The sequence below is a fragment of the Macrobrachium rosenbergii genome, chromosome 44, assembly GCF_040412425.1.
Source record: "Macrobrachium rosenbergii isolate ZJJX-2024 chromosome 44, ASM4041242v1, whole genome shotgun sequence".
In the NCBI taxonomy this organism is placed as follows: Eukaryota; Metazoa; Arthropoda; class Malacostraca; order Decapoda; family Palaemonidae; genus Macrobrachium; species Macrobrachium rosenbergii.
This window is the reverse complement of record NC_089784.1, coordinates 453,180-740,503: the sequence shown is the minus strand read 5'-3', so window position 1 is coordinate 740,503 and position 287,324 is coordinate 453,180. Positions and strand designations below refer to the sequence as shown.

Here is a 287,324-nt window from a genome sequence, read left to right as displayed (position 1 = left end):
AACTTTAATTGCACATTCTTTTTCCTTTTTGGGTTTTAGCTCTTTCCTCTTTGAAAGGTGCAAAAACTTGAATCAGTGTACAGGCGACTGATATTGAGAGTTAAATATCCTAGAAATTTGGTGGGCAGTAAGACGCATGCTGAAAGGAGGTTAACGGAAATTAGCCTCCGCTGAAACCCAGTCTGCGGTATTGGCTTTGCTAATGATAGCTGCCGACCAGCTAACGCACTTACTATGTAGGGCACGGTAGTTTATGTGCTTCAGAATCTTGAGTTGCTTTTGCAGTTGTTGAAAAGTAAAACTGCAGGTATTAGTATTACTATTATTTCGTGGATTGTTAACTCACAGTTCAATTTTTTCTCCAACGTGCACCACAGTGCCTCATTCGAAGAAGACTTACCAGGCGAACTTTCTGTTCATTATAAAGATTCTCGGGACTTCGCTCTTCGTTTCTTAAAAAGCTTAACAATCACTAACACGCTTTTCGAGACATTCCAGTTTGTTTTAAAATTTATTTGAGAGAATCAACGAATTTCTCGTTTGTTTCTAAACAAAGATAGAAATCAGTTATTCAGTCATAAATATTGTAAAATGGACAGTTGATATATTTTCTGTGGTAACAAACTGTTGTTAGTTCTGTGCAACCGCCAAACACATGAACCAAAGGTGTTGTCAAAAATTATCAATTTGGTTTAAATATGTAAATGAGAAGCCGGTTCGTTACTGAATGAAGGATATTTTCAAACTTTCTGTGTACCTGAGTCTTTTCAATATCAACAGAGCAATGCAACACGGAAAACACACTTTTACATAATGGCCTGCACCTACTTTGCAGTAACACTGCACAATAAATCAAAGATATGAAGTAAAAGGAGAGATTTTGATCAAATACTGTTTCTTAGAATCTGCTGTCATCAGAATATTTTCCTTTCCGTCTGACGCGCCGTGCCAAGACTTATTTATACCAGAGCTCACCGGCATTAAACAATTGTGCGTGTATGCGCGTGAGCATATTGCGTTTCAGCTCACGCATTGCCAACGCTATATATATGAGCCTCATATCTCTGGGTCCCGATGGCTGTAATAAACCAAAATGGACCGTTATACTCACCATTTGAGTTACGCAAACAACTCGATCGTAAAGTAATCGTCCATTCCTCGCCGAATGGCGATCTAATGTCCTATACCCTTTTGTTGGGCCGGCCGAGAATAGTAGAGTTATCTGCCTTCCTTGTTTAAAATCGCGCACACAACGAAATATAAGGACGTGTGCTGAAAGGGTAGATTTTCACATGAAAGTTAATATGAAGACAAGCGTAGTTAGCCAAAATGAAAAATATAGATAAATAAATAAATAAATAAAGATGTAGAGAGAGAGAGAGAGAGAGAGAGAGAGAGAGAGAGAGAGAGAGAGAGAGAGAGAGAGAGAAAATGGGTAAGGGAGAGAAAATATCTCCCGGAGGTGCCGTTTCCTTTCGTAAATAATGCAATATAAAAAGATTTATCGAGTTAGTTAAACAGAGAAAAATCATCTATTTCCCGGATATGTTCTTTTGTCACATCAAATAAATATAAATATAAAGACAAGCATAGATAGCTAAAGTGAAAAATACGGATAAAAAAGATGAATAAGAGAGAGAGAGAGAGAGAGAGAGAGAGAGAGAGAGAGAGAGAGAGAGAGAGAGAGAGAGAGAGAGAGATTTTCCCCCTTTGTGTCGTTCAAAGATGCACTTGAACCAAATGTATAAAGAATAAATGGATGCATAGATAGGAGCTGTTGTAATTTCTTTCCTTATTGTTTCCATTCACAAATACGGAAAATTATAGACACAGGTGTATGTACATCGACAGAGAGAGAGAGAGAGAGAGAGAGTTCATAACATCTATCCTCTAAATCTTGTACCTACATTGTTAAACCGGACATTTCCTGAAGCAACACTAAACGAATGCCGTCGATTTTGTAAAGGCTGTCCATTTATGGACAGAGTCAATGGACTATAAACTCAAGAGCGCTCCTAAGAAAAATCACCCTTTGGAGAGAGACAAGTTACAGGAAAAGGTGAGAAATAAATAAGAAGAAACAGGAAATAAAATAACACGCCTGAAATTCAGGAGGCGTCAGCAGAGGGAAGGAATGAATTTTCCTCGCGCTTAAATATTTGCAGATCAGGGGCCTCCATAACTGTAGGAAAATCGTTCCATATGTTAGTTGTAGCCGGGATCAAACTCCTAGCAAGATGAGCAGTATTAAACCTAATACTAGAAAAAGACAGTGTTCCCAGCAACAGCCTGACTAATGTTGCGGGCAAAAACATCCAGGTCAGGTAAAGAGGATTGCAGAGGATGTTTGTCGTTGTGGCACATTTTATACAACAAACGTAATGAACTCTATTTATTTTTAAGAGCAACAACAGCTCAGTCTAACAACAACAACATTATATACCGGGGTCACTCGAAGCAAGAAGTTGAAATGCGTCCCGGAACCGGAAAGCAAGAGATAACTTCAAAAGTTATCTTATCTCATTCCATAGGTCTACTTTCAGAAGAACGTGGACCCGTCCTTTGAAGACTCGAAAACTCAAACAAAAAAACAAATAGTTCAGCTATTTACCGTGCTGTTAGTTCTTTGGTGGCTCCGAGAGGGCAGCCTTGCCCCAATTTCATGAAAAAGCCATTACGGTAAGCCTTTGAGCCTTTGTTAACCTAAACAGTAATTTATGAATCTGGAAGTGTCAGGTGTGGAGAAGGACAGAGCGCTGGTAACCTGACTGTCCGTGAGCTTCAGGCATTTCAGACTCTCAGTCGACGCCGCGCCGAAATGCCCAAGTTCTACATTTCTGGGAAACATGAGAAATCAAAGAAAAGTAATAAAACTCAACTGCCAAATCCTTTCCAGTCCCCAGTTCCATGCTTTTCCAGGGCCCAGGAGTGCCTGGAAGGCCGGTTGGGGAATCCTCCGTGGTGTGCGGAGGTGCTCGGATCCTCCTGCCGTGAATATTACCGTCCATTCGTTCGGATCGTAAAATTCAGCCGTGAATTGAGCGATAGAATCGACGGACGTAAAACCTGGGCGGTGGTTCTGCTCGGTGAAGCTCACGAAATGCGGCAGTTTTTATCCTGCAGTATAATTTTCATTAGAATGACACGAGATGAATTACTCTTTATGCATAAGTGTCTGAATGCATTGCTAAAAGTTATCAGTCCCTGGTGTTAATCAAGTGCGTTTTCATCATCATAATAATAATAGTGATGCATTATTTCCCATGTCAGTATTCAATATTCCCAACAACCACACTCAAACATACACGCATATTACGCACACACACACACACACACACATACATATATATATATATATATATATATATATATATATATATATATATATATATATATATATATATATATATGAATGAGTGTGTGTATGTATATGTATATATATATATATATATATATATATATATATATATATATATATATATATATATATATATATATATATATATATATATATATATATATATAAACATCACAAAAGAACAACCATTTTAAATTTTCCCTTTTTCTTCCCAATTTCGCCGGGGGCGATCAAAGTTTGAAGGTAACTCAGCGGTCAGCCGCTTTAAAAATGTTCTTTTTCGTAGCCAAATAAAAGTTTGAGGCTTTCGGAATTACGAAGAAGGTTTTACCAACCTTCAGATTAAAACATTTTCTATTACCATACAAGTTTGCACACTGATGACAGTCTTAATCTCTGATAAAAAAAAAAAAAATAGCGGAGCGTGGGATTAACGTCCTTATATATCTTTTAAAATACTGTCACAGAAACTCGCGGGAAACTTTATAGTCTCTTAATGAGGCCTGAAAGCCAAGGAACAGCGGCAAGAATCACTGAGCTTAACGAACAAAAAAAACTTTATTCACTTTCAGGAACCGTCGAGTTCTGTCTGTTTATTTATTTGATGTGGCTATGAGTCATAGTAAGTCTCAAAAGTCAGTATGTAGCTGAAAATCATCTCTGACCTCGACCGTAAAGAAAAGCTTTCGTTACTCTCTGGAGCCGCCGAGTTTTGGGGGAGGGATAGAGATCTTTTTTTTTACTGGGTTATGAAGCTGTAGATACGGGGCTTAAGAGATTTGGGGTATCGTCAGTAAACTATTCCGCGCCACGCTTCCCTTGAGGAACTGCCCCCGGGAGAGGAAAAAATAGAATCGATTCAAGTTGACTTTGCTGCGTTGGTCGTACACACGGTTCCTTCTGATATTCGGTCTATTTTCTGATGTCGTTTATCTTATATTTCACATACATTAACTTTATATATATATATATATATATATATATATATATATATATATATATATTAAGAGTATTCTCTCCTACGCCAGCTCTCATGCGATAACTCGGATGCCAAGAGCAATTAGTTAGCCGAGACAACATGCGAAATTCATGATCTTCTAAATATAAAAGACAAAAATGTGATTAATTTTCCAAGACCAAAGATACAGTGTAATTCGTTAGCAGAGATTAGAGACAATACTCATTAGCGAGGACGAGAAACAAAATTTGATTGGTTAGACTAGACAAGGGACGTTGTAATTAGCCAAGACAGGAAACAAACTGTAACGATATACCGTTCCAATTTGCCGACGAGGTGTACAGTGTATATTACAAGTCTGTTCATTTCACATCAATCTCACCTCCCTGATTTGTGTTCGGGACTTTTTTGTAGATTCTTAGAAAACTTTACGCTACTATCAAGTTCGCCCTGCGTTGCGAGACAGCTGAATTCTTCCGAACCGTTTGCTGGGCAGGAAAGCGGCCGAGCAGAAGCTGATTAGTTGCGAGAAATGAAAATAAAAAAAGAAAAAAAGATCGGTAACCCCTCCCAGCACAGCCGTCAGTCTCCCTCGGCGATAAGAGGTTCGACGCGGAGGGCATAAATTACACCTCACGACTGCAGCTGATCCCTTTGATAATTGTTCCCTGTCCGGGTTATGCCTAACGCGCACACTCGCCGTCAGGAGAGATACGCAGGACCAGAAGGATTCGTTTGCTTGCGATAGAGAGAGAGAGAGAGAGAGAGAGAGAGAGGATTTCAGCTAGCACCAACAGAAAATGAGATGAGCATTAAAATAGACTTCTGTGAGAACTTCTGTTGCTAGTACTGACATCGCTGAAAGAGGAAATTATTTTCTTGATGTCTCAATAGGGTAAAAGTGCGTTGACTTCAGACCACCGGGTGCGCTGGCCTCTCCCGGTTATGCTGACATCTCGCTGGCGGATGTCACATTCCTTTCCCCACAATCATGTGTATGTCACAAATGAGCTGTGAGCTCGAAAATTTTCCATTAATAATTTCTAGCGTGTGAGATCAGTAGATAGTAATCGATATTTTCTTTAAGGTGATAAGAGGTTAGCAATGATGTTATCTTCGTTCAGCACAAAGAATAAAATAATGTGAACAAATATTCCAGCATATATATATATATATATATATATATATATATATATATATATATATATATATATATATATATATATATATATATATATATATATATATACACAGTGGTAATATATAAATACATATATATATATATATATATATATATATATATATATATATATATATATATATATATATATATATATATATATATATATATATATATATATATATATATATATATATATATATATATATATATATATATATATAATGACAAGATATACTGAGTAGTTAATCGACTATATATGAAAATAGGCGTTGTTATGCCAAATATAGTTTTTATATCCCATTTACCCCTTTTAATGCTTATGTTTATATATGTTAATGCTGGGAGCAGTATACTGGGTGTGCTCGACACTCTGATGACAAGAGAAACCAGATTTATGATTTAGAGATGTGTCTATATATATAATATATATAATATATATGAGAGAGACAGATAAGAGAGAGAGAGAGAGAGAGAGACGGAGTATCAGTTTTAGTTTAAATACAAGATAAGCATAACAGTAATTACAGTCTAAAACATTTCTACGTAAAACGCTCTTGTCGATTTTCATCTGTCACGGTTCTTTGAGGAGATGAAGTGATAATATATTTGTTATTTAGTTTAGAAAGTGGAGAGAAGAGATGTTGTTTGAGACTCCTTATGATAGTGTTTGACTGAGCTTTTTGCTTAGCTGACATCTTTATGCCTGAGGTCAGCTTAACACGTGAGAGAGGAACTGGCAGTTGAAATTTTTTTGTCACGTTTAAGAATAAACGTGTTGTTTTATTGTTGTTAAATGCTTTACGAGGGCCTTTAATAATTGGCAAAATTGATTAGCAACCAATTATATTTGTGTTGTATAACTTAGTATTACAACGTGGAGGGAATATTTTACTGCCCTTTTGCCATGAAGGACGATGGAGTATAGTGGTTGACTTTGATTAAGATTCAGAACTGACCAAGGTATTAACATTACTTTTCAAAGGAATTCATACCTTAGTCTCGATAGTTACTGTAACGTTCACAGAAGAAGAAAATTTCAACTATAAGCGCTTGTCGCTCTTATTTTATTCATAGAGCCTATGCATATACATTTAAAACGGAATGCATATACATTTAAAACGGATTTTCAATGACAAAACATTCGCGAAAAAAAAAATCTTTAGAGTTTACTTTTTACATTAAACAGCTTCCATTACGATTTCAAAATATGACGACATTAAACAAATAAAAAGTGCGCCGCAGTGTCTCCGGCGTAATCGAGTTTTCTGCACAGCGTATAGTGCTGTATGAAACTCTCAGGCACTGCCCATGAAACTCTCAGCCGCAGCCCATGAAACTTTCAGCCACGGCCGGTTGTGGCCTGTATAGGTGCCAGACGCACGATCATGGATAACTTTGACCTTAAATACAAATTAAAACTGCTGAGGTTAAAGGGCTGCATTTGGTATGCTTGATGACTGGAGGGTGGGTGATCAACATAGCAATTTGCAGCCCTCTAGCCTCAGTAGCTTTTAAGATCTGAGCGAGAATATCCTTGGAAGCATAGTCATTCGTACAGAAGAGACGGAGTCCTATGCACACATTGGTTTTCTTACATACTCGAGCTCCTTTAATTCATAAATTTGTTACTAACATAAATATTTACTTACCACGGAACAGGTAGAGCTATAAACCAACCTTTACCTCAAGCTGTAGGCCTAGGGTGATTGACGATCAAATTAATTGCTGTGAATTCAGTTTTTTAGGTACTTTAGGTTAGCATGATAACCATATTAGTAGAGAATATTATTATATATATATATAGATATATATTATACTATATATATATATATATATATATATGTGTGTGTGTGTGTGTGTATGTGTGTGTGTGCGCTCGTGTATATATACATATATATACCATGATAGGTCGAACTCAGGAAAATTTGGAGAAATAAAACGAGATACGCATTTATAGCACGAAACACACAAGACAAATGATAATTCAAAACAGCTGACAATAAACTTGAAAGCATAAAACGATCTATAGCTTGCTGTGATTTACTATAAACGAACAGGGAACTTGAACAATCATAGCCTAACTTAATAATGATACAAGAAAAAGGACTTCTGGTTACTATCACAATAAGAATGCCAAACAAATGTAATTTGCAACGTCAAAGCCAGCGGAGTGTGGCAGTCGATACGTCATGTAACATTCAATGACTTGAGTTTTCCCGCCCAAAGTTCCCGGGCTCCTCAGAACATGGAGAAGACGCCTGCGCATTAACTAGATTTATTCAGCTTCCCTTAACTGTCACAACATTTACCGTTGACGCCAGCTACCTTTTAACACTTTGGGATACAAACATAAATTTGTAGAAACTAGAGCAGTTGCCGATTACTACATATGATAGTACAATAATAATCCTGTTCATCAAGAAAAACGAGTAAATATTGTCGCGATACGAATTACCTCAACCATGAATCCACACCCTGCCAGATCTATGAACGAAACCATCTGAGCAGTTCCGATTACTTCGTGCATAAAAGGTGTTATTAAGTACCTAAATGTTTTGTTTTTGCAGTTTTAATACATATGATTTATTTTGCATTGTACAGACATATTTTAGAATAAATTTGGCGAGATTATGAGTTTTCGATAAAGAAAAATGGGAAATTCGATGAATTTAAGCTAAAGAAAACTATTACTTCACTATTTATGCCGATACTACATGGAATAAACAACCTCATCATAATAATCAATGCTTAGAAGCTTGGAAGTATGGTGCGAGTAGCAATGGGCCACAATGACGCCGGGGAACTCAGCCAGCCAATTTTCTTTAAAGAAATCAGGAGAGTTTTCAAACTTTTTCATTATTAGCAAAATTCATGGCCTACTGCCCTTCGATTTAGACATAATAAAACATGAAGGTTTAGGAACTTTATTACATTTTCTTAACAGCTCAAACAGACTTATCGGTAAATGTATCTGGGCCATAAAGTCATATACTGACCTTGCCAGTCTGCAGATCATGTTTCTGCGATTTTGCTCCAGATAAGGCAGCTAATGAGAGATTACTTGACTTATCAAATCAGGGAGAAATGGACAAGGCACATCGATGTCATTTTAAGCGGTTTCTTGCTTTTGTTTTGATTTGAAGTAAGGGAGAAAAGCCTGAAAAAGTGCTAGAAGTGTTTTCAGCAGTTACCAATTCTAGGGTATGGTGCACTTACTTGGCCCAGTCCTGTACAGAGAGTTCCAAACACTTTTACCAGAATCAGATTTCCAAATTCCTCTTGGTCAGGGTCTGACAGAATCTGGCTTATTAAATGGGCTATAAATCATATGGACTTGAGTATCTGGAAAATTCTTGACCCAAATTTTGAAGGTGGTTGATTATTTCATTTTGGAAACAAGGATCTAATTCTTTTTCACCGTCAACAACTTCACAAAAAGTGAACATTGCAAAATTACGGCATTAATTTTCCTAACCCAGTTCTGGATCTTAGCAATGAAGGCACGCAATGAGTCAACAAAATGAATTACAGTTTTGCCTTTACACTGAAGTTTCAGATTTTTATTTCTTTTGTTTTTATTTTATTTTCTTAAATAGTTAATTTATTTCTTATTATAATCTAGTTAAATGTCCGTGGCCCACCTGAAAACCAGAACGCACAGTTTGAAGATCACTGCTCTTGGGAGAAACTTATGTTTTCAGCTGGACTCGGCATCGTTGCTGCCAGTCTCGTTGCCAAAAGATTTCGTTTTCGATTTTGCTCCCGAAGGTTACGACCACGAGAATTAAACAGATGATTTTTCGTGGCTGAGATACATATCAGGCTACAAAAAAATGCTGAATCAGCAGTTTAATTAGTCTTCCACTCGCCCATTTTATCTCTAAAGATTGACACTTTCTTAAGTATCATACGATTGAGTCGCACAGACCCTGTTTCTGAGCACAAGTAACCCCGCAGACCAGTGCATGAGAACTGAAGTGTGATAACTGTGGCACCGTGAGGGGAGTCCGTGGGAAGACATGACATTTGTTAAAAGGGAAATAAGTCACGCGGGAGCGAAGAACGCACACAAGCAGTCGCTGACTGAGGTCCTTCTTGCAGTCTGTGAAAATGATTCGTCTGCAGTTCCTTGTCTTTACAGGTAATGTTGAAATCTTGGTGTTGTACTGCTGTTGTTTCAGATGGTGATTCTGTTCTGTTAATTGTCATTTCTTTTACTCGTGATTTTATTTATTTCAATTTAGCCAATCTGTCACCACAAACGGAAAAATAAGCTCTCTCTCTCTCTCTCTTCTCTCTCTCTCTCTCTCTCTCTCTCTCTCTCTCTCTCTCTCTCTCTCTCTCTCTCTCTCACGTGACAGAAGCAGTGGAGATATCAAAGTTTTGTGATTTTTTGAGTCTCTGCGTTGAGAGCTAAAGTTACGTTTATAATATTTGTACGCGCAGATTTTACAAAGTTCGATAAGCAGTGTATTGGCATATTACACTCAGACATGACTGGGTTAATCTCGTAGAAAGCCCGCATTGAAAAAGTGGTTTTGCTTTACCAGAAATGGGCCATTCTCGATTCTACAGATGTCTTCCAGGTATAAATGACGTTTGTTGTTGTGACGCCAATGATATGTCGGTCAAGTAACTGTGTTCACATCGAATCGGGTCAAAATACTTTTATGTGAAAAGTGGACTACTGTCCTATTTTTCCTCAGGTCAGAATCTTGGCCTTACAAGAAAAGCATTACAGAACATCAACGCTTTACAAACCTTTTAACGAGACGAGATGTGGCGTTAGTAAAAGTGCATGTGTGCAGATAACGTGAAATTTGTATCTTTATCATTAAAGCAGTCAGGGAAAAAGTTATTCTGTTGCGTGCCTTTGAAATAAAAAATTAATTTCCAGCATAAAATTATAGTTGCCATTCCCTAGTGATATTCCCCCAGAAGTGAGTATCATAATTACATATTCCCGTCTGCTTCTATTTTTTTTTTCTAAGATATGAGAATTTTGATAGCTCTGAGTACAAGCATCATCGAAAGAAACTTCTTCCATTTTATTTGATGAGATGAAATGTGGGAACGACGCATCTGCCATGCCTTGTGAATGCCGAGATAAAATCAGTACGAAAACATGGTGATGTTAGTTGGAGATAACGTGTTATTATGACTGCAATCTGAGCAACAACATGTTACGACGTTACGATGATATTTAAAGACAGTGTCGTGTTATTTGCGTCATGGGGTACAACGGCATTTTATGATATTCAAACACTGAGGCACTTTGCTGTGATAACTGAGGAATAAAGGCATCTTAGAATGAAGTTAAGGTTTGTATTAATAAGTTGTTCAACTAGATCACTGAGTAAACGTGGACTCTCACAGGACAGGCCAGAAGGACTGACATCAAGTACGGCATATTTTGATGCCTTTTCAGAACGGCTCTGTATTTCGTACTAAGTATAATGACTTACCGTGATGACATTACAAACAGAGGACAGTGATCAGTTATGACATGTGAGGACAATGACACGCTGTAATAACAATGGCAGTTCCAACAACGGCTAATTATTATTTACTTGTTATATCCGGATGCTCACTTGTTATTCAAGGTTAGCAAATAAAAGGCGATTACAAAGGCCTAAAAAATTCTCACTCGCCACTTTCTTTTTTTTTTTTTTTTTTTTTTTTTTTTTTTTTTTTTTTGACCTTTCACCCCCGACCTCCAAGGTCTGATGCAATTTTTTTATATTTTTTTTTTTTTTGGGGGATGGGGTTGCTAGCCCAACGGCTGCATATGCTCATGCGGAATACGTATTAATGGCGTATGACTTCCTTTGAATTTCATGGCTTATCTCACAACTGATGTTTATGTACACGTTTATTAGTTTATTTGTTACTTATCCCTTCATTTAACTCTTCTCGGTTGTGTTGTTTCTAAATTATTCATAAGCGAAAGCTTGTTCACACTATTATTGATTATGATAGATAATAATCATCAAAATCACCTGTAGTGAGCGTACGAATCTGAAACCAGTTTTAATAGGTTGCAAAAGATTGAAATTATTTAAAATGAACGATTTTATTTATCCATATCAGCTGGGCTTGTTCTTAGCGTCGGAGCAAATTATGACCCCAACTGGGATTCCCTGGACTCCCGCCCGTTGCCGCAGTGGTACGATGACGCCAAGGTGGGCATCTTCATCCACTGGGGAGTGTTTTCGGTGCCGTCTTTTGGATCCGAATGGTTCTGGGAGTACTGGCAAGGTAAATTACCATTGTAATTTCTGTTGTTTCCAAAATTGTCTTATGATTAGTGAATTACAGCCAAATACTGAAGGAATGTGTGACTATGTGCGAATGTGGATAGTAAATGTTATGATTATTGTCAGTGATATTATGATAGATTTTGAATAATACCTTGGTAAGTGGCATAGGAATTTCATCTAAATATTTATTGCAATCATGTATGCATGTGTTTGTATTAATACTTTTCAAATGTGAAAGTTTTATTAATAAGTATTACATTTCTGGAAAAAACAACTAAATTACATCCTACACTGAGTACCTTTTCTAATAAATAGTCTGCGCGTTTCTTCTGTCAAAACCGGAGAGAATCCTAAAAACTCAAACCGTTACAGGACAAAAACTACCGCAGTTCGTGAGCTTCATGGAGCAGAACTACCGCCCAGGCTTCACTTATGCCGATTTTGCCACTCAGTTCACGGCCGAATTTTACGATCCGGACCAGTGGGCGGAAATATTCAAAGCAGCGGGAGCCCGGTACATCGTCCTCACCTCCAAACATCACGAGGGATTCACCAACTGGCCCTCCAACCACTCCTGGACCTGGAACAGTATGGAATTGGGACCCAAGAGGGATTTAGTTGGTGAGTTCTACTCCAATTTTATTACCTCTCCTCTTTTGAGATCATCGCCATGCTTTCGAGATATGTAGGACAGCGGTGTTTTTAGTTTAGGAATGTAGCACAACGGTATTTTGGTTTAGGAATCGTTAGAATGAAGTTATGGAAACAAAGGAAGCAGTGTCGTATATATTATACACAAACAGAAAGGGTGGGCGTGCTGTGTGAGGTAAATGAAGAAGTCAGTAGTAGAAAATTATATTGTAATTGTCTTGAATGAGAGTGTGGAGATTCTATTTAATATTTAGGAATAAAAGATGTTGCGGTGTATGTGACAAAAAATTATATTTAATATTTAAATAAAAGATATATATGTGTGTGTGCATAATTGTAAAAACAATTATATCTAAACTTTCTCGAATTCTTATTTTTGGATATGCTTGTCACTACAAAGCCTTAAGATCCAAGTGCAAGAAATATGAAGAAATTCTGATGTGCACTGACAAGCGCATCAAAAAAGCGGTAAGAATTCGAGAAAGTTTAGAGGGCATTGTGGCTATTACAATTACATGTGTATCTGGTAAAAAGTGACCAGTAGATTCCACACACACACACACACACACACACACACACACACACACACACATATATATATATACTGTATGTGTGTGCTAGTATGTAAGTATATACGAGTATATATATATATATATTGTGAAAAATTCCTGAGACTTTTCATAGTATCTTCATTTTTCCCCCTATTCTAGTTACGTTTGTTTCTGCCGCCAGGTAAGATATATGGAAAGTGTAAATGCAAGGGTTTGTAGAACTATGAAGGGCGACATGACCCTTTCGCTATTTTAAAACCGAAAGAGATTCAGATAAAGCCAAAGAGGAGAGAGAAAGACCGATGAACGGTTTCTCTTCCCTGCCTTCCGAGCAGGAAATTTGTTTTGCAGTTCTAGTCATATCTTATTTTAATGACAGCCCATGTAAAGTGAGCTTCAGTTTTCTGTAAAAGAAAACTATTTTGCTGGCTTTGTCTGTCCGTCCGCCCTCAGATCTTAAAAACTACTGAGGCTAGAGGGCTGCAAATTGGTGTGTTGAGCATCCACCCTCCAATCATCAAACATACCAAATTGCAGACCTCTATCCCCAGTAGTTTTTATTTTATTTAAGGTTAAAGTTAGCCATCATCGTGCGTCTGGCAGCGATATAAGACAGGCCACCACCGGGCCGTGGTTAAAGATTCATGGGTCGTGGCTCATACAGCATTATACCGAGACCATCGAAAGATGGATCTATTTTCGTTGGCCTTGATTATACGCTGTACAGAAAACTCGATTGCGCCGAAGAAACTTCGGCGCATTTTTTACTTTGAATTGAAAACGAGAAAACAATTGGAAGTTTGTTATATAATTTGAATTTGGAATTGAACACAAATACAAAAAACATTTCTCCATTTTTGTCTATTTTACGATAAGCGACGTGACACGAAAATATTAAAACCAAAATTGCAATGACGCTTAGGTTAAAAAAAAAAAAAAAAAGTTTCAGACAATAATACCAAATGATTACACTTAGGAGGCGAGGCGAGGCAGGGTGGATACCGTTTAATTCCAATTGATCTGGGTCATAATTATTCATCAAGAGAGCATCGCAGGCTCATCTTGCCTTTTTTTATTGTTTTTAAGTTTTACTTGACAGCGTTTTTCGTTTATTTTATCTAGACTCCAGACATCTTGAGCTATTTTCAATGTTTTGTAAAAGATGAAATAAAATATTTTTCGATCTAACGAAGACCTGCCATGGAATTTAAAATACCAAAAGTTCATAGTCACTCTTGGCTTTATTTAATTCTCTTTCAGTCCCATGTCGACCTTCATAGTTCTACAAGCCCTTGCATTTACACATTCCACATATCTTACCTGGGTACAGAGACAAACGTAATTAGAATAACGAAACCTCTTCAATTTCAACAACGTTCTCTGTGTTCAGCTAATAAAGGTAATATGTTCTCCATAGAAAACGCTTTATTTACTCGTAGAAGAAAATGAACATGTCGTCGTTCTCAATTGACAGGCATAACTTGTACAAAAGTAATTGCTTTGGTTAAATGGCTTTTGCTTGTTCCTTTCCGTGATGGTAAAGTAAAATAAAATTTTCTGAAGGAAACGAAGATACTGCGGGCACTATGATTGATATAAGACGTCCGGACGTTAAGGCCTCCGTTCCCTCACCTAAATAACTCTCTCTCTCTCTCTCTCTCTCTCTCTCTCTCTCTCTCTCTCTCTCTCTCTCTCTCACCACACACACAAATATATATATACATATATATATATATACATATATGTGTGCATGTATTATGTATGCATGTATATTCAAAGTCATTCCCTTGATAGGATGTGGCACCGAATGAAAAACAAAAACAAAAAAAAAAAAAAAATGGTCACTACCCCATTCATCTCCTGGCTGCTGAATCTCGGATGAACCTGTTCTGTAGAATGCTTCATCAACACTACACGCTTCATATAACTTCACCGAGGGCTCATCAGTGTCACGTCGAATCCCCTTACTCTCACTCCGCAAGTCACCTCAATCTTGGGCACATTCTCTCGCTTCCTGGGTATTAAGGCAAATCCTTTCAAATTCCTCCTCCACCTCACCCATCCAGTACTTTCTAAAGTCATCCTCTTCTCCATCCTCTTACTATACTCAGAATATATTTAAAGGACCTTGCTCTTAACGCTTCAGACGTTAATACTCGCCTCACCAACTGATCAGTCTCCATTCTCTCCATATGACTCTCCTTTTCAAATGTTTTCAAACAACGTTTATCCCACAAACAATTCATCTCAGCAGGTTCAACCTTATTCTGTCATTCATATTCAAAATCCTCGCTTCACCTCTTTTTCAAGGAGAGACGGAAACTAGTAGCATAGAAAATCCCAGTGGTTTAGGGTGCAGATCTGGTGTACCTCAAAAGCAAATGAACTCTTACTGAAAGGTTCCTAAGCAAGTCCTCAGGTATGAGGTGGGTGGTATAGAACCCTGCTCTGTATCAAGGTCCAGAGAAAACCACCCATCTTAATCACCCACTTTGGAAGATTGTACCCCCCTCAAAGCTGGCCGGTGGGGTCTCAAAGTCCCTATGGCAAATAATGCTTCTGTTCTACAGTTTGAGTCTGTATATATACACCTCGTGGTAAATATACGTGGTGCAATTAAAACATCTACTAAAATATAAAACATAAGTCATATTCACTGTACTCTTCACGATATTTTTTCACTTTTATTGGATGTTGTCTAGAGGAGGTTCTTTTACACTCTCTCTCTCTCTCTCTCTCTCTCTCTCTCTCTCTCTCTCTCTCTCTCTCTCTCTCTCTCTCTCTCTGGAAACGACTCCCCTCTATCGGCTTCCACTGAAATAAATCTCTCCAAACGAAGCTCTGGGGTTCGTATTTCTGATCGAGATGACGGGAAGGGATGTGAGGCAGACTGCAGACTGCAGACTGCCCTCTATTGGTCTGCTCTCAATGCTGTCAGTCTATCTCGTACCTTTTTCATTTATATTTGGTGCCTTCAGCCCGTACCCGAACATTCGAGCCTATACCCTGCGGTACCACTGGGCAGAAGTTCCGTAATTCTAACCGACCTGGACTGTCTGGAAATGTCTTGAAAAATAGAGACTACATAAAACCCTGAGAAAATCGTAATTAATGCTGTTTTAGCTGAAATCACAAGTTAATGAGACCACTAATGCTTTAGCTTTCGGCTAGCACGCTGTTGGCCCAGCGTTCGAATCTCCGACCGGCCAGTGGAGAATTAGAGGAATTTGTTTCTGTTGATAGAAACTCATTTCTCGTTATGATGTGGTTCGGATTCCACAACAAGCTGTAGGTCCCGTTGCTAGGGAACCAATTGGTTCTTAGCCAAGGAAAAGAAATCTAATCCTTCGGGCCGGCCCCAGGAGAGCTGTTAATCAGCTCAGTGGTCAGGTTAAACTAAGACATACGTAACATAATTCATCAACACTGATTTCCAAAACTAAACTTATGTGCGAAATTAACATGTACTTTGTTAATGGAGCTCAAACGTAAGAAAAATTCACGTTCATTACTTTTTTTATTAGCACTGCAACAGTGCTGTGGGGAATCACAAAAGAAAATTATAATCTCATTCACTCTACAATCAGGTGATTTGGCTGCTGCAATAAGGTCCAAAGCCCCGGACGTTCATTTCGGATTATACCACTCCCTGTTCGAATGGTTTAACCTATTTACAACCAAGACAAGAACAGTAACTTCAAGACCAACGACTTCGTGACCGGGAAGACTATGCCAGAGCTTTATGAACTGGTGAGTGGAATATTCCTGCTAACATTAGGTATATACGTGTTGTTAATTCTGGAGGTAACTCCGCACTGTGAAAGAAAAGCGTATTGTGTATACTGTATGTAGCGAGCATATAATATATATATGTATGTATATATATATATGTGTGTGTATGTGTATTACACATATATATATATATATATATATATATATATATATATATATATATATATATATATATATATATATATGATTCCGTATCTTTCGGTGTTCCGGTAAGGAAGGAAATGTGAATAGTTTTATTCACCATCATTTACCGCATTGGCGTCACATTCTGACTTGAAATATCACACAGACAAATGCATATATATGTATGTGTGTGTATGTATCTGCCTGTGTGATATTTCAAGTCAGAATGTGACGTCAATGCGATAAGTGATGATGAATAAAACTATTAACATTTCCTTCCTTACCGAAAGATACGGAATCCTATTACTAGCGGCTATGTCGCCTATAATAATGATAATAATATTCATTATTCGTGATTCTGGCTGAATTGATCAGTGCATCAACAGAATAAGTTGTTCCACAACTTTCGTCATTGACAAGTGAAGTCAATATTCAGTCGCGCCTCTCGTCTACAAGTAGTTTTTAACGAATTATTGCTAATAGATTCACAGTTTCGTGAAAAACAATGTGTAATAAAAATCCACAATTATACAGTAAATATATTACTATGTAAAATAAACCATGGTTTATTTTACATAGTAATGTATTTACTATATACTTGTGGATTTTTATTACGAATAAGTTACTGTTGTAATGTTTTATAAATAAGGAATTTAGCTATTATCGACTGATTGAAATCCCAGGCAGCAAGTAATATCTCATTTTTTAACCGGTTTTACAGAATACTGTTATATCTGCCCAAAGTCTCCCCCCCCCGCCTCATTCTTACCTCAGTCGTTATAGATGGCAGAACAGAGATCGTATAGGGTTATATTCAAGAGCTTCGTAACGTTGACTTGAGGGATCTATTCTTGAATGAGGCCATGACAAAGTTCAAGGAGTTGGAAATCCAGATTGGAAGAGATCGGAGAGAAGAAGAGAAAAGTAAAACGCAGAAAGGACATTGCATTGCCCAAAGAACCTTAGTGCAGTCTCCACTGCGTCGTAGAAGTCCCACTGTGGGTTGATGCCCCCTTAAAAAAACCCCTACCCATGATAATTCTGGCACATTCTAAAATCATTTCTCTCCAAAAGGTGAACAACTACCAACCCGAAGTCATCTGGTCTGACGGAGACGCTGGACCTGACTGGTACTAGAACTCGACGGTGTTCCTGGCTTGGCTGTTCAATGAATCGCCCGTCAAGGAGACGGTCGTCGTCAATGACCGGTGGGGAGACGGTGTATCGTGCCACCATGGGTCCTACTACACATGCGCAGATCGGTATAGCCCAGGTAAGGCAGTAGTGTCACATCAAGAGGTAGTTCTGACCGCCAGAACGTGAATTCTGGATTTACAGTTACTGTGCCAAGCACTGCTGCCATACTTACTGGCTTCTCAGGCTTTGAATCTGAACTGAATAAGTTTAAAGCATTGCCCCGAGAGCAGTTCTGTGGCATCTTTTAGCATTTTACCAAATGTTTGATACTGATGTCAAAAACTGAAATTTCGATTTTATAATAATGTATAAAAAGTTTGGCTATTCGGTGCAGAGCTTGGCGACAGAACACTAAAGACTGTCAGAAAACACGATCATGTAACGCTAAGAAAAATACACATTTTACTTGGTTGTGATTTCTTCATATAGCTAATTATATTCAAGGAAGGGCATCTGAACAGTGAAACGAAAGCAGAAGAGTATGGTAAACACTTTACACCACTAAGTGGAGGTTCTCAATATAGTCATTTTCTATTTTTACCAGGCGTTTTACAGCCTCACAAGTGGGAGAACTGCTTCACGCTCGACAAGGCCTCCTGGGGCTACAGACGCAACGCTCCTGCGGGAGATTACCTTTCGATTCATGATGTCCTGGCCCAGTTGGCATCAACCGTCAGTTGTGGAGGTAAAGATCTTTCAGTTTTTCTTCTTTTCAACGTAGAGGCAGAAGGGGCCGGCGAACCTAAGGCTGTTGTCTAGCCCATGCCCGATGGAAACAAGGCTTAACACAGAAGGATCATAAACACTTTACGTTAGAATTCACATCAGAGTTCATACAAAGGAAAACAGAAGTAGGAAGAGAATTCCAAGCTAGGCAACAAGTGTAAAAATTAAATGTCATCGAACCATGCAATCTGGAATTACTTGCCGTGTTCCATTCACATCCTGAAACTGAATAGCACTAAGGACTTAACCCACGGATTGATCCCTGTTTTAGGAATTTCCACACAGTACCTCTCTAATTATCCGCAGTAGGCCTATAGAGCAACTCTGGTAACTTTATTCAACTCAAGTAGCTACCCTCGCAACTCAGTTAACACTAGGTATTTCAGGTTACAACCACAAGCAGTTATTATTTAAACAACCCAGCTCCCCACTTCGAAAATTCAGTTGCCATTTGAGAGAACTCAGTTAATCTTTACCTGAATAACTTTATTACGTTTTTCAATAACTCAGATAACTGCTTAGATAACTCAGGTAAAGTGCTCAAGTAACTTAAAAACCTGTTAAAATAACTTAGCTTTCTTTTTAAATAACTCAAGTAACGGTTTAATAACTCAAAAACTCAGGTCATTATAGGAATAACTATTACCTACGTATATAACTCGAGTAACTGCCCTTTCAAGAGCTCAGTTAGAAAATTACCTGTCCAGATCTCAGGTAACGATTTTAATAACTCCTGTAACTGACGCAGCAGACAAATGAATTTAACTGACGCAGGTAACGTCTTGATCAACGTCGGGCCGACGCACGAGGGGATGATCCCCCCTATCATGGAGGAACGTCTCCGCCAGCTGGGCTCTTGGTTAGACATCAACGGCGCTGGAATCTACGGATCCAGGCCCTGGAAAGTCCAGAACGACACCACAACTCAGGGAGTGTGGTAAGTACCTTCACGGAGCCTCTCTCTCTCTCTCTCTCTCTCTCTCTCTCTCTCTCTCTCTCTCTCTCTCTCTCTCTCTCTCTCTCTCTCTCTGGGTTTACCATATATTTATTTATTCCTTGGTGTTAGCCTTTATTCTGGCTGCTTACTTTCCATAATCATTTGTTATTCATTACCCGTTTATCCTTTGAGATACATTTTTATCTTATATGTGCCATACTGTAGTTTTGAACCCAGAAAACTATCACTGCTTACAACCTTTGACCAGGTATACGGCCAACCATGACCTAACGTATGCCATCGTGCTCCAGTGGCCCCGAAACAACACCTTGACCTTAGGATCAGTGAAGCCCTCTAGTCAAACCAGGGTCAATATGCTTGGTTTCGATGGAGAACTTAAGGTAAATCCTTTTCGTGTTTACAGTTTTTCTTCTCTCTCTTTAATATTTGGGGTGATTAGTGGACATTCGTTTCTAGGACTACTTTGATTGGCTTACTAATTTATCCTTAAAATTCGACATCATTCTGATTCTGAAAAGAATGCCTATTCATTTGCGGTTGGATGAACTTTCTTTTTTTATAATGATTGACTCTACTTAATACTGTGTTGCAAAATATAGCAACCACATCAACAACAAATTTCATAAGAATCCTTTGAAGTTATACCAAAAATAATGATAATTGTCTTGGTTTTTTTTCTGTTTATGAAAACTAATCATTTTTAGGAGAACGACGTTTTTAAGGGGCCTTTATCATGACATCTTTTCTGCTTATCACTCCGTTTTCTGTGGAACGTAAATCATTTAGGAATTTACCGATATTCATCTCAACAGTGGCATTCACCTAGGTTGTGGTCAGTCATTTTTTTATCACAAAAAAAAGTACACAAAAATTAAAGTTATGAATGCTGTAGAAGTTTCGTCCTTCTAGAGGACCTCGTCGTAAAAAGTGTTTAGAGTATTGCTAACTAATTTGTAACAATTGGCAATTTACAGTGCGTCAGACTTATTCCAGAACAGGCCTTTGCTCACGGGCGAAGTGTAGGTCAACTCCTAAATAATTGATGTCCCACAGGAAAAGGAAAAATGAAATTGGGAAAGTGAAATACAAGTTCACTTTTAATAACTCATTAATAATAATAATAATAATAATAATAATAATAATAATATTAATAATAATAATGATAATTTCTTTCTTATCTGCCTTTCTCAGATAAGACAGAATGAGACCAGAAATTGTTATCCTTCAATTGATAATATAAAGATAGTAACAATAAAAGTATTCAAGAATATTCTTTCTTGGAGAGAGAGAGAGTCCAGAAGATAACATTTTCCTTGTATTATAATGCAAATTACAGTGATAACTGTAGTAATCGCAGCTCACTTCTTTATTTTCTTTTTTTTTTACAGTTCACTCCTCTCGGTCAAGGGATGAATGTGACTTTTCCCAGATTGTCAACAGTCACCAGCGAGTGGGCATGGGTGCTGGAGATGGCCGGGGTTACCCCAAGCTAAACTGCCCTTCAAACCGCGAGGAAAGGGGACTGAAGATATGTCTAAAAGAAGGGTTGCGTTCTACGTTTCTTGTTTATTTCGAACATAGATTTTGATTATTCAAGAGGTAATGGTTATGCGAATGATGTTACATTTAAAGATAAATCTGGTTTACATTTTTTTATTTTACATTCCAGCTGGATTTTGGTGATTGAATCGTTTTGTTTTTTTTGTCAGTGCGTCTCTCCGTCTTTTATATATATATATATATATATATATATATATATATATATATATATATATATATATATATATATATATATATATATATATATATATATATATATATATATATATTTATATATATATATATGTGTGTGTATATGTATAGATATATGTAGTCTATACTTATATAGATAGATAGAGGGATGGATTGATAAATAGAAAGATTGATAGATAAAACAGAGATATCTAGATATAGATAAAGAGAAAGCAGTCATTTCATTCATTCAAATAAGAACCCGTTCCCTTTTAAACATTAACTCTCTCTCTCTCTCTCTCTCTCTCTCTCTCTCTCTCTCTCTCTCTCTCTCTCTCTCTCTCTCTCTCCTCTGGTTTATGAGCGTAATGAAACGAGATGATCATAAAATATCCTTTTCTTCCGGAGCCGCATCGACAAAAGAGAAGAAACCATTAGAGATTTTGTCCTCCCACGAGAAAAGGCAGAATCCTTATGTGAATGAGAAGATTACGCTGTCCGGGCGGTAAAAAGACCTTCATAGTCAGTTATGTCAGGCGCGGTTAAAAGATGTATGCATAAACTAGGCAGCGAATACATACATACATACATGTATATATATATATATATATATATATATATATATATATATATATATATATATATATATATATATATATATATATATATATATATATATATATATATATATATATGTGTGTGTGTGTGTGTGTGTATATATATTTGATACTAACTAGACTCTTTTGCTGAAAATTAACAATAGAAAAGTGACCTTACTTGATGTGATAACTGCAGAGACGCTGTACTTACGTCAGTTGTGGGAAAAATACTCAGAATTCTCGTCCTTAAGAAACTGATAAAATTACTATAGATGAACAAGTTGGTTTTAAAAGGCAGGAGTTATATAGATCGAATATGTGTGTCAAGCTATAATGTGCAGAAGTGCAAGGAAGTTAGAAATACCCTAATTGTGCTTTTTTTCATTACAGGAAGACATTTGATACAGTCAGAAAACTAATCCTATGGATTTTACGCCACTACGGTATTCCTATTGAATGATTAAAACTAATAGGATTTATCCTTTTAGGAAGTAGACGCACAGTGGTGACGGGGCTTTGACCGAGTGACTTCTCTGTAAATAGTGGAGTGCTCAAGGGAAATGTTTTGTCGCCTCTTTTGTTGTTTTCCCTCCGTATTGATTTTTCCTTATTAAAAGTGGCTGAGGTTGTAAGAGAAAGCTTTGATTGGAGAGTGAGAGAATTTTCAAAGACTGGGGATATGCAAACGATGCGAAACACTACAAGATCTACAACCTAGCTTAACAGAATGTACCATATATCTAGAGAGGTGGGACTTGAGGTAAATTTTAGGGAAGATTGTGTACAAATGGGTGGAATAATATTATATAGAGAAAGGATCAGCGAGGCAGTGTTTCAGATGTATGATAATATCCATTCAGGTTCTCTTGAGTTGGATTTTAGAGGACTGAAAAACGACCAATCAGACAAGGTAAGATTTGGAAATCAAATTGATTGAAAGTCAGAAAATACATTTCTTTAGCAAGATCTGTTTTGCCATGAAGGTATGAATTGTGGTTTGGCAATAAAATTAAATCCAAAAGTTTTGTCGATTTCAGCATAAAACTCTTAAGATTACAAGTCATTTGGAAGGATAGAGTGAGGTATGCTATCATAAGGGGAATAACTCAGTTGCTAGGCTTATATATTTCCTTATAAAAATAATTATAGTAATAATAACCAGATATAGAAAGATTCTAACCATTTCATTTTTGAGAATGGCACGGAAGAGTAAGTATAAAGGATTCTTTGATGTTTGGAGAGCGTGGTTCCCAGAACCCAAAAAGCGAAAAGGAAAACGCAAAGTGAATGAAAAATGTAAGAGAAAAATATTCTTACTTCGGCCGCCACGTAATTTTTTTTTTTTTTGGGGGGGGGGCCCGTAGCCTGGGAATGCGACATTTAGCACGAGTATGTATGCCAGTTCTACTTACACAGGTGCACAGTGCTCGGGTCACCTATCTCCTCATTTCGTCCTCGACCTGAAGTACACTTATACAGTCACTACGGTGCGGTTTCGTGATTCGCTGTCATTTGCACTTGTGGTAACTGTTTCTTCTTAATGCAGCAACATCGCATGCATTTGAAAAATAATAATATCCACCACTATGATCGTAATAATTATCAATAACGCATCAGGGATGCCTGGTAAGACGAACTTATTGCCGCTAATCCACCCAGTATAGGCCTATAGTCTATGTCCTCCATCGAGCTTAACGGCGGCAGTGTTGTAATTGTAACCTCTTGTGGAAAGTACACACACTGACGATTTATATATCCTCTCGCCATCGACCACAGGTGCACGTATTCATCAAACAATGCCAATTGAATGAAAAAACCAAATGATGCATTTCCTGGTCTCTGGAAGTACGGAATATAATTTTATCATTCCCCAAAAATATCTCTAAAACCCCCGATCGTGAAAGTGACGTAACACTGGGTCTGATTAACACTAGGACCAAACTGTTGGGACACGGAGGCGGGGCGTTAGCAACCCCATCCCAAAACTCATCACTTCCGAAACACCCAAAACGTTCATGGTATAGTCTGTCGTGAGCGGCCATGGGTGACAGTGAGGCCCGAGAACCAACAGAGCGAGTGGCGATTTCCGATGCATACATTGCATCCGAGAGCCTCGGAAAAATGTGACATGTTTCTGCAATATCTTTATTGTTTTTACCCTTTTCCGTATAACGGCAGTCTGTTCTGTGAGAGCTTGTTTTGCAAATGAATTATAACAACCATAAACAAAGCAGTGTTAAACTTATCAGTAATCAAAAGATATAAAAAAAAAAAGATGGAGTAAAAAATAAAAAGACAGAAATGAGACCAGATTCCTGGAATGAAATCGAAGGTTACGACGGTGACGTCTGCACAGGATTCTCCAAAGTGAAAGATTTGGTGCTCGCGGCATAGAATACTGAACAGGGGTAAAAATGGGGCATTTGAAAGACGAATATGAAGATTTAGAGGGAGGGAATAAAGGTAAATTGGTCGTCGGGAAAATAGATTCCTTTCTTTCGGATGTATTCTGCTGACGAGAAGCCTCGTTGCCAATTGTTGGAATTTAGCAACACTTTGGCCTTTGTGACGAGGAGAAATGCTGTAAGGATAGGATTACAAATCTGTAATATATATTTCAGTAGATGACATTTACGTCATAATCGTGGCAACTTAAAAGCAGAATTTAAAAATATTTACGTATTCTCAGATGAATTAAGTCTATTTACGGTCGAATTTATGTTCAGTATCAAGAGAGATTTTCAAATAGCGATATAATAATTGTAAATGTTAATACATTAACCACATTTATATTAAAGTTAACGAGCACTTTTTATTAACTAAATCAGAGCGAATACGGCCACCGCTCTGACTATTTTTGAAGCTTAACACGGGTAATATGAATATACATACGCAGTGAAGTTGTGTGGCTAATTTGTGATATATATATATATATATATATATATATATATATATATATATATATATATATATATATATATATATATATATATATACAGTATATATATATATGATAAATGAGGGTAAAACACTAAAGAGAACGTGAGACAAAGAAAAATAGCTAACAACGTTAAGCAACCGAAGGGAGGCTAAAGATCTTCAGTAAAACCGATTCACAAACTGTTGGAGAAATAACAGACTTCAGAAAATATCTGGTAAACAAAGAATAATACATTAGAACATATTACTACCGGAATGCATACATTTTACACTGTAAAAATAAAAAAATAAAAATATTGACGACGCTGGCACCCTGCCTTCTTTTCCAGTAAACCTGAAATTTGGTACCAAAAAGCATGTTGTGGCCCATAGGGAAAGCCTTGTACCTCATTGTTAGCTACTAAGGGAAACCGTCTTCATGACAAAGAATAGCACATGGCGTATATTGCTTGTATTCCATACAGCCATTGTTTGGAATACAATAGTGGATCATGCCGAGAACAGAACTTTCCTCAACAAAACAGGACACAGTGTCTAAATAATGCAGAATACATCCGTACAAAACACCACCTATTTAAGTCTTTCATGACGATTTAGGTGTGAGGGCAGCAAAGCTTGGTGACAAGTTTTCGGTTTTCTTAGGCCTACCCAGGAAAAAACTTGAAAACATTTATCCTTTTTGCAAAAGTATTACTTTCCAGTGTCAGAAGAAATGTAGACGAGGTGAGTAAGTCCTTTAATGAACTGTTTTATTGCAAAGAAAAATTATTTCACGGCCCATCAGAATATTACCAATGTCATCGCCTGGGATAAAGGGTAGAATACCCCCAGTTTAGAAAGGACAATTTTTTTTATTCCTTGGTCGTTTATTACATCATAAATCCAAATCCATTGTGTAATAGAAAAAAGATGTACTAGTTTATTTGATATAGAATATTTATTAATTATCCGAAACATACCTCATGTCAAATTGATTGTTGGTCATCTTACTTGCTTATGAGGCATTTGGGTTCTCCGAAGCAAATCGTCCACGACACGTAAATAGAAAAAAATCTGAGAGCAGCAGAAACGAATACATGAAGAGACCCCGCACAACTTATTAATGTTATAAATAAGTTTAACGAGACCGCTGAGTCACAGAGCCAGACTCTCAACAGGGCTCGTCCCTAAGGGACGGGCCGATCGATGAATTTCGATGAATTATCGATTTTTAGTATTTTACAGTTTTGGACTGGTATATGTCTAAATAAGCATGTCCTGAAATATTATTGCAAAAAAATTTTTTTAAGTTTTTTTTTTTTTTTTTTTTTTTACATTTTTGTTCACCGCATTTGAGCCGCATTGAGCGAAAAATTGTCGCAAAATTTCTGCATGACTTATACTTTACGTTCCTACTAGAATACACATTATCTACAATAAAAACTGGCCCTCTCTATCAAAAAAATATAATATCAGAGTCAATATGTATCTCGATATCGCCCTGTGAGCAACATTGTGCGACAAATTGTCGTGCAATATCTGTATGACTTGCCAATTCTGGAGAGTAGAAAGTGAGAAATTTACTTCAGTGTCCAACTAAAACTACCCATTTTCTACGATAAGAGCTTGTTCGTTCTCTACAAAAATTAAAAAAAAAATATATATATATTATATATCTCGATATTTTGAACTCGTTATCACAGATGTAGCCTACCATGCTAACTAGTAAACATATAATGTTTTATATTTCTTGACATATTTCTACTGCGTATTTTCGGAAGTATGAAATTATATAAGTAGGTAACAGTTCCAAACAGAGCGTCGGGTTTTACCAATAAACAATCTCGAGTTGTGGCGATATCCCAGTGCCTTGTGACGCATTTCCTTTCCGGATTTTCTTACCGTGTAGTGCATTCACGCAATTCCATTGCCGTGAGCAAGAGAAGTACCATCCTTATGAGGGAGAAATTTGAACGACTGCGTCTCGGAAGTTCGTTACGAGAGAGGGTCGAAGCAAACGGGAATTGTCTCGCCTGGGATAGCAACAACACCAGAACGCTCATATCTAAGTAAGGGATTTGTTTTCCTTTATTAGTGATTCCTATTTTGCATAATATTATAATAATGATTATATAAGAAAACAAAGCTTTATTTTACTGCAGTGAGTTGTCGTCTGACTCGTGACTTGTGTAGGCTTGGTTGTTCAGCGTTTGTTTACTTTATCCTCTCAATTGTTTGTTTATTTGCCTCTCCAATATCTGAACGGAAAACATACACAGTGGTAGCGTATATAGGTTATGTATTAAATTTATACTGATAGCATATACTTTTATAGGTTATGAAGAAAACTTTAAGGTAAGTGTAAAACGATGGTAACAAACCTTTCCTAGAATACCATGTCCTGGCCTAACCTCATTAGGGCATTTATTTTTATAATATAAGCATATAGCCTACTATTTTGTATAGGTAGCATATACTATTTTTATAGGTTATGGAGAAAACATTATATTGATAGCACATATTAATGAATTTTTGTTATGAAATATATAGTATAAGCCAATATTGCTTCCATACTTTATCCGCAAATTCTTCTCCTTTCGAGCCTCCCCAAGATGTAGGCAAGTGGCTCTTGGTTCAGTCAGCCGTTAAAGATATGTACAAATTCCGTAAGATGTCACACTCATTCACTCAATTCTTACCCCACTCTTCTGGTTTTTATGTTTATTAAGGCCCACTGCCTGTTATAGAAGACGCCTAAACTTTGCTGCAAGATTTTAGGCATTAATTTCTGGGATGGAATTGTTAAACAGGTGGCAACGAGAGCTCGGGTGAGAACAGCGTCTAATTTCATTGTCATCCATCCAGTTACTGACCAGAACCACTGGTGTCTAACTTCACTGATCATGCAAGTCCTTGGTGTCTGCCATATAAGTATTCATCTCCTTCATGTTTTACACTGAAGTCCTTCACTTAAATAAGCAAACTGCTCCTTCCTTTCAAGTAGATACCGCTGAAAGTTGCAGAGTTTGACGCAGCTCCAGTCAAAATGCTGATTTTACTGTCCTCTTCCAAGTTGCAGGTGACCGTCTCTCAAATTCCATTTGGAGTAGACACTTCCATTAGAACCAGGAGGGTCTAGTAGACATTCCTCAACTATGCAATGAAGGGCTGATTCCAGACATAACAAGAACCCAGGCCCATTTGCTTCTGACTTCAGACATGTCTGGGAAATTGACTGTTATGCCATGTGGTCTTGCCTCGAACTGAGGAAAAAAAAAATTGGTAAAACTTTTCCTAATTTAAATATGAAGAAAACAAAAAAGCAAAGATTATATATACAGTATACATAGTTGTCTGATATCCAAGAACGTACATGTAAGTACACGTACACAAATACACATGCACGCACACTATGTATGCGTGCGTGTGTTTTGGCGTGCATATATTCAAGTATTTTCCTGCATATAGTTAGATGAAACAACCCAAGGATGTTTTAGCATAACAAAACTCTTTAAAATAATAAAAAACGGAAGTGATAAAAAAAAAATTACGACAGCCAACAGAAACATCATTGTCTTTTGACAACCAGAATATAATTTCCCCTCAAAACAATAGCCAGAAATACCACATCGCAAATATCTGCAGAGACGACACTTTTAACAGATCAAATCAGTCAATCAAAACTGGAAATACCTTCAGTCTCTTTGACTCTACATCTGGCGGGTCATATCCCAGCAGGAAGATCTTGGTCTCCTCTGATGGCTGCACGGCTCCCAAGAACAGCTGGCAGTCGCTTGGCCATGTCAGAACAATGGCGTAGGTAAGGTTAAGGTCTTTGTCGCTCGTGTACCTGGTAGTAAAGGAATAAAATATAAGTTTAATGAGGTCTTTTTCTCTCTTGAATTGATAGAAGAAGATCAGGAGGCCGATCTATCGCGCTGCTGTTTTTTTTTTCATTCACGTTCATCCATTTTATTCAAACGGTACAAGGCTAAAAAAGGAACGGGGCTGCCTCTCCTATTGGCCTCTGCCTTGGAAAAAGGAGGTACAAAATCGTCCTTCGCAGTTTACTGGTGCAGGGCGTGAACTATTCATCTGTAACGTTAGTGTGGAAGAATATCCCCCGAAACTGCGTAAGCAATTAGTGAAGTTTTAAGCCGAGGATTCCAGTTTGACAATATCTCAACAGTGGTAGAAAAGTTAAACAGAAATACTGCATCACTCGAGAACTAACCCCTGTCCTTCGGTTCATTCATTCATTCATTCATTGCGTTTCTATGAGAATGCCAACATAGAACTATTAGTCTCTAGAACACTTGCAAAAACCAGCTGGAGCGACAGTAAAATATAAACAGCAGTAGCAGCAGTAAAATAGAACCAGTAGCAGCAATAGAAGAACAGCAGGAGCATTAGTACTAAAGTTTATACCTACCAAACTCCCGGAGTAACGGTGTCGTTTTGATACGTCCATGGACGTGAGCTATAAACTGCGTCGCCATTGATGTCGATCCATGCTCCCATTTGCCTCAGTCGTTCTTCCATGATAGGTGGGATACGACCGTCCGCTGACGGGCCGACGTTAATCAGGAAATTACCTAAACAAACGCGGTTTCAGTCATTAATGCACATAGCCGCCAAAAAATAAACATGTACTTTAAGCTAATTGATAAGAAGTGTTTGATAGACCGAGTTCAATAGAATGGTCTGTACTTTTGAAAGACTCCTTTGGTCCGGGTAACATTTATTTCTGTGATAACCAGCAACCCTCTAGTCTCATGGCTTTGTGCTACGGCTGATTCTTCTCCATTACTGACATCATCTCGAATTCTCTCCCTACTTTGATTCCTCGTTAATTTTCATAATTTGCCATCATCCTTCAGGACTAGACCCCATTCTTTTTCCTACTATTCCCTTGCTTATTTTACAAAGAAAACCAGATGCCTCTTCGTATTTCTTGCGTGAAAAGTTCTTTAGCTCATGACAAACCCTTCATCTTGTGAGCTGAATTACATATAAACAACTGGCTATAAAGTTGATAATTATCCATTGCATACTGATAATTAGGATTAATTATAACTTGTAATTATAATGCTCAAGTATTAACTCTAAAATCTGAAAAGACAAAACAAAATAATCAAGACATTTAGATCTGATTACGCCTTCAGGCTAGAAGACTGGCCATCGCAGAATTTAGCCAGTTCACCACGTGGAATGAAAAGAGTCACACTTCACGCTTTAATGAGAGGAAAAAAAAATAACGATGAAGAGACAAAGAACGAGATGAGACTACTCCTGCGAATGATTTGATTTTAACTCGTCCTTATTTCTAGTTGTTATATCGTTTTCTAAACCCAACTGGAAGGTTATGTAGGCCTAGATGTTTTAGGAACAAAATATCTTCTACTTTGATTTTTACTTGAATCAAGAAATATATGTATATATAAACTTATATTTATAATTATATTTATGTATGTATACAAGCACACGAAGCTAGACCTACAAATTTACCCCCACAGCTGATAGTCTCAGCCATCTGAGAGATGAGTTCGTTGATGGACAGGTAATCTTTCACCTGCGCCTCTCGCCTGTACCCCCACGACTGTCTGTCAAGCGATATTCCTCTCTCCCATTTGTGCGGCTGAAGAACCCCTGCAATATGCAATATTATTATTATTATTATTATTATTATTATTATTATTATTATTATTATTATTATAATTATGAAACACATTTCTATTTTATGTGATATTTCCTGAGGGACGTGATATTGTTAATCATAACTAGTATAAAAAACATCATGTCTGTAATTATGTGATAACAAATATTGACTTGATCTTTATATATTATATATATATATATATATATATATATATATATATATATATATATATATATATATATGTGTGTGTGTGTGTGTGTGTGTGTGTGTGTGTGTACTATGGTGTCACAAGGATCACGCGGCTAATGTACTGCAAGAACCAGTGGAAACAATAAGAACAAGTACTTGGCGCTTGCGTGTATCTAATATACACTTCTTCAAGGTACAGTACAAAGTGATAAATATCTGAGGGACGTCAAAAAGTAAAAATGAATATATAAATAGAATTGAGAAAAAGAATCAGCAACAAATGAAAGTGTTAGTAAACAAACAAACCGTCCACAACCAAAGAAATTGCATTGTATTTGTAAAGTTATTGATAAATGAAATATAAGAAAAGTGTGATAAAACTAAAAGCAGATTGTATTTCTGATATTAGCAAGAGTTTATATAAAATACTAAATAAACTGAAGTGCTAGGTATTTGTACCTCTTTTTGTTTCCTTTTGGCTGCACACACACACACACACACACACACATATATATATATATATATATATATATATATATATATATATATATATATATATATTACTCTGAGTTTTCCTTTTAATATTATGCAAAGAGCATAACACCATTCATTTTAAGTTCTGAGTCGTTCCTTCATTATTCCCGAGTTCGTTAATCGTCCGTTTCACGTAAAGCGTGAGTCACATATAATTAACTAGACAGCGTCGTAGTTTGTTTGCTGAACTGAACTGCTGCTCTCTGCTAAATGATTCTGATAACATATTTGGTACCTGAGTCGATGCTTTAAATTGTTAATGCGTCATTCAGGACAGACTGTGTTGAATCACTCTTGCTTTTAGTATTCCCAGAACGCGCCACGGGTCTATGCCTGGAAGACCATCGCGTCATCTTTGTTTTATGCCTAATCTGGCTGATTTCCAATTATGACAAACCTCATTGCCAGCAGAGATTCCACAGAGAATGGTATAACGACACTCTATAGAAAGACTGATTAATAGAACAGGGCAGACAAAGGTAAAAGGGTCCCTAATTGCAAATTTTGTCCTTGCTTCCTGGCTCCACACTGTGATTAGAGAGAGACAGAGAGATGACTGTATCTCTGTCAACTGAAGGATGAGTGACTACGTTTGTACGCGTAGCTGTACGTAAAGCAATTGAAACGCGATGACGAACAATTTGTGCCAAGGTTGTAGTTATTACCAGCTAGCCTTATGTGAGCAAGGTCTCTCTAGAGGCAACCCGTGATGTACAAAGGTAGTCTCACTGTCTCACCAACAGCAAGATCGAACCCATGGTACAAACGTAAAGAGCAAAATATAAAGGCACAATAGTCCTGATTTCATGACAAATATAACAGCTGCAGTGGAAGAAGGACGCTTTAGTTTAGTCACTAATGGATAAGCTGGTACTAGCGTTCACGAATGCCAACCATTACCTAACCGACTTCTTCATGTGGGAGCTGATTAATGGCTTCACTGAATCTGGCTAAGCTTTGCAACAATTTGGCGATATTTTGATATATATAATCTTGGCGGGTTTTGAAATTCAAAGTTGGCAAACTGACGACGTCTCCAGCACAGATTTTCGTACCTGGATTGTAGCAGGTATAGTACGATCCATGTCGACAGAACGTTCCGGAGCCCCACCGGTCGTTGACGACCACTGTCCTTTTAACGGGTGACGAGCTGAAGAGCCAAGACAGAAAAGTGGTCGAGTTCCAGTACCAGTCTGGGTCCAGTTCGTCGCCATCCGCAAATACGATTTCTGGGTGATAACGCGTTACCTGATTGGAGAGACAATTAGGCTCTTGTGATACGTAGTGTGCAGGGATTCAACTGCTGTAATCGTCTCTCTCTCTCTCCACTATTAAGACCTTGGTGGTTCATCCATTAATTAGTTCTCTCTCTCTAGACCCTTTGTGATATATTCATTCTCTCTCTCTCTCTCTCTCTCTTCTCTCTCTCTCTCTCTCTCTCTCTCTCTCTCTCTCTCTCTCTCCAGACCCTTGGTGGTGTGTCAATTCATCTCTCTCTCTCTCTCTCCAGACCCTTGGTGGTGTGTCAATTCATCTCTCTCTCTCTCTCTCTCTCTCTCTCTCTCTCTCTCTCTATACAGCTACAGACCCTTGGTAATATATCCATTCATCTCTCTCTCTCTCTCTCTCTCAGACCCTTGGTGGTCTCTCTCTCTCTCTCTCTCTCTCTCTCTCTCTCTCTCCAGACCCTTGGTGGTGTGTCAATTCATCTCTCTCTCTCTCTCTCTCTCTCTCTCTCTCAGACCCTTGGTACAGTGTCAATTCATCTCTCTCTCTCTCTCTCTCTCTCTCTCTCTCTCTCTCTCTCTCTCTCTCTCTCTCTCTCTACAGACCCTTGGTGATATATCCATTCATCTCTCTCTCTCTCTTCCCCACACACCGTTGACTATTGGTGATAATAATCAGTTCATGGGCTGCCTAAGATCAAGAGCCCGTGCCAACAGAAAGCTTGCTTAATCTGAAACAGCGCCAGGAGAGTAACCATAATTGTGTACGCATATGAGGCTGGCAAAAAAAAAAATTTTGTCTAAAATGTTGGGAGAAAATTAAGCAAGAAAAGGCTAAAGATGTTATTAGTGACAGAGTAGGCCCCCCTTGTTACGCCTCAAAACACATGTCCAGACGCCCCCCACCCCCCTAAAAACTTATGTAACATCAGCTAGTAACCCGCCCCCTCAAACCGAATTAATATGTTTCCCTTTTTTTAATGCAATAATATATTCAAGTCTAGCCTAATACCTGGGAATGATCACCTTTAGGTTTTTCTTCATACTTTTATGTTATGATATTAAAGAATCGCACATAAATTTGAAATGGAAAATGTTCTTATGTTTAGAAGAGGATTAATATCATTTGTGATATTTTTCCCAGTTATATTTACGCATAAAGTAGAGGACGTCGGAACTCTGAAAAGTGATGAGTTTGTGATGTTTTTTGAAACAGAATTATGCAAAAAAAAAATTTAAATGCCATATTCTCAATATTACTAAAATATAAGAAAAGTTTGTTGCAGAATCATGACTATCTCTCTTTTGTTCTTCGACATCTACTACGGCTGAAACTCCCTCCCCACTACTGTCACACTCATAACACTTCACCATAACCCCCCCACCTCTCTCCCCTAAGGCGTTACGTAATTTTTGAACGGCCCCAGAAGAGAGTCAGGGGGTGCTTAGAAGGAAAGGCCTTTTAAACGATCTCAATTACGTGCAAATCATAGGCAGGAAAGCTTGATAGAGTCGAAGCATTATTATCACCATTATCAGGCGAGTTAACCACATAATGGACGCGCAAAAGCTATAATATTCTCGGCGATGTAACTTGCAATGCCATAGAGTTCCGGCAACACTTTCGTCGCGACGAATTCGTTGGACTGGGAGTGAGCTTCTCTGTCGAGGTGATAGAGTGGGTTGAACCACTCGGAGAGCGAGTAGTACACGCCGAATCGGATCTGAGGCGTCTGAGATCTCACGGCGGAAGCCAGCTTCCCTGAGAAGATACGAAGACAATTGAAACAGTTTTATCATCATTATTATTATTCAGCGTTCGTTAGTCTGAGAAGATGTCAGCCGAATTAATACTCGTGCATTCTTGGAAAATATTAATGTCCCAGTCGTGTTGATGTATTAATATCTTGTCTAGAAACAATTTATTTATATAAAATGTATTAACACATCAACACAACCGTGGAATTAATCTACCTCATGCGATTGCAAGGATTTAGCTAAATGCCCTGCGCACACAATCTATAATATAAGACCCTCTGGATACGCTTGATTCAAAAGCTATTCATACATGTACCGCCAAAAGTTTACTTGGTAAGTTCTTATCCTTAAAATGTACAGACATAATAAAATCAGAGCCCGCTCTCGCAAAGTTTTAGTCAGTGTTCCAAGATATCTGGGCGACAAACTCTGTCGGATTTTAGCATACATTTTATCCTTATATAGCAAACTTCTACTGAACAGGATTTCCGGGTATGGCTGGCAATTCATTATTAATTAAATTCATACATTTCCTTTTAAAGGTATTATCATGTAGGAAAGGGAACTTAGCATAAATACTTATCTTTGGAGCGGTATATATGGTAACAGGTGGTTTCATTTTCAAGATTAGGAGTTTGCTAAGTACTCTATAGAAATATCGGGATGAGAAACAATTGTTAATGAAAAAAATTGACCAAGGATTCTGTTTCTTTGTGGATGAGCAACAAACCGATTTTCAGCCCTCTAGCCTTGGTAGTTTTTAAGATATGAGGGCGGACAGAAAAAGTGCGGACGGACAGACAAAGCTGGCACAATAGTTTTCTTTACAGAAAACTAAATGGAGAAGGAATTTGATTTAACCGAGAAGAATAAAAGGATATTGCTAACGGTGTAAAAAAAAAAAAAATATGCATATTATCGTTCAAGACATACCAACTAGATCCTTATTAGGACCGACGTCTTTGACGTTCCAATTCCAGGAGTGTGGAGAGGGCCACATCGCGTAACCTTCGAGGTGCTTGCTCGTGAGGATGACGTAACGAGCTCCCGAAGCCTCGAAGACTTCAGTCCATTCTTCCGGGTTGAAGAACTCGGCCTTGAATTGGGACGCAAAGTCTTGGTACTTGAAGTGCGGAGGGTAATTCTCCATCATGAAGTGAACGTATTTAGGGTGGCCTCCTGTTTGTTTTAAAGCACGATTGATTAATGACATTATTGTCATTGGAAAGAGAAACCCACAAGATTCATTTGTAGAAGAAAACTAAAAGAAGTTTTTGTTTCGTTTATTATTGTCATTGTTAATTCGGAGTATTGTTGCAGGTCAGAGTGAAAGTAAATAGAACTTGTCAGTGCTATATCATTAAAATTTCTCTGCTATAAGTCAGATCTTAAAGTTATGCGTATTATTACAATAAATTAAGAAATGATGAGGTATGATTATATTGTTTAGTAACATCTCCGTGAATGGTTGAAGTTATTTTTTTCGACACCAAAAAATATTCACGTAGAACAAGCCAAAAAGGGTATTCACTTGCTGGGTAAGCACTGATGCAACTTCTGAGCTAACTGCATTCTTGAATACATACATACATATATACATACTCAGTGCTTAAAAGCGTGAAAAGAAAAATGCATGAACTGACGCCAACAGCACCAAATTACACCGACCTTTCCAGTCCTTCCAGAACTGCTCTGAACCAAAGGATGGAACTGAGAATAGCCCCCAGTGGATGAGAAGACCAATCTTGGCATTGTCATACCATTCGGGCAAAGGACGCGTATCAAGGGATTCCCACGTCGGCTGGTATCTACCAGCAATCGGTGCCCACAATGCCACAGCACCTGAAGGAAGAGAAATAGTCAAGGAAAGTTGATATAAAATGCAAAGAAGGGACATGTGTGTTTCAGTGAAGAACGTGCCTACGGGTTCATTTTAGCAATGTTTTCAGAACACTGGTTGTCAAATTTAACACATTCCTTTAGCCTTACGAGGTCATTCATCATTTTTAGCAAGTTGTTTAGAATGCAGAAACACTGGTTTGTCACGGGTTCATTTTTTTCAGAACACTGGTTTCAAATTTAAGCTCTTAGCTCTTATTTCCTACAGGTCATTTATCAAAGCAATTTAGTTCACAGAGTTGGACCTAACACCTACATTGTCCTTTCTGTCTGTTGTTCATTCAGACTAATCACATCTTCTGCAATTACAAGAAACAAAAGTATATTTTCTCCGGCAAAGTTTTCTCCTCAGCCACTTCATATGTCAGTGAACAACCGACACCTCTAAACTGATCACGGATGTGAACGTGCTAAACAAGCCCGACAAACTGATAAGGCATCCGCCTGGGTTATGAGAAAACTTCTTTCAAAGCCGATGAGTAGGATAATAACGTCAGGTATAACTTACGTAAACGAGGAAAGAGAGAGAGAAAGAGACTGGTGGGATCGGATAACAAAGAACAAGAAGGTGTCCTTATTTTTCCTTTTTTATTTTTTTATTTTTTGGTGACCTCTCTAACAGTTTCATTGTGTTAGTTTCATTGACTCTTTATTTAGATTTAGCGTTCCTCAGACCATATGCAGAAATGAAATAATGGTACGATATTGGTAACAAATTTAGTTCATTTCCAAATAAATGATAGAAAAAAGAAAATAAACCCAGCGATGAAGCCACTTCCTAAGCATTCAGGATGCAGACAGATAAGACAGGAAATGTTTATCATTAATTTCAGCTGAATAGCTCACTAAAGTCATGCTTCTTTTTGTTTCTTGGAAATACGATTAAAAGTAAAGGAACAGACCTTATCCTGTTGCGCCTTAGCATACGGGTTACCATAAGTCACAAAATTGCAAATTTCTCGCGTGTCCCAGGTTCTGGTAATGAACTAAACCGTTAAGTGACTTTGAGACTTGAACTTCGTAAAATCTCCGCCAGAGTCTAAGCTTCAATCGGATCTAGTCTCTTTTAATATGCAACAGATGCCTTTTAGATCAAAAATTTTCATCAGTCTCCGCCATAGCTCAAACATCTCTTCTTAAATACATAACACTGGTCGTTGTAGTCCATCCGTTAATGAATAAAAGTGTTACATATTGTCAGGCAAGCAGATGTTTGTCCAAAATTAGCATATAGCATTTCACATAAAATTTGACATAGAATTCACTGAACGCATTTGCATATTTATGGGGAATCATCTCATTTCAATTCAGAAGCACCAATTACTCATTTTCAGTCGGGGTTCAAAAATTGTGCTATATATAATTTAAATGCTGGAAGTGTTCAAAGTGATGTCAGTAATACCATAAGTGTTCATATAGGTATAATATACTATAGATCTTGAGGTACGATTACCGCCACATTCATTGTTCAACAACAACAAAAGGAAATTCTGTAAAATTTATAAGAGCCTGAGAGTCACAATGAAATCCGTAGACCAACAGAATAAGTCATTTCTTCTTATTTATCATATCACTCAACTCATAACAAGTTATGTTTTTTTTCACATACGGCTTTGAAGTCTGTCGAAGTTTGCTTAGCGAATTAATACCCCTTTCCGCCTTAATCCATAAGAACGTCTGCTGATGCTGCATACTAATAAAAGCATTTGGGAAATGATACAGCAGAACATTATCGCCGTCAGGTCATTCTATAGAGCAATTCAACTCACCAGTCACTGCTAGGAGAAGGTATCTCGACGCCATGGTAACCGAGACTGAAAACTCTGGTCATACACATTGCGGAGGATGTGGTGGAGAAGCTGTCTCAGTATGGTGACGCCACCTTGTATCCTCTGAAGCTTGGCGTGATTAGAGAATATCATCGCAGTCCTTTTTAAACTTCTGTCTATTATAATTCGACATGAAAGTTCTCGATATAGGTTTTACTATAGAAAGGTTGAACGATATGTTATTCGATTCGCAGGGATGTCGGTAACATATTGAGAAAACTTTCTTAAGTTGACACATGATGAATTGATTTGCCAAACACGCGAAGCGTATGTTTTTTTAAGACTGCTTCCTCTCGGTCTTTGAATGTTTTTAACTTATTGTTCAGACGAACAGTAAGCTTTTGTGTTTGGGAGGCAGGGTGGGGGGAGAGATTTGGAATTATGAAATACCTGGGTTATTGGACGGGAAAAACAAGAACGAGGAGACGGGGCAACAGAAGCAGTGAGGTATATTCGCCTCGCAAGAGAAGCAGTTTAAAAATCACATGGTTTTATGAGTAACCACCAAAAATTGTAGGGGGGAAAGAAAAGCATTAAAAACAAGTAAAAAATACTGCAATCGAGTTTTCTGAGCGGCGTGGCCACCGAAAATAGATCTATCTTTCGGTGTTCTCGGTATAATGCTGTATGAGCCGCGGCCCGGTGGTGGCCTGTCCTATATCGTTGCCAGACGCACGATTATGGCTAACTTTAACCTTAAATGAAACCAAAACTACTGAGGCTAGAGGGTCGCAATTTGGTACGTTTGATGACTGGAGGGTGGATGATCAACATACTAATTTACAGTCCTCTAGCCTTAGTACTTTTTAAGATCTGAGGGCGGACAGAAAAACTGCGAATGGACAGACAAAGCCATCTCAATAGTTTTCTTTCACAGAAAACCAGGAAAAATAACAATGACAATTATAGGGAAGCACACTAAGTTGGCGAAACGTCTTACAGATTGAGTGCAGAATGCCAACTGATATTTACCGTGAAATATGAGCGTATATCGGAGTAGTTTTTCATTGTGCCCATTTTGACTGGTTGCCATTTTCAAAGAAATGGTGCTACAAGCAATGGCTGGCTCCGCCAATGCACATAAAAAACAAAAGAATACAGAGGTATGTTTTTGGAGGAAGACAGTGTCACAGCCTCTGATTACGCTTCGCGAGTTTTCATTTTTGATGCTGCACCGGCCTTTGTTTCATTTTTTGGTGCTAGTTTGGAATCTGTTTACTAACAGGTCGATATGCGTATTTCAGGATCGTTTCTTAAATTGGTTTATCTGAGAACTGTATATGTACCTAATCATATTTATATTTAGGGAATGATTTGTTTATTAACCTGAAAACCTCTTGGATGACTGACGTGGAATTATGGGAGATGCTGTAATGAGAAAAAATGAGTTTGATTAGGCTACACTTGTAACCTAGATGACATTCCCTGTTCAGCATAGTCTAACCTTCCCGAGGGTTTACCCTTAATTTCAGTTACTGGGTTTGTTTCCGGGAAATGAATACTCTGAAACGTTTGCGCAGAAGGAATGCACTCGTGTTAGATTGCGACGGTTAATCCAGCTTTTGTTTAGGACGTATTGCTCATGAATCTTCAGTATTGGATCTTATAATCTTGACTGATTTCTCAGGGGGTATTGTCATTCTCAAAGGAACTTGTGACTTGGGATGCGAAGTTTTATGACTGATAAGATTGAATCGGTCTAAAAGTGAACCTGGCTGGAGGAATGGTAACTTTGGTTGTTCTCGTTGAATTTGGAATAATAAAAGTCTCGACAACCAAAGTACTAAAAACCCTTGTAGGACATAGGAATGCCACTTCAGTCAGAAACCCGTAGAAGCGCCATAAAAATGACCTTATCATCTATCCCTCTCATATCACCATCTTATCAGGGGGCCGAAAGAGGTGCCACTTACTCTTTCACGTTGCTTCTCTCACTGTCCTCGAGGGACCCGTCTTCAGTTGCGCCCCGTTAGTACTGTATTCTAGTGAAAGGTTGATCACTGATTAAGTACCAAGTTGCAGGTGTTCCAGAGATCCCAGCAAATGAGTAGAAATTAAGTAAGTTTACCCATTGGTCGGTGGAATGTGGAGGTTGGGGTGGGAAGGAGAAAAAACAGCTGATATAGTCTCAGGCTTATCTGCTTAACAACAGCCCCCTTTGTAAATCTCCTCATGTGTCATGTTTTTTTTTTTTTTTTTGAAAGATACTAAGTAATCAGGTACCAAGCGCTTTCGTGTATTGCGTACACTTCTTCGGGGTACAAAGTAAAATAAATAAATAGAGACATAAACAAGAAAACTTCACAAAACAAAGATCAAAGCCACTAACAAGCTAAACATCATTACTGAATGCAATCACTAGTTTGAAGAAAACAAACTGTCACCGTTGAAGAGGAAAATAATTGTTCATTACCATTTTTAGATGTTTTGGTTCATAGAAGGGATAGAAGTTTTGTGTTTGATGTTTACAGGAAGCCTACCAACGTCTGTTCTTATGTCCACTATTATTCAGATCACCACGTTAATGTAAAACTCAGTTTTTTGTAGCATGTTTTTAAGGGCATTAAGGATATGCAGCCCGGAATTCTTAGACTCGGAATTTTGTAAAATTTATGACGTAGGAATGATGTTAAAATACCCAAAGTTTTCAATCGACAAATCTTTACAGAAAGCTTGAAACATTTTTTATTCCAATAACAATAGGGAGCCTTTTGTGAGAGAAAATATTTTGACACTTCCATATAACGTAAATCTTTGTTTCATTAAAAAATTACTGAAAATTTACAAGATAAATGTTGTTTACAAGAATTCAGGGACACCAGCCCTATGAGAGCTGAAAGTCAGCTCAGTGGTCTGGTTAAACTACTTTAATAATAATAATAAACTTCAGAATATCATTGTTCGTAACTCCCCAAAACAAATTAATGGCTGTATTTACACGATTCCTTGTGCTGGGTGTAGTAATAAATACCTTGGTCAAACTGGCAAAGAACTAGATTATCGTCTAAAACAGCATCGTTACGCAGTTCGAACAGGCCAATTGACAAGTGCTTTGTTTGTACATATGAATGATTTTAACCATTGTATAGACTGGAAAAATTCATCTGAGATCATTTTTTGTAACCACATTGTTAAGAGAAATATAATTGAATCTGCCTTTATTAAGCATTTTAACAATCATCTTATGAATATTAGTTCGGGTCTTTTTAAATTAGATAGTTACCTTGTTCATAAAATTGTAGGGAAGTACACTGTTACCTTTTAGCAATTGGCCTGTTCTAACTGTAGTTTCAGTTCTTAAGTATTTTTAAAGTATTTTTTGTTTGGTATGTGACAGTTTGTTTTCTTCAAACTAGTGATTGCATTCAGTAATGATGTTTAGCTTGTTAGTGGCTTTGATCTTTGTTTTGTGAAGTTTTCTTGTTTATGTCTCTATTTATTTATTTTACTTTGTACCCCGAAGAAGTGTACGCAATACACGAAAGCGCTTGGTACCTGGTCTTTAATTTTCACCTTTCATGTGGTTGTCTACGTATATATTTGTCACGTGCAGTTTGGTGACTTATTGCTGATACTAAGTAATAACAAGATTGGTTTTGATGTCTTGGACAAATTGTCATGTAAACTGTCACAGAAAAATTCTTGTGTTCGTGTTGAAAAATAACTGTTTATCAGTATATCTGCTTTCCAAAGTAACTGTTTTCATAAAATAATTTCATCTCAGTGATATTTACTGTGCATTATTGCTATTTACCTTTATAATGATTTAAGATTTTGATCAAAAACTGTGTTAATCAGTCATCTGATGTGACTTATTCTACCAGGCTATTCTTTACCTGAGTTGAATATCAGTGATGATTTCTTGATTCAGAAAGTAAGAAAACAGTTAAGCTTTGATCACCAGAAAGTCGTTGGAAAGAGTAAAACTGATTCTGAACCAAACTCTGGAACTGAACGAATATCGTAGCCTGTGTTGAATTTTTACAGTAATAAAAAAAAAATCCTAAAATACACTTTTTTGAATTCAATATTGACTATTTGCTTCCATGCTAAATCCCATTCATAAAATAATTTCATTCAGTAATGTAGTATGTATGTTCATTTTTAGTGGCTATTCTTTCCCTCTCTGATGAATATGTGATGTCTTGTTTTTTTAAGTCACTGATTCTGCAAACTGTATTATCTAACATTAAATTTAGTCATTCCAAACTGGTATTATCTAACATTCCATATTTTCGGCATCAACTCACCCTCCCCCTATTAATTACCTTTTTTGTTTTTTTTTTTATTTCTAGTTCTGTATTATTTTGAGGCCCATTGCTATTCGATTTTTCATTTGAATTTGTTAATGCATTTTGGGGAACAAATCCTCGCATTCTTATCATTTCGTTGGCCTTGTTGTTTCAGATTTAGCTGGCCTTGTGCCAGCACGGGCTCTTGCTCCGTTGCCAGTGGATTGTGGGGGGTGGGGTGGTTGTCTTGTATCGTCTTCTGGGTCTGCCTAACAGACAACAATCTTGGTAAACAAGAATAGAGTAACATTAAAATATAGCTGAAACTATTTTACGACTCCTGAAAGACACCACTGAGCTCCCATACACTCATTTAGAATGCCTGTCCTGAGAATATTGCTTTATTACTGGCTTCACCTACTGTTAGATATCATTTAATTAACAATATTTCTTCTGGGGTACTAATAATTTGATACATAATTTTGTTTTCACTAGTATGTAGTCCAGTTAAAAGAATATTCAAGATTCCCAAGAAAGTGTGGACATCCACGATAGTTACAGTCCAGATAAATGAGGGAAGACCGCAGTGATTGATCTAACATGTAAACAAAAGCAAACAGACTACGTAGAGTGAACATTGACCTAAATGGCAGAGACCATATTTCAGAGTATTATAGAAGTGGAGTGGTAGCTGCAATAAAAAAACTGGTTGGAACTCAATATATCCAGAAAGCTGGTTCTACTGGTTTCGATGTGTCTAAAGAGGAAGTACAGGTAATATTACTTTAACCTGTACGATATTTACATTTCCTTCTCAGTGACATCGTCTGAGAACGTTCTTAATTACTTCAGTTATTCATTGAAGGCGTCCTTTGGATAGAGTGCTTGATCATTTTCTTCAACATTTAATTTCATAATAAACTTTCGTTGGGCAGCGTGATTTTCGGATGATTAAACACATTCATTTAGATTCAGTAGTTGCCTTACTGTTTTGTCAGACAATAAGTACAATATATATCTAAATCACTAGCAGAATTGAGATATGGTTAGTCAATAACGAGTCAAAACTGCATGAATTAGCTGCGTTTATTTCCGCGACACACCTGAATTGTAACTGAACCGTTACAATGAACCGTTGTGAGGGTCTGAACATCAGCCACATAATTATAATGTCATTGCCCTTACTTTTTATAACTAACAGCTAAAAATGGGCTTGTACAGCTATGCATTATTTATATTTTATCGAACTAAAGATGAGATGGTATAAATGCTTATTCTTTCTGCATTTAAGCACTGTTGCAATCTGAAACAATTGAAAATCGGGTGTGGTCTGGTGACTTACATAGAGATATCGAAAATAAAGTGGTAAAAATGTGCTAAAATTTTACGGAATGACAGGCGTCCATATATAAATCGTGTTTTTTTCTTATTATTATAACTAAGAATTGCCATGAAAGTTTAGGTGACTTGTTTTGTATTTCTCGTACATGTTAGAAAGCTTTTTGATAAAACGTTATCTTGAACAAAATATGTTATTTTCAGTAGTATGAATTGAAGTCAAGCACCGAGTATGGTATTATAGCCCCTTCAAAAATATGTTTTGATATCAGTAAAGTATCTTCTTACCCACTGTATATAATACAAATGACAAAATACTATAATAGCATAGTTTCCACGTATCTTTTACGACATATCTATGGTACGTTCTCTTAGATTTTCAAGATGCACGGGGTACATCATTTTATCAGAATAAAGCTATGGTTTTACCGTAGATATAAAGCATTATATTTATATCCATTATTTTAGCATTCTTGCTACCAAACAACTTCGTTATTGGTAAATCCATTCCCATCACAAATGTTTGACAGAGGGAAAATCAATAGATCAATGAGATCTTCTAAAACGATGTAAATACCAGCTCAAGCAACTCAAATTTCGCCCCTTTAACCAGACATTATCACATATATAACCAGATAAAATATTTATCTTGTATTTTATACGATTTACAGAATTTATTTCGTTCCCGCATGCCGAAATAACAGTCGAATACCAAAAAAGTTGCTGGAACTTCTGCTGCTGCTGCTTACGTCATTCAATGAAGGAAACTCAGTCGCAGCTGTGAAGTGTCAAAGTGGAAGTGGCAAATATGGCATTCCGCGAGTGAGTGGCGCCAACGGTCAGTGAAAATATGATGAGATAAGCTTCGCCGACGCTAAAGCCCTTCAAGATGGAGATGATGGAGGGAGGAGAAACGGTGTACAATTCCCACGATGACTCCCACATCGTCATGTCGGAGAAAGTGCAGTCCTTAGCGGGCTCGATCTACCAGGAGTTCGAGAGGATGATCGGGAAGTACGACGAGGATGTCGTCAAGGATCTGATGCCCCTGGTCGTCAACATCCTCGAGTGCCTCGACCTCGCCTACACGGAGAATCAGGAACACGAAGTAGGTTTTGCTCGAAATGGTGTGGGGGGGGGGGGGGGGGCGCCGCAGCGCCTTTGTTTATGAACCTTCTCGTTCTCCTTCGGTGGCCTGGACGGTTCTGGCGTTGACTGGTTTAATGAATCGCGTGGGACCGTGATTGTTCCTGGCACTGAGGCCTAATTTGCCAGATATTAAATGTTCCTGTGTGATTTGATTGGCTTAGGGCTAAGGTTCTAACCCTATGGTTTGGTTTAGGGCTGTTAGCCAGGTCGTAGCCTGAACTACCGAACCCCATGACTAATATGTATTTTAAAATGGTCTTGAATTAATTGATGAATTTTTCTCTAAAGTCTTGAACTAATAGATTCATTTTTCTTTTAATTCCACAACCACTCCCATGAGTGCTGTGTTTAGACTGTTATTGCTATATAAATGAATCGTGGAATCGTAATTGTTCCTGACATTGACGCCTAATCTGCGAGATATTAAATATTCCTATGTAATTTTATTGACTTAGGGAGGATCTAACCCTATGGTGTGATTTAGGTTAGGCTGCTAGCCTGGTCGCAGCCTAAACCATCAAACCCCATGACTAATCTGTATTTTAAAATGATGGTTCTTGAACTAATTGATGAATTTTTCTTTTAAGTCTTGAACTAATAGATGAATTTTTCTTTTAATTCCACAACCACTCCCATAAGTGCAGTGTTTAGACTGTTATTGCTATATATAAATGAATCGTGTGGAACCGTAATTGTTCCTGACACTGACGCCTAATCTGCGAGATAATAATTATTCCTGTATAATTTTATTGACTTAGGGCTAAGGATCTAACCCTATGGTTTGATCTAGGTTAGGCTGCTAGCCTGGTCGCAGCCTAAACTACCAAGGCCCATGACTAATCTGTATTTTAAAATGTTCTTGAACTAATTGATGAATTTTTCTTTTAAGTCTTGAACTAATGGATGAATTTTTTCTTTTATTTCCACAACCACTGCCATGAGTGCTGTGTTTAGACTGTTATTGCTATATAAATGAATCGTGGAATCGTAATTGTTCCTGACATTGATGCCTAATTCAAGTAGATATTAAATATTCCTATGTAATTTTATTGCCTTATCTTATGGATTGATTTAGGTTAGGCTGCTAGCCTGGTCGCAGCCTAAACCACCAAACCCCATGACTAATCTGTATTTTAAAATGGTCTTGAAAATTGATGAATTTTGCCTTTAAGTCTTGAACTAATGGATGAATTTTTCTTTCAATTCCACAACCACTCCCATGAGTGCTGTGTTTAGACTGTTATTGCTATATAAATGAATCGTGTGGAACCGTGATTGTTCCTGACAGTGACGCCTAAGCTGCGAGATATTAAATATTCATATGTAATTTTATTGACTTAGGGCTAAGGTTCTAACCTTATGGTGTGATGTAGGTTAGGCTGCTAGCCAGGTTGCAGCCTAAACTACCAAACCCTGTGACTAATCTGTATTTAAAATGGTCTTGAACTAATTGATGAATTTTTCTTTTAAGTCTTGAACTAATGGATGAATTTTCTTTTAATTCCCAACCACTCCCATAAGTGCTGGGTTTACACTGTTATTGCTATATAAATGAAAAATAATTGTTCCTGACACTGACGCCTAAAATAGATATTAAGTAGCCTATGTAATTTAATTGACTTGACAGATCTAAATTGTTTGATTTAGGAGGCTGCAGATTCGCAGCCTAAACCACCAAAGCCCAGGACTAGCCTGTATTACAGTGATGATCTTGAACTAATTGATGAATTTTTTTTCCTTTTAATTCCACAAACACTCACTAATAAAAGATGAAAAAAAAATTCCACAAACACTCCCATGACTACTGTGTTTAGTACCATGCCCATGAGAATGGACTGTTATTTCTTAGAACACAGCCTAAAAAAGGCTATCCAGATGACTAAAGAGATTTTAGTATGATTTAGGTATTTAGCATAGCCTATAAAGGAGACTTAGGTATAGCACAACATAAAAACTCCAGTCTAGGCAAATATGCTACATGGGTGCGGCAACCTTAACCTTTGTTCATTTTTTTATAATTTGCGAGAAAAATATAACTGCATCAGTAGATAGTAGCTTGTCTCAACAGCCATGCCAAGATGGTTAGAGAAGGAAACTGTAATTTTTATGTCATAGAAAATGGGCAATTCTTTAGATAAATCTCTGACCATTTTAGTGTTAAAAGAAATACATAACTTTTTCAGTTTAATATCACTTACCAATGATAGTTAGGTGGCAAATATTGTTTTGTAATGAAAGAATTTAGACTAGAAAAAATGCACTGTTCCCTTTTCCCATCTTCATTGAATTTCCTGTACAATATCTTTGGGATTGAATGTTGGTATCCACACTATTTTGAGTTAAAATACTTTATTCTGAAAAACAACTTGGTAACAATGTTAATGAAGTTAGTTTGGTTTTTGGCTAGCTGGAATATTTTAATTCATAACTGGATACACTTCAGTTTCTGGTTTGTAAACAAATATTTAAGTGGATTTACTTCAGTTTCTTGTTTGTAAACTTATTTGTTTAGTGGTTTTCATTTTTAATGATAGCCTCTCTCAAAGAGTGTATGTGAGTTTTTTATTAGTTATATAAGTAATTTAGAAGGACTGTAATGTAAGTTATTACCAAAACTTGTAACATTCATGGGAAATTCTTGAGACATTTAGGTAGTATGATATTTAAAAATATGTGATAGTTTAAGGTTTTTATGCATACAGTATGAAACTATTCGATGCCCATACTGTACTAAGCATTTCATACTATATCTTTTTGTACTGTACACTGTACTCTTTAGTTCTAGTTCATATTGAACATTTCATTCTGTAGTGTGTCTCTGGGTAATAATAGTATAGTACTGCATAACACTTGCATGGTTTTGGGATGACGAAAATCATACAATTCACATTACGCCAGTTCTTGAGTTGAATTTTTGTCAGGTCCATATAAATTTCATTTTTCGCTCCTGTTTGAAAGCTACTTTTTGAAATGCAGGGAGCAGGAGAAATTAATTTCATAGTGCTTGCAACAAATAATTTTCATATAATTTCAAAATAAGATCCATTGAGTTTCAAATGCCTTCCGCATAATTGTGGGCCATTACTAATATTGTACCTATTAACATCATTATTAATTAATTCTAAAATCTCTGAAAGAAGGTAGTCTCGTGAAAGTATAAATAACATCAGAGGAGAAATGAATAGAAATTTGAGACAAAAAGTTACACAGTAGCTTTTTAAACTATCTCTTGCAAGAGATAAAGTTTAAAAAGTACTTGTCAGCCAAGTTTGTGCCAAACCTGCTTTCAGCTGACCAAAAAAAAAACAATGTTTCAGTTATGCAAGATCTTGTTTGCATCGAGAACAATGAAAACTTTTTGAGAACTGTTGTAACGGGTGATGTATCTTGAGTCTATGGCTGTGACCCCAAAACAAAGGCTCAGTCTTCGCAGTGGGAGACCCCAACCTCCTCTGAGACTGAAGAAAGTACAAATGAGTTGAAGCAGTGTGGAGGCACTGTTGACCGTTGTCTTCAACTACAAGGGAATTGTTCACAATGAGTATGCTCCACCTGGTCATATACTAAACAAGGAGTACTACTGTGATGTGTTGTAGCATTTGCGGGATGCTGTTAGAAGCGTCATTAACTTTGCATTTCCTTAAATGGCAGGGTCATTAACTCTTCACTGAATCCTCCTTTTTATCCTTAGAGTCAGGGCTATTACCTCTACCCACAGTTCTACTCTTTATCGTATAGGGTAGGACCATTATACACTCAGTCCCCAGTTTTTTTCCTATAAGTCAGGGTCATAAACTCAATCCTTAATTCTGTTCTTTATCCTGTGAAACAGGTTAAAGTTATCTGTGAACAACTGATTTATTTTTCTTCATTATTGTTAAATCAGCTCAAGTCTTGGATGACTGGTTAATTACTTAAATGAGTTTTTCATTTGTAAGTGCTGTCAGGTTAATGTTTATAGGCAAAGTATTATTGTACTGAAAATATTGCTAATATATTTATTCTCTTACGATTGCAGGTAGAAGTAGAATTGCTCCGTGAGGACAATGAGCAACTTGTAACGCAATATGAACGAGAGAAGCAGCTCAGGAAATCATCCGAGCAGGTAATGTAACTTCCTTAATGTCTTATTGGACAAACATTAAAATATATTGAACTGTTTTGGTTAGATTGTCATATCAGCATGGTCGGGAATATTTAAAGATGTTTGTTATTGTTTTTGTTTGGTCTGAGAATGTTCATATATGAAGTTTTACTGAAGTTCAAGATTAACATGAAATATTGAAGTGGTAGCGTTGTAGTTTCATGTAAAAAAAACTAGTGGTTGGGGACTTCTTTTTCCACATCATTTGTTAACCTGTCTGGAGTATAAGAGAGTTTTCAGTTTTGTTAGAAAAATATGTCAGGATTTTTGTTGCGGTAAGCTATGGGTGGCCATTTCAGCTGCTGTATTTTTTTAGGATCTGTACGACATTTGATGGCAGTTTGAAAAAATTGCCAAGTCATCCTTTGTGTCTATTGCCGTATTCTCAGTGACCCAGTTTCCTAAGAAGATTCTAACTTGTGTTAGATCATGCGGCTGCTGCCAAAAATCAGATTAATGTCTTTCGTAATGTGGAGTTGTGCTCTCTTGCAAGTCAAATTTAGTGCAAGTCACTCTTGGGTCTTATGAAAATGTCCATGCCACATAGATAACCTGATAGGTAGACGACTTGGTGTTTTTGTGTTGTTTGCTGGTCACTGGTTGGTGTATATTGGGGTGTCAGTGTTTTCTCTAAATGCCTTAGTTAACTTTATCGTGGCTGATTTAATCTAAAGATTCATTCATTAAATTATTTGGCTAGTGCTTGTAAATAACTTGATGGTTTTCTGTGCATAATGACTCCTCCCCAATTTTGACATATGTTAATATTTTCTGTTTCTTATAAGATTTATATTGCAGCGGAGATATTATTACATATTTATTTGTATGTTTGTGGCTCAACATTTTTTCCTATTTTGTATTTTCAACTATGGTTAACTAGTACATGGAAGATTGCTTTGGAAGTTAATGGCCTTTGAGACTTTTTTCAATTGAATGTTTGTTTACTTTGACTGACAGTAATAACAAACATTATTGGCTACCAGACCAGACTTTCACTTTTGAATATAGTTTAAAGGAAATGAGTAGGATTTACTCATTTCCTTGCTGGAATGTATTGATTTCCTTTATTGCTTGGTGCACTGGGTGGGAGAAACCCATGAGTGATGGTTTGACCCTTATATTTTTGCATGAAAGCATATTGTTTTAGTAAGTCTTCACTGATGATAACTTCTTTATTGTAATATTCATCATTTGTTCATTTATTTTTTGTGCTCTGGCAAAAAATTTTATCATCCCTTAAAAGCAGCGTTTGTAAATTGAGTACTAAGTGAATTTCTTTTAATTTTGTTTTTTGTAATTGGCGAGTTGGTGGCACGTGCTAGCTGGCGAGAAAGATGAAAAAGGAGATTTGTTTGGAAGCAGAGTCCCCTTCCATAAAAATGGCGGGCAGCTGTGGTTTTGGGGTTGTTTCTTTTTTCCATCTTTTTTTTTTTTTTTACTATGGCTTCTTGAGATTCACTGTTTCTTCCTCACTAAAATCTTGTCCAGTGATATGTGTTTTTGCTTGGATTTTAAAATGTTTCAAGTGAGCTGTCATTCAGCAGGGTTATAACATGGTTTGATAAAACTTTGTCAAGGTTTTATTTTCCAAGAAAACTTAGCATTTCCCCCATTGTGTGCACATTTTTGTTTTATTGTTGAATGAGGGACGTCCTCCCTTCTCTTCTCGGATGATGATGATGATTCCTCAGCTTTTATCTGTAGTTTCTCCCTCTGAAGGTCCTTCAGATCTTCCGTGGGGAGCTCTGCTTTGTGCTCCTCCGCTAACTTCTCCACATCACCTTCACTGTTTTCCAAGTCTTTGGACTTGCCAATTGACACAATAATATCCTCCACAATGACTAAGGTGACATACAATTACTTGTTACCAGAATTGTAAAAAACGTATGAAGACACAGGAAATAGTTTAGCAGAGATAAACACTGGGCAGAACCTGCATGTAGAATGAACCTCTTCCTTTGTTTTAACTGGAAACTGCACACGTGACATGCCCAGTCGTATACACGTTTTAGCAGGTCATCTTTGTCTTTTTCTTAAACTGAGCAAAATGTCTGTGAACAGAGCAAATTTATCCTTGGACAAAATGTCCTTTAATACTGAGTGCTGATTTTACTATGATTTGACAATGATGTTCTAAAAGTTTTTCACTGGAAAAAAATCAAGGTTTTTGGTTATGTAATTTTGAGAGGCATATCATTAAAATTTGCAGACATTCCTTATGAAACTATTTTTTGGACTGCCTTTGTGGCTGGACCTATAATGGCTTGTAGCTTGCATGTTGGGATGAATGAGGATGGTGTCAGTGGTGTAAGTTCAAAATTTAGGGCGGGTATTTAACTTGATCCAAAGTTGTTTTGTGAGTAAAAGAATTTTATTAAAAAAAAAAAAATATAAATTGCAGCATTATTTGAAATTGTATTTTTTTCTTGTGGGGATGGATTTAATATTATTCGAGTTAATCCAATCTGATGTCGAATTGCTTGTATTATTGATATCAAAAGGAGATTTTTCATCACATATCTCTCAATTCAATTGAGCATAGAAGGATGTAAATAAAGGGGACATCAGCTACGGTGATGGTAGCTAAATGTGATTGGTTTGTGTTGAAAACTTGTCATAGTATTTCATTTAATACTTACCTATGTGCATTAGAAGTTAAATTTGGATTGTGGTGTATATAGACATTCTCATGTACGGAATGAATTTATGTAATGTATGATCAAGGGGCTTGATTATAAAAATACACTGATAATTTGTTCTGTATTCCCTATTTTCTAGAAATTGCTTGAGGTGGAAGATGGCATGGAAGAGGAGCGCAAACAGTGTCAAGCAAAGGTGGAAAGCCTTGAATCAATTGTACGCATGTTCGAGCTTAAAAACAGAAATGCATCCGACCATGGTAAGTTGGTTTTATTCATTCCTTTGGCCATGACCATTGTTAATCATCATTGTTTCAGTAGATCACTTCTGTTGGTTTACCATCTGTTGCTCGCCAGCCTCTCCCAGCAACCTGGAACCCGAGACATTTGGGCAGCAGAGGTGGAAGGATACAGGAAGGACAAAAGGAAGAGAAATATGATGTGTGGGCAGCCATTTGCACTTTTTTGCTTGGGGTGGGCCATTTTATGAGCGATGATTAACCCTGCACATAAAATACCATCCTATTGCCAACACAAAAGTCTTGTACAGTGCGCCGACTTATGATGACACAGACTTCCAGCGGATTTGATCATAAGGTGCTTTTTCAGCACAGTAACTTGATGTTGCATCAAGTTACAGCACCTTTGACAGTGCTAACAGCAAGAATAGGCATTAAGTTAAAGGTGCTTCCAGCACTGTAACTGGATGCAATGTCAAGTTACAGCACCAAACATCAAGTTACGGCGCCATTAAAGCACTGATAACATACAGAACTCTAGAAAATGCAAAACTTCTGTAAAGTAATTGCTTGTTTATCCATATTTACATTACCCAGAATCAACATTATTTGTAAGGTCTTTAGTATTAAGAGCTAAGGCCCTGCTGGATAAGGTCAGATAAAACTACAGATGTAAAATGGGAACTCCCATGCCCTTACTTCCCTTATCTAGTCATTACCACATAACATAAACACTAAATATGCTTATAAACAACTACCACATAACCATAAACACTAAATATGTTTATAAACAACATCCATCACACTTACAGCTGAAAACTTGATGCAAAGGCAATCAGCCAGTTCATTTTCCCATATTTTTAATAATATATACTATATAAATATACTTTGTAAAAAAAAAAGTAAACCCCTTGTTTTTCCTCTTGTATGCTACACACAGTATGGTAGGTGTACTGTACATACAGCGCCCAAAGGAAACCTCCTCTGTCATTCCCAAGTCTTTCTCGCCTTTTGAGTCTCAGCCCTGTTGTGGAGAGAAAGATCAAGACCTCAAATCAACCTGTGTACCCCCTCGAGGTCCATCAAGAAATCGACCTTGAAGCCCACTGCCAAGAAGTGAGAGTTTTGTCCTTCGCACCCCTGTTGGGAGGAATGGAGCCACAGAGAGGTGGAACCTTGGGTTGTCCAAGCACTGAGAAGTCTATATTCCATTCCTGTCAAAGAGAAACCTCCATTGTCCAAGTTGCCGATCACCTTGGCAGCTTACTCAGCAGGGTCCGAGAAGTTTTTGGCTCTTTCTCAGGAGGTCGAGTCCCTTATTTGCAAAGGGGCAGTAGAGGAAGTAATGGACCAAACGTTGGAGGGTTTCTACAATCGGCTCTTCTTAGTCCCCAAGTCATTGGGGACTGGAGATCCGTTCTGGATGTCAGCGCCCTGAACTTGTTCGTTGTGAAAACGAAGTTTCACATTGAGACGAACTGCTCAGTCATTTCCTCTCTCCATCAGGGCGACTGGATGGTCACCCTGGAGATGCAGGACGCTTATTTCCACGTTCCCGTCCATCCAGACTCCAGAAAATTTCTGAGGTTTGCCTTTTGGGGCAAAGTTCTCCAGTTTCGGGCCCTTTGCTTCGGTCTGTCCACAGCTCTACTAATATTCACTTGGATTCTTGCACCTCTTGGCAAATGGCTTCATCTTCTCGGAATCAACATATCCCTGTACTTGGACGATTGGCTTCTCCGCTCTACTTCGGAAGAGCAGTGCATGGAGGACTTGAAGAAAACTCATCGCCTAACACAGTAGTTGGGCATTTTGATCAACCCTCAGAAATCACAGATGACCCTAACACAGAGGATTCCCTATTTAGGGATGATTCTGGACTCTCGAGCTTTTTGGGTTTTCTCTCCCCCAAAAGAATCAAATCTTGCCTCCAGACTGTCTGAGAGTTTCTCTCTCTCTCAACTTGCTCAGCGGTTTAGTGGACGAGTCTCCTGGGCAAACTGGCCTCAGTGGGACAGTTTGTGAAGTTGGGCAGGCTTCACATGGGGCCCCTTCAGTTTTATCTGAAGGCAAACTGGTGCAGGAAGACCCAGTCTGACTCATTGAAGCTCTTTGATGAGTTATACCTATCAGTCCCAAATTTGGGCGGGACCTTGTCACCTACTCAAGCGATAATAGCGCCACCGTGGAATTAGAATCTTTAGGCTGCCGTGGTAGGAAGCTTGTAGCTATGTAATTACTTGGTAAGTATACATAAAACTTTATTTTATCATAAAAATGTCATATTTAGAAACCACATAAATGGAGATCTGTACTTTTTTTTCATCATTTTTGTGTAAAGGACAGAATTAAGCTCTTTTAAAATCTGCATTACTAAGTTCCACATCTACTTGTACAGCGAATCGCATGGAGGACAAGGCTGAGGAGCTCAAAAAAGAGTATGCAAAGCTTCATGAACGATATACAGAGCTCTTCAAAACCCACATGGACTACATGGAGAGGACAAAAATAATAATGGGAACAGACCGTCTAGATCAGATGGGTGGTTCAAGAGGCCGGTTACCTGGTTTCACCTTAGGAAATCTCAATAGGTAAGATGTAATTTCAAAATATTGAATTAATTGTTGCATTCATGTTTTGAGAATTTCAAGGTATTGTTCTTTTTACGTTCCATTACACCAACATTACAGATCAGGGGGTGAATTTGTTTTATAGCAGATTTTGGGATGCGTGAAAAATGTACATTATTATTATTATCATTATTTTATTATTATTGTTATTATTATTATTATTTTTATTATTATTATTTTTATTATTATATTATTATTAGCACTACTACGAATTTTCAAATTTAAGCTGCCGTTGAGTAGAAACTCATAGCTAAGTAATTACTGCGTAAGTATATATAAAACTTTATTCTATCATAAAAATGTCATGTTAGATAATAATCAATGGCATCATAGTAAATCAACAGCTAGAAAGTGGGATGATTATTTGCTGCATAAGTATTGATGATTGTTAGTCTCATAGAAATCATGAGAGGTTGCTGTTTGTAGCCTTGATGGAATATTTAAATTTGCCTAAGAACCAGGACTTTTTACCATATTTGATGGCATAGAAGGGTCACAGGCACATTAGACACACCCCAGTTGCAGTAGGGCATGTTCAGGAAAAACTTTTTAGCACATTGAAGCGTTTAATATTTAAAGCAAGCTAGCAGCAGTTTACAGATCAATAACTATAGCGGAAAGCAATACAAAATAATCTTAGGTACTGTATAGCAGAAAACTTTACAGTATACAAGGTAGAAAGAAAGAAAACACAATATGGAAAATATCGTAAATGATGACTAATGAAACAGTGTAAAAGATCTTAAAAGAACCTGAACTATAGTACAAAATAAAAACATTATGAAAGAACCTTAGCTATAGCAAAAAACAATGCTCTACAGTATATTAAAAAGCAAGATGGTCGTACAGCTGAACACAAAGCGTGAAGCGTAATATTGAAAATATCCTACATGATTACAGATGGCACTTAGCACATTTAACCACACCCATGCTTCATGCTTTGTGTGAGTCGTTTTTCTGTGTCTATAATGTGCTGTAGGTCTATTAGGATAGTGTTTTACTGCTTCTTTCCTTTCAGTTACTGTCAGATCTCTTTCATCTGTAATTTCCAGCTGGTTTTTAATTGGAATGTGTTGAGGCATACTTACGTATGATGATGAATCAGCTGCCACCAATTAATGTTTCTCATACTCTGTTTATAATAATTCCTTTCATGGTACCAATAATAATAGTAATAATAATAATAATAATAATAATAATAATAATAATAAAGTTTAAGAAAATAATAGATTATTATGGAGTTGGGCTAGGTGGTAACTGACCATCTAATGTAAAAATTTTCCCACAGTAGTGAGCTTTGAAGATAACATTAGCCTATGGGAGGCTTCACCTTAACATTTAAGACCCAGTGGTAATTTTTTTAAACTTTTTTTGGGGGAGGGAAGAAAAGTACGTCATATGCCATCAAATACAGCAGATAGTTTTATCTTTAGCTTTCTATTTTATATACTATTAAGTTTTACAGAACTAGAAGTAGTTATTATTTTTATATAAAAGACTATATTATGGGGTATTAGACTATCAGTAGTTTGTGTAGTGACCTTTTAATTAGAGAAAACTGGAAGTACAGTAATTCCATTTCCATTTTTTGGTGTTCATTAGTTTTTTTTTTTGGCATTATTTATATTGGATGATGTAATTATAGTTTTATATATGTAACTTACCAAGTAATTATATAGCTGTTAGTTTCTAATTTAACGGCAGCTTTAGAACACTGAAATTCGCGGTGACGCTCTTTTGTTTTGGTGCAGGTAAGTGCCCCGCCCACTTCCGAGGAAGTATAGGTACAACATAGCTGAAGAGCTCAGTTTGTTTTAGCTGCTCACTAACCAATCATCGGTTGTTCAGCAGCTTTGTTTTAAAGTTCTGGAGTTTTCACCGGATGATTTTGGTTGTTTTCAAAGGATACAGTGAAGTATTCTTTGCTTTGGTAGCCTCTGCGCTATATTTTCTTAGCTTAGATAAGCTTAGTTTAGCTTTTTGGATTTTTGGATTTTTTGACCTATTATGTCCGACTCAAGTGTGTCTAGTAACCGGTATTGTAGCAAGGGTTGCAATACTACGTTGACTTCTTCCAAATATGACACGCATTCAGTTTGTTTCCTGACTTGACGTGCGAAGAATGTAGAGACTGGGACGAAGTTAAAAGGAGAATTTTGACTGCCCATTTAGATAAGTTAGAGAAGGCTAGGCATAGAAAGGTGGCTGCTAGAGCCGAGGCTAGAGCTTCAGTGTCCTTTACTCCTAGACCGGTCCTTTCGACACATGACTACTCCCTCACGTATTTCTACTTCTCTCACACTCTCAATGACTCCGTTACCTGGCTCCCTTCCCTCTGAACCTAGTGCCACTGCCAGTCTCGAAGCTCGGATAGACAAGAAATTTGACACGTCATTGAACACAGTTGCTCAGATAGGAGCTTTGATAAGAGTGCTTTTAGATAAAGCAAGTGGTGATCCTTGTGCTAGTGCTGGTGCAAGGAGCTTTGATAAGAGTGCTTTTAGATAAAGCAAGTGGTGATCCTTGTGCTAGTATCGGTGCAAGTGTTAGTGCTAGTGTTGTGTCAGTGGAGGAGGTGGCTTCTCGTCCCATCGATGCTCCTAGACGGAGGTCCCTAGGGGCCAGACTCTCCTGCACCTGTGAGGAGGCAAAGTGTAAGTCCAAGGGAAGTCAGTGGGGTTTGCCCATGAGCTGTTGCTCCCTCAACCGAACCTGTTGCTACCTCCCAGGTTTTGGTAGCTAAGCGCTGGAAAGGTGTACCAGTGGACCACACCTTACCCTCAGGTGGTTCTGATTCCGAGCCCAAAGGATGCGGTGGGCATTTTCATGTTTCCTCCAGGCCTTTGAAGAGACATGTATTGGAGGATCAGAACCCCTCAATTCCTCGTAAGCGCCAAAAGGACCAGCAGCCTTCCTGTAGCTATTGGGTTGATAGAGAGCTCCCATTGGATACCAAGCTCCCAGTGGCTCATAAGCCCCCATTGGCTCCCAAGCACTAGTGGCTCATAAGTGTACCAAGGGATTAACTTCTCCCATGGGATCAGAGCTCCCAGTGGCTCATAAGCATGCAGTGGGATCATTAAGCTCAGATTTGTATCCCAGGACAAGGTTTTCCACAGCCCCTCAAGTCTTCACCAGAGTACTCGCCCCTCTGTCGCAATGGCTTCGCGTAAAGGTCGTGAAAGTATGCCTATATCTGCTGTTAATCAGCTCAGTGGTCTGGTAAAACTAAGGTATACTTAATTTTTTGGACAACTGGCTCCTACAATTGTCATCCCAGACGAAATGTACGGAGGACCTTCTCAAAACTCTGCAGATAGCCCAGGATTTGGGCTTTTTAATCAATCAAGAGAAATTCCAACTAGTCTCTTCTCAGTTGATAGTCTATTTATGGACTTTCTGGGCTTTTCCATCAGACGAGAGAGTGCAGTTGTGCACCCAAAAGATCCGTCACTTTCTGAATCTACAGTCCTGCTCTGCCATCGATTGGATGAGTCTTCTAGGAACCCTCTCCTCCAAGATGTTAGTACCATTGTGGAGGCTGCATGCGAGGCCTTTACAGTTTTTCCTAAAGGCCAGTTGGAGCAGGAAGACTCTTCCAGATCCTTTGTATTCTCCATCACTCAGGAAATAAAGGAAGATCTTCGGTGGTAGCTCGAAGAAGGGAGGTTTCTTATAGGAAAGTCTGTTTCATCTGAACCTGAGCCTAACATTGTTCCCAACACATCAGGTCAGGGTTGGGGAGCAGTTCCAGGATGTTTGGAATCAGGAATGTGGTCTCTACAAGAGAGGAAGCTACACATAAACCAGAAAGAACTGAAGGCGATTCACCTGGTGCTTCAACATTTTGCTGTAGTGACTTGAGACACAGTGGTCGCAGTATATTCCGACAACACAGCTGCTCTAACACATATTAAGAACCAGGGAGGTACACACTCCCTTTCGCTGTGCGAAGTAGCCAGAAATCTTCTTCTATAGGCTCACAACAACAACACCCAGATCCTCACCTGCTTTGTTCAAGGCAAGTCGCATGTATTAGCGGACAAGTTGAGCTGTTGCAAACAAGTCCTACCCACGGAATGGTCGCTGATTCCACAGGTGTGTACTGACCTGTGAAAACTATGGGGAAAACCATGGGTAGACGTGTTTGCAACATCCAGGAGCCATCACCACCACCTGTATTGCTCTCCGGCACCGGACCCTCTAGCGTGGGCAACGGATGTTATGCTCCAGGACTGGTCAGACCTGGAGGTGTACACCTTTCCTCCTTTCAGTTTAGTGAGGGAAGTCATAAACAAGTTCAGGACTTCCCATCACACGTCGATGATTCTGGTGGCCCCCTTTTGGCCTCAAAACAAATGGTTCCTGGACCTTCTGGAACTTATGTCGGACTTTTCACGGCTCCTTCCACAGAGGAAAGATCTGCTCAGACAACCTCATTTCTACCGGCTTCATCAAGGTTTGTCCATTCATCTTCCAAGCTCTACCAAGCTAAGTGGGCATGAATCATTTCTACCAAGAAGGTGTAGAGGAAGGTGTAAGGAACGTAACATCTCTCATTCTTGTACCTTTATAGCCCAACTAGCTGGTCCTTCTATTTACCCCTATCTCCTAGCCTTGTTTAAGGTTGTTAAGTTTTTTGGGAAGCCAGGGGGTACTTGGTACCTGGGGTACCCTCCGATCCTTAGTGTTCAGGCAACATAGTTTTTATGGTCGTTTTTTGGTTGGTGTATTTTCACACCCAGGGCAAGGGCAGTTGTTTTGTTTAGCTTTGTCAAGTCATAGGAGTACTCCCTAACCACAAAGCTCCCACTGAAGTAGGGACAGTTCCTGACATTACCGGTCATGTCCCTACAGGTCAAGGTGAGTAACGACCAAGAGGCAGTATCTTTCTGCTCCTGCTCTCTCCCCAGGTAAGGTTACAACAAGCATTACCACAATGCTAGCTTTTTATCGATTTCAGATGCATTTCCATTCATAAATGTTTTTTAAGTAGTACATGTCCATGCTTCCCACCTCCTATCAGTGTGGGATTCAGCTATGTTATTGCTTGGTGAGTTGCATATATAAAAATGACATTTTTATAATAAAAATAAGTTTTTATATATACTTACCAAGTAACTACAAGATCGGAGCCTGTCCCTCCTCCCTTGACATGGACATAGAGCATAAATGAACTGAGCTCTTCAGACATGTACCTGTACTTCCCCAGAAATGGGCAGGGCACTTACCTGCACCAAAACAAAAGAGCGCTTCTGCGAATTTCAATTCTAAAGCTGCCGTTAAAGTAGAAACTAATAGCTATGTAATTACTTGGTAAGTATATATAAAACATTTTATTTTAAAAATATCATTTTTACACAAGTCTCTCTCTCTCTCTCTCTCTCTCTCTCTCTCTCTCTCTCTCTCTCTCTCTCTCTCTCTCTCTCTCTCTCTCTCTCTCTCTCTCTCTCTCTCTCTCTCTCTCTCTCAACTGCCTATAAAATTTTAAAGTATTTATCACACTTCATAAATGTATTTCAAAAGATTTTAATTTATTTTTATGTAAAACTTGTAAGCACTCAGAGAACTATTATGCCAATCTTCCAAACTGTTTCTGTTCTATGTCTAGAATCATAACCACCAAAATTTAACACTGCTCATGCTAGAAAGTCATGGGGTATTTATTGGATTGGCACTTTAGCACAGAATTTTTGGATTACAAAATTTTTGGATGATTTTGTAACTGATTGTTAATGTGGGGATTTGACACTACTGTATAATGTTACTGGGAATGGTATATTCAAAAGTTTAAGGATGCTAAGCGCTTTGACATATATGTTGAACAAGTTTAGTATAGAGTATTGTAAACTAATAAATCCAGTTTCCTAGGTAATCTGAAAGGTTTTAAAGTATGTAGGGAATATCTGATTTTGTAAGGAAAATGTTATAGTTGAAAAATTGAATTATTTAATAAATTTCATTGCATGAAATAAAAAGTGTGTCATGACAAAGGCAGTATGTTTCTAATTTCAAATTTTTCAGTTTCAAAACTATATTTCAGCATTACATCCATGTTTTTTTAGCATATTTTTCATGATTTAGCTTAGATTGTCTCATCTGTCTTTTAAGGTAACAGAACTTTCTCACTTATCCAGGGAATACAAATTAACACTGCTTTTTGGGGGACCACTTTTTTTTTTTTTAAGTATTTGTATAATTTGTCTTGTTTTTTGTTCTTTAATATATATTGACATTGAATCACACAGGATTTTAAAGATCAATCATGGGATCATCACTCTTATATATCCAAATCTGTGGAAGATCTCATTCTTAAGATACATTTTTCCATTGCAGTTGCTGTTGATTGAAGATATGCTGTTTTTATTCAGTCATTTTGAAAATGTTAATTAATCAGTTTTATAATGTTTACATGTAAGGGCATGCAGTAATTTTTCACAGTTTTCAATTGACAAAGTCAGCAACTCATTGCAGTTGATAATCCCGAGTTAAAACTTATTTCACGGTAAGAAGCGTGCATGGTAAATCGTGTCGGCGAGAAATTTTGCCTTTACAAGCAAGCTTGTGCATGCAGGGAGTAGCACCAGGTGTGGCTGTGAGCACTGTTGTGGAAATTGCAGGGGGACTGGCGCAAGTTTAATCTGGTACTGATGTATGTGATATGAAAAAGGTTATTAACTAACCAAGGTGTTTTATTTTGTGTAACAATGTAAAGGTGACTGATTTGATTGACATTGAATGAATATGAGGGGTCCAGTGGCTAAGGGATGAGATTGTGGTTTTCTTAGAAACAGGTTAAAATTTTTGCCATTTTTAACCTTTTTCTGTCAAGGGGTGTGAAGAGAAAAGGGAAGCTGGACCTTATGCGCCTTATTACTAAAGCACAAAAAGGCATAACATTATTGGAAGTGCTATGAGTAGTGCTGAGCATAGGTTTGTTTGTTTTCATGGACTGTTTTTCTTGTGGACTTGATTGGCAACTAGGCTAGTTTGATGTTTTTCATGAGAAATTTTGAAGATTGTCCAATGATCCCAAAATTTATTAAGGCCTGTTGATCGTTGATAGCATTTGTTATTTTGTCTTGGAAGTAATAACAGTGATTTTTTTTTTTTTTTTTGTAAATTTGGGTTGGCTTGGTGCAAATCTAATGATACCAAATATACTCATGTTTCAGATAAATAATGAGAGAGATATGGACCCATAAACTTAAAAATAACAATTTTTCCTCTCAGTCTTTTGATGCTGGATGCCTCATATAATTAAATACTTTTAAATAAAGGATGTCTGATTTGGTTTCAGTTTAATAGGTAATCAAGACATGTTTATTTTGCATTTTATTAAGAGTAACATAAATGAGTTTTTTCTGCTTTATTTTTGTATGGTTATCCAAAAACACTTTTTAAATTTTGAGAAGTTTTTTATATTAATTGTGATAGGAATAGGATGTTATTTAAAACAAGGACTTACCTTGTTTTCAAGTTTTGGTCTTTCATACTCATCTGCTTATAATTAAAGTTTTTAGATAATGAATTTTCACATTTCATTAGTTTCAAGGAAAATTGACTGTAGATTAGGTTTCATTGTATCTTATCAAATGTGTATTACGAAAATTGTTTGATAACACTCCAACATAGCATATTTCCTGGCATTGAAAATGCTCCAGCCTAAAAAGACACACTCCAATTTTGGCCATCAAAATTTTGAAAACAAAAATAAGGGGGTTTTATTTTTGTTGGTTTTGTGAGCACATTCCACTCAGTTCATCAAGTACTGTGGCTTCAGCTTCTATAGCACATTAATTATAGTAGTTTTTTGGTTCATATATTTAAAAAAATACTTGCTTATATTTTTATAGTTCATTGATTATGATATTAAATAAGTTATTCAGAAATTTTACTTATGTCATTAATGATGTTCTCTTCAAGATCAGGATTGTTTGAGATTGAAATTACTTGTAATACCGATATACATCATTTAAGTTACTGCTCACTCATCAACTCATCCACGTTATCCTACTAATACTGGAATGCAACTGTGATATTCTTAATTCAGAGTTGTATACAAGCATTTTGATTACTGTGTAGCAAAGATAAGCTTCCTCTGGGGGTTAAGTTGGGCCAGTGAAAAAAATAACCTTTGGCATCTAGGATGCATGGAAAATTTCTGAGGCTGATGTCAGGAAAGAAATGGTGTCTTCGACTCTGGAGTAAGGTAGTCTTATTATCTGCCTGTTCTGGGGAAGGCACATGTATACGGGTGTGTATGAACCACCTCACAATTACGGAACTCCTTGAGCTTCAGATGGCTCCTAAATGTGATTTATTTACAATTTAGGGTTGGCTGCCATACTGATGACATCTGAATGTTGGTTGTTCTATTCCTGTTTTGGGCTGTTGAAAATCTCCAGTTGATAAAAAACAGCACTTCAGTAGTGATTACAGGCAGTCCTTGGTTATTGGCGATCCAGTTTTTCGGGGCTTGTCTAGCGACGAAAATCGGTGATTTTCGGCGCCGATATGCGCCGATTTCCGTTTATTGGCTCTGATTATTGCATATTGGCATCAATACATACCTAACAGAGGTATAATAACCAAAAATTGCTGAAAAAGCACCAATTTTCAGTTATCGGCGATTTTCACTTATTGTCATGCCGCCTGATAACCGGAGACTGCTTGTAGTTTCAATTTTTTGTGTTAAAGATGTAAAATACTCGTACAATACTATGTTCCATTAAGATTTCTTATTACTAGTGAAGTTTTGAAGAGTAAAATACTGTAAGTTCCCATTTAGGGTATGGCCCATTTTGCTAGTTCTTATTTTGATAGAAATTCTGCTAGTTCAGAATGGGGGGCAAAAGTTTAAATTATTTTTGTTTTTTGCAGATCAGTTGAAGTGTAGTAATAAATTGGATTTTATAAGTAATGTTTTTGCTGTGACACTATTAAGATACAGTTGTTGTGCACATCCTCAGATAGACACTCAGCATCACATAGGGTCTGTTTGTTCTCTTTGGTTCATATTTTACATAGATGTTATACAGAGTAGGTTTTTTATTAGTCAAATCTGAAGAGTGTTTTTGCAGAAGGGAGTTACTAAATTGCACTTGGAAGATTTTTAAGGGTGTCGTGTGCTGTTTCTTGTCTGTGAATCTGAATTAGGCATTATACAAACAATATCATCAGGAACCTTGGTATCATGGATCTTGTATCTCTTAAACCTGCAATGTAAGGTCTCACTGAAGTTGTCTTCAGCTAGGGTAAAATTGTCTACTGTTTTTTATTTCATTTAATGGTGGCAGAGAAACTGCACTTTATAAATTTTGGGATTATAGTGTATTTCAGCACTAGGTACTGTTATTAATAAGATTGTGGATTCCTATTTTGCAGCTTGAAGATATGGAAATTCACAATAAAACCAGTTTATGATGATAATTATTGCTATTTTTAGTTACATTCTTAAGGCTGGGTTTAATGTTCTTATCTAGTTCATAATTTTTTACTAAAATCCTTGTTGCAAAATCCTTGTTGCAGTAGCTTGTGATGGAATTTTTTTTTTTTTACTATTACGCACAAGAGATAAAGATTCAAATAATGGAAGCCAGCGGCTGTATTGTCCGTTTATGCTGACCACATTGGTTTTAAGGGAAAGTTGTCAGTTTGCATCAGAGGACTAAAATATTCATATTTCTATTGTTTGTAAAATGGATTTGTGTTTGTGTTGTTTATGTGAATTTTGAGATTTTTGTTTAGAGGAAGGGGGGAAGTAGTACTGACTTATATATTCTTTTAAAAATGTGTTATTTCTCTAAGAAAATGAACAATATCATTAGCATTGCCATTATTTTGCGGCTCAAATTCATTGGACTAATGTGAGGTAAGAATGGTTGCCAGCTAGAACCCAACAAAATAGCCTGTTTGTTGTCATTAATTACATTACCGTACAGGTAAATGGTTACGCTATTCAGAGTGTGTTGTGGCATGATGAATTGGACAGACCTTATCTGATGCCAAAAGAAAAAATTAATGAACTTGTAGATTTGTAGACAGACAGACTGTTTTGCTTTGATAGTGAGCCGTACCCATATCCGTTGATTTGTAATTTGATACCTGTATAATCTCTACCCTCTTGCTTGTAAATGTATAAGTATCGGAAAGCATGAATAATTTGTCTTGTATAATTATAGTGATTCTGGTTTCTACTACAAGGTTTTCATAGCAGAGACCTTTCCCTTGGCCTAAAGTTGCTTTTTTTCTGGTTAGCCTTGAATCGTAATTCAGTAAAAAGCAGCTTTTTGATTTTGCGTAGTTTGTTTTGAGGTATGTGGTAGTACTCATATAAAAAGTAATTCCATTCGGTTGTTTCATACCGATTATGGTAATGAACTAAACAAAGTAATTATTTTGACATGCAGCACTGAACTTATTTTTGAACCGTTTTTTCACCATGCTGCTGTTAGTTTTATGCTTGCAGATGAGGTGAATATAGCACTTCCATTTTCTGTTATTAAATAGCTTGGACGTACTTTTAGTTTTGAATAGCACAGAAGTCTTCTAAATCTTGGAAGTCATTTTTTTTTTTCTTAATTTAAGACAGTAGTTGGGAAAGATACAGTTTAAAGGTCATGATACATACTCTTTGTATATATATTGTATAGTGAACACAGCACCCCCATGTGATGACTAAGAAGAGTTTGCTTTGAGGATGCACCATATTTAGTTAGAAACTTGAAAGAAGAATTAGAAGTTTAGGAAATTTTTTTTTTTTTAATTTGCAGATATGCACATTTTGTGAAATGAATTGAAACCATTCGCGAAGTGTATTATAAGATAACTTTTATTCTACATAAATTCAATTAAATAGTTTTCATATTTAAAACACAAGTGTGGATGCCTTTCTTTACGTTAAGATAATTTCAGGGTTAACTTTCTACTGAACTGTATATGGAACTTTATAAGATGCAAATTGCAGTTTGTTCAAGTGTGGTGATAAGTAGAATGTTTTCTTTCAGGAAGTTGACAATTTATGGGAAATTGCAAAGAATGAATTAGAGGACCACTGTAACTGGAAGATTCCCGTTTGTAAATTTTATACGTTTTTACAATATAGTAGTACAGGATTACTTTACATGGCTTGTAAGGGTTAGTGGAGAAATATGGAATTCAGATGTCCATAATTTTGCCAAACATTTTAAAGGGAGGAGAAACAATTAGAGAAGTGGTGAGTCATGAATTAGTAGGTCACCAACCAGTGGGAATTCATTTGGTCAAGGAGGGGAGAAAGGTCATAGATGAGGCTTTGTAACTGATGGGATCCGAACAGAAAGTGCTTATCTGAAAATAGGGAGAGAAATCAGCTGTTTTCCAATCCTGCCAAGGGAAAACCTTGTGTAAAAATGATGATGATGATTTAGTAGAGCTTTGTTCCCTATGGTTGATTTTAGGTACTTGGAGAAGTTTGGATAGGGTTTGTAATGTTATAATTGATACTTGCATTGTACCAGCCACTCTAGTCAGCTAATGTTTGTTAATTCAAGTTGAGGTTGGATTACGTATTGAGGAAGGAAATGGTTTATGTATGAATTTCTAGTAGTACTTTACCATTAGATGTAATTTTTGTTGTTAAGGTTGCAAGCTTGTTGCTATATTGGACTTGATTCTATTATTGTTGACATTTTTTACTAGACTACCTTATTAACTTTTAGATTTACTTTGTTCCATCACAACCCCATCAATTATATTAAGCATACATTCATGCCCTTGTGTCCGTAAAACCAACTGTCATTTGTCCCCTAAACAAGTGACAAGTAATCATTCACATATGCTCCATGGAGACTCAACAGTTGGAAAAATCTATCCTTTTCATAATTAATATTCAAGGAGCACTGTCAACAGTCTGTACATATATATTTTGAAATTCTAAGTAAGGGAAATTTTGATGTGCTTAAAGCAAAGTGTGAGTGCTGTCATGTACAAACCAGATTTGTTACTAGAGCACAGACCTCACCACAGTGAGGATTCAGGCCCTCATTTTTCCTGTGAAGTGTGAATATTTTTGGAATTTTTACTGTCGTGTAGTAGTAGTACCCTTGAAGATGCCTTAAATAACTAAAGATGAAACCATTTAGGATTCACATGCTGTGACTCATTTTTTCCTTGTGATACTTATCATAAATATTTTCTCTCTCTCTCTCTCTCTCTCTCTCTCTCTCTCTCTCTCTCTCTCTCTCTCTCTCTCTCTCTCTCTCTCTCTCTCTCTCTCTCTCTCTCTCTCTCTCTCACTGCTTCTGTCGGTCAGACTGTTTCAGTGGCCCTTGCTCTTCCTGAGCCTTTGGTACCTGTGCCTTTGCTTGCAAGGCATTGATTCAAGTGGAACTTGCTGTTCTTTCAGTACATTGCTTTAACTGTTCCTGCAGAACCTGTGCATATCCCTATGGTGCCTCTGGTGATTTTATGGTTCTAGTTGAGTCAGGTGCTGCTGCTGTGTTTGCTGTTCCTGCATCTACCGAGGGTTTAGAACTTGCTTCTTCCAAAATTCTGTCACTGGTGGTCGCCCTTGCCCATAAGTCTTAACTGCTGTGGTGGCCTAAGTTGAGATGCACTCAAGGAATCGAGGCTGCCATAGTGAAGGTTGTTTTGGTCACACCTCTTCAGCTTTGTCCACTGATCAGGCAGTTACTGCAAGAAAGGATATACAGTAATCTTGAGAGAGTATATGTACCTCCCAGTGAAGCCTTCTACACATGGACACTCTCTAGTGATGTTCCAGCATCATTGAAGTGAACTGTCACTTTGATGTACCATCTGGGGTTCTGTGACCCCAGATGGTACATCAAAGTGTACTTGTCTGGTAACTGTTAAGGCTCCTACTCTCCATAGGATGCCTGAAGCGTACGGAGCCTTTTCTGCTTCTGCGTTTCTTAAGAACACTCACTTTTACGTATTCTTGGATAATGTTTGCTTGGTTGAGTTTTTATACAAGGAGGATGAGATGACCTGTACAATGCTGAAAGAAGGTGCCTTTTTTTTGAAGTTTAGGAGTAGTTGTGCAAGACCTTCACATCCAACAACTACTTCACCAGTGGAGTTAATGACAGATTACACTTCTGATGACCCAGCCAAGAGACTTCAGACATTCTAGCAGATGTTTGCTTCATGGGAAAGGATATAGAACTGCTAGTGGATATAATTTCTTGATGTCTCGTTATGCACCCCTTCTGCATTTCCATCCATTCACTTGGAATCTCATGGTGCATTTTCTTCTTACTTTTAAGTATCTTTTATTGTCTGGGCCCACCTAGCTAGGGGTTACATACTGAATGTATGTTTGGGAGCCAGTCGTCAGTTCCTTGCTGGTCTAATGTAAACCTGTCACCCAGCGGGCAAAACTTACTAATATAGGGATTATTTGGAATTTGAATTTTTTGCCTATGTTTTACCTGCACCTGCTGTGCTTAGAGTATATTTCACAGCCTGTAGTTCCCTCTTTTTTTTTATGCCAAGGCTGTTGGTGATGACATCTACCCAGGGCTTTAAAATAAATGGAAGAATTAGGAAAGGAAAAAATTGGACACTGAACTGTAATCTTGATGTCAATGATAGACTTGCCTCTCAGATGTTGAGTTATAAGAAACAAGGGATGTAGAAGCAATGAGAGAGTCCCATTCATTAGGTAGTTGAGGTGGAGAAAGTCAGGTTTGCTAAGTACTGTGTTTTTGACATTTGTCACAGCCTCGCCTACAGTTGTAATTTTCAAATACAAAAGGTGTATATCTGCTTCTACCATCAGTGGTGTTTGTGGCTCAGTAATCAGTGCAAGGAAAGTGTGTCTCAAAAGATCAAGTTCTATATAGCAAACGGTACATTGAAATAGGACGTTGCTGCAATTTATCTACCTAGTAGGTAAAGATTTGGAATAATATTGGGTAGAAATATTATTCTCTGGAGATGTTTATAATTGTGATAAGTTGCTATCCTTTAAGAAGTAATGACTAGTGTATGTTATGTCTGTGCACAGTTTTCCTCAAGTAATTTTGCACTCCTTGAATGAAATTTTGTAAAGTATAGGTTTGCCGGTAATCTAGTATTTGTAATTCTAGGTTGTTTGTTGATCCGTAAGTGTATGCTTTATTCTGGTCCAGTCGGTAAAGATACGAAGACTTTAAAAAACTGTGGTTGTAGTGTAAAGCTGTCATAACCTTTAGATTTGATGTAAAGATGAAATGAATATTTTATACATATGCTTGTTTTGGGGGATTTTGCACTTTTTGAATGAATTTTTCGGTAAAGGTGACAACTGTAAATGCATGTTCTTAAGTGTAAGTAAATGCTGATTATGTAATGCAATATGGTATAGTAGAGTATTATTTTACCGTACAAGTATATTGCATGGTTTTACACTTGGGCTATGCTTTTGCACCTTGAAGTATCTTTACTAATGATACTCTCTTGTCCGTGACTGGCAGTTTATCTTTCAGGTCGTCGGGACCGGTCTCTTTTGGCTTCAGTTCGCTGGATCCCAACAAGTCATTGAGCTCACCTGTGGATATGAGTGGGTCCAATGGAACTTTGAAGATTACATCCATAAAGAATGAATTGCAAGTAAGTGAAAGTGTATTTTTGGTCAATTCTGTCATTAGCTAGTGTTGGAATTTTCTCGATGCCAGTGTTTAAAGGGAAATTCTTCCAGTTGTTCCTGTTAATACTCATGTCAGTAAATTGAAAGCATTATTTTTTGAAGGGCAAATGTTTTTTACCGTACACCCATCAACCGTATTGAGCCCACTTCTGGGGTCTCAGATGCTCCCAGACATATGCAGCTACCTGTATTCCAGGCAGAAGAAGAATGATCATTTACTTGTACATCTTTTGCGTTTGTAGTAGTTACAAATTATCCTCCTCATAGTTTGTGTGGCTCCAGGAAGTCAAAGCAGAAGAAATGGGGAGAACAAAACAAAAATTCACCGAGATCACGACAGACACAGGAAGACACCAACTAAGGGAAATTGTGAACAGTGTTGTCCCCCCATCCCTACATTTCTAGCCATTGTTCTCCCATCTTACATTAACTGTGAGGAGGGTAGTTGTGCCTGCTGATGGCCCATGCATGAATGATCACTCCTCTGTCTGGAAAACAAAAGTGTGTGTATGTGTGTGTTTAGATATGTGAGTGTAGGCTTGTGGGTGGGTTTGTATTAAAAAATAAGATTATATTTTAAAACTCTACATTTAATTATTGTGTGAAACCATTGCGGTTTTGATTTATGGCAGATATATGTTTGGAAACATGGTTGTTATGATTTGTGGCAGAAATTTGTCATCAGCTCAGAAGGTTTAATGCCGATTTTTTATATTTTCTTTTTTAGGAAGCACAAGTTGGACCAGATACTCCAGTTGTTCAGACAGATAAAGGACAGCTAACAGATGCTATTGAACAAGCTGAGCGAAGCACAGCCACAAGTATGAGTATAACTCGGTATTTTTTAACATTAGTATCATGAATGGTAATTTGCATAGAAGTTGTGGAAACTTATGCCTTTCTGGCATCAAGTAAACAAGTAATGTTTGTATAATAAGTTTTGAATTTACATATTTCTTCTGTGTCGGGTTGTTATATAGTACAGGCAGTCCCCGATTATCGGCGGGGTTCCGTTTTTAAGGGTGTGATGATAACCGAAAATTGCCGCTAACCGAAAATCGGCAATTTCGGCGCATTTTCGGCGATTTTCAGGGGTTATCAGTGCCGATTTTCGGTTATCGGCGCCTCTGTTAGGTATGTATCGGCGCCAGTACCCAATTATCGGCGCCGATAAGCGGAAATCGGTGATTTTCAACGCCGAAAATTGCTGATTTTCGTCGCTAGACAAGCCCCATAAAACCAAATCGGTGTTAACCGAGCCCGCTGTTAACTGGGGACTACCTGTAGTTGTGGAAACTGATATCCTTCCAGTATAAAACTGGTGACATATGTTTGAAATTTACACTTCAGAAGGAGGATGGGTTGACGGGTTTACTCCAGAATCAGAAATAATGACGTCTCCTGAAATTGAGGATCTGGAGGACATATCCATGGACACAAGCATAGGTCCTGAAGGAAGACCCCCTGGCAGGATGAAGTCTACCACTACAAAGCACAAGTAAAGAACTTTTGAATTTTGCCTCCTTTGGTTTTACACACCGCTGTATATTATCTTGAAAATGTTTCAAAGGCTTAGAGTATGTCTTCTTAATTTTAAAGATATTTTGTAATTGTTTCTTTTATTTTAAAGGCTCTCTTTTATATGTAATATCATGTCCTTTTATGAAATTATTCAACCTTTTAATTTGTATTAGCTAAGTAGTCAGAAAAAATGATTCAGAATCTGTAAAATTCAGGTTTAGGTTTTTATAGAAAAACATACTAACGTGACGATTAAGCAAAACGAAGCATCCCAAGAAATAAATGAAGGGATGATACTTTCACAGTAAAACAAGAGTTTCATATAAGTAACTTACCAAGTAACTACATAACTAATGTTTCTAACTGGTGCGGCAACTTGTTAAAAAAATTTGCAGTGGCTCGGTAATACATGTACAATGTTATTAAATTGCAATAATGTTTAATGGGTATCAAGTTTAGTGCTGTTAAACCTATTTCAACTTGAAATGCATAGGGTGAATGAGTAACATTTGGAATGATCATAGAAAGTTGCAGTTTCATTCCCCACAGGATTAGCTAGTATTCATTGCTGTTAATATTAAAAAGTGTCTCCTAGACAGACACTAATTGGTTTGAGATAATTTTTTTTTATTAAAGTAAGCACGTCTTACTTCCTTAATGAAAACTGGTTCTCAAACATTCAGAATAATATTTTTTGCTAAGATAAGTATTTGGAAGAGTGGTTATGTTGAAGGTATATTTTGCAAAATTAAACTTTCAGGTTTGACTAACTTACCTTTTAGTTTTCTAGACAACCCATTTTGGAAAAAGAAAATGATTTACAAAACTACGTTCATGTTGTGCATAATAGTATTTACTTACCTTGGTTATAGATAATTCACATTCATTCATGTTTTCAGAGAAGAGAGAACGGGCAATACGCTCTATCAAGAACTCCAGTTCCAGGAGCCTGATGCATTAGCAGAGATGGATGAGGGTACAGAAATCACAGGTACATTGAAGTTGTTGACGTTCATTCATTGTAGATTACTGTACAGTATTGTGTGGGTGACGGTGACGAGAAACTTTCCAAGATCAGAGTTCGCATGTACTAAAATTTGAGTTTTTTATTTTTGTTACTGATATTCAGGTCTTGAAAGATTGGAATTAATCCAGAATTAATCCAGTTTGTTTGTCTTTAAGAGGGAGTAGATAGCAAGTTATGTTGATGAGTAGGTACTTTCCTAAATATGGTTTCTTTGGCAGTAGCCCCTCAGATGGTCAGGTCTCAGCTTATAATTCTTTACTTAAGAGTTACGTTATCATGATTGCTGTTTGCAAGTGCACCATTTTAGAAGTGGTCCATTTAAGGATAATCTGTATTAAACAGTAAGTGCAGGTTAGCTTATGCTAGAAATTATATGGAATTACTGCTAGCTGTACTAAGGGTCTTTCCTGCTTATCAGATTTTGCTGTTTATCAGCAAGCTAGACCCCCAAAAGCATCTGATAAGCTAAGGGGCTGCAGGATATAGTACATAGAAGTCTTTTCATGAGTATATTGGTAGTTTTAAGTGAAACTTTTCACATGAAACATATAAGATAGAGGGTTAGTTATGAAGCGAAGGTAAATCTCTTAGATACCTCTTTCGTTGCTCTTTAAATTCTCATTGATTGTGGAAACAACAGAATGCCTTAATTTGAATTTGTATAACAGTAATAGTGAACTTCTTAAATATATTTTCTTTTGATTTGAAAACACCACCTTTCAATAGTAAAAATTGCAAACACCACCTTTCAGTAGTAAAAAATCTTTCGAACTGTGAGGAAGTAGATGTCTTGAAATGGTATGTTCAAGTTATAGATGGCAGTAAATGTTCCAGGTTGTCTTAAAGGAAATATTAGAACTGCTTACCTGTGGACTAATAAAACATTCCCAGCATTTCAGTGCAACACATTTTATGTGTTTAGAGTATAATTGTTGATAAATGTTAGATAACAAAGATCAATGTGAGTAAGAAGAAAAGGCTTCCTGTTGACATTTTATCAGAGCAGAACCATTTATGGTATAGATGACAAATTAAGATAACACGTAAGATAAAGTGAACAATGCTAATTTGTATGTTGGAAATTATCTTTGTATGCACGGCAAAACCAGATAACAGATTCCCAGTACATATTGTGCACTTGTGTGTATACAATTAAGCAACTGAGGATGAGTTCCCTTGTTGTAATACATGGTGAGGCTAAATCTTTGCACATGCTGGACTCAAAACAGGTCATTCTGTACAGCATTAGATTGTTTTTGTCATGTTCTCCGGGAGAGCAATGAGGACTGCTTCCTTATACTCTGGATATGTTGTACATTAGTAATTATCCTTTTCAGCTTGGATGAACATTCGTGAAACTAGGTAATATAGGAGTTTGAATTGAGATTGTTTTATATAATTTTAACTATTTGCATACTGTTTGATTTGCTAAGGCATTGAGGTATCTTGCCCAACCTGATTCCATTTAAAGAATGAATTAGATTAACAAAGTTGAAAACTTTCCGTAACTCGTGTAGATCCGTCATACATACATGGGGTGCTAAGTACAAATTTGCTAAGTACAGATATCGTCTAATACTCTATGTATATTTTCTTTACTAAGGGTTGTAAGGTTTTCTGAATAGTAGATTTGGAAAGCTGTTCGGTAGATTTTGATGCAGGTGACGTGTACCTCTTCAGACTATATCTATCTATCCCACACTCACAGAAAGAAATGAAGATTAATCAGTAAATATGCATGATGATGAAACATGGAAGAAATTCTCACTCAATAAAATGCTTTTAAAAAGAGTGTTCTAATCAGAATGTATTTAGTGTCTTTGTTTAATCTTTATTAATTCAATGACTGTTACCTAAAATTCATGTAGCTATTAGTTTCGAGCCCTCAGCCCACTTGGCAGTTGAGAAAAAATAATAGAAAACAGGGTCCTTGGTTTATTGGGCTGTCTCATTCCCATTTACCCTCCCTCTAGAGGTAAGGAGAGTGTGACTGTTGTTTATACCCCAGTTACGATTTATCTAACAGATCAGAGGCTTACATCTCCTTCCTTTGCCACCTCTTAGCCAGGAATTTAGACCAGGTGTGCAGAACCTCCAGTTGGTTCATGACTTTATTTCCTCCCACCAAAAGTGACTCTATCCTTACGGCATGACGCAGATTTGTTCCACATATGAACAAATGACAAATTTTTAATTCATTTTGTATTTTTCATAGCTAACAAACCTGCGGTCTTAACGTAGTCTGCCCACTTCAGGCCACCCCTCATTCTTGTCACCTGGGCTGGAAGAAACTGGATGTATCACGCCATCATGGGTGAGAGAAGGTCGAGTGATGCCTCCTCTCTCACCCCTTTGGCCAAATCGTGTTGCCACCAAATCCTAGTACTACAATTTTAGATGTTTTTTACCAGCTTCCAGCCGGCACTAGAAGAATTTATCCTTACGTTAAGACCGCAGGTTTGTTAGTTATGAAATATAGAAATTAATTGAAAATTTGTCATTCTGTGGCAAGACATCACTATTCTTGCTTTACTTAAAGGCAAATCTTGTTATAATGGTACCTCCAGACACGGTATACTTTTTGAGGTCCATTGTCCCTGATGTCAATCCTCGACAAGAGGTAGAGGCTGCCCATGGGATTACCTGCATCAGGCAAGGGTCACTCACTGTTTTACTTTTAAACAATTGTGTTTTCTATGAATGGGGTTTACCTACCTTTGCTTAGTACTCAATATCCCACCATCTTTGTCAATGTGGTAGTCAGCTATATGAATGTTTAGTAAGATTTTTAGAAGTAAAATCAGTTATTTCTATACTTACTAACATTTGTAGTACCCAGACAACCCACAGTGCAGCCGGAAGAAAACTAAGGCACAGAGAACAATCACTCTTTCCTTACCTACTAAAAGCAGGGTAAATGGGAAGCTGAAATAGACCAATAAACCAGGAATAACCCCTCTTTTATTTTCTCTGAGCTGCCGAATAAACCAGCAGCTCAAAACATAGCCGTTTGAATTTTAGGTAATTATAGAAATAACCAATTTTGATGTGGAAATTGGTATAATTAGTATTCAGGACTTGGTTTTTGGGTATGACTTGAATGTTTTCTCAGATACAGTCTGTACTGTGTATAACTAGGTCTCAGGTATTTATCACTATAGATTATTTTTGTTCTTTATCTTTAGTAACTAAGCGTGAACCTTTTACTCAGCAGTGTGTTGACCAAGATTAAATGGTTTTATTTTTATTAGGAATTAATTGTTTCAACTATGTAAAGAAAATCCTTTTGGACTTATGTAGTGATTAAGTGGAGAAATAAAATCTACAGTATACTTCTTGTAGTGTAATATAATTGTCCAGTATACTTCTTTTAGTGTAATATAATTGTCATATATTCAAAGTATAACTGGTAGCTAGTTATGATTAAAAATGAACAATTTTGGGCTTAAAAACAATACAGAATACTCAAAAGCCTATTGTGGATTTTATTTCTTTTCATCTAATTAACATACACCAATCTTACAGTAAATTGCAGCTCTTTATCAGTACTTCTTAGCTGAAAGTGTATTAGTTTACAAATTAGAATGTGCTGTTTCAGATTTTTCAAAACCAATTTGATATTGTTACATAGAAATATGTGAATAATTTTTGTTTTTGTAAATTATTGGCTATGTATTTTTGTAATGGTTAAATAGTTAATCATTAGCAGGGGGTTTAGCTTTTATTGAGTAAAAGGCTTTGCACATAGCTCTCCTGATTTGATCTCTTTTCATAATTGTGGTCGGTAAAGTATAAGTGTTGTGCCTTGTAATTCATTTCATGGTTACTTTAAAGAATTACAGTTAGCTGTTTATTCGACTGTTGCCAAGAATTGTTTCTAGTGTTATTGATGTGGGTTTGTACATACCTCATATTTTATGTGTGATTTTATCTGCTACTGAAAAGGAAGGTAAGCTTTGCATATTTAAAGGAAGATTACGTGTATACCTACGGTTGGCTACTGAAGAATTTCATATTTGGGATACGTCCAATATTCTTAGGAACAAACGCCACCAGATTCAAGGATTAACATTCAATGTGTCTTTGTAATAATAAGTAGGAGTCATGTCCATTTTCTTCATCAAGTCTTAACAATGAATCCAATCCAAAGACAAATTTGAGGGACATTGTCATCATTATTATTTGCTGGACCTCTGAATAAAAAGAAATTTAGCACTCATGGATTTGTTAGGATGGTATGTTCCTAAAATAATGGATTATTTCATTGTTAAGAATCTTGATTATAGTACAGTGTCTGGATTTACATCTTGGACAGATTTTCTTCTAGTGTTAGTCATGCTGAAACTTTGAGCACTCAAGAAATGAGTAATGTAACCTGAACCTACCTCTAGTTTCTTATCAGGCCTAGCTGTGGGAAAGTATCCTTTAAGTGGGTTTGCTATGTGTAAGATGTGAGTTATGCTTGTTTTCCAGTTCTTGCATTGGGTATTTTTCATTGAATTGAGATTGCCAGAAGTTAGATTACTATGTGATATCTGACTCTGTGGAAGTTTGACATAATAATTGCTGAGATACTGAATGCAGAGCAAAATTTGCCTTACATAATTATTTTTCCAACAGTTCTTATGTAAAGCCAGTCACCATAAGTATCTTCTTGTATTCTAGAAGTTTTTATTGAATATTTTGATCATTGTTAAAAGATATTCTTGCTTTTAGTAGCTCATTTTCAGTAGGTAGGCATCTGTTGGTATTTTAATTTCCTTCTTGTATTATTTTTTGTGTTCAACAGTGCATGGCCACAGATAGCTTGTGGTGTCTGGAGGTAAGGCCCTTACCTTTTTAGCCCACCAGTTTACCAACCAGTGGACCTACGTGAGTTACTGTAGAAGAGACTCTCTAGCCTTGGCAGGCAACTCTCTGTAGGAGAAGGACACTCCAAAATCAAACCCATGGTGGAAGGGACCCTTTAGTTTTGGTAGATGGCCCTTCTAAGAGCATACAGACCTTGTTCTCCAATCTTGGACTGTGTCTTAGCCATTGTACCATGGGTTTGAGTTCCCTTGCTTGAGGGTGCAATCAAGCATTTTTCATCATTTTTTTATTCACTTTCTGGTTTTTGAGACGGCAAAAGTTGCTTGTTGGATTATCAGGAAAGTGCCTTCTTCTCTACCTAAGCTTTTCTCTCATGATTTCCCTCCCACAGTTGTGGCAAACTTGACGTGTTTCTTATTTGCTTTACAAGGTATGTCAGCTCCATTTTGTCAACCAGTTGCTTCTGGTGATGTTTTCAGTGACTTATGGTAAAGTTTATGTATGCTTTCAGTGAAATTTTTCTAATAACATAAATACAGTGCTCCCCCATTTTTATGCGGGGATAGGTTCCAGAGCCTACCACGTAAATGCAAAAATCCCCTCTAAAAGGGTTTATAACAGGCCTATAACTGCCAAATACCTTGTACCCCTTAAACTAAAATGCTTATGACACCTACTTTAACATTTCACTGCTTAATTTGATATTTCAAACAAAAATATACAGGCAGTCCCCAGTTATCAGCAGGGGTTTCGTTCCGACGGCGTAACAATAAGTGAAAATCGCCGATAACTGCAGATTTTTGGTGCTTTTTCAACGATTTTGGGTTATCGGCGCTGATAAGGGGAAATCGGTGCATGTTGGTGCTGAAAATCTCTGATTTTCGTTGCTAGACAAGCACAGAAAAACCGGATCACCGATAACCAAGCCCGTCGATAACTGGGGACTGCCTGTACTTCAAATTACCATACTAAAACAATTTAAAATCATTTCTCATACCAGTAAATCCTCAGTCACGCAAGTTCCTTTGAATGTATTTACAGAGGAGGTATTGCTGTTCAAGCCACTTTGTTTGGGCTTGTGTGCAGCACCTCTATAAGTATTCACAGGGAATATTTTGCCAGTAGGTGGATGGTGTCGATTTTTAGGAGCAAGAATACTTTTCTACTGAGTCACAGGTCCAAGTTGGCCAACTCTGTCGATAGTATTCCAAAGGCCAAGGATCTTTTACTTCACGTGGCCCAGTCTCTGTGCATTATGATTTTCAGTCGACCAGAGAGAAACTGTTATTGAAATTTTTGTAATAAGTTTTTAATACATTAGTTAACATAGCCACCAACACCCAAGCTATACTTAATAAGAGCATAACCAACTTGTATGTAACTCGTAATTTCAATTAGCTTACTGTTGTCACATACAGCAGGTCTTGCTGTGAGCTGTTCATTATTTTTCACATGTAAATTGGCAATTTGTGTGTATTACTAAAGCAATTGCAATGTATCCCTTCATTTAGACTAACACTTAACGTAATCTGCATCCGATTCGTACAAAAGGAACTCAAGCTTTAATAACTTTGATATGAGCCCTTGACTCATTCACAAAGCACCTAGCATTGTACTCAGCTGGTAGCTTTTCTCATGGTAGAATATTGTACTTCCTTTCATCGGCAGATAAAATCACATGTAAAGTATTGGTTTGTGTTTTGAGAAACATCGTAATCATATTTAGAAATCAAATAGACAAGTGCCCCACGTATGCAGCCTTTGAGGAGAACACACTATATTTTCTCACTTATTGCACTCCCTCATTCTCATGTGATAGATTGGTATGGCTGGTGTTAGATATGTTAAGAATTTATTTGCTCTCTACTTTTGTTTTGGATGACTTTTTGTCAATAGATGAAAGATACATACACCAAATATGAACTGAGTGTTTGCTATATTAATTCTTATTAATGAATATGTAGGTACTGGAGAAAAATGGTGCAAAGTTTTTTATCAGAAAGATATAAGGAATTTTTAAATTTTTGGTCTGAATTAGTAAAGTATGTTAAGTGTATGTGGTTGTAAATTAAGATGATAGCTTAAATCATTAATTGTTTAAGTGTAGATGTGTGCTGTATGACTAAATAAATCATTAGCTCTAGGCTTATATTAAACTTTTCAGATGACATGAAAAGCTTATTATATAATAAAGGAATAAAGTGTGAGAGTGAAAAGCAATTTTATGCTGGTCAGACATTTCAAGGAATGGGATACAGTATTGAAAGCTTATAACTTTGTATTTATCTTTAGTATTGGTAGGACATTGGGAATAGTAATACTCTTTACGGAAAGGGAAGTAGGTGTTTGATGTAAGCTCAGGTGTTTCATGCTTCATTTATTTTTTTGTAATTCTGCTTCTTTGCAAATGTAGATTAACCCTTACAGGACAGGCTAAATGTATATAAATAAGCACACCCCCAGACGTTTGCCAATTTAAGACAATACACGTCAATGGAAGGAGGAAGATATTCAAATGCAGGTGGTGCAAGAAAAAAATCCTAAAAAATTTTCCGTACCTTCCACAGGAAGTTGAAAGTGAATATTTCCAACCCTGTGCTGGGCCTCTTTTCCAAGGCACTCGTAAAAATATGCTAATTTTGCATCGTTATAGTTTTTCTAATAATTTATTCTGTTTTATTTTGTGAAATTATAACTACAGCTCACACAGTATCGTAATAGATAAGAACTAAAATCAGTAACAAATTCTGAATATATTTATTGTAAAATATTTACAAGATTTACTGAGATGGGGAGACGCACTACCTTATAGTGAGGTATACATGTTTTTTCTAACATTTCTTTGTGCATTCCTTTGCAAAATTACAATTATAGAAGAACTACTAAAAGATAAGAACTAAAACTACTAAAAGAGAAGAACTAAAACCAATAGCAGTCCCGGGGTATATTCATGAGCAAATAAATAAAAAGACATCCTGGAGCTACAGAGAGGCAGTACATCCCCCATGAAATCTCAAGGCACACAGCTCTACCTCGAGTCCCATACTGTTGACATAAGTCATGTATGGCCCATTGAAGTGATATGAACATTTTTCCCACTAAATTCATCCAAACCGTATGGCGTACAATATTAATACTCATAAAGAGTTAGCCTGGCGTTCGCTCAAAACCTGTAATAGTTCCTCATATGATCGTGCCCGTCCAGTAAGGGTTAAGCAGTGCACTGGAGTGTAAACATTTCTGTCTGACTTAATTCAGCTTTCATTTCCAGTTTTTTAAGGGTAGGTTACTATGATATACTTAATGATAATAGCTTAATTAGTGGTGGGAAGAATAATCAGGATATTCACAAGAATTAAGTTAGTGTTTGTTTTCCCTGAATTGTAACCTCTAATCATTTTAGGTTTTTTAACTAATTGGATATGTTGTTGTTGTTCCTGCATCTAACAAAAACCTCGTTATAGATTGTGGCATGATTAACGCCGTTTGTGTATCCAGGAATATTAAATTCAGCGAGCTATGAAAAGTAGGTTATGCAGCTTAATTTTTTAAAGGTAACCAGTAGCATTTGGACTGAAATGAATGCCACTACCGTTATATGCAAGTAAGGAAGAAGCATTAATGTAATTTATGTTTGTCCAGCCTGTTTAATTAGAGCTTTCCTTTTTGTTTTGAAAAACCCCTGGAAAATAGGTGGCTGGGTACATCCAGGAGAATATGCATCATCTGGTTGGTATTTTGCAAATTTTGTGTACTTGTAGAACAATACTTTTGAATGCTGTAGCTTTGCATTAGCTGAGCTTTTCATGTTTTGCATGAAGAACTATTTTGCATGAATGAGGGACATCTCTGGATCCCTGCCGTAGTTGTACTCAAAGGTTGTGACGCCTCATTCACACTGAAATGGGTAGAATTGTATGATCTGTTAGAGTATATTTTAGTGAAGGACTCAGGGTATTTAACAAGTTATTTTCTTACAGAGCTAATTATCTTATGTTTACGTTGAGCTGCATTGGCTGATTGACTTCCATTTTTATTTTTCAAGTTGATTATTGTTGAATGTAAATCAGTTTGTTGTTCCTGCTAATGTACTGCCTCCTGATATAGAGCTGATATTTACTCTTTGATAATACAATGTTACTTATGTTTATTTTTTTAGCTGCAGTTTTGATTTAACCAAGTTTGTTTTAAGATAGTAGACACTCATTGCTTTTGTTTGCAAGCAGTGTTACGCAAAGCCAGCCAATATTTGGAAGTTAGTCACGTTCATGATGTGTGAGAATATATTTTATTTGCAATGCAATACAAATACAAATAATTGCTTACTGTCTTGTTAAGAATTTTAAAACTGGAAAAATTGTGCAACAAGTTTTACGTTTTTGTATATAATTTGTATAAATGGTTTTTATTCACAGTACTGGTCATTTTTTATTTTGAGAGACGACTGAATTATGTACAAGTGTTAATAAACAAAAAGTTGACCAAGAGTCCATCTTACCCTTGATCAACTTTTTCTTCATTATGGTGAGAGTTGGGAATTATTTTATATTTCTAAAGAACCAAGGTGTAAAGAATTGGGAATTAATCTTATTAGTGATAGAAAAAGATGAACAGTAGAAAATTTACTGCTTTTAAACATTAAGACCACATAGACTAGTTAGATTTTTGTAAGATTTTCCTTGGGCTGTGTCTGTTGCGTTGACAACTTCTTTACTAACTAGTATGATTTTATTGTAGGATGACAAGATGAAGTATTTTTAATAATCTTTTTTGTTTTTGGATAATCAGTCTATGTTACATAGTAAATTCTCAGAAAAATTTACAAAATGTATTGAGTGTAATCCATGCAAACTAAAGAAGATTGAAATGTATGATATGTCAGTTTAAAATCCTAAAAATATCTCCTAGTGTTTGGTATCCAAAGGTAAAAAATAGCATCCTAGGTGGCAGCCGGTAAAATACCATGAAAACATTATTAAATCAGTATTTAAACCAATACTTTTAGGAAAATTCAAAGATTTAACTTTAAAATCTCATAAAGATTTTTGGAGACTACTAATATGCAGAATTATTTCCTGTGGAAAATGCCGATTCATGTATTAGAATTGAGAATATTAAATGTTAGAATATTTTAGAAAAAGCCTAAAATTGTGGGCTATTGCACCTAGCAGGAGAAAAGGTAGATAATTAGAATTGACTGTCTATGCAGTAGGTAGGAAGATCTGATTATATAGGATGATTAAAATTATATGGAATTTAATACGGCATGCATAACGAGGTAATGCAAGACACTGTGATAAATAAATACCAAGATCTTGAACAATTTAATTGTTTTAACAGAATAGATTGGAAAGGAGACCGTCTTTTAAACATGTATAGAAATAATTATTGAATCAGTTGAGTTTGATGTGTAGTAAGTATTTTTAATCTCCATAATCAGTATTTTTCTTCCGCTACTTTGGTCTGCAAGTAACAGCCCCATATTCATTTCATCATGGGGAAAGTACTTCAAAAATTCCTTTAAGAATAGTAAGAAATGCCTGGTGTAAAAATTGTAGTTAAATTCTTCAAGCCAGGTCAGAGGTGTAGGTCATGAGGAAATCCCAAGGTAGTGGTTTTTGTAGAGCAAATAGATGTTTCTCTCAAGTTCTGCAAAGTATTGTAACATCAGACTTGCTGAGGAGACTGATCGGTTGAGGTCTTCCTTCATTTATGCTGGTGTTCTCTGCAAGTGCCTGGCTTTTGTCCGGCTGTGGGACTCATGCCTGATGTTATTACTGTATATCATTTTCACTGCTTCTAGGGGAGTACCTCTTAGGCTTGCTGCTTGGTTTCTCATTTAGATGCAGGGTCTTGCTTGGTCAGAGGGTTACTTGAAATGTTGTTAGGGCGCCATTTGTCGGCGGGAAGGAGATACATTTCCTGGACTTTCAAAACCTGCGGTTGTCTTGAGTCAGGGAAATTGCTGATTACTGTATCTTGATGTTGATTATGACATCATGGATGGTAATGGTGTGTATATTTCTTGTATGATTAGTGATGGCCTCATCTTGTACATGGCAGGTGACCTTTGAAGGCTACTTTGTTGTCATCCCAGTGTAGAAGCCAGAGCATCCACTGACATGGCATTTGTACTGGTAGACGACGATGTTCCTTTTGAGAGGACCTGTGAAGCAAGGACAGGGTTATTCCTTAGGGTTAAATCCTTTGTTCTGCTGTTTTGGTTGTAGATCGCCAAATTAATTTGTGCTGATAGCTAGTTGGGGATATATTGTCAGTAACAATATTCCTTAGGACAATCTCATCCTCCTGGTATTTTCTGTGCATTCAGCCTTTATAGTAGAGGTTGATGGTATCCCCCCTGTTTATAGGTTGCTGTTGTTTACTATGATAACATTGGTTTAGTGATCAAATCTCTCTCTAAATTTCTGTATCCAAGTCTCAAGACTTAACAAGACCTGGTTCAATTGTTTGTGGGTGTCTTGCCATGACGAGTAGAGAGAGAGAGAACGGGGTCTCCTGGTGAAGTTTTTAATCGTGGCATTTTTATAACAGGTAATGCACTTATTTTGGCCTTTTAGGCAGAGCTCAAGGTTGTTTGGTTTACTATATATGGTGGTATATTAAATACTTCATCTGTTTGAGTAACCAACACGTCCAGGAAGGAGGAGGTAACCATTGTCAAAGATTTCAGTTGTGCAATGTAGGCTGCTACATTCTTTGAATGTGTTGCGAAGCTGCACCGTTTCTTGACTATCATTGGCCGTAACAAACGCATAGCATACCTCGTGTATATATGGGGCTTCCGCTTATAAGAGAAGGCATTCCGTGATATTACCCACATTAAAATTTGTGAAAAGAAGACTGCAGATTTGTCTTATGGCTACACCATCTTTCTGGATCTACATCTGGCCTTGATGAGGAGTGAACAGGCCTTAGTTGGTACAGATTTTGAGATTGTAGCACTGGTTTGTCCAGCAATTTAAGATGAAATTCAAGATCTGATGACCAAACAGGGGAAGAGTATTCAGAACAGGGCAGAATACAAGGGTAAAATAATTTCCTCAGGGTGGACAGGTCTTCAGGAATCTTGAAACACTTATCATTATACTGTACCGCATTTTTGTTCCGTTGAAGAAATGTACTGGATATTTTTCTCAACAGTAAATGTGCTGTCAAGATTGACATACAGTATAGAATGTCAGTTGAGTTTGTTTGAAGTTACAGAAACAGTGTCTGGGTGAGCAGGATCCAAAGGCCTAGAGCTATTAACATTTGTCTGACTGTCTCTGTCAGTCCATCCACAACTCTCTATGCCAAGCTTACTTTGCCATAGCAATTTCTCGTGTGTGATTAGATGAATTTCAGTTAAACTGGCTGTGAGCTTGCTCAAGACTTATATTGGTGTTGTCTTCTGCATTTCATCAATGGAAATGCTCACAGGGAGGTATGGGCCCAGTAGGAAACAAGTATTGTTAAAGCATTACTTTCGTGGGCCATCCTTTCGTATTTGTAAATTGATTCACTCGTGTGATCATACTAATTTGGTTGCTTCACCACAAATCCATTACTTCAATATAGCGTATTTCTGCATCAGTCACAAATCCCAAACGTGTAAGTTCAATTGCAGAAGAAAAGGATGATGAGCTGGTGCAGGTAGGTTGGTGATGAAACAAATTTTAAAAACAATTCAATTTTTCTAATATATGCCATGGCTTAACGATGGCTTTGTAACATTACATAAAGAGTGACCCATTCAACCATCAGAGGCCTAAGGACAGGTGCATATGCCAGTCTAATTGCGGCACCTGGTCCTTTTAATTTTCTTCAACAAATGGATTGGTATATTTGGGATTTGTATGCAGTGCACAAATAGTGTATGTCAAAGTAATGGGTGTGTACTGAAAAGAATATATTTTTACAAATCTTTTTGAAGTTGAATGTCTTTTTATATTTTTACAAATCTTTTTGAAGTTGAATGTCTTTTTCTGCCTTAAGTTTAATAAACAATATTTGTTTTATTCTTGAATATGCTGCCTCCTCTATGGAGAGAAGTACAGAAACACTGTAGTACACAGTTAAAGCATTGAGACTGAAAAAAATAAGAATGACTTCTTAAGTGGCAGAAACCTTATTTTCAATTTTGTGCTCTTTAGCTGATTTTGCTCAACATAGTTTTGAGTATTTGCAGTTGGTAGGGCTTAAATCTTATTCATTTGTTATTTAACATTTCTTATGGAAATTCAGAGAAAATCTGTCATAAGTTTTATTTTGTTAAGAATAGAGAAAGCATTACTGTAATTTTTTTTTTGTGTATTCACCAGTAAGTGATTACTTTGTCATTTATCATCCTTTTAACCCTACATTGGTACAGAGTTTGGCTAGATAAGTTGCTAGCTAGCATTGTAGCTGCCAGAGCCCCTAGTCTTTCCGTAACTTGAATACTTGGTGGTAAAAGTAGCACTGTATGTTAGCTGGAACAGCAAAATGAGATAATTCTTCAGTTAAGATCTTAAAACAAGTTCACTTTTTTTCCTGATTTTTACCAAGACAGTAACTGTGTATTTGATGTTTGAGCCAGAAGTGAATTTATAGATTTATTTACTTTTTAACTTTTTGCAAAGGCTGCATGCTCTATAGTTTTTGTAGCCTCTGAAATGTCAGTTGGTGCACTAGCTGATAATGATAAGTATTTTTTGTTGACCTTGTCAAAATTTATTTGGAAGCTCTTTTTCCAGCAGTATTATTTATTATTTATTTTGCATGGCTTCTTACTCATACTAGTTGTTACATTCTTGCTCCTCCTGTGCTCTGGTTCCATGATATACGTCATGCCATTTCCTCTGCCGCGCACATCTGGCCATTACACCTCCCCGATGTTTGAAATATGCACGTGACTCCTCTCCCCCCCCTGGGTGTACGGTTGCACATCACTGGCCTTTGGTGCTGTGTACACAACAGACAGTGGGAGTGAGGAAGGTGGGGGCTCTCCCCCATACTCGGGTATGATTTGTGTGCTTCATTGCTTTGTAGTCCTAAGTTGATGGCATAGGTCAAGGAAAGCAATCTCTCTCTGATGCATATGATGGTTTTAAAGTTCCATTTTGAAGACAACTGTAATTTTGTTCACTAGATATTTAATGGCAGTAATTTGATATTTTCTTTTAAAATTAACATAATTCTTAATAGAACTTGAAGAGCTCATGTAGAACTTATTAACTGATATGGTTTAGTATTGTAAAATGTTGGAAATATTGGACCGACGTGAAATTGCTGTTTTGTACCTATTGTCATCAGTGGCTAGTTATTATTAAAAGTGTTGGCCTTGTTTAGCACCCTTTTTTTCATGCATGCTTTTTTTTTTTTTTTTTTTTGGTAGACAAGATCAATTTATTTTGTGTAGAGGTTTTTCTGTCTCCCCTACTAGAGTAAATGTGTCCATGTAACTATTAACAGTTATACTAAGAAAATTTATCAAGACTAAAATTTTTGTTGCTAATGTAATTTTCCTTCTTATTGTCTTAAAGCATTTCTGGAGATTCTGTCTGTTTACTCTGATTAAAATGAGTAAAATTAGATATAACAGTATTGCTGCCATTATTATAGGTTCTTACTCTGCTATGTATCTTACTCGAAAATGAATTATCACTTAACATTGTACTATTATAACACAAATATAGACCCAGATATTTTACTGGCAATTTTTTTTTTTTTATCAATTTAAGCTATCAGTGTTGGTGACCTATGTAGAAAAGATGTCCTGGAGTGCAAATTACTGCTTCACTCCCCTTCCAATTGTCACTTCCAGTTGTCCTTTTAGTGGCTGTCTCCACACCAAGCAAATATGCTTCTGGTTTGAGTGGTGGATGTCAGATTTTGTATTACAGGCAGCCCTGGGTTACCGCTGTCTCAACCTACGACGTTCCATACTTACGGTGCTTTTTCAAATACATTCATCAAAAACTCGGTTCTGGGTTATGATTGATGTTCCAAAGTTACGGCGTCGTAACTAGGACTATGGTACCATAAGCACCGGATTACGGCGCTGTAACAAGGTGAGAAAACCGGTTTGGGGAGCTGTGGCCACCGGAAGGGTTCACTATAAGGAGGGGAGAAAACTGGTTTGTTACCAGAGCAAAGCTTAAAAACATGTTTCTTTCCCCAGGCTTACTTAAGTCTCTCGCCCTCTCTCTCGTTTTTAAAAATTTTTCTTACAATTTTCCGGGACTGCCGGTATTTACATCTTATTCCATTTATCATTGATGCAGTTGCTCATTGAGTGATTACTGTGCTGGTGCCTTACCTAGTGGTGGATGTCAGATTTTGTAATTTATACATCCTACTCCATTCGTCATTGATGTGATTGATCATTTAGTGCTTGTTTGTATCTTACCTTTTGTTTTTTATGATGATTCATTTCTCATCATATTAACCTGATTTTGTTAATAGCCCATACGCCGGTGTCTTTGCCTTCCAAACACACTTGTTTGTTGTTGTAATACTTTGTTATGGTGCAGTCTAGGTATTTTTTTAGAGATAATCCAAGAAAGTGTGCTTCGGATAGAGGAAGATCGTATGATAAGGTTTCGTGTCCTCAAGTTGATGTATTTTTAATTTACTTTTGTTTATTTTTTTTGCATGAGAAAACTCAACTAAAAATTATGGAGACACTTATTAGTAAAGGATTTTCAGGCATTGTCCTCCCAAGTCTGCAGAATCCTTAGTGCTTGCTATTGATCCCAACTATTCAACCCATACTGCAGCTATTGTTTCCAGTTCATAAGTTACCTATCTACTTCCTTTCTTGAGGAAAGGAACAGAAATTTTCAAGCATTAATGGCAGCCAGCGCTCTAAAAAGTGCTCGTGTCATGTGTTTGAGTGGATATCATGTCATTAACGTTTTCCATTTCCTAATTTCAAGGTAGAATCTCCTTTTGCTAGAGATGTATCATTAAGTGCCTGCTTGTCTTAGTACTACACAGCTTCATTTAAAGCTCCTTTACAAACCATTATAAGGAAGCCATTCAAAGAGTGATGATTTCAGTGCATTTTGGAAGCACTTCTTGACTTTGAGTGCTTAAGAGGGCTGTTTTCTTAGCCTATCAGTGCTATATTGTTTCAAGTGTTTGCAGTCTATTTGGCTATACAAGCATGCATACAAGATCAGAGCCTGTGAATGCGATTTCCTTCATGAGAATGCTTCCGCTTCTCATCAAGGTTTGAAAGTTGACACTCCAAGAAAGGTTACTGCCCTCGGGATAAAACACTTAGCCTGCATTATCTTTAAGCACTATCATATTATTTAAGTCTTTGAAGCAAGGTGGGCACTGCTTTTTCATGACTAGTATAAATTTTTATATGCAGTTAAATTATTCACTCAAGATATGCCACCAAGTTTACAATACCTCCTCAGTCATCATGTGTAAGGACTAGATTGTTATAGCTTTTGTAGTCCTTTAAGATCGTCATTCTAGACTAAAGTTATACCAGCAGCATGACAAAGTACTTTCATTGCCTCAAAAAATTATTTGAGATGAAATGGTGGATTGTAGTAGAAACAACTGCTTTACTATAATAGTCTAGTTTTCACCTACTTTTGTTAATTTTTTAAAGAAGTATTCATTAGATCTTGCAGTAAAGATGGAAAAATTGTAATTCCTTATTAATATTTTTTTTAGGAAAAACCAATCTTAATTTATTATATACAGTTCTGGCATTTGCATTCTGTATTGAAATAAACATGAAACTTGTTTGATACCAAAGCCAACTCTCACTTCTTCAAAGAACTTTTATTATTTTGATCAGGTCTGTAGCTTGAGAAAAGTTTACAAACACGTATGATACTGTATAGTTATAGTTAAAGCCATTACCTAATCAAACCATCATCCTCCTTTGATATTACCTGAATTTTTTATATTGTCCCATTACCAGCAAAATAGTGCCTTGAACCTAATAAATGTTAAGTACCTGAACCAATAGAAGTACCATATTTCCTGATGTTGAAGACACTATTTTTTTCTTAGAGACTAAGTTACGTTTTTGATAGACCTATCCTGTTACCTGAGGAAGGTTATTTTTGCTAGATAGGAATTAAAACCCCAAACTTTTCTTACCACTGAATGAAGTGTATAAATTAAACTTAGTTTAAATAGTAAATAAACAAAAATATTATAAAATACAAAACTATATGTGGTTACAAAGATTCATACCCTTGTTAGTAGACTCAGTAGACAAGTCAATGGAAGACTAGTAACTTCGATATTGTATATTAATTTTATTGGTAACCCTAATTGTAAGGGAACATTAGTGGGCAAAAATAAAATTACAGTATGTTAAAAGGGTCTACCAGTACAGTTTAGCAAGACTATTGTAATCAAATGCTCTAACAACGTTTGTTTTGTTTGTGCTGTGATGATTCTGTGATGCAATGCATCATGTTCGTGAGGTGTTTGTACGAAGAGTAACTGCAAAAAAATATTTTTCCATGTTTCTAATATTTCTGTGTAAGTTACCTGGTAATCTGTTCAAGTTTTATCAGTTTGCTGGTCTCTCAGCCTCAGAAAAGTATAGTAATATTAAAATTAATAAACTTGAAAAAATAAAAAAATATTTTTAAATAATACATGAACTGAGAAAACAATAATAATCAATGTGCTGTACCAGCTAAAGCCACAGTACCTCAGGGTGTTAAGACAGACAAATGCACATGGCTCAGAAAACGTTGAAACTGTCTAATGTGTGCAGCACACCAAGCAAAACAAAACCATCAACTTAGGGAAGTGTTGCCAGTATGAATACTCTGCATACTGTTAATATAGTGTGTTTATTCTTAAACTCATATGCAGTCGACCCCGATATTTGAGGGGGGATGTGTACCCCCCCTCCCTGCGAATAGCTAAAATCGGCGAATACTTTACACCCCTCATAAAACGCTTACAACTGCCTATTTTGATAGTTTAAACACCAAAAAACCCCTCTAAAAATACATATACCTGACTAGTTTAATATTTTTATTACAAAAAGTGCATTTAGTCATGAAAATATGAAAATACAGTAATTTGTGAATAATTCTCTATGAAAAGTATTGCGAATAGTCAAATTTTCCATGAGTAATGTGTATATACATTCCACAGAAAAATCCACGAATAGGTGAAGTCCCGAACCGCGAATGGGGGGGGTCCACTGTATAAATATTATTTATGATTATTATTATTTTTGGACTTTATTTTAATGATTTTTTTCAAAATTTGAGGCATCTTCACGATCAGAGCATCTTCAACATTGGGAAATATGGTAAATAGGCTCAGGGACATATTGTAATAAAAAATTAGCAGAGAAGAAATATTGTATCTCTCTCTCTCTCTCTCTCTCTCTCTCTCTCTCTCTCTCTCTCTCTCTCTCTCTCTCTCTCTCTCTCTCTCTCTCTCTCTCTCTCTCTCTCTCTCTCTCATAATATTTTAATTATATTACCAAGGCATTTATTATTACTATATGGAGTGATTTACTACAACTCCTGTAGTACAGGTTTTCATGTGGGAACAATATGAAATGCATCTTCTGAATGGGCCAGTTCATTGAGTCCAATATGCAATATTCAAATATTGCCAAGTTGATTCATTAAATTGCTTTACCTTGTGGAATCAACCACAAGCTCTGTGCTATAATTTGTCAGCATTATCATACTGACAAAAGAATGGCATTGGTTTTAAGAAACCAAATGCCTGTGGCTAATTAGAGTAACATTTGATTCCATGTTATCTTACGAGGTGCAGTCATATGTTTTATGAATGAAAATTTGAAAATTCAACAACAATAGTATAAGCTTACTATGAAAGTTTAAAGTTTGTATGGAAGTTGGCTCCAGTTTTTAAGATCAAAGCTAATGAGTGTTTTTTTTTTCATGTAAATAATTAGTATTTTAAGTTAGTCTAGAATTTCATGGGGAAAGGAATGTTTGATTAACCTTTACAGAAATGCTGTATTCTTTTTTATTTGCTTTTGCCATTATAGAGTAAGAGATAATTGCATTAACCAAAGCATGGCAGCTATTTTGTTTTTTTGTTTGTTTTATGTGTGTACTAACCAGAGTGATTTCCTCCTATGCAATATCTGCATCTCCCTCCCCAATCAACATACAAAAACAAACCCAACAACAACTTTCCTGCCTGCACACTAAATGGCCCATTCGTGGACTGGGGTATTCTCATCATCAGTTACTGACAACTTCTTTGGTAAGAGTTTTTTCACATCAGTTTATTTTTAAAGAAGCTCATTTCAGAATAGTGTTTTGTGTTCGTAACATTGTTTAAACGTACGGGTAAACTTCAAAGATCCATGCGTCACAGAATTCTGGTTTTTCTTAAATAGAAGCAAAGTGAAACGAACAGAAAAGTTTAGAATGAGGAAAAGCTATTGTAAGGAGCGAAACTCAACAACAGTATCTAACAATTTAGTAGATTTAAGTATTTTGTTCAGAATATTATGAATTTGTGCTAAAATAAAAAATATCAAGTAAGGACACTAAAGTACTGTGTCAGCCTGTTCAGAAAATATGAGAGAAAGGGAAGAGGAAAGATATGTAGAAAAGTGATGTGTTTCTATGAAAACAGTTTTCTCTGTATGTGGAACCAGATCGTAAATGTATTTGGAAAACCTTTTTTTAATTTTATATTTTTTATTATTGATACACTACATTTAGAGAGAAGCAGCAATCTTGTTTTACCTTTAGATTCTCTCTCTCTCTCTCTTAAACAAAATTTGTCATCATTAATTTTGAATAAAGTCTACAACTTCATATTAACTTGATTATTATTAAATACTATTTGAAGATAATCAATATAAGATTGTATTAGGTCTTATGAATATAGGCCACAGGCTAACCTATTACAATATAAAATTGTGCAAATCTTCCCCCGAGAGAGCCCTGATCTTTGAATTTTTACTTGTACTTTATATCAATGGCAACAGTTGAAATTCAAATGCACACATCGAAGTACTGTGTTGTTGCATATATTACTTTTGTAGAACATTAGTCCGTGTTTAATGAATCAACAGTGAAACCCAGAGTTTCAAAATTTTTGGTTTAAGAAAGTATGAAAGCATTATTAGCAGTTTTTAATGCTCTGTATGTATGATTTTATTTAAAGTGTGTCAGTGATGCATTGTATTCATTTTTAGTTTTCAGTGAAGAATAACATAACAGTTACAGTACTCTTTTTCTATAAGTAGTGCATCTTCTTGCCAATAGGATGTCATAAATTTTTTCCTTCTGTGTAATCACATGGAGTGGTTAAGTCTTCTCGTTTTGATACATATACCAATTACCCCTTAGTATTATTGCAGCATTTGAATTTCTTCAGGTTGCCCTTCTTATGTCATTTATTAATCTAAATCATTTGGTAAATGTCTGTCCAATTGTGTCGTCCTTTGTTGGGTTAAGGGTACATTGTATATATAGTACTTAAACTTTTTATATTAATACAAAGGTTATAACAGATTTTTTGAGTTACCACTGCACATAGAAAATGGTTAATTTTCTTATTAAGGCCACCTTTCTCCAGTGAATATTTTTTCTTAAATTATGTTGCACAGTTTCTTTATTCATACGTTACTGTATTAGGAAATGCTTTTGGCAGAACATTTACATATACATTTGTAGACATAAATGTTGAAGGAAACTTGTGTGTAGTTGCTATGGTTAGGCACACGATGGTATAAGTGCAGCATGACATAATTTATGTCTTATCATTTTGAATGAGCATGTAACAATTTATAAAATTTAGAGTAGCTTTAGATTTACTTAGGCATCTTTATAAGTATAGCCGCTGAATTCTTTCTTGAATACGCGCTGTTAATTTCAGACATTGATTTATTTTGCACTGCAAATAACTTTGTTTTGCTCTCACTTCATTGGTAAGAATGAAATACTGAGATGTGTTGAGGAATTTTGCAAATTAAAAAAAAAAATTAGAATGATAATGAGAAAAATGTTTGTGTTCAGTATGAAAGGTTCATTGCAAATATCATGCCCTTATTAAGTGTGGTATTTGGCAATTACCGGTAATTTTATCAGTTGGTAGGACCAGGAAAAAAGTTCTCAGACACCTGTGATTAATAGGTACTTTGTGCACTGAAATGTTTTAAGTATGGGATATCTCTAAGATTTGGATTAAGACAGTATGTTTTGGTCCTGGCTGTTTCTTGATGGTGATTTTTTTGAGAGAGAGATTTTCTGAACAAAGGATTAATATGGTAGAGAACATTGATTTAGAAGTGGAATTTTTTAATATACAGTATATCCATGAACTGAAAATTCATGAAATACTGGAAAGCTCAACAAATAGCTTTTTGTATCAGTTTAGTTAGTCTGTCATCCACATACAGACAAGTCTCCAGGTATATATATATATATATATATATATATATATCGGCCTACAACACTCTCCAAGTACGCTTTTCAAATACATTTATCAGAAACTTATATCCTGGATTACAACGCATGTTCCAGGTTTATGACGCTGACAACTCCGATCTGACAGAAGAAATATGGCTCCAGAATGGCAGAATGGTCAAATTTTGGAGGTTTTTTTTGTTGAAAACTCAATATAAATGCAGGATACATTTTTTCGAGACACCTAAAGGATTAAAAGTAAGGTGTTCTTATGATTTTTGACGGTATTTGGGATGGCGCTAGTCGGAAGTAATATGCATCCAAAACTGCAAAATGGTAATATTTGGAGTTTTTTAATGAAAAACTCAATAAAAATCTAGGATTCGTTGTTTTCAAGACATCCAGAGGATTAAAAGTAAGGTTTTCTTAGGATTCTTGACAGTATTTCAGACGCCACCAATCCGAATGGAAGAAATATGCATCCAAACTGGCAGAATGGTCAGTATTTGGAGGGGTTTTTTATGAAAAACTCAATAATAAAAATGCAGGATTCATTGTTTTCAAGACACCCAAATGATTAAAAGTAAGGTTTTCTTACGATTCTCGACGGTAATATTTTGGATGACTCGGTCCAACGCATATGACGGAAGAAAATTCACATTCACGGATTTTTTCATAGAGCAATATTCACTAATTACTTGATTTTTATTGTATTTTCATGACTAAATAAATATTTTATGATAAAAACAGATTTACTAATTTTCAAATATTAATATTTACTGTGTTCACATTAATAGTGTTTGAAAATCAGTTAACCATTTTTTAACATAAAAATTGTATTTAGTCACGAAAATAACGTGAAAATACAGTAGTTAGTGAATATTTCTCAACGAAAAATCCGCAAATTACCAAATTTTTTGCGAATAATTCGGCGATAAGTTCCACAGAAAAATCCACGTATAGGTGAAGCCGCAGATCCTGAACCGCAAATAGGCAGGGGTCAACTGTACACAAGGTATAATACATTTGGAACCATAAAATTTTGGGACTAGCCTAGGCCTAGAATCGGTAGCATATGATTACTTCCCTGCAGAAATCAACCAGAGACAAGTGAAGTCCTTGTAAACAAAGAAAGTGTTACTGCATTACAGTTGTAGTTTTACTTTTCTTTGAACTCTTCGTTATTACCGTATTTTGTTTCAGTAATTCTGTAAATATGACTTTCAGTAATAGAACAATTATTGTAACATTAAAAAAATGTGGTAATTAGAACATAAGTGAAACATAGGGAGCCCAAAAAAAAAAAAGGTTACACGACTCAAAGTCCCAAAACTCTTGACTGTCATTGGAACTAGAAGACAATTGGTTGGAATTATCAGTTGTCAACCATCAACTGCCACTTATTGAGCATAATGAAGACCAGTTAAGTACTGCTATTGGTATTAAAAGAATAATGAAATAAGGTATGCATGTTATTTGGTACTAAACAATACAGGGTGTTGGTTAGACTAGATGAATAGCAGTTAAATGTTTAACTTCAGTCTTCGCTAGTTGGGATTAGAGCTTTCTGTAGTTGTGAAAAACACAGACATAAACAAAGGATGTTGTAATTAAGCACACAGGTTTTCTCTCTCTTTTAATTATTGGTGTTATCAATGATTTGCAGGTTAGTATATACTGTACCAATATTTTATTTTATAGACTTACAAATTTATAATCCTATGCTAACTTAACCTTGAAATGAGAATTTACAGCCAACATATGCTAACTTAACCTTGAAATGAGAATTTACGGCCAACTAGTCCTGAGTCTAACATAAACTATTGTAGTGTTTTGATTCCAAAAATAACCTGGGCTTACATAAACTTATCCTATCCTGGACAATATATGCCAGAATCTTGACTCAAACATTATTTGGGGTTAGGCGAAAATCATGATTTTTGGGATAACAAAAGGGGGTTTGAACATTACACGAGTACTTTATATACATATATACAGTATGTATGTATGTGTGTGAGGAAGTAATACTGAATTAGGCAAGTTGTGTTTTCTCTGAAGGTGACCTTAGGTGCTGATGCTATTTTAGTCTGTGCATATCAAGAAAACACTTTTTGCTGTACCTTTCTTAGAAACACAAGTGAATGTGGAAAAGTATTGTTATATATTTACCAGAAAATGTATATTGCAGTGCTGTTAATGTTCTGATTTTCATTTATATATCACAGTCGAAAGAGCAAAATGATACGCATAATTACCTCAAAGCCAGTTTAGATGCGTTGTACTTTTCAGTGTTTAGAGACTGTTTTGGAAGAGGTCTATGTAAAAACATTTTTGTGCGGAATTGCTAGCGTAAGGAGTCGAAGATATTTATTTTTGAGAGATCACAGTACGCCACAATTGCTAGAAGAATCTGAAAGCTTTATTTTTATGGCAAAACTGTTGGGTTTTGATAAATGACATGTTTCACTAAAATAGACAACTAGCAAAATAATTGAATTATAGACAGTTTCATTTAGATTACCTTTCATGTATTTCTTTTTATTATTCGAGGAGGAGGAGACAAGATTGGACAGATATGCAATGTTAAAGATATATTAGCTTGAACATTATAATAGTTGCATCACAATGTTCATTAGCTTTGTTTCATCTTTGAACATTATGATGGTCGCACAAACAAAACTAGTTGTGCCCTCGATTCATTGCATATTCTTTCTTCTTCATTAGGAATGGGCAAGGAAGTTGAAAACCTCATCTCAGAAAATAATGAACTGTTAGCTACAAAGTAAGTATTTTTCCTGTTTTTATTACATTTAGAATGAAAAGTTCGTTTGAGAAGTTTTATCCTCTTCTAATTAGAAATTGTGGGTTTTGATTTTTCATTTAATGTTGACTTTTCATGAGTTCTATCATTTTTTGCTAGACCAACTAACTATCTTTGTTGTTTTTTGCAGGATCACTGGTAGAATCTAATTGTACACTTTTTTTTTTTTGGTAAAAGGAAAGATTAGATAATGTATGCATTGTTTTATAAAATAGGTTGGTGGCAACATACAAATAGCTTAATCAGTCAAGCATTTCTTGTTCATGTAGATTTACTGATTATAAGTTGACAGAATTGTTTATTTGGGTATGGAAGAAGATCTCATATCATCTTTGTATGTGACTGGAAACGATAATATCTGCCTTATTGTGTTCTTCTTTTTCTCCTACCATAGAAAGTCAGTGTCATTACCCTTTGACTTTGCACAACCTGTTTTTTGCAGTAACGAAGCTCTTGCCTAGTACATAACCATGCAGTGATTCAATCTTTTTCCAAAAGTTACCATTACAGTTTATGTTCTTGAAAGTTACTGTGAAGTAAACTTAAGGTTAGACACAACCTGAATGATAAAAAATGCTTGAGTCAGTTTTCCAGCATTGCCCTTATTTATCTATAAGGGATAAACTTAAAGTGCCTTGCACATGCGTAAGCTTTCAAGATATTGAAGTCCTCACGCCTCTTTTCCCCCTTAACTTCTTTTTGTGCAGGAGCCATATTAATTAATACTGATAAGATTCCAGCCGAGATTTATGGTTCATCATGGTGTTATAAATTGAAATGTATTTGCTGTCCTCCATTAAACTAAATATATGACAGTTTGCTATATAGTGTATTTTCAGAGAAAGATACTTTCCATGTTAAATTTAAAGTCAGAAACCAGTTGTAGCTGTAAAACTATGAATATTGTGGTAAATGACATAGGGTGCCAAATTATTTCCCATCCAGATATTTTTATATTGCTCCTGGGTCATTGGACTTGACAAAGTGATGCACAGTCATATAGTCAGTGCAAAAGCAATCTCAGTTCTTTTGAGTTGAGAGATGCTTGATGTATTGTCTTAACTTTTCAATCTGTCTCTCACATTCTGTATGTTATTATGCTACCTAATAACTATTATTTTATCTTCAGTGTGTTTCTCCTTTTGAATTCCTTCCACTTTTCCTTTTATGCATGATCTGGTATCTCAAGTAAATTTTATGTTATGAAATCATTGTTATTCATTGACTCTTGTCAGCTGCAAGCAGTATTCAGTCCTTTCAACAGAGTGATGTAGGTCAAAATGTGAAAGTTGCTAAACATCAGGTAATGGTGGTCATTGTGTATGGATGTGATGTAAATAGATAATAATTTTTCAGAGGTTACGGCAATCTTTTCTCCAAAGTTGAAATTTCTATTACCTCACATTGTGACATATGAGAGTGTCAGGCAGGGTCTTTCATCAAAATGTTTTGAAAACAGAAATTTTGCATGAGAATATGCACCGGAGAGCTTGTCAGAATTTGTGAATTTATTGCATCTTTTATCTCATGGTCCTACAGTATATTAAGCAATTCAGTATTTTTTTTATCAGTTGACCTTAAGAACACAAAGCCTTTTGTTTTGTGGATTCTCTTTGAAAACAAGATTGTAGTACAGCATTTAACTTTAACCTTGCTCAAGAGACCAGTACTGATTGCTTATGGTATCTGTTTTTACTTCAACAGGACAACTTGATAACCCATACTGATGTGGTTTGTTTCTAAATCATAATAGCATAGGTTTTGGTCGGTGTTACAGTATAGGGTTAATATGCGTGCCTATGTACACACTGTAAATATATCAGTGGTGACTGTGACTTAATCTACCTACCAATCCTGTCTTTGCTGCTTGGAACACTAATGGAATGTTTTGTTTTGCAGGAATGCGCTAAACATTGTGAAAGATGACCTTATTGCCAAAGTAGATGAATTAACAAGGTAAAGTCCTCATTGTGATTCCTGAGTAACCTTTAACAATGTGAAACCTAATACTTTAATGATAGCTATGTCTGCACGTTAAGAAATTTTTGTTTGAATGCCGATCATAACAAGGTAGGTTAAAGAGGGGGTAATCTATTCAATGTTGTGACCCATTGTTAAGGCGCATGCTTAAAAACTTTCCACATTTGACTTTTATTGACTTTTATGCAGCCGTATACCGTTTGTTACCAGGTTATGGAATTATTTACTTAGTCATGCATTAGAATACTGGAACTTCAGAATTTTGAAGTAGGTGCTGATGCTCGTTTGTTAGGTAGGCTCTTGTGTCTCATTTTGTGAATCATTTTATTTTATTTTTCCTTATTTTATTGTTTATGAATTATGTTCATTACTTTCATATTTGTTTTTCTGAACTGGTTTGCTTCCTTGGTGGAGCCCTTGGTTTGGTAGCATCCCTCTTTTCCAACTGGGGTTGCAGTTTTGCTAATAATAATAGTAATGCTGGCATTATGATAAAAGTGTAATGTTACGCACTCTTTTCCACGTCGCTGAGACGGTTCATTTTTGTTCCTGCTTTTACCGTTCTCTTGCTATTCTTTGTGCATGTAAAATTAAATGGAGCTCTTGCAACTGTAATGTGAGGTTGGGGTTTTGAGCTCATTAAAGACCTAAAACCATAACCTGGTCTCAAGTCAGCATGCATATATCCATAAAAGATTTTTCAACTTCACCCCTATCAGTTTTTCATTGTACAATCCTGTTGCCTGTGTGAATTGTTAGTGAACAGTTTATTGTATTATTCTCTTCTTTTGTCTCTGAAATTTTGTTTTCAGCTATGCTTTGGTTTCAAGTATCTTATATGATTTTTATTTGCTTTTAAACTTTCTTTTTTAGAAAAAAAAGAATAGATTTTTAAGTTTATTATGACTGTCGCCATATTTTTATTTATCAGCTTAACTGATATCATTAGGCTAACCCAAATATTTTGTTATATTCAGACCTGTTATTTGCCTTGAGGTCTTAAAAGGAATGGTCTGTTATTAAATACTGTGTACATTCATAAAAAGTTAATGAACAGATTTTATGGAAATTTTTGCATATAAATTAGACTGACAAAAAAATTCTTGGATTGTAATAGTGAATAATAAACATCAATGCAGCAGTTCTAAATTTGAAATTCGCAGAAATGCGCCATTGTTATAGTGTAGATAACTAGACCGCGCCCACTACCGGGGAAGAATAGGTACGACAGTGCCGAGGAGCCCAATTCGATCTGCTGGTCAGCAACCGTACACGGTTGGTTGAGCAGCTCTGATTTGAATTTCGCCAGATGGTTATATCTTTCGCCTTGGTGAAGTATTCATTCGTGTTGGCAGCGTGCTATTTATTAGCTTAGCTAGTTGATTATTCGGACTTATGGCTTAGTATGTCAGATTCTAGCGTGTCTAATATTAGGTATTGCAGCAAAGGCTGTAATACTAGACTTACTTCTGCTAAGTGTGACTTGCACACTCTGTGTTGCCATTGTAGAGGGCAAATTTGCTCGTTTGAACTTAAATGTGACGAATGCAGACTGGGATCAGGGTATACTGTGCTTGGTCTTTGATCTATTATAATAATTTTAGAAATACGGTCCATAGAAAAACTCGCGAATGGTTAAAGTTCCCGCATAAAATTGAAAGAGACGCTCCACAAAAATTTGCGATAAAGTGAAGCGTGTAAAAGTTTCGGGCCACTGTACGTTTTATGTTTAGCCTGTCATATTTTATTGTGTTTTAAAAGCTTGTAAAAATAAGGGACTGGATTTCATGTAGGGGTATTAGAGAGAGTCTACCTGTACTGTAAATCTTTTGTAGATAAATAGAAAATCTCTTAAAAATTATTTAAACAAGATGAAAAACTTTCTCCTTAGCTGTATCAAGCTTTTGGTAAGAAAACAAGTTCATTTGTATTCAGAATTACCCCCTCACTGTGTATCATAAGTTAAGCTTTATTTTGATGCTAAATCATTTCATTTTATGCCATTCAAATTTAAGTTAATATGCTTTAGGAAGCTTTTGTGAAGGTGAAGAAGGTCCTAAGGTGATGTGTGATTAATCTGCATCTCTTCCCTTCCAGCGAGCAAGAAATTTTACGTGAAGAAATCAAGTCTTTGAATGCAGTCAAATCCAGGTTCAAGCTCCGTATCACTGAACTGGAAGACGAAATCAAGAGGATAAAGGAAGAGGCAGAGAAGAACACGAAGGCCAACAAATCAGATGATGAGGTGATTGACATGTATTGTTACTGTATTGTTGTAAAGATGATCTGTTGAGGGAAGTATCTCCGATTTTACCAGAATGCGTCATAATTGTATGTGGTCTGTTGGTTGAAATTTCAGTGCAGTAAACAGATCTTGAAAAAATTCTAAACAAATATCTGTTTCCATTAACCCGTGCAAGATTCAGTGGTAAGCAGATCTTGAGAAATTTCCAAAAGATATTAGTTACCATTAACCCTTGCAGATTCAGTGTAATAAGATCGTGAGAAATTTTCAAAAGATATTAGCTTTACCATTTACCTTTGCAGATTCTAATATTATGCAATTCTCTACCATTGGGATTCTTATAATAAAGAGTTAGGAAGACTATTCACTATCAATACAGTATTTTTTGCGTATGGCATCCCCTGTGTGATGTAAACAGCTTGTGTGAGGAACGTCCTGCAGAAACAAATCTCTTATCAAATTAATACCATTAAAATAGCTACTCAATTCATTTTTGCTAAATATTAGGTGCTGCACACACCTCAGACATGATTGGTGAGGGGTTGAAACCTCAGTATTAAATAGGGCCATTAAAATAATTTTTGCAGGTGATTTGGGATGTTATAATACATATGTTCAAAGGATAAAAGATATAACTTGGTTCCTTGGGTATTTAAGAATTGAGTAACTAGTTTTAGTGTTAATATTAATAACAGAGTATTGATTACTCAGACAATACTATTGTGTTTATTCTAGTCCTGCATATTCTTTTACTGGAAAGATGTGTAAGATATTTTTTTCAAAAGGGTGCCATGAGCCACAAAGTTTTGTGTACAGGTTTACAATGTCTTATCCGTGATTCTAAAAACGTAAAACTGAAAACCGAAATATTTTTTGGAGGAAAGTATCCATTTCCAAAAGTCAAACAGTACAACTATATTCATAATAATGATGATTTGAATAAAACTTGTCTTGCGTATTGTATCGAATCATAGTACAGTATACTGCATGTATTATTATCATATTGTTATCCTATTACAGAATATGGACATTGTAAACATATGCCAATTGCTTTGGTATTGTTTACATTCTCAAAATCACAACTGATTGAGTACAACCAACATCATCATTGCCATCAGTTGCTAGATGAAACATAATTCGGAGATACCTTTTTCTTGTAAATTAACAAATTAGGGTTTAAAACATGCAGATTACTTGATTGTAAAGGTAGTGAAGGTGGGATTTTGCCAGTTTTGGACATCGCTTTCGTGTATTCCAAAATGTTTTGCAGCCTGCCCTTACAGTATTTGTTTTATTAAGCTATGGCTGTAACCTGCGGCTTTAATTGAGTGGTATTTTTCTTACAAGCTTCTTCTCCATTGCAAGAAGAATGAATTAAAATGTATGTTATTTCGTTGAGAATCAGCAGTTTTTAACAAGTTCACAACTTTAAAGCAATTTACAAAAAAAAGAAACTTGCACATTGAGCATTCGATATTATATGCGATGAAATCATATTTTTAGACAAAATGTTAAGGATCGCATAATACATGAGATCTGACGATACACGAGTATATACACAAATTACAGTTTGTTATGATACTGAATATTTTTGAGTTTTACAGAATGCTTTTGTTGGAAATAAAATATGTATGTGTATTTACGGAGTAACGTCAGTTCCAAAATCAAAAAAAAAAAATCCAAACACTGAAACACAGCTGGCACCAAGGGTTTCGGATAAGGGATTGCAAACCTGTACTCGGTTTTTTATTGTTGGAAATAAGTTCGTGAGTAAAGTGGTATGTTTATTATCAAGTTACAGTTGTACAGTTTTATAGGAATGGAGATGAGATCATTTAGTTTCCTAATGAATGAGACCTTTCCCTTTATAGTCTACGTGTGCAGGTCAGTTGATTATCCAGTTCCTGTGAAATCTCTCTCTCTCTCTCTCTCTCTCTCTCTCTCTCTCTCTCTCTCACAGTTGGTTAAAGTGGCTTACCCTGTTAATTTGATTAATGTTTTTGCCTTTGTTATAGTAAATTGTAGGTATTTCCCCTTAGCTTTATTTATTGTTTATATTAGATGATTTGTGGGTCTTAAATTACCGTACTTTTGGGCACATAAGGCGTACCTCAATCTTGGCAGGCCTAATCTGGGGAAAATAAAAAATACAGCTAACCCCAGACCACCTAGCTGAATGTTTCACATTTTCACTACTCAGCTCATTGTATGTTACATAACACTGTATAACCATTCGTGTTCTGTCATAAAATTTTCATGTATAGGAATCATGGTAAGTTAAGTTACAGTACTTACCTTAACACCACCAAATATCGCCAGTGACCACCATTACCAGTGTTGGTCATCATCAGTAACACTAACTGCTATCAACAAACAACACTAAAATTATTGGTCATCACCATTATCATTCTTCACTGCTGATAGTCCAAACTACCACCCATAATACAAAGCTTTCATTGCAGCTAAGAACCATGTGCCATCACTGTGATCTCTTGTAAACAAACATGGCAGAGTAAGTTGCGATGTCATCACAACTTACAGTAATTTTGAAAAATAATGTTGAATATTTACTGAAGTTTATTTAGCTGTCATAATAACAGAAATGTTTAAGTATCGATTTTTTTTTTCTCAAACTTGTGAGAAGTACGATACATCTTTCATTATAATGAACTGCCAATAAGCACAGTCAGTACAGAACACTAAAACATTTGTATAGAACAAACAAAATACCAGTGTTTTGTTTTACAGTCACTACCCGATTTATGAACGAGCTACGTTCCGGACGGCCGTTGGTATCTTGAATTGTTTGTAGGGCATAATTTTTGTTGGTTTACATTCCCGAGTTAACTCAGGAGTCATAGATTATACTGTTTTCAGTGTATTTGTAAATCATGCAGTATTACGGAGAATTACTTTTGATGTTAGAAAAGTAAAAAGAAGAAAATAAAATTTTTATTCATGCAACATTCAAAATTTAGTAGTTTTTCCATGCTTTGCTAGTTATGAACTAGGAGAGAATTGTGCAGGGGCAGTATCTGACATTAGACATTCACAAAGTAAACAGTGCACACCGCCATCTATTGACAAAAATACATACTTAAATGTTTCCTATGGGAGAGGAAATATAGAAAATGGGAACTCATCAAAGAACCAGTTAAATCAGGAAGATAAAAATAAATAGGAATATTTTGCGAGTGTGAATGAGTATTCTTGTGATTGTAAGAAGAATACATGGTAGTTAATCAAGAGAATACTCAGGATAATCAGGGAAAGGGTTAAAAGAACAGGTTGTTCTTCTTCCTCGTGTTCTGTTTTTTGCAAAAATTCTTACTTGTGGAATAGGTGTGCAGAGCAAAATTGAACTTACAGGTGGCAAAGGGAAGTGCTCCAAACACAATTTTAACTTGTGACCCTGTCTGTTCGTATCTCTGAATGTTTGTAAGTAGGGTGGTGACTGTATATTCTGACTATAACCCTGCATGTTTTTATGAAAATTTATAAAACATGCTGAAATATGAAAAGAAAATATTATTTACAGTATGCTGAAAGGAAGGGTATTGAAATAATTTTTTATTCATCTTTGAAAAACATTACGACATTATCATAATGCACATGAAATCCATTGCTGCTATGATAAATGCTAATTATTGTAAAGAAATATGGGAAACACTTTTGTAAGGTGTTTGAAGGCAATTTACAGTACTGATAGACATACAACAACACTGAAACTACCACTTGCCATTAGCTCAAAGCTGACCTTGAGCATAAAGGCTGATTTTGGGATATTTTTTTGGAAAAAGGGCACACTTTTTATGCCCTAAAATACGTTAATTATGCTGCATAGCTGGTCTATTGATTACATGCTTAGTATTTTATTGCTATGTTTGGTGTGATTTTTATTAAAATTTATCAACTGTCTGCTTAAAATCTGTTGCAATGTGTAGCCTTGAATGGAGATGGCTGCTTTTCAACTCCTCTAGTTATAAGTGAGCAGGCAGTGGTCCGTGGGTTAAGCATAGTCATTTAGTGTTAGTTTTGTCAGGAGGATGTACCCATGGCACAACGAAAACGGTTCACCCGTGTTGAAATGGCCAGAGTATTGATGGAGAGGAATCAGTACAAGGAACGTTTCATGGAGCTACAAGAAGCCGTTCGCTGGACAGAGATGATTCGTGCTTCAAGAAACGACGATAACGAAGAGAAGAAGGGAAGGCAAACTATATGGAAATTGTGAGTAACGGTTATTGTCTCTACTCTTTTCACCCTCGACACTCATTATGGGCCATTCAAACGTGAGCCAGACCATTAAATATTTTGCAAATGACAAAACTTCTTGGGTTTTTTGTACAAGGTTTTATGTTTCTCCTACGCTCAGTCCTCCTCTTCAGTCATTGCTTTAGTACAAGTTTGTGAACTACTGATGCATTTGAAATGTGTTTTATATATTTTGGCCAACCCAATGATAGTTAAATTTTTTTTTAACTCAGTGGCCTGGTTAAGCTATTTGATAGTTTCAAAGTAAATGAGGATTGTCTGAGGATGATATATGAGAAAGATAAAAATGAAAAGTTTTGACATCATTTATAAAAGATTAAGTTCAGGTTTCAAACATTTTATTTTAGATTGAATTGTTGGGCCATTGATATGATTAATTATATTAGAATTTTTATAATGAAATTATAAAAAATAATGAACTTTTTGTGTTTGTGTGCATTGTTTAAAGAAAAAGATGCAGTGCCCATTCCACATACTGTAATGTTTTTGTGTATTGAATACATTAGAACAATGTCTCAATGATTGTTAATTTTACTCTACTTCTTCTTCTTCTTCAGCTTCAGCAACCTCTTTAGCACCAGCGAAAAGCCACAAAGAAAACCTTTACCATACGGTGGGGTCAGATACAACGCTCCAGGGCATCAGGTCACTCCAGCCTTAGACACTATGCGCCGTAAGAATCTTTCAGACCATAGACGAAAAGGCCTAGAATTCTTTGATGCAGAATTGTAAGTACTGTACCTTATGATTGTTTTTTATGCTCTACCAATGTGGGCCTCAGATTTTTATCATGATAAAAAGAAATCAGAACTGTCGTGGTCACCTAATGTTTTGAGACATGATGTATATATGTATTTATATAATGTTTGCATATATGAAAAGGGTTGCAGTACTCTGCTTGACTTTCATGTGAAGTACATTGTTTTTAGATACAGTAAGTGAATAGTTGTAAAAAGTAGTCATTGTTTTTCTTGTAAAATACGTGTACTGTACCCTACTCCTACAGATGTGCCGTAACTCATCTGTTGAGAGATAATTGTTAATTTTTTTAAAGTTAGAAACTATTGCTATTTTTTCAAAAGTAAATTTTATCTCTTAAGCTATTAATTGTTGTGTATTTGCATATTTTCACATTTTTAGACACAACACATTTACATTAACCCAAAAGTAGGGCAGGGGACTTGGGCAGCACCCACTTCACTTTCAACAATCCTAATAATTACATGGAAACTGAATTTCTTGGTCTACCAAGGTTTCAAAGCACAGAAGATTAGTGAAAAGCTGTAGCATGCCATGGTGTTCCACAATATTAATCCACGCATGCAAATGTAGCCACGCGAGTAGTTGCTGTAATCTGGGACGTAGCAACTAGAAGTTATCACTAACATTCTTTTTAAATGGTTTTAGTTTGTTGGTCTTTTAGACTTCTTCATTTTCTTCATCAATATTGTATATATATATATATCTGTTGGTGTTCATTTGGCTTTTGCGTATAGTACACGTTTGATAGATGATTGGTTTCTTTCTGTAGCTCAGGAAAGGTAAATATTGTATATTGGATATATGTGCATAAGATAATACAGACACTGTTCTACTTGCGAACTTTCAGAGATATGAACAGACAGGGTCATAAGTTTAAATTGTGCTTGGACAATTTTAACGAATGGCCCTTCAGAACGTAACTCGTTCATAAGTAGGGTAGTGTCTGTACTTCATCTTATTTTGTTAACCAGAATGGTGTCGGTTGACATTTACTATAATTTTCTTCCTGGGCCTGGATGGCCCTGAGTTTTTTAGACGGAATGCATTAGGTAGCTGACAGTTGAGCCAAGACTGATCATGTTACTAATAAATGTAATCATTTTAAAGTATTGCCCTTATCACATTCTGTATGCATAAGTTTCTCATTGTACATTTTTGCAAGGACATAATGAACACTTTATTACATAATTCCCTTTGCAAAACACCATTTAGTTCCTTAAGTTCCAAATACCTCACAAACAAATGATGAAGTCTTTTTTGTAGTGCTTTATTAGAAATGGCTAACCTATCCTGTTGTTTACTGATTTGTATTGTTGAAAGTAGTCCCAGTGTATGTTTGTGATTTGAGTTATTATGGTAAATCTTTTCATATATGTTTTGTATTCTATCTTGTTTGCCATTTTTTTTATTTTTCTGTTTCTTTTGCCAAAGGAGATTGCACTATTAATTTTTACTACAGAAAACCAAGAAACCATAGTCAGGAAGTAGTTTTTCCTATTTTGTAACCAAACTGACTTGATGTCAATCCGGTAATGTAGGAAGTAATAATTTGCTTTCCAGTGAAATATTAATCAAGCAACATTATAATGAAATTTAATCTTTATAACAAAATTGTAAATGGTACAGGGATGAATTCGTTTGGTTAATGATAAACCCTGGAGACCTAGTCACAGTACAGGTACATACGGAAGAGTAGGTTTATGAATCAGTAAATGGCCATGAAGATCAGATTGTTTCTGTTGATTGGTGGTTTTACAGGAAATACTCATTAAACATTGAAACGGATAATACCTTTGAGAACAGTTTAGTAAGTTTTTTAAATAGTCATTTTGTTTTCTTGTAAAAAGCTATTATTAAGTATGTCATTACACAGTAATTAAAGCACTCTGTTATAACTGGTGTCAGTGACTTGATTCCTGCATCAACCTTAGCTTTAATTCGGTGAACATTTAAGGAGTGCGATTTAACTATATCTCGAAAATTTGCCAACTTAGTTCTTGGGAGGCAATTGTGTATGTTAGTGTGAATCTGGAATAATTTCTTGCCATCAAAAGAAATTTCTGTGAATCATGACTGGGTCCTTAATATATCTTAGTACTCATGATTAACTTAATGATTTATACAAATGCTATGTGACTGTAAGCAGTTTGTCAAAAATTAGCTTTCATGTTGAGTGAGATTGCCAGAAACACTACAGGAAATGCAGAAATTCATTAAACCATAGATTTTACAGTTATTTACACTTTTCCTGTGTAATTGGAAAAATTCTCTGTAAAGGGATTTTTTTAGGGGCTTGGGTAGATGACTGAACTTAACATTGACATGAAAAATAAATAACAAACACCAAATAAACTTTAAAAACAGTATGTAAAATACTTGACCATCAGATACCCTTTCTTTTCAACTTGATGCATTGAAGCTCATAGTGGATAAAATGTATAGATAAATTTGTTGTTGTCTTTTTAACTTCCTAACTCTACTTGACTTTTCATATTACTATCCTTTGTACTATTGATTCGGGGTATTAGTTAAAACCTCTTGTTCTGTAAACAGAAGCACGTGGTTTCTTTGTTGTTGTTTTTTATTTGTTGTCGCGTCTTTCACGTTTCATTTTTTGTTCAAGAAGTTATTTTTACGTGTTATTTTTCTTCCTTCCTTTGTCCTTTGCTGTAACCCGCTATGCACTGCTTATACCGTTTTACCACATTGCTTGGCATAACACCCCAATCCTGCATGCAACGCAACACCTCACACACACTGCACAGGGATGACAGTCCAGAGGATGTGAGTCGGGAACCATCACCCCTTAGCTTCCTCTTCCCCTCCTCCAGTTCCTCGGAAAAGCTCCAACAGAGGCGAGCAACGGAAAGGAGAGAGCAGTACAAACAAGTACGCGCTCATGTTAAAAAAGAGGATGGCCGGATGCACGCGTACGGGTGGAGTTTGCCTGTGAAGACGGGTCAGAAAGCAATTGAAGGCCCCCAAGCACAACCAAAGAGCACTGCTTCTACTCATGTGCCTGTTCCAGTACCTGTGTATTGCCGCCCACTCATGGAGAAAGAACCTGGAATGAAGGTAAGAGTTATATATATATATCATAGTTTTTAACCATTTCAGTAGGACTTCTTTGTATAAATAGAATATACCTATATGAATCTATATGAATTTTACAATGTCGTGAATTATATGGAGTGATTCCTCTCAAGTTTGTAACCCCATTATATGGATGTTGGACACTGGAGAACAAGTTTTGCTGTAATTATTCTCTTACTAGCATTTGCCCAAAATGTTTAAGAGCAGTTAGGGAAAAGAAAATATAGAAATATGTTTTGACTCAAAACTGAAGAACACCTCTCAAGTCACAATATAAAGTAAAAATATTTCCATTAACTGTTAAAATTTCCTTTTAAGGCCTTTAAAACTAAGGAGTCCAGGGCTCTTTAATGTCAGCAAGGAAGGGGATAAAAGAGGCAGACTGAACAAAGTTTATGCAGTAATATGAATTTCTCCTTAACGGCTGTGTTTTGGAAGTGGCGAAGAGGTGTGGACCTCAAAGATTGGGATAATTTGGACTTGTAGCAATGAAAAAGGATGAGAAACAGCTAGGTAGGGAAGCAGTAGATATGGATCAGCTAGCCAACTACCTGTAAGAAAGCCAAGGACTTTGTGGAAAGAGAGGATTGGAGTTTTAAGTATAAAGTGCTCAGGACAGTGGAGGGAATTCATTCATTTTGTGTCGATCCTCATTAAAGAAAAACTGATATTAAATCTTTTACGATAATATTCATGTAACTGGATTAATTGTTGTTTTTTCTAACAGATTTGGTGTGCAGCAGGTGTTAATCTTACTGGAGGAAGAACTAAAGATGGTGGTAGTATTGTAGGTGCAAGTGTCTTTTATTCTGGTGATACTGAAATTACACAGCTCAAACCCGGAGATGATGTAGAACAATTAGATTTAGAGCTTAAGGTAAGAAAGTGATTGTTGTATTTAGATTATTTAGAGAATAAGTGAATTTGAATCTTATGAATATCAGAAATATTAAGTATTCAACAAGAATATTTCATAAGAATTCTTGGTATTGGTATTTCATTTTATCTCCTTTATTATTTGTTAATAATTGCAGTACCAATAACAGTGTGTTGCTTCTTTATATATACAGGCAGTTCCGGGTTACGGCAGAGGCTATAACTAAGGCACATCAGCCGTAACCTGGAACCAATTGGTTATGAATCTGTTTGAAAAAGCGCCATAATTACAGAATGCCGTAAGTCGGAGCTGCTGTAACCCGGGGACTACATGTTTATCTATATATAGCAAACCCCTGTACAGTATTCACGTTCTCATGATTTGCGGACTCACTTTTCATGGGATTTTCTGTGGAACATAACTATAAATTATTCGCAAAAATTCTGTAATTTGCAGAATTTTTCGTCCGGAAATATTCATTAATTAGTGTATTTTGATGTTATTTTCATGACTAAACATTTTATATGAAATACTAATTTTTTTATGATAATAAAATAATATACAATATTTTTTGTACTAATTTTCAAATATTATTAAGATTAATAATAATAATATATAATACAATATTTTCCATGCCTGTATATAGATATGTTTGTGTATATATATATGTGTGTATGTGTGTGTGTATAGTTAGGAAATGTTTGAATTTTGACATTTATTTAGTTTTCTCTGCCATTTGAAAAGGAAACAGCATTCGATTTTTCTTCCAGGAAAATGAAAGAGATAGAAAAGACGGAGAACTTCTAGAACAAACACTCTCTTCATTAGTATGGATATGTACATCTACACATTCTATCAGTAAAGTAACAGTTATAGATGCCAATAATCCTGCAGATATTCTAGAATCTTTTCATGTTTGTTCTTCTCACCTTTTATGTATAGCTAGTGTTCCAGGTAAGGGCATACGTTTTTTAATAGTTAACGTAACGTATTTTGATTTTTTCAGTGTTGCTGCAATGTTAATATTTGATCTGTACTAATAGTAATGAATAAAAGTATCAGCACTGTATATATAAGAATTCAGTTATTTAAGATGTACGTGGAAATTTTTTATTCAGTTCTTTAAAATTTGTCCACTTTGAAATTAATATGATGTAAATAATTGACATAAAATTAGGTACTTCACTCAGTAGTATGTTATATACACATCAAATAAATAATATCACTCAAAGATAAATAGGATTTCGGATAGTTCTCAAGTGGCTAAGTACAGATTTCATGCATGTGTCAAAAAGTAATATACTGTCGTCATATGCATATGATTTTTGTTTTTCCCAAGGTGCCAAGGAAACAGATTACTCATTAGACGAAGTAGCGGATGATCCCCCACAAAATAACAGTGATACTCCCGAAGACCCCAGTGCCAACGAAGCGAAAGAGAAAGAGGAGAGCACGGCTTCTGTTGGCACCCTCTCTTTCATAAGTTGTGCTGCGGGGAGTGACACAGGGGCGGCGGAGTCTCCACCTGAAAGGGAGCCGGAAGGTATGTTGCCAGCGTTCCATGGTCTTGGAAGAAGCCTGTTTTGTATTGGAGTGAATCTATGCTTTTGCTTTTGAATGTAATGTTGAAGACATCTCTAACCATGCTTTTGGACCATTATCTACATCTTTTGGTAGTAGTAGTAGAGTCGTAGGTATTGTTTCATTGGCCTCTTCTCCCGCGGTTGTGCTCGGGCATAAATTTTGTGCCCGGCATACCTTTTATTGGAAAAGTTAGGGGATACGGTTAGACTTACCACAAGTAGGGAATTTAAAATGAAGGAAAGAATGGTTAAGTAGTCATCTAATGCTTTTGGATTTCATGATTGCATATTCATATCTGAAAATATCGTGGCACTTATACCATATTGATATATACTGGTATGAAAGTATTGTCATTTGTTTGCTGTGCAAATTTGAAGGCCTGGAAATAACAGAAAGTACTTATCATAACAGGGATTTAAGGTACTTTAGGGTAGGTGTATACTAAGACAAGATATTTGATAAACTGTAAATTTTAATCATACTTAAGCTGAATTTTTAAAAAGAATTTGAATGGTATAACTTGCTTGTTGTTTTATTGGTTCCGGGTATAACATGCTCGTTGGTATTGGTTCCTTAGGTGACTGGAAATGTGATTCATTTGCTTTCTTGGTAATATTGTACTTACGATATAAATATCAGCTTATCAGTGTACATTAATCTCGTAGCTTTGGAAAGTTATTTTAAATACAAACCCATTACATCGGTTTGCATTTTTTATTCACACACAGTTTTCCCAGTCGCTTCAGCCCCTCTTGAAAAGAAAGAAAATGACAGTCAGCAAAGAGTGCTGTGCATGATTGGGTGGATCCCAGTCTCCAGTAGCTGTGTCATTATTCATCTTATATGGTTAATTATCTGTGGAAAATGAGAGGGATTAATAGGTAGAAACTTTCATTTTAAGTGCAGGAATGGGTTTGTAAGTAAAAAAAATATTTTGTTTTGAAATGGTTGTATATCACCATGAACCCATTGCCTACAATTAAGCAGAATCCCAGCTCAGATGGGAAGGATCAAGCTGCTATAAAACACTAAAGTTGGCCATTTGAGACTCATGGGGTCTTTGAGAGATCCCTGCAATTGATCTTAGGCATGAGAACTATTCTGTGTCAAGAATGGTGTACAGAAAAGAAATAAGTGCTCAGTGCAGACTGTGGGTCAGATCTGTAGAGGAACTTCGCAGGTTGGGGGCTTTTATTACCACATGGTACTCCCAGGAGTGACAAGGAAGCAGAGTATAATATAGAGGCATATAACCCCCCAAAAAAGTCTGCTGTACATTTTAGTGAATGATGAAAGCCCATGAACTCTGTTCTTGATTTGGCCCCTCCATGCGCTTGCCACCAAAACCATCTGACTCCAAGAGTACATTTTAGAAGTAGAAAAAGTTGAGAAAGCTCCTCTGATCTTGTGGACAGTCACCCAGCCTTCAGCTGCTTTGCCATAAATCGTTTTGCATATGAACTGGAGACATATAGTTTAAACCAGTATGTTAGGGCAAGCCATTAGCCTACTCTATCTTTTCTTGTTGTCTTTTGGTGTTGCTTCCCCTCCTCCCCCTCCATTAGCCTACCTGACAGCCTAGGTTAATTCCCCTCTCACTCCTCCTGCTCTGCTTTCTTTTGCTCCCTGATGTGGTTCAGGAGAAAAATAATAGGTAATGTAGAAATATCAACATAAAAATCTGTAGACTTTACTAAGTAATCTTTGGAGACAAACACTAGAAATTTTTTGAAAAAACAAAGGGAAGAAACCATGAGGATCTTATCCACCTCAGCTATCAGGATTATCAAGAATTTTCTTAACATCATCAGAGCAAAATGCAAATTGTGTAAGAATAGGTTCAGGATGACAAGTATCAGGGAGAGGGACATCCTCAGCTGATTGCTCTAGGTTCAAAAGCTTGATGAAGCTGTTCAGTTTTTCCAGTAACCAATCTACCATCAGCTGTTGATGGTGGAGGAATGGAAGATACACAATGCCAATTTGGTCCACCACAGATGAGGCTGAGTAATTCCTTCAAGTTTCCTTTTAAGGATTATTGTAACTTCTCTCGGCTAAATGATAAATTTTGTCTCCATATGTTGAATTTGGTCTGTTTGTTGTGGTAAGCTCCTCTACATGTATCATCAAACCATGGCTGGTCATTTATCCTGAATTTAATGACCATTCTGGGGACATACCTTAAAAATAGCCATTAGCATTTCATTTAGCTTCTTTTTGGGATCTGGGTCTGATACAGCATCTGAAATATCAAGTGCCTAATAAGCTTCAATAATGCAAACCCAGTTGGCTCTAGATTTCAGCCAGACCATTTTTCCAATGGTGGACTCAGGAATATACCGATTGACAGATATGTCAGTGCAGATTACTTTTAAAATTTGTCATAAGAAAAAATTGAATGCTCAGCATTAATTTTAAAACAAGACAGAAGTGTATTGCACTTCTAAAGTACTGGAAAATTTGAGTTATCAGAGATGCTTTTAGTATTTTTCTAATACAAAAGCTGATGGAAAGTGTTAAACGGGCAGCTCTCGTATGGAATTGGATTTCAGACATACTGCCATCCCAGAAGGTTTGCCAGATTATGTGATGCCAGAATAATGGAATTTTACTGTAATTAGAAGGCATAAAATTAAAAATATTAATACCATAACACAATTAGTGCATATGCATATAATCCATTAAGACCTTGTCTTCTGCTGTTAATTGAAAACAATAGAAGTGTTACATCAGTCATCAATCTATTTGTACATGACTTCTGATCATACAGTACACAGTACATGTAACATTGTTTGGCCTTAAAGATATAAAAATCAACAAAAATGTGTAAATTACCATGAAAACAAATGTTAAAATACATAAATAATAGACAGTAAGAAAATATACAGTATAAAATTATTTATAAATTTAAAATAAAAATATTAAAATTATTTTCTTTTGATATTTGGCTGTAATAGTTACAGCATTCAGCTGCTTGGCAGTGCTGGTTCTTGGTAGTCTTTAAATATGTGCTCATGTACTCATTATTCACAGTGTTGTTTTTTGCATTGAATTTTTCTTTAATAATAGCCTCATGGGTCTAAAGAAAGTTCTCAGTGCTAGTGCTGCACAATTTAATGCTATACCTTTGGAAAATAAGATGGCAGTGATAAAATACCATGAAAATAGTGACGTTACTGTTGTAGTTGTTCATGATAAGGAAAGGATTCTAGCTCATGTTACAACTGATGCTCCATTTTATGGGTTTGTTTATAGAAGTAAGTTCATACTTGATTGGAACCTATGGTCCTCAGGAGTGCATGCATGACGCTGTTGGTCAGCCAGCCGATGATAATTATATTCAGGAGTCAAGTGTGTAGGATTCTTCAAGACCACTAATTGGGATGATGTAAATGATAGCTTTGTAAGTCTGACAATTTATATCTTGCAGTTTTCTAACTGTAAAAAGAAATCCAAGTTCTTTTACAGCATTTGTTACCAGCAGAAAGAAAGTATTTCCAATTATTATTGGGAAAATTGTGAAGTCCTTCAAAATAATTACTAAATATTTTGGCATGTGAAATTTTATGAGCTTTTTAAGACTTAGTGGTTAGGAGAAATAGTCAATATGTAGGAAAAAAATAAGAATTACTCTACAGTGTATCCCATGATGGCCTTTTTATTTCAACTGTCACAGCAATACAGAAGATATTGGCCAAGAGTATTTCTTTAGTTGTGTATGGTATGCAGGTACATTCTCTCTAGAATTGCAAAAATACCCAATATTCTGTTTGGAAATGACTTTGATACTGAATCTAAAGATAACGTATTGTTATTAGTATTTCACTTTTAACATATGTTTTCTACTAGAGTATAAAAATGCAGTGATTCATATCATATTTTAGATGAGGACCTTGAAAGATACAGTTTTTAGAAAAGGAAAAAGGTGAATTTTGAGGTTGGGATGATTTGGTCATGTGCTGAGAGGGACAGAGGAGTAGGCAGTCCCCGGGTTACGGCAGTGTCGGTTTTCGGCGTTCCAACTCTACAGCGCTTGGCTCACGGCACCGTTAACCTGATTTTACGGCGCCATACCCGGTTTTATAGCGCTTATAGCATTGTAAGCGCCACTTATTTCCCTTATTATCCCATTATTATTATGATATTCTGGTTTACAGTGTTTTTTGGGTTAAGGCACGCTGTAAACCGGGGACTGCCTGTGGTTAGAAATGTAGCGGTAATCGAAGTAGCAGAATGAAAACTAGCAAGAAAAGTGACAGTCATGGAATGGATGAAAACCTGGACTAGATAGGAACTCAGATAGAAAATGCACTAGGGAAAAAAAGGTTAGAGAGAATTGATGAAACATCTCATTCCCATGAATGGAAAACCTGTTGTAAACGTGTTCTTGGAGATGATAGTTGAGCATAGGTATTTGGCTGATTTTTTTATAATTGTCAAGGGAAGGGCACAGCAAAATGTCAGATTCTTTTTATCAGGTTTGTCAAAATAATTTGTCCTTATTTTACAAAGCAGTCAGCATTTTGTGGTAAGTATATGAATTATATAGATTATTTTCTTCTCATTTTTATTCAGAAGACTAAACTAAAGCACAAAATATACCTGTGCAGAACACCAATTTTTATCCAGAGCCTTCAGAATTTTAATGATACATGACCTGAAGTACTTATGATAATGTTATAATATTATAAAAGGTAACTTGCAATTTTCTGCAGGATATAACCTTGTTTTAATACATGGAAATGTAGCGGCAGCTGAATGTAACATAGCTGATACTTAGAAAATACTAGAAATGGTGTTATGATTATAATCAAAATCTTTAATAATGGACTTATTGAGTGCCTCCCTGTACCCAGGCCGTGTAAATACTTCTGTATGGGCTTTGCTATACGGGAAGGAATTTTCTAAATTGTGTCTGTTGCCCTATTAGTACTGTACTGACTCTCAACTTTTATGATTTGTTAGAACTCGTAAATGTTATAACAACCAATCTTGAGGTAACCTGGACATTATTGTAAGTTATACCTAGCTGATATTTTACATTTCTGATGAGTTAAAAAAGATTTTGTGGTGTTGCAAAAAATTAAAGTTTAATTGTGAGTCTTTGCACAGTTTAGTTGAAGGGACATCATTCATGCATTTGCTTCATAAATTCCAGGTTATATGACATAATTTTAGTATTTTGGAATTGCAAAGTTCTGAATAGGCTTTGTTCTGAGAATTCAATGTTTGAGAGAATGTACTTGCATTGACATTCCTGTTTAGTGTTTAAGGTATAAGTTCATCTAATTTTATTTCATTTGTATGGTTTGATTTCTTTTTGAGAGTTTCTTGAACTCTTAAATGCTGATTATGTTCAGGGGAGTATTTTTGTATTTTGCTTCAATAATGTTTGAATTTTTGCTATTGTTTCCCTTCATTTGGTACAACTTGTGTCAAGTTATTTACTAATTTTAAGTAGAGTACAGTACTTTTATTACTGACTTCAAGTAGAATACTGTTATTGCTGTATTATTATCAGTTACATATATTAAGCATACTCAAAAATATTGTGCCAGACTGCTGTACTCTCCCAGGTATATGAATGTTTAGGTGCAATTCCTATAGTAGGTTTTTGATTAGAATGGAAGAGGAATACATTAAAGAGTAAGGGTGACATTGGCCTTAGTTAGCTCATCCTAATTACAAAATGGTAGTGACAGAAATTCAGGAGAATCTTGATCTCTTGGTGCATATGTTTTGTAGCCTTAGAAGCTGTTTTGAAAGGTCCATGTATGTTGTGGAGTTGTACGTTTTGTATGCAGAAGGTTGGATTAATGATCTCTACGAGGAATGAGATATTGCTTCAGAAGTTTGTTTCGTAAGATTTTTATACTGTACAATAATTTTACAAGTATGTCATTTTGTACTTCTTCACTTGATGCAAATCTATGTAATTTTAACAGGCAGTGGGTCATATTCCATCCTGAATGCTACAGTCCATCTGAAATAAAGAAAAGAGATTACAGCCAGGACTCTGAATGTGCAGACAGTTGTGCTAAACCCTAGAAGTAATCATATTCCATATTTGTTTGGGGCTGGTATATAAACTATGAGAAATAGCAGGAATGGGAGAAGGGAGATTGCTCTATTAGTAATGGGATTATAAGAAGAATTGGATTAAAAAAACTAATTTCACACCAACCTAATTACAACCCAATTGCAGTTTAGATGGAGGGATCAAGATGCCAAAAACCCTAAAATTGGTAATTATGACTATTGTGGGAGGAACATTTGTCATGTCCCAACACAAAATGAATTAGCACGGCTTATCGAGTTTCAGTAGCAAGCAACAACCCCCTGGACACGCAAACCTTTATGGTAATTCTTTAAACAAAAGAAAAACAGAATAACCTCATCTTGACTCAGAACCAAAGGGGCGATCGCCTTATTCTGCTTTAATTTTTTCCGTTACAGTAAAGTTAAACGCCAGGATTATGTGACTGCAGTATGGAAGTACAGCTCGTACCAAAAAAAGCTATCCAGAAAAACTAATCAGACATGCAGGCATGCACACAGACACAATTTTAGCTTAAATAAAGTTATAGAGAAATGCACAGGAAGAATCTATACATCATAATAAAAAAATGTTCAACAAAAAATAAATAGGTACCCACACTTCAAGATTCTGAGGGAGTCTCTCTCTCTCTCTCTCAAGCAAATACTGTCAGATTCATTAGACTTTAATATTGCAAGGAGGCTTCTGCAAGCAACTTTGAGAGCAGGCCTAAAGAGCTCTCATACCCAAGGCCTGTGTATAGGCCTGGGCAAGATCTGGACATTCATTGGTTGGTGACAGTAGGATGTCCTACTGTAGGAGGGACTTGTCACCAAGAAGTGAGTTAGGTCTGGAGGCATCACTATAGGAGTAAACAACAGTTGCCATTTCAACATGGGTGACCTATGTTTTGGATGGCTTGAGTGGGTTTGATCCAGTAAGACCTGGTTCTTCAGTGGCTTGTCGATGCCTCATTGACTAGGGCATATTGGGGGTCACATCTCTGTCACCCTCCCATCTGAGGGTTACCTGTGGGGAGACAGAGGTGAAATTTGGGTGTGTCTTTTGGAAAGGGGATTAAGATAGGACAGAAAATAATCTGGGAACAATAATCGTGCTCAGCACAATGGATTCATGAATGCTGACAGTGATTGCTGCTTGGGACCTGAGGAGCCAACCTCTTTTGCACATTGCAAACTACCATTATTTTCTCAATTTTAGGAAGATTGTAGCATCCAGGTTGGTTTTGTAAAAATGGACCAGTTATTAGTATTGTAATGGTTTTATAAAAAAAAAATGAACACTGGGTTTGTTGCATGAGATATGGCTATTACTAACACCATTTCTTAATACTGCTTATGCATTTAGGTATGGGAAATGGACAGTACTTAGAAAGTTCATGGTTTTGCTGAGAGCAACAGACAGTCACAATTGTTGAAGTATTTGCATTGTTGTTTTATGATATTTCATTTCTGGATGCTGCCTGATGTTCTTACCAAAATGGGACTCTTGAGTGTGGAACAGATATTTTTGGGAAATGCATCAACCAGTACCCAGAGTTTCCCATCTTTTCATTGATAATGCACAGGATAAATCTGAGTTTGGTTGAGTTTTTCTTGCATAAGTGCTAGTGTAAGTGCTGTAGCAGTAGTATTGACCTGTGATTCTGGTATTACACCCAGGTTTCTTCTGTTACTAATTGCCCATCAGCTTCATCTCACAACTATATGGCCCAAGATGATCTGGTAATGCGGATTCAAAATAGTAATGAGGATCTTCTAACAAAGTAGTTTTGGCATTGATTTGTTTATTGTTAGAATAAAGTAGCATTGCATTATCAGTGATAATGCAATACGTGAATGTATCTGCTGCTCAGTAATCTTCATTTTGGGGAAAGCTAGAATTATTTTCTTTAGTACGGAATCTGTGTCAAAGACATACATGTTGCTCTAACGTTAAAAAAAGGGAATAAAATGGCATGTTGTAGGGGGATGCTTTAGTTTTGACTTCATGACGGAAAGCAGTCTAATCGTTATTTGTTCCCCGGGGGTCAAGGGGGAAGGGGAAGGAAAGCACAGTAGAGCAGTTGCTGGCATCTTTCTATCCACAAATCCTAATGACTAAAGTGTGACTGAGGTTGCAAAACTTGACACAGGTTGAACATCTGAAGTGAGACTTTCTCAGCTTCAATCAATTCTTAATACTACTGCCATGTGTTGATTACCATCAGGATTTTGTCATGTCCACTTTTCATTGATGTCTGTAGTATCAGAAAGTGTACTCTGAAGGTCCTACGTGCCAATGTTATGCAGTACTGTGTGGTTGTCTTTGCAGAAATTAAGCCTGTCCTGCGAAAAGAAACTATCACCTGTACAGATCCAGGTGGGTACTCTGTGCATGAGCATGTGCATCCTGGGTTGGTGTTGGCAGCATTATTATTATTATTATTATTATTATTACTACTGTTATTATTATAATTTAAATTCTTCTGTTTTGCTTTTTCTTATTTAACATTTCACTGTTATTTTTAATCCATTTTTAAAATATTTTTTATGTGCTTTTATTCTTCTTGATGAGCTTAATTATTTTGATTTTGACTTTTTTTAGTATTTCATTTAATAATTTTCAAATTGTTTTTTGATAAAGTATTTGTCCTTATTCGTTCGTTAGTGATAATTAAGAAATATTGTAATCAAGTTTCAGGTCTTGAATTAGGTATTGTTTAAAAATAAGTGTTTTCCATATTAAGTTATGGTTGTTTCCTCAAGTGTTAACATTTTTAATGCCTGAATTCAGTTTTTAAGTATTAGTTGCCCAAAATACTAAATTATTTTCCTATGTTTAATGATATGCCTCATTGTGTTGGTAATTTATTGCACATACCAGTTCCTGTGATAAACTGTTGCAAGTATATGGTTGATGGTGTTAAGGTTTACAACAGACCAACTTCTTTTCCTCAATCTCTTTATCCCATCTTCTAGTTAAAAAACCGAAAGAGAATGATAAAAGTATTATTAGTAACGTTATACTCTTGTGTAAACGCGTACAGCCATAAACAACCGAACGAAAAACTGCTGTTTTGCTAATAACTGATCCGGATAACAGATGTTTTGCTTGTATTTCAATCATTGTACGGTAGTAAACAATTACCATAGTTATGTTACAAATGACGTTAAGCAGAATAGGACTGATATATTTTTACATTATACCCTTATTCACTATGGAGAAAAGATCGGCAAGGAAATATACTGCTAAATATAAGCTGCAATTGTAGCTGAAGCTGAAGAAACAATGTTCAAGCTGCTAGTGACTATAAATTATCGTGCATCGACAACATTGATGAAACTAGACCGTAAATAAAATTGCAGAGAAAAGTATTTTAATCAAAACTACTAGGCATGAAAGAACGCATATTACTGCTGTTTTCACGCCAATAAAAGATAAATACGTAAAGATCCTATCATGCTGAAATCAAGTGAAAATAGGAAATGGAATCTTGATTTTTTTTTTACATAAAACAAACATGCCCCCAACGGCCAATTCATCTATGAATGAAAAAAAAATAACTAAATTAATTTCACAACGAGACATCTTTTAACTTATATTTCAACCTAAAAACACTTCGTATAACAAAATATAACCTTGTCCCATGTAAATAAAGTAGCTGTATGTTCATTTACGCTAACTATAAGAAAGAAAAGTGCTCTGAACTGAGTTAAATATGGCGAAATAAACTTACCACATAATCGATTTCCAAACCAAAACAGTTGATCGCTATGATCGCAATTTATAATTAAAAAGCAATGTGAGAATACGTACAATATTATTGAATACAGTGAAGTAAAGAATAACTTCTTAAAAGATCCATGGAAAAGATGCATATTTGTTATGTTGATGTTTGTATAATACAATATTAATATGTGAATATCGAGTACAGTATAATGTAGGCTAGGTCACTGTATGTGTATACGATATACCATAGCGTAGGCTAAGCTAATTCTTGTTTGTTATTCAATTTCTCTTTGTATTGAATTATCATAAGCCACTGCATGAACCTCCAGAATTAGCTGATATTAATAATTACTATACCTCGTATGTATAGAGTATACTTTATAGTGTAGGCTAGGCTACCATATATGTATACATGGTATTGAATACCCTAATGTAGGCTAGGCTATATTCGAGATTCTTTTTTTCCAACAAACAATGGATTTTTTTTAACCTAACCCCATTGTAAGTAGGATAATACCTGTACAAGCATTTTTAGTTTTCGTCTGTGTGTTTGAAGTATCAAAGTCGGCAGTTCTAAGTGTTTTTAGCAGGGTTCTAAGTATTAGCTGGTTTTAGCTATTTGGGGCGGGGTGTGGTATGCATCCCCCATGAAATCTAAGGTGGTTTACTGTGTGTGTATATATATATATATATATATATATATATATATATATATATATATATATATATATATATATATATATATATATACACACACACATTTATATATGTGTTCTTTTCCCAACCAGGCAGCAGTTCAAATTCTACTGTTGTCAAAGTACTTAGTTATAATTCCCTTGGGTGAAAGTCATTCCCAAGGTATAGAGAATTTGATATCAAATAAAGTTTACTTTCAACAAAATTTTGGTAAGGGCCATATCAAAACCCTCTTGCAATTTGAAGGAAATCTTTTAGTATCTCATTTCTGTTTTCTTGAAATTTGGACTCATTAAGACTAGATGAAAATCTTTGCCTGAGATGCAGATCCTTTATCAGTAATATATACGAACATAGAAGTGTAGCAAGGTTCAATGGAACTCCTTTGAATAGAGTGATAAGTTACAAAATGTCATTTATGTTTTAGGTGTTAGGAGTACCAATATACTTGCATTTGATGGTATATAAGACCCCCCCATAATTTCCGAAATAAATATCAAAAATAAATTGAGAGCTTACGTGTAAGTGTTTATCAAAATAAAACCTATGGTATGTAAGTAAAATAATTCGTACAAAACACGTAATTAGTAAAAGCATGAAAAGTCGTTATAATTCCACTGTAATTTAGAAGCAAAAACATAAGCAGCTTACCAATAGCTGAAAACACTTTATAACGCTCCCCTCCATCTCATTCGCTCCGACGGATAATGCTGACAATGACAGTGGATTTATGATTGCTTAAATTTGCAAGCAAAACGACAAGAAGGAACAGAAATATAGGTTAGAGAAATGGAAATATTTCAGAGTTTGTGTTTAGAATGAAGTAAGTTACAGTTATGATTGTGTTAGCGTGTGTGTGTGTGTGTGTGTGTGTACTGCCGTATGTGCATCACATTGAGTAAACTATGCACTTCCTGCACCCACACCTGTATCTTTCTCTGGTATGGTATTTGATTTACATTCATTTAATGCAGTACAACTTCGTACCTAAAACAGTAGTGTTATATACATGTGTTTTTCCTGGTTTATTTTTTGCATATGAACAAGTAAGTATTATGTTAAGGCAAACACTGCACATATTTTACATTTGCTTCCCCCCTCCCACATTCTCTCTCTCTCTCTCTCAACTCTGTAGGAGGTATTGCTGTCAGTGCACCTCACATGGTGCACTGTAGGCAATGCTTAAGGGTCTTTGCAGCATCCCTGTGGCCCGTAATTGCAACCTTTTAACCTCTGTTCATATTCTCTTTCTTCCATCTAATTTTCTACCCTTTAACAGTTGTTTCATAGTGCAACTGCAAGGCTTTCCGCCTGGTACACCTTTCAAATCATCTTACTGTCAGTTACCTTTTCAGTGCTAAATGACCTCATAAGTCCCAGAACTTGGCCTTTGGACTAAATTCCATATTCTATTCTGTTCTCTCTCTAAAAAATTTTTTTTTTATAAAGAATAACCCAGAGAGAGAGAGAGAAAAGCAATCAAATGCTCATTTAAGCGGATGCTGTTTGTAGTTACAGTGTATTTGTGTCTTCTATCTAATGCAAGAATGTACGTGTCTGTCATCTGCTGCATTGATCGACGGGTATGAGGGCTTAACACTACCCTTGGAGTTATTTGAGCACAGGATAGTGTTCAGTTTAAGATGTCAGGAATTAATGGATATTAACACTGTTAATTTTTTACTGAAAAGAATGGTGAAATGATAGTTGAGGAGATACGTATGGCATTTCAGAAAGATGTCTCTTATATAGTTGGCAAATTCAAATAATGGACAACCCTTTCATCCCAAAGGTGCCAGTAATGAGGTATTTTGTTGTAGTAACATTCATAGTAGTAGTAATAATAATGATCCTTTGGTAAATAATGCCACAAGTTCTGGTAGCCCACAGCATCTGAGTAAATTTTGGCCTACTAGATACCTCAACAACGTATAGAAGACTCCCAGTGTATATTTTGAGCCATCTTTTTAAAAAAAGGGCCCTCTAATATGCCATCAAATAAGGTATAAAAAATTGGATATTTTAAAAGTTAAGAGTACCTGTTAGGCAAACTAAATTTTAGGTTATTAAAAAGTAAAGTACACTTGACTAGCAGTTTTATGTAGAACGGCCTCTGCCATAACTTTTTCCCTAGGACAAGACGCAGACAGGGCTGAAGTGATGGACAACTCAGGTGAAGAAGAAGTTCCACCTAGAAGATTGCTCAAGGACCCAGAGGGTGTGGTTAAAGACGGAGTGGAAGAAGCTCAGCCAACTGAAGGTAAGAGATATTTTATATTCTATTTTTTATCTTATCCTTTCCATGCTCTTGTCTTTTGTGTATCAAGTTCCCTTGTTTTATAGTGCAGTAATGTGAAATTACTTGATCTAGGAGTTCATTCCCTTAATGAACCAGACCTAAAGAAGGATAGGGTGTTTGAAGTTTACACCAAGTTAAGCAGTGGTGCTGCCCTCTTAGTATTAGTGTACAGTATTTATGAGAAAACAGCAGCAGAAAGAGAATTCCTTTGTTTGGGAGAAGGGAAGAGAATTGCCAGTCAGAGAAATCTTGAAAGTCCTGATCTTTACAGTGAATGCAGGGAACAGTGGCTTAATGGGCAGTAATGGTTACCTGTTGTGATTGCAATTTGCGTTATTAGCCTTTCTTATTGGAGAACCAGATTTTTATGGGATAGCTATTTGAGATGAATCTTACCTAGTGTTAAAGTTAGCTTACATCTTTGTGCTGTTAGGTGTATCTTTATTCATAATAAACAAAAGAATAAAGCTTAGCTGATCCAGATTGACTGTCTGGCTTTTAAACATAACATGTCTATCTGCAGTTCTTCAATCAACCTCTTGGAAATGTAAATCTGTGTTTGTGATGCATTATTTACATGAAATAGAGACTATTTTAAAAACGCAGTACCCTGGGTCCGTTGTCTAGCTGGCATAATGTTAGGGGAGGAAGCGTAGGAGTCTGCTCCTCTCTACCTCTTTTGCGTTTGATGTAGGCTGTTGAGTTCTCAAGGAGCCTGGGGTTACTATGTACATGTAATGAGATTTTTTTATGGTATGCAGGTGACAGTATTGTCTGGTTGTCTTTCCTTATGGTACTGCACCCAGGGCAAAGGCACTCTTGTAAGGTTATGTTAGCCATCAAACTACTCCATGAGCTGCATAACCTCCATTGATGCTTTGTAGCATTCGGAATATTCCTTTGCTACAAGGTTATTTTGTTGTAGAACCTGGCTTTATCGAACTAATTTCAGCTTTTAACATATTTTAGGTTTGAAAAAAAATACTTATTTTTAACATTATTTTATTTACTATCTTTATGATGCTGTATTTGCTGTTCAGCATCAATGACCCCAGGTACTTTCTTAATGGCCAGTAAACCTCAAAGGCCTGAGAGTTGGTCATGGACTAGAAATTAGTTCATGAAAGATACCTCATGTAACTTCCCTAATTTGCCATTGAACAATGTATCGTGTACTAGGTGTAATAACTTCTAAATGCACTTTTGTAATTTAATATAGTTTTCCTTGTGCATGAATAAATTCCTTTATGTATTTGTATTATATATTTTTCTATGTAAGCATGGAATAATAAAGAATTTTATTCTGAATTTTCAGACACGAGTGTAGTTCAGGAAGAAGTTGAAAAGATGTCATCTGTATTAGCAACTATGTGGCTCGGATCACAGAGTGGATCAATATACGTGCATTCAGCTGTCCGTCAGTGGAAGCGCTCTTTGCATTCTATCAAGCTCAAGGATTCTGTGTTATCAATTGTGTAAGTCCTTTGCAATTTTTTTTTATAATTTTTGTATGGTGTAATATATGTCATGATATTTTTAAGGTGCCCAAACTCAATACATGGATAAAGTAAATTATCTCAAGTTTCAGGAAACTGAAGGACGTTTTGGTTTAGTAGACAAGAGCTTGTTTTTGCCAATCAAGACATTAATTTCACTTTCTTGAAAAGGCTATTTTTTCCCTCAATGCATTGTGGTAAAAATGATCAACGTTTGCTTTTACAGACACCTCAAAGGTCGCGTTTTAGCGGCTCTTGCAGATGGGACTGTTGCTATTTTCCATCGGCAAGGTGATGGCCAATGGGACTTAACTAATTATCACTTACTAGATCTTGGGAAACCACATCATTCCATCCGCTGCATGCATGTTGTGCACAACAAGGTCTGGTGTGGATACCGGAACAAGATTCACGTCGTAGATCCTAAAATAATGAACGTGGAAGTAAGTTTTTGTTGTGTTTTTATAGTAAATGTAAATGTCATGTTTCAAGCATTTGCCTTTACTCTTACCACTTCACTATAAATTCTGTCTCTTCGTCTATGTCAATTTTATCAAAAGTCACAGTATATACATCTTCATTTTTACAGCTCTCAGTGATAGGTTAATCATTGCTTTGGTGAAGGCAAAAAATGGTTGTTACAAAATTAATGACATTTTTTCCTTAGTCAGTTTGTTTTAAAAGGTCACCATTTTTTTCAATAAATAAGAATTCTGTTTAGAATCTAATTGTGTTAAAAGAAATCTATTACTTATAATAGCCAAGCATCATGGTCAACAAATTTCCCAGAGGCTTCACTACTGGTAAAAGAAAACAGTAGCTGACATGCACTCATCAGTTTTTTTTTTTTTTTTTTTTTTTTTTGCATTCTTATTATGATTGGGTTATTTTCACCCTTGGGAATCAGTATTTAGATGATTTTCAGCTTTCTCAGGTGTTGAACAGCCACAGACATCCAAGAGCCAAAGAAGTTTTACTTTCTTAGTTGTCTTGTCAAATGCTTACATCACTTCCATCTGAGATTAATTGACCATTGAAGCTGAAAACATTTGTAGCATTTAACTGTCACCTACTATTTTCATGTAGAAGGAAAGCAGTGTCTGGTTACTTTATTGACCACAAATTTTTTTTTATTAAAAATAATGGTTATACAAAAAAATTAATTTTGTTTTTAAAACATTACATTTATAGTTAGACTGAGACAGTAGAAAAAAGAAGTCCTTTGAACAGAAATATTTAATTTTAAGTTAACTATGTAGTATTCATATTGTATTAAATAATAGTTTTGATTGATTTATTGCCATCCTCCAAGATATATAAGGAATGCATGACCAAAAGATTTGTGTGAAACTAACAGCTGGAAGACACTTTTTTTATATAAAATGAAATCTTGCAGAAATCGTTCGATGCCCATCCACGGAAAGAGTCACAAGTACGGCAGATGGCGTGGATTGGCGATGGAGTTTGGGTTAGCATCCGTTTAGATTCTACGCTACGTTTATATCATGCGCACACTTATCAGCACTTGCAAGATGTGGATATAGAACCATACGTATCAAAAATGCTAGGTAAGAAGCTTTCATTATTATAACTTTAGTGTCTGGTTTCATCATCTGACATTAGAATCTTTGTAGACATATTTTTGTGTTTAATGCTAGAACATATGGTTTTATGTGAACTTATTGTTTTAGTATGCTTTTGATGTAATTGTAGTAAAATTGTTTGAGATTTGTTTTTTAAGATGCTATTGTTGTTGCATTTCAGAAGTACCTCTTAAATTACTGTTAAGTCTGTTTTGTAATCTACCAGTATATCCTCATTACTTGCCCATCTGAATGACTAGTTTCCTACCTCCAAAAGTATACATTTTTAGATTGTTTAATTATCATTTAATTTTGGTTTAAAGTTGTTCTGTTTGTTGTTCAGTTCTTGCTGAATACATGTGGTTTACATGGGAATCTTCTCTTCTCAGGTCACTTGTAAGGGCAAGTGTTGACATAGTGTATTAGATTTGTGGGAATGATTCACATTCGTTGATTTACTAATCGCTATCTTAAGTCAAACATTCAGGATGGGCCACAATGCAGTTAGACTCTTTGAAGTTTTCTTAGAGTGAGAGTTTATATATATCTCACTCTGAATTGGCACAGTTAGTCCTTCATCCTAAGACAGATTGTATAGGTGGTAACAGGAGTCATTGTTTTTTGCTCACAATCGTGACCAGGAACATGAGATTTCCGTTGGATATTCAACTTGCCAGTCAGTTGAGATTTTCTTCCCACCTAAGTGGTTTGCATTCTTATAGGAACAAATAATAAATTTTTCAAGTAGGTAATTCGTATTTTTTTTAAGTATACAAACCAAAGCCTTTTATCATAATCCCACCTCAATCACCCCACATAGTCGCACCTACCTACCACTCACTACCAGTTAAGTACTGTACTTTGATACCAAGTTTCAATGACTGATTCCAGTTTACATTGAGGAACACTCCTACATCAAAGGCTTTGCTTTGTATACCTAAGAAAAATGCAAATAAAAAACTCTTGATTTTTAAAATTCAACTCAATTTTATACAAACTCATTCATTGTAAAGTATAGTGCTATTCTCCCTTACCTTCCTCTTCAGGTGTTGCTTGGCACAGAAGAAAATTGGCTAAGCATGCACACTGGAACTGTTTTCTTTAAAATGTTTCACTTTGTGCACCTCGTAATATTCTGCACAGTTAAAGGCTATTTTATGATTAATAGGTTTTTATCAAATTGATTTTACTGTTAAAACATGCATTTTAATGTTGCAGTCCTACCTGGTCATAATTTAAATGTATCGAAAAATACAGATAATTTTTTAATAACATGAGGCAGTTACAAAGGCCGTGTTTGCTCTGAATGCTATAATAGCTAAATTTGAAATGTTGATCTTCCTTAGATTCCTGTAGTAATTGCCTTTTTTCGTGAATAGAATGTAGATTTTTTTTATAATAATGATTTAGTCATAGACTACAAATAGTGAAGTTAAAATGTGAAGTTCTTGTTGTTACCGTATTTGAACTGTCATGTGTTATCTGCTTGGTTGTGAATTTTTGGTGTTGTGAGGATTCTTTTTCGTCATGTTTGAATCTGTCTCTCTGTTTAATTTCCTTTGTTTATTCATCTTGTCATTTTCTGCATTAACCAAGTAGCATACCTGTTCTGTGTTTGTGCTATTTTTTTGGCGATCAAAATATAATTAGCATGATTTCTTGTTGCCAGACTAGGAAGGATATTTAGTACTAAAATTAGCGAATTTGAAAAAGGACATTTACTGAAAACTGCTAGAGTAAATAAGAATGATCTTTATATTACGAACAAGAGTTAGCCGCAGTAATCAGCCATAAATGGCAGGCCAGGGAGAATGATGTTGCACAAAACCAAAGTTATCTGGTAGAGAATTTTAGGATTAAGGTTGAGGTTGATTACTGAAGGTCAGTGAATTGTTACTGTTGTAAGATTAAAATGTTCACCTTGCTTGTATTTGGAGGGGTTGCTATTCTCAACAAAAATATTCATTTCCTCACAAACCCATTACTTTTACTTAGCCTTTGATAGATATGCTCAAATTCCTCCCAAACACTCAGAACTTGGAAAAGGTCAGCTGCTATTGCTTGGTGGCACATGAGGTGTGTCACTTTAGGTCTGAGTTGCTAGGTCCAATTTTTTGTGTCTGTTTGGATTGCTTATCATTCACTTGCAATTTCCATTTTCATTTGACTCATTTTTCATCCCTAAAGTGTTTTTAGACAACTCAGAGAACTGGTATTGCTTTTCATCCTCATTTTCCATTTTCATTTCACTTATTTGTCATCCTGAAGTGTCTTTAATTAACAGATATTTCACAAATAAACTACAGATTATGCTGGCTCAGAAGTAGTTAAGAACCTTTGTGTAAATACCTTTGAGTTAAGCTTTCTCTCAGGAAGATCACTGGGCTTTTGACATTGGTGGAAGCTGGGTTGTGTTGTTTCTGACTCAGTATTTATAGAGAATTTTGGTTACTAGTTTTTTTTCCTGTAGGTGAAAGTTCCAGTTAATCATTAGCTGTAATTTGTTTGATTCAAGTTTGGGATTAGGTTCAGCTTCAGTGCTCTGTCTTTTAAGCATCCTTACATTTGCCTTTCATGTCCTTCACTTCAAAAGAGATTGATTTTATGGATATGAGAATCTTGTGATAGCTGACTGGCAGTAGAGGTTTCTGGGAGCCTCCACATTAAAAATCTCTCCACATTAAAAATCTAATAATTATTTCATTCATACATGTGAGTGTGTGCAGGGCTTTTTAAAGAGGTATTACAGGAACATTGTTGTTTATTTTGAATGGCATACAAAGGTTTACGAGATCTTTACACCATCCAAAATAACATCATAAGTTACTAGACCTTATGCTGTTAAGTTACTAGACCTTATGCTGTTGCATATCATTATTTGAAACCTTTGGTTAATCCGCACTCTATTTACTGATTAACACAATTATATTAATTACCTTGAATTTGAGCAGTTAAGAGTAACAAGGTGACACATGGCATCTTTGTTATGTGAACAGGCAGCGTAAATTACATGTAAATTGCACACCTGTAAGGAGTCATATTGATGTCTGTCAGTTTATTACCATTTATTACAATTGTCTCTTGTTTTTTTGCATGAATAATTTATTACAAGGTATTATCCCATAATATTGTATGATTTGAACAATTGTGTTTATATGTAAACATACTGCGTTACCTGTTTGCCCAAGGTTTCAGCCAATGATATATGATAGCCTAAGTTGAAGTAAATAATGACGGGCATTGGATGAGTAAGGATTCAAATATTCTTATGCAGTACCATTTAAAATGCATTAGACCCAGAGAGAGAGAGAGAGAGAGAGAGAAGGAGAAAGAATAGGAAACACACAGCAAGTATGTACTTTAGTTTACCTCAGCATGATGTATATGTGTATGTATTAGTTTGTTGTATTACAACTTCAGAAAAGTTTATTTAATATATTAAAATCATCATATTTTGTTAGCAAATTCAAGTACACTTAATTCCATTGTCACCATCAGAGTTATCCTTTGAATTTAACTATTGGAGGCATGGGAAATGGATAAGTGAGAAGGGGTGGACACACATCAGCAGCCAATGAAAAAAACAAAATATTTGTGATGTAATCATGACATATCTTTCTCGGCCACAAAAAAATGATAAAATGATATGTAATGATTTTTAATATGGTGTTGTTGCTGTTAAGTCAATAACAGTCACAAAAGCTCCTAAGCAGATGAAGGCCTGCCCAGCCTTCCCACCCCACCAAGACTTACCCCCAACTTATTCCCCTATAGTACTCGGCCAGTCAAAAGCTGGAAACAAATGACGTGTAATGATCTTTTAAATGACATTGTTGCTTTTAAGCCAATAACAGTTTCAAATGCTCCCATGCCGACGAAAGTCTCTCTCTCTCTCTCTCTCTCTCTCTCTCTCTCTCTCTCTCTCTCTCTCTCTCTCTCTCTCTCTCTCTCAACATTCTCTCTCTCTCTCTCTCTCTCTCTCTCTCTCTTTATATTTCACTCTCACCATTTTATATTTCACCCTCTCCACGTTCCTATCAGGGCTGAACTTGGGATTAAAGGGCATCAGGAGTGTCACTGTTCACAGTGACCCAACAATTAGACACTAAGATCTGTCTTTTGATTATTTTTTGTCACCCCCTTCCCACCTTTGGTACCACCCCAACAATACCCCTTGTTGTATGACTGTTAACAGCATTACCATCACATTTTCCATCATGCAGCATTGCCAATCATACAGAAGGCTTTTTACTACATTTTATTCATTGTATACATATGGTATCTCCCATGTATATATTCGGGGGCTGCGGTGTTTGCAGATAATGTCAAGTTGCAGGTAGTGTGTTGGAAGATAATCGATGGATTACTGTAGATGTTTTCAATAATAGTGGAGGGGTTTGTGGGGTGAGGAGGACCATCAGCTGATGAAAGCGAATGACTGGCTGTTTCATGTGTAGCATTACTTATAAAAATATTCATGCAATATTGCAGGGTATATAAACTTTACTTCATCTGTTTTATTACCACTGAAGTTGCAGTGAATTAATTGTATTATAACCTAACCAACTTGTGACCTGGCAAAATCATTGCTCCAGGTACCATTGATGCTCTTAGGACCTTGAAATATCAAGCTGTGTGCTGAAAACAGCAGGTGCTGCAGTGTTTGATAAGGTCGCCAGTATTTGAAAATTAAACAAATGAAAAGATAGAGCAAGGTGTTGAAAAGCACTTGTATATGACAGTAATATACGAAGGAAAAGTGAATTGCACTATGCTGAGAGTAGCTGTGTTGTTATTAATGTTTTTATTATTGTCATATATCATTTAAAATTGGCAACATTTTCAAAGGGTGAAAATTAGAGTAAGGCTTTAGTTAAATAAGTTGGAGTGTTAGGCGAGAAGAGACTAAAAGGATGTGGATAAAAAAGTAAATACAGGAAGCGGTGCTGCTTGGGCCAAAGGAATGTTCCTGAGAACTGATAGTATTACTACCGGTGTGTGATACAAGGTGCTTTTTAGGCAGTAATAGATGGTTACAAGAGTTGTTCTGGATATTAAATGTAAATGGATGAGGGATTTTCAGTGCTGGAGTGCTTAACTGTAATTGAAAATGGTGTTAGAAAGGAGGCTAGCCATTTACTGATGCAAGGGCAAGCTCTGAATGAGATATAACGCTTCCATTCCCCTGGAAGTAGAATAGCTTGTGAGCTGGGCTGAGTAAAGAAAAAAAGGCTAGCGAAGCTTGAATGGCAGAAAGTGACTGTGGTAGTGCAGTAGTGGTAAATAAGATAAGCCAACTACTTAGTAGTCGTTAGAGAATCAGATTAATAAAGATAAAGAATTAAGAATCTATGTAAGGCCTATACTTCTCATCACAGTAGAGTCTTTGGCACAAAATGGAAGAGGTTGTAAAGAGAGGTGATGACATAGAGTTAAAGTTTGACAGAATGGGAATATTGTATAGCAAATGAGAAAATTGCTGGGAGATAGTTTCGAGAGGTGATCATAACGGGAGAGGTGCAGTCATTAAAGGAGTAAATATGGCAGCAACAGGAAAAAAACTCCAGGGCAATGTTCAGAAAATCATGGAAATCTGTAGATGATGACATGGATCAGAAAGGAGTACAGACATAAAGTGCACAAGTCAAAAGGGAGTGGAGAGAACTTGTTACATGTATAACCCATTGAGTGAAGGCTGTATGTAAAACTTGATGATGATTCAAGGCTATCACATTGAGGTTGATCCTGTTGATGTCTTGTAACACAATACAAGAAATGGTGTGCTCTGAGGCTGCCTAACCTGTATCATAGCTCTGTGCTGACTATTCTTTCAGCGTGGCCAATTAAGATTTTTATTGTTTATCCAGAAAATTATCTTTTCCTATGTTGCTGAGCCATTCACTTGACTCTCTGTTTTGCTTTTTTTCTCTCTTGAGAATGCTTTGCTGTATGATGCAGACAGATATATTACTCTGTTTTATTTTTATTTTTGTCAGATCCCATTTCATATGAGCACCAATGTTAATTGAACATTTGTGTATAATGATACATCTGTGCATGTTTATATATAATATATATATGTATATGTGTATATATATATATGTATGTATATGTATATATATATATATATATATATATATATATATATATATATATATATATATATATATATATATATATATATATATATATATATATATATATATATATATATATATATATAATATTGGAAAGTTGGGAAAACTACTGTTTTGTTGGCTCCCGTTTACTGATTGGGTCACTGTCTCTGCCACGATTGATTAACCACAGATCTTTGGGAGCTTTTATTTTAAGAAACTTGGTTTTATTTCAGTTATTCCATTTCTGCATGTTATTGTGCAATACTTTCGTGACTTGGAAACACCTGTGTGATTGGAGTCCTTTCAACTGTTACTTTGTTTTTTCAGAATTTTTCATTTTAGTTGTGAAGAGCTTCTGAACTCAGTTCTTTTCATCGAGGTTTGGTTTTTAAGGGTGTCATGGCAATGCACTTACAATTACAACTACCCAAATCTTGGTTTTCGTTCACATTTCTGATATTTCTTTTACTGAGGAGCGTTTAACTCAGATGCAGTTCCTTATTTTGGATGAATGGGCTGCATGGAAGTATGGTTTTTTGATTGAAACTTTTTTGTTAAACATATTTTTTTTTTACTTTTATCATACCACAATGTATATCATAATGGCTTGGAGGGCTTCACAATTCTGTGTACATGATTAATTATTTCTCTATCTTAAGTTACTCTTAGTATTTTGCTACTTTAGTTTTTCTCTTGTACTAGATAATTTATATTTTTGCAACGTAGTATCTCAGACACCTGGGCATTGGATTCATTTATTTTTTTCTGTAACAGTATCAAACACCCTTTTTGTTAAGTTTCGTAGGCCAAGATTGCCTCTTGCACAAATAGAGCATCCAGTCCTTTTGATCATGATGACATATTTTATCCACTCCAACTTTGTGACACTGCTAATTTATTGACTGACCTGCTAATCCTGCTGCACCACCATCATCTGCTGCCACTGCTGTGCTACCACTACTCCTGTTGCTGCTGATGCTGGCCACTGAATTTACCCCTGCTGTTGTACCTGCTTACTTCTGCTTATCCACTGATGCTGTTTGGTGACTGCCAAAATTTTTGCGCCTGTTGCAGGTGTCTTCCCTGGAGGTATTGACAGTTTTTTTCTATTTATTTTGAACTCCCAGTTTTATTTAAGTTTTTAAAATTTTAATTTACATTCTAGTTTTTTTTTTTTTGTAAGTACTTGTCTTCGTTATGTTTGTTTACCCCCGTAGGTACAAATGAAAGTTCACACAAGATTACAGTCCAAGAAAAATGGATTTTGACACAAAGTATCATTCAGCTTCAAAGCAAAAGAATTGAGATATAACTATTTCTAGAGGACTGGAATCTCAATTATTTCTAGAGGACTGGAATCTCAACATATAGGAAGACATAAAGTCTAACAATAAAACTGAAAATAGAGATAGATAGTACCTAAGATAAAAAAATATATATATTGGAAAAATCCCAGTCTTTGCTTGCCAGTCTGAAATGGATTGCTAAGGATTTTATATAACTGATGTTTGTTCCTAAAAGAAGTTTCTGTATCCCAGTGTTTAGTATGTTGAGACCAGAACTTAAGTAAGGATGATGATAGCTTCCTTATGCAGTGTGCCAAGTATAATATCACATTGAAAAATATTTGAAAATGAAAAGTGGAAAATTTCATTTCATATTGTTCGCTCAAACCTGATACATCATGCTTTGTATCTGCTGTTTTCTAGAACTTGGGTGTTATTTTTTTTTTTGGTAATCCATAAGCCTCCTAGTAGAATATAAATAACATTCCATGTATAGACAATGAAAAAGTTTATTTTGATCACTCTATAAAGAGTAATCATGGACCAAGTTTTTTTTTTTTTTTAGCTCAGAATCAAAATAAAGAAGTTCTAGAGAGACCTGTTGATATATAGAAGTATTTTAATGTATTTAGGTTTGCTACAAGTAGTGATCCATAGGTTTTCACTAGTATGAACAGTCATCTGATTTTTTCCATAATAATTATAACCCTAGTGGAGGGCATTAAATTTTGCAAATTTGAGGGAAAATGGTGCTTAAAGGGATTCTCCTTGTCATCAGGGTTAGAGTGTCTCTAAGAACCTTAGCAATAAAATGTAAAGATTTTGGTGCCAGAAGGATATTCCTCTTGACATCTACTGAATGCAACACACTGTATCTTGGAAAAGCCACCTTAACACTGAACCAAACTCATGAAATCAGCTGGGTTTTCCTTATTTGCCATCAAGGAAAACCGTCTTGTGAGGCTGAAGAAATCACTATTTTTCCTTTCTGAGATGGCCTGTATAGCTAAGTTGCTTACTTTTGCATTGCTTCCTATTTCTATAAGCATATTTGATGAAGAATTGACCTGTTTCCTTTTTGGAATAGTGCTCTCATGGAGAGGAGAATCTACTAGGTAGTGTAAATGAAAGTTCCCCTCTCTTTCCTTTAAGGTATTAGTAAAGATCTGAAAAGGAGTAGAATTGCCAGTGTGCAGACCTGACACATCCTCTTTGTTGATTGTGTTTGACCAACACCTGAACTAGATCTCAGTGTGCTTTGACATGCATAGAAAACTGTAGCCCCCAATTTCATTACTTCTTGCCCTGTAGGGGGTTAGTGCGGTCAGTGCGCCTCATGTGGTGCAATGTTATGCTATTACCAGAGGCATGGGTTGACCGAGTTTATAGATGCCGTACCGACATGCATAGCAGTAATCTTTTTCCAGTGATCCGTGTAACTTTATACTTCATTCTGTGTTAGGGAATTTTGAGTTGTAATTTTTTATGCAGTGTTAAAAACGACCCTAAAACCAATATAAAGAATGTGTGTTACAAATTGAAGTTAGCCATAAAGGAAGGTGCTTTGCCACTTTTTTTTTCTTAATATGAAACTGTTGCAGCAATTCACTTAATAATAGGAAAGAGGTAAAAAGGTGTAACAGTGTATAGACTAAATATTTCATATAAAAAGAAGAAGTCTATTCTCATACAATATTAATGAATTAGTTTAAATGAGAACTGAGGGGTTAGTTCAGCTTTTTATGAATTGGACAGTGAAGTTTACCTTCATTATAGTAACACATCATAAAAAGACATCATTGGCCGAGGCCCATACCAAATTGTGTGTATCACATGAAAATATTGTTGTAAGTTTTGTATAGTATGATTTGGACTTGTTACAAATAGTGTTGAAGGGTCTAACAGTGAAATGAATAACGTCTCTACGTAATTCCAAACTGTCACAAAATTTATGCTAAGAGAGAAAGTTTGTAGGTTGTTATTCATAGTTTTCCTGGGCAATGCCAGATTGGTCAGCTATAAACAGTTCCTGAATTTAATACTCTGTCACACATTTGTAAGTATACAAGCATTCTTAACACTTAGGCTGGCAACAGTTGACTTCAAAAGTAAATGGTACCCAGAGGTTTCATAGAGAAGTTTTAGTGCTACTATGTCTTATTACAAGTATTTATCAAACAAGTGGTATCTATATCAATATGTCCGTTCCAGCGCTGCGCCGTAAGTTGATTTCCACCACAAATTGATGTTTCACTGTTATCAGCGCTTTAACAGCACTTACGGTGCCGTAACTTGATGTTGCATTAAGTTACAGCACTGTTAACTTGATGCGTGTTTTGCCATTGGCGCCATAACTTGATGCATTATCAAGTTACAGCACTGTAATACACATAGAGCATTATTGATGATAAAAAATTTTAATGGATCTTGCCATTGTTATAAAAAAAAGTTGAAGTGATATTTATTAGTATTTTTCTTGTATGTTTGCCTTGATTTATTTTTTAAATTTTCCTTAAGCATCTAGGGAACATTTTTTTATTACTTTGGGGTGAATTTTATAATATCTACAGATGATAATGTCTACAGAGTGATTTTTTCCCTTCAATTGGTGATTAATCGCATTTAGTATGTAATGACTGTGCTTATTTCAGGCAATTATTCTGAGTAAATATTTAATAGCTGTGCCTGTTCCAGGTACTGGAAAGCTTGGTTTCTCATTTGTAAGGATAACAGCGTTGCTCATCTCTTCAAATCGATTATGGATTGGAACTGGCAACGGCGTTATTATTTCTGTGCCTCTCTCTGAAAGTAAGTTTTCAGCATCTTAGCTTTTTCTTCTATTTAAATTATTTCTTGCACTAAGTTGGAAAGAATCATGTTTATTCATATCTGTTAGATTTTTGTCTGTTTGTCTCCTGTGAGAACACAAAATATCTCTAAAGGCTAATGATAGATCTAGTTTTTTTTTTAGCATAGGCCCAAGGAATGGTTAATTATGTTTTGAGGTGCATGCCAATCCAGGATTTTTGTCAGTTTCTAATCTTTAGAAATTTAACTCCTTTATGCCTCAGCTAAATTTGAGAACTAGTTATTCATTGCCCTCCAGGCATTCTGAAGAATGTTATGTATTTGTCTAACCTGGAAAATTCCTTGGAGTTCCAAACAGCTAACCAGCTCTGTAAAATTTAAAAAAAAATGTTTCTCATACAGAGTGATTTTTGTGGATATGCAATCTCTGAGTACTTACTAGTTCATGTCTCAAGTATGTTGGAAAGTTTATGTATGCAAGCATTGCGATTCAGCTTGTCTTTTGTAATAAAAAACCAATTGCTACCATTTTTTTGTTACAGAATAGTAATTGGATTCCATAATGTATTTTTTTTTTTACTTTGAAGTGAGTACAGCACATATTTGTGCGTTAGCAGATTGCATAGTATTGAGAACTTTGATAGTTTATTGTACAGATGAATTTTTTACACCATGAGGAATGCATGTCATAACATTTGTTTTCTGTATCCTTTTTGTCATGGTATACCCAATTCCTGTATTGCATTGTGCATGTTTAGCTTGTTAAGTACATTTAGCACATAATATTACAGATGCTAATCCTCGTCCAGCAGCAAGCAGCGCAAGCAGTGAATCTGGGACTGCTGCAGGAAGTTCAAGATCAAGTGGAAATGTTGGGCCCTTGAATTCAGGGAGCGGAGGGCCTGCCAGAATGCCAGGTGCTGTTGTCAGAGTATATGCTGACACAAAAGACCAAGTCACACCAGGGTCTTTTGTTCCTTATTGCTCGATGGCCCAGGCACAACTCTCTTTCCATGGTCACAGAGATGCTGTCAAATTCTTTGTTGCAGTGCCAGGTGAGTTGTCGGCCCTAAATATTTCAGTAACAGTGATTTTGCATTTGAATGACCGACTACTATAAAAGAATTGCTCAAAAACAAGTAAACAGAAGCTTTATGGAACCATTTCATTTTGAAGTTAAGAAATTTCATTGTTTTACAGTTTGTGATCCTATTTTTCAAGATTTGCTCTTATTACAAACTGGAATAGTACCAAGTGTTGAACTTTGTCCGCAAAACTTGTGTGAAAAGAATTATCTTTTGAGAAACTTTGACCGTATTATACATTGATATTATTCAGAGAATTAAGAACCTTTCTTGTTTTAGTTTCTAAAAGCTGCCTCAGTTACCCTTGTTTCCTTAAATACTTATGATTTTTCTTGATATTTGTCATAGATAAATTTTTATTAGATGTTTATCCCTCCATTGCATGATAAGATTACTTAATCATTCCAAATGTCTTATTACATGCAATTCTGTTTTTTTCTGCTTAATGTAAAACTTAACTACTATTAAAAAAATGTGTTTTGCCCAGAAAGCTCTTCACTAGCATTATTTGTTTACCAGGTGTATTTTATAACAAGAAAAGGACTGGTACATAAGAGAGGCAACAGGGTAGGCTGGATATTAGGTTGACATATCCAACCACTCCTAACACAGATTCCTCTGAAACAAACCTTTGAACTATTTTGTTATAACCCATCATGGACAGTGAATGCAGTCGTCTTTTTAATTCGTATTTCATTCAGCTTGCCCATTTTTATGTCAGGTTTTCCTTTATAGTGTTAAACTTGTTTACCATGAGTTCTCGCCACTCCCCTTCATCAGATCTGTTCCCTTTCTCCCAGATTTTCTGTCTTGAATATGTCTTTGCGTAACTTCTCTTCTTCCTTTTGCAGCAAATGACTAAGCCATACCCACTTAAAATCTCTGCACCAGTTATTATTTACTTGTCTCCTTGATAAAGTCAAAATTAAATGAATTTGCTAAGAGTACCTGGGCTATTCCTTTCTCTTAATAGTAGTAGTAATTGTGCATTAAGTAAAATGAGCAGGCTCATGTGCTTCTTAATGGACTCACATTTAGCTTTTGTGCCTTTGTGAATAGGTTTTTTCCTGTTACGGAGGTAAAACTCGTTACCATTTCAAGTTTGGGTTGCTTAAGCTTATGTACAATAGGTTCACCATCACGGTAGACTGGGATGTAGAAATTCGATTCTGAAGGGTGACTTCTAATTTGTTTGAAAGGGCCAGAGGACACCACGAAATTAAATTGAATAACATAATCAGCTTGGTAAATACTTGTTTGGTAGCTGTATGAAGACATATTTCGTGTCGAATTTTTAATCTTAAGTTAATGCATAAATTATTTTTCTTTAATCTCATTCATTTTTCATTTTGTCATTAGAGCTTATTTTGTACTCCCAAAAATTGTTCCTTTAGATATTCAAGAATAATAGTATATGTAGTTTTTTGTTAAAGCCTTTAGGATTCTTTTTTGTGAATAAATTGCTTTTTAGAATAACACATTTAATATATTTCTTTAGTTTTCTTTTCTTGTTAACGTGTTACATATAGTTCATATTTTTCATGGGACATGAAAGGAGATTCTTTACAATAGAATTAACCTGAGAATGAGTGTTTTTACCTTGGCATTAGTATTAGTAACATTGTTCAGATTATATAGGAACAGGATTTTCCTGTTAAATTTACCCTTATTAATATTCAAAGTTTTTAAATGAGTACTGAAATGTCTGTTGCTTATAGTTAGGCATTTCAGACCTCAGATTGCAGTTCCTTTGTTCTGTACTGTCTGCTTATATTTTTGAAGTTTTACATGTGCAGTTGCCTTCTTTCACTTGCTGCCCCCAAAGACCTCCCGCACTGCCGTAGCACTCTTTTCATACTAATTGTGGATGTGGTTTTTATGTCAAAAGTCAGCTGTTGTGATCAGTTCCGCTCCATCACCCCTCCAAACCTTCACAAGTGAAAATCCAGGCCGCATGTGCTTATTTTTAATTCATTTTGATTGTTAATGTCCATCAAACACCTCACAGGCTTAGGTGGGTATAATACCCTTACAGCTGCACCAACGACAGCCTCGTTGCCAGCCATAACGGATAAGGACCTACAAACCGAGGAACCTGAGAAGAAGCCAAAGAGCATGTTGGTAATTTCCGGTGGTGAGGGATACATCGACTTCAGAATTGGTCAGTTTATACCTGTATTTTTTTTGTCTTGAAGTGAATTTAAAATGAGTTAAACATTTTACAGTGCTTTCTGGTTCTTTTGTTAATAAATCCTTCATGCCTGGGTATGTATTTTGTACATAAAGTAAATCAAAAGTTTGTATTTTAGTTTAGGTACACTTTTTAACAGCTTTTTGAATCTCCAGATTAACTAAGCTCTTTCATATTATGCAGTCAAGTAAATAATTTTGAAATGGAAGCCTCTTTTGCATCCTGCATATTGCTCTCTTAAGAACATATTGTGTGTTTTGTGCAACCTGCTTGGGATTTTTTTGCGTGCTTGTGTTGACGTTTGTGCCTCACAGCCGATGAGCGTGAAGAGGACCGTGATACCGCTAGTCACCTCCTGGTGTGGCATATTCCTGTGGAAGACAACCTTTCCCAACTCAATGCCCAACCCTATAGTTCCCTTCCAGCCAACCCCTCCTCAGCAACCACCAATGGCCACTCGTAGCAGCGCCAACACCACCATCTGGACAGCTTCAGCCTCAGCCAGTCAAGGGTATGAGCCTCTTTCACTTCAGAGTCACAGCACTATGGTCTTTAATGCTCTTTGTAGTTATAACCAAGGATTTGACCCAGTCCTGAATATGAAAAGTATGATGAATTTCTTTTTTATGTGATGAAGCATAGAACCAGAAGAACCTTGGTGGAACAGTACATTTCTCTTTACTCTTCTTCTGAATTCCAAGTCCTTAAAGTAAATTACATGGGATTAGGCAGTATTCTCCAAGTTGAATTCCATTGTTACAAAACACAAAAAAGAATAAAGGTTGAATGTCTGAACAGAATTTAAAAAATATATGATATATATAATATATATATATGTATGTATATACATTATATATACAGTCATACCTCGTGCATTCGTGTTTCTGGATTCATGAATTCACAGATTCGTGCCATTTTCATTTGAACCTAACTAATTTGCATCTGAGATTTTTTCACATTGCGAAATTTTTTTTTTTCTCGTAGTTAGGGCGCGCACACATTTTTACAACTTATTTCTCTGTATGTCTTTATGTAATTTTAAATTGATTGAATACCTGTACCCTCTACGTGTAGTACGTACATCTTTATTTTATTGAATTGTACCTTCGTTATATGGCTTCTGTGACATGAAGTTTACCCAGTTTATCTTCCTGACAGTGACAAAGAAAACGTCAAATCATTTTGTGTACAGTCCCATTCATCACTTGGTTTTACCTTACTGTGAGTACAAAAGAAAGTGGCAGCCAATAAATTAGTACAGGGGTACCATTGGTATACCATACTGTAAATGCTCTAGTGTAGCAAATACGCATTAGGCCATGTTGTACTCTATTTTTACGTCGGCCATTTATTTCTTTTGTAAGGGTAATGTATTCTAACTTTTAAATGAAATTAAAGTGCTTTGAGAGCATGATTTGGGTCATAATTAGGGTTTAAACTCTGAAATAAGCATTTATTAGCATTTTGCATCTGAGATTTTTTGTGAAATTTTTTTTTCTCGAGTTAAACATTTTTACAACTTATTTCTCTGTATGTCTTTATGTAATTTTAAATTGATTGAATACCTGTACCCTCTACGTGTAGTACGTTACATCTTTATTTTATTGAATTGTACCCGTTATATGGCTTCTGTGACATGAAGTTTACCCAGTTTATCTTCCTGACAGTGACAAAGAAAACGTCAAATCATTTTGTGTACAGTCCCATTCATCACTTGGTTTTACCTTACTGTGCGTACAAAAGAAAATGGCAGCCAATAAATTAGTACAGGGGTACCATTGGTATACCATACTGTAAATGCTCTAGTGTAGCAAATACGCATTAGGCCATGTTGTACTCTATTTTTACGTCGACCATTTATTTCTTTTTTTAAGGGTAATGTATTAAGCTAACTTTTAAATGAAATTAAAGTGCTTTGAGAGCATGATTTGGGTCATATTTAGGGTTTAAACTCTGGAAATAAGCATTTATTAGCATTTTTGTGACTCGTACCAAACATTCGCAGTTCCTCTTGAGCCTTGACAGGTTCTGGAAGCTAACCTCACGAATGTTCGAGGTATTACTGTAATTATGTCTAAGCAGCGTACTTTGTGTGATGATCAAGTGAAAATTTTTCAGTGTCATGAGGACAGGTTAAAAGCTGCAAATATTGTTCATCAAACTGGAGTGAAACTCCAGACCATTTACAACCTTATCAAGCTGTTTATGGAAAGTGGGGCCATTGAGATACCCCCCACACTTTTTGGGTTCTAAAGTGTCAGTTGAGTTGTAATCCAACTCTTACAGCAGAGAAACTTAAAGACCCATGCTACTAGGGTTGACCTCTGTTCAGTGTGTCCAGGAGACCCTCCCCTAGGGAGAGGTACCAGAAGGCTCCTGACAAGAAGAAACCCTCGCTATCTCTCACGCAAAGGTGCGGAAGGCACGCTCTTAATAAAACCAATAAATGTTGGGGCCTTAATGAGTGGCATGAGGTGCTTTGGTCTGATGATGCTTCCTTTTATGTGAGTGATGAAAAGGGGAGGACCCCCTTACAGAGAACCTCCCCCTTAGCACCTCAGTCAAATAACCCCAGTGCCTTATGGTGAGGGGGAGGGTATTTTGGGTATGGAAGCTTGGGAGGTCTGGTCCCACCCCCCAAAAAAAAAGACAGTGATTAAGGAGGTCTACTACATGCATTTGAATCTGCATTTGGATAGTTCGTTCGAGAACAGCTCAACATTAATACTTCACCAAGACGGTGCCCACACTCATCCTCCCAAAATACGTAGCAAAGCAGTGGTTTAAGGACTGCCATATTGACTTTATCCCTAATTGGCTTGGTAATTCTCCTCATCTGTCACCCATTGAAAACTTTTGGGTAGTATTAAAGCAACAGTTAAAGGATCAGGACACGTCCTCTGTAGAAATGTTGGAGTAAGCACTGCACGAATGCTGGGCCTCCCTTGACCCCCAAGTTTTGAGGAACCTTCCTGACTGTCCCCCTCTGCCCCCAAAAGGCCCTTAGTATGAAGAGGAAGAGGAATGTTAACAAGCATTAGTTTTGGTAATTACATGCATGTATTTTCTTTGATTTTTATTGATTTTTTATTGACAATGTTATTAGAGAAATTGAATTTGAAAGGGGTTTTATTGTAATATCAATCCACGTGGACTGTTGATGTCCTTCAAATATATAAGCAGTATTCTAATATATTGGCATCGTAACTTAACAGACCATTTGGGGTGTCACTCCCACCTGATAAGTAATAAAGATTGGCATATAGCATTTATGATACAGTATCCTGGAGTCAACTCATATAGCTTACAGTGAACAATTCATTATAAAGTAACTTATTGCCTGTCCTAATTATCATTCAGTTTAAAGTATTAACAAACTAATTTGCTTTTATATCATTCAATTTAGGAGAAATATCTCTAAAATGCATTGTGGCTAAGCATTCATGCAATATGGTACTGTTTAGCCTAACAAAAACATTGCCAGTAGTGATCATCCCACCTACTTATGCATACAATATATGTAAAATAAACAACTCTACTATATAAAGAAAATAAAACCTTAAACATCTTTTTGTCTGTTTTAACTTAAAAACTGCAAAATACATTGCACTTAATGCTCTCTCTCTCTCACAGGATTTTTATTGACTTAAATGCAGTACTATAATTACCTAATACATATATTTTTCAGCCTGTGTAAGTATACACATTAGTATCACATTAGATAAACTACACACACTACATATTTGGTGCTCTCTCTCTCTCTCTCTCTCTCTCTCTCTCTCTCTCTCTCTCTCTCTCTCTCTCTCTCTCTCTCTCTCTCTCTCTCTCTCTCTCTCTCTCTCTCTCTCTCTCTCTCTCTCTCTCTCTCTCTCAAGATTTTATTTTTTATAAAGAATAAGTTAGAGAGAGTAGTGGGCAAATACCAGATTCATTATGAAAAATGTTTTAGAGAGAGAGAGGGAAACTTTTACTTTACATTAAAGGTATGTTAAGAACATTAGATTTATTTCAGTTAGCTTCTTTGAAGTTCAAATATGCAATGCATGATGCTCACTTATACAGACAGAAGAATATATATATGTAATGCTGCATTACAGCATAAAGTACAATACCTATACTGCATTGAATAAATGTCAATTAAAATACTGCATGAGAGAGAGTACGTGTGTAGTTTACCTTAACGCAATGCACGTATACACAAACATGCAGTATCTGTGTAGTTTTTCATAATGTGATGCTTGTGTATGTTGAATCACATGAGGAACTGTTTTTATTTATAAATTTGATCAACTGTGATTTCCTACTTTGTATTTCACGTTCAGGTTAGAATATCAGAGCAAATGCTCACACAAGGAAAAAAACCACTTTTAAAAAATTCGTACAAGGAACTGTTTTAATGCTTGATTACCATTGATTTGCAGCCGTATGAATTTTTATTCTGAAATACAAAGAACAGTACATATATTCAAGCACTTTCACTTTGACCAAACATTAGAATTTCTGATAAGATGATTGATTGCCAGATGAATGAAGAGTGACATTTGCACTTTTTAAAAAGTTGCTTTTTAAATGTAAATTAAACTGTACAGTGGTTACATTACACTATGTAACTACATTGAATACCATAATTAGAACTTACCAAACCAAAAACACAGTAGTAGAAAACATTACATTTTTGCTTCCTGGACCCAATTGAGGTTTAATGAAGTCTGTATAAAGTTTCATAATTTGGATGAGGAAATAGAATGGAACTTAGCTCTTCAAAGTAAATTTTGCTGTTTAAAATCTGCTTAGACTATATCTATAAGTTTGACTAACCTTAATACCTAAGGAGTTAAGGATAAAAGTTCAGTTTTACATTCAATCTGAGTAGAAGTGTCAGCAAAGCAAGTAAAGAAATGGGCAGAAGGTGTTTTGTAGGCATTGGATTAAGGTATGAAAGTCCCTGGTATATTCTGAAGATCAGAGTTAATTGATGAAGAGGGAATAATTTATGGTTGACTGTGACCAGCAGAGGCGTAATTGGGTTTGAAAGTTTTCAATATTGTATTGTTTAATTAGAATGTAAGACAAAACATGGTAGCTGTAATTGAAGCTAAATTGTGCGTTCTGAAATGAAATTTTGGACTGTTGATTTGTGTCAACCTAACATCAGGATTTTATTTCATATGGATATTTGGATATTTTTATTTAAGGGCTTCATGCTCATGAAATGTTAAATGGCATATGATTTTAGAGTAAAACAGATATTAACTATATTTTCTGACTAAACTTATAAAAATAATCCTTATATTATTGGGAATTCCAAAGCTTGCTTCTTCCTATAATAGTTTGTAATGAATACAGCTTTGAAATACCTTGAGCTGACAACTTTTAGTTTCTGTCTTCATTTGTTCTTTAGCCGGAAGGAAACACTACAAGCTGAGGAGATTAAATCCCTTTGAGAAGGGAAACTTTACCCTGTGTTTTTATCTTAGTTCTAATTTTTTTTTTTTTTTTTTTTTTTTTATTATCATGTAGTAACTTATTTTCAAATTTTCTGAGGTGATGTTTCTGTTTTCAAGTATTTTGATCTCATCTGTTTAAAACTTTTTAGCTTTTTGGAAGACAATTTGGAGAAATGTCTGCCTGTTCTTTAAAAACTGCATAGTGGCTTTGATTAAATAAAAGAAATCCAAGTATGGTGTACAATGGAAGAAAGATAATTTCATTAGCTAGATAAGTTTCAGTGTTTTGTGCAGAACTGGACTAACTACTATTCTGCTTTGCATAGTATTGTCATCATTTAAACTATACTTTCATTGTTACTATCATGCTTGGGCTTCATATTTGGTTTTGTAATTCAGTACTGTCAGTGAATAATTTTTCTTGTACTGAAGTAACCATCATTATTATTGCTGTTTGTACATACTGAGTAACATCACAGTACATGAAGTCTGCAGTTAATATTTATCATCATTCATAATACTCATATTTTATTTAGTATTTGATATATTTTGTTATTGTTAATTCATCATAGTTTGGCTTTGACAATTTCTTGCAGTGATGGAACATTTTAGGAATCAAATTTTCTTCAATTTACCAAGGGTCAAATCTTGGGTCTCTTGCATGCAGCTTCATATAAAAAAGTCACGACAAGTCACTAAGCACTGCATGTTGACCCTTATAGATTGGTGGGATAGAATTGACCTCTCAAGTGGTTGAACTTGTCACTCCTGGCCACTCTTCTGACTTTGCCAGACTTCTTAGCAGTAGGGTAATCCTTCTTTAGACTCTTCATACTTTGTTTGCCTACAAGACTAAAAAAAAAAAAAAAAAAAAAATCTTGTAATGCAATGACTGATGGAGATGAATTTCTCTCTCTTCCTTCATAAGTAGTTCTTCATTCTCAGCATAAGACTTCGGAATATCCTATACCTTCAGGAACATTTTATTCTTCACCATGTTAAAGCTTTGTGTGTTGTGTTTATGTCATGCCTCTAAATTTTCACAGTTTTTCATTTTTAAAATTATTTTGGCATAATTTCACGTTAACTCTTGTCATAAAATATGTACAGTATTGTCAGGGCCGTTCTTGGAATTGGAAGGCCAAGCCGTGTCATTTTTTTGGAAAATATGTATGTCCCTTGCTCTTGCATAACAAAAGACTTTGCTGTGACTCGGTCGTGAAAAGGCAAATACCCTTGCTTTCTGTGGCAGCAGTTATCCTTTAGTCCACTAGGGGAAATCATAGTTCCTTTGTTCAATTTTTCCATTGTTGTTGAGAGTATATGCAACAATGGACCAGTTCTTTGTTTTGATACTCTATTATTAGAAATGGCAGTATATGTACTTTTACATAATTGTTATTAAATACTAGATCTGCCGTTTATAGTTCTATGTGCTATAGTCTTTTTTAAGTTTTGTGAGTCTGTAGTTGAAGAGGCGCAGAGGATTGTAAGTTTATTTTATTGACAGAAGATGTATAAAAAGGAGCTTGACTGTCAAAAGGCAAATTAGGTGTCAAGATCATATCTGTTCAATGAAAGAATAGCCTGCTTATTCTTCGTGTTTATATATTAAATGAATGTGTTGCATATGTATACAACATTCATAAAAATTATCTTAACACACATGGTAATGTAGGTCTTTTATAGATAAAGATTAAATCATTTATCCGTAGAATGGATGTACGTTGTTCAGTTAGGAAACACAGTACAGTAACCGATTTTGAGCATTTTTGTGGTAGAGTAGATTTGAGAGGAAAGAATAAGTCTCAAACTAGTCAATTCAGCAGCCTGCCATATTCAGTTGTAAGCGTATTTGCTTGTGACTAACACTTGAATGGTAAGTGATTAATGTAGATACTGTAATCAGATATATGGTGTATATATACATAATTAATGTATTTATCTATATGAATAAGCAGCAGTCATTATTGGAGAGCTCCTTATCATACATGTTCAGAATTTTTATTATTCTTAGGAATTTTATTGACATCACTCTCAACTCATTGATGTTTGATTATTTATTAGGCTTATAGAGGCAATGTGTGTGAAAGCTTTTATGTACATGATATAATATAAATTTTGTCAATTTTCTTTGTCTTTATAGTCTATGCTTGTTGTTATATTTCATACAGTTACTGCTTCATTATTTCAATATTTGATCCTCTCTCTGGTCTTTTGGGGTCATCTTCTGGTAGAATTTGGGTGAAAACTTTCTCTCAAGAAATGCCTTTAAGCTTAAATATTTTTGTGGATTTGCATGACACTTGAAATTGCCATGAATGTTGTATACTAACAAAATTTATTGCTGGGCTTACAACACTTGTAGATATTAACATAATTGCAGCTGATTTCAGACCATATTGGGTGGAACATCAGACGAAGTGGAGTGTCATTTATATGTATTTTTTTTTTTTTTCAATTTCCACTTTGGTTGCAACTGTCCCCTTCATGAAACCAGTAAAACTGTAATGCCATTTCACCTTTGATTGCTTGTTGACCATACACTCTGAGGATTTGGTGGTGGACTTAGTGAATGCTACAGTAGCATATAAGAACAATAGGTAACTTAATGGAAAATTGGATATTGATCCCAGGCGTCTATAAATTTTAATGGTACCTTTTTAGCATGTATTAACCTTTTTGCAGTGAATTACATTTTTTATATGACTTCAACTGATTTATGAGAATATACCTGTATCTTGTTGTATGGAAGAATATTTACACTTTTATTATTCCATAAGATTTAATTTAACTTTATAAATTTTGTAGCTTATTCTGGAACATGAAATTATTTGTAAAATTGTGTGTACATATTTTTATAAGTTATAATGAGCTGTTAGCCATGGCCCTTATGTGACACCCCATTTTCTGTTTATTTAAACATAATGTACTGTACCTTTCTTTTCTACCAGGAATAGTTTGCAGTCCACTGTCTTGATTTTCAGTGATTTAAGATATTTGAGAGAAAGTAACTTAATTTTAATAAATTAGCAATCAGCATCTGGTATTTGCTTGTGTACTTGGGTAATTAGGGTGTTACTTTTCCTCTGTGGCGTCTTGGCCTTTAAAAAATCTGTGGTATATTGCCTTCTTGGAAGGCATTTGTAGCTCCTGGAGAGGAGTTGCATATTGTAGGTTTAATATTCCATGCATTCCAAGCTAACACAGTAGCATCTTCATCGTGAAAAAATGAACCTTTGGGATTTTAAGGTGTAGGTCATTTATGTAATGGTAAAACCTTCACAGGCAGGTGAGTAAATTTCTCACCTTACAGGTACATGGTGCTTGAAGAATTACCATTATTTCCAAGGCTTTGTTTTAGGATGATTTTGCCAAGTTGTGCTTATCTTTTAGTCTGTTGAAAATAACATCTGATCATCTGTCAGTCAAGACGATGATCATAACTGCTGTTATCTTCTCTTACCCGAAACAAGATTCATACTGTATTACACCTGATTGTTGAATCTAGGTTGTTTACTGTGAGTCATTTGAAATTATTGTCAAAGCCTAGAAAATGGTGAGGAATCACTCTGTGATGCTATTTGTTCCATAAATACGTAATGTAGTCAAAAGACCCTGCCTGTTTGTTGAAGAGGAAGGGATAAAAGTATACATTAAACTTTTAAGAAGTGGCCCTGAAGGGCCTTTCACTGTGTTGAGAACCCAAAAAGCAGCCTTTTCAATTTGGCTAAGTCTGTAGAACCTTTGAGGCCCTTGAGATGTCAGGAGAAAGCATCAATCTCAAAGTTGCTGAAGAAGCAGAATGGATTCTGGCCACCATATACTAAACCACATCCCACAAAAATGACTCAGATTAGTCTTATCATGAGAATCTTCATCCTGCCCTGCCTCATGATTATCTTCAGCAGACTCAGGGACTAATACTGCTGAGAGCTCTTGGAATAAAAAACTAAGCAAAGCAAAAATCTTTCTTTAAGATTAGCTGATTAGTCAGCTTTATTCAGTTACGACACCCTAAATTTCACCTTTGATATCTGTTGTCATAAGGCTCCTTTGTGATGTTTTCTTAACCTCTACTGAACTTAGTTGGTAAATTACATCTACCTTTATTGGTAGATTACCGCTACCTTTATTTTTTCTTGATGACAGGGACAAGTATTCACGCTGTTTCAGAAACTTGAGATAAGTAGGATTATCATTAAGAAATGAGCAGCATTTTATGAACATTCAAAGCGATTCTGTACAACTTGTTTGGCTGTAAGGTTAACTGGATAAGTACATTAAGGTGAATTTTACAGCAGAATCTTGGAGGAGGATTGCAGAAATGTTATGAAGAGCAAGAGGTGTGGTATATAAGCATCACCATAGAACATTCAGATTTTTTAGAATTTTTCATGATTTGTTGGTTGCTTACAACTTAGATTGACTTTACTTGTCATTGCAGTATTTGGGTGGTGATGCAGATTTTTATCAGCCTTATTACAGTGCCATCTTGGTTTATAATAACAAAAATATGTTGTGAGATACCCAACAGTACTGTGTTGATATTGGTAATTTGATAGGTTACAGTGTTTTTACTATCCTGTACATTTGTTTCTTGACTGTTGGATGGTGTAGGTAGTGCATATTATTATATATTTTTTTATTTAGTGGAAATGTAATGATAATGCCTTTCCTTTTCTTTTAGTGGGTGCTGTATACACAATAATACCAACTTACATTTATTTCTGGGTAACTGGCAGAGTATGGAGCAAAATTGAGAGTTTGTACAAGACATTCCTATATTTGTTAAAGTTTTTGACAGAAGTATTTCATTTTACCCATCTCATATTCATTTGTTCCAGAGTTAGATGAGTTTCATTTTAGTATTATGTTTTGGGCATTGTTTTAATGCATTTTGTACTGTAAACAAGTACTATCCAACATTACCACCTGTATCCCCAAAGGAAGTACAGTAATCCATTGTTTATCCAGATTAACAAATCCAAGTCTCTCGCCAGATGTTAGAAGTGTCTGGATACTGTTGGATTTCACTTTTAACAGACTTGCCCAAGTCCAAGAGTGATAAACTTCATTTTTCATTAGCATTAATTCACAGCATTATGGTACAATTGATATTTTTTCAATGTCCCCACATTGGTAAGTGTGAACTTGTGCTTTACAGAGGTATAAGCAGTGAGTAATATACAGTAGTTACCATTATATATTTCTGTTGAAACATTCAATAGTCTTTTCAAAAGACAATTGTTTTATTATGAATTTAGAATTTCTGCCATTTGTACTCATAAAGAGGATGTGAATTGTTCAATAGTATCAGCAGCAAGTCTGTAATTCACGAGGTATGTCAAGTGCCCTTGTCCCACAACACTCTTTAAAATCTTGCATCCATTCATTTAAGAAAACGTAGGTCTTAGTTATTCCTTTCTTTCTGAAAATTTTCTGTCCTCTGTGAAAATTGGCTCTTTTGATACTGTACTATAAACCACTTTCACAAAACATTATTAAGCTATGACTAACTTAGTTTTCCTTATTTTTAATTTTTGTAGTTTTTGATGAATGTCCCATAGCCATGAAATTGACAAATGATTAATTTTAAATCTTTTGTCATTGGGCGAGGGGCCTACATTATTTTTGAATGTATGTTTCATGGGCCTGCATTATTTTTGAATGTATGTTTCATGGGTTTTTCATACTTCAGTTTCCCCATGCATTTGATTTTGTGAGGAATCAGTAAAAACTAATGCTTACATTATTTTTTCAATCTGAAATCTTGGGAGCTAATAAAAAGATGAAGCATTGTGAATTGTTGTAACAGAGAAACCCCTGATGTATAGGGAATGGAATTGGCTCACACTTGCACAAAGTAACCAAAAACAGAAAAGAAAGTGAATGGGGTACTCCCTGGGGAGAGCCATTTAGTAAACTTAATTGACAGTCCATTAGTTTAAGTTGCCAACACTGGACTATTAGCTAACTTAGGTGGTTTGGTACGTACTGCATCAGTTGTACGTGACTTGGAACATTTATAAATGTATCATTTGCCCTCATGAAGAATTAGGTTATCTTTCAGATTAACAAGCATTTCGGGTTACGAAATATCATTAATTAGGCCTCAGCTATGATTAGTTAAACATGGTCACATACTTCATTACTCATTTACCTTCACTTCAGTTCATGGAAAGACTATTACTAAGTAATACTCTTTCCACGTAGTATTTGTTTTATCACAACCCTATTGCTTATGTGTGTCCACATTCAGTTATATCTTATCCATGGCTTCTCATTGCAGGCATCTTCTTTATTGGCTTTATCCACAGTCAACTCTTTGCTAATGGAATTGTTGAGGAATATGGTAACCACTTTATTATTCATGCTAATACATCCAAGGGGGATTCATAGCCCAGGCTATGCTACCTTAGGCTACCCAAATATCCTATTGTAACCCTGGCTAATATATGAAAATACTAACTTGAAAAAGTGTATAGAATCCAAAAAATAAGGAATTCATGTTAACTATTTAAATAAGTGTATATGAATTTAAAAAAAAAACTGATACAGTAGTACCAAATTAAAGCAGATCAAGCCCATTGTTGGAAGATGGAATTAACTATTTCAACAGGAATGTCACGCATGTAATTCTGACTCTTCTTAGAGTTGGTCACTCAGTTGACCCATGGGTAATTGAAGATTAACCTACATGATCCAATCCCTATATGCTCAAAATGTCAGTTACACTAAGATTTAAACACTTCTTGCGTGAATGTCCAGAATATAATTGACAATGAATATCAAGTACTGGGAACAAATTAATTGAAGGACTGATGTCAAAATCTCCATCATTTTCAATTAACCCACTAAAATGTAAAATCAATTATTAAAGGCAAATCAGTGTCTGGTTATACCACAAAATAATAATAAACAAGTTGTTCACCTGGCTGAGCTGAGGTATTTTTTGCACTCCCATCCGGACACTTCAGTCTTCACTGCATATCCATTGCAACTGTGTGATTTTATCAGCACTTTTTTCATTTAGTGCAGTTTAGTATATAAAGATAGTCATTCTAAGAAAGGAGCAGTCAGAGGGCGTAGTGTGTGGATACAGGAAGTGCTGATGATTGATAGATTACTGTATTATTAAAGCCAAAGGGTAGTGTCACTTGGCTGACCCTACATTCTTCATAAATTGAGGATGTATTTTGACAACATCAATATGAAGTGGGACTCTGTAATTAATAAGTTCTCCAGGGTTATCAAATATACCTGCAGGATCCATTTCTGTTCAGAGAACACTTTGTATAGAAACTTATTAGTCTAAGTGACTTTTACTGCAACCATCTTCAACAAAGGGAGTGAGTAAGACCTTTCAGAGAGCATTGAGAACCAGCTAGGAGGAACAGCAACCGAAACAGTTGCCATGTTCTGACAGGCAGCAGAGAGCCCCTGGCTTAATTCTAAGCATTCCTCTCCTCCTACCTCCAACAGAATGACTCCAGCAAAGAGGCAGCAGTCACCTTTTTTGGTACAGAATAGGTAGACAGCACAAGGAAAAGTCTCCTGGTGAGAAAAAAAATGAGGAAAGTATTCCCAAACTAACTTATGCAGTTGGGAGGACAGTGTTCCCAAACTAACAACTTTTGCCAGTGAATCTCGTTTCCAGAAATTCAGGAAATTGTGACAGCGGACAGGAGTAGAGCTATGGGTAATTTAAGCGTCCCTACTGGGATCTTTCCCTAGTTTTCAAAAGTTTCATCATGCCACCATATGAACACTTACAAGAGTTATTACTGCTGGATCTCACATTGCATCTTCAAGACTTGTCTGTGAGGTTCATGCTTTTTTTTTTAGTCTCACACTAGGGGCTGAACCTTTTTAAGCTTGTAATTTGTAGTTTACAGCTGACTATGTGACAGACACACAAATTCCAGGCAACCAGGACAGTTCTACAAAACCCTTCACCATCACTTCTCTAATACCTATCGCCAGAAAAGAAACAGCTCTTTAAGAACACATTTCCCTGCGGGCTCAGATAAGTCATCCTCAAAGCTTACAATGAATATAATAGAGAAGTGGTACAGGTGATTCTAAGTCTCTAAGTCTCAAAATTAGAGCTTTCTTTGCTTTTAAGGTATCTGACTAAGATTTAATTGTAAATTTGATTTTAAGTAGAGTTTCCTAAAGGTTCTAGTCTAATTTTGCAAAAATCTACTTAAGAAATTCAAATCAAGTTGATAGGTATGTATTTGCTGAGACCAGTAGAGCATTGAAGGCTTTTTGAGAATTGTCATCATCATCATCATTCCATTTTTCACACTTCTCATCCCTTCCTATGTGTCTTCCTAGAAACATAATCGTTTTGGGTTACTAATATCTGCATCTCACATAAAACATTTTATAACACCCCTCCATCTCCTCTGCCACTGATGGGTAATTTCGATGATGACAGTTAATTTATAAATTGGCTTAAATTTACAAACATATTAACTGTATAAATTGGCTTAAATTTACAAACATAACAAAAAACAAAATTGTAAGATACATATAAATGTGAAATTACTTAAAAGTTTGTATATTAGAATAAGATTTCCAGTAACTGGAAATAAAGTTACTTGTTTTATATAAAGTCATTGTGTTTGCCCAGCCTGCATTCATACTTATGTGCATCACATTAAATTAACTGTGTACTTACTGGGTCTCCCCCATTCTCTTCATTTCTCTGGTAGAGCAGTTTTATTGTCATTGTAATGCAGTACAATATTGTAATTAATGCAGTAATGTAGTGTTACATACATATATTTTTCGGTACAGTATGTGCATATGTACATGTAGGTAAAGGAGCCAGCACACAGTGAGTGTTACTGAGTGTAGTTTCAGTCTGTGTCTGCTGTTTAATACATCAATGTGTTTGCTCGTCTGTTTTCTGCTATATTGATGTAAGCATTTAAAACACTACAACACTCTGATCCCAAGGTGCTTGTTATGAAGGATTTTACTGCAATAATAATAACAGTAGAATTAATGATATTTGAGGAAATACCAGTAATATTACAGTATTTTGGAGTTTAGCCAGGTACACCTGCTGGTAGCCTACAGTGTACTGCTGTAGGCAAATGTTAGACTACCGGGTACCTAACTCACATATAAGACCCCAGTGTATATTTTGAGTAAGTTTCATAATTTTCATGATTCGGCTAACACCCCTACAAATATAAGCCCCTTTCTGTATACACATAGTGGATTTGCCCTTTCTGTATATACAAAGACAATTTGTCCTTTCTGTTAGCAACCCTTCAATACACTTGGTAACTTGATGTCTCATAGTTCCCAAGTGCTCTCTTCGATCCTTTAGGTCTCAGCCACAACTCTTGGCATCCAGGAGCTTGTGTCTCCCACTTGAATTGCACATCGATCATATATGAGCGATGAGTTGTGATGAAAAATAGTTAATTTTTTAATAGTACTAAATAGTTTTTATTTTCTAAACACTTCCACCACCCATCATGAGTTTCCTCCTCCCAGCCTCATACATCTAGCAGCCTCATATACAGAGTACACAAAAACAGTGAAGCAGATGATAGAAGGGGTACTTAAGAGGCTCTAGATGGGATATCCACCTTGCTACTACTGATCTGTCCATTAGACAAAAGCATATTATGTCTGGGTACATTTCAAGTCTACAAATATGGGTGACAATTTTGTATGAAGAAACTAAGGTTGTTTAAAGAAATTATTTTTCTGCTAATCTTTTTTTTTTCTAGTCCCACATACTATTTCTGTTGCTTCCAGTCATTTCTTGTTTTCAAGTACTGTATTCAGCAATCATCTAAATATAGTATTTGAATAATTTATGATCATTTCTATACAGAGAATCACAAATATTTCATTCCTGTCTACACATGTATAACCTCTGTGAAGGAGGTAAAACATTAGCTAGATATGTAACCATGAGGAAAGTGCAATGACAGTGTGCACACTCCATTATCTCATTTTACTTGTGTCTGTGTATGTAATCAATATATGTGCATATTTTATTTTTATTAAATTCCATAATGAGCTAGGTGCTAAATGAGTTAGAATGGCTTTTTTTTTAATTGTTGATTGCCTGTAGCTTAAACATGGTTAAGTAGAAAAGCACTCTATCTGAGCTATTTTTTTTTTTTCCATATTTTTCTTTTGACTCCATTTTTCTGGGAATTACTTTCCACTTTATCTTTAACCTCTCATAACTATCTTTGGGTGTTGCTATTGCTTTGTTTTGTTGTTCATTTTTAGTATGTAGGACTTATGAAGGAGAGGGGAGAAAGGCCATAAAGTACTTGACATGCAAGTGGTTATGCATAGTTTCATGATGTATTAAGTGTTTCTGCTGAGTGTAATCATTTAAATAAAATTAAAAATACATTGTTGTATATGTGAATAGCATTTTTAGAGTTATATCACCATAGCCATTGAATTACTAATACAACACACACGGACTTAGTAGCAGAGGTAACTAGACACTCATGAGTACAATACCAAAGTTTAGAGGACAGTGTTTGATTCACCAGTCATGTATGTTCTGCAACATGCATGGTATGAACGTCAGTATAATTGGTTTCTCACTTGTCACTAGCTAATATTTGCAGAATATTTATTTTATTTTTGTTAGGACATTTCTATATAATCAGTATATGGTGCATGGCTATATAATTGTTATACAGTAGCATACTAACACAGTACTTTTTGTGCATGGTAAGTTCTGTAAAGTAAAAAATATACTTTAAAGTTAAAACCAGCAGCTCAAGGACACTAGAATTAAATACAAATTTTAATTGCAGTATAGGGGCTTAAACCATGGACAATACTATGGAGGGAATAAAATTAAAATTTTCTCTTTGGTATGCTCAGTTAAGCCAAAAAATTAATGGGTATTGACTCATTAAATCAGCTGACAAACGGAACAAACTCTGGTCATTCCCACTACCATCAGGGACATGATAAATTCCTTGTCTTAGTTTCTTGTAGTATATTGCCAGTGATGAGTATCACCAAGCTGATGGCTTTGGTTTTCATTTTGGATGTAAGGTACAGATGTGTTGTTTTTTTTAGTTACTTTGTTGTTTTGTAGTTAATTTTGATTTGTGTGTGAATCTGATTTATGCTTGCATAAAAATTTACCATTTTGAGGCAGAGTCCTATTTTTACTGTTTTGTGAAGCACATAAAACTGTCATATTTTTTACACTAAATGCATGAGGCCTGATATGCAATCGCTGGCAAAGGCACAACTTCCTGGCATTGAGGTTATTAGCTCATTTGGTAATGCGAAGCTTATGCTATCATTTGGTTTTGCCTTGCATGATTAAACTGTACAAGTTGTTGAATCTGCTGATCCTTCCGAAAATCCCAGGAGTTTCATGACCTCATTTCTTTTTACAAATTTGTGTGTAAAAATTGGCATTGTGACAGTCACGTAGACTTATGGGTGAGAAATAATGTCTTCTCAGGTGGCACACCTTTTGCTCATACTGGGTCTAGTGTATGTACAGTATTTGGTGAGGGTTTGGCATTGTCTCAAGTTCACTTACTAAAAATTATTGTATTATTGGCATTGCAATTTTTCACTTTTCAGTTCATAATTATCTTTCTTTATTACAATAAAAGATAATTTCAGTGAATTTTTGTTTAAAAAAATTTTTAAGGTTAGTTTGAGGTTCTTCGCAGTATTCTAATTGATAAAACTTTTGGTACTCAGAGTATCAGAAAGTGATCTCCAATGGTTGAGGAAGGTTAAGATACCCATCTAATATTAAAAGGATTATGAATTTCTTTTGGGCATAAAGGTGCTGTAAGTGTTGTAGATAGTTTTCATTTGTTCATTACAACCCCATAATTCATAAAGTGCCTTATTTCCATGTGGATGTATCCCAGTTGTACCAGGCTGTAGGGAAAGAACACGTGAACTACACATTCCTGGACTGTCATCTTGTTTTTGCAGTATGTTGCATACTGTTATACAGCCCCATAGCACTCATATTCATCTTCTCTCTCTCCCAGGTAGACTTTCAGAGAGGATAGTTATCATCCTTGTGGTAACTTTTCTTTGTTAAGCTTTCTCCTCATTAATTGTGTCCTTGTTTTATGTTTTCCTATATTCAGTTGAATTTAATATATATAATAGGTTGTAGGTGTAGAGGGAACTGACATTTGAAAGTCTGGCTTTACAGAAATTAGAGAATACAGTACTTTTTTGTTAGTTTTCCTTATTTTGCGATAAGATTGTGCTACCTTTGAAAAAATTTGAAAAAACAAAACCACAGTTAGTTTCTGAATTTTTCAAGATGAGTTTTTGAACTGGAGTGAGGTTAAAGGCTCAGGGTCTGATGTTATTAATCGTCTTTAAAGGAAATAGGCTCGGCTTTCCTTAAAGTCAAAATGTACTGTAGCCTTAAAATTTCAGAAATTATAGCATTTTAAGTACTGTATTTTATTATTAAAGGGGTTTTCTGGTGGGAAGGAAAGGTCAAAACCCTTATCCCAAGATGTTACTGGTTGCCATCCTAAATTGGCTCAACTTTCATGTATAATACAATTTATTGCTTAATCTTTGAAATTATAAGATTACAGGCCTATTGTTAGTCCCTTAAGTTTTGGTGACTGGCTTAAACAAAATTGGCTCGGCTTTCATTTAAATAATAACTTATCACTCACGCTTCGAAAGTATTAATACCACGGCTTTTCAAAGAAGTAAAAGCTTTGAAGCTATTTGTCTGGCTTAAAAAATGTGCCATTACCTAACACAGACAGAGGAACTAGTTATGACTAGCAAAATAAAACTTTTCATTACACACAATTTTGGGAAAGTCAAATGCAATTTGTGTGAGTGCACATGCAACTTTTCTTTGTTGCAGCCTAAGCCACTAGTGAGAGACTTCGCAAATCCAACAAAGAAAGGTCAGTGGAAAACAGAGACCTGATCAGGAAAGGCCAAATGGACTTTACTTCAGTGCGAATGTAGTTCATAATGCAAAGCCTGGTCCCAATCATCATGAACAGAAAAAGGTAAGGCCTCCCATTGGGATCAAGAAAAAAAAATTCCACCATTGGCCAGTGAGCAAATCTGAGTAGACACTGGTAGTGGAAAACTTGTAACCCAATCAGAATTGGTTTGGGTGAGGAGAGAGAGACCCAGAATTATGAGATGTTTTCGGTATCTTATCTGTGGCTTTGTTCTTAGAGGATTATGAGAGAGGAAAGCATGGTGGGATGATGATAAAGGTATCTAAGAGTAAAAGTGATTGCTAGACCTATAATTTGGGTATAAAGGCCTCTTCTTGATAAAGGAATGAAAAATTGAGAAGTCACAGAGGACTTAGTTTGCCAGACAAACATAGTCAGAGACAGGCATCATGTGAAGGACCTCCACTATGGACATGAGAAGTAATGCACTCATCTCCATCAATATATACAAGAGTAAATGGATTTGGTCAGAGACGTTAAAGACTTAGGTGAATTTTTTCTGTTCCCACTCCAGCAGCTAATAAAGTAACATGGAGAAATCCATTAATCTCTCCCCAAGAGTTATGAGGATCCTTTAGTAGGTAGGCAAGAGAATATGTTTGAAGTTGCTAAGATCCAGAAATGGATTCAGGTGTGCCACCCGTCCTGAGGTATCCTTTCCTAGACCAAATATCTTTTACTCTCATACTTCTAAAAAAGACAGGGTTTATATGGGAGAATAGACTGCACTTGACCTTTCATGGTTATAATAAATGTTTTATAATCATCAAAGGTATAGCCAAGGAGTGAAAGTATATTCCTTTGAGCCCCTAAACTGCTGCCCTTAACTTCCTTAAGGCTCTTATGTACAGGGTGTTGGGCCTTTTATAGAAAAACACAAATTTGGAGTTAAGCTATTTAAAATGTACATGTATAGAATATTGCATTTCTGGAGATGTGTAGTAACCAAAATGTGTTAGTAGTATGCAGTGTTTATAGCTAAAAGAGCAGTGTAGTTTGAATTTGCATCTTTTCCAAGTCTGAATAAAAGTTCAGGCAAATTGAATATTTTAATAACAAGGTCCAGGGAAAGACTGAGTTGCCTTGGTGTCTAAAATCAGTGGGTATGAAAACAAAGTACTGTACAGTGTAGCTCTGGTTTTACATTATTTTGTAGTCCAGCATTGGTTTGATGCTAACAACTCATAGCTTTGTAAATTTTCATTAATTGCTAGTTAGATTTAAAAAAAAAAGTAGCAGGAACTTTTTAAGGTGTGTAAATTCAGGAAAACTTTTTTGCATGATGTAGATATAAGTAACTTAACTTAATTTTTAAAATGCAATTTTTTATCTAATTTGGGATGCTAGTCACCCACTAAGTGGAATGTTCATGGCATCTTTCAGAAGAAAAGTTGTCAAGACCAAAAACCCCATCATGTAGTTTTTTATTTGTATTTCTGTGACATTACAGAATCTGTAAGTTCTTACTAGGTGTTTTGTACCACAAAACAATAGCCATATTAGTTTCTCTTAACTCCCAAAAGGTCAGTTTCCAATAAGACATACTGGTAATTTGTGTTTACCCCATCCATGCAACTAAAAGAATTATGTTAAAATTAAAGGCCCCCTCCTCATGGCTCTGCATTTTTCCTGTATTATTGCTTTTGCATATTTTTATTTTATAAATATCTTACGATTGATGAACTGCTTAAACATTATTTGTTATGTTCAGAGAGACTCTTATTCAAATTCTTGCCTGTTTCTTCAACATGATAAAGATTACATTTCTCATATTTCCCTAATTCATAGTTTTTATCCTTTAGTTATTTGATTGTATTTGCAACTTTGTTATGAATAGGTAATTTTAAGATGTTTATTTTTTTATGTATCCACACTTTCCTACCTTGTGTGTAGAAAATGTTCTTAGTTTACTTTCCTGGATCATTTATAAACCAAAGTGAATCAAAGCTAATGTTGCAAAACAATTTTTCATGTAACTGATTTTAAGTTTCAGAAATTTTGTTAAAAATCTCAGCAGTAATCTCACCATTGCTGTCTTTGTAATTGTGTTGTTAAAATGTATATGGAATGCAGAAAGGAAAACCATCATAAGATTCTGTTTTCATAATATGGTTGATAAATGAGTCAGTGTCAGATCATAAACATTTTTATGAGAACATGATATAAGAAACTGAAACGTCGTAGAAGGAACATTAACCCACACTGGCCTGGTAACAAGTAAGATCAGTGCCTACTATGTCTCCTTTTAAGCACATACATAATTCTTTAGCATTTTCAGGCCCTTACTCCCTTTGTCATTAGAAATGTCTCTGTCATGCATTTGCTGGAATTTGATTTATTTGACAAGAAAAAATTATTTCAAGAATTTATTGTTAGTTTTTACCAGTTTTCAGGAAGAATATACGACTATTTTTATTGATTACAATGGAAATTCATTCATGCAGTAACATACATACTTTGTAAATTGCATTAGATACAACAGTGCAGTGTTTGATAGTTAATATTATTGTAAATTGCAGGTGAGGGTGAGGAAGATGGAGCACCAGAGACATCTACAGAATCTTTGAGCAGAGGCGATAGGTCTCACCTCATTGTTTGGTCTGTAGCTCGTCCCCCATCTGCTAACCCCTCGTAGACTGTAAGTAATGCCTTTGGGAGAAAAAAATGTATGCCTCCAGAGAATTTAAGACTATTTTTTGTTCATTTTACCACAGAATTGGTGAAACCCAAAAATCAAGTAAGGTCAGTGGTCTAAATATGTGAGAAATTACTTTTATTCCCGGGAGAAGTATTGCGTCTCTTGCAGTTCATTTTTGTATCGACCATTATCTGATATGCAAGTGCGGAAAAAGTGTGGAAGTGTTAACAGGAAGTTGATATACAAGGTAGTTTCTTCTATGTGAAGTTTCACATACTTAAAATTCTGTTAGACTTCTTAGAAACATTGGGTATTTATGATGATCAGATTACCATTTACTAATGCATTTGGTGTAGAAGTGAAATTATTGAAATTTCGAGGGTATGTTTTGGTATCTGGCTCTTGACATCAAGCTATCAGGTAGTTACACATTTTCCTAATTGTAGCACAACAACAGTTTCATTATGGAGCTGTAAGTTAGGGAATATAATGTAGTTTCATACATAGATTATTTATTTTTACTTATTTCAATTTATGCGCTTCACCCAAAGCTGATGAAGTATAGGCTTTATGAGAAATTGTTCTGTTTGAGTTGATCTCTTATCTAGTCCCTTTGTGTACAACGAGTACATAAACAGTACTCTTTTTATGTACATGCTTTAGCACAGAGAGAAGCTCAGCCACAAGATTTAAGTTCTTTTACAGGTAAATATTTTGTTATTAAACTAAAAAAAAAATTCCTCACTTAAAAGGAAAGGCATTGAATGATTGAACTGTTTTCCAGATATATTACACATATGTACTGTACTTCATCTTTTCCTGATGTGTTCTCTAAACGATATTACTGATAATCCATTCTCACATGCTATTTATACAGTTTGAGTTTTCATGCTTTGTACTCAATATTAGTTTTTGAGTTATGTATATTATCTTGAACTATGTTTCATAGTTTTTCTCATCCAGTATACTGTTTTAGATACACTTGCTCTTTTGCAAGCATTCTTATTTATGCAATGCTTAAATGATGCTTACCTGTATAGTGATGGTCATGTTAAAAGTAATTGGTATATTGTATCATAAATACTGAAATTTAGAAAAAGAGTTTCACTGTGCTTACATGTGGAAAGCTTCATTGCCTTTTAGCTCCAACACCTTTTCTGAAAGTGATTGGCAAAAATACGAAACATGCAAAAAAGATTAAATTTCCATATAACTGACAAAATAAAGAACATATGTTTTGTTTCCCAGATATTGTAAATGACTGAATAAGTACACAGTTTTTTTTCATTGCATTTTGTTCATTGGAAGAGATTACAGAAACCCAAGTTACGTCTACATGTAGCGAAGTACTTTTCTTGCGTGTCCACAAAAATGGCTTTAGTGTACGACAAAGAACAGCACTGCTCCTTTTACGATGTTAGCAACAAGTAAGTTGCAAAATTATATACTTCAGGATGCAGGTCAAATAAATTCTGGGGCTACACTATTCATGATACATGGTGCTGCTTCGTTGCCCTCTGTTATGTGCTGTATGCATGCATGTGCGTGTGTGTGTGTGTGTGTGTATTTGTGAGAGTGCATGTGTAGGTTTACTCTGTGTTTAATATCTGATCAGGGTATAATTATTTTCCAAATTCTAATTCTGCGTGAAGCTTCCAGCTCCTAAAAATGGTAGTATTTTATAGAGTCATCACATCTGCATTTGCTTGATAACATATTCTTTCCATTCATTATCTGTGTGACAAAGTCAGTGACATTGACAGCAAAAGTTTATCTAGTAGCCCTGTAACGCATGGTAGTCATTTATGTGGGTATTATATATACAGTACATGTATATCCAAGAAGTTAAAATACAGTACAGTATCTTTAGTTAACTAGCCTGTTGAGTTTTGCATACATTGTCAAGATTTTTTAACAGTTGGGTGAGTCTCACAACTCCAAAATGACGTTTAAAGTCAGGTTTTGTTACTGTTTGTAATCATTTATTGAGGAATAAGAAATGTCATTCTTTTTATGTATTATCAAGTGTAATAAATATTGGTGTACAGTCAGCCCTATACTTGGTGAGGATTCACTTATGCACAGATGAAAATGTATGGAAAATATTTAGAAAAAATTTCTTGAACTTTCAAGATGCAAAACATAGATTTGCATGCACCAAGCACAGAGGATCCTCTTACCTGGCCCAAAAGGTAAACTGCATAGAATTGAATGCACTCCGACTTGATGGGTGGTACTTCTGCCTTGCCATCGGTAACTGTTACCATAACCACCTTGCAAAGGTTTAACGGCCAGATTTCCAGCTTGCTGAAAGTTAATCCCAAGTGTAAAGACCTCAGTTTTGTATGTTAGGAAAAATACAAATTACTTTAAAAATTTATCATTTTCTGAGTTTACTATACACTGATTTATTATAAGTAATCTGGAGTTTGATTATAGTTTAAACTGAATACAGAACGATGTGCATAGATTAGGTAAACATAGGCAAAGAACCTGCAAGAGGAAAAATACCCTATTTTATATAAGGGATATGAATTTGTGCAGATTTTATGGTTACTCATCATGACATGGACCAGTCCTCTTGCAAGTCAAGGGCTGACTGTATTGATTAACTTTTCAGTCCTGTATTCATGTCACCTGGCTTCTACATGCTACAGCTTATGCCGTATCTTCAATTAATTCATTTCCTAATAATGTTAAGTTCAAAGTAAATCATGACAGGCTCCTTACACCTCCTCTGGTGCTGTAGATTCAAGAGTATAGCTGCGTGTCCTCATACTGATTATATTTTTAAGTGATGACTACAGGCTTGGAACAATTTCTCCATTAAAAGATTTAACTCGGTAAAAGGCTAGGTTTGCTGAAAGATGCTGTAATTGCACCTATATTGTTTGGAAACATATACATTGTTGTATGGGTAATTGCCACAAGGGCTGTTTAAATATTGTGTTTAATTTCAGTTGGATGCTCTAATTTTGTACTCTCATACTAAGTTTGTAACCTGCTTAGGTTGTCATTGTCACACAAAATTATTATCCCGCGTATGTGTACAGTATGTAGTTTTTCATAACAAGGCAACAGTGATCTCAGATCTTTAAATTATTCTCCCACTTTTGAATTTTTAGTTGTAGGGGACATTTAATTTAGCTTCAAATAGGTGATATCACATAACTTTATTATTGGCGGTATGTGAACTTGGTTTGAGATGTATTTAAAACTATTCGTGTTGCAAATTCATTTTTGTTAATACAGTATTTTTGGGCTGTATTACTAAAGCTTCTAGAATAAAATGGGCCAGTGCATTTACATTGCACTTCAGTAATATTTTAATTTGAATATTTTAATATTACAAGAAATACTTTACCTCTTAAATGTTGTTTTAATCTTGAGTAAATTTTGTTTTTCCCTGTCAGAATTCAGTACCAAAAGAAGATTTGCCTTCAAACTTACAGCTTCATTGTGGATATGATAATGCTCTCTAGAAAGTACTTAATTCTTAATGGTATAAAATGTATACTTTCATTACTTCTACACTTTTAGTTCACACCTTCCCTGGGAAGAGCATTGATTTAGTTTTAAAAGAGCCACATTAGCGTCAGTGCCCCCATGCATGAGGGACATTCCTCACCACCATAGTTAATGTTAGAAATCAAAACTCTTCCTGGTGTTTATTCCACCTTTAACAAGCAGCTTTGTTTTAATTCAAGAGGCTGAAGCTGGGCAATCATCAGGGCTTCTTAATGTAGTAAAATGTTAAGTTTTATTGAATAGGTTTATCCTTTTAACTGGGCCATTTTGTAAAAGGTTTAATTAAAAAAAAAATGTAACAGCTAGTGTTATGAGGCCGTGATAAAGCTAGCTACAAAAGAGCTGTGTTTGTAGATTTTAGAGATTCCCTCTCCAATTTCTAACTGATTCTAGTCTCCTCTGATATGAGTGTAATCTTATTGAAGAAAGACTGTAATGAGAAACTCCTTGTTGTTAATTTGTAATATATTTTTTATACAACTTTCTTCAACTTAAACTACTCATGTACCATCACAAGAGAAATATTTATATAAAGTATATATAGTACCAAAGCTCTATTGTTTCAGTAAGTTGGTTATGTATAGAATGTAATTATGTATTTGAGGAAAGAAAAAGTTGAGAGTTCCATATTGGAACTGTGTGGTTATTTTATAATGAGAGGATTACTTCTATTTGTGTTCATAAATTACAAGTTGATGTGGCTAATCTGTAAATTTCATTTAGCTGATGAAACACCATGGCACAAGTTCTTTTAATAGTTTGCTAAACAGACCAAAAAAGTGTCTTCGCAAATGAAAAATTTTTACGTTTTCCAGACTTTGTATACTAAGCCAATTTTTTATTTAGCTGGTATACTGAAAGATACAGTTGTACAGGTATGGTATCTTGTAGGGTTGTAATTTATTTATGTATGTATTGTTATATTATATCACAGTGAAGATTAATGTCAACCTGTCTTGTGAATACAGCTTGATGCACAGTAAACAGTAACCAAACTTTTATAAATGTTTCGTTGCTCCTCAGATCACTAGGATTTATGCTGGTAATGCTTGTGTAGTACACTTTTCCTTTAAGACTGATTAAATATCTCGCCAAATAATATTAAAGAGTGACTGAAACCCATCCCATTATCAGGAATAAAAGGCAGACTTTATTGGATGATAAATTCAGTAGCAACATGGTAAAGCAGACTGAACTCTCCAAAATGTCATTTAAAGAACATGGCACAGAAGAATTGTTGTGTCTAACTCTGGGCATAGCAGTTTCACTTACTTGAGCTGCTGATAGCTGGAACTCAACGTGGCATTTAATTTATCAGTAAGAAATGCATTCCTCCTCAAACACAAAATTGCTCAAAATTTGTGCAAACAAGCTAAAACTTTGCAGATAACAAACTTTTTTTTTTTTGGAGAGGGAGTTAACTTCTATTCCAGCAACTACTGCTCCGCCTGCCATTCACTCAAACTGAAAAACAATGATAAAGATGAATCAATTGAAACCCAGTAATAAAGAAGAACTAATTGAAAAACATTTTAAAAAAATAGTACAGTAGTAAGAATAAAATTTGAAGGACAAAACCTTCCATTAACAATTAAATAGTTCCTATGAGAATACAAACCACTGCCTTTTAAAGTCAGCATTAAGGACACTTGCTTTTCTTTGGCAACAGAAACCTTTATAAAGGTTTCCTTACTCTCTGACTTTGGTATCACTTCAGACTCATAAATTCCTGAAGAAGGGGATGAGTTTTCATCGCTGGTGTGCCTGTCAGGCACATCTCATCTGCACTGCACTGTTCTCATTGGGTTTGCAGTATGTTTAACATTTCAGATTTTTGGAAAGGTTGAGAGTCTCACGGTGGTAGATGAGTGGTACACCACCATCATTACTTAAGGTCTGAGACATTGCTCACCTTTACTTGAAACTTATTTCCTTTAGCACTGCAGATGCCCAAGTGGACAGTTTGCTGCTGCTGTGTTGGATGAATTATGCATTCCATGCAGTTGAATGGATGTTACTGCAGTCCAAGTTAACTGTCAGTGTCTGGATACAGTGGCATTTTGTTCCTTGCTTTCCTGATAGCAGAGATGTTTTGAGTAATAGACTTCCCATGCTTTTCAGGTCCACTTCACTAGACTTATGCCTCCGGTGATATATTCGTGCAAGGAAGCTTTTAATAACTTTTCGCTAACTACGCCCAAATACCCATCCTCAAGGCATGGGAATTAAATTAGTGAGTTATTTACATACGTATACATTTCTTCATTAATTACGCATTTTTGGACATTACAGCCGTAATAATCGTACTACTACAACCAAGAAACGACCACTACCAATAAATTGTCACTACATCAGTCTCAAACACGAGAGAAAATGCCTTGAGAGAGAGATAATTATATACTGCTGGTGGCAGACCATGCTAGTTCTAGGAGACAAATGTATGTACTGTTGTTTATTAGGTCTACGCTACCTTCTCATTCTTCTCAAGAATGTTAGTAATTTGAAGAATAAACCTAAGTTTTGTCTGTATATCAGCAATTCAATTAACCACACTACTTAATCTTGAGGTGTATCTTGCTTAGCGTTCATTCCTCATAACTAGCAACTGCCGAATTGCCTAAGACGCTCCCTATTCTAGCCCTACAACACCCTCTGACAAGCATTTTCAATGAAACTTGACAAACACCACTCAGCATTGTATCGAACAATACACTCGTTTCTCACACACATCGTATCTAACCAAGTGCTGAACACAAACTACCACAAACGTTCTTTAACATTCTTTCCATCTCAACAACACACCTAGCCTTAGTCTCACTGAAAGCTCTTTATCATTTTAGACTGATCAAGAGTTCAGACGTTCATTCAGGTTCCAAGACCGAGTGAAGGGATGTGACATAACTTATTATTATTCTTAATATAATCTCTCTCATTATTATCTTTCCTTCAGAGCAGTGCTTAATCATAAACTGGTGAATGGAATAAGGACAAATGCTGAGTATAATAAGACACATGGAAAATGAATGATTTCATGTATTGAAATGATACCATTTCCTGTGCCATGGGACTAGAATTTTGATGCGCATTTGTTAGACCTAAATCAAATATATATAATATAGATAGATAGATGAAGAATGATAGCTACTTATGGAGAGTTGAAGTCAAGAGTTATGTATAACGAAAAAAAAGTGACTATTTGCGAGCTATGTACTGGGTACCTTGGTTTTTGCTCTGGCCAGATGGATACAAGCAGTGACACACAAACATACACACACTCACTCACTCACTCTCTCTCTCTCTCTCTCTCTCTCTCGTGAACTTCAGACCACACAAGCCGTGCATTCTCGTATTAACTATGCCTTTGCATGGGGTGTATGGTAAATGCTTAGCTCCAGGTACATTATTACACCTGCGTGTTTATATCAACATATGGATATTTTCACGAGTAACGCACGATAACGGTTAATTCTCTTTACCGATTTCTTTGGTGAGGAAATATGTTAGATCGTGTTTTCCCGTATCATTATATGAAAAAGTTATTAGATTATTGTTCAACTGATTTTTTAAAAGTATTTTTTAAAGTTTAATTAGGCCTATTTTAGTTGCCAATACATTTGAGGGAAGGGGATAAGTACCTGCTCTCTGTCTTCATGTCATTTCATTGTGACACTTTAATATTAAGAGTTGTTTTATCAGTGCGTTATACTTTATACAAAATTCCTCAGACTTCTCTAGAGTTAATCGAGCAGAACTGCTGCACGTTATCCATGAAGCATTCATGGGTTCTAGGGACAACATTCCCTCGATGTTGGTGCTGTATTTAATGTTTGTGATCTGTTACGTCTTAAAATCACAGCCGAGAAATGTGTGCAAGCTGCATAGATTTGTATTAGGTTCAGTAAACCTGACACTGATGAATTTCCCTGGGCAGTTGTCACAGACACCGAATGATCATCCCTCGAGTGAAGGGAACAATCAAATTACTTTTACAAAAAACCATTACTTATCTCTTAAGCGTTCTTCCAAACTATGTATCTTGACCATGCACAAATAGACCTATGTATGTTTTATCATAGGCCTACTGGAGAATCTTTAAGATATAGTGCTATAAAAAAACGAGCTGACACTAATATTCTCGACTAGAATATGCAATTTTACCCACACACATACAGAGAGAGAGAGAGAAACCTGCTGCTGTTACTACAATCAATGACTAGTTACAATATTAGAATTTCCAGAATTTCCAAGAGTGTGTTGTTGATCTCAGAATCAACCACCACCCCCCACCAACAAAAAAAAAAAAAAAAAATCTGGTCTAGATATGCACACGGGCCCCTGTGATAAGGATATTTGGTTATCATATAGTTACTTATTAACGCTAAAGCTGTAGACGCTACAAATTCATTATTAGTCGCACTAGAATGTGGATAACATGTTACGTGGAAGGTGCCATAACCTGCCGAGGAAAACTACTTGGCATCAGATAGAACAGGGAACATTCTATCCTTTCGTTACTAGGATTTTGCAAAATAATACTGACGAGGGCTCCGGAAAGTTAACTGTTTTCTGTAGGTGATGTTCAGCTCGTATTCTGGTTATGCAAACATTGCTCATTGCCATTTCAATGATTGGCTCCTAATTGCCAGAAAAGGCCTTTGTAATACGTGACATTGCATATTAGTGGCTAATACTCTCGACAGAAATAAACCAGTGTTCACTTATGAAGTGACTGATATGCAATTGACAAGGGCCAAATATAAGCGTTGATCCTTTCATGTGTGAAATAGCTATAACTTTTTTTTAGCTGTAGATCAATAATGGCATAATTCACCATACTGGATAAATAATCCATATTCTGGTTGCATTAAAAATCAGTCTATATCTCTTCATCTCAAATGCCGGATAGATCTGTTTGTTTGTTTATTACTTCATGATTTTCGTCACTTTTTTTTATTATACTCATTCTTCTCCTCAGGCTAGACTTTTGCTGTTCAAGCGTTGCATTCTATTCTGTGACAGCTTCCTACGCCCGTTTATATAACCGCTGGATCGTTTCCCGTATGAATATGTGCACGTTTCGAATAATAACAATAACAACGATCATAAATTTCAAATGGAAGTGTGGTTCGTCATTTGCAGATGCCATGTCAGTTTCATGACTTCAAATCGGAGAACTCTTTGCGTATGATAGAGATTCAACGCATTGCCAGGCAACGAGCCTTGAACACGTACTCGCCTTGTCAATTCTTATGCTGCGCCTGTCGCCTGTCCCCTGGAATTTAATGGCTCCTCGGTGAATTATAGCCAGTGAATGCAAACAACTTCTGAGTGACTTGACCTTATGACCTCAGGAGAACGGGCAACTTGCACGGACATAAAGATCGATAGCTTGCATCTTACGGGATTGCTTGCAAATTTTGATGATGATGAGAGAGAGAGAGAGAGACTCATATTATTAAAAAGCTTGCTTACAAAGTCTGATAATCGACGATATATAAAGAGCAGCAAATAATTTTATCTTCATTAATGCTCCTCCCAATATTTCGTAAATAAAAAAAAACAGCTGCTATTATTCAATACGTAAAAGCATTCATATCAACAAACTTAGAAGGACACTGACTTGAAGTGCAAGCTGTCGCAGAGTAGATTGCCCAAATAGGAAAGTCATATGAAACTGTGGACTGAACACCGTAACTCTAAAGTGTAATGAGCAAAAAATACGTTACACGAGTAATTTCATGCGTGTATCTAATATACAGTAATCTATGCTCTGGTATGATTTTAATTTCAAAAAGTTAATGTCATCGAAACAAATATTACCCAATTATATATATATATATATATATATATATATATATATATATATATATATATATATATATATATATATATATATATATATATATATATATATATATATGGCTGTAAAATACCATGGCCTCAGCTCGAAACACCTCATACTGATTGACGATACAGTTGTTTTCTCTCTAACGCATTTTCCCGAGACTCCACCAGTTTATTCTGTCTACCTATGAAACTTAGGTCTAACTATAAAATCACTATCATTAAGATATGAAATCATACACCCAAAAGTAATTGCAAGAAGATCGGTAATCTCAAGAGGTTTCGAACAATATTCTAAGGAGTGCAACAGATTTTTATTCGAACACATTAGGCCTACTATCTATCAATCGCCACTTACGTTTGGCAATCCTACTGCGCAGTATGTTTAATTTCCTCGTGCCATTTACGCAAGCATAAAGCAACTTCAGACCGATTTACCCAACCGCTGGTGCCCTGTGAGCTTCATTTGTCCAAACGAAAATCGTGGCAGTTAGAAGTCATCACTACTGTCTTTTATTATCATTTCATTATTGACAGCGCCGTGCTAGATGCCTCTTTTTTATATTTGATATAATCATCAACGTCATCATCATCGCAAAAAAAAAAAGTTACAGAGGGATGACAGGATGAGCGTTACTCAAAAGAGCAAAATTATGCTGGCATAAGCCCAACGAATGTTCGTGTCGCAAATATTTGTTTTAAGAGATGTATAAAAAAAAGGAGCTTTCGATTCAAAAGTCAATTTACAATCATCTTCGAAAACTGTAACTTTGTTATCGTACAGCCTTACCCCAATGTAACATTCTTTGCATCACGTATTAGATTTCTTTTACTGATCGATCATGCAAGCATCAAAACTTGCCTTTATGGAACAGATTTAACAGATAAAATGGTCTACGATACGAAAAAATGAAGTGTTTATCATTGATTTTGAGGGATCGAGCTAAACAGTTTTTTCTTGGAATACACCACCAAAAAAAATCAGGTAATAATGACGATTAGTATTTAAACATTAGTGGATCCTGGTTAACTCGTATCGTCAAAAAGGGCAGCAACATGCGAGAGGGTCACCAATAAGCCAAAGTTTCTTCATTCTGCATACTTATGTAAGGGCAAATGCACTGGTGAGGAAAGCTGCTTTCAGGTTGAACGATGGCAAATCTAAACAGGGAGTTTACTCTCCATGGACTGTCTCTCACACGCGCACGCGCGCACACACACACACACACACACACAAGGGAAAAAATATATGGATATATACTGCATTGTATACAGTAGGATCAATATGCCTACAAGGACTTAATTTTAGTAGAATAACTGTCTACACAGTTCACGGTTTGGTACAAAACGAAGCTTTATGATAAGTGCCTAAGTTTACCGGGAAAAATGTTGCACTTTCCCGTGACGAATTCACATATCATCGACCGCTGTTGCCTTTTAGCATATCCTCATGAGTTGTTTTTCAATAGTTTCTTAAATATAAACAATCTCCAATGCAACCCCCTTGAAAATGAAAACCGCTTTATATCGATACGACAACTTTTGAATAAAAATCTACAGTCGTTTCGTAAAAGAAAGGAGACGTAAAATATACGAAACCGCATCTGGCGGACGCGGCTTCCCTCAGCGATGGAAGAAGTCTAGTGAGGTAGATCTTGCCACACTGTCCACTCGTCGCTCAGTGTCTTACTCTTACTCTAAAACTGTTTTGGGTGCTATTAGCCGTTTCTCAGCTGTCAAGTGAGGAGGCTGGTGCACACGCCGCTGTCAGTCCAACCTTTTTTTTTTTCTTTGTCCCTCGACGGTGATCTTCTAAGGTAGGACGCCAATATCACTTGCATTGTAATAAATATTAAAGCAATTGGGATGTTCAGCCCAAAATCCTTATCTAGTGTTTTTAAGAGGAGGAAGTGATTTTTAAAGGATGGATTCATTCTAAATCGAGGGAAACAAAATAAAGGAAAGGAAATGAATTCTATGCGCAGCTGAAGAGGGGATAAAATAGTGAGCGAATCGTGCAAAATTACTTTGTTGAATATATATGTATGTATATAAGATTTTCTGCATTTGCGAAAACTTAATGAATCTTCTTTTTCACTTGTGACTGAATAGTTCCTATATATTCTTGGGTGTTTTCAAGAGAATAATAATTACACTGCCCTAAAAAATAAATATACCCACTCTTACATTTTTATAAAAACATTAAGTCATTTAGAAATTTTTCCAACTAGACCAAGGGTTGCACTACACACACACATATATACATATATTATGACCCCCAGTCATTGTCTATGGGCATTTTACAATATACAGTGGGCATGAAAAGGGTTGAAATCTGTAGGGTTATTGTTTAGCACAGTTGACTTGCCAGCCTCTGAACATTTGAGGCATCTCAAATTGTCCAGTTTTTTAGTGACTTCAGCCTCTGTGTCAAATTTTTCTCCTTTTCCATTTCCCTTCATTTTCATTGCAGATTCAGTATGGCCACTGCTTTTCTTGTCACTTAAGGCGAAAATATACCCAGTTATGTGATGTCTATTGTCCTTCATGCAAAAGTCCTTTTTTTTTCAAGAACTAATTATTAATTGCTAGTGTTACTTTTTCGTCTCACTCCAGGAACTATACACAAGGAATCAGTTGTACCAATCGTTTCTACGCTAACAAAAAGGAAAATCTAGAGGAACAAAGATGTGGTATAACACGACAAAATACACTTAAACCGATCAGAAAATGAAGACCGAAAAGGTAGAATAAACTTATGAAAAGAAACAAATAAAACACTCTAAAAGCGGAGCCTAATTCAAAATCTGACTTCCAGAAATAAACAGGAAAGATATCTACGCACAGAGTTAATCAAGTCAATTTCTGTTAAAATGATAAATGATAAACATTAAAGTAATCATTTGAGGTTGCAGTAACTTTTGCTACCAAAGGCATTTAATCAATAAATTTCCAACGAAGAGCAGTTACTTGCCAACCATAATACGACTCACAGTGACATTGCATATAAAATTATTTTTCAGTGTTGCAGGCTCTCTAGGAGAACTAATGCTCTTAATAATGCAGGAGTTGCTATATTCTCAACAATTTCCTGGATATCTTAACATATTGACTGTTTTTCTGGGACACAATATTCAACTGCTCAGTGTACTTATAATTTCATTTTAAATTTTACTTCATGATTTCTTTTAATGGCGTTTTTCTTGACTGTACATCCGGTCACAGCAGTCTTTGTACTCTTCCCATTACTTTACATACAGATTCCTTGTGACCTTATTTTATGATAATCTGCATCTTAACATCGATAAGATGCTTAAGCATACTTTACTTCATGTAATGTTAACGTAGCTCAACCTCAATTCAGCAAACAGCAAGCACCAGTGAAGACAGTTCAAAGCAAGGCAGACAACATGACGCAGCCGTCCAAGTAATCTAATTCCATTTAATCTCAAGAAACGCCCTTAATAGTCTTCATTCGGGAGCGGAGACGCGCGATGGCACTGGATAGAGGAGACGGGGCTTACCCGTCACTTAAAGGGCATGTTTTCCCTCAACGCGGTCCAATCCTTTACTAGGACCCGCCGTACCTTGAGATACATAATAATTGCTTCTTAAGGCACTGGTCCTCCTAGGGCAGCACGTCCAGGAAGTACTGCTTACCACCATCACAGTAGCAGTTTTTAATTGCTAGACTGACCTGATATTGTGTGCGGTTCCAGTTGGCCTCAAGATAAAGAGGTTCTTCCACCATTTTATTACCATCACTTCCAACTGGAGATTCTCCACATCACTAGGCAGCATTGTCACTGCCACTTCCAGGTAGTACTGCTTACTACTACCGCAGTAACACTCAATTTGAATCGACTGAGCCAGCAAAAAGCAGCGAAACGAAACAGCAACTAGCACTTTCGCGTATTCTTCATATCACATCGTTAGGGTACAGTACCCAGATTTCGCTTCATTATTCCCTAGTGGCTCTTGCAGTGAATTTAGTCATGTAACCCTTGTGGTAGTAATATATATATATATATATATATATATATATATATATATATATATATATATATATATATATATATATATATATATATATATATATATATATATATATATATATATATATGGCCAGGATTGTCTGCCTTGGCCTCAGAACGCGGTGCTCGAGGGTCATATACAGTATATATATATGCATGTAATTTAGGAATACCTTAATGTTAAGGAACAAGAATCGAATTCAGTAGGCTGGACACCAATACTAAAAATGTTAAGTTGTTGTGGTGCAAATCTTAAATGTTTCATGAAGTGAAAACATTTGTTTAGCATTTTTGTAAATTTACTGTAACCAATATTTTGCATAATGTACTAAATAACATCTAGCGTAAAGAAATAATTACAAAATACTTTTGTTATCTTACAATTTCCTGGTATATAAAAACCTCAGGCCTTGTTTTTTTTCCTTCGTTTTGTATTCCATACGTAATTCTCATTACAAACTGCTGATATCGTTTACAAAAAGCTAAACAATTAAATTCAAAACCTGCATTGGTAGTAGAACAATCATTCAAGTTAAACTAATTCTTTCCTATTCAGTCGGTTATTCTAAGTACTTTTACGTGGCAGGTAATTTATACCGCATTAGGCTACATTACGAATGTTCAAAGTTACAACCTTTCCCTTATGATAATTTAAGCACTCAAATGAAATATCTGTAACCTAAGTTGCCTGCATTGATTTGATTATTCAGTTGAATTCCCTCACATAAACGACCAGAAATCTAAACCAGGACTTGAACACAGGATGCCGAGTTGGACTCGGGCTGGGAGAATCTGGACGCTTGGTCTTTTCATTATCATTCATCTCATGCTCAATACTTTTCAATACTCGAACCTCGTAAAATGGAAAGATAACATCTTGAAGCCTCTTGCCGAAATTCTCTAAGCAGCGAAGACAATAGTGTGTGTGTGATAAGATAAACAGCTTGGAGTAAAAGAGTATTATTGAAGTAAATACGTAAGCTTTTGATGTAGCGACACTCGTGAGAAGTTTCAAAGATAACGGGTCCGGGAAACAGATTTCACAAAGCTGTTTATTTTTTTTTATTTTTCCAACATAAAGCCGCTATATCCTGTAGAAGCTAATTCATGGCGTTCCGGCATTAGATCATAAGGAGGAGAAAGGTCAGGGTAATTGAGAAAGAGTAATTAAGAATGACAACTGCGTCAGAGAATAAAATAGGAAGCAAACGCTCCCGCTGAGCGGCTTGACGCGTTGCCAAGAAGCAACAAGTCGTTTTCGGTTAAGCTCAGGTGCGAGATCTGTTATACCTGCCTTCATACTCCGAATACCTCTTTGCAAGGCTTCCTTTCTTCTGGCTCATACCCCCACAGCTGATCCATTCTTCATCACTAACCAATGGTATTTTAGACTCTCTCTCCCTTTACCTACAAACTTCTTACTCTCTCTCTCTTTCTCTCTTTTTCTCTGTTTCACTGGCTTATCTCTCTCGTCACGGACGCGAGAGAGTTGGGAGTTGATTTCGTTCTGATAAAGTCTCCTTTATTTGAAAAAGAATCAGAAAGCTAAAATTAAAATAAATATTTTTTTTAACATTAGGCCATTTTCCCAAACATGGGGTGACTCCAGGAAAAAAACAACACAACGGTCGCTGCCACATTCTTACTCATTGCTGAAACGTGAATGAACCCTAAGCATTAAAACTACTACAACTCTTTAGTCGTTTCATACACCCACACAGATGGATCATCTGTATCGTGTCGAACCCCTGTATACATACTGAGCCTTTCAACGTAGAATTTCACCTAAATCAACTTTACCTCTTCCATGTTTCTTATTCTGTCAGTTCTTTTCATGCTGAATATACTTCACCGACAGTCCACCTCATCACATATGTCCTTCTCAATTCACTTGCATTGCATTCACTTCAGCATAGAGTCGGCTCAGTAATCCCTTCAAACGTTCCACCCTTGACTTCCACAGACAATTCAAGTCACTCCTGACATTTTACACACACCCATTGCCATTCTTGCTTCTCCTGAGCAGTGACCTACCTCTTCTCTCATCCTATCATCATCCATTATATTTACTCAAAGATACTTTAAGAAATCAGCCTGTGGTTCTTTCAGAGTCCATATTAACATTCACAGTTCCATCCTCCTTCATTTACCTTCAGTACCTAACTCTTGTCATCATTCATTCTTAAGGTTATCGTGTAACAAAAGTTTTCGACTTGTTTTACCATTCTTAGCGTAAATATAAATTCGCAAAAATCCACGCAAAGGAAAATAATAACTCTACTTGCATTAGAAAGTCAAGACCTCAGTTTTTAAAAGTGCTAGTTTATCTCAAGCAAGATACACCATTCGGGAATCACCTCCTAAGGTATTCCAGTACCTCTGAAAAATAGTGCAATATTTGTCTTCCAGTCCATCCTATGGTATTCCTGTACCTCTGAAAAATGGTGCAATATTTGTCTTAAGTAAGCCGTGAGGTTGAAATACATTTATTTCCTGGAATTACAGCGGCCCTCATTTCACTGAATTATAAAAATAAAACTTCGAGTTCCTATCACATAATGAAAGTAAAACTACAGTTTTGTTGAACCGAGAGGGAAGGACTTGAAGTTCCAGTAAATGTGAAGGTAGGATTGTAATATTGTAATAAAGATTGTAATAATTGTAATATGAAGGCGAACCTTAATATCCTAAATGCGAATGCAGAATTTGAATTTCCCTAAAGCGAATCCGGGAAATATTAATATTTCCTGTCGAGGTTTTAAAACTGAACTTGTCCATTTCACAGTATGTAACCTTTCGCTATAAACTCAAGGTATTTCCAGATTTTCTATCTAGTTTAAAAGCGCTTCATTAATCTCCCTTATTATAAATTTATCATCATCATTATTATTATTCAACGGCTGTAAATGCTTACAAGGAACTAGCCAAGAGAGCAAATAACTTCCTGAGCACAGTTATTAATATCTCTGGTGTTCGGGTTATGTCCAATTAGTCTCAGAAAGGCCATGAAAGGTCATACTCTTTGAAATCATAAACTTGCTTCTGGAAAATTGCCGCCTCTATAGTACTGAATCAAATGGCATTTAGGTGACCTATGACCTTATCCCCACCTATTCTTGTGTGTGTGTGTGTGTGTCTGCAGATGGCTGTTACCCCTTAATAAGAATATTGAAAGGATAACAGCAAATGCCATGTCACACTACACACAGACGTTATGAGCTAAACAGTCACTGGGAGTCGTTTAAAGCTAACTATGTTTCTACCTAATCCAAGAATACTGATAAGTTACAAATCTATCTGCTAACCTTCCAGTGTTAAAGCACTATCATTCCCGTTATTATTACGAGATGAGCTGCCTAAATACCTGCGAAGTCGTGAAAGATTTCATGTGTTATCATAGATAGAATACAAGGAATATAGATCAATACTGAGTATTAACGAAGACATGTGAAGAAATCATTCGCGGATCGCTCTGAATCGAATCACCGGTTATGAAAGACCGTACGGAAAGGTTATGCCCAAGAGATGAATTATGGATATATTAAGGGGTATTGGAACCTCCTAGACTATCGAACGTCTTAGCGTGCTAGTTTTCTTCATCATTAGGAAACTTATTTTCACCTACTGTAGGTCATAAACAGTAAAATGGTTTTCAACTAACTAAATGTAGGGAGCACGCCAAATTATCAGTAGGCTATACAGTTGATGCATAAGTCTCCGAAAAGTTTAAAGTTTACTTTGAAATGCAAGGTAAAAAATATAAAAAGGGGTCGAACGTAAAAATTAGCGTGATGATGAAGAATTCATGGCTGAAATGCAGAAACCTTTAGAACTTGACTTAGATACGGTCAAGTTTGCAGGAAAAGAAGGAACGTAAATCTGAGAATGATGACACAGGACATGTATATTAGAATATACAGTGATTGTATAGAACTTAGAAAGCTTCAAGGCTCGCATGCACAGATTTCACCTAACGCCTGTTTTTCTGTCAACAGCCAAGACGATGGTGCAGTTCGAAGGTAAATTTGAGCACGACAGGTCCGAAAACTTCGACGAATTCCTCAAATCCATCGGTAAGTTACACGTCACGTTTCATTCACCGGTATATGCGTATATCTACGTGTTCGTATACATATTCATACTTGCATGTAATGAACTGTGTTTTGTATATTCAATTTCTTCCTAAGTGTCTTTGAAGAAGTTCAAGTTTAGTTTTTCTCTCTCTCTCTCTCTCTCTCTCTCTCTCTCTCTCTCTCTCTCTCTCTCTCTCTCTCTCTCTCTCTCCCAAATTGACAAGCAATAAATGTTTAAGGGGTTCAAATATACAAGGAGAGAGAGAGAGAGAGAGAGAGAGAGAGAGAGAGAGAGAGAGAGAGAGAGAGAGAGAGATCAACAAAAGTTTCGCTTCGGGAATCCCAAATTCTCTCTCCTTTTTAACTTTTCAAACATCAAAAAATAAACTTAGTTTTCCAAATTGACAAGCAATAAATTTTTAAGGGGTTCATATATATAAGGAGAGAGAGAGAGAGAGAGAGAGAGAGAAGCAAAACATCAACAAAAGTTTCGTTTCGGGAATCCCATGTTGTCATGCCTTTTGTTGGAGAGGGCCACATCGTTTCATCTCGAGAGGGGTCATGTTTTGTACCTCCTTTGAACGCGACGAAAGTGTCGCCTTTGAATAAGGAGCGCAACGTTATTCCTTAAAGCGTGGACATTGTCGTCGTCCTCGGGGACTCACTTCAGGGGAATATGTAGCATTGTCCTCAAGGGGGCCTTTTAATGCCTCTATTATGCCTTCCCTTGATGGAGACACGATTGGAAACCACGATGCTGTCCTCAAGAGAGGCCCTTGCTATTTTCCTTCCACGGGGCGGGGACAACATGTCACTGTCCTAAGAGTGGACCACTTGCATAAACAGAATTAACTAACTATTCGTCAAAATCATCATCATTCTGCGACGCTAGCTGCCTTGCTTAAGCACCTGCAAATGTCCTCATTATGAAGGGGCATCGGATGCACAATGACTATTATTTTCATTACACGGGGGGAGGGGGGATGGGGCCAGGGATGGGGAGAGAACCGCAGCGCATAGGAATGGGTTCCACGCGCTGTGGTATGCAGTACACGTCATGCACAGGAGGTGCGTGGCAATGAAAGCGCATTCTTGGAACGAATTTAAAATGTGAGGAGAGTCGCAGTAGCATATGGCCAGTGACTAACTTGCCGGTATCACTCTGTGGCATTACCTGCGAGAAAGATGATGTGATGCGATGCCCAGGCAGTCACATGGGCAGGCGATCGGTTTTTTAACATGGGCATACAATTGTTTTTTTTAGTTTTTCTTGGATGGTCTAAGATGTTTTTAGAGTTAGCGTTTTTATTCTGTGTTGGCCCTACATTGAACGTGAGTGGATGACATGTTTATGTCAAGTGTAACTGTCTAATATATAGGAATATATAGGCAGTTTTACATAAATCTATATACAGTATGCTATATGAATGTAAAAGGCTCTGTAAAAATTGCATATGTTTAACTTTCTCTCTCTCTCTCTCTCTCTCTCTCTCTCTCTCTCTCTCTCTCTCTCTCTCTCTCTCTCTCTTAACACCAGAAAAATATTTCTTTAAAAATATTCAGAAAGGAGCATCAACTGCAGAGCAAGGTATGGAGCGTTATCATATAACTACGTATTTAACATACGAGAGAGAGAGAGAGAGAGAGAGAGAGAGAGAGAGAGAGAGAGAGAGAGAGAGAGAATTATATTTCTGAGATAGCAAGAGAGACCGAAGCTAACTTTCAAAAGGAATTATTATTGGGTTCAATGAAAAAGTCCCAAAGTTGTTCACATACAATTTACGTCGCTATTGCCGAAATATGGGAGGCTCTTACGGCACGCATGGACGGTGGGTTTTAACAGAAACAGATTGATTCGGACCCGTATACGAGATAAGAACCGGTACCCGGAGAGAGAGAGAGAGAGAGAGAGAGAGAGAGAGAGAGAGAGAGAGAGAGAGAGAGAGATTTGAATGTTTGCGCATCACATTTTCTCTTTATTATCTTAACTCCTATCTTGGAAAAATTAGCGTTATTGCCCAACTTAACTACCTTTATAAAGTTAAAAGCTATATCTGATTTGTCCTGTCTCTGCTGAAAACTACAATCCTTTCGTATGAAGAGACGTGTCACATGAAAAGGCAAGAGTATATACAATAAATGCTTAATGGTACCTTCGGCGCTAACATATACCAGTATATACTGTATTAGATAAAAAAAAAATTAAAAACTCATACTAGTTAGCTCACATACTATTAAAATAAACTATGAATAAAATAGCAACAAAATTGCTGGTGAACTGGTTCAAATGCAAATGTCCAAACTCTTCTGTATATGGTAACAAGCTGCCATTGTCTCACAATTTATTTCACTTTTAGGGACCGAATGGTAAATAACCTAGAAATTCCCTATTAAATCCTTAGACATTTAACGTATGCAAATAATAAAACTTGCCTTCTATATACCAGACAACCCACTCAGAAAGTAATTTGCAGGAAGCGCAATTACTGTATGCGACAACAAATAAAGTTTAATGGACTCAAATTCATGCGGTATCGTAATTCAGTGGCCGTATTTACAGTTGCCGCCGTAATATCAAGTTGGCCTCACGTCATCAAAGATTCTCGCTACTGTATTCAGAACTGACCGTATCATAAACCTACGTGGTAGGGTTGTCTCTTGTCGGAGTTAGGCTAGCCTAGTTGACTCAACTCTTAATCCTTTATATTTTGTTATTTTTAAGGCTGGTGAACACTAGAATAAACTCTAATACCCATTTAACTAAGTACTTTTGGTGATGATCATACTGCATAAATAACTTAAAGCTCATACTGTATACATAAATTCAAACTACCGTATACTGATGCAAGTTTCGGGAAAGACTTGGTGTGGTTGTCCTCTAAAAGGCAAATCAGGTGAGGTTGATTGTACAACAGTGCATCGTTAAGCATAAAAATACAGAGAAATAAAATTGCGGTGGTATGACTTAATATAGCATCATTTCTCGCTCTGGTTGTTAATCGTCATTGCCCCTAGAAACTCCTAGGCTATGATGAGCAAAATTTGAAAAATATATCACTTTCACAGAGCACTGAATTTCAATTCCAGATTGCAATACTGTTGCTAACATTAGCATATTGCAATACTGTTGCTAACTTTAGCATATACAGTTTAGAAACACTTCGACGGCAGTGAATTATACTCTGAAAGCCCAGATCAGCCCATCAGGAATCAGACGATGGCAAAACTGTATAATAAAACATGAAAGTCTTATCCCGTAGAGTTCAGTCATTTTTCTTTAACTGCTCGTTATGCAATCCCACCATTGTTAACCCGACTCTTTGGGAACAATATATATATATATATATATATAAAGAAAATAATAACTGATGAGCGACTCTGCCTCGACCAGGGTTTAAACATGGGTATCTTGGTTTAGATACAGTGATAAACAGTTGACTTATCCATTCTGCTATAAAGACAGATATAGGTTGATTTCGGCTCTACTGAACTTATTCCTACGAATTCAGGTCTGCACTCAGAATAGAAATTGACCTATCTCCACCATGATGATTGATTGTTCCGTTTGTAACACATATAGGCCTATTATGAAGATTTTTCATTCCATACACACACACACATGGATTTTTTAGACTCAGATTTCAAGCCACAAATATCACTTAATATCGAACTCATTTTACCTCGGGAATGACTTACACCCAAGGGGAATTGTAACTGATAAATGTATTTTCCTAGGTCAGGATTTGAAGATCTACCTTTTGGCTTGGGTTTGTGATAGAGAGTAGACTTATGAAAAAAAATTAGTGCGTTTATAGTGACAAAACTTCATCATTAGCCAAATGTTACAAGTTCAGCAATCGACTCGCTTTTTGGAGACGTGCCGATTCGATTCATCCCAAGTACAGAGCCTCAGTTCGTATGGAACATGTTCATTAAAATTGAAGTCAGCTTATGCCTCTCTTGATAAGCGAACGGATAAATCGGCTTTTTGTTAGAGTAGATCCATACCAAAAGGCACACGTTCGAACACTGGCCTGGGCAGATGCACTTACCAATTATAATTCTCCTTGAGTGTAAAGTTGCTCCCACGGTAAACCAGTGATATTTACGGAATATTATTTGTAACTGTAAAAAATTCACGTGTGTAGAAAGTAACAAATCAGGCATACATATATGTACGTATAAACACACACACACATATATATATATATATATATATATATATATATATATATATATATATATATATATATATATATATATATATATATATATATATATATATAGGCCTATATATGTGTGTGTATCTATAGCCTATGACATTACACAACTTGCCTGCCGTTTTATTTGGAATCAATGCTTGTTCGTCAAGAAAACTTATATCAAACAAACGCTTTATAAAGTATACGTATTTGTTAAACGAGCACGTCGCCCTACAATTCAAAAAGTACAAACACACAAAAAGACAAAACCACCTTGAAATCCTTCAAGCGCCCGAAATTAAAACTGACTTGCCCATGTAATAAAAAGATTCAGCCATTCACAGGCTTCTTGAAAGTCGCAATTAGATGCGAGTTCTCTGAACCCGTAACAAGAAAATAAATTAGAACGAGAGATTCGTGGGACGCGGGAAGATACGGGCGCGGAGGTCTTTATGGCGAGCAAATGAGGGAGACTTCGCCTGAATTGCTCAGATAAATAAGCCTAGGGTCTGGGATTGAAGTCGACGAAGATGATTACGTTGGGGTTTCTCCTTGCCCAGAGCTTTCAGCAGTCTGGTGTGCAGTGAATCAAGAAATTACAGTCATGTTACCCCTTCCTAGTGAGAACAACAACCATTTGACTGCTGCGCATTCATTTTAATTGGTGAATTCACTTAAGAGAGAGAACGAAACTCGACGATCACGAACGACGACACCGAGAGCGAGGCTGTCCGAGCTTATCTTATTTGTCTCGCTGATGGTCTTAGATTGTGTGAACGAGCGTTTTAAGTTATGGCCCGCCCGGAGTGTGGTTAGAGGGTTAATAAAAAAAATCGAGTTGGCTGATGCAAGGTCAAGTCGATTCTACTTAAAAGACAAGGAGGGAGAGAAGACTAAAATAGAAAAATTGTAAAAAGTCTGATACGACTGAAGCCACACTCACTGCACCTCTTCCTCTTAAGAGCATCCCGACTGATGAAGTATTGAAAAAGTTTCCATAATACTGTGGTTCTTAAAAAGGTATAAACCAACTTTGACTGGGAGCCTTTAAACCGCACGGGAGTTGCAGTGACACAGTGTGACAGACAGACTTTTACGGACGAACAAACGGACGATCTCCACTTATGGAAATCTATGAATGATGGTCTAGCTTTGTGCCAAGTTTGACTGACATCTCTTCAACCGTGTAAGAGGAGTTGGGATGTGAAACTAAGCATGACACACGAACTGACTGAGAGAGAGAGAGAGAGAGAGAGAGAGAGAGAGAGAGAGAGAGAGAGAGAGAGAGAGAGAGAGAGAGAGAGGCTGACAAAGTGAAAACTACAGTTCCTTCAGATTTTTCTGGTAGGAGAATAATAATAATAATAATAATAATAATAATAATAATAATAATAATAATAATAATAATAATAATAATAATAATGTCTACATGAATAAACCAACTTCCTGTAAGACTTTTATGATACATATTTTCCCCTGATAAATATTACGGAATACTAAAACAACAATAAAACGCCTGCAACTTGTGGAGCTAAACCCTCAGTTCACTATAAAATAGGGAGAAACACAAAAGTACGAATATTTCACGTAAGACCTCAAAGGGAATCAGGAATTCGATGCCAAAGCATAAGAGGAATAATGGGGAACAGGGTAAGGAGTGAAAAAAGGAAAGGAAGGAAGAGGTAGTCGCAGGAGGGGGGGCGGGGGGTGTAGGAAGTGGAAGAAAGATAAAGAAATAAAAGGAACCAAAGATCTCTCTTAGACTAATCATAGTCCCTGCGCCCTTGTCGGTACAAATTCATCTCGTGGATTCAAGCGTTCAGTCAACAGACTGATACTCGTTGCAATGTGGTTGGGTTCGTTACATAATCACGAAAAACTACAGAGAAAATGGAAATTCCTCGAAGTCACTGTAATCTTGAATTACAAGTATTCGGCGTACAAGATATTCTTCTTAACCACTTCTTACGTAACTTGTCAAACCTAGTTGTTTTACTCGCAAACTGGGATGGTGATATGCAAGATTTCCGTTGGCTTAGTGCTCCCTATATGAGAGAGAGAGAGAGAGAGAGAGAGAGAGAGAGAGAGAGAGAGAGAGAGAGAGAGAGAGAGAGAGAGAGAGAGAGAGAGGATATATAATCATTTGATGTACCGCTATATATTTTTTTTCAAAATATAGGAAACCGTATGGAAGGTTTGAAGCCTCTGAGTTTTATCTTTCTCAGAATCACCAAAATCTGGACCTTATTTCACAAACAAGAGCATGCAAAATAGAAAAATGAAAAATGGATCTCTAGATGAATGTAAATGGCAGAACATTTCGTCTATGACCAGATAGAGCAATGCCTGGTGTCTATAGAAAGTCTCCCATGATAAGCAGAAACGATAAGGATATTTGTGTGTGTGTGTGTGTGTGTGTGTGTGTGTGTGTGTGTGTGTGTGTATATATATATGTATATATATGTATGTATATATATATATATATATATATATATATATATATATATATAATTATATATATAATTATGCACACTTTGCGTACTAAAGTTACATGCATAATTGGAAATGCAAATTCAGTTTTTATATTTAAAGACCACACGAGGTTACAAACATGTCAATATTGCTTGCGAACACATTTATAAATGTCTTGCTATTATACAGAAGTCTGATCTGATAGATCCTATGGCAGTAACTAAAAGTACTAGACTTGAAAACCATTTCGAAATAGAAATACCTCGCAATACTTCTGAGCTTTTATTGTTATTATTTTTATGACTAATGCCTATGAGGAGTACTCATTTATTCTAAACAGTCCGCAAAACCAGTTAACTTGATGGACAAGGTTCTAGAGAATACACGCAAGTCCCTCTGAGAAAAGTGGAAAGCAATCTGGAAAAGGAGACGAAGTGAATTTGCGGATGAAGCCCACAAATATGCAGACTCACGATTGTACACAAAACAGGGCGCGGCTGATCCCGTGAGGAACAAAACGAAATGAAATGGACGATGAGGGAGGGTCATGCACCGGTTTCCCAGGGTCGCCTTCAAATGGCCAAGATTTAATGCGGAGTCACGAAAGGTCTACTCCCATGTGACTGGCTCCTTCTCTCATTATCTACACACGTTGAATTTCTCGGGCTTCTAGGAAAGAGTTTTGTTCTTTGCCACGTAACATTGTTACGCAACCTGTCGGTTGTTTATCGTGTCTACAAATATAAACGTGTATCTAATATATTTTTCTTTTATATATGTATATATATATATATATATAATGTGTGTGTATATATAATGTGTGTGTAGAGTAGCCTGCAATTGAAACAATATCCACATTCCGTAGCTTCTGCGCCGTCCGCTGAAACCTGTCAGTCAAGATTTTTATAAATTCGCCTGGTTGTTTACCCTCGTGTTCCTCCATACTTAATGAAATGCTCCTCGTTACGCAAAGCTTCTAGGATGCATTGGGTATTCCAGGAGAACGGAGGACGGGTAGGAATTCTCAGAAGGAACGCGGAGGTATGTCAAGAGGAGTTAGCTAAAATGCAACGTTCGAGCAAACCATCATTTCGAAACTGCGCACGGACAGCGTTCCAACTGCTTTAGAATACCTGCCTATGCGCAATTGTGATATTGTCCCATGGAAGATTTGATATCTCGGTGCGTGTACCGCTTACTAACATGAGATGCAGATTCGTAGTCTTATCCCTTAAACCTCCAGATATGCTAAACTGATGTCATCACTTATAGTGACACTCTGTATGCCCCAGCAGGGACAAGGTCAAATGACAAGCACTGTATGTCTAATATGTAATTGGCAAAGCTTGTGTGTGCGTGTGTCTGTGTGACCATCTTCTGCCTAACATCTGCACCTTACCAATTTCAAATTGGTCCTGATGTAGGCTACAATATTTCACGGAGAATTTTGGTGAATTGAAGAACAATTTGCTAATTCGTTGCTTTTTAGGCCACAGATTTCAGTGTCATCATTTTCCTATTCCAAGCTGCGATTCTGGAAATCTATAAATTGGGGAGGACCAGGTGTCTTTTTCCGCAGGGACTGCCCCTTACAGTTTAGGACTGATCAGGCATTTACCCTGGAAGCCAAATGGAAAATTCATCTTTTTAAATTCATTTTGAGAGTTATTTAAGAGACCACAATTCAAGTGCAATAAAACTTTTTCCCTTTCAATATATTTTGTACTATTTAATCAATAGAATAGGCTCTATATCTTTTACACAATTACACGCCTAACATACTATTCACACTGAGCGTAAGAGATGTTCTTTTCACAAGGTTTAAATGGTGTTTTATCAAGTCGAATAAGTTCTCATTACGAACAATTCAGCGCCATTTATGGCTGCTATTCAGCATGGGCATCGTGCTAGTAAATTCATAAATTCGTGGGGATTGTGAATGCCTAAAACCCGGTTACGTCGCTCACCCTCAATCAGCTCTTTGAAGGTATTTACGCGAAAGAACGAAAATGGACATCATCTTCCAACCATTTACAGAGACGCAACTGAATGCTTAAAGGAGAACACCTTGCGCCAACATTCTTCAGCTGTTCTTGCGATCACAGTAAGTGTTTCAATTCCTCTACAATAACTTGGGGTTAGCGTGCAAAATAATGTTTACAGACAAAATGCCACAAATCAGTTAACAACAAACGGAACAACTGACAGTACACGAGATCTTTAACTCAATCAGATAAGAGAAAACGGGACTGTGGAAATAAAGAAAACGACTATTAGAAAATATTAATGATGATTTTTTTTAACATTCGCTCTCTCCATAACGATAGGCATTTGTCTAACACCCGAGAGAGAGAAACAATTGAAAAGCATACTTTTTGAATACCATCATTTGTCTTCTAATCATCAGGAAGGGGTCTGCATTTTGTAAATTTTGCATAACATACGTAGTGAGTATGCTGTAGTGAAATAGCAAGACACCTGCATGAAGATTAACTAAATCAAATGGTTTTACTAGTTATTGGGCTGTTGGCAACATTTTCCCCCTAGAACCTGTAATATAGAATGAAATCTTAAGAAAAAACATAAGTCTGACAAAAAAACAATCAAGAGGTGAAACTACTTTAATGCTGACCAGCACCAATTTTTCGAAAAATATTGTATCTGAGTATTATATATATGTATATATATATATATAAATTATATATAGACAGACAGGGTTTTCAGTGATGGTGTTTCTCTACCTCTTGCAACTCATTTAAAATTCTAAGTGCCATTTGTGACTGATCATTTGCTTTCAAGAAACCTATCCGGTCTATCTCTTTTTCAAGTTCGCCAAAAACTGGTCAGCCGAGAATATCTTTCAAGATTTTTGGAGACATGTCTGTGTTGGAGAAATTCTTTCACTCTCTTCCTACGCGTTTTGAATGTTGCTTCCCTATTTGGTCTTCAGCGGCTGACTGGCATCGAGAATCGTACGACAAAATCTTGAGTCCTATTAAATTCCTCATCTCTGATCTTGATATGAATCTCAAGCACCGTCGTTCAATCCGCTCAATCTGCAGGCTACGTCAAATTTTTCGTAATTCTGGTCAACTTCTGATTCATATTTTCCTTGACTATACCATCCACCACGTAGTACTATAGGTATGCAGTTAATTCCATCAGCGCTGCCTTCACTCCTGTGAGGTACAATAGGTACAATACTTCCATAGCTTTTAGAAACCTTATTCCTGTTGTGACCAAACTATGGAATGCTCCTTCCCCGTCCTGCAGTGAATCATTGGCACTTCAGAACTTCGTGGTGCAAATGCTTTATACTCTTCATTTATCTACTATTTTAATTACTGGGTACATATTTCACTGCTGTGGTCACCAGAGACAGCATGGGTGTTGACGTGGTGTGCATAAATCGGTGTTCCCCGATTTGGAATCGAACCAAACTCTTTTCCCTAATATGGCACTGAACAGCATTTTATATATACATTGTAGCTCATACACGTGTGTGTGTATGGGTGATGTTACGACTTTTAACAGAGAAGTGCCTCATGGGAAAAAAAATCAATTTCGCTTTTAGACACCCTTAAGAGAAGTGGTACATGGCACTAAAAATTAACACTGTATACATGCTAGAAAGAAAACACAAGCGAACATGCAGTTGGAAAGGCAAAGAGGAGTAATCTCGTAGTGACAATTTGCCATTTACAGAATCTTGTTTTCCGAAGGCCAACTGACCTCACACCTGCATTATTCCTTAATGGACAATTGACTGGCAAGTTTTTTGTTGTCATTTGAACCAGACTGCCTAAACATTTAAAATCTGTACATTTTACATGGAATTAACTAAACTGTGTAAAAGCACGTAAATTTTGTCTAAATATTATTCACGCAACTTTGGTATGGCCAAGGGAAATCCCTCTTCATCAGTATTAAAGTCTTTTATGTTAAGGAATTCTTAGCGATCAGAATATTAAGCAGTATTATCCAACACAACGTAACTTGTTTGAGATATTATATTGACAGATATGTAGTTGACCGGAAACTAAAAGTAAACAATTCCTTTTTGCAAATTTAATTAGTACCATCAGTGGAAATCTCTACGGAAATGGAAGATTTTTATAGCTTATGCTTTCTAGATTATCGTACACATAAATTCAGTGTATGCAAAAACCTACCAATATATCTGCAGAGTACATTTATAGAATATAAATGTTCCACAGAGGTAAAGCAAAAAATCAGTATTCGCACCATGATTTTAGGAGTATGACGCGTATGAGGCCCTGCATGAATTTTGATAATTAAATAGATGTACTTGAGAATACGGGCAAGAAATTAAAGTATTCTGATGTTGTATTAGTGATGCACTGATAAATGCAAAAATAGAGTTTTCATAATAATAATAATAATAATAATAATAATAATAATAATAATAATAATAATAATAATAATAATAATAATAATAATAACAATAAAAATAATAACAAAACAATTTCAAAGAAACATTTAGGGATAATTGTGCAATGAAGCCAGCACTTTCAAAGAACTCTACTAACAACAGCAAATGATGGATCAGATTCCATGTATGTGATGCTACCAATCGGTCAGACTGGAAAATCATTGGAAAGGAGCCCTAATTGGCATAAAAAAAAATTATATAAGATACGAAAAAGGATAACATTACAATTTTTGTTAACATTACGAAAAAATAATTGTTTTATTCTATACATATAAACTGAGTAACATTGCCATGAGATAGCCGTCCTACGAAAAACGAGGTTCGTAAATAGTACAATCTCATGAAAGGATTATTCCTCCTTTCCTTTCCTGCCCTACATAATATATATATATATATATATATATATATATATATATATATATATATATATATATATATATATATAAACACATTGTTCATCATTTTATACGTATATTCCATATTTTCAAATGTTAGTACAAATAACCTACTAATATTGTATTAGTTATATACTTTAGGAAAACCTACGCCCAATGGGAATTAAACATTATTACACGTAAGTGCACCTACACGTTTTTTTTTTTTTTTTTTTTTAGAAGGTTTGACAGTAAAAGGTGCTACTTTCTAGATCTTTAGCAAATCTTTTAGGATGTGCCAAGACTGCTATAGGCTTTTCTACCCTAGGTGCAACCCACCATAGTCGAATAGCTACTAGTCGCTTAATTCGTTGTTTAGGTCAAGAGTGTTACATTGAGATTCAATGGAACCTTCCGAAGGCGTTCAGCTACGCCAGTGGATCAAACTCTGGCCCTCGGGGAGGTTTGGCGGGTATCAAACCCGCTCAACCGCGAATGCCCAGTGGAAATTGATCATTCATAATCGACTGAAAATGGGCATAATTGCGTCAACTGACCTATCACAAAAATGAGTAGTTACAAAACTAACTGGAAAAAAATCTGCCATAGTAACAACTAACTTTGATTTAAAAACTAATTTACCCCCCTACGAGAGCGCCGAGTCAAAACAAACGTCCGTGATTAGTCCTAACGAAGCCAAATTGATATGCCCGAATGAGCGAGCACGTCCCCCAGAGAACGTGGGACGCGAAAGCGCCCAAATTAATGGAGACTTTGATGACGTCGAGGTTTTGATCAGAATCCAAGAGGGAACTGGTTGAGTCTGCTCAACCTCTGATGACGCTTTGCATCGTTAAGAAGTGTCGCATTTTCCATTTTGATGTTTGTATTGACAAAAGCACTCACGTCTTGTCGCATTTTCCATTTTGATGTTTGCATTGACAAAAGCATTCGCGTCTTGTCGCATTTTCCATTTTGATGTTTGCATTGACAAAAGCACTCACGTCTTGTCGCATTTTCCATTTTGATGTTTGCATCGACCAAAGCATTCACGTCTTGACGTATTTTCCATTTTGATGTTTGCATTGACAAAAGCACTCGCGTCTTGTCGTATTTTCCATTTTGATGTTTGCATCGACAAAAGCACTCAGGTCTTGTCGCTTTTTCCATTTTGATGTTTGCATTGACAAAAGCACTCACGTCTGTTTACTCGGTGACAATATTTTTCAGGTCATTTACAGATCTCATGCTAACTGAGGCTTTATGACTTTCTCTTCATGTAAACATTCCCACATATGTCATATTCCGATCTTCACATTCTCAAACCCTTTCAGAATTTCGATCACTGCTTTTGTTAACACACAGAAATCTGTAAATCGGCACTGGAAAATCAGATCCCGACTTTTTAATACACATTCGACAAATTCGATGACCTGCAACTACCTTCAGGTCATTTTGTCGATGCTCCTGAAATATTATTGGGCCTGGTATCAGAGGCCATTGTATCATTTCCTTACAGTGAGTAACGGCTTATAGTAGTACCGTTTCTTCTATCTAAAACTAATAACTTATTAGAAACGGCCAACGAGGAATATACAGGCTTTATCTTCACTTTTTGAAATGAAAAAGAATTTCGTTAATTAAAACACTGGGTAAAGATGAGAACTTTAATGGCCAGTTTTATTTCCAGAGTGCAAGCACACTTTAACCCGGTACTCTTGGAAGCTAAGAGTAAATAAATTGTTTATTAATCTTTATTAGAGTTAATACGTAACCAATAACCAAATTTAGCTACGAAATCTGACGAAGATCTCAGCGCTACAAAATTATCGTGGAAATCGGTTGGAAAAGCAGAGTAGACCAATATGCACGACAACCGAAATAAACCAGGTTTTTTTCATTTCTTAATCTCGTCTCTTCTCTCTTTCTTTCTTGATTAGCTATTCTTTTATTGCCGGAGAAACTTCAGTCCGCATTAGGCAATCTGTAAGCCGACCTGTGACTCATCCAAAATTCATAAGTGATCACCTCGTACGACTTTACGCAGGAGTGCCGCTGATCCCGCGCAAGCTGATGACGTCATCCAACCCAGTGGTGGAGGTGGCCAAGGAGGGAGACGTGTGGGTGATACGGATGTCGACGCTCATCCGCACAATCGAGTACAAATTCACTCCGGGGGAACCGATCCAGACGGAGACAATGGGAGGAATGGCACAGGTAAGGCTGGGAAGGTACAGAGAGTGGGAGGGGGAGGCTATAAAAGTTTATATTCAGATATGAACCTTGGTAACTAGTACCTATGCTACCGAGCAATGAAGATGACTTCAGGTAATCAATCAAAAGGATGAGGAGAGTTAAATGAATATTTGCGAAATACTGGAAAAAACAAATTTACTTTGCCTACTTATGGCCAATGATTAGTACAGTAGAGTGAATTTAGTTTTGGAGGAATACAATAAAAAAAATATATAACTGCATGAAAAAACTGTGCGCCAGAGATCTCTAAAATTCAATCTAAAGTTATCATGGCCTTTGAACTGGTTTCTTTCTCTCTTATTTGCTTACTTCAGACCGCACACGTGCACACACACATCTATATATATAAAAATGGATGCATGTATGTACGTGTGTGTGTGTATGTATGTTCCAGCATAACTCTGAAATGCACGGAGCAATTTCAACCAAACCTGGTATATACATATGACTTACTATCTGGAAAAGAATACTGTGGGGGTAAGACATCACCAAAACCAAAGGGCACCAAAGGGGGTGGGGATGGGAAGGACTTCCCTGAAACAGGCCTGGTTCTGCCCTTAGACTCAGTAACTAAATAAACTATGAATTTGTCATACCTCATTTCAGTATACATATAACTTACTATTTGGAAAGAAATACTGTGGGGGAGAGTAAGACATCACTGGTACCAAAGGTGGGAAGGGGGTGACATGTAAAAATAATCAAAAAGACAGATCTTAGTGTCTAATCCTTAGTTTACGAGGTCACTGAGATGAACAGTGACACTCCTGATGCCCTTTAATCCCAAGTTCAGCCCCAATAGGAACGGGGGGTGAGAGAGGGTGAAATATAAAATGTCAAAAATGTTGGGCAATGTAAATGAAGCAACTATTTTAACAGGAAAGGGAAAGAGAGAGAGAGAGAGAGAGAGAGAGAGAGAGAGAGAGAGAGAGAGAGAGAGAGAGAGAGAGAGAGAGAGAGAGAGATTTATCAGCTGTCATTCAGTCTTCCCGGGCAGCGCCGGGTTGATCAGCTAATATATATATATATATATATATATATATATATATATATATATATATATATATATATATATATATATATGTGTGTGTGTGTGTATGTGTATTATATACATACTCGTATGTACGTACATAGGTCCCAGTACTTGGACTTTGGGAATCCATTCTATATATATTTATATATAGATAGATAGATATAGATAGATAGATAGATAGATAGCTACACACTAAAAGATTAGTTTCATTTCCCAGACAATGAGTTTGGGGGTTATGGGGTACTCAACAGAATCAGTCACCTGGAAACAACCAAAGGAGTTACGAAGCCAGAAAAATGAACCTGTTTTACGACCAGGCTCAATACACGTGTCTGAACAGAGCTCGTTGTCTTTCTATGTTGTAATCAACTGTCACGTAACCGAGTCGTTAGACACGGCTAGAAACCTGATCATTTTGTTGCTTGAATTTCCACCGTCTAAGAACTGCACTTTTACCCAAAGTCCATTCGCGCCATTTTTCCATGAAAATGTAACTCTCTCTCTCTCTCTCTCTCTCTCTCTCTCTCTCTCTCTCTCTCTCTCTCTCTCTCTCTCTCTCTCTCTCTCTGTGGAAAAAATACTTTTCTTCTTAATTGAATATTGCTTCATATAATTACACAAACTTAAAGGAGAGAGAGAGAGAGAGAGAGAGAGAGAGAGAGAGAGAGAGAGAGAGAGAGAGAGAGAGAGAGAGAGAGAGATAAAACCCCAGCACTTTCATACAATCCACTTGTGTAACCGAGAAAGACGTCAGGAACTATAAGGGCAATTTCCCACTATAACTCTCAATCAACGCCGGTTAAAAAAACACTGAGGCGACAGTTGACCTTGGAAGAAGCTTCGGTTTTAGCCTTATCCTAGTCCCTACAATAACGTTTCTCTAAAGAACTGTGTCCTACGCAATCATTCTCTGGCCTTATCCTGCCACCAAATATTGTCGTAAAAATTGAGGCTGTGCTCCAAGTATCCGATACCATTGGCAAAAATTAAGTTCTGAATTGCTCAAGAAACGTCTTGTCGTCAGTGTTGCAAAGGCGCTTCACCAGACCCCATTTATATTCCTGGACTAAGAGAACAGGAGGAATCAAATAAAGCTATAGGAAGTTGAGGGTGATGGGGCGAAATGGAACGAATGGAGAGATGAAAGGGCAGAAAGCATGGCAGATGAAGATGAACACATGTTTGAGAAATAAAGTAAAAAACGACTTGAGCACGGCCCATAGTGCGCCTTACAAAGCACACTTTAGGAGCTACCATAGCCTACCTACGAGGTTTGGATCATATCGCTGTCACTATTCAAAAGAAAACAATTTTAACTTGTTAATAACCATCCAAATGCCTTCATTTTTTTCGACAATGCTTATCATATGTATTCAAAAACAAATGGCATTAACGTACTTTGGGGATTTTGGAAACTTCGTCAGCTTCCATCTGAACTGGGTGATTATTCCGAATTTTCGTTTTTCTTTTCAGAATGTGTTCACGTTCGAAGGCAACGTCATCAAACAAACACAGAAGTCAGACACTTACACTACCGAGGTCCTGAGGGAGTTCTCAGACGACAATCTCGTCATGGTACGTTACAAATTACAATCTGAAAGCAATTTCTTTTTTTCGGCTCTCCTCTGTCTCGTGCACTTTCTGCCTGAAAACCATGATTTTCCCGGCCCTTCTCAGTCACCTGCTTTTCTGACTATTATTATATTACATTTATATTCTATTGAAATCGCTTCAACAAATCCAACCCATCCCAGATTGTGTTCAAGTCGCTAAGACGCTATAGCTCTAAATAACATCAAACCAGCGTCCATCAGCCTAATTGTGTAACAGGCATTCGTTTCCAATTCCTTACCACTAATTTCACTGCTACCGTTTTCAAGAAGCAATACTAAGAACCCATTTATTCCTCTGGAGTTCTAAAGTTTACCGATACACTTTTGATGTGCTCCAATCGTCGCGTATTTGTGAAGATCAGGGAAGCTTAAATGTAGTTTGCATGGCATTTGTGACGAAAAATTAATATTATTTGACAAATGGTTGCAGATGTTACGAATCTCTGTGTGTGTGTGTGTGCATTTGGGTATAGGAGAAACATTGATTTCAACAGGTTGTGTAGTATGGTGAATTTTTCTCTTACTTTTTCAATGGCATCACGCAGATGATAATTAACGTGGAAAATTATTAAAGGCCCAAGCCAGCATGGTTGGTGTCCGATTTCTTTTTTCAGCTGATTATTTTATTCATTTTGCTATGTCTCATTTTCCTGGACGCAGTTTAAGTCTGTAGGCTATTTGGAGATAGTGTCGCCTTCCTGCTCTTTTTTTTATATTATTTTGACAGTTTTAATGGCTACAAATCTTTGGACCACTTGGACCAACGACGTCATGGTTGCTACCAGGAGTAATAGAGTACTCTATCAATCCTGGTTGCTACTAGGGTCTTTTCGATTGTAGCGTTAATTCTTTGCGACGAGTGATAAGGGGACAACATGAAAATTACAGTTTCTCCAACTTAATTAAAATATACACTTTGAAATGTTCCACTGTTGTCAGTTCAGTTTCATCCTAAAAAAAAATCTAAAGTTATGATAAGGGAATTCTAATTATATTTCCGCAAACCCTCACGCCATCAAATGTCTTTACACAACAGGTAAATGTTTTTCATTTATTTTTTCAGACCATCAAGCACGTGGAATCTGGAATAACCTGCCATCGATACTTCAAAAGAGTTTGAGAAGGTTCCCTTCCCAACCTATAGTCTTTCCACCTACTCATTGAGCTTTACGGGGAGCTTGGAAGGAGTAAAGATGATTTCAAATAATAGGCCTACTGTTAACACTACGGTAACATTCGTGCCCTATTGTAACCCACTGCTGAAGGCGTTAGACTCATTGGGTCATTTCAGTTAAGCATCTTTTTTTTTCAGCTTGAGGGTGACTCCCCTTCCTGTTACCATACAGGAAGATTAATAGCCCTAAACCCGAACTACCGTCCTCTGTTAGCAGACCCCAACACGGTACCAAATAGTTATAAGTGCGAATTATGAAAATGAAATGAAAAAAAAAAAAAGATGAAATCTAGCAAATAGTTTGTTCATTCTAATTAAGTGCAGTGCTTTGAAAAAAATGTTGGGCTAACCGATTCGAAATTATTATATATATAAAGTGCCTACACCATTTCCTTCGTGATTTTCCAGTTCTCAGGCTTGTTTTTTCGTTACAGGCCATTTTTATATTCCTATATGATTATATCTACCAGTGAATTTTCATTAGTTTGTTCTTATAAGAATTCTTGGCTCTTTCCTACATAGTGACCCCCAGCAAAGCTCGGGGATCGTTATCTAGGACTAATATTTCTTTGGGGTCATTATCTTTCTGATATTTACATATTTTTGTTTCTATAAGATTATTTGTATATGAATGTAAGGTTACTGAGCCATGCTTAGGTAATTGTGGTTGGTGACATTACCAGCATTCATGACAGAAATGTTTAAAATCTTAAAACCTGATTTTTGTTATGTAACGAAAATTTCGCTCTCTCATTAAACGTGTCTGACAGACGCAGAACTTTTCACTTATCTCAGACCTTTACGATTAGATAATTCTGTATGGTTAGCTTACGTTGGCGTTGAAAAACATGCTATGTGTGTATGTATATATATATATATATATATATATATATATATATATATATATATATATATATATATATATATATATACACACACATAGCACAAGGCAGGATACGGAGGTCCCATCAGGAGTGCTAGACGACTCAACGCCAGGACAACTCAACGTCAGGACAACTCAGCGCCATTACCACTCAAAGCTAAGACAACTCAACGCCAGGACAACTCAACGTCAGGACAACTCAACGTCAGGACAACTCAACGTCAGGACAACGATCTTCGCACCGAAACAGGACAATTCTTCATCTAATATAACCTACCAACCAATAATTATGACCATAATGTATCTATAATCAGCATAACATAGCACCATATGGTCCCCAAGGCCTGGTGCTTGATTGATATTGATTCGATTCAATTCAATTCAATGGGAGTGTAATTTCTGTTTTGCACCATTTCTGAGTAACAACACCATGTGACACTTTTATCAGTCTTGATACATCATAGTCCATGAACCAGGGCAGGATTTATTTACCCGAGGAGTGCAAAAGGTTTGTGAATATATTTTGTTTCTACATGACCAAAGAGTCTCAGAAAAGCGAGTCTCACAAAATCTCAGCGATGGACGTGTCCGTTATGACGTTATCAACCTTGACTGTAATGAGAATTTAATCTTTTTGCCCAATACCACTCATCTAAACCTTCTTATAATATATATTTTTTGAATCCTCATGAAAAGTGGAAACTTTTTTGTACCTGTCCATTTTTTCATAAATCTTTTGGTTTTCGAGTAAATTCACGTTAAATTTTATACTTGTCACCAGCTGGCGCCAATTGTTTTGAGTACATTTTCCAGAAAATGTGTTATAGATACGTAAATATGTATTGAAACGAAAAAAAATTCTAAATTTTATTGGGAACATTTTGAAAAACATCCTATTTGTCTAGGTTAATTAGAAGAGGAGTTTTGGTAAATGGACACACCCACCACTTAAATTTTGTTAAGACTAGCTTTTCTGAGACTCTTGGTCATGTAGAAACAAAATAGGCCTATGTCCTCAAACCTTTCGCACTCGTTGGGGTAAATAAATGTGCCCTGGCTCTTGGAGTGTCAGTTATTGAAGCATCAGTGCCATAACTTCCGATTAATGTCCGTTCATGCATGACTAATGAATGTAAATAGCCGTCCATACGTACTCTGAGTTAGCCTAGTAAAAGGGTGGAATTTCCAAAATGAGATTTTGGTAGGGCAGAACAATATATATTCTAGATATGATCGGCCATTATGTAGCTTGCGAGCTTTAAACAGAAAGTGAAAGCGTAAAGCACTCTTCAAAATAATTTGAATTTAAACTAAACGGATTTATGGATGGAGAAAAAACACTGTCGGCGTTGTCAGACGTAACATTAAATGTGGCAGGTTAAGTACAGTACTGTCATTCACATATACCGTTCAAAGTTTATGAGGAATTAACCCATATTAGCTAGTTAATATGAACTAATATATATATAATCCAAAGTAATATGAAGGGCTTCAAGAACATTAGGCTACATTCAACTCTAAGTAATATTATTGACCACTAACCTGTTTAATTTCTACAGTGAGAGCCATTGGTTACCAATGCGTTTACAAACCAGTAAGTTAATAAGCACCATATCCATAGCTTACCTTATAGTTTCCTACTGCTTATGGTTCTTTATATTGAGGACATTTTGGACATCCAAACCATAGCCGCAAACAACGTTAAAAGACCTTGTAATCCAGTTTTAAATTCCATCTGGCCTAAGTTCCATCTTTCCCAGGCAAGGAAGGTGTGTATCAGTCATAGCTTCTCGGCGTTCCCTGAAACAATTTTTGCTTTTTTGGTGGCTGGGGAGGAGTTTTGAAAATGTTTCACTATTGCCAAATAGAAAAAGTGGACCACAAACTTTAAACACGCTATGTCTGTACCAGAACCGATTTAAAGTGATCCTTAGTCTTCCTCACACTACTGCCTTCAGGCAACGTACCAGATCTGGTGTAACTGAACACTGATCCACTTCATTGAAATTATGCCTCGGTTTTAGCAACGAATCAAACATATACACTCTTCGTAGAGGAGAGGAATAGGTGTTAGCTGAATGGAATGCACTAATCGTCGCACAGTTCAAAAACACACTCTGGATCCTGGTACAATGACACCTTCCACAAACGTGTTTACAGGAACACTAACTACATTTGCTGCACTTTCGGCTAGATAACAAGGCGCTCTGTTTCTGACTATACAATTTCCCACCCAAATCATAGTATACAGACTGTCACTGAATCGTTTTTAAATTCTAATCTTTCTTGTAAAGTCAAGCTAGATGATTATGAACATACATACACGATTAAAAGGCCATAAAAACGACTTTGGATCTCAGATTCTGTCGGGTCACTGTTCACTCACTCTTTTAATGAGCAACATGAATGACAAAACTAATAAGAATTCTAAGTTGTTCTCAAAACAAATTCCTTGAAAAGTCTACTAATTGTAATCAAATGTTCTTAGTATTGCACTCCTTTTCCAAGGTGACACTGTGCATAGATTTGATAATGTGAATATAAACAATTTTGAATGAATCCTGAAATTTCAATCGACATTAGCGAGGAATATCCAGCCAAGAAAATGTGTCAAAAATTTCGACATTTTTGGTAAAGTTGCAATTTACTACTAAAATTTAAACAATCCTATCTTGTCATAAGAAGATATGCTACCCTATGTGCCAGCCCTGAGTGGGCCTTTTTTTTTTTTAAGTGGTCTGGGTAAACACTTTTTTATGAGTATACACATTCGGCCACTGACCCAAACTTAAGGACTCGTAATTTAATGGTTAGGATGCATCACTAGGCTCACCAGGCAAAGAGGAAAGGTTCGGTTACCCTGTGACTTTTTAAGCATATTCCTAAATCTTAGTAACCTGAACATTGAACTATTACCTAGTTAGTTAAATACGGCGGTCTGTGGCCATGATCGAGGAAAATATGGGACTAGCAAGGTTTATGGACTTAATGCACCATTACCTCAATGCACCAACACTAGTCTGAATGCACAGAGTATCTGGTCCTCAATGCACCACTTCCTAATTAAAGTGCATCTTTCCTTGTGGCCCCAATGCACTAACTTAATTCACATAACTCTTGCTCTTTGGGGAACTATATAGGTACCTATATTCACTTGGCAGGATTATTTTCTTTGATAAAGTGAACCATTTTAAAAAGTCTGAATAAAAATAGATTACAAGGCCAACAAACACATTATGCTATGTGGGAGCTATCTCTTAATTTAAACTACAAGCCTTACTGTTTCTGAATAAAAACAGATTATTACAAAACCAACATACATATTTATTTATCCATTCCCTTCAGTTCCTACACACCCAGATGTTCAATTTCTCTTTGTTCCAGTTTTCACCTTTCAGCTAAAAAAATCCTTTGGATAAGCCCAGTCATGAAATACAATATAAATCATAAAATTTATTTTGATACCTACTGTTCAAGATAGTCTTTATCTCCTTACCTATCACAGGTGAGGCGATACGGTATAAGCTTTCTTCAAGATTCACCTCAAATATGACATACAGTAACTTATCGGAATGGGGAAGCTTGGATTTACATGAAGTTGTATAAGATTTAGTCCCATTGGACACTTTTTCTGATGTAATAACTGGGGCTTCTTGAATGTATAAATTTCCTATTGGCTTCCTGATCAAAAGATGCAGCTTGCCTCGCGATATTCACTTAGCATTGTTGCTTGATATGTCCAAGGGCAAAACTCTCATTAGTGACCCGACCAAGAAGGATAAGCTGGCCAATGCTTCACATCATGACTTTATCAGGCAGTGGAAATGTAAAATTTGCTCCTTGTTTGTCTGTTGTTCAAAATACTGGTTTGATAACTTTGTCTTACTAAAATTAATCCTCTCCCATTGTTATTAAATTCCCATTAATTTTTAACTGTCTCCAGCAAAAAAACATTTGATTATTCCTTTTCTGATTTTACTGCAAAAGGTACATATTTCTAAATCTCTCCTGTTAGTAGGTAAACAGAATGTACCTAAGTACATATATATTCATTTAAAATAATTTTTCTATTTGAATATTTGCATAAAATCTTCTATTGTCTTAAAATCCCAAGTACTGTAATGACATAAACTAGTTGGATACAAAAAATTATGTATTCTACATAGATACATCATTGTTTAAATATTCATTTAACAGTATCTTTTTTCTGGGAGATTTTATTTGAAAATTTGTCACAAAACACAGTTGTCATGAACACAGTAGCATTTACAGTACTCACTTTACCTGCCTTTAGTATCGTGCAGTAAGGTCACCTTACATGGTGTCTTCTCAGCAGACGAAGTCATCAGAACCATTTTATACATTTCTAATTCAAACTTGCAAGTTTGATAATTTTTGCAAATCATTTTTTCAGTGGGTTCAGTTTCCTAATACGAATTTCATTATCACACATCTGGATTTGTGCCTTCATAAAAGTGATGCTTACAAATGTCAGTAGAAGCAGTAAAGAAATTAAAATAACTACACTACTAAACATCACAATATTTTTTATAACAAAAGCTGGTGCTATTTTATTCAAAACTCTCTCCACCAACAACGACAGGAAAAAATATTTTTTTTACAAATTTCTTTATAATTTATTTAACCAAGCAATATATAAAGTTTACCACAATATTCATCATCATTCAAAAATACAAAATTGCTGTTGTTTAAAATGAAACTAAAATGCACAAGAATATAGATACAAATGCAACCAATATCATAATTAACAAATGATGAAAATGCTTACAGTCACTATCTTAGCCATCTATACTTTACTCCACGTGATCTCACCAAGACGTTCGTAACTGTTACAATGAATTTAATACAAAGACATTAACGAATCCTAACACAGTACTGTACGTGTCCAGGACGTTTCTTAACTGTCTACTGTACACATACTAGTACGATATCTTTGTCATTCACGTACACAACCCAGACACTTACTCAGCCTCACTCCTCCAAAATCATAAACAGTATATCTAACTATATATTTCCACTGGAGTTCTCTAAAAATTCATGCTGTTTGTTCTAATTCCTTGAGAGTACAGTATTCCTAAACAAAAAATAAAAATCTGAAAAAGTAACAAGGAAAAAAATAAAGGACTTTCTGGCACCTTTTACACAATTTGAAATCTTCAATTATACAAAACACTAAAGAAATAGTACAAAATTTAATTAAAGAAAATTTGTTTACAAAGTACGTTGCTCGGCATTTTGAACGGCAGCGGAGTCATTCAGGCAGACCCATTCGCCTTCGAGAGTTTCCTTCCATAGGCTAACCTAGAAATAAAAAAAAAGATGCCGATTATGCCAAGAACTCGACAAAATCGAAAACCCAATTTTTTTTTATTTTACTGAAAAACCTAAGTATTGAAAAACAGGATCCAGTACAGTAATTCCTAAGGGCCAAATTATTGTAATAAGTTCCAAAGCCTTTATTTCGAATCTATAACTCAAATATCTTAACAAATTTCAGCAAATGTTTAAATCTAATAAAGTATAGTTTTATTTATTAGTATGGAAACAAAATTCAAGTGGACAACACATTTCGTGCTTCCTACACCAACTTAAGACCATTTCTTAACTACTGATTCTTGATGTACAGTCTACTCCTTAATCATTAAGTTACCATATTCACAATGAACTTTGATAATTATATTCTTGGATCAAAATGACCTAAACTTACTCTTAATGTGCATTGTAATAAGGATTCAAAGCAATTTATGCAACAAATTAGTTACAATTTACTTCTGGCCCACTTAAGGAATGATTTTGGATGACATTTTGAAAAACTACTTTATCCATCACATTTTTTTCTGTTGAAAGGTAGGAAAACCCTTAAATATTCAGTTCTTAATTTTGTTTTTGCTATTACTGTATAAGCACCATCAACCTAAATTAATCAATTTCTCATGGCCCACTTATGAATGACATGCTCCTTTCCATCGCATCTTTTTATTATAAGTTCTTAACTATTACTTTTGATAGATCATTTGAAAAGTTTTAGTGTAATGACTCACTCACTCGCTTTTGTGGATGTCACAATCTTCAATGTCTTTGGAACAGATACCAATACTAGCGCATGGCTTATGTGTGAAACAGAGTTGAAAAAATTAACTGTTCATTGAATACATGATATTTTTTGTTAATAAAGTGGAGAGATAAAAGCTGACAAGTTGTATGAAAGTTGATTAATTTTATGAGGCAACTTTATTACAGAATTCAGTTAGGCAATTTATTACATTACGTGAAATATGGTATCTATACAACTTCTTTTCAGCAATATGTGATTAAACTATCTATAAAATGTTTCAACTTTATATGGTAGGCCATTACGTGAAATATTTCAACTTCTTTTCAGCAATATGTGATTAAACTATCTATAAAATGTTTGAGTGAATGATGAAGTTGACTGAATAAAAATTCATAACCTACAGTTAATATTTCAAGTTATTCACGTTGGAGGATACTGTATTATTCAAACTTTTACATCAATTTATAACTTCTGAATGAATTTCTGGATGTGACTAATTTAATTCTTATTAATGAGTTTAATGTCTTCAAATTTTTATATCCACTATAAAAGTTTTTGAAGAATAACCCTGATAGGCAGTTATTAAAATCTTCCTAATTTTTTACAGTATACCCTATCTTATTTATATTAAATTTCCCATCAAGCAAAAATCTCTATGGATGCGAACAATAAGGCATAAACTAATTATTAAATATTGCCATTCTGTATGCTATCCAAATTTAATACACAGGATGAGCATAACAAAAATTACACATACTGAAACAACAACTGAAAAATATCAGTGACAGCTATTTTCAACACAATATCAGTTTGAACTCACCTTATTGTCTCCGCCTGACACTGCTAAAATGTTTCCAGTTACAGACCAGCTAACATGCCAGATGACATCATCAAAAGTATTCAGTTCTCTGTGGTGCCACACCCCAGTCGTACTATCGTTCACCCAAATTATAACTCGTCTATCCTGCAAGAGAAAAAAAAGAGTGTCTCTTTTACATCATCAGAACTCCTCCTCAAGTAAAATACAGTACAGGTACTATGAAACCAAGGTAGAAACAGATAAAAAAACTAACACTTAATATTCTCAGCACAAAATATCAAAGCTTACTCAAGCAAGTAACATTACGGTACTATGAAACCTAAGTGGAAACAATTATTTATATTTAATATTCTCAGCCAGAAAAAGTTATGCAAAGGGTTCTGCTGACACACCCACCTGGGAACATGATGCAATAACTGAACGGGAGAGGCCAATAGACGGAGCCCAGGCAACATCACGCACCCAATCAGAGTGGCCTTCTAGCTTGAATTCCTCAACCCACTCCCCTGAAGCTTCTAGTCTCCAGACCTTGACATACGTATCGCATCCACCGGTTACCAGACGTTGGACAGGTCCTCCAGCTCTGTTATTGGAACCATCAGCTGATCCCGAAGCCACTGCAGGAGCCCAGCTGACAGCGTTGCAACCAATCTAAGTAACAAAACATTCATATTCATATTACAAGCTACAATTAGTGACCAGACCAATGATTTCTTAAAATGATGTAGTTTTATTGACATTCAATTCCCAATAACTGTGTTTCATTTTAAATACCATGATGAATGTTAACAAAAGAAATTTTGGCAACTCAGGAAAAAGAGAGAGATTAACTTACAGAATGAGCATTGGTGATCTTTTTGGATTCCCATGTGTCAGAGACATACGACAAGACAGAAACGGAGCCATCGGAAGATGCACATGCCAAAATCATTCCATATTCATGTGGTGCCCAGCATACACTGTTCACTGAAATTAAAGATCACACCTGAGTCTTGCTGCACTTGCAAGTATGATTAACATTCTCCTACAGACAAAATTTTAAATCTTTACCGGTCCTAGCCTGGTCAATGGGACCACTGTCTAAACACATTTTACATTACAGAAGAAGATTGCACTGTACTTTGACATTCTGTGCCCTGTTGTTCTTGAAAAGATTTTCAGAACTCTCCTGCATATTTCTATATATACAACTGTCCCTCAAAATTTCACAGCGACCAGGACTGCCAGATATTCACTGAGAAAAGTTGTACAGTAACCTTTCTTACAGACCAACAATAACAATGAGAGAGAGAGAGAGAGAGAGAGAGAGAGAGCACTGTACTTGAATTATGTGTAAGGTAACATTAAAAATCTAGCCATCGATAAACTGGTTCCTTCAGGTAGAGGGGACAATGCATGACTCAGTTGTTAAGTTGATTTTGGATGAAAATAAAAGCAACAGTTATGATCACTCCCAACAATTCTTGCAGTGCACAAATCCTAATGAAGAAGAAATTCAACCTTCAACATCATCAACGTAGCCCCTCCTCTTCCTACAAATCTTTCTCAGGCCCCTCAACTTGTGTCGCATTTCTTGGAACAAATTAAAGATGTAGGGTGAGGTATTACTGTGTACTCTATACATGTACTTTTTTTTAGTTTTTTATCATTTATAGTCTCAAAGAGGGTTAGTAGCATAGCTTCAAAGTTGAAGAAAATATTCCATTTAATTATTATTGAAACTCCTGTGATTAATCAAATCCTCAAACTTCAAACCAGTTAAATTCCAGTCACTTTGGACCTCTACAATGGGCCCAACCTGGTACCCAGGGCCACAGTTTGAACAATCATGGATCTATCCTATATGTATATTTTATTGTGTCATATCTACGTCAGGAGTTGTACAGACGAAAGTTCCACAAAACCTCAACCTTGTTTTACAAATTTCTTAATTATTAATCTCTTCAAAAGGGGCAGGGCAACCCAGCTTAACAAATTTGAATTTCCTTTACCCACAGATGTTTTGTAACCAGATTAGCTGAAAATTATCCAGTAGTTTTAAAAAGTAAAAAATGTCCAAGGTTATGCCACACATGCATGCATAAAGACAGACAGATGACAGACTTTTTTTTATCTAAAATTTCCAGCAGCTTTCAGTTCAAGAAAGCCAAAAATTTATATTCTTGTCTGGAGGACTTTGTAACAGCGCAAAAGATCTTAAACAGTGTTATGTTATACAGATCATAATGAGGTGACCATTCTGAAATGGTTGCAACTTGTAGTTAAGAGAAATATTTTCACTACTTTCATAAAGCAAAATAAAATAGTCTGCTCTAGGGACAATTGCCTATAGTGATATTGGGTTGAATTAATACTACCAGACACTAACTCAACCGAAACTTAGTGACTTTTACCATATAATGCTGTCTTTTTTTAAATTCTGTACTATAATAAATCAAAATAAAGAAAATATACCCAAAAATCACAACAAACTTAATGACTATCTTACCTGAAGAATCATGATTAGCATATTCATATATTTTTTTCCATTTGTGACCATCTTCCTGCCATATGATCACTTTCCGGTCATAGCTGCAAGAAGCCAAGATGTTGCCAAATACTGGATGTGCCCATGCAACCTGCCATACCTACAGGAAGGAGGAAATTTGGACAATAAAAAACTATAAGGATTACATTCCTGAGGGCATCAACTCCAAAAATGTAATGTAGAATTTCCATATTTAACAGAATGAAAGGGAAGTGTCAAGAGCATTAATATATTTGTTCAAACATTCTTGGGACACAAAATTCTCTGACCCTTTATAAGGATATCCAGACAGATCTAGCAACCTCAACACAAAATTATATGCTTACCCTATCATCAACTACATATACCCAAATGAAGCTATTTTACATATCCAAGTCATAAATAGCATTACTGTGCAGAGCATCCATGTGTATCAATTTGAAATGTTGCAAAAGAGCTACAACTGTAAATGCCTGGTCCACTCCACTGGGTCAACAACACAAAGATTACTGATTCATTAGTGTGGGTCCTGGAGTACAATCCGTTGTACCTATTGTGCTGAATGAACAAGCAACACATCATGGAACTGCTTGAGTTGGTTAGTTAAGAGGATTTGGACCTTTCTTTACGACATTTCAAATTGGTGTCCCTGACACTCACCACAATTCTGGGTACTTAAAATTAATGTGTTTGTATAAGAACTTGTTTTACTGTACAAAACTAGATTTTGCTTAAAATCAAGTTCATAGTATTTTTTGTACATTTTTTCAGCTAAGGGTTAAATTTTCTCTTGCTTTTACTTTGTCAAAAAGTTTAATTTCTTGTATAACATAGTTTAACCAGTTTCCAGGGATAGACATTGATTCCCAGAAACTATTCAAAATAAAAATTTCAAATAAGACCTTCAAGACTTGAATAGTAATTGCATCTCCCGCCAATCAATTCTAAACTCAAATTGAAACCTTTCAACAACACTTCTTACCAAACATCTTATGAATACTGTATGTACAATGTTTTGGAAATCAAAACAAATGATAGTACAAAAACTCATATGAAAGTACAAACATATACCCAATCACCATGAAATTTACATTTTTACATTTCAAGTTTTCCTAATAACATCTCAATTATACATTTTCATAAACAGTATTCACAAAATGTAACAAAATCCTACACTATGTACCGAAATTCAAGTAGTTTTAGCTTTTTGAAATTACATCTAAAAATGTCTGCTAACAGTAATACTTACGGGTCCTTCGTGTTCCCTGAGATCTGCTATCAGCGTATGAGTTGTGCCTTTGACTTCAAAGATTTTGACAGAGCGGTCAGACGAACATGTGGCTAATCGGGTTCCATAATAATCCATTTGGGCATCATGGATCATGTCATCATGGCCAGTGACGACATTGCTTATGACAGACACCTGGTACAACATAAATGCAGTGCGTTAGATAGTGGATGCACACAAACTATTATATAGTCATGAAAATGACAATTTGGTGCTTTTCCTACCTAAAAATAATGGTTAACACTTGTCAGTTGGACCTTCTCATCCTACATAACTTGTTCTTAAGACTGTATACTGTACGTAGAACAGACAATTATAAAGAAGTTTTTCACAAAGTAAAATAAAGTACATTATTATTAACCCTTATTCTTTGGAGGAAGTGATTTTTTGCAGTAGCCAGAAGACGGACGTAAAATAACACATATTGAAATAATCTTTTTTGCCTCTCTTGTTGATAAATCAAAAAACTGTATAATTACACATCAAAACAAAGCAAAAGACCTGAAGTATAAGGCAGCAGTATTGAAACTCATGAATTCTTCAAAAATAAGACCATTATTATTAACTAAAAAGTTTTGAAAAAAGAAAAAAAGAAAAAAATATGGGGACCCAGAATGATCTGAAATTATTTTGACAAAAATGGTCTTATTCAAATGTGTACACTATTACTGGAATGAACTTTCAGCTTGCAATGGTATTTTATTAGCATCAAAATCAAAATCTTTCCGTCCCCTCTTGGGCATAACCAAAAGAAAAAAAAAATCCTCATCGAGAAATAAATAAACAAAGCTACATATGTTCATTTTATAATATATTTACAGTGGAAAACAAAAAAATGTTTATGATTCATACATTTTGTATAACGATGTAAAAATATACTATCAAAGATCATACTCTTTCCCTGACAAATGTAAAAAAACCCCTGAAGAACATAAACAAAAATAGCCAAACCTGGAATTGAAAACAAAACACCAATTTTACACTCGAAGAAAGGAAATATCAACGCAATTAAAGCCACTCAGGCTATTCTTCATATATTCATTAACACACACAGCAGAATAAATACACGTTCAAACTGTTTTTTTTAATGAAACATTAAAAATAAGAAACTCTTGTCATGCATTTGCAGATTTACATGAACAAAAGGCTACTTCCTGCTCATCAAGAAGAAAATTAATTTTATAAGTTGGCTGGCAATACACAAACTGAAATTAGGAGGTTAAAACTGACATTTTTGAAAAGAGCCTCTCTGGTTTTGGCCACTACCAAATTACATGCAAAATTGGAGCAATGTAAGACATTATTTTTTAAGTTGCCAATACACAAAACGAAATTGTAGGCTAACCTACATTTTTGAAAAGAGCTCTTCATCAAATTACACCTTATAAGGTAAGACAATACCATCCCCAACCGCCTCCATAACTAATGCAGCAAAATTTTAACCAGTAAACCCTCGGTTACATGGTATTATTTTATATGGTATCCCGCCGTCCCTTGGGGATAAATGTAGAAACACAAGCAAAAGATGGTAAATACCATAAATCAAAACCAAAAACATAAGCATAGACAAAAGGCAATAAATATTCCAGTCACCTTGCGGAGAGCAAGCTGCGGTAGTAGTCTTCAGTTTTACCAGACGGACCACCGAACTGGGGATGTGCCTCAACCAACCCTGACTAGCTTAAGCTATCCCAAGCCTATACTCCAAATGGCTCAGAATTTACTTCACCTACAGTCAAGCCACAGCATTAAGTAGCCTAAGCTTATATTAACCAACTTACAGCCCACGTTGGGTTTGACAGCTATGGCGTCCTGTACGGCAGGTTATTGTAATGGTTTCTTTACCGTGCGAATAAGACTAAAACACTAAAATATATACCGTAATAATGAAGATCTTTTTAATAAAAACATTGCACAAATATATATATATAACGTTACCATTTTTAATGGAAAATGTAAAACAGTTTCACGGTAAAACGATCCAACCTAATTTCGACCCCGATGCAATCTGGCCGAATTGGGTTCCTTTAAAGCGAAAATGGCTCCACAAAAACGTTTTTATAAAGAATGTGGTCTCATAATGTTACATGTCACATGATCAGCGTGTAAAATCCAAAGTTATATTACCATGGCTGCTAAATATCGTCGGGTAATACGCGAAGACCTTAGCGTTGAATTGCGACCCCGTTACAATAACAAAAACATCATCTCCAAGTCGGTCGTTCGTGGGAGACGTGGCAATAATGACGTGAAAATAGGGAATGTCCCTGGAACTGATGCCGACTAAATCGTTGTCTTGGTAAAAATTTGTCTCGTTACTCTTCTCGGGGAATTATTTGATGTGTATGAAGTTAAGATGACGATGACGTAGTCATAAAATTGCATATCTGTATCTTTCCGTTTCACTTTGGTTGGTTTTATGTACAGTCCTCCACAGGGATGATTCCCTCTCCGTCGGGCCCTTGTACTTTTCAAGATAAGGTGATTCTTTATATATATATATTTTATAATTGTCTTTCAGTTCTTTCTCGTCAGTATCGTACGTTGCTCCTGGCAGTCTAAATAGGAGAGTCTTTAGTTCTATTTTTAATTTGCTTTCTTCTTATTAAATTATACAGATTATTAGTCTTTCAGTGCTTTCTCGTCAGTATTATCCGTATAGTTTTTTTCTGTAATTTGCTTTCTTCTTATTAAATTTACAGATTATTCAAAGCCATTCCGTATATATACTGTGCACTTATTGCCATCATATGTTTTATGTTTAGTGTTACTATGACCTTTCTTTACTCTACACTTGAAGATGTTGCTAGCACATTCATTTGATTTGTGATTTTCACCACATCTAGGGCAAGCTTGGTCATTTTTACAATTTGCTGAGCTGTGACCTAATTCCTGACATTGATAGCATTGACAGGGCATGTAATAGTCGAATACCTTGCAACGGCTATACAGTGAACACAATTTGTCTCCTCTATCATAGATAGCCTTTCGTATTTGTGGTGTGCATTTGATGATAGTGTTTATATTTGTCATCTTTGGCTATCATTTCCTTTACAACTTTCAGGTCGTCATTTTCAGAAATGAGGCTACCAATCCATGGACTTTTCGTAACAATGTTATCGACAATGTCTTCTTCATCCTTCGGGATATAGACTACTTTTATTTTTGGTTTAAGTTTACCCTTCTCATTTACTGATGTATTGCTGATTTCCTGAATCTCAATTTTTACCTTTTCTAAGTTTTTCCTGTCTGAAAATCTTGCAAATAAGTGTCCATCTCTTGTTATTTTAACCTGTTCAACTGACGCCGTTATTTTACTCATAATTTGTCTCTTCATTTGCTGCTGTGCTCTCTTCGTTTGTAGATTTGATCAGAGGCACCTTTTTTTTGTCTTTAGTGATTCAGCATAAGTTTTATCCATGTTTGTCATGGTCTTTACATCTTTATCAACATTGCCAATTTTGTTTTGCATTTTATCTATGTTGATCATCACGTCACTAGTTTTCTGAGGCGAATCCTTAATCAATTTTGTTAATATCTCTGTTTTCTTTTATTTCTTCAAGTTCATCTTCAATGAGTTTTTTGTGTGTTCTTTGTTCAGGCTTCTTGCAGTTATTACGGATGTACAATTTGTTATCACTACGAAATATGGGTGTGTATCAGGCCTCTGTACCCGAGCATTCATAATGAAACCATGTGTCACACATTTCACAGGCTCACAGCAAGTTCCTGACTCTCTCTCGATTTGGGTTGACTCATCCTTCTCCACTATTTCCTTTATAGTTCCATCTTTACGTGCTTCGATAATTACGAGATAATGTTCATATGATAGTTTGATCTTCCCTTTACTTGATATAATTTCTACAGTACTTATTTTCTCTTCTTCCTTCTTCTTCTTCTTCTTCGTATTTCCTTTAAACGTCGCGCAAGTCAGGCGCTTTTACACAGAGCACTTGACAGACACGTTGCCTTTGATACGGGTCATTTCACTACAAGAATAATAATACCAACGTGGACAAATTCTTTCAATATGGCATGTTGAGCCTATTTCCAGCAAGACACTGGACTGTATTTTGTGCCAGAGGCAAGTCCAACTACCTCATTCCTCAGAGTCCCAAGTACAAAAAATACCAACTTTAGATTTTAGAAAAGTGTTTTATATAAAAAAATATGAGGAACAAAACGTGAACAGATACATATTTGCCCATCAGTGGGCCTATTTTATTTGTGCTTACACTATCTCTTTTTTCCATGGCTAATTTTCATACCATACTGATTGCAGTAGTGTAATACTTGTTGAATTTTTTTAATCTCTCCCTCTCTCGTTTGGCAAACTATAACAGTATTGTCCATTTAAAATAATGCATGAAGATGTACAAGCCAACAATAATCTCTAAATTCCTTTATCATTCGAATCACCGGGTTCACATAAGCAGCAAAAAAAAAAAAAAAAAAAAAGCATACGTGGTCGTAGCAACTGGATAGAAATGTCATCCTCCGCCCGCCCCCTCCCCCTTCACCAATGACAATAAATAATTACATTATTTTTCCAAAAATTCGCCATGAATTAGATAATTCTATATGAAGAATGCAAAGTACAAGACATATACAAATTCACGTCATTCTCACTTTGAAAGAATTTGTCTTGAGATTCACCTCCAGCGAATAAAATAATCGATCGGGGTGCTATATACTTAGTCAGGAATTGCTCATATAAGCCACTTTGACATTAAAGATAATTCACCAAAGGTGTGGCTATCAGCAGATGAATAACCTGGCTGCTTAGAAATGATATTGGTAACGTGATCCTCTGATCTTAAAACACACACATATACAAAAGTGATTACATTTAAATATACAAAAATTCAAATGGTCATTTACATATAAAACATGGGATATTCAGATTTCAGACATCCTTTTCAATATAATCATAAGATTTTTAAAAAAAAGAGAGAGAGAGAGAGAGAGAGAGAGAGAGAGAGAGAGAGAGGACAATAACAGGTTAACATTTTAAAAGGAAAACACTTAAACTTATTTGAGTGAGTCTATACAAGCTTCTGAAAGTTTATGGCCAGTTTAGAAAATGTTTTGGTATTTATCCTTTATCCGAAAAAAAAAAGAAGATATTCCAGATGCCATCATATAACATCGAAAAGTTCTTCTTCATCAACGTATCTTTAGATTCTAAAGAAACCTTCACCACGATTACAGTCCTTTTCTAGACCAGCTAAGTAGTATGACGAACAACGTTTCAACATTAAAAAAAATCCGGTTTTTGAATGTATATGTTAAATTTGTCTTTGTTTTTTCTGGCCTTGACTCAGATCGTTCATTCGTTTCCAAAGAAACTTTTGACCGCGTCATTTACCTCAGTGCACACCGCGTGCTGCACTGTAAGCACTACATAACGCTGTATTCACGGCCCTTCAGCCCCAAGCTTCACCAAATTTTTAGCCCCTTACGTTATCTCCAATTCTGCTTCATTTCTTCAGTCTTGCTGTCCACGCCAAGATTTTGAAGTTTATAAATAAGTGCCTTGTAATTTACTAATGCATATTGACTATCAGCAAACAATCCTTTAGATGCCACATGCTTATATAGTGGCGTAGAAATAAGTTTTTTTGCAATTTTGGAGAGAACAGGGAGAATAGCAATTGGCCTGTAGTTACTGCAGTCTTCAGATATGCACTTCTATGGAACGGGCACTGTATTGCTAAGCTTGCGCTCATCCGCAAAGATACTTCGTCGAAATAAAATCAGTAGAACCTACTAATCTTGGGAAACAACACATTAGAAACCTTTACAAAAAATAAAAGGAAGAAACCACTGAGACATTAAAACTCCACACTGAAGGGAGCAGGATGGCCTCTGTTCTCCAATTTTTTTTCAAGTTTCAAGAGTCGATGCTGATCTGTTATCATCAAACCTTTTTTGTTGTAAAGAGACGAAGATGCAGCTTTAGAACGTTTCGGGAACTTTTTTTTTTTTTTTTTTGCTAGTTACATGGTAATGATAATTATAAGAGAGCGATCACTAGATGACCGCAAGTCCTTTGACTATCACTACTTAAGATATCAATTGCGTAATTAACGTTTTGTTATAAAGAGACGGGAACTTTTTTTGCTAGTTACGTGGTAATGATAATTATAATGCTACCCATGACACTGTTAAACCAGGGAAGGAAAAAGTATCTCATATGTGTTCCTTTATATTCAGCCGGTCTTGTGGTAGCACGGGCTCTTGCTCCAGGGCAACCCGTAAAATACGCAAGCAGTTAAATACATTTCATTTCATCAGTGTATTGTTGGTACAGTTTTAAAGCCGAAATAAGTTCCAATAGTACCACTGTGCCTGAAGAATAGAGAATGAAATACATTGCTCTCTAAATCAAAACATGATATCATTTTGTGGATGACTGATGGGGATAAATTTGTTCTGTTTTCATGGGTTTAATCTACCAACATTTCTTATTTGCTGTAAATTAGAAAAATTATAAAACTGTAAAAAAACCATACACATGAGCTGAACTTTATCGCTTATTTTACAATATTATCAAAATATCTTCTAAAGTTCCGGATTGTATAAGTACGTCTTTCAGAATTTGCTCTATGTTGAATATAACCAAATAAAAATAATTTTTACTATTATAAAAATATAATATTTATATAAAATATAAAATTGATATTTATTAACAATAAAACTCGATAATGTTTTGTGAAATGATGCAAACTATAATTCATTTTACATTTGAAAGATGTACTGAAGGATGTATACCAGTCCACTTGGAAAAGTATTGGAACCCGGCAAGTTTCGTTCTTTCAAGCCACCACACGAGGCCAACGCGAAGATGGCTAAGAAAAATAAGCCCAAATCAATGGATAACGAGGACGGAGGAGGCGCCGAAGAGGAAGATCCTGACTTCAGCGATCCCGAAGACTTCGTCGACGACATAACGGATGAAGGTGAGGCCACGAGAACAGCGTTAGAGCTGAAAGTGTTAGATATAGAAAGTCAACATTGCTTCGGTGTTTGACAGCTGGGATGTTCGCCGCCTTTTCGGTTCTTGCAGACCCTCCGCCCGATTTATTACCGACATATCGCTCGCGGGCGGTTGCTTTCGAATGTAGAGGACTTTCGATCGGGGTTAACCTCGTTTTGGAGCGATATGATTACCCATGCGGCTGAAAGTGGGGCAGGTTCCAGGGGGGGAAATTGTTACGGCATACCACCTACCGGAGGGCGAGGGCACGGCAAAACAACAATGATGTCGGTTGCCATGGCCGTCGGTAGCCGGGGCAAGCCCGGCTCTCGGAATATTTCCTTTAAAAAATGGAATTCGAGGCAGAGCTCTTGTCGGTATAACCTAACAGATGGGGTCCATATGTATCAGAGATGTGATTGTTTTATCGGGAATCGAAAGATGGGCTTGTCCTTACCTACGGTCAAAACATACCGGTTTCCTTAGGTATTGCCGTCAGTGCGCCTCACGCGATGCACTGTATGCGTTGCTGAAGGTCCCTTGCAGCGTGCCTTCGGCCCACAGCTGCACATTTTCCATTCCTTTTGCTGTACAGAACCTCAGTTCATATTATTTTATAAGTTACCAATACACGACATGAAATTGTAACCTACATTCTTTAACCTCTTCATCAAATTACGACTTGTAAGGTAAAGACAATACCTGTCCCCCAACCCCCTCCATAGCTAATATGGCAAAGTTGTAACCAATAAACACCCTTAACGGGTATTTTATATTGGCAACTTATAGAATTTTACCTTATTTTCTTCCATCTTACTTTTATCGCCCTTTATCAACATTCTTTTCATAATGCAACTGGAAGGTTTTCACCTCTTTACCCTCAGTTTCCCTTTGGTAGATCTAATTAGCAGCTCCACGGCAGCGATTTCCTTCTAACTTAACTATTTCTATCGTTTTTTGGATGCTAATTATGGATTTACCTTCAATTTTTGTTGCACGAATGTAATTAACCTGTAATTAACCCCTGAAGTCCATCCAACAAGGGGTTTCCATACGCAGTCTTCACAAGAGAGAGCACAGGTATATACGTCTCTTTGGAATGGTTCATATCCACTCCGGCAAGTGCAATAACTTTTTAACGTATGGGTACCGCCAGTTTCAGCTAAGCGAAGGGACATTCCATTTGTGACAAAAACAAATAGTTTTGAAGCCCTAAAAGTGTAGAAAAACCAGTTTCCAAGGTATTAAACAGGCACGGAGCTAATACTTAAATGACCTTCACTTTCAGCGCTGAATGACCCCATTGGTACCAGCGCTTGGCCAAGGCAGGGTGCTGTAAGTTAGGTTAGGAAGTAAGGTCTGGTGAGGTCAAGGCAGGATGTCTTAAGAAAGGTTAGGGTTAGGTGTTCGATCGAATTTTTTCCCCGCTGATCTGTATTCTTCTGCTGTGGTCTAAAGTGCAGAGAATCAGGACAGCATTCCCAGAATTACCATTTCTGTATGCCCATTTGTAAGATTAAGCCATTTTGCCCCCCTCTCTTTTTTTTTTTTTATCTATTTCTGGCTCATGTCAATCTGTAGAAAAAACAGGTTTTGTGCATTTTCCTAAATTTTTAGTTTCTGGTCGGACCTGCAACTGTATTTTGCAAGCCGTTCAACTAAAGGAAATGCAGACGGATGGAAAGACTACTCTTGTGAAGTATGCAAACTTAGTGAAGTTTACACAGCAGAGTTGAAGTAGATTATCCTGTCAGGTGGTGGTCCCCCCCCCACCCAAAAACCTGGTTTCCCATTGATGTCCCCAAAAATGTTTACGTGTAAAAGCATGGCAAAGTGAGGTTAATGGGTATGACTTGAAAAGCAGTGGTGGCCATTATAATTTTAAAGAATTTTTAAGGAAAGCATCTGAAAATGAGGAAACAAAATGCCTCCTCTGTTGCATTTGTATATGCCTGGTTAAGGTTGCCCAAAGATAAGAATTGACGTTTTGGAGCCTTTGTTAAATTTTAGTTACAGGTATCGTTCCCTTTTCAGTTGAGTTTAAATCTGGAGATGAGGTTGTACCATGTGTGTATTGTCTAAGAGGATGAGTTGCTTCCTGGTAGGTAAAGGTGAAGTTAGGGATTGTTTCATTCAAGTGATCCTGGTTGTTGTGCAACGAGCCTTATGTGTGATTTGCAGTTCCTTACACAAGTGAATGCAGCAACAGATGATCAGATTCCTAGTTGTTGATATCAAAATTAATATTTTAGTTTAATTCTAATTTGAAGTCTCATTGATTGGCAGATCTAACATTATAAAAAGAAATGGGTGATGATAGTTAAATACTAATTAGTAGCGTGAAAATCCAGATAGGTTTTTCTATTTTTTAAACCCCCAGAAAGATAGTGTGTAACTGGGAAATGGATGTCATTTGTTCTTAGCAATGATTTGATAAGATTTGAGTAATATAGTGTATGTGTAATTAATATTGTATATCGTATTTAACGTCAGACTTATTAACAAATGGCTAAGAAATTTCATGAAAATTACTGTTAGATTGTCCATAATAGGTAAATCATTGGGGGTTGAAATGTTTGATATTTAAAAAGAAAAAACTAAAGTATTAGTCTCAAAAAGGCCTTGTGTTTAATGGAGGAAAGCAAAAAATTTTAAATTTTAAACTCCAATATAGTAGTACATATGTTATTTAACTGGAAATCAAAGTAACTATAGTGTTTTCTCATGAAAACTACATTTTGTATGGGAAGTAAATGCATACAAGAAAGTATGCACCTTTTTCAGTTCTACAGTGGTTATGTAAACAGTAAATTCATTTTCTAAAGTAATTTTGTCATGGATTTGTAGTATATAAATGTTATTAAATTCTTAATAAATGTATATATATCAGTAAGAAACAAACATGGATCCACTGGGCTCCCTCCATCTACAGAGAAGTGTTTAGTACAGGATCACCAATCAGTGCAGTCCAGTACATTATTTATTGCATAGGCCTACTCAGTAACATACATGTCAGTGTTACTTTTAGGAAAATAGGTTATGTGCATATGGAGATGAATAATTTGGCACAGGTGTTATTTTGCTGAGTGGATGTTAGCAGCCACTGGTTTTTTAATTTTTTTACAAAATTATGTAAGTGCTGTTATCCATTTTCCTAAAAAAGGGCATATAATTATGAATTATACTGCACCGTAATTGGATGGAATCATGGCTGGCCATTTTCCATAAGCTGAGTTGTAATAGGAATACAAACACTTGCAATGGCTTCACCTAAATGACAAGTGCGTACAAGTTGCAGAGCGTCAGCCTCCTCACTGAACTCTTTTTAATCTTTATTGTACTTTAATGCCAAAACTGTAGAAAAATCATCAGGCAGAATTATAGATGTGAGTTTTTTATATTAAGTACCACGCTGCTACGGAGAACCACACGACAGTGTTTTATTAATTTTTTTTTATTTGTACTCTGTTGCTGTTTATGCACATAATAATTTGTTCATCTGTTTATTTTTTTACACATTTTTTCCATGTCATCATATGTGTTTTAGGTATACGTATTCCTTATGACAGTTGTATTTTGAATAATTTTGCCTGCTTGATTAGGCTAAAAATCATTTTTTTACATAACAGTTTTGTATAAATTCAGTAAAGAGTAAGGTGGGTTAACTGTGGTACAGTAATCAGGTGGGGGTCGTTGCAGTTAAATTTTTTCTCACAAATAGCACTGTAGCCTCATAAATATTTTTTGTTTCAGAGTTGCTTGGCGACTTGCTTCGGACAGAAGCCCAAGGAGACTGACGGTGTTGAATCTGTCATCATAGTTGATGGTGTACCCTCAGTGGGTGCAGAGCGATTGGAGAAACTTAAAAATGTGATTCGCAAGATCTTCAAAGAGTTCGGTACAATTATCAACGAATATTATCCAACAGGAGAAGATGGCAAGACTAAAGGGTAAGGTATTTTATAAGTTTCTTGTTGGCAATTGAAAAAATTTTTCTCATTTTTTTTTTTTTTTTGTGATCCCTCTTACCAGTAGTTGCCCAGATTGATAGTGGCATCTCTCCACGTGCCATAACCACATCAGGAATTTAATGTAATTTAGTAGGGCTTCTCCTTTTAATGGAAAAAATCACATTTTTCTTTTGTAGAGTTATTTTCAATCAGCAGCTGTTAAATAAATCGGCTTTACTCTTCGTAATGATTATGTCCTATTGAGTATTTTTTTTATAAATACCTTTATATATTTGTTGTATACTCACCATGGTTATGTTCTTACCTTGTTCTCGTTCTTACCTTGTTCTCATTTGTTATTCACATCAATATCTGGTTGTCTTTGGTGCTAACCCAGCAGTTTCTGGTTTGTGTGTCGTCTAATCTTGCATATTATGGTTTTGAGTTCTTGCTGTACAGCTTCTTACTCTTTCAGGTACATCTATTTGGAGTTTAAAGATAGGGCCTCTGCTGAAGAGGCTGTGAAACAGAGGAACAACTACAAGTTAGATAAGCAACATACCTTCCTTTGTAACGTTTTCACGGATTTTGACAAGTATGAAGATATCAGTGATGAATTTGTGCCACCAGTTCCTCAGCCTTACAAGGTAACTTTTGTGTGTTTTCATGTACTTAATGTATTGTGCAGTATCACATCATATGATAAAACTCTTTTTATATTAAAAATTTATATATTTTTTTACAGCACCATTTGTGGAAGCGATTGTGTGTTTTTTTTTTTTAGCAGTAGGTATTTCAAGGTTTTTCATTTTTCCCACAGGACCACGGTAACCTGCACTACTACTTACTAGAGGAGAACTGCTTTGATATGTTTTCTGTTCTTTACGAAGAGGGACTTAAAACTGCCATATATCTTAATTCCATCCCAGAAGCTCAAGAAATTGATAGTCGTGAGGTATGTTTAATGGTTTTTTTAAATGGTGGTGAGAGATATGACTGAGCGTTAACCCTTGATGGACGGAATCTCGTACGAGTATAGGTCGTCCCCATTTGTGGGGGGGAGGGGTTCTGTTCCTGACGGTGAGACGATAACCGGAAATTGACGAATGTTGGCGCCGATAATTGGGGATCAGCGCCCGTTAGGTGGGTGTTGATGCCGATCTTTGGTTATCGCTGCCGAAGACCCAGTTATTGTCTCCTAAAATCGGTTATTGTCATCACTAGACAAGCGCCATAAAACCCAGAACACCATAGGCACCGCATAGTGTAATTTATATTCATCTGATGTGGGATTTACTTCATGTTACATTAATGAGTTTGGTTTCATTTTAAAGCTAAAAAGTTAAACTTTTTCACGATGTCCAAAAATGTCAAAATACAACAAAAAACCATTGATATCAAGAGTAATTGTTAGTCATAATGCAAACATTTTTGTTACGTTTTACAAAGGAAATTCATGATAAATCAGAGAAAAGAGAAATCCAATTTCTGTTTACACAGTGTAAATATATGATAAATTTCCTGTCCAATGACATATAATTTATTCATATTTGAACCACAAATGATACTTCAGAATGCATTTAAAAAATGTAAAGTATACATGAGTGGCATAAGTTTGCTGAATTGGAAAAGCTATAATCATCAGAAGCACAAAGGGTAAAGTAATCTGGTTTAGCTGTGGACAGTAGGTATGTTTAGTACCAACAGGCCAATAATTAATCTCTATACCTCAGCCCATTTGGTTTTAGGAGTTGTGTTTAGTTTTATGAAACCAATTTCCAAGAAAACATTGGTCTTTGTACAGTCTCCTATGGGGCATTATACACTTTTAAAATAACTTGCTGCCTGTTACTGATTGATAAACTATCAGAATGGAATTTACAAAAAAAAAAAAGTCATTATTACATAATCATGACTTCAGTGGGACAGGAACTTGAGTAGAAATTTGTACTCCAGATTTTATTTAATGCATTACAAATTATGTAAAACCAGACATATTGTTTAAGGTTTAGACTTTTTTAATTGTATTAGTTTAGTTTGTTTTATAGGTCAACCAGCTAAGTAAGACTTTTGACATAGTGGTCTGTCTAAAGTAATAATAATGCAAATGACTTATTTATTTTGTTCATGAGACTTACCTGTCAGATATATATATAGCTGTATTCTCCGAAGTCCGACAGAATTTCAAAAAACTCATGGCACACGCAGTGGGGCCAGGTGGTTAGTACCCATTCCCGCCGCTGGGAGGCGGGTATCAGGAACCATTCCCGTTTTCTATTCAGAATTTCTCTGTCGCCGGTACTTTCAACATCTGTTTTCAGTACCTCCGTCTTTGGATTTCGTAAACTCGTTATTTTTCACTTAAGTATTCGATTTGACTTTTGGTTTTATCACGGCTGCATCGTGATTGATTGTGAATTGGCATACGCTTTTGTGGACTGTTTTTTGGATTTGATTTTGATTGCTCTTTGAATGATGTCTGGATCTAGTTCTGCTAGCTCCAGAGTATGTTGTGCGAATGAGTGTAAGGTGAGGCTACCGAAGACTTGGTAGATCCTCACACTGTATGCATGAGGTGAATATTGAAAATGATCGCTGCAAGGAGTGTGAGACTTGCCGGATGCAAGCTGGAAGGTGTTTGTTGCCTATATCCGCAAGTTGGAGCATGATAGGATCTGGAGGTCTTCCTCCAGGAGTGCTAGTAGAGTAAGGATATTTATTCCTCTCCTGTAAACCCGAGCTTCTCGGGGGGAAAGCAATTAGATCCAAATTTAAGACAACAATTTGGAGCGGAAGGTGATACTTTTGCCTAATTTATTTTTGTCAAGTACTTGCTTCGCAGTACTTATACTAAAATTGAACGTTACAAATTATAAACACCATCCATGCTCTGGAATCGTTAAAGTGATTTCTCTTTAAAGTGCAGTAAGTGTTGTGATCCCCTAGTGCAGTGGAGGGGGCGTCAGATCGGCCGTATAATGCCTCTAGGCCTGGACCTCTGTCGGACTCCCAGGACTTTGGGGGTGGGCAAGTCGAAAAGCCCCAAGAGGGTTACGCGGACCCCCACCGATCTGGCGTCCCTTCGGCAGGACCTGTTGACGCTTCCCAGGCTGCCAAGGATCTGTGCGCTGCGCACGTATCCTGAAGGACTGCTTCTCGATCCTCTCAGATCAGCCCCATAACACTTCTAGGCCTGGACCTCTGTTGGACTCCCAGGACTCAGGAATGGACATGTCGCAAGAAGCCGCAAGAGGGTTACGGGGCTTCCCACCAATCTGGCGCCCCTTCGCAGGATCTGTTGACGTTCTCCCAGGCTGCCAAGGATCGTGCTCGAGCAATCAACGTATCCTGAAGGTTTGCTTTCGTCCTCCGGCGTCCTCCCCGTGCAAGGGTGGAACTCTCGGAAGGAGTCTCGCCCTTTAGAGAAGCTTCAGAGAAGAGGCGCTTCACGTTCTCTTTCTCAAAGGACTACCAGGTCTCCTTTGAGTGTTTCTTAAGGACGTTTCCCATCGGCTGCAGCGTGACGCTCCGCAAGCAGCTATCCTGGGCGCTTCTGTAGCTGCTCGTCAGGACGCCCCTCTCGCTGCTGTCAAGAAGGTTAACACGCCGGATGGACGCCGACAGGACGCTCATCAGGACGTCTCTTTGGTTGCTCGTCGTGACTCTTCAGAGCAATCAAAGACCGCTCGCTGGATCGCCATCGTGGCGATCGGCTGCAGCTCGACGCTCCCAAGCAGCTATCCTGGACGCTTATGTAGCTGCTCGTCAGGACGCTCCTCTTGCTGCTGTGCAGGACGCTTTCAGGCTGGGCGCTCATCAGGATGCTCATCAGGGAATCGCCTCTTTGGTTGTTGACTGGTGTTTCTGAAAGGCTGGATTCAGAGCAATCAAAGTCTGCGGACTCATCAGCTTGGGGAGCTCCCTTCTGTGTGTTGCACAGGGACAAGGCAGTCACAGGAACTGGTCTTCTCCCAAGGACTTGGGAGACTCTCTGGTTTCTCCCATTGAAGAGAGGAGAAGTCTCTTGTGAGTTGGAGCCTGCAGACCTTGAGCAGCCTCCTACTTCCTTGTCTCACGGACTACCAGGTGTTAGCCGGTCTTCTCAAGGACTTGTTTGGCGACAAGTTCAAACCCTCGGCTCCTCTCTCTCCTCCTTCACAGTTAACTTGGGGACTCCAAGGCTTGAGAGCGAGGAGGTTTGTTAAGATGACTTCGTCTCTGGCGACGGAGAGAGGCCTTCAGAAGGTTAACACCTGGTACCTTGAGGAAAGAAAGACCCAAGGCAAGACTTCTTTTACCTGCCTCCGCCACCAATCTTTGCGGCAAAGGCAGTCCCTTTGTGGTATCAGGTCAGACCGGAGAGGACGCCCGGCTCAAGTGTTCCTTTTGCCCCACCTAAACCTAGGGCAAGAAGTCCCAGGGGTCTTAGGAGCCAGGCCTTTGAGCCTGGAGAGCAAGAGGGGCACTGGTCCCCTCGAGAGAGGATACAAGTCCTTCCTATCTGCTACCATCAAGAGAAGCAACAGCCCTTTGGACTTTGTGCAAATGGAGAAAAAGCTGTGGGATCTCCATTAGAAGGGACTTAGTTCCGGCAGTCGGGAGGATGGAGACCAGTCTTTAATTTCCTGGACTGGTGTTTGATGGGGACTCCAGTCGTTAAGATAAGACCAGGAGATTCGATGGTCGAAGTTCACGTCCCATACATCTCTATCAGCCTGAGGTTTGTATCGGGCTGTTTCCAATTCAGAGCTCTTTGCGCACAGCTCCTATGATCTTCACGATCATCATGAAGAATGTGGCGAGATGGCTTCACTTAGCGGGCATATGAATCTCGCTTTACCTGAACGATTGGCTCTTTTCGAGCCTCTTCACAGTCAAAATGTCTGGAGGACCTGAAATCGAATTTTGAAGTTGACAAAGTCCCTAGGACTTTTAGTAACGTAGACAAGTCCCATCTGATCCCGACGCAGTCCATAGTGTTCTGGGGATTCAGATGGATTCAGTGGCTTTTCAAGCTTTTCCATCCCAGGAACATCAGCAGCAATGATTTGGAAAAGTCCCATCCTACCTGGGGAAGGAAACATGCCCGGTGAGGGAATGGTTGAGTTTGCTGGGGACCATTTCCTCGCTGGAGAAGTTGGTTTCCCTGGGAAGACTGCATCTCAGACCCCTCCAGTTTTTTCCTGGCGGAAAACTAGATAAACTAGGAGGATCTAAAGGAGTCCCTGAGGATCTCTCCCGTAGTCAAGGATCTCCTGAGGTGGTGGCTCGTCCCCTCAAAGTTGGCAGAAGAGGTTTTCTCTACACCTTCAGAGCCCCGATCTAGTGTTGTTTTCCGACGCGTCCAGGGAGGGATGAGGAGCAACACTAGGGGGGAAGGAAGTGTCAGGCACCTGGAGAGGGGAACAGGTGTCCTGGCACATCAATCTCAAAGAGTTTAGGGGCGATTCTGCTGGCCTGCTTTTTCTTCGAGAGCCAAGCTTCAGGCCGAGTGATACAGGTAAACTCGGACAACACCACAGCCCTGGCATACCTCAAGAAACAGGGAGGAACTCACTCCCGGTCCCTGTTTGTACTGGCGTAGGATTTCCTGCTTTGGGCGCATGCTCAGGGTATCACGATCCTTACGAGGTTCGTGGCAGGAGTGGAGAATGTCCACGAGGACCTTCTCAGTCGGCAGCGTCATCTTCCGCCCGACTGAGTGGACCCTTCATGAGGAGGTGTGTCAGGAGCAGTGGAGATTATGAGGATGTCCCTTGGTGGATCTCTTCACGACATCCAGGACAAAGGCTTCCTCTATACTGCTCTCCCGTACTGAGATCCAGGAGCAGTAGTGGTAGATGCCCTCCTCTGGGATTGAAAGGAATGGATCTTTACGCCTTTCCTCCCTTCAAGATTCTGGGGAGGTCATCAGAAGTTCGCAGCGCCGGAAGGGACGCCAATGATGTTGATCGCCCCTTTTGGCTAGCGGCAGGGTGGTTCACAGAGGTCATGACCTTCCTGGTGGACTTCCCAAGAGCGTTTCCCCTTAGAACCGATCTGCTCAGACAACCCCACTTGAAAGGTACCACAAAACCTCCCTGCTCTGAGTCTGAATCTGTAGGTTTCAGACTATCACAAAGTTGGCGAGCGAGGGGTTTTTCATGAGCAGTGGCAAGGGCTATCGCCTTGGCGCCAGGAGACCCTCCTCCAATTTGGTGTACTAATCTTAGTGGGCCAATTTCAGGAAAGGGTGTAGAAGCAAGGGGATTTTCTCAACCTCGATCTCTGTGCCGCAGATAGCAGACTTCCTGCTTCATCTTGGGAGAAGGAAAAGCTGGCAGTCTCGACAATTAAAGGACGTTGAAATGTGCTCTCGGCAGTCTTCAGACATAGAGTTTTAGACTAACCGACAATAAGAGTGATCTTCACAATCTCTTGAGGTCCTTTGAGACTTCTAAGGTACCTCATCTGTGAACGCCTTCCTAGAACCTGGATATCCCCTAGAATTTTTGAAGTTGGTTACATTCGAGCCTCTTCATTCGGCATCGCCCAGGAATGTGACAAGGAAGGCTTTTTCCTAACTGCTCTGGCGACAACGAAGAGAGTTAGTGAAGTTCAAGCCATCAACAAGCACATAGACTTTAGAGGGCATAAGGCCTTATGCTCCCTTAGCCCTATGTTTTCGCCAAGAACGAGAACCCTTCTACCCCTTGGCCCAAGAGTTTTGAGATCAAGGATATAGCAGAAATTCTTGGGCAAGAATAAGAGAGTCCTGTGCCCTGTCAGGGCTCTCAATTTCTTCTTAGATTTTTTAAAGGAGGCCGAGGCCCGTCGGACAATTTGTGGTGTTCTGTCAAAGGCCGAACTTTCCGATGTCCAAGAATGCTCTGACATTCTTTTTAAGAAGTACGTTCAGGGAGGCTCATTCTACCTGCCAAGCCAGCGACATGAGACTCCTGAAAGTCAAGGCTCACTTAGTGAGAGCTATCGCGACCTCGGTGGCTTTCCAGAAGAACATGTCCCTTAGCGATCTTCTGGGTACCACCTTCTGGCGGCGATTTGGTGTTAAGGTCACATTTCTTTATGGACGTGAAGACGACATACAAAAACTGCTATTCGCTAGGACCATACGTTTCCGCATGCTTGGGGGCAGAGAGCAATACTCTTCCTTTCCTTTAGAGGTTAGGAAGTATTTTTTAATCTTGATTTTGTGTTTTTATGGTTGTTGGGTTAGCCACCGGAGGTGGACGTCCCAGTCTTTAGCTTATACTAAGTTTTATTACTTAGATAGGCTCGGTCAGGTGGTTGGTCGTTGCTCCTTTTGCCCTCACAGTATGGTCTTATGATCTAGTCTCATTGTGGTCACGCCCCCATGGACAGATCATCTAGAACTCACCAGCTATATAGGTCACTACCTTGCTGGAGACTCTAGTAAAGCAGAAGCAGGCTTGGGTGACAATATCACGAAGTCAACTATGCTAACAGGTAAGGAACCAAGGCGTCAATCGCTTACATATATTTGTTTCCTAAATGCTATTCTGTCTCTTCCCACCTCCAATGGTGGGATTCAGCTATATATATATCTGACAGGTAAGTCTCATGAACAAAATGATATTTTAATAATAAAATAAAGTTTGTTCATACTTACCTGGCAGATATATATAATCATAGTGCCCACCCTCCTCCCCTCAGGAGACAGTGGCACTAGAAAATCTGAATAGAAAACAGGAATGGTTTCTGATACCCGCCTCCCAGCGGCGGAATAGGTACTAACCACCTAGCCCCACTGTGTGCCGTGAGTTTTTGAAATTCTGTCGGACTTGGAGAATACAGCTATATATATATCTGCCAGGTAAGTATGAACAAACTTTATTTTATTATTAAAATATCATTTTTGTACTGTATTGAAATGAGGCAGTTATGCAAAGTACTTGTTGTAATGATTAAATTTTTCTTACAGAGGTGGACCGAGTCTTATGTACGTTGGTCACCTAGGGGCACTTACCTTGCCACTTTCCATGGTCAAGGCATAGCCTTGTGGGGAGGTGAAAAATTCAAGCAGCTGAAGAAGTTCAGTCATCCGGGAGTTCAGTTCATTGATTTTTCACCATGTGAAAAGTAAGGAATATTTATATTGTATGGTTTAAACAGCACCAAGGTGCAACTTATCCTTCGTGATTAAGCCCTGCTTATCTTTAATTTGCCTTTCTCAATTTGTTTGTGCTTGGGCTAGAAAGACATTAAGATTGCTTGTTTGTGCAGTGCACTTTTATAAAAAAAATATACATATTTAATGTTCAGTTCACTGTAACCCCAAGGGGAATCATAGTTGTTAGTGCACCTGCCCTGGACAGGATTCAGACCTGGGACTTTTGTGTAGAAGCCCCAGTAAACAGTTGACTGACCACTTGGCTATCAAGAGAGATAATAAGTTTATATTTGACCACTTGGCTATCAAGAGAGATAATAAGTTTATATTGCATGTGCTGTACATATTTCTGTTAACTCAGGTTCTTAAAGTACTGTAAAATCACCTTAGCCATGTTAGCTGAGTGGCAGTTTTGGACCACTTGGCTAATTAAGAATTTCAACTAGGTGGTCTAATTTATTAAAACAAAAGAAGTACACAATACTTCTAGTTCAGCAAGTAACTCCCGCCATTTCATATACATTGACTGATCTAAGGTCAATTTTTTTTTTAACTTCAGGTACTTGGTCACATTCTCTCCTCACATTGATCCGAGGGCTGAAGAACCCCAGTCTATCATTATTTGGGATACAAGATCTGGCCAGAAGAAGCGAGCATTCAATGCCGAGAGACCACCACTGTGGCCTGTTTTCAAGTGGTCCAATGATGATAGGTACTTTGCCAGGATTGGTGAAGATATCTTAAGTGTGTATGAAACCCCAGTAAGTAAATAATATACTTGATAACTTCAGATTACTGTTGTTCTTCTCTAGATTATCTTTGCATTAAAGATGATGTTGGGTTAGATTTTTGTTGTCAAGCTTTGCATTGGTATGAAATAACTGTACCTCCAAGCTATATTTATTTGAAAGTGCAGTGTTTATATATATTTGAATATTGCACATTATAGTAAATTTGCAGTATTCCTTTCATAGGAGGAAATGGAAATTAGGATGATTAAGCAAGTTTGAAAGATTCTAGTAAAGACCTTTCTTTTTCAGTCCTTTGGATTGCTTGATAAGAAGAGCATAAAGGTTAGTGGTATTAAGGACTTCAGTTGGTCACCCACAGACAACATTCTGGCATACTGGATTGCAGAAGACAAAGATGTTCCAGCCAAAGTGACCCTTGTTTCCATACCAAGCAGAGAAGAAGTAAGTTTTGCATGTTGTAAATTTGTACTTGCGTACTGTTTGGTTCAAAGTGAGACTTAATTATATGGAATGGTTTTTGTTCACACTGGAATGTGAATGATAAAATGTTATCCATACATAAGAAAGAAGAATAGGGTGTGAAGTTCAATCTTCTTTTCCCAGGTGCGCACAAAGAATCTGTTCAATGTTGCCGACTGTAAGATGCACTGGCAGAAATGTGGCGATTATTTGTGTGTGAAGGTCGCCAGATATGCCAAGGCAAAACGTGAAAAGAACGAAGTGAAGTACTCTGGTATATACTACAACTTTGAAATTTTCCATATGCGAGAAAAGGGGATTGCTGTTGACAGCTTGGAAATTAAGGAGAATATTCAGGTATGTGTCAATTGACAATTTTTTATTTTGTTCATAATTTTTTATGAAGTTAAGAATAATGCTGTAACCTTGTTTAGTACTCGAAGCCATTTTGTTTCCAAGAAGTTGATGCTTTATGTTTTTAACAATCATTTAAGTTGTGAATTAAGTGTATTTTACATATGACAGGGGTTTCTTTTGTATTTTTATGCAGTTCTTGCTTTGGAAATCATTAATTATATATATCTTATCATTTCCATTGTAGCTGATGTAGTTTTAACTGAGGCTTTGGTTCTTTTTAGGTTTAACTGAGGCTTTTGTTCCTTTTAGATGTAAATGTATTTCCTTTTGGGTGTAAGTTTTTCTGAAGGCGAAGTGAGTTCAGTACTAATAGGTTATTTCACACATGTATTATGTGCTATTGGTAAATTTAAAAACACACTATCATTACTGTTAAGGTTCCTTGGTTATTAATAGCTACATCTTTGGTCCTGGGAATTAAGTCATAGTGGTATTGTTAAATTTGCTTAGAATATAGAGATGACTTGCTTGAAACCACAACTTGTATGGGGATTGCACTACCTGTATTTTGATACTGAAAAGTGTTCTAGCTCTGAACATTTTTCTGCTATGCATGACCCCAAGATTAATAGTGAGGATCTTCTCTGGGTTTCCAGCTTCCCAATGCTGATTGACCTCGTTTCCCTCGCACAGACTTCTGTTCAAAGAAGGTTTTTGAATATGTAACTATATTTCGTGTAGCTAGTCTTATTTTAGGTTGACGTGATCCATGATTTTGCATGCTTTGATGACTTGAAAGTTGATCTTGGATCTGAGGATTTATGGTGGTGGAATTTTAAAAATGGTTTAGAAATTTAACACTAGTATCTTGACAGTGTGATGATGATGGAATGTTGATTGATAGTATTTTGGATTCTGTTAGGTATGGATAATCAGAATTCTCTCATTTGCTTGTGATTGTCTCTATTCATGACTGTAAGGATATCAGCTTTGATTAGTGAAGTGGATAACCATATATTCGTGTTAAAAAATATGAATTACTAGAGAAAACTGAGAAAAGCACTAAAACCATTGATGATGGTTCAAAGTAAAAACCAGAATTTGACAGGCATATGTACATAAGAGTTGGAAGAAAAATTTTTGACATTTACAAGCAGGTTTGCATAATGTCCACGTACACATCAAATGAATTGAAGCAGTCTTGAAAATCATAAATGTATTCAGATCTGAACTACTTGTCTACCATTAGTATGACTAATAGTTGAAAATTTTTCAAAGAAAATTAGAAAAAATAAGCTCCTTTTATTGTATTTTAAAAATTATGTATAATCAATGTATATACAGAGTAGATTATCTTTCACGAGTTTAGTATTTTGTAGTCTTTGTTGGTTGTACATATTTGTAAGTCAGGTGAAGTATGTGTGATGTGAGTCAACAGTTCATCAAATAAGAACATGCTCTTAAATTGAAATATTCAAGGTTTTTATTGCAGCTTTGTATGGGAGGTATGAAAGTTCGTTTTATTGACAATTTCCACTGAAACCATTTGTTCCCTCTATTATTGCTGTCTGTAAATAGCAAAAGATTGCTTATTCCCCGGATTCATGCATCATATTGTGATAATATTTTCTCTGTGTTGCTTTGATCGTTTTACAATTTGTTATATACCAAAATCATCGCAATTTAGTGTACAATACAAAAAAAAAAATAATCCGTTAGCTTTAACCGTTTTGCTCACAGCGATTTGTATAAAATTATATATGAAAAATTTTTTTGCGCTGTCATATATTTCAATATTTATATATGATAATGATATTTTTTTTCATTTCGATGGTTGCATACTAAACTTCAGGCAATGACAAAAAGGAGCCAAAAATGAACTCTTAATCTTAAAACTAACCGTGCTGTGATTTTTTGAAAAAAACTTTTCTGCTTGGCGCTTAACTCCCAACGCACGGCATACGGGAGACGTTTTTGTAAATAGACGCTGGACGTTTAAGGGTTAATTGTTGATTTAATTATAAGGGTAAGGCTTTTAAGTTAACAAAACCAACATACTACTAAATCATTTAGTTTAACTGATGATTATAGTTTGCTCCCTCAAATTGGTATAGTTGAGAAATTAAAAAAAAGAGGAAGTAGCATTGTTAAAACTTCAGTTTATATATTTGTTAGGTATAATTATCATATCATAATGAACCTTAGTATGTATATTTGCTATTCAGAACTGTAAACACTAATTAAACAGGATAAAACAAACATTAGTAAGATTCCAGATAAATATATATTGGATAGAAATGGCAAGGATTAAAGGAGAGTGAAGGAGAGAGAATTTTTATCATGGAGCACTGCAAATCAGTAATGGTGTACAACAGAATATACAAAGCTGATAAGAAAACAGTGAATGGAGAAAGAGAATAAGAATAAAAAGCAAGTATGTCAGATTGTGTTGAGATCAGTTATTGGGTGTCAAAGAATTCATTATGTAATGAGTCCAAATTCTTAATTTCTAATATCTGTAGCAGCCTCTTAGAAAAATATTTTATTTTGCGAGATATTTTGTTGCATGGCTCTTGTATCTCCCGAGATTGTCTTGGTGTATGCGACCACTAGTTTTTATTTACGTCCCAGGGTGGGATTTGTTACTTGTGGGTTTCACCATATTTATAAAAAAATAACTACAGTACTATTGTCGAACCATGAAAGTCAGAGATGGGTATCCCAGTTGCCATACCCCATTGACTGACTGCAGTGTCATGAAGGTAGCTCATGGCTAACAATTATTTTCATAAAAACAAAAGGTATGGCAAGTTTTTGCTTTCGGGAAGTTGTGAAAAATATGTGGCACTGCCGAACCACGAGAGTTCCTGGACCACAGAGTGCCGGTTTTAAGAGGTTCAACTGTATATACAGGTACATTGGAAATCTCTCTGTCCACAAATTGAAATGTGTTGAACCAGTGCTACTGACCCAAAACTTTTTCATCCTCACCATCCTTTCAAGGTAAGCACAGCTTATGGTAACACATGAGAAAAGCACTGCTGCATTTCAATAAAATATTTACATAAGGTATTTCTAGGAATATTTAATTACAAGATTGTCCTCGGGTATAATTAGTTATGTTTCTCAAATAGACTTCTTCTGAAGATTGCCATAATGAGGAAATAGATTTGGCATCAATGCCTCGCCCTACTAAGACCCACCTTTGACTAAGTCACGTGGTCGGACAATAGTAGTTATTGTGTGGTCATAAAGTGGTTACTAACACATGGTATTCATTGAATCTATTTTGTAAGGGAGTTGTTTAGAGGTAAGTTTACTTTGACCACATCTCCAGAACCACCAGTTGATAGTAATCCATATATTTAAAGATGATAAGTTCACCGTGCTTCAATTAATATACTAAGTTTTTGTTTAACAAGTGACTTAAATAAATTTTCATGTCCTTTTTTTTTCAGGCATTTGCGTGGGAACCAGTGAACAATAAATTTGGTATTATATCAGGGGAACCTCCCAATGTTAATGTCACATTCTTCCAAGTAAATAAGGGGCAACCGCCAACTGAGCTGAAGAAGTTGGAGAAACGTCCGTGCAACAACCTCTTCTGGTCTCCACAGGGTCAGTTTGTTGTATTGGCTGGCCTTCATAACCTAAGTGGAGCTCTTGAGTTCATTGACACCAAGGATTTCCAGGTAAGGATGCATTTCATTTGTATAAATGCTTCCGTATTTTATCAAGCTTTCCTTTTTAACCATTTGAAATTTTTGGGATATCCAAAATTTTTTAGTTCATTGTCACCAAGGATTTGCAGGTTGATATTTTTGGGATATCCAAAATTTGTCTTTGCTAAAATACACTTCCAGTGCATTGCTTGAAATTATGTTATCACTTGCAGTTTCTCATGATAAAATGCAGGTTTTGGATGCCTCTGAAGCTAAATAATTGTTTATCTTGGTACCTATGAAAATTTAATGTATATAGTCAGAATAAAGTTAAATAAGTTAAAAATTGGGAGATAGAGTTAGACTGTGTCAACACACTTCAAGTGAAATCCTATTGCTATCCAATTATACTGCTACCCAATAATAAGGGTAAGGATGATTTAGTTTTTAATCATCTAAATGAATTACACAAATGCCCAATATCTAGTCCAGACTCACTGTTGAAAACTGTTATTGGCTCCTCAAAGACTGTAAATTATGTTGGCCTTGTCCTGGAATGGTGTCTTTCTTCTGGTAAGCCTGTGAGAGGGATAAGTAGGATTTTATGACCAGAGTAAAGAACCTGTAATAGAGGGATGTAGATTAACTTTAGTCTGATTATAAGTCTGGAAGAAGGTTGGCAACGTAGCTAATGACAGCCATGTTCATAGAATGACAGCCATGTTCATAGTCATTTTGGTTTTACTGTAGAAGTAAAATGTTTTGGTTGTTGTGATTTGTGGTCATGAACAGTTTAATATCCTCATGCAACTTGAGCATAGACTTCTAAAAGACTGCTTACATTATACTAGTTTTTGGTATCAAGGTAGCCAAGTGTAAGAAGTCGTAGACTAGATTTAGCAATGGTTTTGATAACTAGTATCTTCTGATTGAAAAAATCCAGTGTCATTTGTGATAGAGGACACATTGAGGCGCAGTTCAGGTGTGATTGTATCCTGTAATTGATTTTCTCTTTCAATAAACAGGTAATGCAGACTGCTGAACACTTTATGGCAACTGACATCGAGTGGGATCCAACTGGTCGTTATGTTGCGTCCTGTGTCTCTTGGTGGGGCCATAAGGTATGTTCTTACCCTGAGTAAAATATTGTAAAGCTATGGAAGATATAGTGAAAAAAATACTAGACCATGATAAACAGTCATATTATTTTTCAGATTATATGAGTAAGGTTTTGCATTTTTATTTTATGCGCTGTATTAAAGTGTTGCCAGGAGACAACAGGTTTGGTTTGTTTAACTATTCTAATTTTCAGTAATTGTTACCAGTAGGTTTTGTTTAGTGCACCATTATATTTTAGTGTGCTGTATTCATTTAGTATGTTCATTAAACAAGGTATGGTAACTTGTCTGAGCAAATTTCAAAGTACTGTGATTATCAGATCAAGCTCAATGACATTGTTTTGAAATGTAAAAGAGTATGTTAAATATTATTGCACTAGTTATTATAGGTGCAATATAGAAGGATTTTATCCATGGTATTACCGTGTGGCACAATGCATGCTGTAAGCGGTAATCCCCTGTAGGGTAGAAGTCTTGGTACAAATACCAGTAATATAGAAATAAAGATATAGAAATAAAAACCCTTGTCAAGCTAAGGAATCAGTCATGAAGTGTTTATCTAACTTATGAAGGGAAAATCTGATGCAGCTGTACTTTGCCATGTCATTTTTTGTAGCAAATATGAATTGTCTTATGTCGTTCACATTGGTTTATATTTGTTTTATTTGGTTGAAAATGTATAACGTTCTTTTACTGTTGTGATAGGTTGATAATGCCTACTGGTTGTGGTCATTCCAAGGAAAATGCTTAAAGAGACAAGCCTTCAATAAGTTCTGTCAACTGCTGTGGAGGCCTCGTCCGCCATCACTGCTTTCAGCTCAGGATATCAAGGTGAGAGATCGGTTTGCTTGTTCTCGAAGTCCTGTTTGTTTCTTAGGTTGCATCACAAAAAGTGTCGACTTGAAATTCAAGGTCCTTGTATATCTTGAAGACAGTATTTTTTTTTTTTTTCTCATAGGCTCCCAGATTTTTGCAGACCATTGGTTTTACTTTGGTTTTATCAAAAGTAATTTCTGTTTGCTATAAGAAGTTTAATGTAGCATATTTTATTTTTCAAAGAAATCTTTGTCTGTAAGCATACCCATTTTATTAAAAAAAAAAAAATTTCTTGGGTTGCTTGTTTGGGTAATGGGTGGTAAATCTAGAGAACATTCAGTAGTAAAAGACTAAAGTTTTGCGATGGAAATGAAGATTGTATAGATGATGGGTGCATCTGTTTGCTTCTCATTTTGGGAAAATACCTTCCTCATGACAGGCCTCCAGAAATGAAATAATCAAGACAACCATAAGTGTGTTCCTTAACATCAGCACCATAGCCAAAAATTAATGGCATGTCAAAGAACTCAAGAGCATTCACATCATCAATAAGTAGAAGTGTTGAAATTAGACAAGGCCTCACAAGGAGAGTAATTCAGCATTACAGAGTTTTACTACTTGTTAATAATCCAGTGTTGTCAATATTTTATTTGGTTTTTGACGTGTTGAAGGAACACAAATAACTAGAATGGCTTACATGAAACAGCATTTGACCATAATTTTTTTTGCAGTTTTGTTAGTAAATATAGTGTGAGAGTAATTATGTCAAAGCATTGGACCTGTTTTGAGAAATTACCTGGCGATTTAGTAGTCATGGAACTGGAATTTCAACGAAGTAAGAAGGGATGCAGAATTTGAATGGAGAGCAGAATACTGTAGTAAAACGTAGGGAGAGAAAACTGTTACAAACAAAGTGTATATCTTCCCGTTTATTTCTTTCAGGACATCAAGAAGAACATGAAGAAGTATGCTGCAAACTTTGAAGTACAAGATAAGATGCGCTTCAGCAAGGCTTCTCGAGAAATCATTGAAAAGCGACAGAAGCAGATGGCCGTGTTCACCGAGTATCGCCAGAAGCTAATCGACGCTTACAACGAGACCAAAGAAGAACGCATGAGACTTCGTGAAGGTGAGAGTCGTTTCAAAGTTTTTTTTATAATCTGTTGTAAAATACAAGTTTTTTTTTGTAAAAAGCATTTTTCATGAAGAGCTGGTGTTCTTTGTAAAGATTTTTGGTGGGAACTTAATTATACTGTTGAATTGATTATGTAGAATTGCCATATGCACTTAAAATTAATTCAGATATTTGAAAATATTCATAGTTCAAGCTTTATCCAATATATTTAAATATAAAGAATATTTATAGTTAAGCATTATCCATATATTTATAAATATTCATAGTTCAAGCTTTATCCAAAGAAGTACAGGATAATTAATTACACACTTTGAAAGTGCATTTAGAAATTTTTACCTTTCCATAGGTGTAAGACTTCACTGATGTTAGGGTATATCCTGATTAGATGATGAAAATAATGTTTTTGCTTAGATGCTGAAAATAATGTAATGAAAAAATACTCATAGTATCATGAATCTTAACATGGAGAAGCAAATCCACAGTTATGTATATGTACATATATATATTTGGAGATATATCAGTATAGATAGCATTCAGGAACTTGTTCAGTTCCCCTTTTCAATGGAAAAGGGGAACAGAAGAAGTTCCCAAAAGCTATCTGTACTGATTTCTCTAAATATATATATGTACATGTACATATAACTGTGCTTCTCCAATAATGTATTTTAGTGAGTATTTGTAAGTTGAAATGTCAAGTTTTTATATAAAATGTTTTATTCTGAATGTACATGAGGTCTTCATGTTGTACATGAAGTCTTGTCTTATGTACATGGTCTTATGTACATGAAGTCTTATGTAACATCAACCTGCTTATAAGCAAAAAAAAAATGAAAACTAGGAAAGATATAGCTCAGGAACAGTTGGAAAGTACTGTAATAGCAATTGGGTTTATCATAAATATGAAACATGATCTGATCAAGTTCTAATGCTTGTTTTTTCATTTCAGGACAAGACACTGACACCCTTACATCGAATGAAAATGACTTTAAGGAAGAAATTGTTGAATTTTTGATCAAGAAAGAAGTTGTAGTGGTTGAAGATTAGTCATCAAGCTGTAATCCGTGTGTTCGCCATCTTTGTATTGTGGCCTCGTGAAGTGTGGTGGTGGTGGAAGAACTATTAACATCAGCAGTAGAATACTTTTACAGATCACTTCTTTGATGGTGAAAAATATTTGGCCTTTAACCTCAGAGGCTCAGAAAAATTGTACTGATTAATTGAACTAGCTTTAGGGTGAAACTTGATGAAAAGACTTTATAGCCCAAGCTCACGTAGACTTTCACCTGCAGAGTTGGGGGACATATTCAATATGTCCTTCTGGACTTCGTGGTGTGTAACTCCTGGGACGATTCTATATTACAGTGGTTTATTCCATATTCCTTTCAGGAAAAAGTTGAGTCTACTTATTAAATTGTTTAAAGTGAGACTTTTATGAATATCCTCGTCTATTTTTCTTAAGGTGAACTAGATGTTGGTTCTATTAGGGGTAATTGGATGAATTTAGACTCAAGAATTAGGTTGGATCTTGATTTAAAATCAAGTACAAAGTGTTCTATTAAAAAGACAGAGGAACAAGTTGAAAAAACACCTGCACTACTCAACTATATAGAATTCGAATACTCTATAGTAGAGTTCGAATAGCCGATGTCATCGAGCTTTGTTCCTACTGCTGGGTCTAATCTCGACTGACTGATGATCCTCATTGCAAAACAAAAGCTTAGGGTTTAGGATGAGGTTGGACAGCGGACTTCCTTAATCATAGGGTTCGAATAGCCGATGTCATCAAGCTCTGATCTCTGCTGACTGATGATCCTCATTCAGATGAATTCACATCCACTGAAAAAAATATATATGCTGATGACCACTGCACAGAAATGGAAAATAATGAAGGCTCTATTCCTTCAATATGAAAATAAAAATTTATTTTGACTTCATTTTAGGAACCATAATTGGTCAAAGTTCTGGGTCTCAAAACTAACAAGAAAAGCATCACTGAAACTTTAATGAATGTTTTGATTCCCCTCAAAAGAAATCTCTGACAGGTAAATGAAAATGAGTAATTTAAAGAAACTATAACAATGACTTTCGTAATTAAGTGGTTTTCTAACTAATATAAATGTCAGTAATACAAAATATCATCAAATAATGAACCAGATGATCAAGAACATAGTGCTTGACTTATAAAATAATGAAATACAAGGCTTAGAAACATGCCTGCCCAAATAAAAAAAAAATCATTAACAGTAACGATTTGATGGCTGATGAATTAGGTTCCCATGATCAGTAATCAATATTTATCTGCAAACCCAATCAAGAGTATGTTCCATTCCACTAATACAAATAAAATACACTGAAAATTATACCTTACCATAATCACTAGACGAATTCCCCCATAGGCGCTTACTGGTGTCAACTTGCAGTTCTTTGCAAAGTACCTTTTTCTAAGCCTCCTTTCACATTCTTCCATGTGGCTTCCACGCTCTAACAATCGTTTCATAGCGCAACTGCGAGGTTTATCTCCTGTTTCATCTTTCCAACCTTCTGTCAATTTCCCTTTTCAGTCCTGAATGACGTCATTAGGTCCCCGTGCTTGGCAGTTAGCCTAAATTCTATAATCCAATCCTAGACGAATTCCACCGTATAATCTACGAGTAGCGTATTCGAAAATCTTCAGTCAATAACAGCAAAACGAATATTCCATGGTGATCCTGAAAATGTCAAAATAAAGATCTAAACAACAGACTCACCCACAAACTGGAGCAGTTATCAAAAAGACTAAAATCTTAAAATCTTGGCCCTCTCACAGGTGCCCAAGTTAAAAATTTAATGATCTCTACCAAATCACAGAAACCAGTATGTAATTAGAAACAGTATTGGCAAAATTTAAGAAATCCATTAATTAAAGCAAAAATTTCTTGGAAACAATGTCTCAAGCATAATACTCAATGGTGCAATCAAGGAAATATGGCAAAATTTAGACAAATTTACGGGTCTAAACACAAGACCACCAATTCAAGTCTTAGGGTATGTCCATTCTATATAGCAAATGTCAAAGATGTCACAAACAGGTTGAAAAGTAATTTAATACTGAAGAACGAATCTTGGCAAGCCTGGACAATAATATGAAACACTGGTTAGGTCAAGCAATATGTGGTTGACTTCTCTTCAACCTGTTTGCAATGTGTTTGATAAGTTAACCAGGTGTATGTTTTATCATAATGTGGATGCACACTTAAAATATGGTGGGCAGAGAGTTCGTGATCCATATGCAATATCAGATGTAACTAAATAAACATCAGGGTATAGTAGCAGTGGACCTTCATGAATAAGAATAAAATAAGCGAGATGATCAGAGATTCTATTAAATGAAAAAGCAGCCTGAGAGCAAAATCTGGGACAGCAGATGACCGATGTTGTTCACACCCTTTCCTCTCTGTTGACTGTTAGACTAAGTCTTTTGTGAGGGCTGATACAATACGAACGATGTGTTGCAATATGCAAATTATTATAGATGATTATGCAAATTATAGATAATAATTGTGCATTGCAAATATCTTGAGGTAACTTGTTTTAACAAAATATGCAACTGGTCTACTTCTTGACTGGATAGACTCTTGGATAGATGCCTTTTGAATAGGTTGTTGGCTTGGTTGGTGGGAGAATTTGTCTAAACTGTCTCAATACATTTCAATGGGAGGCTTTGGTCTTCCCTTGGAGCAGTGTGGAGGCTGAGAATGACCCAAGGAAGTTGTGACTTGTGCCATCCAGTCCAGGCCACTGCAACTGGCTGTAAGGGAGTGGTGAGTTCTTTCTGCCATGCTGTTGGTAAGAGTTATAAGCAGAGGTGTGGTGGACTCTTTACTCCAGGGTGATCCATATCAGAGATGAAGGCTAATTCTTGACCGGAGGTTATATAATCAGATATGCCCAAGCAACTGACCCAGCTATTGACAAGTACCTTGGTGCAGATGCCTGAGGTTGCTTTTGGCCATTGTGAGAAAACGATGTTTGGTAGTAGAAAGGGTGTAGCTGGATGGTGGTAGGGGCCCACTACATCTACACAGAGGTGCCTGAATTGTGGCTGAATTCTGTGTGAAGGGTTATTCTGCTCGTTTGGCACCTGAGGCATTGTTTTTTAGCATGCTATTTAAAGAATGTTATCATTCCCGGGGGATGTCGATTCAGATGATGATAGAGCATCCCTTAAAGTTAACCTAGCATAAGATTCTCCATTTTCAAAATTTAAATTAAGGGAACTGGTTGAATTCCTGATATCTGGAACAGAGTGGAATAGTTCCTAGAACTTGACACTTCAGAGAAATGCTCTCCCAGTTTTTCAGCAACTTCATCAGGCTTGGTGACAAGATCTCCACTGATTTTCAGACAAGGCGTTGGTGATGGAACGTATTTGCCACTTAGTTTTCTTATCTTTTTCCAGATTAACCTGGCTGGGGTCTTTGAAGATATGCCACTCATATAAAAAAGCCAAGACTCTCTTTTTACTTTTTAAAAATATTTTCTGTTTTGCCATAGCTCATTGGTAAATAGAAGTTGCTGTTGCAGATTGACTGGATTTATAAAGCCTGTGACATTTCCTGGTAATTTTCCTCAAATTACTACAGGTTTTATCCCACCATGAAACAGCAGGTCTGTGTGGTTTCCCTTTGGTCTTAGGTATTGAGTTTTCAGCACTATTCAATGTTTCAGAGGCAAAGTACTCATAAGCCTTTATATGGGACTCAAAGGACTCAAATTCCTGCGATAGCTTAAGACATTCTTGAAATCTGACCCAATCTGCTTCCTCTTCCTTCCGTTTAACAGGATAATTCGAGGGGACATTTCTCACAAACTTCAGATGAATGGGAAAGTGATCACTGTCATGTAGAAATTCATCTCCAGACCAGTTAAAATCCAGATAGAGAGAAGAAGAGCAAATACTTGAGGTCTATAGCAGATGAATCACCTGTTTAGATATGTTATATCATAGTGGCATCATTAAAAAGTGTAAGGACATTATTATTAACAATGTCATCAATAATCCTACCCCAAAGTGGGTTGTGAGAATTAAACTCAAGTAGTAAAACAGGAGGAGGAAGTTGATTAATTAAACCTTGAATGTCCCCAAGAGTGAACCTACATCTCGGGGGAAGGTCAAGAGATCAGATTGTGATTTCACGGTCAACAGTACCCGGACAGTAATTGCTTGAAGCTGCGTGTTCAGGGGAACAATAAAATGTTGCAATGTTTTAGCAACAATTATTGCAACACCTCCATGGGCACGGTCCCCAGCAGTGGGGCTCATCTTATAGATCTCATAGTTTAGACCAGGATCGTATACTGGATCCCCTAATTTAGTTTCTTGGAGACATACAACCCGTGGAGTATGCTCATGCAGTAATACTTTTAGAATCTCTGAACGAGTTCTTAGTCCCTTACAATTCCATTGTAAAATGTACAGATTGAAATTTTAGTGTTAGGATCTGCCAAGGGCAATTCCACTGTAATCTACTGTATACCATTTCTCTGATTTATTTTCCTTATGGGACTTAATGGGAGTTTCTTTAGATTGTCTTGAAATATGTGGCTTATAATTAGCCCAATTATGTTTTTTATTAGCTTTCTGATACGGAGCAGAGTGGACTTCAGCTACTATTTTCTTACTATCCAAGGAACTTGATTCCTTGGCTGTTTCTGAGGCACAAGCACCCTCGTTGTTGGCCTCACTCTTGTTACACTTTTTATAGGGTTTGGAAATCTCCATACTTTGAGCAGGTGGAGGAGAGGATGGAAGAAGCGTTCTTACTCTTTGGAACTTTACTTTCTTCTTGTTTCACTTCTTTGGGAAGGGTTTCTCCTTGCAGAGATGGGAGAGACAGAAGGAAGGACTCAATTGGAGATGATTCTACTGTGTAAGTAGGCACATCTTCCTTAAAGAAGTGTGCTTCAACCCTTGCAGGCTGAGCACCTAGGCCAGATGACTGGGTCTTAGTCTCAGGAGTTCTTACTTTTATAGCAGGTAAAGGTGCTACATTGTTGGCTCGAGTTCTTATAGGGGCTACGGAATTCCGAACCATAGCTAAGGTCTTTGACCAATCAATTTTTTTGCATAACTTATAGGGGCTACGGAATTCCGAACCATAGCTAAGGTCTTTGACCAATCAATTTTTTTGCATAACTAATGCTTATATGTTCAGCATTGGCTTTACATACAGCTTCCTCTTCATATTTATATTGGCTGCAATTTTTATTGGATGGGGTATGATCCAGTTAGCAATTAATACACTTTGGTTGTTTCAAACAAGGACCTTATTCAGGGGCAGAGCAATTATTACAAATTTTGTTTATGCAGAACCTGGATGGATGACCAAATTGAAAACGTTTATAGCACTGCAAAAGTTTTGATTAAAAAGGTTTAACTTTTGACCCTTTCATTTCCAAAATTGACATAAGATGGCATGTCGGAGTCCTCAAAAGTTAAAAAGACCATATTTGCCTTTGGAATTTCTCTTATTTTCCATACAGAGGTTGGACTAATTTCTAACATTTCACTTTCCGTCAATTCACAAAGGTCTCTATCAAAAACTACTCTTCCATAACAGAAATTCATGTGTGGTCTAATTTCCTTTATGTCATCTTTGTTGAAGTTCTTTAATATCATCACATATGACTGGGTCTTTGATTTGGCGTGAATAAGGCCACTGCCTTTACCAAACCTTGAGATGTTACCCATATCAATACCCCCAACTTTTTTTTGATGTATCAGCTAAATTTATAGTAACTAATTTTCCTCCCTAGCAGATACTACCAACCACATTGGAAGTTTGGGAGTTCTTTCAAGAGTGGCATTGCCCTCCAAATTTGGCTGGGCCACTTGTACCCATTGAGATGGTCTACACACATCCATGTTTTTAGGGGTCTCGTCAGATTGTGCTCTTTTGACAGTCTATTTACATATTTTGATAATGTTGCTGCTGGCTTTAAGTGCGGCTTCATGTTTTTCTAAGTTGCCCATGCTTCCCACTTTCCTTCATTTTCATCAAAGTTCATTTGTAACTATTGTTTTACCATAGCTAGCAAACGAACCAGTGTGTGTTTCATAGTCACATTCCAAGGAAATGTGCTCTACATGTAATACATTCATATTATCCACTGTGTTCCCACACTAGCAAGTTTTCAATTTGTGATGACTACCCTGAGTAGTAGTACCACCACAGGAGCATTCCACATCCATGGTCAAGTTCATGCCAAGAGTTGTCATTCGTCTCAAGGCCTTGTCAGAGGTCGTCATCTGCACCAAATCATTGTCAAAGGGCCCAGGGGTACTCGAATCCTTATGGTCGCTAGTCATAAAAGATCGTTTAAAAAAAAAAGAAAATTAAACCTGAAAACCTTAAAAAGATACCATCAGCCTTTCAGAGAGCTTGTTCTTCCACCAATGGCACAAGTGAGAACCCACTCCCAAATGTCAGAGTCCCTACCCTACCCAACAGGGGATGGCACAAGATTTGAGTGGCTCAAGTGTAAGCTAAACCCACTTGCTAGGACAGAGTATTACAAGAATACAATCATCCCCACCCTAATCATGCTATGGGCAAACCGGATAGAATGCCGAGAGTCTTATCCCCAGAACCAGACCCCCCTGGAATCTGTGGGCCGGCCCTAAAGAATAGTTCCACCTTTGAGCTATCAATCTGATGACTCTCAGGTCCGAACATTATCGGGCAGTTAATGGTTCTACCACAGTTCCCACTATTTAGCTTCAGTTACCCATTCCCAGCTACTTATCAGGTCCAATGAATTTTAGCAAAAGTGGAAAATTCCACAAAATTTGTCCAAAGAAATATAGGAGACTCTTGGACTCAAACCCAGGAACAAATTCCTGGAGTTCAAGTTCTTCACGATGATACCTTTGAAATTAAAATTGAACGTATTTTGTAATCGCAAATGGCGGTAGTTATTTTTCTGTTTTTTTCGGTATTTTTTTCTTATATGTCCTGAACCAATAGAGACTTCTCAAAAATGTATTTTGCATGTTGTTTGGCAATGTTTTAGCTTTCCAAAAACATTTTTGTGAGCACTGTATCTTGAAAAATAATTGTGCTGTGAATATTTTTGTTAACGCATGTACGGTAATGGAGCGCGTGTATCTTGCATGTTAATTTCAGTGGATAATTTTTTTTTTATATTTAGTTTGGCCACATTACAATATATAATGGCAAATATGGAAATAATGTACTATAACACCTGACATGCAATAATAATGAACAAAAACCCTCATTTACCTTATTGTTGTAAACATTCGCTGACTGGCTGACGTTCTACGCGCTGACTGTGTTGTTCATTTCGCGCTCGACAAAAATGATCATAAGGCGGCACATTCTTGGCAGCTCACTAGAAAAAAAGAGAGTTCATGTTACTGGATGCGATTTTCATTTTCTGTTTACAAAGGCTTAACCTTTAATAAATTCTGGAGCTTTTGGCGGGTTTTCAAAAAATTACTCTCCGGACCGATAGACCCTTCGTAATACATTTTATGCAGTCATTAATGTTTAAAGGGTTATAATGTATTAAACAAGATTTGATATGGTTCATCAAGAACAAATCCTCAGGCAAGCCCTGCGAGAGTTAAGAATCTTAACTAGGGGTTTCTTCGTTAAACTATTTAATAATGATAACTGTCCTCACTCGTAAATAAAATATGAGTAGATTTGCTCTTAATTTTTCTTATTTTTTCTCTAATTTTCTTCCCACCAAACTAGATAAGGGTATGCTTTCTCCGCATTTCACTATTTAAACATATAGATACATATTTGTCGTCGTCTAAACAGGCGTAGACTTAGATACATTGAACTACGTTCATACTTAAAACTTCAAATATCCGGCCTTTGATTCTGTGAAGACCAGGATATAATTATCTGGTGCTTTGCTTATATGGGAAGCAATTACAATAAAAAAGGGGGAAACTAGTTAATTCTCTAACTATTAAGCTCAAATTTCTTACTATACTTACAACAGAAAATTTTGCATACATTTGTTGCCGAAATACCATGAAGTAAAAACAGATACTACATAAAAATAGTTTTATTCAAAGTCCACGTAAGTCATTGGGAAATTACTTCGAGGGCGGGAAATATTAGAAAAATAAATGAAAATAGTCGATTTTGCGACATGTTCTTTGATGTATAGGTTTGAAATTACAGCAACTCTGAAGTTTCCTTTAGGATATGTGACCAAGCCGCATCTTCCTGATATGTAAAAGTCCTAACTATACGTTCCCTTCCTAAACTCAGCTCAGATACATACCCCTAAATGATTTACAGGACACTGTCCTAAGTTCGATAAACATGGCCATAGCGTATGAATGTTGGTCGATGGTTGCAAACTCCCGTTTGAACGGCTACATTCACGGGTCTCCGCCAACTTGAAAGCTGATTGAAGACATTGTAACAAGGATACTATATGTACTATCGTTTAAATTAACCTAACCTGACTTTGGCTTGCCCCCTAGCGAGGGGAGATTAATTTCAACACCAACAGTAAACATAAACCCATCACTCCTAATACCTGCCTGATCAACGGACTTTCAAACAATGAAATTTGGCAAATCACCTCAAATATGTTGTCACATATATCCACAAGGGTTATTTTAGTAGGTCGAGAGCAAAATGGAACCTCAAGAATCATCACAGCTTAAGTCAATGTGGCTTAAATCACCATTTGAATACCTCATCTGCTTCTCAGGGTTGACATACCTCAAGCACATCCGTTCCAGTGAGTTATTGCGAAAGTAGGCTCGCCGTGTCGATGGTGGATTGCGATGTAACGAAGTCGGCTGATTAATCCAGTCGAGAACAGTCCACAGGCTGTAGTTCTCTTACGCAAGTCATAACAAAACACCTTACGCCCATACGAAAAGCACCAGGAAAATATCCTCGATATACGCCCACAGGAACGGTGGTAATGAGTGGAAGTTCCGTATTTCTTGGTCCAGCACTATCTTCGATCTCACTGCCTGCGTTAAGTCCTTGAAGTCCGACTCTTCGGCTTTCGACTGCTGCTTCTGGAGAAACGTATAAGGAGCAGTACAGTTGTTTAAAACATACAATCAATTTCCCATGAGAGATCGAAAATGTCACCAGAATTGATGGGCATTTAGCCACTAATGAGACACAGGTTCATCATGGGAAAACTAATTAAATAATAGTTTAAAAACCCAATGAGTCAATATGCCAAATTATACAAAAATAAATGCGAAAACAACTTTTAATTTACAGCGTAAGGCGTGGCAAGTGTCGACCTGGGTATACTACTGTTTAGGTTTCAAATGTTTGTCAATCGACATCACCACCCAAAGGGAATCATAATCAACAATCGGAGAGAGATGCTGGGTGATGCTCACGTCAAACTGTCATCTGGAAATTTTAACCAACCGCTGATAATAAAACAAACAAGGTCATTATCAAAAGGTTTGGGACAAGTTAAACAACTTTCATTTTGTAGTACTTCTGAACTGGATGGGATGTAACGGAGCTAACTTTTGGTGGATTCTACGATTTACAAGCTACATGTGTGGCATATAATAATGCCTGTTCAAAGAAAATGTGAAGGAATGACGAGCACATGTCTGTGTAGAAAATGGGTCCCTCAGAGCGCGAGACCAGTCTCTCTCTCTCTCTCTCTCTCTCTCTAACCAGATTTTTAAGTACTACTTTTGAATAGAAATCTACTATATTCATTCATATTAATTTCATCAATGGGAGATAAACAAGTATATAAAATTTGTCTTGTCCTTTGATTATTACATAGTCCCTTTCTCTCTCTCTCTCTCTTTTATAGCCAACCTAAACTTTTACTAGTTAATTTTAAAAGAAAACTTACTACTATATTACCTCACTGGTATCGTTTGATTACAGCGTAGATCAGTAGCTAGTCCATTAAAAAGCTTTTCGAAGATCCAACCAAGCCTCGAGAACCACTTGCCATAGTTCTTCTTCTTACAGCCTAACAATGAGCTCTTTACTTAACAATCAAGAATTGGGGAAATTATCTAGCTACCAAATTGTTACATGATCAGTAAAACTCATGGATCATGGAAACTGCCTTAGGATTCTATCTTAAAAAACACACTCACTAAGTTGAAGGCATTAAGAATAGTCTGCTGCTTTTAACTGCGCCGCTGCCTAGACGGAAATCGAGAAGACGTCGATACCTAAATCCACTTTGCGGGCTTTGATACACGAGAGTTTTCTAGAACCTTCTTTTAAGAACTACTAATTTCTGAACAAACATAGCATCTGTTTTGTTTCACAGACGAAGGAGACACTGGTGACGATGAAGATTGTCAACTATAGGGCAACGTATCGACTTGAATTCCAGTTCATTGCTGTAAAGAGCACAGATTTTTCAGTTGCCATTCCTCTTTCGAGATAGGTCTAATCCGCTCTAGTAAGACGTGTCCGAATTTGGCATGCATAAACTCACTAGACTTACCTTTCATATTCGTACATTTTTTGAACAACGATTAGCTATAATTACACAGTTAGGATCACCTGGTAACTTTTCAGACTGTACAGGGCTGATTTGTATCGATTCAATATCAAATTATTAAGTATCTCCATTATTCGAGCTTTCAAGATTCATTAACTTCGGTCTCATTTGAACTTGAGCCACTTGTTACGTTTAGTATCTTAGCAGTTACTCAGATGTCCCTTTTATGTGCATACGCAGTCGTTTGAAAGCCTCAACAACAAGTGTTTGACCTTACGTCATCTTATTTCAAACGCTTACACTCTCACTTATGCGCTTTTAGTGTGAATAAATTGGTTACTGATATACTCGTGCGGAAATCGTTAAGCTGTGTATTTTACAGAAATGATATATACATATATATATATATATATATATATATATATATATATATATATATATAATATATATATATATATATACACATGAATTTCTGTCAGCTATGCCGTGACATTTTTATATATTAAAAATAATGAGCCACAGATGTTTAATGTGCAATTCACAATAGCTCGGGAATAACCTACAACAGATGGGAATTATAACTGATAAGTGCTTCGCCACCAGTGGGACTCAAACTGCCGCCTGGTTCGGTGAAGAACGACACGCAGTGACTTTTGACCACTGAGCCATCAAGAGAGGTATAAGTTGATACCGACTCTGCTGTATACATATGACTGTCGAATTCAGAATTTTTTTTTTTTAACCTTAAAATAGATATAAACTTATTTCCATTATGAAAGCTGACTGGTAGGTTTGTAGCACAAGGTTAATAGGAATTTTTTTATTTTAGATCGACAGTGGGTTATTATTTATATATTCATAAATATTAAGCCACGAATGTCGTTAAATATCTAAATCACTATGCCTCGGGAATAACTTACACTCAATGCGAAGCATTACCCCTTGGTGTATGTTACTCCAGAGGTAGAGGGAACTGGATATGAAAACTTATATATATATATATATATATATATATATATATATATATATATATATATATATATATATATATATATATATATATATATTGAGATAGATAGACATTGCTCTTCTATACATACGTTCCAATGGTCAAAATCTAATAAAATTCTGAAAACAATCAAACATCCTGTTCATTCTCCGGCAATCTAATTTTAGTTCGCTTCTGCTGATTTGAGAAAGAGGGAAAAACAACCTAAGTGAGATTTCAATCGTCGAACCGACCCTTGCATGGAAACGCGACATGGTTTGACCATTAAGAAGTAAAAAAAAAAAAAAAAAAAAGAGAGAGAGAGAGAGAGAGAGAGAGAGAGAGAGAGAGAGAGAGAGAGAGAGATTTATGTAGGGCGGTATATAGTCGCTTAAAGCTTCAAGGAATGGTGCATTAGTTCTCTCTCTCTCTCTCTCTCTCTCGTTTTCTGTTTTTCTAGGAATGATTGCCGAACGCATTCTCTCTCTCTCTCTCCCCTATATATATATATATATATATATATATATATATATATATATATATATATATATATATATATATATATATATGTATATATATATATATATATATATATATATATATATATATATATAAATACACACATTATATATATATATACACACACTTCTTTATCTGCATGTTTAATTTTTTTTTTCTCTCTCCCTCTCCTGTCTCTCTCTCTCTCTACACTTCATCTGCATGTTTAATTTCTCTTTCTCTCTCTCCCCCCCTAACCCTCTCTCTCTCTCTCTCTCTCTCTGGTGCCTGTGCTCCGGGTGAATACCGATCTTATCTAACGTGAAATTGCCACTAAAAATCCACGTAAGCGTCACATGGCAAATCTCGCAAAAGGACTTCTTTTTCTTTTTATTTTTACATATTTTTTTGTTATCCCACCTGGCTTCTTAGCATTTTCACTGGCTGTCAAGATTTACGACATATTTTGACGTTCGAGAGCTGCGACTATCGAAGGATAATTGAAGTTTCTATCTTTAATTTTCGATTATTTGTTTTGGAATTTGTTGTTTAGCCAAACTGGTTTTCTTCCATTAGTCATTATTGTGTCATGGGGTTTTAATTGCCATTTCTCTGATATTCTTTTTTTTTTTTTTTTTAATTTGGTTTACACAGACGTTCTTTCTCCTCTCCTTTACCATCTAGGCATCCTGTTTCGTACAAGCTAACAATAATATAGATACGTACACATTTATACATATATACAGCTGTTGCCTAATATTTCCTAAAAAGTTTATACATTCCAGGTTCGAAAACTTCACTCTCGTAATGAGTCCCTTAACAAACAGGATCTAAAAGTCATTTGGTGAAGTAGGGTCCTTTGCACGCAGGAGCGACGGCGGAGAGAGAGAGAGAGAGAGAAGAGAGAGAGAGAGAGAGAGAGAGAGAGAGAGAGAGAGAGAGAGAGAGAGAGAGAGAGAACTGGTCTTGAGGAGTTCCTGGTTTGACCTTTATCGCTGAGTCTCTCTATGCCCGCCCTCATGTTTCTCTCGCCAATGCTTTTGTAATTTCTACATTTTTTCCCCCCTCTCTGTCTCTCTCTCTCTCTCTCTCCTTCTTTCTATTGAGGTCGTGATTACCCAACGGAATTATGAGTTTGCGTAAATATGGCCGGGTTTATTTAGCAAGTATCTACAGGACTGGCTTACCTCAAGAGAGAGAGAGAGAGAGAGAGAGAGAGAGAGAGAGAGAGAGAGAGAGAGAGAAATTTTACATTCTACTTTCAACATAAGTCTCCTCACGTGTCAACTCAAGCTTAACGACGGTCCTGCGTTTTTCAGTAGAAAAGAATCTTGCATTATTTAATTTTTTTTTTATTTTGGTAGCTGGGAGAATTTTTAGTCTTCTTTCCGTTAGGTCAGTTCCTGTACTTTGTGGCAGAAATCAGCTGTGACTTCGGTACTGATGGAATGATTTTTGTTTTTTTGCATTTTTTGAATGAAGTTGTTGGTGCGTTTTGCAGTAGGAAAGGTAAATTAATTTTTTATAGCAATTTTTCTATTACATCTTCTCCGTGTTTTGCAGCGAATATCCTCCGCGGCCGCCCCCTTTTAGATATTTTTTGTGTCTTTTCGAATTGGACTAGAATATCGCATTTTGAATAGTAAACTACAGTTCTTTATTATGATCTACTACTGGAAAATAGACGTCTTTTCTTTTTCCTTCTCTTCACAAACGTGAAACTGACTTTTCAAGTAAATACCCTTTTAGTCTTGTCACAGATGACTGACTGCATATTTTGAGGACGATAATAATGATAATGATAACAATCTATAGACCAGATTAATTTCACCACATTAACTTTGCGTTATTTCTTTGACGTATGAAGGAAAGTAAACTTTAAAACCCAGCCATAACACTAGTCTGATGCAAACCTTAGGCCTACTTATATTTTTAGGCTTAGAGTTCTCCAATTAAAAAATGACTTATTGTTTTCTTTTTATTTTTCCCTTTTACAAGTGAAGCTTGCTTGAGAAAGCACCTTCTTTTATGCACATCATGCAGAATAATAATAATAATAATAATAATAATAATAATAATAATAATAATGATAATAATAATAATAATAATAATGTGTGTAATAAAAATCCACAATTATATAGTAAATCCATTACTATATAATTGGTTTATTTTACATATTTTACACAGTAATATATTTACTATATAATTGTGGATTTTTATTACACAGATTGTTTTTCAAGAAATTGTGAATCTATTAGCAATAATAATAATAATAATAATAATAATAATAATAATAATAATAATAATAAAGTACAGCTAAAGGGACATAATGACGACCGCATCTGATTTTATTTATTTTGGTTCAGGTCCTGTTGTCCTGGCGTTTATTATTATTATTATTATTATTATTATTATTATTATTATTATTATTATTATTATTATTATTAAACGACTTCTTTTAAACGACAAACGGACTCATTTATGAAAAAAATTGTTGCCCCTTACCTGTTTATTGACTTATATATATGCACATGCGATATATACATATATGTATTGACTTATATATGTGCATATGCGGTATATACATATACGTATATGTAAATAATATGAATGATTGACATTTGTGTAATTTCCCAGGCGTGAAACGTAACAGAGTTGCTGAGAGAGAGAGAGAGAGAGAGAGAGAGAGAGAGAGAGAGAGAGAGAGAGAGAGAGAGAGAGAGAGAGAGAGTAAAATGAAGGTCCACTTTACCTCATATCTGCATCAGGTGTCTCGAGCCCCCAAGTAATAGGCGAAACTTCTTTTTAATACCATTTTTAATACCATTTTTAATACCCAGTTTCTTCATATTCTCCCTTGGCAATGAATACATTTGGCCTCTTTCCTAAGCACAGTACTCTCAATGGTAATAGGGATATGGTAAATAAATTTATATATATTATATATAATGTATATATATATATATAGGTATATACTGTATATAAATATACATCCCCTTAGTGGGTAACGACGGAAAGCGTCAAACATTTGTTTTTTTAGCGATTGCTTATGGGAGTTAAGATGGCATGGCATGTGTGTCGACAGCATCTGTGCTTGGTGGTTACCCACCCAACGGGTGATCAGAGTCACCACTTCTCAACTACTCTCAACGGACGCCCAGCGGTATATCGGATATGTTACTCCCTTTCTCTCTCACACACGCATTTATTGCAGAATCATTGCATTTGTGAGATGACCAATTCGTTTAGGAACATTTGATCCCCGAGGGCTAGTACTAAACACGGCGAAACACATTTAATCCCCGAGGCCTAGTACTAAACACGGCGAAACACATTTGATCCCCGAGGGCTGGTACTAAACATGGCGAAACACATTTGATCCCGAGGGACTAGTGCTAAACACGGCGAAACACATTTGATCCCCGAGGGCTGGTACTAAACACGGCGAAACACATTTGATCCTCGAGGGGCTAGCACTAAACACGGCGAAACAGTGTAGATGAATCACTGTTTCGCCGTGTTTAGAACTAGGCCCTCGGGGACCAAATGTTCCTAAGCGAGTGGCTCATTTCACAAATTCCCTAGAGATCTCGCGAACTCCCTGATTTCACACATTCCCTGTAACATATATAGCCCGTGAAAAGAATGAAATGAAGGACCAAAAATGGTTCAAACTGACCATTGAGAAAGGAGATGACTTCTGCTCGTTTTAGCGAGTTATCTGTAATAACTTGTGATAAGCTAAAAATATATATTTGAAGAACAAATAATAACAGTACATTTTTGCCGAGACTTGAGACTAGCGTACATTCTGCTAGCTTTTGCAAATTAAACTGCATTCAGGTGTAAAGATATTTCCTGAGTGAAACGCCGGTCAGTATAATTATTTCAAGATCTGAAGTCATTTAATAGTTAAAAGAATTCTGCGTTGCTGCTCTAGTAACGCTGACACCTTTACGTTTATGTGATCAAGCGTGGATTAGGATGAATTATTAAGACCAATAAACGTCCAAACGTACAAGAATTTAAAAATCGTGTCGGGACACCTGGCGCGCAACTCTACAACGCAGCTTCTATCACTGCGTCTTGTCGTTTCTGATCTAATGGCAGTCATCTAGATTAGAAGTTACGATTCGTAATTGTCACTCTCCGGTCGCACTTCATCCTGGTTTGTTGATTCCCTCAGTCGGACTTTCGCGGATAACTATCTTCTCGGATGTCGAAATACACGGAGTCTGGAATGAGAATTTCATAACGAAACACCTGCCTGTTCCTCTTTCCTTCGCTCTCATTGGCTCTGAATTTTCACTTGCAACTTTTATCCATTTCAAATTTCTGCTCTTCAAGACGGATGCGGCAGTTTTGGAGAGATGTGTTCAATGCAAGCACATAATTATATAAATGGCTACTGGCCATTGAATAGCTTCCATTGAATTTCTCGTCCGTTGTACGATGGGTAAGGTACAATTAATTTTTAATATTTATACTTTTATAGGGGTACATATTCACCATTTATATACAAATTTTGGATTTTTCTGTTTTCCCCTAATCTCAACCGTATGTTTATGGCATACATTGGAGTTAGGTATCTTTTTCCTTATTCACAACTTATTTTCCTTTTTTTCTGTAAAAGAAAACTATTGTGCCGGCTTTGTCTGTCCGTCCGCACTTTATTCTGTCCGCCCTCAGATCTTAAAAACTACTGAGGCTTGAGGGCTACAAATTGGGATGTTGATCATCCACCCTCCAATCATCAAACATACCAAATTGCAGCCCTCTAGCCCCAGTAGTCTTTTATTTTATTAAAGGTTAGACATAATCGTGCTTCAGGCAACGATAAGGATAGGCCACCACCGTGCCGTGGTTAAAGTTTCACGGGTCGCGGCTCATACAGCATTATACCGAGACCATCGAAAGATAGGCCTGTTTTCGGTAATCTTGATTATACGCTGTAGCGGTTGTACAGAAAACTGGATTGCGCCGAAAAATGACTGGGGGGAAAAAAAGAAGTGTTAGATGAAGCGAGGATTTTATCCAGGTCAGTAATGATAACATGATACAAGAGTTCAGAAGGCTATATAAGCAAGCCTCCGAAAAGGCATAAGAACGAAAATGAACAATGATTGTGAATAAATTACACAAATCGTTGAAATCGATAGGACAAGAGGGTTAGGAGAGAGGTACTTGTGGTGACGTTCATTGCAACAGAAGTTGCGATATCGCCATGAAGAAATATAAAATAAACCACGAAAGAGAAACCACAATGGAAAACAAATAAGATAAAATAATCAAAACATAAATAAATAAGACAAATAGGTAAGTTAAGATTTGAAACTCATGTCGGCCACTCAACAAAAAATGAATTTGACCCAAGTCTGAACAACAAAAGTTCCAACCATCTAACTATAAGATTGGGAAGATCATTCCACAGTTTTGTCACACCAGAAATGACAATTCTTGAAAGAGCGTGGTTTTGATCACCACAGAAAAAGCAAAACTTTTCGAATTAACTGCATATCTATAGTCCTGCACGGTGGATGGTTAAATCTGGGAACATGTGAATGTAAATGACGGTCAGAATCATGAAATATTTAATACAGCATGCCCGGTGGGCTAACTGAACGACTATTCAGTTAAAGGATACAAAATATAATAAAATTCAAGTTTTTGTCCAACAGTTAAGATGCAATGCAGCCGCTGAGGACCAAACGGCGGAACAGTATTCAAAGCTTTGAAGAATAAAAGAATTAAGGCAAATTTCTCAGGATAGGCCGACCTTCAAAAATCTATAAAGATTTTCTCAGTATGCCGATTTATTTGTGCAACTGAAGAGGAGATTGATCGGGTAAAGTTCTTGTGAGTGAATTTTCAATCAAGAATAACACAAGAATTTTGAATCAACTGCATGAGGTTAAAGAAATAGTTATTATTTGAGTATTATTGGGGTTTAAATTCATCGTCCAAAATTCCTACCGTTAAGAAATTCTATATTTTGTTATCTATAGCTTATAGGTTCTTTTACCTTAGTCTTACGTATGTTGGTGTTACGGACACACTCAAAACACACACACACATACCTTTTACGCTTTCGTACACATGCACAAACAAACATAGTAAACGCACGAATAGGCGCACACACACACGTATAAATATAGATAAATATACATACATATAAGTATCTCTCTCTCTCTCTCTCTCTCTCTCTCTCTCTCTCTCTCTCTCTCTCTCTCTCTCTCTCTCTATATATATATATATATATATATATATATATATATATATATATATATATATATATATAAACAGAGCATTATTATATTTGTGAGTACACTCAATTGTGAATTAATACATATTGGATAAACTCCATGAAGTTCTCGAAAGCTAAAACGTTTTTAAAAATGACGGTGTACCGAAAAGCTGTTCATGAAATTGCACATCTTTAAGTAAGCAGAAAATCATGATTTTTGCGAACACCGTCCTCTCTCCAACAATTTTACTTGAGTTCATGGACCTTATGTCCGAAACCACGTGAGGAACCATTACCGGACACTGATTCATTTAATAACTAGCGATCAAGTGCTATTGTCAGTCAATGAGCGCAGACGGAAATGAAGGAATATGTCACAGCCCATTACGGCGACCTTATAGGTCTTGTAGGTAAAGGTCAAAAAGAAAAAAAAAAAAAAGAAAATCACTGATCAAAATAGTCCCAGAAGCCATAAAGGCGATAGCATTATCGAACAACAAAACTAGTCTGGTTAATGGTAATCTCAATGGGCCGATCGGCAATTTGCCATCAAACTTATCATTACGCCTTTCCAGTTTTTGTCGCCGACACTTCTTCGATCGCCGAAATTCCGGCTTGGAGGCGTTGCACCTGCTTCTCTCTCTCTCTCTCTCTCTCTCTCTCTCTCTCTCTCTCTCTCTCTCCAGAATTTTGGTTTGCCAAAGCAACAGCAGGAAACTTCAGACGCGCTCTCCTCAAAGGAACCTTGTAGCGGATACGTTTTTTGACACCTTTTAGATTCTTACAAACAGATTTTCCAACCAGTCGCCGACAATTGTTTATAAATTCGTGCAAAATTTATAAGGCAATCATAGTCTTTAGGGCCATGTTCAATACTCAAGACTGTCCTACTATAAGTTTGCAACAAATATTTGTTTTTTAATTACCACAAAGTTCTAAACGATGCCCAAAAACCCAGTGATGTGGATAAAGCGAGAAGCTGTTACTAACATTCTGAACAGCTGCCCAGCATCGTCTCATTTGCTCACGCCTTTCCGTTCATCACCAGTAAAATCCGCTTTCCCTCAGCAAAGCGACTGGTCCAGTCCTCTTCTACACAACTTGAACTGTCTGTCTCTCACTAGATAATGTGTTAAGACATGACAGCACAATTCCTCTACCTCTGATCAACAGATATCGGCGTATCAGTTACGGTTACACACACACACACAAGCAGTTTCTTCTTGAGCGTCTCTTTCTATGGAACGCATCGCCAGAGTTTAAGTTTCCCTTCTCCTCCCGGACGGTAGTTGCGAAGAACGTGACTTGCCTCGGCCGATACAATCTTCTGCAGCATTGATGAAATGTCTGGCCGTATAATGGCCGTCTATTACGTGAGTCGTTAGCGCAAAACCTTTTATGATTTGTGACAAACTCCGTTCGGAACAAGTTCTTCCAGACTTTTCTCCGTGGCAGGTGCAGTGATTAGCCTCCGCCTGATTTATGTATGGGAAGGCGTTGACTGCCGATGCCAGCTTTATCAACCGGGTGCGGTGTACCTTGTGCGAGAATTGCACACAATTGTGACTGATTTTATATAATGATAATATTAATAATAGTAATGATAATAATGCCAACAGATCGTTCTGGGTTTATTAAAACAATTCTAAGAACTTCACATATAGGCCTATATATTTTTACAGATATTCCTCAGAGAAATACCCTCAAATTCTGTCGAAATTGCTATTTTTAGCCATGCAAATACTCATATTAATCAAGATTTGCCCAAATGATTATTGACCCTAGACATATAACAAAACTTAAAGTAGTTATACTTTAGATTTTGTTGGGCTAAACTTGAAAAGTTAGTGTGATTTTTGTGATTTTTATCCTTGAATAATACAAGGCTTCGCTTTAGAACTATCATGATCCTAATATGTTGTCAGCTTCAATCTTTGAACCCAGTAGGAGGTTACTGACGTCTGTGCATCTCACCTGGCACACTGTGGGCATTACTAGGGGGTGTCTGCAGCGTCCTTTGGTTCCACTTTTTAGTCTTTTACTTATTCTCCGTTCCTGCTTCTTTTCTTTTCACTTGTTCAATCTCTAACTGTTAAATTTTAGTGTAATTTTTTTTTTTTAGATAAACACACAAAACACGAAAATGAAATTTATTTAGCTGTCGAAGGAACCATCTCCCTTTCTCGTCAGAATCTCACTGACTCAGATTTTTAAAAAGGTACAAAAAAAGTTTGTATAAAAAAGGAAAAACAACAGAAATAACCTCATGGTCTTAACAGCAAAAAAAAAAAAAAAAAAAAAAAAAAAAATCAGGCGGTTTTTTTATCTTTTAAGAAATTACTGATATCCTTTAATCTTGACAAAAACACATAAAGAGAATTTAATTCAAAACTGCATTGATGAAAGTTAAACTTTTTAGAGTTTTGCATTGAGATAGCTTCTACGAATTCTCGCCAATGTGTATCCGGCATTGTTACCAATTTGTCAATATCAAAACCTGCGATGTATAAGTTTTAAAAGCACTGTATTCTTCTCCTCTGCTAATGGCATCTCTGTGTTCTGACTGCCCTGGTTCAAAATCTGCATATTCACCGATTTAAACCTTGTCAACATGTTCTACTTGATAACTCATAAACATTGTGATTTTGAAACTGATTTTTCAGATCTAGCTAACACTTTTTTTAACAGTTAACGTATTCTTGTACACACCGACTGTTTAACAGTACTGCTGTACTGAGTGTATCATGGACTCATTTATCATTCAATTAATCTTTAAGGGATTAATTTAGCAAATCACTAATTACATGTGTAAAATGACTTTCTTCACTAAAGTAACGACTTCCATTTGTAATTTACTTACATTTTTATTCGTCTGTTTATTAACTTGTTAATTTTTTTTCTTTTCTAATGAGCGATCTCTTCTTTCTGTTTTCCTTATTACCTTCTGTCACACCTTTCAATTGAACATCATATTCTTTAAGAAGCTTGAATTTAAAGTCAGTGGCCCCTTTGGTGGGCTTGTTCCATATGAATAGGGTTCATCTTCTGAATAATAATAATAATAATGACTGAACTTTGCAATGGTTACGTTTTGGACGCGTTCAGAGAATTGAAAAACTGTGCAACATTGCCGTAGAGATTTGCACCATATCATCGTGCTGATGCGGTTGGATGGTCGCTTCTTGCAAACAAATGATAGCAGACAAATACTGGCCAAAAAATTTTTTTTTTTGTTTAGGTAGTTCTTGTTAATCATAACTTTGTTGTATACGAGTTATTATGCAACAACTTCCTCAAATCTTGTTGCATTTTTTGGTGTTTCGTTTTAGCCTTTGTCCTTCATGACTCCGTTGATTATTGTTAACATGACTTCTGACACTTCCTTTGCATGAGCAATCTCGTCCCAAAATAGCTGATGTATGCCGAATATCACAAGGTGTCTAGATACATTGACATGTACGCATTTGTTGTTCAGTCAGAAATGATTGCAAAAGTTGCTTTATATTTAGATTTCGTAGAGTAAATATATATTGGTAATACACACACAAGACTCCTCAAACATATAGCCACTCAGGCTAATCCTAGAACATAGATCGTTCTTTCTCCACACGAAAACTCATTTACAACAGCGCTTGCTGCATTAGTTAAGCAGCATGAGGTATAACTACCCCCAATTGGCCTTTCATTCTATCCCTCGAACTAATGAAAGTTCCACCTGTTTGTACTCTCTCTCTGACCCAAACTCATTTATGTAATTATATGAATAATCTTTTTACTTTTTGAGTGTGGATGAACTTAGCTTTCCGATTCTCCTTGAACTTTCGTTATAGATCATTGAAAGGAAACCTGATACCGAGGGTCCTGGCACGGGTTCAGGGAATGGACACCCACAAGAAGACAAATAAATAAATAAATAAATAAATAAATAAATAAATAAATAAATAAATAAATAAAATGAACTACTGCATATATTCATTAGGACGAAAAAATTAATTATTCCTCTTTCTCCTCTATCAGCACTATATATCTTTCGAAGCACGTTGCAAATTGCATGATGTACCCTGTTTTTTTTTTTGTCTGCCTTGATGAGTTTCAGAGATAAGCTCGTTTTTTGTTCTACTTTTTTCCCCTCGCTTGCATATTCAAAATGGCTCTCAGTGAAGCTGAGATTTGTTTTGATATTCCGAAAACAATCACCACAGACTTTGACATTTCCCCCCCCTTTTTGTGTGAATGTATTAGACATCTCACATACTTTTCTCTTGACCTCAGACGCCGCGGAAAACAAGACACATTTCACAGCGAGTGAAGGAGGAGGATCAGCGACCAGCGAGTACCTCGCACGTATCATTTGCATTCGTCTCGAGCTGCCGCGGATTGTGCCGTAAAGCCTGCAAACTACTTTATACCTGCGTGTGCAACCGCCACCACACCTGCACACAGGTGCGCAGGTGCCAATCACCTTCGAAACAGATTTCGCCATAAAGCGCCATTCCCTTCTATTTGTCCGTGGGGACTCGCGCTGCACCTATTCATTAAGCCGCGATGCGCTGACTCAGCTCATTTCTCGAGGAACGAGTCATGAGGAAGGAACGAGCCGAGCGAGCGGGCGGGCGGGCGGCCGGCCGTCTGCACACTCCCTCCTGGTAAATAAAAAAAAAGGTGGACTCCGCGAGAAAATATAAAAATGGCTGGAAAGGAGTAAATAGGCATGAAGACACAGCTGTTCCCAGAGAGAGAGAGAGAGAGAGAGAGAGAGAGAGAGAGAGAGAGAGAGAGAGAAAAAGTAAACGCCGAGGTAAAATAGTGATTATTTATCGACGTGGTCATTAAATGCATTGGAAGGCGACGGTGGGTGGGGCAGGGGTATATACCGGGTGGTGGAGGGGGGATACTTATTTAACCAGCTAATTCATCATTGTTTTCCTCGTGCAAAATCATAATTAACTCTGTAAACAATAGAAAGAAGGAGAAACAAAGGATGTGGATAAAAAAAAGAGAGAGAAAGGAACGAGCGCTTGCATTATAAAGATTTTCCGATGACTTCACGCATCGGCCAGGTAATCACTGGAAAGGCTGAAGAAAAAACAATATTTACGACTAAAAAATAAAAATAAAAAGTAACGGCAACAGAATACAGCCAAACGGATATTTTTGTTTTCTCCCTAATGTCCGGGTTTGCCAAAGAATAATAAGGTATAAGGTCGTAACACATGATTATTGGACACGCATCAAGATAACTACGCGACAAGTGAAAATGTTATTCCCCTGTGGTACTTAATTCATGAAAGACACGGAAATTCATACGGCCGCCCCGCCAACCATAAAATTCGTTTGTGCCGTATTATGGTGATGATGGAAACATGAAAATCATTGAGGATAGGGAGAGAAAAATTTTGAACCGATAGGATACGAATAAAACTTCGCTTTCCGTACCCGCACGCTTTCCGCTTTTCTTAAAAGTAAACGGAATTGAGAGAAACATTTCACAGGTAGTCAAATAACAACATTCTCACGTCATCTGGAGACTATGATTTTCTCGAGGTGTTTCACAGACTTGCGTGAATCTATACGCGGCAGGTTGAAATCACTTCGCGGAGGAATCTACGCCAAACAAGCTCGGATGAAGGCACCTTAACTGATTTACAAAAACAACAATGCCTCACTTACAGGCCCCTAGTAAGGGCGAGAGCCGCGATTTGGGGAAGAACAGCTTCATCTAAGACTAACGATGGCAGCCATTCATCTGTGGCTGATGTTAAATATTTCTCAAAGTTTATCCAATGAAATGATCCTTATTTATCGACTAAAAACAGTGAATTCTGGTGAAAGAGGTTCAGTTTGGAAGTAGAGTTTCGTTCTGATTCTTATCATCTGGTATTCCCAATTAACAATATTTTTTTTTATGTGTTAGGTAATTCATCTATGTGTGAATGATTATCCAACTTTCTAGGAAAGTAAGGTGCGAGGCATACAAGCCCTCCCGCCTTCCTGATATTTTCATTGGGTCACAATTCCTTCCTCACAGTCGACTGATTCATATGACATCGACCACCAATTAGCTTTGGCATATGACATTTGGGAGAGGTAGGAATTGGTCTTACACACCTGTACGTAAATGTCATCTATCACTCGACGGCAAGAGAACCAGGGAAAAGTGAACCTTGTAACCTGTTATTCTTACAATTTGCAATTATACCAACAAGAAAATATTTGCATTAAATTGTGAAGACAATTTTCATATGATATGGATACTTGAGAAACGTATGATTTCTGCATGAATATTATTGAAAGTGATACAAATCTAAAAGAACATCATATCACATCGTATAGATAAGAATAACATCATGTCCTTACCATTTAACTAAATATATGTTTGAAAACACATATAAAAAAAGTCTTCATGACATTCAGCAAACGTTATTTCGAAATAACAAAGATAAGAAACATTCTTTTTTAAGGTTTACCAATTGCAAGAATAAAACTTTGCAATCTGCTTCAAAGCATTTGTAGATTACGTATGTAGCAATGTTTTTAATAACTGGTCTAAATGAAATCAGGTCAATAATAATAATAATAATAATAATAATAATAATAATATAAATGCTGCTACTCATAGGGAACCCGTAAATGGACTAAAGAGCCGAAGAGAAACTTTACTCCCCTTTCTTGAAACATCCGGTTCTGTGGGGTAGAACTGAGCGGCGACGATTTCGCACTAATGCTGCGCGGTGGTAGGAAGGTTCCTGCAGGGACCTTTAACATTTCGCCCGTGTTTGATTTGCGATGGTAGAAAGTTTGTGTGTGTGCGTGCGTGTGTGTCTGTGTGTGTGTGGCCTGAAGCTAGTCCCTCCTCTTATAACGTAACGTGGCTGGACTTGTTCTCGGAATTATTGACCAATATGTTATTCCGAGTATCTTTTATTCCATACTGCGCCTTTTCTTGCGTCTAAAAATGTTGCAGATTGCTTGGTAATGCTCGAAATATTTGTCCAGTGTCAAATGGAACGAAAGAAGAAGATGTCAAAGACAGTTTTTCATATCCAAGTATAAAGTTTCGTGATTTCTCCAAGCAAAGATTTCTGTCTCCATTCTCTTCTGCAATTTTTTTTATTTATAAAATGGTAAATTTCCAGGCGCCCCTTGATTGTAAATGTTTCATTTCAAGAATGAAGAGACATTTTGGAACCCATTCGTTCCTATTTCCAGATTTTTTAAAAACTTTATATAACCATTATTCATTATCTAGTATTTTACCTTGAAAATTAAGTAAGTTTTGCATTTTATACTATGTGTGGAATATGTGAGTTTTAAAGACTATCTTTCAAGGCGAACATTTTAATCTCGTTGCTTTCCGTGTAATGATTGTATTCAGATGAAATGGAACGCAAGTTAAACCTGGTAAAAGGTATTAGAGAAAGCACGAAACTAACCTAGGACTGAATGACTCACAAGTCATCCGAGTACATTTCAGACACGAGAACCATCGCCAATTTACAAGCGGTGCCTGACGTAAATACATGCACAGTCGCCCAAAACGTTACGCCTTTGTTTTCCCAAATAAAGCGCCTCCGAGAATAATCTCGAATGGCCGTGGTACCTTGTCCGTTGACGTGGACGTCGATATAAAATGATCATTAACGAACGACGACGAAGATTATATGCGATCCCCGACGGCATCCATAAACATCAGCCGTGCTAAACCCCCGCGCGTACGCAACCCACATAAAGATAAGCCCGGTCCCCGTCCCCGGCCCGGCAAAAAAGGCGCGCGCGGCGGAAAGGTTCCGGTATGTCATGTTTCTCCTTTTTGTAGACGAACGAAGAAGCATGAAGGCTACGATTATTATGCTCTCCCTCGGCACTACTGTGTCTGACTGTCTGTCCTGCTCACCCGTCTGTGAGAAGGAAATGAAGCTGTGCTAGAACTGGGTATATAGGTTCCCCGACTTGGTCAGTTGATTGGGAGGGAGGGAGGGAAAAAACGAAAATCTTTTGATGAAAGTTTGCGCCGTCGAGCTGCAAAAAAAAGAGCGGTCGTTCTGATGACGTCATGGCTGTCCATCAGAGTGCATTGGTTTCTCCCCACACAATTTCGCACCATGCACCGTGATCCTTCTACACTTCCTACAGGGTGACCAAGGGGTGCAAGGGTGTTGGGGAGGGGGAGTTAGTAGGCCCAGAAGGGTGCTGGGGTGAGGCGCGAGGTATACCTACAGTATGCATTTGGGATGGAGCCCTAGTCCCATCGTCACACTGTCCAGGAGGGAGCCCTAGTCCCATCGTATCCTGGAGGCCTCTCCACCCACTTGGGAATGCAAGCGACGCAAGAACTTAGGGATGTGAATTGTACACGCATTGCCTCCAAGCATCGTAATAGGTAACGTAAGCAACAACGCCAGAATGCGAGATGACGGCCGGGACCCTCTTTGGTATGTTGGCCGAGTCGGGTTTGGATCCGTCGCCGAAGAACGTTGAATTCGTGACAGAAATTATTGACTCTCGTCTTCTTCGATAGAATGTAAATTGGGAGCCTCCATGAGAGAGAGAGAGAGAGAGAGAGAGAGAGAGAGAGAGAGAGAGAGAGAGAGAGAGAGAGAGAGAGAGCATCTGTTGAATAGTTCCATCTCGTAGGTGCAAGGGTTTACCTCATAATTTGTCATAATATTTGGGAATATGTAGGTTTGTCTTCTTCCTTTTTTTATGCATATCTCCACGACCGAATGCTACTCCACCAGTGGACCAACCACCACGTACATAATTCACTGCGTAGATTAACAGACGCACAATTTTATGGAACGTTCCCATAGCGTTAACCTTCACCCGTGATTGAACTCGGGATTCTATTTTGCAAACTGAAAGGGCTGCCATTAAACTACGAAAGAGATTGATTTTACATCTATCTGGCGTCGCATTAACGAGGGCAAACGACACTCGGAGAGAAATGGTTAATGACTGGGCTTTTTTTTTTCTGCAAGTAATTGATGGAATCAACAGCAAACAATGAGTATAGCTACAGGCCAAATCAAGTCTGGCTCTCTTTCCTTAACGGAATGTTACCAGTGACACTATAGTAAACTTCATGATCGTCTCTCTCTCTCTCTCTCTTTCATCCCGAGGCTTCAATTTCTGTCCACTTTCCACCAACTTGTCTTCTTACATTCTCTCCGTTTGGTCAGCACATCTCGTGTCATTTCGAACCTCTTTTCACCTGGTCTAAACTTTTTACGCATCTGTGGTTCTTTCTGAAAGTCTCTGCTTTTCAGTGACCCCCATACCAAGCTGACTTCTCAAACCAACTTCATTCTGTCGAGCTGAAGATCTGCCCTTTATTTCCTTGTTTAATATTATATTTTTCTCAAGATGAACCCTATTCGTTTAGAATAAGCACACAAGGGCTATTGACTTGAAATTCAAGCTTCCAGTGAACAGAGCGTTCATTTTAACAGAAGTTAATGGGAAATATAGAAGGAAGAGATCAGTTATTAGATATGAAAAATGAATTGACAAGGTTATAAGTGAATAAAAATGTAAGTCAATTATTAAAATACAAAGAGAATTGCCATCAACTCTAACTTTGCATTGAAAGACATTGAATTTAAAAACACGCCAACTACTTAGTCTAGATAGTGAAATCAAGTCTCATCCGATATCCAAGTCACCATCTTGTTACCCTGTTTCGTAGTACTTCTTTTCTAGCGGACTGATACACATTCTTCAAGTTTAAACCAGTCCTCAATGTCTGCAAAAGCCTCTCAATGTTCCTTTTTCAAGAGGATTTGCGGTATTAAACCTAGATACTCTGTCAGCTTTTCTGCTTTCACAGAAAACTAAGCGGTTCTTGCTGCATTTAGGTTTTAACTGATGAATGGTTGATTTGTATGACTCAGAATGCTGCGCTAAGAAGTGGCAATGGCATTGGATTCCACTGCACTGTATCCCCCCCAAGTCAGAGGGTATCCCGGTGGTGGGTGGTGAACATCGTAGGTGAGGATATGACCCCCAATTAGCAAATGAGCCTCTGACTCTGAGTCTATAGAGCTGGGGTAAGCAATACAGTACGGACATTGATAGCCTAGGAATACAGCCAGTGGTTTGGGCCATGCTGTATCTCAAGGCCAGGCAGCACCTGATAGAGTTGTGGACCCCTTGATAGGGGGAAATGTGTTTTTCCGCGATTCAATGGCAATCATGCATTTCAATCTTGAGGGATGCTACGACAAGAAAGCGATGACATTCTCGCTACACTCTGCGCTTTGTAAAAATCTCTACACTCCTTGGGGCATGGAGTTTTTGACTTCGCAAAGAAACGGTAGGAGAAGATAGCAGATGCCCAATGGTTTTGTGAACCTTTTTTCTCTTGGAATGGGTAGCCACAGTTGTTTCCCTTCAGGTTATCAGCGACTTGACACAATCGACTGACCTTCAGATAGCCTACCTGATTTGCTCTGAGGTCGTCAGAGGAACTTCAGTGTTTGACGGAACACTTGAGCTTTTGCGGGGGAGGTGAGTAACATGATCAGTAGTGTGTTTGTATGTGTGTGAGAGAGAGAGAGAGAGAGAGAGAGAGAGAGAGAGAGAGAGAGAGAGAGAGAGAGAGAAATCTCGTTTGTCAAGTTACAGAATATCTTATTGTTGTCGTTAACATCAAACGTCCTGCTAGATCACGCACGCACACACACACACATACACACGCAAAAAGCTAACCCATGGAAGATTCTCATTTTCTGAAGATTAACGATCTCAGGCCTTCGATTCACTGCTCGTCAACAAAAGCTGCAGGAATTCTCTCATGAATAATGCAACCACACTTGCAACGGCAAATGCTTCAGTTGCCCTTGCAAGGAATCCTATATACCATTACGGCGACTGGCATTCCGGGTAAAATAGGAATCTGCAGATAGCTGCCGCCGTAAGGGGAAAATACTCCAACCACTCACTCCATTGATTTATAGCTACCAAAACTGGCGTCACAACACCTTTGCTGCTTTTACCAGCCAGCTGAACGTCACCCTAGTCTGCGCTATCTCAGTTTATTCATCACGCAAAATTCACTCTCCTGTGTTTGTAAACTTTCAAGATGGATTTCTTCTCCGTCACCTCCTGGGTCGAACCCCAACTTTTGTACGGATTTGGGACTGGCGCTCGGGACTCGTGAGAACCCATTGCCGCTTGCACCGATAGCCGCGGTTTGTTGCTAGCTTCACTGCCGCTTGTTATACTTACCAAGAGGCAAGGGGGTGTTTAAGAATACGCCTCAGCTCTTTTCTTTCAACCTGACTTGGGACTGGTTTTGATGTACAATCTTGGCAGGTCTTCCAAATCGTTTGCTAAATCTCTTTCGACTTCAGAATTGCCAACAGCAATTACCAGTTCTGGGAAGACGTCACTGTAATGTATCGAAGATTTAAAGCTCTCTCCGTGATAAAAGCGATAATTACAATCCGCTTATTAGGGGTCCTGGGTATTATTATAGTCGTTCGAGAGTTTGCCCATTCATTAAGTCCACACCGGACGAAATAATGCTTATTCAATTATCGTCAGCCACGATTTGCCTCTGTAAACACGGCTCAGATATTTTTCTCAGGTCTGTGGACGGAGCTGTATGCAGAGATTGTTTACATAGAGAAAGAACCTCGGCTTCGTTTTCATATAACGGACGGTCCTTTAGGAAAGTCAGCATGTGTGTGTGTGTGTGTGTATGGAGTTATTATTATAATTACGTCAACATACTCCAAGTTGGGTTCTAGTTCTCCTGGGTCGAAAGATTTCCTTATGTCCAATAAGCTTCTATTATCCAATTATTTTTACAATGCTAACGGGTGAAAAAGATCTTGTCCAAACCTGGTTGGTTTTTCCTTTTAGCAAATGACATCGAAACATATGAATGTGGCGTAATCATTGTTGTTCTGCAAATCATGATTTTCATTAAAGTGATTATCATTGTTCGAATTGGCTGTGTTGTTTTTATCATTATTCGAAAAAGCCTTTACGAGCGCGTTTCATTAAATAGTATCACAGCACAGCAGGTATTCTCACCAAGTATTTCTCTTCTTCGCGGGGCGCACTGAATCAGTTTCCAAATGGAGTCATGAATGATACGCTACAAACAGATTAACGTATGTATATTCTATTAAATTACACGAAACAGGCAAACTGGTTTGTGACTGAATACACAGCAAAGTAACCACAGTTATCTAGTAGTTAACAGTTTGTCTTTATCGTATAATTTTATTTGTGGCGAAAGACCCACGCCTTCATTTGGAAAATTATCAAATTCATTCCGCTAGGACGAGAAATAATTAGTGAGAAGACTGAAAACAACATATAAGAAGAATATTATTATTATTATTATTATTATTATTATTATTGAACAACCCAGAACGTCCTCAATTTGCTGAGAAAGCTTCTACATAACAGAGTTTCCATTTGAGAAGAAAACGAAATACAAATGAATGAAAAGAGAAGTTTAATAAAATGTAGACAAAGATTATGGAGATAAATCTTATAATACCTTTTTCCATTCAGGCCCTTATTATACTTAAAAGCCCACCACTGGCCTATAGGTTTCAGCCTTGGCAGGGACAAGGCCGGCTTGATCTACACAAACCAATCGGCTAACCAGCCACGTAGCCGAAGCCGATAAAAAAAAAAAAAAAACACAATTGGGATTATATCTAAGGAGAGAGAAGCACCTCGTAGGTTTTGAGGAGCTCACGCTGCATTTAAAAAGTGCAAGCATGCAAGCGGTTGGTTAGAAGGAAAGTCTGTCGGGCTTTTACGGCCTTTGAAACGAATGATGCTTTTTGCCTTCAAGCTACTGATACGGCTCGATACGATTTCAGAAACTTGACTGAGAATTCTGGAGGCGCCTTAAGCGAAGAGATAAGAAAGGTTATCCGTCGCGGAGGCAGCGAACCGTACCAAATTTTACATGAACGAGGCTGAGATATTAGCCGGAATTATAGTCATTAGTTTCTACATGATGTAACAATCTTCAGTAATTAACATCTACCTGACCTCAAAATTTACAGTCGCTGCTTGTGACCATAGTCGTTGCGACGTCTGATTACATAAAGAAAGGGAAAAAAAAAAAAAGATTTGCGATAATTAGTTTCTACATAATTTAACCGGGACTGAAACCATCCTTCACAAAATGTTGATAAGGAAAGGTTGAAGGCAGGTGAAGTGTTGAGTTCACTGTTGATAAATCAAGAGTGTGGAAGTTCTGTCTAAGGTTTCCACTGGGGAAACCACCTGAAATTTGGAAAAGGTCAGGTGTGGCGCCATCAATGCGTGCGGAAATAGAGTGGTCATTTGGAAAATTACTTTCTTTCAGGGATTTTCATTTCACCCGGTAATTACGTTACTGTTATTTCGTTTTTAGTTTGTCATGTGCATTCATTTGCACTCTTCTTCAATGCTGCTGTTTCATTTTATTTCTTTTTTTATCAAGGGACATTTTACTACGCTGAAAATAATGAGTCATAAAATTACGTATTTTTAGAGAGAGAGAGAGAGAGAGAGAGAGAGAGAGAGAGAGAGAGAGAGAGAGAGAGAGAGAGAGAGAGAGAGAGAGAGAGAGATTTAAATTTACATTATACTCAAACCAAATAAAAAAAATCATTTATGAAATGGACATATCGATAACAGAAAGAGAGAGAGAGAGAGAGAGAGAGAGAGAGAGAGAGAGAGAGAGAGAGAGAGAGAGAGAGAGAGAAAGATTTAAATTTATATTATACTCAAACCAAATAAAAAAATCATTTAATCGATAAGAGAGAGAGAGAGAGAGAGAGAGAGAGAGAGAGAGAGAGAGAGAGAGAGAGAGAGAGAGAGAGAGAGAACGTGAACTTACTCTATACCTCAAAGTGAAGATGTCTCATTCAAATCATGCAGTAATGATTCATGTTTTTATCAGAGAGAGAGAGAGAGAGAGAGAGAGAGAGAGAGCGGAAACTGACAGAATACTCAAAGCAGAGGTGTAGCATTCAAATTGTCTAGTTATTAAAGAATCATGTCTTTATCAGAGAGAGAGAGAGAGAGAAAGCATTATCCCTGCAAGTGTAGATGTCTCATTTTATCCAAATCTTCCAGATCGTCTTATCTCGGACAAAAATCTCAGCGCCTCCCGCCGATGACTATTAATCAGAGGAGCTGCGATGAATCATAATATATTATCATGATTTTAGTCGCGCCATGATAAATGACGACGTGCGAGCGGTTGCGGTCTGGCTGCAATGCTTGTTTAGGTGGGAGTGAACGGCGCCCAAATTATTTCTCCCGACATGTGTTTGCGAGTAAATCCATTCCGAGAGCTGACAACCATCTGCTGGAACGTGTGATAAATCCAGCTGACGACGGCGGTTTCTTAACGTTTTTTTACGAGCGGTGACTGGCTAAAACATTTCTAGTCTTATATTTTATGAGTCACTGCCTGTTCCGAGCGGCAGTGAGTCGTAATGAGGCTCGAGAGCTACCGAAGTGCACGATAGGACGCACTCTCTTGTCAGGTGATGGTGGCGAAATTTCGTAGCGTTTGTAAGCAGACGACGTCAGGCAGTTTTGTCATATTGTTTCGGGTACTTCTTTTCTGCTAGCGGCAACGTAGTCGTCAAGAACCAATAAAGTAACTAGAGTTATGCAAGAGCAGACTTGATACAATGAATTTCTTCACCATTTCCCAGTCAAACTAGAACAGCATGAGTGTTTGATATCATTATTACTCAAGATTCTTCTTCCATAACAGTAGCGGGAATTAAAGACTGGAAATCTACAAACAAGCGCCGCAGAAGTGATTTTTAAGGAAACATAACTTAGGAACGCAAAAACATAACTCAGCTGCTTAACGATATTGAATTTGACAGAAAGCAGTTCACTGAAATAACTAAAAGAGTTATGAAAGAACTAATTTCTTTTTATTTGTAGATTTTATGCCAATAAAGTAATAATTTACGTAGTGAAAAACAAGTTTTTGAGAGAGGAATGTTGCCTTTGTACTAGAGAAACTACACACATGATTATCTCATACAAGTGCATCAATTAACATAAAATAATCCATATGTTTACAGATGCAAAATTTCGAGCTTCTTATCCCTCCAAACGATATCTGGACGAACCGAGTTCCTAGGAAATACTGTGTTGTAATGGTCACTATATTCTGAAGTGGAAAGAGTTCCCAGAACACTGAAAGTAGGAAAGGATGATTGTGGCTCTTACTTGAATTTCTCACTAGAAAGTCTGTAGTTGGAGACTGGATAAACAGGTACGCGGGAAAGCAAAAACTGATATAAGGAAAATCAGGAGATAGGAAAGAGACCGAGGGAGTCAGAGATGGAACTGAAAATAAAAGCTTCCAAAATAAGGAACAGACAAAATAACGAAAAGGATGATGATTACAAACATGTGCGAACATTTTCACGCACATTTATGTGAACACGATAAGACCAAGGATTCTCCTTACAGCGGAGCAGCTTCATGTGATTTTTGGCCAGAATCGTTCATTTGATTATACAAGCATGAAATTTGGTATTAATGTACCCTGTACGTCACTTTTTGAAAAAAAAGTGCCAGCCATCAAAAATTCCAATATGGCCGCCATTTATTTCAAGATGGCCGCCAGCGCACCAAAAACGGCATAAACCACAAAAACGCCGATCTCTCTCCATTATTTTCAACTTTTGCTACTAAAAAAGGCTACTAATGAAGAGGATAAGCTCTCTCTGTCTATATAATGTCCCCAAGGGTTGCAAACTACAGAGCTGTTCTTGCAGTCAAGTCAACACTATTGCTCCTGAGGCAGGGGGGATTCTGCAGACGGCAATGGTGCAAACGGAAAGTTTTGACACCAAAAAACCAGTTGCTTTGGGCAGATGAATTTCAATATCAGAGTCAAGACTATTCATATATGAGAAGGAAAACTCTAAAATTAAACTATGGAGGTAGATCCAAGAGAGTGTCTGTCGCTCACTACCAGGGCACACTGGTGACAGACACTGCTGTGAAACTCAGCATGGGGTTCAATATCAGCTAAACTGCAAGTTTAATATCCCAGATGCTATCTAATCAGCCCAAAGAAATTAGACAGCCGCACCTGAACTGACAGGATGTGCCAGCCAAGGATAACGTGTGCTTTAACGTTATCTGGATGGATCGCACGGGATTTAAATGATACTGGGGGTTAGGTCTAGGGCAACAGCTCGAAGCTAACTGTATCCCATACATGAAAGTGAGCAAAGGTGGTAAAAGGATAAACCATCGGCCAGCTCTACTTAAGGTCATTGTATCTTATCCTGGATGCCAAATCAAAAATGCAAACTGACTGGAGCAAATGTCTCTGTCAAGAGGACAAAAGTGATGAAACACCAATTTCATCTCTTAGCTTATTTCAGAGGAAAGAGGACTCTGATGGGCAAGTTAATCTTTCACGATAATCTACATATGGCGGCCATCTTAGAAAATGGCCACCTGAGGGTATTCTGGTGGCTAGCACTTTTTTCTTAAAGTCTACCCCCCTAATGAGTATTTCTGCCCAATTTCATGCCAGTACCATCAAATGAACGACTGTATGGCTTATCAATCCCACTATTAGAGTTGTGATGAGATAAAATTACCGGAAAACAGAGCAAGTGGATAAGTTTCAGTAAAAAGTAAATTCAGTCACAAGACCACTGGCAACTGTGGCAACCAGGACTAGCCTTTTACTGTCAGTTCCGAAGACCTTGGATGTACAGTAAGTAAGGAAGTACAGAGGAAGGTTGGAAAATTCTTAATATTGCAAGAAAGGGGAATAGATAACTACTTCAACCATTGGAATCTTGATAAATAATGTGGCATTGAATTTGTGCTTCATCCTAATCTATGTCCATCTCAAGAAGATCAGGTCTGAAATGATTAAGTCATAAGTTAGGAAATCATATGAAAACTAGGCTTCCCCTAATCTTAACTTAGTTTGGTCTTAGTGATATACTATTCAAATCTGATCATATATATAAATTTTAAAACAATTTAAACTATCCAGTGACTAGTATTAAACATAAATCAAACTATCATAACCCAGTTTTCAAAAACAAGCGCATTGGCTGTAACACTGTATTTTGTGCTTTTATAAAAATTCTGAGAATTTATCGCTGCTCATTTTTGTATTCTATTTTTCTTCTTTCAAGAGACGTCTGGAAAAACCTCGTAAGATATGAATAAGAGAGTGAAAAACAATTTGAAAGGAACACCGAAAAGGAAATGAAATCAAGGAAAGACGGAATACACAAGCGAAACTGAGTGAGACTAAAAAAAAAAAAAAAAAAAAAAAAAAGGGCCCAGAGGTAAACACAGAGACAACGCCTGCAAACACACAAGCACACAGTAGAAGAACGCAGAAGCGTTCAAGCACTGTTATTGCAGAACACACGGAGGAAGCAAACACACCCTGAAGCCTACATGAAGACAACCCGTTTGCGAGAACTGGATTATCATGGGTGACCCCTTGCATGAACTGGAAGGAATCCTAACCTCTCTAGTTCCTAAACAATCTCTATGATATTCTTTACTTACGGCGTTGTTCAGTAAAATTGTTCGATGTGATGATTATTTTTCGTTGACTGGGGGAATCTGAATAGGTAATGTGAGTCCAGCTTGCCGAAATAATGGGGCAAGAGATAGAGAGTCGAGAAATGGGGCATTTTGTTTATCGAAAGAAGTCAATAAGAACTGACTCTGATGCGAAATTTTTAACCAAGTCATTTTTAGAGGCTACGCCCAGTGATCGCAGTTCGCCAGCACTGTTCTGTGATTTATTCAAACAATTAGATAACTGAGGTTCCCTTGAAATTTTAAGCGAATGGAGTAACGTATTTATATAAACAAACTCACTGTACGTGCAGACGTATACGAACTTTTACGCCAGAGAGAGCGATCGATTTTCGGCGGGAGAAACGATGTACTAAGTTCGTTTCCTGGAAAATCCAGTATTCTACAACCTAGTATTTGGATTATGTACCTGGATCTAAAACTTTTATTCTATAGTACGGCTAATGAACAAGAAAAAAATAACTTATATAAAATCTGTATATTTGATATATATATATATATATATATATATATATATATATATACAGATTTTTCCAAGTTATTTATATATATATATATATATATATATATATATATATATATATATAGTAATCTTGAATCTTTTGTTTTAACTTCTGAAAGCCACATAATTTACTGTAATTTGCAGCAGGACAATATATCGCACTACCAACTGCCTATTACAATGTTGGAAAACTCAAGTAGATCGCTGGACTTGTTTTACTCAAATGAATTAGGAAAACAGCAACGCTGTGAATGTATTGATCTAAATCTCTCCGTAAATGAAGTTAATTAGGATGAAAACGGTGGTTTTATTAAATTTAGGATCTTCGTTTATTCCTGTACACAGTTTCAATTGAGTTTCATGTTCTTGGCTCGCAAGGGATAATTTTGTTGCGCAAAATATTTTTGAAACTAGGGTTACGGAACACGTAGACTTTGTAGAATACATGTTTCGTTCTTTGTAATGCAGTTGGAAAATATTACAAATTTAAGATAAGTTTGGTATCATATTTGTAAGGTAAGGATAAGGCCTTTGACTACCGTAAATGAGAGAGAGAGAGAGAGAGAGAGAGAGAGAGAGAGAGAGAGAGAGAGAGAGAGAGAGAGAGAGAGAGAATTAAGGCTTTTCATATGCAGATGAATGTACTTCTCTTTTTATAGCACAAAATTAAAATCGAAAATCACATATTTCTAGAGTGAATCACCATGGAATCGTGACTGTTCATGTGATATGAGATATAAAACTAAAAACATAACAGAGGCTTTAAAATTCGTTGTTCTGTTGTTGTTTTGAAAGGACTTACATTATCAAAGGCGGTGTTCTACGTACTAACAGGCATAGGGATTTCATTACAAAAAATTGACGGTAATATCTAAACCGATCAGATGTACATACTAACCTCTTGACCTTCTGTAATCTTTGATTAACCCCTATATGCTCAATTCCCGCTGCTTAGATCGATAGGAATCGCAATGGTGTTTAATATAAGTGTTTTTAATCTACGCATCAACACGAATAAAGTTTACAGGAATTCATGTTCCCCAGAATCGGATTCTCCATGCATCTACTAGACTTCAAACAATACCGTAACAATTAGGTCAGCTTATCCACAAATATCCGGCACCCTCCCATTCCACAAATACTCAGTAATGCATGCTCACGTAGACTAATTACAACAGCCCTCCCGAACCAACTCGTATCCAAAGAGAGGATTGATAAAAACAATCGCGAGAACCGATGCCGGAACGATAAGTACGTGAGCGTATGCAAATTCGCGCAGATACCATCAAGATTCATGTTACCTACGGTTTTTTTTGGGGGGGGAGGGGGGAGGTGGGAGGTGGATATGGGGGAAAGGGTATAAAGCTAAGTACAGCGTAGTCAATTGCCTTTGCGTCACCGATACCATCGTCACGTGGGGCTGAGGGAGAGCCAAGGAACAATTTCAAGCCAGATGGAGATTACGTAAGTGCCGAGTGGCTCCGAGGCCTCTGATATCTGAAGCCTTTTAGAAGCCTCACTGCGGGGCACAATTTAGAGTCGCAAGAGGACCCCGGGCGAGCGCATTACGAAGGAAGTCCACGCCATTCATCAGCGGATTGCAACGATAGCGTTCGCTGCTGTTTTTCCTTCGGTCTTAAAGCCTTGAATAAAAGCCTGGAGATCACAGTGATCGCCTCTACGGCGTCATTAACTCAAATGGTAACTCCACTTCATAAGCCATAATACTTAGGAGGGAAAAAAGTTGCGTTTTGAGATTGCAGTTTTCGTTGATGCGCTCATAGTCGGTTACTCCCTGTGATTCGTCAGAGAAGTGATATCATTAAAATGCTCTGAAGAGTTTAATAGAATTTCATGCGGGTGCTTGGGGTGGTGATCCACCTCTCATGGCATGGCTCCTTAAGGCTATGTTGTTCTGGCTCTTTGAACACAGCTTTATCCAACTTTATGGTTAGGCTACATAGATGAATACAGAAATGTTTTCAATTTTATAGGGAAAGTTAAATTTGGCGTTTCATTTTGGCTACCGGAAACACCATCTCCGTATTGCAACTTCATTGGCTTTATGAAGTACTCAGGTCTCCTTACAGGGACAATGAATAAAACAAAGCCTCTCGAACATTAAAGAAAAAACAAGCATTGAAACGTTTGCTCATTGCGATAACGATACCCTTCCAAATTGTGGAAACCCTTTCTGGCGATCGCGATTTCCAGTTTGAATGTCCACCTTGAAGTCCACAGAGAGAGAGAGAGAGAGAGAGAGAGAATCCACTAATAATTCTTCAGGAGTTCATTATTTGCCAGATTTGCGAATTTCATTGGAAGCAAAAACGATCTCCTACAGTATGGCTGCCACTGACAATAAACGCTATTGCCTATCACATACTTCCTCTCACGTCCCAAAGAAATACGGTCGCTTACGTAAGGAATTTCCATTTTCTGATTTCTCCATTCTTTTTCTTTTCGTTGAAATAAAACGCAAAGGATGTGTACATAACATAAGAAAGGGCGTGGTTTTTTGGTCATTATCGTACACTTCTTCCAGTGATTTTTGCTTGCCCATTTGTCTGGTGTTATTTGGTTCATAATTAGCAGAATATTTATAATTCTTCCTCCAGCTCACTGAATATATATATATATATATATATATATATATATATATATATATATATATATATATATATATATATATATATATATATATATATATATATATATATATATATATATATATACATACATACGGATACGTATAAATGAGAATTTTATTGACAGGGATGATTTACGTATGTGCTCTTACGTGTTATGATTGCTATTAATGGTGACCTTGCAATCGTTCTATAATAAACACGTGTATAAACCCAAGAACCTACGTGCATTCGTGTTTCTTCACATCTGACTAGTCCAAGATTTACGTAACCGCGAGAGTTTGCTTATCATTATCGTCACTGGACGCGATATTCAAGTTTATGATTTAATTATAGCAGCCTGGCATACTCGTATGTACACCTAGAGAGAGAGAGAGAGAGAGAGAGAGAGAGAGAGAGAGAGAGAGAGAGAGAGAGTTTTAAATAACATGATAAAGATGAGAGAAAGAGTACGGGCGATGTATGCAAATAACTTAACTTGTACGTACCACTATCAGCTCCGTAGAAAGGTGTTTATGGATGGTAACCGTGAATTACCGGCAGCCGCTATATGAGCAGCTTTCAAAACCAGATTTCATTGTTAGATGGCAAGAGGTTGATTCTACGTTTATAGTGGCGTTTATTATTTAATCAAATATATTTTTAATTGTGTGTCTTGAATTGTAAGTTCTCTACGTAAGGTTTGGATTATTTGTGAAAGATTTAAGTAACCGTATATCGACTCAACTGTTTTTTCCATAAAAATCGATTGACATGGATATATAGTACCCGATTTTCGTTTAATTTCACCATATTCGATCAGATGCAGGGAACATCACAAATTTAGTCATTACCATTAAAAACCTTGCATATCAGAGCCATTAGATTTTTACATACTAACCTAAAAACGAATTTCCTAAACAGATCGTTCTGTTCGCGTATTGACCACAGCGATTTACTCCTGCAGTTTTTTAAAAATTTATTTCTATTGAATGTTTTCCACAGTTTTACTCTTAAGCTTGCGTTCTCCTTCATTTGAATACACGAAAAAAGAGAATGACATTAAGAAATCGACGAAATAATTGGTACTTCGATCTACGATGGAGACTGGGAACTCCAGAATAAAAGTAATAGTGATATGTAGAATGAAAAACTATTTGTCGTCATCGAGTATACGGTGATCACCATGAACAGGTTTAGTATAGAAAAAAATGTGACAGTAATCCATTTTCATACATGCATATACCAGTCGGATTCATCATGTACATTTATAAGAGCTGGAATGGACCCATCCTCGCCACCGTCGCCAAGTGGGCAATCGTTTTGACTGCTTTTCGGGCTGAAATATATATATTGAATCTGCTGGTCATTTTTTACCACATACGTAGTATAAAACTGCAATAACCAAAAACAAGATAAAGTGTTTTTGAGGTCATCTGACACAAGTTTCAGTGTAAGGATCAAAAATAAAATATTAGCGAAAACTGTTATGGAAATAGCGATTTTAAACCTAGAAATGCTTCGTCACTGAAGATATTGTTACAGAAACGTACCAAATGGATACAATTAATGAAACATCGCCTAATTTCTTACCAGCGTGAAAAAAGACAGTAAGCGGTCTGTACAGGAGAGTTTATCGAGTTATTGTATTTACAGAGTTATCATCGCTATCGTATATAATCAAAGTCGGAGAAATATATACATTTCTTTTTAGACTCCTATCCAGTTCGTCTTCAACATTTAGCATGTCCACATGTCTTTATTAAAGTCCTTCATTTCACATCATGCCTAAATATTTTTAAAGTAACTAAGAGATGAGTTGTTGTTTTGAAAATACGATTTAAACACGAGGCTTAAGACTATATACTTGCATGTATAAAAATATCATAACGACGCATCTCTCTCTCTCTCTCTCTCTCTCTCTCTCTCTCTCTCTCTCTCTCTCTCTCTCTCTCTCTCTCCTCTATTGGGAATGAAGAAGTAATTTTATTTGTTTCCAATAATTGCATTTCGTATTCATTAGAATGGCGTTATAACACTGATACCGAATGTTGCTTGAAATTAAATTCGAAAACAAATATCAGTAACCATGAGAAATGACAAATAATTAACGAACGTTATTGGGAAGTATTGAGCGTCAACTTAAGAAATGGGCGAATGATAAAAACAGAATGGAAAAGGTATATCAACTCTGTTCTGTGTTAGGAAGCATAGACTGTTGGGTGTTATAGTGGGGGAGAGACGGCCGTTGATAAACACATGTTCAAAAGAACGCTTTTTATAGGAAATGTAAAATATGTAATTTCTAAGAGGTCTGCGTCGATAACTGACGATAGTTCTCAAAAAGTAATGTTTATTAGTTCAGTTTCTGCAAAATGATTCGACTGCTTCTTCTTTTACTTGACAGAATCTAAAAAATTGAAAAATTTCCTATTTTTTCAGTAAATTCATCGTTAGCAGACCTCTATACTAACCTGCCCTGTCCTGCTAGTATTGATAGATTTATAGAACTTGATTTTACTTTTGCTGCTGTAAAATGAATTAGGTCTTTAGTGGATTTAAATGAGAAAAAAAAAATTGCGCCCATCCTAGAGAAAGGCCACAGAAAGACAAAAGAATTTACAGTGAAGAGCAACTCAGACGTTTTAAATGAGCGTAGATTATAACCACATGTTTACCTCGAGTTGTAACCGAATTAGATTAAACGGATGGAGATGGAAGTGAAAGGTTCAATATAGCGAACAGGGAACTCCTCAAGTATAAGATCGTATCATTTTAGTAGAGACCACCAGCTGAGGTTGTGAATAACACCACACCAGGCTAAGTCAAGAATAGGCTACACAAAATGACTAATGCACTCCGGTGAGTTTTTGAATTGGCGTCACCTCCGAAAAAATATTCCACGAAATTTTCTCTCACACTTTTCCTGCTTGCAGTTTACGAAAACCCTTTTTCGTTTGTCTGCATCTTGATGTTGCTTTGAAGCGAATATGCAATTACTGTATTAATTTCTCTCTCTCTCTCTCTCTCTCTCTCTCTCTCTCTTACCAACGGTATCTTATGAAATCTGGGATGTCTGCCAGTTCATCTATTTGATTCCCTCTGTCTCTACTTCGATTTTTCCTTGTTCTTCACTTACTGCGAGTGTATGCTTACGTAAGTGCGTGTATGTATGTGTACATATAAACGCGTGTGCATTCGAAAACATGTGTACACGAACGCATGCATGCACGTTATCTCGTGATGGCATTTATAATTATTCTATGGAATCCTCTCACAAGGATTATGCTAACGTAAAAATTCCTGCGTCTTCGGCGTAGGTAAGTTTAGGTTTATGAATGCACGTATGTTTGTAATCTTTCTCTCTTAATATCTCTCTCTTCTCTCTCTCTCTCTCTCCATTCGATTTACCTTTATCTCTGCGTTCGACTCTCTCTCTCTCTCTCTCTTTTCTCGTCTTCAAGCTATCATTTAATTTCTCTCTCTTTCACTCACTCTCTAATCCTTGTTCTATTCTCTTTTCTCTGTCTGTCTCTCTCTCTCCTTCGCTTCGTGGTATTCGGTGAAATCCTGTTTGTTTCTATTTCCTTTTCTCTCCTTACTTCTCTTCGTCTCGTATCCAGTATGTTTTCACTGTCAGTCTGACTCCCGTAAATTTCTAAATTTTTTGAATTTTTCTTTCCGTCTCTTACCGCTCCTTTCTCTCTCACTCACCTCTCTCTCTCTCTCTCTCTCTCTCTCTCTCTCTCTCTCTCTCTCTCTATATATATATATATATATATATATAATCTTATTTAATGAAATTATTCCTCTACACTTGGAAAAGTTTTAATAGGTTTGATTTTCACTGTTTTGAATTGTCCTTTTTTTTTGGGAAAATTCATCCAGTAATTTTCACTTATCAGTAAGGTTCCTGTGCCTGGGGTTGTTGTGCCTGGGGAGTTGTGAATTCTGTAGTTCTACATCCAACGTTTCCTTGTCCGGAGTGGTTACGCAACTTGAAACATGTCTTACAGAGGGCAAATTAGATGCCGAACCTTCTATAGCAGTCCGTAATGGATAACTGTTAACTTATCAGACGGCACAAGCTTGTTTCTAAAGAGAAATGTCCATACCTGCAAATAGGTATAGTCTGCGCCTCTTCCTGAAGGAACCAGTTTTATTCATTTACTTTTTTTTTAGCCTGCCGACAGAAGCTTCCGTCTATTCAATCAAATATTCCTTACGTCTTTACAAGTGATAGCGCTCTAATGAATAAGTATACAATGAATAAGAAAGGAAAATGAATTGATAGGATTTCTTTGAAAGTCTTACGTCTTTACATGTGCTAGAGCTCTAATGAGTAAGTGAATACAGTGAATAAGAAAGGAAAATGAATTGATATGATTTCTTTGAAAGTCTTTTGGAGTGATGAAAAATCCCTCGTAAAATGACTTCTTTGTATAAGGCTTTTCAGGAAATCTTACTTACAAAGAAGGATTTGACTGCGTGTGATATGATGGTATGCGAAATGAATGAAATTGCAGTGATATTTTAGGAGTTTCACGAGAGAGAGAGAGAGAGAGAGAGAGAGAGAGAGAGAGAGAGAGAGAGAGAGAGAGAGAGAGAGAGAGAGAGAGATTTTAGTGGCATCAAACTAAAACCGTTTATCATAATGCATATAGCGACCTATTTAATGATACTACTTCTACTACTACTACTGGTACTTATAATAATAATAATAATAATAATAATAATTATAATAATAATAATAACTGCACATTAAAAATCCTTTTAGCGCAAACACTGAGGACACAACGTTCGAAAGTCATTGTTTTTGTCTTTTATAAATAAAAGACAGCTTACTGACATAACTGTGGATTTTTAATATACAAAAACTGAATCACGACATTATGAATTTCACAGCAATGATATTAATATCTTCTTACCATTATTACGCCTTATCATTATTTTATTATTGCTTCTATTACAGGTGAATAATACTAAAAATCGAGCAACTCTCTCAACAAAATCACGAGAACTGGGGCCCCAACAAAGTCCTTGCGTCAGACCGTCCAATGAGAAGCGCTCCTCGGAGAGATCAAAGACGGAGATGTGGAGGATAGTCTTCGCCAATGCTGAGGAATCGCCCGAAGGCGCCCAAGAAGACCCAGGGAGGGACGAACCAGCAGGGAACGATCCTCGGACGTGAGTGACGCCATCTCTGGGGATGAGAGAGAGAGAGAGAGAGAGAGAGAGAGAGAGAGAGAGAGAGAGAGAGAGACGGCAAACAAAACGCTAAAGACTGATTAGACTCATCTTCTCGATTTAAAAAATGGGAAATTGGAAATAGTGAACGAAACATAAAAGAGATTAGATTGAAGAACTTGAGAGCAACGACAATACCAGAGCCAACAGAATCGCATCAATAACAGGGGCACCATCAGTAACATCAACAGTGGCAGAAACAGTGACAGAACTGGGAACGTCAACAATGGCAGAAACAGTGACAGAACTAGGAACATCAACAATGGCAGAAACAGTGACAGAACTAGGAACATCAACAATGATAGAAACAGGGACAGAACTAGGAACATCAACGATGGCAGAAACAGGGACAGAACTAGGAACATCAACAATGGCAGAAACAGTGACAGAACTAGGAACATCAACGGTGGCAGAAACAGTGACAGAACTAGGAACATCAACAATGGCAGAAACTGTGACAGAACTAGGAACATCAACAATGGCAGAAACAGTGACAGAACTAGGAACATAAACAATGGCAGAAACAGTGACAGAACTAGGAACATCAACAATGGCAGAAACAGTGACAGAACTAGGAACATCAACAATGGCAGAAACAGTGACAGAACTAGGAACATCAACAATGGCAGAAACTGTGACAGACCTAGGAACATCAACAATGGCAGAAACAGGGACAGAACTAGGAACATCAACAATGGCAGAAACAGTGACAGAACTAGGAACATCAACAATGGCAGAAACGGTGACAGAACTAGGAACATCAACAATTGCAGAAACTGTGACAGACCTAGGAACATCAACAATGGCAGAAACAGGGACAGAACTAGGAACATCAACAATGGCAGAAACAGTGACAGAACTAGGAACATCAACGGTGGCAGAAACAGTGACAGAACTAGGAACATCAACAATGGCAGAAACAGTGACAGAACTAGGAACATCAACAATGGCAGAAACAGTGACAGAACTAGGAACATCAACAATGGCAGAAACAGTGACAGAACTAGGAACATCAACAATGGCAGAAACAGTGACAGAACTAGGAACATCAACAATGGCAGAAACTGTGACAGAACTAGGAACATCAACAATTGCAGAAACTGTGACAGAACTAGGAACATCAACAATGGCAGAAACAGGGACAGAACTAGGAACATCAACAATGGCAGCAGAAACAGTGACAGAACTAGGAACATCAACAATGGCAGAAACAGGGACAGAACTAGGAACATCAACAATGGCAGAAACAGTGACAGAACTAGGAACATCAACAATGGCAGAAACAGGGACAGAACTAGGAACATCAACAATGGCAGAAACAGGGACAGAACTAGGAACATCAACAATGGCAGAAACAGTGACAGAACTAGGAACATCAACAATGGCAGAAACAGGGACAGAACTAGGAACATCAACAATGGCAGAAACAGTGACAGAACTAGGAACATCAACAATGGCAGAAACAGGGACAGAACTAGGAACATCAACAATGGCAGAAACAGGGACAGAACTAGGAACATCAACAATGGCAGAAACAGTGACAGAACTAGGAACATCAACAATGGCAGAAACAGTGACAGAACTAGGAACATCAACAATGGCAGAAACAGTGACAGAACTAGGAACATCAACAATGGCAGAAACAGTGACAGAACTAGGAACATCAACAATGGCAGAAACAGGGACAGAACTAGGAACATCAACAATGGCAGAAACAGTGACAGAACTAGGAACATCAACAATGGCAGAAACAGGGACAGAACTAGGAACATCAACAATGGCAGAAACAGGGACAGAACTAGGAACATCAACAATGGCAGAAACAGTGACAGAACTAGGAACATCAACAATGGCAGAAACAGTGACAGAACTAGGAACATCAACAATGGCAGAAACAGGGACAGAACTAGGAAAAGCAGCATCCACGAAACTCCCAAGAATCCGAAACCTCAGCAAGACGAAAAATCAGGAACACCAGCCGAACCCACTCACGAGCGACGCCGATGGAAACAATGTCAAAAAGCCTCGAGAACAACAATAAAACGCAGCAACAGGAACAGCAGCAACAGCCACAACAACAACAGCAGCAGCAGCAGCAGCCGAAGGAAGGGGGCAGCCCAAAGCAACTGGTGCTGCAGCAGCAGAACTCCTTCTAAGAATTCTGAAGGGTACCGACGAATACCCAGGTCCCGATTTACAGTCATATCACGTACACCATCAAATTAACTTGCAGGACTTCAAATTAGCAGGAGAGAGAGAGAGAGAGAGAGAGAGAGAGAGAGAGAGAGAGAGAGAGAGAGAGAGAGAGAGAGAGAGAGCTAGCTCCCCCAGGGAATTTCGCAGAGGAGTTGGGAGGCTGGGAGCCGAGCCGGGGGAGGAGGGGAGAGGGAGCGGTCGAACACGGAGGAGGAACGTTCGTGCGTGCGTGTACGTGGGATGTCTTCGTGTGTCTGTGCGTGCGTGGATTCCATCTGTCGGGACGCCCCAGGGGGCGGCAACACATGGCATGGTCGGTAAGAAGGGATCGAGGCAGACAAACCTCATTTTCACATCAAATTTCGAGTGCCACTTTGCACCGTGATTTTTTGGGGTTCTAGTATTCGCGGCTCCGGGCGCATTCCTTCAGGACGGATCGAACTCGATGCTCTTTTTTTTTCTTTTTTTTTTTTTGCGGGAAATGAGGAATTCTCGGGTTTCCCTTCCTGGTGCCTTCGTCGGATCCGTTGCGGAATCTGTTCTCTGAATATTTAATATCGCATTTCCATTTAAGCTTTAGTTGACAGGTTTTCTTAATTTTTTTATTCAAATTTATACGCACGTTCTATATATATATATATATATATATATATATATATATATATATATATATATATATACACATATGTAAAGTATATAAATCACCAAAGCCATGCAAATTATTATATCTTTATTGAAAGAATCCATAAAGACGCGTATTTTCATAAATTTAATTAGATTATATATATACATACTTGCATACATGCACACACATTTATATTTATGCATTATATATATACATATATATATATATATATATATATATATATATATATATATATATATATATATGCATAAATATAAAATGTATGTATGTATGTATGTATGTATGCATGTATGTACTGTATATAATATAATTAATATTATGAAAACATGCACTATTATAGACCTTTTCATTGAAGGTATTCAAATTTGCATGGCTTTGAAAATTCAATTACTTTCAATCCAGATTGACATTTGAAATTTCTAGCTGAAGCGGCGAGAAGGTTACTATTAATGGCACAATTCCATTAGAACGGATATCACTATTATGGACGAATAGTGCAACAGGTGTGAACTGGGTCGTCTTTATAATACCGGATAGCAATTAGACGGAGGTAGCCAAACACCCAATATTTTATTTTGTCTATTATTATTTTCATAATGGAAAAACATTCGACAGAATAGTGGCCTGTCTAAGCATAAGAAAATGCACATGAATTCAATTAAGAAGTAAAAGAGAATATATGTGTATATATGTATGTATATATCTATATATCTATATCTATCTATCTATATGTATATATATATACAGTGTATATATATATATATATATATATATATATATATATATATATATATATATATATATATATATATATATATATATATATATATAAAATTTATATATATATATATATATATATACATATATAAAGTACGTAAAGAAATTCAGAAATTTGAAGGCAATCAAACACGGTGCGTTACAGACGAAAAGAACGCTACTCCTCGCGTCTGACATTAAGATAACTTATTTTTCATCCTCTTCGTATTTGCTCGAGTTTACCTTTGCAAAATGATAATGAAAGGAATCTGGCAGTGTGAATTATTGTCAAGTTTTCCCGATCATTTCCCAGACATTACATGATGATCATACCTCACACATACTAATTAGGCCCACAGGACGAAAATGAACCATCTCGATTCTATCATCGAGTAAGAAGAGGCATTTTGAATCGTTCCAGGCGGGGGAACAGAGAGAGAGAGAGAGAGAGAGAGAGAGAGAGAGAGAGAGAGAGAGAGAGAGAGAGGGAACAGCTTGGCCTCAAAGCAAAATAGCCTTATCAGCGCAATTGGATGCCCGTCTAAAGTACGTTAAATAACCTACCGAAACGGCCCGAAGGGGCTTTCTATCACGAGGGGTTGCACTATAATGCCGGGATAATGATGGCTACTTCTTGCGCTGGGGTCCCGCCCAGTCGCCTTTCCTCCGAACGTCCAAACCGCTGCGATTTGCCCGGGAAGAAAATTAGTCTCATTGCTCCTCCATCCAGCCACGGATTGGCCCCTTATCCAAAACCCTATCGCTGCTGTTGCTGCCCCCTCGCCGTCTTTTTTTTATATTTTGTTTTTTACTTTTGATTTTTCTACCTCTCTCTCCAAGCACGCAATCTCGCACGTATGGTAGATAAAGGTGGTCTAGGGATATACAACGCGTTTTCTCCCTTGGCTGACATTCCTCGTATGAACAGTATTCCTGCATTCCTTTCTCTCGAAAAAAGGGTACTGGTTGATGGTGGGGAGGGGGCTCCTGCATGCTCGTTTCTTAGCCATGATTGCATATTCTGACCTGTCCCGCGTCATTCACTAGACGGGTAGAGTAATTGGATTTCGGGGATGTTGTCCATGCGAGAGTTCTTCTTTCTCTTCTCCTCCTCCCTTCCATTCTTCTCTTTCTTATTGCTCCCATCGATTTTTGTATCTGTCTGTCATGTGGGGGCTCTCCCATGAAAGTGTCATTACCTACTTGAAGGCACTTAGCGACGGATTTATGACATTGGAAGAAATTCTGGATTGAGTGGGAAGTTATAAACTGATTCTTCTCAGTCTTCTTCTTCTTCTTCTTCTTCTTCTTTTTCAGTAGTTACTGAAGATTTCCTTTTCTATAATTTTTTTCCCGATTTTGATTTAGATGATGGTGATGATGATGATGGTTATTATTATTATTATTATTATTAAGAAGAAGAAGAAGATGAACCCTATTCATATGGAACAAGCCCACCACAGGGGCCATTGACTTGAAATTCAAGCTTCCAAAGAATATTAAGGTGTTCATTAGGAAGAAGTAAGAGGAGGTAAAGGAAAATACAGAAAGAAGAGATCTCGCTTATTAAAAAGGAAACATAAATTAATAATTAATAAACAGATAAAAATGTATTAAAATGCAAGCTTCAACAGTGCGATCCCAATTGGCTTCAGATTTCAGCCAGTTTTGTCCAATGGCGGCATTTGTAATATACTAACTGACAGATATGTCCACCTCAATGGCGCAATGATCAGAAGTGTCTACATATTCACAGAGCTTGGACTTGACAATAGCTGGAACATCTGTGAATATGAGGTCTAATCTATTACAAGAAATAGGAGTGGGTTCCCCAGTTAGCTGGACAAAATCGGAGGACGCACAGAACTCAACAGCAGACCACCGTCCATGTTGATCTGTGGAATTTGAATCAGCCACTCACTGTGCTTCGAAGGATGATTTTGTACCCTTTGAGTGGGCCATACTAATCCTTTCCAAGAGATAATCATATATAGAATCGTCGATATATGGATTGGCGTAAACAGCAAGTATGTACACACTGTAGAACTTACTGACAATTTTAAAACAAAGGACTTCATAGCAAATACACTCTGAATTTTCTGACGATAAGTAGGTCGTCCGGATTTCGTGTATACAGCCATAGGGATGTTGCGATGATGAATAAAACCAGTGCCATCAAAACCGAGATTAAAAACTCGACCTTTGGCTTGTTACTACTCTGGAGATCAAGAAAATTTGACCTTAATCCCCGAATATTTGAGTAAAGCACTTTACAATTTTTCTTACTGCAATGAGTAACAAGCCAACGGTTGAGCTCAGTCTTCTGAAAGAATTAAAATTAACAACATAAAATAAGTAGAAAAACTAATAAACAGGCTCACAACAACAGTAACACTGTAAAAATCAACAGAACAGCAAGCAACAATGCCTCCAACAACAACATTATTTACACTATTTACAAAAATTCTGTTGCAAGTATAAATAATCGTGGCTATATGTCATTAAAAAAAAAAAAAGCGTCAGAAGCAACTGGTCGACGAGGTGGGGCCGGCACACCTTACAAGGCAAATAAGTCCCCCAGGGCAGGAAAAGATTAGGCAAAGACGAAGGCACTTTCCTGATAGTCCACCAAGCAACTTTTGCCTCCTCATCAGCCTGTCTTACACATTTTTCGAAAAAAACAGGAAAGTGAACAAAAAAAGAGGCTAAATGCCTGACTGTACCCTCAGGCAACGGAACTCAAACCCGAGGCCATAGAAAGCCACGGTACAATGGCTATGGCACAGTCTAAGGTTGGAGAACAAGGTTTGTGTTCAGAGTAACCATCTCTTAGAAGGGTTGCCTGCCAAGGCCAAAGGGTCCCTTTTACCCGCTGGTTCGATTTCGGAGGGTTCTTCTCCTAGCAGAGTTGCCTGCAAGGCTATAAAGTCTCTTCTGCCCTAACTCGTGTAGGTAGCATTTACTTTTGTCCATTAATGTAAATAGTCCTTTCACGGAGCAAGTTTTAATAAGGGGTTAGTTCAACGTGAATGGCAAACTACCGTTTTGACCTACGTAAAATGAGCAGCTGATCACTACTAATACTTATATTACCCATTTGTTGGTTTTTGTGACAAAAAATGACGAAAACTCTTGATTCTAGTATAAGTGACACCTTTATTATTTTTATTAATATTATTATTATTAATGCAGATGTTATCATTCAAACACAGACAAAATTTTCGTGTTAAAACCAGACGAATTGGAAAACGTGTTTCACAAGAGTTCTGACGGAACTTTCCTCACCAACAAGAAAGCTAAAAATGACTTTAAAAATGGAACGATAACACTCTAAAAAATTTGAAAATAAAAACTGTATCTGATCTACAATTCTGCATGAAGTTTTTCTTGACTCAGAGCTGAAAGCATGCGAGACCAACTGATAAGAGATAAATCAGTCTATCAATCATCATAATGCCGAGTATTATGAACACGAAAGTAGAATTAGAGGAAAACGTGAAAAAAATGGCCACTGGCCCTAGCTCCTAATTGGAAAGTAGTTTTTCGTTTTTGGAAAACAATTGAATTTATGAAAAAGAGACAGATGGATAGGTTGGTAAATAGAGAGAGAGAGAGAGAGAGAGAGAGAGAGAGAGAGAGAGAGAGAGAGAGAG

General features: G+C 36.6%; 6 protein-coding genes, 2 long non-coding RNA genes and 1 pseudogene across 60 annotated transcripts in view; 4 read left to right on the top strand and 5 right to left on the bottom strand.

Annotated features, from left to right (window-relative positions):
• The first annotated feature begins 9,480 nt into the window (after positions 1-9,480).
• Positions 9,481-21,401, top strand: LOC136829248 (alpha-L-fucosidase-like; annotated as a pseudogene).
• Positions 21,402-27,288: 5,887 nt separating this feature from the next.
• LOC136829247 (alpha-L-fucosidase-like) lies at positions 27,289-38,172 on the bottom strand. Of its 2 annotated transcripts, none has more exons than XM_067087590.1 (9): positions 38,041-38,172; positions 36,041-36,214; positions 35,306-35,551; positions 34,213-34,376; positions 32,444-32,636; positions 30,515-30,655; positions 29,439-29,601; positions 28,700-28,856; positions 27,289-28,269 (listed from the first exon to the last, which is right to left on the bottom strand). In XM_067087590.1, the coding sequence occupies exons 1-9, from the start codon at positions 38,072-38,074 to the stop codon at positions 28,156-28,158; spliced, it is 1,386 nt and encodes a 461-aa protein (XP_066943691.1). In that variant the 5' UTR covers positions 38,075-38,172; the 3' UTR covers positions 27,289-28,155. The 2 variants fall into 2 exon arrangements, with proteins under 2 accessions (XP_066943691.1, XP_066943692.1); XM_067087591.1 differs by lacking the exon at positions 38,041-38,172 and adding an exon at positions 36,528-36,674.
• A 6,232-nt stretch (positions 38,173-44,404) lies between these two features.
• On the top strand, positions 44,405-165,442 carry syd (JNK-interacting protein syd). 50 transcript variants are annotated; one of them, XM_067087536.1, is made up of 31 exons: positions 44,405-44,778; positions 48,838-48,924; positions 51,742-51,862; positions 54,240-54,432; positions 68,934-69,069; positions 69,834-69,927; positions 70,457-70,604; positions 71,527-71,618; positions 80,160-80,195; positions 85,428-85,469; positions 90,681-90,698; positions 95,582-95,639; positions 97,578-97,634; positions 99,756-99,903; positions 103,946-104,133; positions 104,736-104,906; positions 107,706-108,015; positions 108,761-108,910; positions 109,681-109,864; positions 110,250-110,453; positions 118,866-118,913; positions 123,094-123,219; positions 124,574-124,733; positions 124,981-125,197; positions 126,151-126,322; positions 133,531-133,545; positions 136,437-136,550; positions 137,342-137,605; positions 139,644-139,796; positions 140,141-140,337; positions 160,791-165,442. In XM_067087536.1, the coding sequence occupies exons 1-30, from the start codon at positions 44,560-44,562 to the stop codon at positions 140,287-140,289; spliced, it is 4,074 nt and encodes a 1,357-aa protein (XP_066943637.1). In that variant the 5' UTR covers positions 44,405-44,559; the 3' UTR covers positions 140,290-140,337; positions 160,791-165,442. The 50 variants fall into 50 exon arrangements, with proteins under 50 accessions (XP_066943637.1, XP_066943681.1, XP_066943684.1 ...); XM_067087550.1 differs by having other exon boundaries at positions 44,428-44,782; positions 48,842-48,924; positions 68,976-69,069; XM_067087538.1 differs by having other exon boundaries at positions 44,428-44,782; positions 48,842-48,924; positions 68,946-69,069.
• A 122-nt stretch (positions 165,443-165,564) lies between these two features.
• LOC136829246 (uncharacterized) lies at positions 165,565-199,030 on the bottom strand. Its single transcript, XR_010850334.1, has 2 exons — positions 198,475-199,030; positions 165,565-165,901 (listed from the first exon to the last, which is right to left on the bottom strand). It is a non-coding gene; the product is annotated as an uncharacterized lncRNA (long non-coding RNA).
• LOC136829244 (fatty acid-binding protein-like) lies at positions 171,922-196,736 on the top strand. Its single transcript, XM_067087589.1, has 5 exons — positions 171,922-172,098; positions 178,311-178,388; positions 191,937-192,106; positions 194,652-194,753; positions 195,855-196,736. The coding sequence occupies exons 2-5, from the start codon at positions 178,319-178,321 to the stop codon at positions 195,909-195,911; spliced, it is 399 nt and encodes a 132-aa protein (XP_066943690.1). The 5' UTR covers positions 171,922-172,098; positions 178,311-178,318; the 3' UTR covers positions 195,912-196,736.
• A 2,430-nt stretch (positions 199,031-201,460) lies between the features above and the next one.
• Positions 201,461-211,176, bottom strand: Sec13 (secretory 13). Of its 3 annotated transcripts, none has more exons than XM_067087587.1 (7): positions 209,666-211,176; positions 207,500-207,673; positions 206,233-206,371; positions 204,580-204,710; positions 204,141-204,395; positions 203,745-203,888; positions 201,461-202,170 (listed from the first exon to the last, which is right to left on the bottom strand). In XM_067087587.1, exons 1-7 carry the CDS (start codon positions 209,666-209,668, stop codon positions 202,081-202,083), a joined length of 936 nt encoding a protein of 311 aa, XP_066943688.1. In that variant the 5' UTR covers positions 209,669-211,176; the 3' UTR covers positions 201,461-202,080. The 3 variants fall into 3 exon arrangements, with proteins under 3 accessions (XP_066943688.1, XP_066943689.1, XP_066943687.1); XM_067087588.1 differs by lacking the exon at positions 209,666-211,176 and adding an exon at positions 209,477-209,612; XM_067087586.1 differs by lacking the exon at positions 209,666-211,176 and having other exon boundaries at positions 207,500-207,685.
• A 3,168-nt stretch (positions 211,177-214,344) lies between these two features.
• On the top strand, positions 214,345-236,321 carry eIF3b (eukaryotic translation initiation factor 3 subunit b). Its single transcript, XM_067087534.1, is given in 14 exon segments — positions 214,345-214,500; positions 218,271-218,293; positions 218,295-218,467; positions 218,943-219,114; positions 219,288-219,422; positions 226,410-226,567; positions 227,158-227,359; positions 227,639-227,791; positions 227,954-228,166; positions 231,625-231,858; positions 232,854-232,949; positions 233,652-233,777; positions 234,705-234,891; positions 235,844-236,321. Coding segments are annotated over 14 exon segments (2,085 nt in total). The 5' UTR covers positions 214,345-214,385; the 3' UTR covers positions 235,942-236,321.
• Positions 236,322-236,413: 92 nt separating this feature from the next.
• Positions 236,414-244,910, bottom strand: LOC136829236 (uncharacterized). Its single transcript, XR_010850333.1, has 4 exons — positions 244,650-244,910; positions 243,180-243,288; positions 237,266-237,605; positions 236,414-236,733 (listed from the first exon to the last, which is right to left on the bottom strand). It is a non-coding gene; the product is annotated as an uncharacterized lncRNA (long non-coding RNA).
• Positions 244,911-280,178: 35,268 nt separating this feature from the next.
• The window catches only part of LOC136829214 (streptococcal hemagglutinin-like), a 17,494-nt gene continuing 10,348 nt past the window's right edge, over positions 280,179-287,324 (bottom strand). Inside the window, exon 2 of the mRNA XM_067087517.1 lies at positions 280,179-281,943. Within this exon, the coding sequence (XP_066943618.1) occupies positions 280,179-281,943 (1,765 nt within the window). The remainder of the gene's footprint in view (positions 281,944-287,324) is intronic.

Coding starts and splice junctions, on each gene's coding strand:
- LOC136829247 (XM_067087590.1), bottom strand. CDS start 38,074: ATGGCGTCGAGATACCTTCTCCTAGCAGTGACTG. Junction 36,215..38,040: donor CCTTCTCCTAGCAGTGACTG/GTGAGTTGAATT, acceptor CTCTTCCTTCAG/GTGCTGTGGCATTGTGGGCA. Junction 32,637..34,212: donor TGCCGGAACTCTATGGCATT/GCAAGTTACATC, acceptor CTCTCCAATCAG/GTAACGCGTTATCACCCAGA.
- LOC136829244 (XM_067087589.1), top strand. CDS start 178,319: ATGGTGCAGTTCGAAGGTAAATTTGAGCACGACAGGTCCGAAAACTTC. Junction 178,389..191,936: donor CGAATTCCTCAAATCCATCG/GTAAGTTACACG, acceptor GACTTTACGCAG/GAGTGCCGCTGATCCCGCGC. Junction 192,107..194,651: donor CAATGGGAGGAATGGCACAG/GTAAGGCTGGGA, acceptor TTTTCTTTTCAG/AATGTGTTCACGTTCGAAGG.
- syd (XM_067087536.1), top strand. CDS start 44,560: ATGGAGATGATGGAGGGAGGAGAAACGGTGTACAATTCCCACGATGAC. Junction 97,635..99,755: donor AAAGTAGATGAATTAACAAG/GTAAAGTCCTCA, acceptor CTTCCCTTCCAG/CGAGCAAGAAATTTTACGTG. Junction 109,865..110,249: donor ATGTATAGCTAGTGTTCCAG/GTAAGGGCATAC, acceptor GTTTTTCCCAAG/GTGCCAAGGAAACAGATTAC.
- Sec13 (XM_067087586.1), bottom strand. CDS start 207,685: ATGTTGTACCAGGTGTCTGTCATAAGCAATGTCGTCACTGGCCATGAT. Junction 206,372..207,499: donor TCAGGGAACACGAAGGACCC/GTAAGTATTACT, acceptor TCCTTCCTGTAG/GTATGGCAGGTTGCATGGGC. Junction 204,396..204,579: donor AGATCACCAATGCTCATTCT/GTAAGTTAATCT, acceptor TTTGTTACTTAG/ATTGGTTGCAACGCTGTCAG.